The 235,012-nt window shown below is 30.7% G+C and overlaps 8 protein-coding genes and 4 long non-coding RNA genes across 26 annotated transcripts; 7 read left to right on the top strand and 5 right to left on the bottom strand.

The window, feature by feature from the left end:
• Positions 1-379: 379 nt before the first annotated feature.
• Positions 380-142,432, top strand: LOC122517033 (alkaline phosphatase-like). Of its 2 annotated transcripts, none has more exons than XM_043635328.1 (9): positions 380-2,465; positions 25,216-25,523; positions 101,504-101,678; positions 101,793-101,971; positions 103,609-103,816; positions 104,387-104,527; positions 105,295-105,489; positions 130,517-130,638; positions 138,725-142,432. In XM_043635328.1, exons 1-9 carry the CDS (start codon positions 2,372-2,374, stop codon positions 139,145-139,147), a joined length of 1,845 nt encoding a protein of 614 aa, XP_043491263.1. In that variant the 5' UTR covers positions 380-2,371; the 3' UTR covers positions 139,148-142,432. The 2 variants fall into 2 exon arrangements, with proteins under 2 accessions (XP_043491263.1, XP_043491262.1); XM_043635327.1 differs by lacking the exon at positions 138,725-142,432 and adding an exon at positions 131,151-132,867.
• LOC122517034 lies at positions 121,870-122,388 on the top strand. Its single transcript, XR_006303721.1, has 2 exons — positions 121,870-122,167; positions 122,259-122,388. It is a non-coding gene; the product is annotated as an uncharacterized LOC122517034 (long non-coding RNA).
• A 5,227-nt stretch (positions 142,433-147,659) lies between the features above and the next one.
• Positions 147,660-153,775, top strand: LOC122516539 (macoilin-like). 2 transcript variants are annotated; one of them, XM_043634420.1, is made up of 4 exons: positions 147,660-148,835; positions 148,911-149,413; positions 152,484-152,665; positions 153,145-153,775. In XM_043634420.1, exons 2-4 carry the CDS (start codon positions 149,206-149,208, stop codon positions 153,493-153,495), a joined length of 741 nt encoding a protein of 246 aa, XP_043490355.1. In that variant the 5' UTR covers positions 147,660-148,835; positions 148,911-149,205; the 3' UTR covers positions 153,496-153,775. The 2 variants fall into 2 exon arrangements, with proteins under 2 accessions (XP_043490355.1, XP_043490356.1); XM_043634421.1 differs by lacking the exons at positions 147,660-148,835; positions 148,911-149,413 and adding an exon at positions 149,553-151,614.
• A 6,089-nt stretch (positions 153,776-159,864) lies between these two features.
• Positions 159,865-192,482, bottom strand: LOC122517084 (calcium-transporting ATPase sarcoplasmic/endoplasmic reticulum type). 5 transcript variants are annotated; one of them, XR_006303731.1, is made up of 14 exons: positions 187,990-188,538; positions 187,299-187,489; positions 175,739-175,756; positions 172,704-172,786; positions 171,843-172,229; positions 171,262-171,749; positions 170,172-171,177; positions 169,869-170,089; positions 169,659-169,794; positions 169,417-169,569; positions 169,199-169,332; positions 168,829-168,946; positions 168,166-168,745; positions 159,865-160,509 (listed from the first exon to the last, which is right to left on the bottom strand). XR_006303731.1 is itself a non-coding variant. In XM_043635424.1 (14 exons), exons 2-14 carry the CDS (start codon positions 187,414-187,416, stop codon positions 160,481-160,483), a joined length of 3,009 nt encoding a protein of 1,002 aa, XP_043491359.1. In that variant the 5' UTR covers positions 187,417-187,489; positions 187,990-188,538; the 3' UTR covers positions 159,865-160,480. The 5 variants fall into 5 exon arrangements, 4 of the variants coding, with proteins under 4 accessions (XP_043491359.1, XP_043491357.1, XP_043491358.1 ...); XM_043635424.1 differs by having other exon boundaries at positions 168,628-168,745; XM_043635422.1 differs by lacking the exons at positions 159,865-160,509; positions 187,990-188,538 and adding exons at positions 166,727-167,623; positions 192,168-192,482 and having other exon boundaries at positions 168,628-168,745.
• A 69-nt stretch (positions 192,483-192,551) lies between these two features.
• LOC122517083 lies at positions 192,552-194,888 on the top strand. Of its 2 annotated transcripts, none has more exons than XR_006303729.1 (2): positions 192,552-192,605; positions 192,819-194,888. It is a non-coding gene; the product is annotated as an uncharacterized LOC122517083 (long non-coding RNA). The 2 variants fall into 2 exon arrangements; XR_006303730.1 differs by having other exon boundaries at positions 192,576-192,711.
• A 5,803-nt stretch (positions 194,889-200,691) lies between these two features.
• Positions 200,692-202,039, bottom strand: LOC122516380. Its single transcript, XR_006303557.1, has 2 exons — positions 202,000-202,039; positions 200,692-201,907 (listed from the first exon to the last, which is right to left on the bottom strand). It is a non-coding gene; the product is annotated as an uncharacterized LOC122516380 (long non-coding RNA).
• A 2,219-nt stretch (positions 202,040-204,258) lies between these two features.
• Positions 204,259-207,550, bottom strand: LOC122516387 (pre-piRNA 3'-exonuclease trimmer-like). 2 transcript variants are annotated; one of them, XM_043634147.1, is made up of 13 exons: positions 207,404-207,550; positions 206,852-207,086; positions 206,429-206,710; positions 206,143-206,347; positions 205,972-206,064; positions 205,787-205,885; positions 205,595-205,685; positions 205,425-205,521; positions 205,224-205,310; positions 205,048-205,136; positions 204,848-204,946; positions 204,714-204,782; positions 204,259-204,502 (listed from the first exon to the last, which is right to left on the bottom strand). In XM_043634147.1, exons 1-13 carry the CDS (start codon positions 207,532-207,534, stop codon positions 204,478-204,480), a joined length of 1,602 nt encoding a protein of 533 aa, XP_043490082.1. In that variant the 5' UTR covers positions 207,535-207,550; the 3' UTR covers positions 204,259-204,477. The 2 variants fall into 2 exon arrangements, with proteins under 2 accessions (XP_043490082.1, XP_043490083.1); XM_043634148.1 differs by lacking the exons at positions 204,259-204,502; positions 204,714-204,782 and having other exon boundaries at positions 204,859-204,946; positions 205,198-205,310; positions 207,404-207,534.
• A 1,559-nt stretch (positions 207,551-209,109) lies between these two features.
• Positions 209,110-212,254, bottom strand: LOC122516388 (transmembrane protein 18). 3 transcript variants are annotated; one of them, XM_043634150.1, is made up of 6 exons: positions 212,147-212,254; positions 211,687-211,919; positions 210,629-210,746; positions 210,246-210,300; positions 210,083-210,176; positions 209,110-209,948 (listed from the first exon to the last, which is right to left on the bottom strand). In XM_043634150.1, the coding sequence occupies exons 2-6, from the start codon at positions 211,741-211,743 to the stop codon at positions 209,811-209,813; spliced, it is 462 nt and encodes a 153-aa protein (XP_043490085.1). In that variant the 5' UTR covers positions 211,744-211,919; positions 212,147-212,254; the 3' UTR covers positions 209,110-209,810. The 3 variants fall into 3 exon arrangements, with proteins under 3 accessions (XP_043490085.1, XP_043490086.1, XP_043490084.1); XM_043634151.1 differs by having other exon boundaries at positions 211,687-211,945; positions 212,147-212,248; XM_043634149.1 differs by having other exon boundaries at positions 211,687-212,016; positions 212,147-212,237.
• Positions 212,255-213,760: 1,506 nt separating this feature from the next.
• LOC122516524 (retinaldehyde-binding protein 1) lies at positions 213,761-217,227 on the top strand. Its single transcript, XM_043634392.1, has 5 exons — positions 213,761-214,118; positions 215,120-215,460; positions 215,576-215,704; positions 215,830-216,064; positions 216,221-217,227. Exons 1-5 carry the CDS (start codon positions 213,995-213,997, stop codon positions 216,253-216,255), a joined length of 864 nt encoding a protein of 287 aa, XP_043490327.1. The 5' UTR covers positions 213,761-213,994; the 3' UTR covers positions 216,256-217,227.
• Positions 217,228-221,970: 4,743 nt separating this feature from the next.
• LOC122517074 lies at positions 221,971-222,734 on the top strand. The gene is made up of 2 exons (XR_006303728.1): positions 221,971-222,366; positions 222,684-222,734. It is a non-coding gene; the product is annotated as an uncharacterized LOC122517074 (long non-coding RNA).
• An 88-nt stretch (positions 222,735-222,822) lies between these two features.
• LOC122516045 (alpha-tocopherol transfer protein-like) lies at positions 222,823-225,083 on the top strand. Its single transcript, XM_043633575.1, has 6 exons — positions 222,823-222,976; positions 223,914-224,020; positions 224,117-224,362; positions 224,429-224,623; positions 224,710-224,875; positions 225,073-225,083. Exons 1-6 carry the CDS (start codon positions 222,823-222,825, stop codon positions 225,081-225,083), a joined length of 879 nt encoding a protein of 292 aa, XP_043489510.1.
• A 671-nt stretch (positions 225,084-225,754) lies between these two features.
• On the bottom strand, positions 225,755-233,642 carry LOC122517072 (alpha-tocopherol transfer protein-like). 5 transcript variants are annotated; one of them, XM_043635408.1, is made up of 5 exons: positions 233,488-233,642; positions 228,405-228,578; positions 227,772-228,325; positions 226,618-226,768; positions 225,755-225,963 (listed from the first exon to the last, which is right to left on the bottom strand). In XM_043635408.1, the coding sequence occupies exons 2-5, from the start codon at positions 228,571-228,573 to the stop codon at positions 225,935-225,937; spliced, it is 903 nt and encodes a 300-aa protein (XP_043491343.1). In that variant the 5' UTR covers positions 228,574-228,578; positions 233,488-233,642; the 3' UTR covers positions 225,755-225,934. The 5 variants fall into 5 exon arrangements, with proteins under 5 accessions (XP_043491343.1, XP_043491340.1, XP_043491339.1 ...); XM_043635405.1 differs by lacking the exon at positions 233,488-233,642 and adding an exon at positions 231,692-231,815; XM_043635404.1 differs by lacking the exon at positions 233,488-233,642 and adding an exon at positions 230,780-230,959.
• Between the last annotated feature and the right edge of the window lie 1,370 nt (positions 233,643-235,012).

Below are 235,012 nucleotides of genomic sequence, written 5' to 3'. Positions count from 1 at the left end.
TTAGTGGCAGTAGGAGTAGAGTGGCGATCGAGATGTGGTTGAAAAAGAGGAGATAAGTAGTAAACAGCAGTTTCGGTCGGACAGGAATAGCGCGACGGCGCGACGCTTCGGCGCAACTGGACGAATGAGAGATAGAAAGGGAGAGAAAGAGATAAAGAGAGAGAGAGGGAGAGAGAGAAGGAGAGAGTGTATCATGTAGGTATGTATTTGTGTGAGTAAGCGAGAAAGAAAGAGAGAGAGAGAGTGTATCATGTGGGTATGTATTTGTGTGAGTAAGCGAGAGAGAGAGAGAGAGAGAGAGAGAGTGAGAGAGGGAGTGAGAGGAGAGTAGGGCGGTGGGTTGAATCGAGGTTGGTATCGGGCAGCATAGTGAGTCGCGCGATCCGTTCATTCGGGCTCGCACGGCTCGCATCGTCACAGATCGGGTACGTGCTGCTGCTGCTGTTGTTACTGCTGCTACTGCTACATCTGCTCGTCAAAGGGCTTCTTTATCGGAGCACTTCATATCGTTCTGCTCGTCTTATTGGCTGTTACTTTTTTTTTTTTATTTTATTTTATTTCTTCTTTCCTTCCTCTCACGTGTATACTTCAGCTAACGAGATTTCTCGAAAAAGGATGTCAACAATCAGCATGCCGTTCAAATTTCTTTTCTTCTCTCACTTGGAGAAGTGTACTCAATTTAAATAAAGTGGACAGTAACGAAAGTACGATTTCATTCGATCGACTCGTCGTATATCGCTTGAATCGTTTTTCAAAAAGGTGGTATATTACACGTTTAACATTTGAAGAAGCAATTTGAAGCTTGAAAAGTGGATAACTACGTTTGATAAAATAGTATGAAAAGAGTCGATTGGTTGGTGTTTGTTTCGTGTGATACGAATGCTAAAATTGCTATGTCGATACGCATAGACGAGTGTTATCGAGCTTATTTAAGTGATTAACGATACTTTAGTTTGAATTAATTCATCTATTTTCTACTTGATTTTGATCGTAATAAGAATTATTGAGTGAGTTTCGTTCTTGGATCTATTTGAAGAGGTATAGTTAGTTTATTTTCCCGCTCAGAGACGGGATCTGTGCGTCGAAGAGGCAAACGGAGAAGCAAGAAGCAACGATATACATTTTGTGCTTTGTGTGTGTGTGCGTACACGCGCGAGTGTTTGTACATCGGTTTACTCAGTGTCTTATCAGCGTACTTCCCTCCTTTCTTTTCCTCTTTCTCTTTCTTCCATCTCACTCTCTCTTTCTCTCTCGACGATGTTGCTAACATTTTTAATAATGTAACTGCGATATTCGTAAGCCGTTTGTATTTTTTCGAACATCGTGCTATTGTGTTCTAATATTCGTGGAATGAATTATTTTGAAAAATTCGTCGCAGGGGAAACTTTTATCCGGTTTAACAAGTATATCTCCGGTTAGAGCTTTTAACGAAGTTTAAGTTTTTAGCTAAAGGATTCGTGCTAAAACGATCAGTATGCGTTGATTCTCGTTGTTGATAATAACGTTGATAACGAGTTGACAAGATCGCATGATAGCGCATCAAACTCACGGGATGATTCGCGGTTTTGTTATTATACCAAATATAGGAAATCGTTATATAATATTTATGTTAACGTCGTTCGCGGTTCTATCGGTGTATTCTGTATTTCGTGTGTGTGCGTGATCCGTGTAACGGGGACACGTGGCCAGTATGACTCTCAAAGGTCACATTATCGTTAGCGATATTTAGACCGTTGGATCTAATGGGCCGACGTTTAACAGGCTATAGTCAGCTAACGTGCGTCCATTTAATATACACACCCTGTACGTATACGTTTGTTTCACAACACGGTGTCAGATTACTACAGCGTTCATCCCTTTCGCCCTCGTCGTTGCAAAGTTCGTCGTTGATCATTCTTGCACACGGTACCACCTTCCATTCGCTGCTCATTCGTTTCTGTCTCCATCGGTCTTCCGTGGAAGTGCCGTGAAATACGAAGAAGCATGAACTCGAGCAGAATGTTCTCTCTTTTGGGGCTAACTAATTTCCATTTCACCATTGATGATTACTACGAGTTAGTGGATTTAAGGGAACGATTGCCCGGCGAATATTATGGATTCAAATTAAAGGGCTTTCTTACGGAGACAGTGTACGAATGTGTAGTGCCAGATGCTAGTTAAGTGATATTTGTGCTGAGAGATAGAGAAGAATATATATATATATATACATAATATACATAGAACAACGTGTATATTGTATCAGTGTGTCGAGAACAGTTGGATTGTTCTCGTAATTTCCGTCTCCCTGGTCAACCCTAATCTGGTTGCATCGTTATTTGCTAAAGGGGGAATGAAGGACAGTACGTAGGGACTGGTCCTTCTCGTTTTGGAGATGTGCCGATATCTACAGCACACTACCACCCTCGCCCTCCCCCTCGTACTTTTGGCGATTCATGCGATCACCGTTGTACGAGCTGGCGAACAAGGTAACCATTATTGATGTGACTGATGCGAATAAGAATAAGATCAATGTCTTCCTTTCCACTTTCTTCTTGTTCATTATAATTTTTTGGTTTCGTAAATACTTTTGTTTCTTGCCTTTATCGCAGCATTACTTGATGTTTCTTAAGACAGCTATTTTTGATCCCTTATTCTTTGATCCCTGTTTTTGATTATCTCGGGAGATTCCTATCCCTTATTTTTTTTTTTTTTAAATATAATATTCTCGCTTCCATAAGAAGCCTTTACTTATTCGACAGATTTTTTCATCATGTGTTCTTAGTAAAGAAAGTGCATTCTTTTATGTACATACATAAATATATATACATACATTAAGAATGGCTCACATAACGAATCTTCATTTGCTCGAACTCTTGGAACATGCGAGTTCACGTGAGTTAACGCGAGTAGAGAAGAACTAACAGTACTGGTGCCTTTCTCACCAATTCCCATGCATTAGCCTTTACCGTTCTTTTCGTCCAAGCTTTTACGAGTTTTCGTGAAAGCTGGCAGACTTTTCTGAAAGCCTTGCTTCTTCTTTCAATCCACGTATTTTCTTTTTTAGGTTAGGATTACTTCTGCTTCGTTCGACGTTCAACTCATAGTGAAACGTTTCGATATTGATCAGACAATTGGGAATGTTCGATATTGAATGTCATTATGAAATAACACGAAGGTATTTTATTGACAGAGAAATGTTCTAGGAATTCATATTCTCTCATGTTGCTTTCCTATTTACTGCATTATAATTGGCATGTTCATTGTCACCTGGGGATAATCGGAATTAGCGATGGTTTTATCCCTTGTGATGAAGTAATTGATTTATTTGATTTATTATTTGTTACTTGATGTATGTATAAGAGAGAGAGAGAGAGATAGAGAAAGTGGCAGAGAAAAAAAAATAAATGGCAAAATATATTACGTTTGTATATTCTTTTGAGTTCATTTTAAACATACAATACTTTATTTCATAACGTGAAATAAAAATTGTAAAGAACCATATATCTAAAAGAATAAATAAAACTTATATTTCTATGGCATTTTAATGGCATGATTTTTATGGGTTTTCTTTTATAAAAAAAGAATCATGCTCATTTTCTTATCTTTTTTATCATTCGAAGGAGGAATAAAATGAAGCTTATAGAGTGTAGATACGTTTGGTATTGGAAAATGAGATTAAAGTGAGGTAGATTGTGTTTTACGAGAAGAGAGAGAGAGAGAGAGAGAGAGAGAGATAGTAGAGTTTTGTTTATATTCGTATATTTTTACAAAAATGTTTTCTATTTTCTTTTGAATTGTGTAAAAAAGAAAAAGAAAACAATTCTTGCGAAGAAAATAAAACGAAAGATAAAAATTAATTCTCGTGAAAGAAAACTGAGTAAAACACAAAAATCTTTGATATTCTTTTTTATTCTCTACGATAAAGAACTAACGAAGGCTCATCGTGAAGTTTTAAAAAATTTATGGAATATAGCGTATTTTTTTACGGTCGAGTATTGTTAGTTTATGTAGTTTATATTATATACGATATCTTATTTTTATAATTGAGTATATTTTTATTTCTTAATATTAAAAATATAAGATAAATTTTCCTGAATGAAATAAATTTATGCCACAATACTTATGTTTCCATTATTAAATATGCCTATTCGAACATATTCTCTGTTCCTTTCTTTTTCTATAATTTTTACTATAATGTGATTTAAGTTAAGTATTCATTTTCATTTTCAAATTATCAATGATTAAATGAAAATTTTATTATAAAACTTTTCAATTTATTTATCAGATGAGAAGTAATCCTCTTACATATTATTATTCGATTATACTCGTTCAAGTAAGCTTTATATTCAAGTGTTTTCAAGTATTTTCATTAGATAAACAAGATGTTTACAGATTTTTTATTTAAAAATGAAACGAAATAATAGTAACGGTAAACAATTACTTAAGATTATTGATATGGCAGAAACAAAAATAGGTTAATGATAAGAAACAAAACAAAAAATATACGAATAAGAAGCCATTTATGTCAGGAACCAAATATAAATGAATAAAATTTTTGTTTTCATTAACTGAATGTGTTTTTAATGAGTACTTACATAGCTGTTTCAAATTTGATATACTTTTTATCGATTTTAATTAACCTTCTCATTTTTCTCATTTGTGCGTTACATAAGAAACAATAGAATTTTTTGTTCACGATCCTTCCAACAGAAGAGAGCTTTCTCCTTTTCCTTTCGTCAACATTGTCGTTTGGTTTTCTTTGAATATCATACCGCAATGTAAAGTTTGAACGAGATGTTAACTTTATCAAAAGTATTCCGACTTTAGAACACGAAAACTATACTTCTTGTATTCTCTGTTCTCCCACGAGAAAGACAGAGTAGTGAAATTTTTTTCCCCATACAGTTAAGCATTTTTAATTTTTATTATACTTTTTCTTTCTTATCTATGATTTCTCAAAGATTATTCTTGGAAGAAGTCCAAACTTCTTACATAGAAACCCGTTTTACTTAGAAAGTAGGAATATTATGAACGAGACAAATCTACTTATATTTAACATTATTTTTCTTCTTTTTATCTAATACATAGTTTCAAGGAAAGCTGGGACACGCATGTTATATTCTCAAGAGCGCGAAAGTCAGTTATTTCATTTAAAAAGGGCTCGCTAACCAGGCAGATTTTAAAAGAAGTTTTCCTCGAGAACAATAGAAATTAAAGTAACTGGGTTCTGTCGTTTTAACGTCGAGATTACAAGTTGAACTTCCTTAAACGTTTTTACGCTAATCTTGCAGATTTTAAGAATGAAGAAAAAAAAAAAGAAAAATTAGTAATTGTCCTTGTAGCAACGTAAATTTTAAACCCAAGGCCGGAGAAATGTTGTTGAGATCTACGTCGAAATTAAAAGGTTCATTTACCTAAATCTTTTTATGTTAATGATATTGCAGTGTTTCAAGATAATAAAAAAAGAAAAAGAAAATTAAAGAGGAAAGGAAAATGAGGAAGAAAATGAAAAAGAAAAAGAACAAGAAACAAAGGGAAAAGAATAATTGTTTCGGTTAACAAAAAATGTAATGAAAAATAAACGAGTAGGAAAATGTTGTCAATGAGGGATCAAAAACGATCGTTGTCTTGTTTCAACGTGGAAAAGTGGGTTCTCATGACATTGCTATCTTCCTTCGTGGCTGGTAATTGTACACAATCACGTGGAGAGCATCGTAACGTCAGATACGGGCGTGCCCGTATTAACTTCTATCTCATAAGATTCCATGGTGATTACCTCGACTATGGGCTCGTATAAAATCCGAACTGTATACTGTTTTCAGTAATCTCCTACGATCTTAAAAGCCCACTCCATAGTGCCCGCTTTATATCCGACGTGCTTTCGTGCATAGAATCTACTGACTTATCGCCTTTCTTACATGGATGTTTCGCTTGATGATTTTCCAACAAGATTTGGCTTTACGTACAATTGAGAGGACGAGCGCGATGCAAATTTTCAAATTTTAGTTTATAAAATAAGGAGGAAAACAAATATACCCCTTTTTCAAAAAGATTAAAAGTCTGCTTCAAAATTATGCAGCATGATTTCTTCTTCTATCCTTTTTTTATACTTTTACTGAAAAAAGAGTAATAATTCGTTCCTGTATAAATATGTTATAATATTATTAATTTAAACATGTAATTTAGATATGAAATAAATAAAAAATCAAATATATATTTAGAAAGACAATTAGTTAGAAATTTAATCTGTCGTTGTTCAATGATATTTGGTAAAATAAGTTACAAAATACACAATAGTACTAACTTGATTCCTTTCGAATATTATTTTAGTAACATTGTAAATATCTTTGTGTAAAATAACATTTTGAAGATTTACTTGGAATGTTATCTTGAAAATGTTTCCCAATTAAACGTGTAGCATTAAGTTTTGTTAGTCGACCTAGTTCTGTTTCACACTATATGTAGTATTTTCATAATAATTATTTATATATATTTTTTTCGTTTAATTTCGTCTCGAAATATTTCGAACTTGTTGAAATTTACGAATACATTTTAGTTTTTATTATAATTGCAGTTTAAATATCAAATCGTAATTACTTGTTTCGCATGATGAGTTTACTCGTCATAAGACAAAATGTCGCCATTTCTTCATTACGAATGTACTCATCAATTAGAACTAATTGGTTAAAAAATACATAAATAGATGTTAAGATTTTGATATTAATTATATCGTCAGTCTATACTTGTAACGAATTTATTCAGTTGATATGTTTCAAGAACATCTTACAAGAACGGTATACTTGCTGTGGCAGCTGTCTAAAACAATTGTGTTGAACTCAACGCAACAATGGTGATATTTCGGCCACTTCTCATTGGCAAAATAATTCACGTGAATAATTTGAAATGGCACACAGTCAATGGAAAATTTATATTTTATAAATACATATTTGATGCTCTTAATTAGACGAAATATTTGATGGTTGGACACATAATTACTTGACACACAAGTTGACGTATTATATTTATTATATATTATATAAAACACATGTATATTATATACGTTCTCTTAATTAAATTGTAACATCGAAAAAGAGTCATGTCCTGGTAGATGCCAAATGAAAAGGCATCGTACATTTTTCATTTTATTTCAGCACACCGTCGGTGTCGGCGTTGGTGACAGCCTGCAGCATCACTCGTTGAGAAGGATGAATTGCAATAAGCTTTGTTGTCGCTCGGATCGTTTTTCCTTAATCTCATTTCTTCTTTTTCTTTTTTTCTTTAAGATTGAATGTCGTTTGATAAGATATTTGGTCATAAGTACTAATAATAAATCGCATCTGTTTTCCATTATTCATTCTTTTTTTCCATTTTCTTTATTATTTAATAATTTTTTTATTTTTTGTATTACAAAAAAAGAAAAAAAGAAATAATAATACAATGAAGCATTTCACGTAGATTTTTGTAATTGTATTTATTCGTTGGTTTCCGGGAAATGGTAACTACGGTTGATTAAAAAATTTGCACAAGTTATTCGGAAAATTTGGTGCCTTTAAATGACATATTTATAAAAATTAATTAGATAAATAATTATGTAGTTATAAAGAAGAAAATAAAAAATAATAAATAAATAAATTAAGAACAAAAATTATAATAAATAATATTTTCGGTAGTTGTTTCTAAACAGAAGCTTAATTAAAAGCGAACCACTCAGGAAAGGTGTTTTTCTTTTAACTGTGTTAGTTTTTGATATTAAAATTTGCAATAGTGGTGGGGAAAAAAAAAGTAGTAACAACAGTAGTACGTAAAACGAACGTACCAAAAGCTATTAGTATTCACATCGTACAATAGTCGTCACGTTTTCCACGATTGCAGTGTTTTTCTTTTACGTGAGCGTCGACCGTTAAGGTTTCTTCGGAAATCACGAAGTCGTTATGCGTGCGTCGTTTTTAATTTTTTTCTGACATGTTTCTTCTTCTTTTTCATTTGTTACGAAAGCAAGAAAAAATTGAAAGGAAATGTTCTGCATATTTTTCTTTTCTCTCTTTTTTTTTTATTTATCATAAGAATACACACACACTCACACACACACATATATAAATGTTTCATTGAGATAAAAAGAACATTCAGTAAAAAAGGAGTAGAGTTTTCTGATAATACTGGTCTTTCTAATGGGGTGGCAATCAATACTGACGTCTTCGAGATAATCACGAGGGCATCAAACAATACGCGTGTATACTGGTTTCGTGCGAGGACAGCATTTCTAGGCTCAATGCTTGACAACTTAATTGACTGTACTGTTTCGAACTGAATTAACAAACAACCTGTGGACAATGGATCTTTGTATTTATCCATGGAACTGTATTTATCCATGAAGCAGTTTCGGTATATTATTAAAGAAATGAAGTTTTAGATGTTAAAGAGTGAATATAGCGAATATATTTTACATCGACAAAACTTCAATGCTTTTTATTCATTTATTCGTTCAGCCTTAATGATCGTTTCTGGTCATTTCACATGTATTTTGTAATTTATAATAAATTACATTGAAATTGATTTTGTTAAAGATTATTTTACATTAATCAATTATTCTTATAAATGAATAATATACGAGAACGTAATATTTAAATTATTTTTTTCTCTCTCTCTCTCTTTCTTTCTCTTTATTTCATTTTTATTAAAGTCATTTAAAGTCAAAAGTATATTTTTTGAAAGAAGAATTATAATTGTAGCTTGTAATTCAAACTTTTCGTTTTGATTTGTTCTCAGCAGATTTTGTATCAGCTCGGAATTTTTAAAACCACCATTTACATAAGTATTTAACTAATGAAAAAGAAACTCGAAATATATGAATCGAATTAACTTAAATAAAATCGTTAATTTCGTTAGAAGATACTACTTAATCTTGTTTGTTAAATATCAATGGAAATTGAACAACATAAAGCGATACACAATTCTAGTATCAACCAACTTCTGGTATTGAAAGCCGCATCGTTCGATACGAACGAAGGTTAGTCAAAGTTTATAAATTTTCATCGTTCCGTTCTTTTGATCATCGAGCCAATTATTTTCCTTTCCAGTTCACTCATCCACTCATCTAACACGAATATTGCAATCCTTCTTTCTGCACCCCTCGTACGACTTAATTACTTATCGTGCTAACTATTACTTCGTGAAGGTTCTTTTATAGGTATGTATAATATATATCTACATATATATACATACCAATCGGTAGAAGAAGTTCGAAGTTCTTTCCCACTAATATACAGAGAGAACAGGGTGGTCGAAATTTCGATTTAACTTCGGAACTTTATAATTTTATAATCGAGCAACATTACAAAAGACCTACTACAATGATATATATATGTTACAGGCAATGTATAAATATCGGGCATTCTATAGAATGCCCATGTAAATTGGGTTATACGTATAATAAGCAGATATTTCACAGATTACCCAGTCATTCTATAAAATTCCCCGAGGGGTTTATAATATGTGCTTCAGTGGGGTGTAATTAAAGCCATGGTAGGGGAGAGACAAAAAATTCGATTCTATTGTATGTGAAAAAAGTCATGAAAATTTAAGAATCCCCTGTACCCTTCGTGTTCTAAATACACCCAACTAATGCACATTTCCTAAATTGACCGAAATTCTCTAGACATTTTGTAAAATAACAGGAAATTTAATAGAATATCTTACTACAATTTCTGCAATAATATATTGGTCGTAACATATATATAAATATAATATAATATATACTTATATCTGTATGTATGTATGTATCGATAGCTTGATATTATTTCACGTTGTTCGAGAAGGTGGAAACCTTAAATTAGAAGCTTCACGTCTCGTATAACATTGAAAATTTCTAATATACGTGAGTGTTCGAACTTGCTTGCAGATAATAATAGATCATTATCCAAGGCATGTATAGATGGAATAGGTATATCGAAAACTCGATACTTTAAACCTTACTATATCTACTTGACATGGAATGGCTTACGGGCCACTATAATCTCGGATCAGTCAGGATCACATTGATAGATCTTTCATATGACGTCGATATAGCCAGGGATATAATGATCATCGTATAATTTTCGGAAAGGATATTCCAATGTCGAGTGATAAATATTCATATGTCATTTGATTTTATAGGTCTGTCATCATCGTTGCAATCATCATATCCATTCGTTCTATTTCCACATAAATAATTCGCACGGTGGAATAATAATGAAACATTTAATTTTTTATTAAAATTACGCAGAGCTTATTACGCGTTAGGAAGTTTGAAGAACGCGAAGAGTAGTTTTCAAACATGCGCGGGAGTAAGAGAATTCGAAACTTTTCAAAATTGTTTATACGTGGATTTTTGTTTTAAAAAACTGATAAAAGAGCTAAGCCAACGTTTCGTTTTATTCCTGTTTGAAATGGGAAGAAACTTACAAATTGGACGCACGGAAACACATTCGAACGAATTCGAGCTTGCATTTTTTAGCTGCGTAAGATTTTACAGGACAGTCGTAGGTATTACGTACGAACGATGAGATTCGATCGGTACACCGATTTATGGGCCATTTGTGTATGTCGTTCGTCATCGAGAGTCAACGTTTATCGGTCCTACCGATATTTCGACTTTTATCTTTACTTTTGAACGGAAAAATGTCAGCTTTGTGTGCGTATGCGTGTAAGAGAGAAAAAGAATGATTTGATAATGGATAAAAAGCCTATCATCTCACCTGCCAATCGATAATTTTTTTCCAACAACAGCTATCGAATATCCGTTAACGATTAGTTTTGCGATTCAATTATGAAACATCGAGGGAACCTTTGGCTTGCTTTTCTTTAAAACCGTTTATTTGTTCGATGAATTTGAGAGAAAAAGAAAAAGAAAAGAAAAAAAAGAGCAAAGAGAAAACTTGCGAATACAAGTGGAAAAGAAAAGTTCGACGAATTTTTTGTTGGAGAAGGGGTTAGAGAAAAGTGGAGAAAAAAGAAAAACAGATGAAGAAAGAAATAAGAAAGAAAAGAAAAGAGAAAGGAAAGAAAAAAAAAGAAAAAAAAAAGAAAGAAAATGTAGAGAATAAAAAAATAAAAGGAAAAGAAATACGCACTAAGTAAGCGGTTAGAAACACAGAAAATCCAGCCCCATACCGGTTATTTAAAAAGAAATACGTGCTATTTTATATAACGGCGAGTTAAATAGAGGAAAATAATTCACAATTGTAAGGTTTTTCTCTTCCACGTGTATTCAGCCAGAAAAAGTTTCTTTCATCTTTCCAAATTCGCTTCAGCATCGCAAGATGCGAACTCTTCCCAGAGAGAAAAAAACTAAATCGAGCGGGTCGCCTATTTCGTGAATGCATTTTCCATCATTTCGTGGCGTTATCGAATTTCGCGGGCTACGCTCTCTCGCACGTAGGCTTTTATTCTCGAACGTTGCGTAAATTTTTCGGTCGCGGGGAGAATATAAATCTCCCCGCATTTGATGTCGCGTGTCTTCGGAAAACTCTTTTTCCCTTTCCCTTTTTCATTCGTGAAAAATTTCGTTCAATCCTTTTCTTCTCTAACCTTTTTTTTTTCTAAAAATAAAACAGAAATCGAAGATGAAATGTGTTCTCGTATATAATATTTTGTGAAAAATATTCAAATGCATAAATATCTATTTCTACTTCCTTTTTCCTGAAAATTGTTCGTTAGTTATTTCATGTTCGATCGATCAGATACTTAATAAAGTAGCTTATAGTAATATTTCTAATATATAGTAAGTCCCAGAAGAGTAATCGTATTCCGATTGTCAATTTAAATCAATAAATATTTATTTGCAACGTGATATTTCAATATTCTTATATACAGAAACATACTGTAGAGTTATTAAACTTGTAAATTTATCGCAAAAGAACATTTTGTTATTAAAGAAGTAAAATTGTAGATAACTGATAAGATAATTGATCTCACGTGATATGGTGAATCGTTTAAAAAGTATAAGATGTTACCCTTATTTTGTAAAATCCGTTAATTCAGAAAAAAACCAGCTATTACATAAATTAACCATACCGAGACCAGGTAAGGTATAAAATGAATATGAAACAGAATTGTATACTTCCAGTAGATAATATATATACTAAGACCAATGATTTTATAGTGAGAAATCTTTACGTTTTTAAATACTTTTTCTTCGTAATACCTTCGTCTTATCGGTTATCAGGACTTGTCGTTAAATGGACTTTCATCGACCATCTCTCGTTCTCTCTCTCTTCTCTTGAGAATAATGTAGCGTAAATCGTCCTGTCTTCCGAAAGATATAAATTCTATTTATCTCAGTCGGCATTTAAGGCTTTCCTTTAGAGAAAAGCTCTCTTTACACTCCTGTTCTGTTTGTCTATCTTTCTCTCTCTCTCTCTTTCAGCATTTTGTACTATTCTAAAACTAGATCCTGAAAGGCATTGTGATTCAATGTTTGTAACGGCTTTGTAACAATCCCTGACGTATTTCTCACGCACGTTTCGCTTCTCTTGTTACACAATGTGAGTCCAGCCAGTAATGGCAACACCAACAACAATAAGGAACAACGGATTATTTCTTCGTGTTTTCTTACTCGGTCACGTTTCTAGTTTATAGACCAGCTTCCTTCTCGAACACGTCCTATTTTCTTCTATGACTTATCAAACGTTGTAAAATTCGGTTTTGTGAAAAATCGGGGAGAGGCCCGTTAGCCCTTTTCTCGTCCTTCACCAACCGTATATTTTTTTTTATCGGCACGTTGGAACGACCGTTGTCCACTTAAATCAAAAACTGTTATCGTATCTCGAGCCTTTTATTTCTCGCTCTCTTTTCGAACCGACGCTCATATCCCTTTGGGATCATAAATATCCTGGGATTTCTTATTTGACGGAATACTTCTTTTAGCTTTCATTTTCTATTTTAGGCTTTTAAACTTCTTTTTATATATTATTTAGGATTAAATTCTATTTTAATTTCGTGTTAAATAACTTGCATTCATTTTTGTCAACGCGCGATATTACACTTTTATTCATTTTAGGCACTACATAGTATGATAGCTTTTTATACAGAATTCGATTATCAAATTTCCGAAAAAAAAATTAGACATTACATTTAAAAAAAAAACCGATGACCAATGTAGTCTAACTATGCAGGAAAAATTTTGTCATACAATGTATATTTTACTAGTTATTTTGAAACGCCACGTTCCGTGACTAAACCTGTATATAAATTTAATCTGCTGTTGTTGAATGATATTGAGTAAAGCAAGGTTCAATACACAATGATACATCGAAAATCGAACACCTATATCTTCATTCTTTTCAAATATTATTTTTGTAGCATTGTAAAAATCTTTTGAAGATGTACTCGATAAATAATCTGGAAAATGTTTCCCGATTAGACGTGTAACGTTACGTTTGATTGGTCGAATTTGTTCTTATTTCGTTTAAAAATATACGTCTTGAAATTTACGAATAGATTTAAGTTTTTATTAAAATTACAATTCATATATATGTATACTCATTAATTACAGTTAACTGGTTAAAACAAAATGTCCTCGTATTGTCCGATTTGACATAAGATCTTCAAATAATATCATAATTTGTTATAAAAATCTAAGAAATATCACTTATAATTGTTTGCGAGATAATGCAAACACATCTCTATTTCCAATAATAATAAGTTGTTTAACATGATCTCGTTGAGATCAAACATTCTAATTAATCTATTATATGTTGTATAAGTTGTGGTCTTCTCTAAAGACTAATTTCCTTAAAAATGTGGATAAGCGAATTAATGGTGTTTGCTCGCTGAAGGCACACACACTTACTTTAGCAAACAAGTTTCTGTTTCCATCGTTACTTCCTACCATTTCGTCGTGTTCATTGAACCATGCAACCATAACGCAACCCAGCACGCTTAAAAGTATTCACCAGATTATCGAGTGGATGAGAAATCAGAAAAATTAATAAAATCTCATAAATTTAAACTATTTGCTTCTTTTTATCAAGCAAACTCTTCTGATTTCTTTCTCTTTCCTATTCTCTTTTCTTTGTAGCTGAGAGAATTTAAAGGGCTCGCATAAAAAATTATCGGAGTAAGAAGATATCCATTTAATAATGCATGTTTATGCCGTAAGGTAGGATTAAGTCCATATGAAGAGATTATGGAAACCATAAATTATATATTGTTACAAGCAATACGCTTTTCCAAGCAACCTTTTTCTATTTTATTTTCTTTAGAGGAAAAAAGAATAAATACAGCTTCGTTTCAACGTATGCATTTGTATATTCATGTATAAATGTATCAATGACGAATCGTCGAAGAGCATCCGTTGCAATAAATTTTCGAGGAGCGTTCGTCTTTTTCGTTTCTGCGACTATGCGCGTTTAATGTAACATAACTTCCGATTTAGCGCGGGCATAATTTCGCGGATTTATGAGGAGCGGTATGGTTCTCGTGTAATTTCTCCAAGCGATATATGGTATATATTACATTTATTCACACGTGTTCGCATTGGTATATATACGTATACGCGTGTTTTAACGAGATACAAAGGGATATCATTTTCGTGAGTTTCATTATTTTACATATCCGATCGCGATTCTTCGTAGCAAAACGAATATGAGTGACACGTTAATCCGTGCACGTTGAATTGCAATTAGAATATATCGGTTTTTCCTTTCTCTGTATAAACGAGCAAATATCAGTATCCATGTATATGCGTTCCTTAGTCTCTCTGTGTGTGTGTGTGTGTGTACGGATGCATTTATTTGCGTGTATACGTATGTTGATAACATATTTGTCGGGGAACATATTGTATATCAAAACGAAAGAATTATTTACGATTTCGAGGGATGTAACTGCTATGTGTATATACATGCATATACATAGGTACACATGTATACATACGTTTGTTAAATCCGTTTCGTGTTCGGTCGAATATTTCGAATATAAAGCGACGATATCTTGAATAGCAGTGCGAATATCGCTATCTCGCCCGGTCAGATACTACGAAGTACGCGCCTATGGACGTTCGCTTAAGTGGAAAATGGTAATCGGACGGTAAAAGAGTGCGGTTCGGGGCGTTGCCGCGTTTTAAACTCGATGAGTCGCGGTTATTTTGCATTGTAGATTCCAATTGTCCAACGGCGACCACGGGGAAACGTAAAATCTCTCGCAGTAAAGGCGGAAAGCTTTTTTCCCCTTTTCCTTTCTTTTATATCTGGGTATCGTTCTGCTCGCTACCTGAAAACTTCATTCCGAACGTGGCCAAATTTGGAAAATTAAATTTGTTGAGATTCGACGCATACGTTTACGTTTAGCTAATCATATCTCGAACGCAGAAGAATCTCTTTCGAAATGGTTAACTTTTTTTTATAAGCAGTCAAGTTAATTATACAATAGTGTCAACTATGATGAAGAATCGTTTGAATTTGTTATTTTTCTTTTTTTTTATTTGCTTTTCTTTTCGAAATCCTATATTTTTACGCGATCAACTAGATTACTTTCTTAGCTCAAAAAATGAATGATCTTCTTTTGGCGCATTGGGGAAAATGTAATGGGAGTGATTTTGTTCCGAGCGTCTGGAAAAACGACACCATGAAGTTTGTCGGTATTTACGACGCGCGGCAAAGCGATTTCAAGTATACGGCATGAAGTTGTCTTCTCTTCTTCTTCCCCCTTTTTTTCTCAAGCGGGTCACCCATCCAAATACTAATTGTACGCAGCGCTGCTTTACTTAAATGATCGAAGCGAGAACTAATGCTGTAACCGCGCCATGGCTGTTGACGCGTGAAGAAATTCCATATATCTCTCTTATATTTAGTGTGGACTGATATCTATATTTTCATATTTTCTTTTTCTTTTTTTTATTCTTTCTTATATATATATAATAATAATAATTATTTTTTTTCTTTGAAGTTTTTGTTTTGAAGTTATTTTTGAGGTTTTGAGGTTATATTCGTTTTGGTACGGCAAAGAAGTATAACTTCTTATGTGCGTACATAAGTACATACACCAGTTTTTTTATTCTTTCTTATATATATATATATACAATAATAATAATTATGTTTCTTTTTTAAATTATTTTTTTCTTTGAAGCTTTTTCTGGAAGTTATTTTTGAGGTTATTGAGGTTATATTCGTTTTGGTACGGCAAAGAAGTATAACTTCTTACGTGCGTACATAAGTACACACACCAGTTTTTTTATTCTTTCTTATATATATATATACAATAATAATAATAATTTTTCTTTTTTAAGTTATTTTTTTCTTTGAAGTTTTTTTTGAAGTTATTTTTGAGGTTATTGAGATTATGTTCGTTTTGGTACGGCAAAGAAGTATAACTTTTTACGTGCGTACATAAATACACACACCAGTTTTTTTTTCACAAGTAATATAGTTATTCATCGACAGATTGAAGTTCATCTTTTTAAACGAAATATTCTTTTCCTACGATAGGACGTACCTGCGACTTAGTCGATTCCCCTTGGGATCGCCAGAAGCAGTTTCTAGGATTTCGAAAACGCTCGGAGAATAACGGTCCAAAATTGAACACGTTCGCGAGACTTCCGTTAGCGAGATCTTAAATCGAAATCCCGAATGGATTCGTTCGAGTAGAGGTAGAAAGGTGGGTCGGTACTTCCGATAAACAAGCTTTATTTCGAAAGTGAGTAGCCTTCGTTTAACCGTACCAAATGACTCGTGAATAAAGCGGTACTTTCAATTCTGCAGGGAACAAAGACCGTATCATGTAGGAATTAAGTTCAAGCGAACTTGACACGAGTTACATATTACCATGTGGGAACCATTATGACGCTCGGCGTCGATTATGTATGAACAAGTTACATGAAAGTTGTATGAAATATTTCGAGAATCAAAATTCACCGTTTTATTCTATTTCTTACTAAATTTTCCAACTAGATACGAAGGAAGGAACGTTTTTAATAGCTCTTAAATAACTTAAATAAATTCGATTCTATTATATTGGCCGTTGTAATTGTAATATAATCCTAAAAAGTAAACTACTTGTTCCGGTGAAGCGGAAGAATAAATGCGGAGAAAAGAAAAAACGCAAGAAAGATAAATTTTGAGAAGGGAAAAGAAAAGATAAGAATAAATAAACAAAAGTGATATATAATAGAAAGAAAAATCATTTGAACGGTAGGGTGGATAAAAAGTGATAACGATATGCAGGAAAACAGGCGAGCAGCTTTTGGCCGATTAAAGGAGAGGTTGCACGTGCGGATAAACATGAGTTCTTGCATAATGTTTGCACCAACGCTTTCTTGTTTAGCATAGTATGGCTTTCATCATAAACTAACATAAGCTCACTTGTCACAAGCTGTTTTCGCCCAGTTGTAGGAACTGGTGACAAGGCGCAATAAGTCGGATCGAGCGAGTTACATCGTAGCGTCTCGGTGATCAGACGGTAAAGCGGATTCGGCCAACCTTAATCTGGCGAGCAAACGCCTCAGATGAATGTTCAACGCGAGAATATCTCGTGGGATTAAATCTTTCGAATATTTTTAAAACCTATGAATTCTTTCGATAAGATGAAACTAATGTGAGTCACGCGATAGCAGTTGAAATCCGCAGACTTAACGTTCGGATTTTACGCGATATGAACAATTTTTTTTTTTTTATCTCCGTTAAGTTCCTTTCGTATCGCGTCTTATGACAAATGACATTCTTTTTTAAATGTTACTCAAACTCGGCGCATCGTTCGTATCATCTTTGTACTAGATTCGAAATTCAAAGACCTGCCAGTAGAGATTTCTTTATTAAAATCTTTTATCTGATCTCTCGGAGAAGTTATATATTTTTCTCTTTCTTCTTTCTTTCTTCGAATAGGTAGGATAAGTATTGTACTTTCTAGAGTTATTCAAAGCTTTCCCTCGGGTGTCTTTCAACGGTTCATTCTTTTTACATCTCCTTTCATCTGAAACTGCTCTTATAAGAAATAAGCTGATTGTAAGTTATTAATATTTCACGTTCATTAACCCGGTGTATTTAACGCTATTAACCGCAAGAGAGAAAAAATTGAGCTCGACTGAGTCATTGTTCTTTCTTTGAAAAATTTCGCAAAAAAAAAGTTAATAAGATTAAATAAATAGCAAAATTGTTTGAACGTCTTTTACGGGTCTTTAACAAGCTACCATAGTTTTTATTTGGAAAAGTTCGTTAGGATCGGAGATTGGAACGATCGATGTTTGAAGTTAGTGAAGTTGTTCTAGAATAAAACCCTGTTAGTTTTTTTCTCTCCAAAAAATCGTGCTACTTTTTAAGCTTCTACCAGGAGTAGCAAGTAAACAGAAAAAGCAAAAAGAAATCGGTAGAATCGCGAATCCTCGTACGCCCTCAGAAACGAGAAAGGAGTCTAGAGGAAAGGTTTGAATTTTGCATGAATTACAATTGCGACGATGCGATTCTTGAACCGCCTCGAATCTTATTTTCCATATAGTAGCTTTAAAAAGAGATTTTATTCGTTCGATCGAGAAGAATTCTGAACCTTTATTATCGTTTCCCTAAGAATATTATTTCCGCTTTATCTCATTTAAAAATTCAGATATGGATGGTATCTTCCAATTAGTCCACTATCATTAGTGAATTCGATGAGATATGATTATTATAAAAAGCAATTATTTACTGTTATTTACTTACTGCCAGAATTATTTTGCGTCTATAAACCTGCTTTAACTGCTATATCAATAATTGTTATTAATATACGGATGAATTTTCAAATAAACGAACCTGGCGATAATTACGCGGCGCTTTTAGATTTATTCGCTGATATGATAATATTCGATTTCACTTAGCGTAAGTATACCGATATTATTGATATTTTTATTATTATTATTATTATTATTATTATTATTATTGTTTCTGTATAAATTATATTTCAAAGCTAAATGTTCTTTTCGTTTTGTTAAAAAAAAAACCGTCGAGACCATCATAGATGGATAATTCGTTATTTTTTAACATTCTTCGAGAACTAACGCAAACATGTTTGTTTTTCCTTTTTTTCTTTCTTTCTTCTCCCCGCTCTTACGCAAACGTCGAAATCTTTTTAACTTCACCAAACGTTGTTTGCTCACGATCAACCTGAAGTTCCAACTATTTGTCGTGTTTACGTGTGTCTTCTTCGTCTCCTTTTCTTTAACCGATCGAAATGTTATTTGTTATTTAAACAAAGAGTCTCCTCTTCAGGGTATTTTATTCTTTTCTTCCAATATAAAAGGTATATGATTTTATTTAAAATTTTTTACAAATTTATTATTAGAACTGCTTCATTTTCGGCTCATTTAATATTTCATTCTCGTAATATTCATTCATATCTCGTACGCAGTCAGATTAGACATTTGAGAAGAGCAGTGAAAGTCCATTTAGAATATTACGATCCTTATGATATCTATTATTACATAAATATTTAACCTTTTTTCAGAAACAAGTTTGAAATAACTATGTAAATTTAAAAAAACAGGATTAAAGTAATCAAGGTAGATTTATTTGTCCAAAAAACTTATAAGTAGTATACTTTACGTTTAGTATTATCATTTGTTTTATCGAGGAATGAGTATTTTTCTTCAAATTGCTCATTAATAAAATAAACTTACTTAAAAAAAACTTTGTACTTAAAAAGAGCATTAGCCTGTCCTAATTCCCAGAATCACTCTGTATAATCTGGAAAATGTTTTCTGATTAAACGTGTAGCGTTAAGTCTAGTTAGCCGAGTTTGTTTTACTTCGTTCCCATTAGATACGGGTATTTCTATAATAATTATTTATACTTTTCTTTTCGTTTAATTTTGTCTTTGCCTAGAAAATTTTTTAAACATCTTGAAGTTTACGAATATATTTTATTTATCACTAAAATTGTCATTTATAAATATTAGATATAGTAAATACTTTTTCCGTATGACGAGTATACTTATCAGTAGACAAAATATTGCCATATCTTCATAACGGGCATATTAACCAATCACAGCTGACTGATACAACTCTGATATAATCCTTAATCCGTAATATATAAATTTGATGTAAATAGGTGTTCCATTGTTCATGTATTTTTTGCAATAATTGAAAAATGATTTAGATAATCGATACACACATTAGACTAGCTACCGACATTAGAAATAGAATTTATTTGATAACTTAGAATCAATGGAAAGTTATAGGTAGTGTGTGGTACTTAAACTTGTCCATTAGCGGCTACTAGGGCGAGTACAGTGTACTAGGTAAAGTGTAATAGCAAGGCTTTTAACCAGTATAGTTGAGAGGAAACAGTCGTCCAGTTGTACTCTACGTGCTTCAGGCGATGCTAGAATTGAACGTTAAGCAAAATAGCCAGAGCAATCCGAATCATTTCAAATTCTCGGTTATCTTGTAAACTTCCCGAATCCGTAATATGGTGTCTAGAATTTAAAGCTTTAATAGAGACATCTTGATGTGCCTATCGATACTAACTAATCCTATAGGCCAGTCAACGCGGGCCAAACCCGGAACTTTTCTTGTTTATGCTTCAAAATTTGACCTAAGGGTAAGTTGACGACGCTGAATCGAATGGTGCTAATTATAATAAAATCAGCAACCGGCATCTTGGGGAAAAAGGGTAAAAAAGGGTAAAATATAGCCTTATCTTAGAATCTAGGCATTTAATCGAAAAAAGTTTCAAACAAAAGTTGTAGAGAATTAAAATATACATAAAAAATGTTCTATGAGTTATCTTCGTATTTTCAAAAATAAGCGAATAAAATTGGATTGAAGATGGGAACAAAATTTTAAGAGTGGGAGAAGGCAAGCTTATCCCTCCGTCGCGTTTTACACGCGAGCGAGCTAGTATGCGTGCGAGCGTCCGTGTGCACTAATACACAAACGAAGGATCTTCGGCAATCTTCGGGACTCTCGGTCTTGAATGAAAGTGCGAGTGAGAGAACAAACCAATACTTCTCTCTTTTTATTTATCATGCGATAACGAGTATTATTGTCCTTGGCCATCGATTGTTGAGCCTTCTGATATTTCTCTTTTTATATTTTTTCTTTCGGTAGCGAGAATTTTACGTCTTGGCCATCGAGCGTCGAACGTTTTGTATACGAGTGCGAGTGAGAAAGAAAACCGATATTTCTCTCTTTCTATTTTTTCTTTCGGTAGCGAGAAATTTTCGTTTTGGCCATCGTGCGTCGAGCGTTCTATATATCTATATATATCGGCATATAAGCGCGGCACTTTTAAATCGAATCTTGATGCTTATGGCACGCCGTTTCTTTATTTATTGTCAAAAATAATGAACCTTGAGTAAAAAAAAATAATTCATTTTAACAGAAACTATTATTATTTAGTTGAGAGTAAAAATAATGAATTAATTTTGTGTCTCGCCATAAAATTAATTAGAATAATTAATTGATATAAATTCTTTGCCTCACAAAAATTTATTTGTATATCAAATTGAATACGTATTCTCTTTAAGACGAAATTTAAAATTTAAATATTTTTCCTATTAAATTATGTATTTTATAAAATTTTAAATTACTGACTTTTTGTCTCGTAAAAATTTATTAGTGTATCAAATTAAATACATATTTGAAAAAGAAGAATTTTATATCCACACATAAAATTAATTCAAGATATATATGAAAGGATATTCTAAAAACGTGGAACTTATTTTTTGTCTATACATAATTTTAATTCATTTTTATTATGTTATAAGAAAACAGTAATGCATTCTGATTCATCTTCGAAGTCTGAAGAATTGTACGAAAAAAATTGAGCAATTATCAAGTGGTGCGTTAGCCTAAGTAGTAACGTCTTCGCTTCTCGCGCTGGGTATTTAACGTTCGATTCTTTGTGGGGGAATTATTTTTTTTTATAAGTTTTTCTATCCTTAACAAGGAGACGGTCAGTGAGTCTCACCTCAGATTTTTTTCAAATTTTGCACTAACGATATAAATTTTATTAGGAAATCAACATTATTACGCGAGTAATAAAATTACCAATTATAAATAAAATAATATCTAATAAATAACAAAAATTAATTTTTAACGTGCCGAAACGATACATTTTTTAGGATGATATTTACAGGATGAATTTGTAATTTAAGTAAAAAACTTCCTTTATTTGTGCAGGATGTAAAAAAATTCATTGCTTTTAATTTTTTTGTAATAATTTTAATTTTTTTTCTATATATAATTAGAAATTAGGAAATGTAAAAATAATTTATATAACCTAAGGATAGAAAAACTTATAAAAAAAAATAATTCCCCCACAAAGAATCGAACGTTAAATACCCAGCGCGAGAAGCGAAGACGTTACTACTTAGGCTAACGCACCACTTGATAATTGCTCAATTTTTTTCGTACAATTCTTCAGACTTCGAAGATGAATCAGAATGCATTACTGTTTTCTTATAACATAATAAAAATGAATTAAAATTATGTATAGACAAAAAATAAGTTCCACGTTTTTAGAATATCCTTTCATATATATCTTGAATTAATTTTATGTGTGGATATAAAATTCTTCTTTTTCAAATATGTATTTAATTTGATACACTAATAAATTTTTACGAGACAAAAAGTCAGTAATTTAAAATTTTATAAAATACATAATTTAATAGGAAAAATATTTAAATTTTAAATTTCGTCTTAAAGAGAATACGTATTCAATTTGATATACAAATAAATTTTTGTGAGGCAAAGAATTTATATCAATTAATTATTCTAATTAATTTTATGGCGAGACACAAAATTAATTCATTATTTTTACTCTCAACTAAATAATAATAGTTTCTGTTAAAATGAATTATTTTTTTTTACTCAAGGTTCATTATTTTTGACAATAAATAAAGAAACGGCGTGCCATAAGCATCAAGATTCGATTTAAAAGTGCCGCGCTTATACGCCGATATATATAGATATATAGAACGCTCGACGCACGATGGCCAAAACGAAAATTTCTCGCTACCGAAAGAAAAAATAGAAAGAGAGAAATATCGGTTTTCTTTCTCACTCGCACTCGTATACAAAACGTTCGACGCTCGATGGCCAAGACGTAAAATTCTCGCTACCGAAAGAAAAAATATAAAAAGAGAAATATCAGAAGGCTCAACAATCGATGGCCAAGGACAATAATACTCGTTATCGCATGATAAATAAAAAGAGAGAAGTATTGGTTTGTTCTCTCACTCGCACTTTCATTCAAGACCGAGAGTCCCGAAGATTGCCGAAGATCCTTCGTTTGTGTATTAGTGCACACGGACGCTCGCACGCATACTAGCTCGCTCGCGTGTAAAACGCGACGGAGGGATAAGCTTGCCTTCTCCCACTCTTAAAATTTTGTTCCCATCTTCAATCCAATTTTATGCGCTTATTTTTGAAAATACGAAGATAACTCATAGAACATTTTTTATGTATATTTTAATTCTCTACAACTTTTGTTTGAAACTTTTTTCGATTAAATGCCTAGATTCTAAGATAAGGCTATATTTTACCCTTTTTTACCCTTTTTCCCCAAGATGCCGGTTGCTGATTTTATTATAATTAGCACCATTCGATTCAGCGTCGTCAACTTACCCTTAGGTCAAATTTTGAAGCATAAACAAGAAAAGTTCCGGGTTTGGCCCGCGTTGACTGGCCTACTAATAACAGTGTCTTAATTATTTATTATTTTCACAAGAAAACAACTGTAATATATTTATTCTTATTAAGTTGATGCAAAAATATAATTGTGAAATTAATTGTAATTATATATAATTATTTATAATATATATAATTACATTATTATATATAATTACATATTTATATTATATATAATTTATATATTATTATTTATATATTTATATTATATATAATTATATATTATATTAATTGTATATTATATATACAATTTAAATGTCGAGTAATCGTTGGATCATATACATTAAGTTCTTTTTTCAACTTAAGTTACTTTCATGAGTTTTATGTAAATAATGGTATTTTAATCATTATTTTCCATAATTAAAGAATCTCCTCATCTTTAATGGCATTCATTTTCATCGCGAATATTGTTAAATTAATATTTAACTGTATGTTTGCTAGTACGTTATCTTTTAGTTAAAAGAATGCTTTATATTTCGAGAAGTTCTGCTACTTTAAACCATAATTTAAACTCATATAATAATATTGTGTAAATTTACTTCTTCCCGTGATTAATTTAATCCTTTTGTACTTTAGTTCTAAATACACAACTAACTTCAATAATCGGAGTCTACTGTCAGTCAACATGTATTTCTGCACATTACCGTAAATTGTTAGTTTTATAATCATTATTTTTATTTATTTTTAGAAATAATGTTTAATAATTATAAAAAAACAACATCAAGAAAGGTCTGAATAATTAAAAACGTAGAATTTGTTATTTATTTCTCATTACTTCTCAGAATATTCCCGCTCTGACTGTTTTAGTTTAGTAAAAAGTGAAAATCTTCAAGAGCATAATATTCCGCAGTTGGTGATAAGCGAACATTGTGGTTTCCGGAATATTCCGCAATTGTTGATCAGTAACATCATGTGCAGATTATTCTGTTTGCGAATGCAAAAGGGTTACGGACTTTAATTTGACAATATTGAAAAATAAAATTAATAATAAAAATAAAATTAATAATAAAATATTAATCTAAAAAAATAGACTGAAATTTAAAATAATTAATACATGAATAATTTGTTTATCAACTTAATAAAACAAAGCAGTCACTTTCCCAATTTTGATAACGAAATCAAAGAAATGATTAAAATGTTGAATTAATATTTATAAATATAGGTATATGTAGTTATAAAAATAATTAAAATATTCATTATCATTCCCAATTATCTATTAAACTAATTTTCGTGTCAGTTTTATTACTATACGATTAAAGTTAAAATTTCCGAAAAAACATCTTGGAAGAAAAATATTCTTATATTATTTTCCCATGAATATTCAAAGAGAAAATCTTGAAAATTGAAATGACATTGAAATATTATTCATCAAGAATTTGGAACGTTATTTTGATCTTTGATTAAACTGAAACGTTAATAACCATAATTACAATAAAGATCATTTTTATCCGATAACAAAATCCAATCGTACCCCGTTTTGATGAAAAAAGAAAAGAAAAAGTTCTAAAAATTCGAGGTAATCCATAAAGTCGATGAAGTATTTTTGCTCTAAGGGATCCAAGCGAGAAGATGGGAAAGATGAAAGGGGTTTCTGTCTGTTTCAACAGAGAGGGAAGTCTGGTATGAAGGAGCTAGGCGAGCGATCGAGGCACGAATCCGTGCGGCTACGAACTCAAACGGAGCAGGACCAGGAACAGGGGGAACAGGAGAAGCTGGAGGAGGAGCAGGAACAGGGGGAGGAGGTGGAAACACAGCACCGAGTGCCGTAGCGCGAGGGGTCGTCCTTTTTGTTGGCGACGGCATGGGCATGAGCACTCTCACGGCTGCGAGAATACTTTCGGGTCAACGTCATGGAAATACTGGGGAGGAAGCTCAGCTCGCATGGGACAGCTTCCCAGCCGTGGCCCTTTCTCGGGTAAGTTGTATGTTCCTTTAACAAAATTATATCACGTTAACTTATTTCATTTTTATTTACATATTATCTGAAATAAACCAATTTATTTATTTAATTTTTGTCAAGAAGTATCATTCGTGATAAATATTTCACCTGTTTACAATGAGTCACTGAAGTATTTGTACACCCACGGTCAATTTAAAACAAACCAATTTTTATTTGTAATACTATATTTAACAATTCTTATATTCAGAAATATATTTCAGGATTGTTAAGTTTTTAAATTGACAGATATTTTATTGTAAAAAAGTGCATTTTATTCTAAGTAAAGTATAATACAATTTTACAAATCTTGATTGAAAAAAAAAATTCATGTGAAATATGTATTATTTTTCTATCATCATTATCTCTGTAGGATTCGTGAAAAAAATTAAGCCGTTGGACTTACTGGACCCGGATTTGAACTTTCGTTTTCCGGACGACTACTCTATCCATTAAGCTGTTCTCGGTCAACCCTCACGAAAGTTCCTTCCCTTTCTTCTTCCTCCTTCAACTCCACCCCCTCCCCCTCTCCTATTATATTTGGTATGGAGGTGTTTGATTCCACATTTCATAAATAAAATTTAATATAATTATCATATCTGTGCACTTTTGTTCTGACATTATTTTAATACAATAATAGATTCAAGATAATATTAATCGGTAAATAACGAGAAAAACAAATTTCCACTTCAGTTCGCTTAGAAGCTCGTATATTCTAATCGACTTTGAAAATATTATCGACTGATCACTGAACGCGTATCAACGGATTTCCATAAAATGAAAATATAGTGAATAAAATCAACAGATATTGGTAAATATTTCAAATACAAAATAATAACCATACGGATGTACAAAAAATTGAATAAAAAAAATAACAAAAAATTCATTAAAGTTAAGGTATTATTTAAACTTATTATTTTATTTCTTTTTTCATGTGGTTTAAGGGGAATAATGTTACGACAGTAATACCGAACAACTTTAGTTGTTCTACTCCAACAATGCTAGTAATTAGAGTGAAAGGATTAATATGTTTTTATACTTCCACCAAAATTACCTTTATTTATGTTTTACTGTAATTTATAAACGAAAGGCAAGCAAATATCAGAAATTTTTATAAAAAGTACCTAAACCTATCAAGATTCTAAAGGTTTCATTAAATGAATTTAATTGCATTTCTTTATTCCCTTTTTTTGTTCTTTTTTCTTATCTCCTTTTTCCTCATCTTTCATCTCTCTCTCTCTGTCTCTCTCTCTCTTTTTATCTAGCGATAATATTTATATATAATATTCGTATTAAAACGTATCAAATTTATGAAGGTTCGATAAAAAAAAATGTTTTAAATTATATGCTGATATTATCATTTCTTGTGTGTAATTTATTAACAAAAGGCAAGCAAATATCAGAAATTTTGATAAAAAGTATTTAAACGCATCAAGAAGAGAGAGAGAGAAAGAGAGATTCTAAAGGTTTCATTAAGAGAATTTAATTGCATTTCTTTATTCCTTTTTTCTGTCCTGTTTTTTCTCACCTTCTCTCTCGCCCTTCCTCTCCACCTTTACAAGAAATAATATTTAAGTATAGTACTCGTATCAAAACGTATCAAAATTGCGGAAAGATAAATAAAATAAATTGTTTAAATTATATTCGTCAATTATAAATTGTTCTTAGACTGTTCTATCTCTCTCTTTTGTTTTTTACATTTTTATATTTTTTTTTTCAATTTCCTTCTTTCTCTCTTTCTCTCTCTTGCTCTCTCTTTTATTCTATGTTTTTCACATTTTTATACTCTTTTTTTAAATTCTTTCCCTCTCTCTTTCTTTTACTCTTTGTTTTTCACATTTTTATATTTTTTATTTTCAAATTCTTTTTCTCTCTCACAAAGAATACTATTCTCGTTTCATTCTCATCTCTCTCTCTCTCTCTCATTTCAGTTCTTTCTATGATACTCGCAAGATATTCAAAGTCGTCTCGAAAGCCTTTCGAGATCGAGTTCCTTTGAGATTTCGAAGATCGTCTCTGTGGATCTTACCTCCTTCGCTTATTATCTCCTTCCGCTTCGCCGTAAATCCTCGGCTACGATTCAACTTATGCACCGACTCGAACTTTTCAAACCTCATAGTTATTTAGCTCTCTTATACGAACATTATTATTTTCGTGTTCTTTCTTTTTTTTTTTTTCATATTATTCATAGACTCTTTTTTAACTTGAGTAATTATCGTTAAAGTTTGATACGTTTATTAAAAAACTAACCTTAAATTCATCACGCGTTTTGTTTCATTTGAAAATAATTACTTTGATTAAAAATATATATATATATATATATATAAAACTGGTGTGTGTAATTATGTACGCACGTAAAAGGTTATACTTCTTTGCAGTACCAAAACGAATATAACTTCAATAACCTCAAAAATAACTTCAAAAAAAAACTTCAAAGAAAAAAAAATAACTTAAAAAAAAAATAATTATTATTATATATATATAAATAAGAAAGAATAAAAAAAAGAAAAAGAAAATATAAAAATATAGATATCAGTCCACACTAAATATAAGAGAGATATATCGAATTACAGCATTAGTTCTCGCTTCGATCATTTAAGTAAAGCAGCGCTGAGTACGATTAGTATTTGGATGGGTGTGACCCGCTTGAGAAAAAAAGGGGAAGAAGAAGAGAAGACAACTTCATGCCGTATACTTGAAATCGCTTTGCCACGCGTCGTAAATACTGTGACAAACTTCATGGTGTTTTTCCAAACGCTCGGAACAAAATCACTCCCCATTACATTTTCCTCAACGCACCAAAAGAAGTATAACTTCAAAAAATGATAATAACGTATCGATAATAATTTAATAGTATAACGATTTTTTTTTTTCCTTTATTTTTTTTCTCCTTTTTTTTTTCATGATGCCTCAGCTGTAAGATTTTTACTCGTTCTTTTCTTATTCTTTTACTATTTCGGTCGTTTTTCTCCTGGGAATTCGTTCTCTCGGAGACTTGGGAATCGCGGACAGAAAGAGAAAGAGAAGAAGAGGAAGAAAGAGAAAGAGAGCAAATAGAACTTAGCAGTCCAACGGTATTTCCAGGAGAACGCATCACCATTCACCAGAGATCTGCTTATTATCCTGGGGATATAACTGAGTTTTCTATCTTTATCGAGAGTTATGAAGAGATCCGTTTTGTTTCTTTATTTTTTGTTCTCCTTCTCTATTCTCTTTCTATTCGACTATTACATACATCTACTGGATGAACCATTCAAGACTGAACATAAGAATACTTTTAGTTACTATAATGTAACTAGAATATTGTCTATGTTCGACCAAAAGTTACTAACGATATTTTCATCTTTTCTTTGATGAAAAAATTACTTTTTTTGAATTTATTTACTATTAATCTATAAAAAGTATCAATAGCTGTGTGTGTGTGTGTAAAAGCATACATTTTTTAAACCTGATTTTTCATATATAAAATTAGTTTGATGAGCAATAACACGCTATTCACTAGCATAAATGTTAGTGAATTTTGACTAAAAATAGACGATATGTTTGTTTCGTACTATAGAGTAGTTATATTTTTTCGAAATTTTTTGCCCAAGTCTATTGACTTTTCTTTAATGGAAACTCAGTTTTTTGTTTTTGCTTTCATAAAAGTTTTAAGGATTCAAAAATATTTGAAACATTTGGTATTTGTATTTTTGTGCTCACTGTTAACACAGTAATGTTTCCTTTTTAGATTTATAAATACGAGAGGCTTACTTATCATACTTTTCTTTATAAAAATATTTAATTTTTATTAATTTTCTATCTCACAATAACAATCCATAAATGTCAAGAGTTCATTGTGTTTGTAGTTTTCGTTAAAAGCTTACAGGAATCTAGTTATTATTCATATACACATCTCGGTATGTAAAATATAGTAAAAATAAACTCGTATCCAATTAAAATTGTAATTTGACTTTATTAGGTATATTAATACAGAACTCACGAATGATTTTCTTATGAAGTTTGATTTTAATTGATTGGCCTAGTGTCAATTATAAATTTTGCAAAGTTTTGATTCGGTAAATTGTCTTTTATAAAATATAGCTCATTTATTGAATTTTAATTTAAGAAATATGTAATATTTTATTTTAAATTACAATGTCTCGCTTTAATAAATATTAGGTTAATCACATTTGTTAATAAATCGATATTTTATGGTCGCTTGTAATTACGCGTAGCAAAGAGAGAGAAAGAATAGTTAACTAAATCCAGTCGAACACGATTCATAATAAATGGATAAAATAAGAGCAATGTTAATTAATCGATAATAATTTTATTTCTTCCGAGAGCAGTTCATTTAATTATCGCGAATTCATTTGAATTTATTTTCATTTATATATTTATTCATTTGTACAATTGTTATTGTCCAAAATGAATTATAAAAATGTATATAAATATGGAATCAAGCATTATTATGCCAAATATATAAATAGGTGGTATTCATGAAAAAACATGTCTTACTGAAAAAGTTGAATGATTCAATGTGGTTCGCGCGATGTCAAAAATATTTTTTTCTTAAATTATATTTTTCAATGATTTTAGGATGACCTTCATATTTTTAAATGGACCCACCATTTTTTTACCACCTACAATTAGAATCCCTTCCATTAGGAATTTACTAACTATAATTATTCAAGGCCATTCAAGGTCACGAATAGAGAAAACGTATAAAATTTAAATATGAAATAACTACATTTTTCACGAAATAATTAGAGGTTTTTTAAAAGGATATAATAAGAATTTTATTTTAGATTAAACTAGTTGCATTATGAAATAGAAAATTTAATACCAACTATAAACAAAATATTCTTCGATTTCTTTTCAATACTTGCCTACAGTGTATTATTATAAATACGGAAACAGAAAATATGTTTCTTTGTTTTAAGACCTTTCAAGCGAAGTTTATCTAATCTCGAGACAGAATTTCTTTATTGATTTAAAGGATCGGGTTGCATTTCCTTCGAAACATGTAAAACGAAAATGAAATAAACAGGAATTATTGTATATTCGTTCGTACCTCTTTCTATTCTTTGAAAAAAGATTTTCTGTAATCCGAGAGATCATATTACATGGACCGGAATAGATGAAAATTTGATTGTTTGACGTTCGGAGAGTAACCTGAGTGTGGTAGGGTTTCCATTATAGATTAAGAAGTGTTTTTTTAATAACAACATGCAGTCTTGCATCCTCATGGAAGATAATAGCTTCTTATCGTTTCGTTTCAACAATCAGGACGTTTTGTTGTTCAATGCATTATTCAAACGATACCAATTGTTCTTTATACTATTAAACTGTTTTCATATTAAATTCAAGAGTCTGTAATTCTTTGTCAACAATCCTCAGAAGTCCGTTCCGAACAAGATTTATCGTGGTAATTAAAATTATAACCTCTAAACTTTTTGAACCAATTTTAACATGTTCCGTTGAATACAGCATCTTCTCCATAAACTTCATAAATTATTTTTTATTTCTTAACTTCAATTTTTTCGCAAGAAAAGTTGCGAAACAAGCATTACCGAATGTTAAGTTTGTTTGAGTTCATGTTTAATTACAAACAATTTTTTTAATTAATTGCGTAATCGCGACGTGATATGAAAACTTTTTACAAGCAGTATTGTTATTTTAATTAATGGAAACAAATTAAACAATAGAATATCGCGGCTTCTGTGTATTTTATTGCTATTTTTAATTGACCACAGGGATTTATTATATTTAAACTCTTAATATATATTGTACAGTTACTTAATTGTAAAGTTTGTTCTGTTGGATAAAATGTTTCCATTTGTCTATCAACATCTTTATTATTCTCATCTTTTTCGTAGTATAAATTTATGTTCTTTTCTATTTATTTTAACCACGGAAGGGAATTACGGAAATTTATTCGGGGCGAGCTCGTCCCAAGCTTTCGAGCTTTTACCTTTGACTTTGTACTAACTGTGGCTTAGAAAGCTTCTCGTTAATGTCCCTTTCATGCAATCTTCATTTGGGAAGTCGAATTTCCTTTTTCGTGTAATTTCTTTTTACCTAGCAAGTAACGATGATCTTACGTTTTTCTTTTCTTTTAATCTATGCAATCATCAGTGGATTTTCGTTCTTTCTCTCTTTATTTTTCATCTTTCTTATTTTTTTCTTACTCAAAAAATTCTTGATTGTTATCAATGTGTATAAACAGTATAATGTCATTGTTTTTACTTATACCGTGATTTGTTCATTTGTCGAATCAATTATCTCCATAAAAAAAAAAATAGATAAAGTACATCGCTATATTATTTATTATTCAATAACCATACAAATATTGGTCATTTAATGTTACTAAGTTTACTTTTAGGAAAATTTATTTGATATCTACAAAGTTAGGTATAAATCGACTAATTGGATAAACATGTTCTAAAAGTGGAGTTAATAGTTTTATCTTTTGAACAGTCCATATCTGATCAAACCTCAATCAATAATTGGAAAATGAAATGAAGATTTGAAATTGTAATGACTAAATTTGACATCGAGTCGTACGTGCATCATAAATTAATAACAAATTCTGAAATAAAAGATAAATTTAAAAAAGAATATTTTATCGTTGTATCATTATAATAAATATTTTATGTTACTCGGTTTGCATTTTATATATTTTCCATGGAAGCTTCTAAAGATAATCAAGAATAATTCAGTTTCTTTCAGTTAACGTTAGAAAAAAATATTCTTTATCTTAATTATTATTAATTAACCTCGTTATTCAACGATCCGGCAAGATTTCGGAATGTCTGTGTGAAAATTAGTTAAGAACGAAGAAAAGCTTACGGTCTGGTTAATGAATTAAAGAAGTTTCTAATGTTTTATTTTGCTTTTATTTTCTTCCAACTTTGTCTTTATTTAAATATGAAAATATTTTATTGCTGCACGAAAAGAGGTTACTTTAGTTTAACATGTAACTCTTATAAAACGCAACAAGTCGTTAGTATGATCAAATAAATACGAATTTAGCGTGGAATGAGGAAACGTCAGACGTTCGATGTGACAATAAATAATTAAAGACAGTTTGGTATTACGTTTGTATCGATCATTTTCATATTCGTTAGTTCGCTCTGATATTTTCCTCTCTGTAACATAAATCGTTAACGGTTAAGCTGATATCACTGATATAAATCATGCAACTTATACTCATGAATGATTTATTTTACGAATTACATTGAATTATCTTCGGCAATTACTATCGGTGATTACGTAGAATGAATAACGATTATCTCATCGTAGGGGTAGTACTTGGAATTGGTTGAATCGTTATTACTCCGTGACGAACAATAAAATTTTAAGAAAATCCTAATTTTCAATGTAATTTAATTGTCGTTCACTTTTTCCTTGTCCTCTTTCTTTCTTTCTTTCTTCCTTCCTACCTTTCTTTATTTCCATACTTTTTTCTTTCTCCCATATCGAGAGTCAATTTCTATTCATATTATTTATCCGTAGTACCATCTTTAACTCGAGTTCCGTTTGGAAACGCAATAAATTGTGCTCGTTGACACATCGAGAACGGGTACGACGTGACACGCATGTCTCTCTGATTTTGTTTCGATATAAACGACGCGATGCACACCACGTATCCTGCATATTTCAAAGCCTCGAGAAGAGGGATAGAACATGGGATTTTGTACGTAGCTATTCGTATTTATACACCCTACGTACCGACCGTCTAAATTACATATGTATGCATATAAAAAAAAGAAAAAAATTTCGTAATAAACGAGTAACGTTTACAGTTGAAGACGGACTCGAAAATGTTACTCGTGATCTCGTTGAAAAAGCTGACGAAAAATGCTAAGATCAATTTAACGCTTAATTATTTTTATCGTCACTTATATACACTATATTATTTTTAGTTTATACTTTTTAACAAATTTCTGTAGACCTATAAACAATATACTGAGAATCTTAAGAAAATAACATTAAGAAAATCTGAAATTTGAATATGATTTTATGTTTAGAAAGAAAGATATTATCCCATTAAATTACAAAATACAAAATAATATGTCTTAAACAATAATGAGTAGGAAAAAATACTCTAAAGAGAAACAGAAAGGTAAGGAATAGTTCTAATGAATAAAATGCTAAAAGAAAGACAAAAAATTATAAGATGAAGAAGAAACTGTATGAGATTTGGGTTACAATCGTTAAAATTTAAAAGAAAAATTCTGTATAAGAGATAATACAAAAGAAATTAATTTATAATATAAAAGACAATTTTTAAAACTAGGCTATGTCCTCTTTTGTTTAAATAAATACGAATATGTAAACCGTTAATGAGATTAATAAAACAACAAAAGCAAAATATCGATAAATTATTTAAACAAAAAATTATTTTATCTCGTTATAAAATATAAATTCTTTTTCGCGTTTTTCTTTTATTTTTGTAATTTTAATTATAAAATTCTGCGATATTGAACATATATTTCATCTTTCATTTAAGAACGAATTTTATAAAATGATAATATATATCTGAGAGAAAATAGATAACAAGAGCCGTCATTTTATTGGCAATTTTCCGTTCCTTATTCGATTGTAGTAAAACAAATAATTCGCCCATTAATTTCCACACTTTTAATAATACCCGCCTAACAAAAGAAATTAATGGTACACGAGGAAATAAGATTCAAACGGCAACGCTTTAAAATCCAATTACGCAACGTACCAGGCAATATTCATGGGAAAATGAAAATCGTGTGACGTATTCTGTCGACTTTGCTTTTTATTTTTTCTTCTCAATTATTCATTTCCTGACATTGTTCCCTGACGCATCGTTATTGTATGATACATAAAATACAATAGTTTTTTTATTATTCTTATTATTATAGTACCAGATATATTAAAGGGAAATAGAATTTTAACAGCACTCGCGCGCAAGAAGGCCTTAGCAAGAAAGCAAATAGTGTATTATGCGGCTTCTGCTTGTAGACGGTCCTTTCATTAAGGAGGTTATGTAGTTATTGCGATCATGAACATTACTCTTCTTTATTGCACGCGTAGTCACATTACACATATATATATGTAAGTGTGAGTGTATATTAATATGTGTATATAAATAAATATATATATACATATATGTATAAAATGTATTTACACATTAGAGAGATCTTGATCTACATATACACACCTGCTTGTTATTATATCTTCTTGCATTTCGTTGTTTCTTCGTGTCCAAGAAATATTCATATCATACCGCGTACTTTGTTTCCATTTTCCATTAGCATCCATTAGTATGATCGTTACTAAATGAAAAGCTTTGTGGTGCATTGCCAAATGCCCTGGAAAAGTATGTCGTTTATTATAGATATGTATACGTATATATGTGTTTGTGTTTACTTAGAGAGCAACGTTTACCGGTAAACACATTTTCCAACTGGGTCGAAGAGAACGTTTCGACGGTTAATAATTGTCGAGAATAATTTAAAAGGTCGTTGTAGTTGCAGGTTAGGAGGGAGGCACTAGTCTTGGTGCATCGATCAAGTACCAAAAAGACCTTGTCGCTTCTTTTTTCTCTCCTTCATCTTCGTTTTACCCATCCCTTTTCTTTGCTTCGTGCTGAAGCGTAACTTGCTAATGACGCATTAGCATAGAGCTTGCTGGTAGGTACCTTTAATTAGGTATTCCTTCTTCAGAGTTACAAATTAAAATTACCTGAGAGAAAGAGAGCATAAGAGAGGGACATAGTTACTCGCGTAATTTTATTTTCGACACGTGGTGACTCTAAGCACACGAATATACATAAGCAGATACATACAACATATATGTATATATGTATATATCCAACATAAATGTATATCTACACATGTGACAATTAGAAAAAACCGGTATGAAATTATTTCTAGAAAAAATTAAAGTAATATACGAATTCATTAGCAATGACTCACACAAATATGTAATACGGTTTCATCGAATCTTATTTCTCTCATTTTCACCCCGTTTGGTCTATATGTTTTTTTTGTTTTTTTTTTTAATCAACAACGAACAATAGCAATGGCGTAGGATTTGAACAAATTCGACCCATATCAATTAATTTTGGTACTCAAATTGGTACTCAAGTGCTTTAGCTTTCTATGTTACTTTCACATTCGTAGCTATTTATAATGTAGGAGACTAGAATCTGTTCCGGGCAAGCATGACATCCGTTTGAGCAGCAAGCGCGTCGACCTAATAGTTCTGAAAAGTTTCCTACCAACGAGGAACTTGTTATCGTTGAATGCATCTGATTCCCAACGGGCGGTAATACCGCGTGGAAAACTCGTAACGGTCTGTGAGCTTTTCATAGAAAATAGAAAATTCTCTTTCTCCTTTTTTTTTTAATTTAACATTTGTTTTTTCATTTTTTTATTCGACAAAAATTATCAGCTACGTCTGAACGTGAAAACGGTTTTTTTCGATTAACTTTGAGATGATTCGAGTAATTCTTTTCTACGAGTATTTATTATTTAATAGATATTTTGTTTATTTATATATACATGCTGTATAATTTAAGAAAAATACACAACTTTCTTCTGTATTAGTGTGAGAATAATGTATATTATATCTCTTACACAATAAATACTGTGACAGAGTATGTATTATGTTTTAAGCAAAGACGGCAGTCATAAAATTGAATGGCCAAGCGCTGCTTTATATTCATGAATTCGTCACCTTCCTGATGATATCTGTCCGCCAAACTTTTCGACTCTCCAGGCGAGCATTAAACTGATAACGACCTGGATAATACGGAATCGGAAAATTTACAGTGAGTTTTCGTTTGTACTAACGAACGTCCACGACTTTAAAATGATCATCCTCATATGGTTTTTTTAGAAATTACATTAACCCGATTCTAATATCATAGAAATCCTTCCATGTTTATTATATTCGCGCGTCACGACGATGATATGCCTGTTCCCGTTGGCTCGTTAAATCTATCCAACAAATTACGTTCTACGTGTCTCCCATGTGACCTATTTTAGACAGAACCAGAGAAAATTCCTTTTGATCTCGACAATCCGATTAATTAAATGAATTTATCAGTAATTATTTATCTACATATATGTTCTATGTATTAATGCCTGGAATAATGCAATATTCTATGCTCCATTGATAATTACAATTGCTATAATAATCGATCGGTAATACATTTTTTCATCAAAGATGCGTGTGTTAAAGGGAATATTATAATTTCGAGAGCTCCAAATAGTTTCTTATTCGATAAAAGATATTACTCGAAATCAGTAATGTCGATGAAGTACGAAGCGATGCCTGTTTATGATTCAACAAACGTTCATTTTTATCGAAAATCTATGCAAATTTTTGATAATAACGAATAGTGATTCTTGCGACGCCATTAAAAGCAATCAACTCTTCATTGTATTTTCTAATCTCAATAATCCTTATTTTTACTTGTTAATATTAATATTCTGATAGATGAATTCTCTTCATTAATGAATTATGATTAATCATTATATTTTCGATGCTAATTATTAGAAGATCTAGAGAGGCCGTTATATTCACGAGGTTGTTTATGGTAATCGAAGCTTTACGAGCGTTTACAAATCTTCTTCGATAATTCTTCGGAAAAAGATATTTTCTGCTTGTTCATTCAGGATCAAGGATGTTTCGTCCTTTAATCTATTCGTTCTGATAAGCTTGATATTTGCGGTACGAACATTGCTCATTACCATATACAAACATACAGAGACATATACACTAGCCCAAATATATACACGTACGCATGTATCGGAAAATTAGGCGCAAATTAACGTTTCCACGGTTTTAAAGGTGAGCTCACAAGTGAAGCGACTATTACCGAATGAGTTTATGCACGGAAGCACGGACTAAAATCGCAACGTAGGCGACATACGTTATCAACACGCTATAAATACCGTTATCTCTTTTCGAACATAAATTCTGACTAGTCCAAAGTCCCTGAACGGGAACAAAGGCTTTCTCTATTCGGGACAATAGATTGTTCTAGGATTCCCAACGCGACCAATCATGGTTTACCGATCGAGTGCCGATGGACTATTTCGACTTCTCTTATTCTTTCTTTTTTGTATTATTTTCTTTACTTTTGTTGTCGAGTTTTCCGATCTATCGTCTAGTTCAAAAAATTGATCCATATGTGTATACATTTTTGTCATGATTCTTAATTTAATGTTTAGAATGAAAAATTAAGAAAGAAAAATTTTCGTAAACAACAAATACCAATAACATAACCTATATATAATAGTAATGATAGTAAATATTGTACATTAGTTAATAATAAAACAAATTAAAATAATAGTAAAAAGAATGTTAAATTTGTCTTTAACATTTTAAAGTTATTCTAATGAAAATGAATGTTATTTTATGTAAAAATACTGCAGTTTGCAATAATTAACTCTCTCTACTTGCCAGTAGAAGGAGAAAAGAAAGAAAAAAGGTAGGATAAAAAGCACGAGGATAACGAAACTGCCGTATCTCGATGTTACCTTGAGTCCTGGTTTCGTCGACTTAATAGTCGTATTTTATGCGAAGCACTCTTCTCGATTCAATTTGCGCTAATTTAACGATCCGATGAACTTTTTGTTATTCCATCTTTATCTCGCACTAAGGTTATGTGCCCTAAATCGCTCTTTCTCTTTCTCCCTTTTTCTTTTCTTTCCCTTTCTCTCTCTCTCTCTCTTTCCTTTTTTCTTCTCCCTTTTTATTTTTCCTTTCTCCGTTTTTTTCTCAGTAACTAAGTTTTATGCTCCCCTTCTGGCCTTACCTTATCGCTTCGTTAACCAATCATAACTAGTATATTTTTCTCAACGAATATTCTTAACTTTTTTTTCAGAAACTATGCAACTGATTACCGTAAGCTATTTCATTATAACGAGTATGCTTAACCTTTTACTATTCCATATTTTTATTTCAATCAAGCGATTTCATTTGGATCCTTTGAACGTACTATTGATTTTTTAATTATCTTATGTTAAACGTCTCAATTTTAGATATGCAAGTTTGGAAGCAAGCTTATCGCAAAATCCTTTACAATATCTTCCATCTATATAATCTAAGGAAGACGATATTTGAAATCCGCTTGTTAGTATAAACGAAGGAACTTTGCTTTGAATGTTTCTTCTTCGAACACGTATTGTCCCAATAGTATTGGATGAGTATACACTAGCATATATTCAAACTATATGCAAGTATATACAGATAACAATGCAGTATCGGTCTCAAGGATATGTATCCTTTACAAACTAAAATTAGTAGAAATGGCAAGGTATTCTTGACGAGTTCGAGAGAGAGAGAGAGAGAGAGAGAAATACTCGCAATCAGCAGTAGTTGAGTTTCCTTATTTTAGATTCGTCCTGGGAGAAACAGATAGAGAAATTGGTTTCTAACACTGTTGATTAATATTTTTAATCGCCTTTCTCCCTTTTCTTCTCACTGCTTCTTTAATTTGAACATTTAAATATATACAATTATAGAATTACAACTTAATAATAAATTATATTAATTAGGTCGAGAGTAAAAAGTTATTTCCATTAAGTGAAGCGAATGATCGAATGCTTTTTACTTTAATTTAATGATTTAAATGTAGCATTAAAATATTATTTAAAAAGATGACGATAATACCATTTCTCTAATATTTTTATAGTTATTTAATAACAGTGTATAATATATTTTTTTCATCAAGATCTATAACAACAAAATTATGCATCGAATGATGAAATAATGTTACAAATCTTATGTTGAATCTTATGTTGAATCTTTGATGAAATAATATTACAAATACTATGAAATTTTTTTATTTTATATTAAAAAATTACAAAAATATATCTTATAGCATTTAAAAAAACAAAAGACGTTAGCAGCATTGTTCATATATGTGAATAAGCATTGTTTGTCACGTAATTCCACTGTTTTTTTTTAAAAATCACACAAAATTGAGGAAAGCTTATTGATCTTTTTACTTGAACAAAATCAAGAAGAATGGATTTTATTTTGAATTACAATAAACTGTATATTTTTATAGATGATAAATAACGTTTTCTTATATTTAACTTGGTTTCAATTTTTATCATAATTTTTGATATCTAATCCAAACACGTATGCACTACATTTACAGTGTGTATTTATGTTTCGAAAATTGCAGCATCTCGATTATTTGAATCACTGGTTTCGACGTTATTTTTCCTCGATGTTTCTTAAATGTTGATAGCATGTTCCGTTACAAGAATTAAGAAATAAGCAGGAAGTAGATATACCTTTTTTTTTTATCTTTAAAAGGTGAGCTTCTACTTCTACTACTAATTTTTTATTTTAATTTTATTTTTTAAAAGCAACACAAAAAAGAAAAAATACGATTTGATTAACGATAGTATCGCTGAGAAAATTCTCGACTCTTCATTGATTAAATCGATACTATTTCCTGGATAATAAATGACAGACTGATTGGGAAATTGATGAAAACGTAGCTCGTTTTCATTAGCGGAAATCAGTTCGTTTGTTTCTTAATGAAGAAACTTCATTTTTTTGCAATAAGTGCACTCTCTTTTTCTATATGCATCTTAAGAAGGATTATAAACTCCTTGTACTCTTTCTTATTTTCATTTTTAAACTTTATTATCTTCTCGCAATATTACTAGTTCTGCATAATGGCTATACACATTTTCTAACAATTACTCGTTAATTTTTCATGAAGTTAATTCAACTGTTAATTTTCCTTTTCCAATGATAAAATATTTATAATAAAAACAAAGGGCCACTTTGAATATGGTATATCAATTAGTTTCGTTATATAAATAATATATCTTCGCGATTTAGAAAAGGTTTGTAGAGAAAATATCTATGGAGATCGATTTTGAACATTAAAAATCGATCAAAGAGCATTTAATAAAATGGTTGTCATTTTAAAAGCTTTCAGACGATCAATCTAAAATTGTAGGGAGCACTTTTCCCAGTGATAGATGAACTGTGTGTACAATTTTATCGGATTTAGTTTTGTCAATTTGTTGCTATGGTTAAAAAAAATCATTTTTGTATACAGAATTACAAATGCTTGCACACATATATATATAGTTATTCGTATAAAACTTCAATAATACATGATAAAAAATAAATATTTCTATCAAAAATTATAACAAGCTTTGAGTTTTTTTGCAATGGTGATTGCATAAGATCTTCTCTGTAGTTGAATTTAAAAAAAAGTAACACGATTTCTCGGTAGTTTCATGAAATCAAGAAAAAGCATGAATATACTGAAAGAAGAACAGCAAAAGCTCTAACATGCATACACACATAAATATATAAATATATATATATATATAGAGAGAGAGAGAAAGGTATATGTATTGTGCAATTCTCTGCTCGAAATTCCACGGGTATGTTTCCATCTGAAATGACCCGTAAGATTTCGCTGAGCTGCCAGATTCGCCGTTATGTTCTCTCTCTTTCTCTCTATTTCTCTGTTGATTTATATTCATGGCAAACTAAACAAGACAAAATAAACGATTGGACGGGTGAATAACTAGAGAGAGAGAGAAAAAAGAGAAAAATAAAGGCAAGTAAATCGTTCCAGTCACCGATATGAATATTATCTTATCTTAATCGTTTCATCTGTCACGAGACAAAAATAATAACAACATTAATAATAATAATAATAATACCCACAAAATACATTATACTCATCGGTTAATCTATACATTATTATAAATTAATTATTACATCAGAAATAAACGTAATAATATATGTAATATATAATTGACATCGTCACATCTAACACACACAACGTCAATAAATTAATTATTGAGAAGATACACAAATGCATCGAACTTGAAAGAAGAAATAGAAAGAATTTGAAAACAAGTAAAAGTAATTGTTATTCTTATAATATTATCTAACACTAAAATAATTTCGAAACATTTCCATTACAGCTTAATAATATTAAACCTCAAGGAAAATACTGATTGTAAGTATAGTAGGACCTTAACTTACTAACCTTATTGAGGGGGATAAACGACACGAATAAATCAAGTTTCAACGGATAATCGATACTAGGGTAGAATTGAATAAATATAAATAAATATAATAATAATTGAGGGGGAAAGAGAGAGAAATAGGGTGGAAATTGAAAAAACATTTCTTGTAAGTAAAATAAGATTACTTTCTGTGATTCATTTTTATAGTAACATAAATATGTATACTTATGCATATATTGTATCGAAAATTTTTTACCAAATAGTGTTTATATATGTTTTTTTTTTTATTGTTATTTGCATACATTTTTATGGATTTATTAATGTTTCACTTAAAAGTGCTTTTTTACGCAACCTTTTTATCCATACTAAATTTGTTTGAGATGAAGCTTTTTAAGCGACAGTAACGGTAGAATTTTATGAAACGTCATGAAAAGAGAGAGAGAGCATAGTGGTCAGAGAATGAGGAGAGAAAAAGTGAGATAGAACTCGCAGTCGATCGACAGTTAAACGAGATTATGAAAGGTTCTAATGTTGGAGTGTGTGTGTGTGTGTATCGATCTATCAGAATCAATTTAATATCCATTAAAGTAAGTATAATACAACACACAAAAAAGTACATTTATTTAAAAATTATATATCTATCAATATACTTCGAATATTAAACAATTTCGATCAGATATTTCATTAGATGAAAATTTTCAATATAAATTTGTACTGGTCAGAAACGTTAAAATAATCAAAAATATTATTAAATTGTATTAAAGTGTGCGATATATATGTATATATTTTAAATAATTGATAATTAATCAAACGAAATGTAAATTGTAGCACGGAATTTCAGTTCAATGTATCGTTTCTTCGAAATGTGAAAGTCAGTTAAAATTCTTCTATTGATTTTGATATTTATATGATTTTCAAAAGGCTACATATAATATATATATAAAGAAAATATTACAATTTATTGTTTTGAAAGTCATATAAACAAAAATCAATAAAAGAATTATAATAGATTTTCATTAAGGACAATGAGTCAGTTTACTGTAATATGTCAAAATCAATTACAACATTACAATTATAAATAATGTTATAATTTCAGCAACACAAAAAATGTTATCTTTGAAATCTGTCACATTGTATGTATGATTTTAAATATGTCATCTAATAAAATACTATGTGGTTAACAAATAGGCTCTTCATGTTGTTAATCAAGTAATAAATTCCCGAACCTGAGATTTAATAATAATAATAATAATCATCATCATCATCATCATTATTTTCATCATCACTACAATAATAACAATATTAATAAAAATAATAAAAAAAAAAACTGGAGTGTGTACTTATGTACGCACGTAAGAAGTTATACTTCTTTGCCGTACTAAAACGAATATAACCTCAATAACCTCAAAAATAACTTCAAAAAAAATAACTTCAAAGAAAAAAAATAATTATTATCATATATATATAAGAAAGAATAAAAAAAAGAAAAAGAAAATATCAAAATATAGATATCAGCCCACACTAAATATAAGAGAGATATATCGAATTACTTCACGCGTCAACAGCCATGGCGCGGTTACAGCATTAGTTCTCGCTTCGATCATTTAAGTAAAGCAGCGCTGTGTACGTAGCCCAGTCAACGCGGGCCCACCACGGAACTTTCTTACTAACAGCTTCAAAATTTGATCTAAGGGTAAGTTGACGACGCTGAATCGAATGGTGCTAATTATAATAAAGTCAGCAACCGTGATCTTGGGGAAAAAGGGTAAAAAAGGGTAAAATATAGCCATATCTTAGAATCTAGGCATTTAATCGAAAAAAGTTGCAAACAAAGTTGTAGAGAATTGAAAATACATAAAAAATGTTCTATGAGTTATCTTCGTATTTTCAAAAATAAGCGCATAAAATTGGATTGAAGATGGGAACAAAATTGTAAGAGTGGGAGAAAGCAAGCTTATCCCTCCGTCGCGTTTTACACGCGAGCGAGCTAGTATGCGTGCGAGCGTCCGTGTGCACTAATACACAAACGAAGGATCTTCGGCAATCTTCGGGACTCTCGGTCTTGAATGCAAGTGAGAGTGAGAGAAGAAACCGATATTTCCCTTTTCTATTTGTTTTAGGCCAGTCAACGCGGGCCAAAAACTGACCTTTTAGCTGATCGCTTCAAAATTTGACCTAAGGGTAAGTTGACGACGCTGAATCGAATGGTGCTAATTATAATAAGGTCAGCAACCGGCATCTTGGGGAAAAAGGGTAAAAAAGGGTAAAATATAGCCTTATCTTAGAATCTAGGCATTTAATCGAAAAAAGTTTCAAACAAAAGTTGTAGAGAATTGAAAAATACTAAAAAAATGTTCTATGAGTTATCTTCGTATTTTCAAAAATAAGCGCATAAAATTGGATTGAAGATGGGAAAAAAATTGTAAGAGTGGGAGAAAGCAAGCTTATCCCTCCGTCGCGTTTTACACGCGAGCGAGCTAGTGTGCGTGCGAGCGTCCGTGTGCACTAATACACAAACGAAGGATCTTCGGCAATCTTCGGGACTCTCGGTCTTGAATGAAAGTGCGAGTGAGAGAACAAACCAATACTTCTCTCTTTTTATTTATCATGCGATAACGAGTATTATTGTCCTTGGCCATCGATTGTTGAGCCTTCTGATATTTCTCTTTTTATATTTTTTCTTTCGGTAGCAAGAATTTTACGTCTTGGCCATCGAGCGTCGAGCGTTTTGTATACGAGTGCGAGTGAGAAAGAAAACCGATATTTCTCTCTTTCTATTTTTTCTTTCGGTAGCGAGAATTTTCGTTTTGGCCATCGTGCGTCGAGCGTTTATATCTATATATATCGGCGTATAAGCGCGGCACTTTTAAATCGAATCTTGATGCTTATGGCACGCCGTTTCTTTATTTATTGTCAAAAATAATGAACCTTGAGTAAAAAAAAAATAATTCATTTTAACAGAAACTATTATTATTTAGTTGAGAGTAAAAATAATGAATTAATTTTGTGTCTCGCCATAAAATTAATTAGAATAATTAATTGATATAAATTCTTTGCCTCACAAAAATTTATTTGTATATCAAATTGAATACGTATTCTCTTTAAGACGAAATTTAAAATTTAAATATTTTTCCTATTAAATTATGTATTTTATAAAATTTTAAATTACTGACTTTTTGTCTCGTAAAAATTTATTAGTGTATCAAATTAAATACATATTTGAAAAAGAAGAATTTTATATCCACACATAAAATTAATTCAAGATATATATGAAAGGATATTCTAAAAACGTGGAATTTATTTTTTGTCTATATATAATTTTAATTCATTTTTATTATGTTATAAGAAAACAGTAATGCATTCTGATTCATCTTCGAAGTCTTAAGAATTGTACGAAAAAAATTGAGCAATTATCAATTGGTGCGTTAGCGTAAGTAGTAACGTCTTCGCTTCTCGCGCTGGGTATTAACGTTCGATTCTTCGCGGGGGAATTATTTTTTTTATAAGTTTTTCTATCCTTAACAAGGAGACGATCAGTGAGTCTCACCTCAGATTTTTTTCAAATTTTGCACTAACGATATAAATTTATTAAGAAATCAACATTATTACGCGAGTAATAAATTACCAATTATAAAAAATAATATCCAATAAATAACAAAAATTAATTTTTAACGTGCCGAAACGATACATTTTTTAGGATGATATTTACAGGATGAATTTGTAATTTAAGTAATAAACTTCCTTTATTTGTGCAGGATGTAAAAAAATTTATTGCTTTAATTTTTTTGTAATAATTTTAATTTTTTTTCTATATATAATTAGAAATTAGGAAATGTAAAAATAATTTATATAACCTAAGGATAGAAAAACTTATAAAAAAAATAATTCCCCCACGAAGAATCGAACGTTAATACCCAGCGCGAGAAGCGAAGACGTTACTACTTACGCTAACGCACCATTGATAATTGCTCAATTTTTTCGTACAATTCTTAAGACTTCGAAGATGAATCAGAATGCATTACTGTTTTCTTATAACATAATAAAAATGAATTAAAATTATGTATAGACAAAAAATAAATTCCACGTTTTTAGAATATCCTTTCATATATATCTTGAATTAATTTTATGTGTGGATATAAAATTCTTCTTTTTCAAATATGTATTTAATTTGATACACTAATAAATTTTTACGAGACAAAAAGTCAGTAATTTAAAATTTTATAAAATACATAATTTAATAGGAAAAATATTTAAATTTTAAATTTCGTCTTAAAGAGAATACGTATTCAATTTGATATACAAATAAATTTTTGTGAGGCAAAGAATTTATATCAATTAATTATTCTAATTAATTTTATGGCGAGACACAAAATTAATTCATTATTTTTACTCTCAACTAAATAATAATAGTTTCTGTTAAAATGAATTATTTTTTTTTTACTCAAGGTTCATTATTTTTGACAATAAATAAAGAAACGGCGTGCCATAAGCATCAAGATTCGATTTAAAAGTGCCGCGCTTATACGCCGATATATATAGATATAGAACGCTCGACGCACGATGGCCAAAACGAAAATTCTCGCTACCGAAAGAAAAAATAGAAAGAGAGAAATATCGGTTTTCTTTCTCACTCGCACTCGTATACAAAACGCTCGACGCTCGATGGCCAAGACGTAAAATTCTTGCTACCGAAAGAAAAAATATAAAAAGAGAAATATCAGAACGCTCAACAATCGATGGCCAAGGACAATAATACTCGTTATCGCATGATAAATAAAAAGAGAATATTGGTTTGTTCTCTCACTCGCACTTTCATTCAAGACCGAGAGTCCCGAAGATTGCCGAAGATCCTTCGTTTGTGTATTAGTGCACACGGACGCTCGCACGCACACTAGCTCGCTCGCGTGTAAAACGCGACGGAGGGATAAGCTTGCTTTCTCCCACTCTTACAATTTTTTCCCATCTTCAATCCAATTTTATGCGCTTATTTTTGAAAATACGAAGATAACTCATAGAACATTTTTTAGTATTTTCAATTCTCTACAACTTTTGTTTGAAACTTTTTTCGATTAAATGCCTAGATTCTAAGATAAGGCTATATTTTACCCTTTTTTACCCTTTTTCCCCAAGATGCCGGTTGCTGACCTTATTATAATTAGCACCATTCGATTCAGCGTCGTCAACTTACCCTTAGGTCAAATTTTGAAGCGATCAGCTAAAAGGTCAGTTTTTGGCCCGCGTTGACTGGCCTAGGTAGCAAGAATTTTACGTCTTGGCCATCGAGCGTCGTGCGTTTTGTATACGAGTGCGAGTGAGAAAGAAAACCGATATTTCTCTCTTTCTATTTTTTCTTTCGGTAGCGAGAATTTTTCGTTTTGGCCATCGTGCGTCGAACGTTCTATATATCTATATATATCGGCGTATAAGCGCGGCACTTTTAAATCGAATCTTGATGCTTATGGCACGCCATTTCTTTATTTATTGTCAAAAATAATGAACCTTGAGTAAAAAAAAAATAATTCATTTTAACAGAAACTATTATTATTTAGTTGAGAGTAAAAATAATGAATTAATTTTGTGTCTCGCCATAAAATTAATTAGAATAATTAATTGATATAAATTCTTTGCCTCACAAAAATATTATTTGTATATCAAATTGAATACGTATTCTCTTTAAGACGAAATTTAAAATTTAAATATTTTTCCTATTAAATTATGTATTTTATAAAATTTTAAATTACTGACTTTTTGTCTCGTAAAAATTTATTAGTGTATCAAATTAAATACATATTTGAAAAAGAAGAATTTTATATCCACACATAAAATTAATTCAAGATATATATGAAAGGATATTCTAAAAACGTGGAATTTAATTTTTGTCTATACATAATTTTAATTCATTTTTATTATGTTATAAGAAAACAGTAATGCATTCCGATTCATCTTCGAAGTCTTAAGAATTGTACGAAATAAATTGTGATATTATCAATTGGTGCGTTAGCGTAAGTAGTAACGTCTTCGCTTTTCGCGCTGGGTATTTAACGTTCGATTCTTTGTGGGGGAATTATTTTTTTTATAAGTTTTTCTATCCTTAACAAGGAGACGGTCAGTGAGTCCAACCTCAGATTTTTTTCAAATTTTGCACTAACGATATAAAATTTATTAAGAAATCAACATTATTACGCGAGTAATAAAGTTACTAATTATAAATTAAATAATATCCAATAAATAACAAAAATTAATTTTTAACGTGCCGAAACGAGACATTTTTTAGGATGATATTTACAGGATGAATTTGTAATTTAAATAATAAATCTTCCTTTATTTGTGCAAGATGTAAAAAAATTTATTGCTTTTAATTTTTTTGTAATAATTTTAATTTTTTTCTATATATAATTAGAAATTAGGAAATGTAAAAACAATTTATATAACCTAAGGATAGAAAAACTTATAAAAAAAATTATTCCCCCACGAAGAATCGAACGTTAAATACCCAGCGCGAAAAGCGAAGACGTTACTACTTACGCTAACGCACCAATTGATAATAGCTCAATTTATTTCGTACAATTCTTAAGACTTCGAAGATGAATCAGAATGCATTACTGTTTTCTTATAACATAATAAAAATGAATTAAAATTATGTATAGACAAAAAATAAATTCCACGTTTTTAGAATATCCTTTCATATATATCTTGAATTAATTTTATGTGGTTATAAAATTCTTCTTTTTCAAATATGTATTTAATTTGATAAACTAATAAATTTTTACGAGACAAAAAGTCAGTAATTTAAAATTTTATAAAATACATAATGTAATAGGAAAAATATTTAAATTTTAAATTTCGTCTTAAAGAGAATACGTATTCAATTTGATATACAAATATATTTTTGTGAGGCAAAGAATTTATATCAATTAATTATTCTAATTAATTTTATGGCGAGACACAAAATTAATTCATTATTTTTACTCTCAACTAAATAATAATAGTTTCTGTTAAAATGAATTATTTTTTTTTTACTCAAGGTTCATTATTTTTGACAATAAATAAAGAAATGGCGTGCCATAAGCATCAAGATTCGATTTAAAAGTGCCGCGCTTATACGCCGATATATATAGATATATAGAACGCTCGACGCACGATAGCCAAAACGAAAAATTCTCGCTACCGAAAGAAAAAATAGAAAGAGAGAAATATCGGTTTTCTTTCTCACTCGCACTCGTATACAAAACGCACGACGCTCGATGGCCAAGACGTAAAATTCTTGCTACCGAAAGAAAATATATAAAAAGAGAAATATTAGAACGCTCCCAAGGACAATAATACTCGTTATCGCCTAAACAAATAGAAAAGGGAAATATCGGTTTCTTCTCTCACTCTCACTTGCATTCAAGACCGAGAGTCCCGAAGATTGCCGAAGATCCTTCGTTTGTGTATTAGTGCACACGGACGCTCGCACGCATACTAGCTCGCTCGCGTGTAAAACGCGACGGAGGGATAAGCTTGCTTTCTCCCACTCTTACAATTTTGTTCCCATCTTCAATCCAATTTTATGCGCTTATTTTTGAAAATACGAAGATAACTCATAGAACATTTTTTATGTATTTTTCAATTCTCTACAACTTTTGTTTGCAACTTTTTTCGATTAAATGCCTAGATTCTAAGATATGGCTATATTTTACCCTTTTTTACCCTTTTTCCCCAAGATCACGGTTGCTGACTTTATTATAATTAGCACCATTCGATTCAGCGTCGTCAACTTACCCTTAGATCAAATTTTGAAGCTGTTAGTAAGAAAGTTCCGTGGTGGGCCCGCGTTGACTGGGCTAGATTAGTATTTGGATGGGTGTGACCCGCTTGAGAAAAAAAGGGGAAGAAGGAAAAGAAGACAACTTCATGCCATATACTTGAAATCGCTTTGCCGCGCGTCGTAAATACTGACAAACTTCATGGTGTCGTTTTTCCAGACGCTCCGAACAAATCACTCCCATTACATTTTCCTCAACGCGCCAAAAGAAGTATAACTTCAAAAGAGAAAGAAATAATACTTTAGAAAAGTATTCTTTCGATAGAATTGTCTTTCTGGTAAGTCAAAATAACATTTATCATTATTCAGAGTTCAGTTCAACCGAGTTGAATTAATCGTCCTGGTAATTTGAGCTAACACGGAAACTCATCAAATATAAACATGTATCGTTTGCGAACATATTACGCAATAGCGTTTTCATTAGTCGTTTTATCAATAATATTATGATAATAACAAAGAACCAAAAAGATAGGAAGAAAGTGGGTGATGGGGAAGAGAGAGAGAGAGAGAGAGAAACAGGAAATAATGATTTAAAATTTATTACAAATAATAATTAGAAAGATATTTTTCTGTATAGATATTTGACGAAAGCTGAATTTTGATCTTCATTTCATGTTTTTCTCTCGGACGAGAGTTGATCATTGAAATTGTAATAACGCTTGAAACGTTGCAATGTAAATAACCGTGACAATATCCAAATCAACGGGTCCCGCGAGGAAACACGTGAGAGAAAAAGAGAGAGAGAGAGAAACAGAGAGAAACAGAGAGAGAGGCTTGGCAAAGCTCCAAAATAATGTTTGCTACAGACTCCGACGTACATCGGTTCATCATACGGATATTGTAAAATTGACAGTCGGATAAGGAATGAAACGTGACGCGAAAAAATTGAAAAATACTATTCACCTATCCTTTTCATCGTGTATATAATATATATATATATATGTACACCTGTGGACAGAAATAGAACATGGCAGGTGTTCCCTTTAAATTCTGTTAACTTTCTTTATATCATCAAACGTAAATTGAATACGATGATTTTAATTTCCAATTTTCGTGTAACCTTCTTGCATAGATTTTGTATATATGTTGTTGATTATGAAAGTGACTTAAGTGATTATAAATATCAATTTTTGTATCAATTTACATAGCGTTGACCATTCATATTACATATTAATATTTTATTATAAATAAATTTACAAAAAAATATTTAAAAATATTGAACCACAAATAACAGCTATTCTGTTTTTGTTTTCTATACTGTTCTCTCTCTCTCTCTCACTTTACTTTTATTTTTTATAATTTGAAAATATATTATTTATACCCTTTTTTATTTTAATTTACGTAACAAGAACTGTTAGATGATAAAATTAGGTAGTTTTTAAAGATTTGTATGATTTAGGATTTTTATGATTATTAGCACTTATACACACAGACACAACACACACGTAGTTACAATTTTTTTATTTTGATTATATTTGTTTGTTTAAATAAGAAATTTCTGACGATTTATAAGATCAATCGACCTATCTATCGAACGTCAGTTTTCTCCTCCATTTGAAAAAGACACCGTCGGATGTTATCATCGCCCAAAGGCAAGCTTTAAAATAACTGATCTACAGACCGTCCCTGTTAGAAGAAAAAGTATCATAAATTTATCGTAAAAACAATGACCCCATTAAACCGTAGATCATAACCAAGTTCGTCTATTACTTTAGTGTTCTGACTTTATATACGACTTTGTCGGACAGTTACTATTTCATTCTTGGCTTTTGAGATGTGAGCTATATCGATCGATTTAACATGATTAATAAATCATATTCATCGTTAGAGGATAATAAATCTGTTAAGATTAAGCAAACGCCAGTATTTTTCATGCTGCATAATAATATTGTTGTTTTTGTTCGGAAAAAGCACTTTTATTTTTTCTGAATGTAGATCAAGATTTGATTTTATATCTTGATTATATTTTATATTTGATTTTTCATTAACAATTGTAGCAACATTTCTACGATTAGTTCTGTTTGAACGATTAGTATGATATTTCTTGTACGTAAAGATTATAAATAAACTTCTATCCCTAAATTGTGTTTTTTAAATCAAAAGTATGTCTATTTTTTGTACATTTAGAAAGAATTTTATTTTTGTGTGTTTGTTGCTGCAAACCGTTTGTGTTCCATAATGCTATTCTTATTTTTAAATTTATTGTTTTATCTCTTGGCTAGGTCTGTAAACAGATTTAAGATCATGTTGTTCTGATTCGTTAATTGATGAAATAGTTTTTCAGATTGTTGAAAGAATTGATTTAGGATAGTGTTAACGTTATTATTATTTTCATTGTATTTTATTGTATCTTTTCTTGCTTGAACATGATGTACATTTTCTCTTGTAACTTGTTTTTGGATTAAATTTATTTTTCTGTCTTGCTGCTTTCTTGCCTCTTGTAAATTTTATATGTGCTACTTCCTTTGTTATTTGCTGAATGAGGTCCGTTACATAACGTTCAATTTGTTGGAATGTCTTTTATCTTATTATAGGTGTTTGTGGGGTAATTTTACACAATAAAATGTCTTTTAACATTTTCTCTTGGTATGTCCATATTTTTGACAGCGATGATACATCGAGGTATGACATTCTGTTTGCTCGTAGGTTTCACTTCTATCAATGTATCGAGCAGATATTTTACTTTTTAAATTTCTTTCTTGTCACCTGAGTTTTGATCCACAAAGAATTGGGGAAGCGATTCTTTAATTTTCCATTACGGATGTTAATGACATTTCTCATTAAAAATCTTTTCTGTTCTTATTGAGTAATCTATATCTGAATGAATATTCTTATTGGAACATCTTCGATAACTTCTATAAGAAACATCAAAAAATATTAATTTAAAAAGACTCGATAAATTAAACAGTTCTGACCGAGATACTCGGAGTAAGTAAATCTGTCATTAAAAGTAGGTTTTATTGATTAAAGGACGATTTTCAGATTCCTTCAGGAAGATATTAATTTATTGATAAAAAGAAAAATGTAAAAAGTAAAACGTACTATTCATAAATTTACCTTGATTACTCTTTTTCTTATAAATATCCTATTTCTCTGAATTTACATAGCAATTCGAAACTCTTGGCAAGGAGCTTAAGTGACCACAGTACTTTTCAGCAATAATGCATATATACTTTTAAATCGTTTTCCAATCTTATATTCATGTCTGAATTACCCACGTATTAGAAAATTTCTATCGTAATATATATACATACAAGTCACGTTAAGATCATCGTTCCAATTCATGAACTCAAGAGACTCGGATATTGCGTTTGAACGGAAATCAAGGATCGACGCGCTCAGTGATAATGTCGTGGTGCAGAAAAGAAACCGAAGTTTACTTTAGCATTAAACTTTTGCATCTAGATTCCTAGCGAAAAGTCAAGAGAACGTGCATCGATGAAAAAGAGAGGAGGGGGGGGAGAGCTTACCGAATTGAAAACAGTTCGGTACGTAGAATGAAAACTTGCTCAATCGAAAGGAACGTTTTGCTTTACTTGAAAGTACTCTCTCTACTTGTAGAATTCTCTTTACTTATCGATGATGTAACAATGAAAATATTAAGAAGAAAAATGAAACGAGAGATCAAAATTTAAGAGATAAATAACCAAAAATTATCATAAACGATATATTTTAATATTACTCTCTTATAAATATATAATATACACAAATAAAAAATTAAAAAAATCGATTTATTCAAAATTTATTAACAAAAGTATCGCTTAGAATGTTTTTTATTTTAAATTTTGTGCGGTTTAAAATCCGAACGACATTCGATACTTAAAAACGATATCCTAAATTTTGAACATGTTTTTCTCGAAACGTGGTTTTTCATAGTTTTATAGATAAGTAAAAATATCAAACAAATACACTGAAATTTGTACACGTCATTCTGTACACCATTAGCTTTCATTTATAAATTATATTTAATTTATTGTAATAATTATATAATTATACATTTTTATAAAGAGAAAAACATTGAAGAAAAGAAACACATTTCGATATAATTACCTTTAAGCGAGAACTAGTTTTCTATTTTTTGACGTATCTAATTATTTTATTTCAGTTGAAAAACTATAATGTCAATCATACAGAGGAAGAATTTATTCGAATTTTTCGCTTCATTATAAGATCAATGTAATTGGAAAAGTCATTAATGCAAATCACAGAGTTCTTTACAGGGGTTATATTGAAAACGTTCTTTTTTATTTTTGTAAATTGGTTTTATATTAATTAAAAGTTTAAAATTATGACTAGTTATATTCATTGAAAATACTTGTATTTTTGTGTTGTTTAATCGGAATGATTCTTTAATAATATAATCATTTATAATTGAAAATTTTACATTAATAATACTTCAGCAACAAGGCAGTTATATAAAAGCTATAGAAAAGAATATTGTATACCCACAGTTTCCTTTATGAAGCTATTCTCGAATTTCCCAGTATTAATTAATCATGTTAAAATTGATAATACAATACCATTCGCCCTTAATTGATTCTAATATGAATGGAAAATGATTTTCGAATGAAAAATTTGGAATAAAAATGTAACGCTTGAAATCTTCCAAAAAATCTCATAACTAATTTGTATATAAATTAATTGAATAATTAATAAAATATAATCCCGTGCGTTTACGTGAATTATTTATTTGCTATCTCATTGTATGCAGTTAAAACGTTTATTTTCTACATTAATTTTATATCGAAACGTCACTATCATTCAAAAATGACACGTTTTAAAAATTGAAAAGATAAACTTAACAGTTTTGGACTACAGTACCGATATCGATAACGAATAAAATATATTTTGTTTTCTCTGTGAAAGAATTGTTATTATTTGTTGTTTGTAAAAATATATATAAAATAAATATTTTTTTTAACTTATTGTTAGTTCATGAACAAATTGAACCGTTGGATTGATTAAACCATGATGCAAACTCGGGTCTTTCGCTTTTCGGATGACTGCTCTATCCATTTTGCTATCTGGGACCCTCAGTCAACATTTCCACAAATGTCCGATTTTATTGGTATGGAAGTACTCGATCCTACATTATTAAACTGACTTTTTTTTTCTTTTTATCTTCACAGATTTCAGATAAATTTCTTATACGTAACTTAACAGGCAGAATTGAAATAATTGAAATCACATAATGAATGATGAATAATCATCGCATTAATTTGAAGGAATTTTGAAGATTGAGAAAAAAAGGTAATAAATTATTCTAGATTGAAGAATGGCGAATGTTGCAGACGATGAAGCAATTTTAAACGTTATTAGAACGATTAATCTTAATTAATACTCTCAATAGGACTGCGAGTTTTGTTGCCAAATAGAATTCGCGTATTCTCTAATGCAACGCGTTTCTGAAACTTGTTCTCATAGTAGAAGTAACAGTAGCAATAGCTAGCTAGCAATGCAGTAACTCGCGAATGGATGGTACCATCGAGGTGAATAAGTACCTTTGGATTAACGATAATGACGAGACTCGTAATGGATTGAGCTTGAATCTACCATTGAAAATACGATCCGGTTATTGATATATCTTTCTTTAATGGTCCTCCATCGCTCCCATTAAAACCCTTCGTATCAATTACAACGAAATGCATACACGATGCGTGTGTTTAACGACCATGCTAATGCCGTCTCCGTTTATCGAATTCTCTTTTATTCAATATGTTTTTTTTAATCCCTTATAATGTCACGTAACTTTAAAATCATATATTTTTTAATGCATTTATTAATGAGACTCCAAATAAGAGTGGATTGCATCGGATAACACAAATATGTGTCATTCAGGTATGTGGTTTAATTATGAATTCGGATAACGCGAAAATTCTTTAAATTGTTATTTTTTGAACAATAATGCTTCAAAATTAGCACTCTCTAGATGAGAATATTATCTCTGTAAAGTAACTCGTTTATCTGGGAATGCAAGTATTAATCTCATGCAACAATGAACAAATATTTATCTAAAATAAAACGTATTTATAATATCTGAATGAGCTCTTACATTAGCTTTAAGCCAATTAGCTGTAATTTACAAGCATACTCGTCACGTGGAAAAAGAAGTTATCAATTGCTATTTAAATTGCTATTTTACGATTAGTGGAAACTGAGATATATTCGTAAATTTGCAAATTCTTAAAAGATTTCGAAACCAAGACGAAATAGAAAAAAAAGAAATATATAAATAATTATTATAAAAATGCTATGTATAGTGTGTGAATAAAATAGAACAAGCTCGGCCAACTATACCTAATTGTAAAGTAAGAATTTCCTTTAAGAAAATGTCCGAACAAGGAAAGAATGAATTTTTCAAGAAAATATGTGAATTTATATTTTGTTGACAACGATCGAACGTTAATTTTCAAATTCTTTCGATAAAAACTTAATTGTTATTTAATATTACAAAATTAATATTAATTAGAGATATACGTTATAACAAAGATTACGTATTATATTTTTTTGTCTTCAAAGATCGAATAAAATTTGATTACACAGCGAATTCTCACATTTTTCTTTCCCTTTTGTTTCGTCTCTCTATGTCTCTCTCTTTTACACGTTACGTCGACATATATCGTCATTGAAACAAACTCGATTTTGCAATAACGTTCGAGAGAGTTGTGGTTTTGCGTTTTTCTTTTTGTCCTCTTTCATATTTTTTTTTTTTTTATTTTTTTTTTTTACATTTTTTCATATTATCCAAGCTATCGATCGATGCAGTTGTCGCAACTCTTTTTTACGACCTTTCTATAATTTATTTTATCTGACGAAAAAAAAAAAAGAAAATAGAGAGATAGTAACTTTACTTGACACAAGAGACGTTTTTTTCGCAAGCCAGACGTTGTTCTTGTTCAACCAGAGCTTTTTCAAAAATATCAGTGCACGCAAAGCATATTAACGAACTGAATAAAGTATGTGCGCGGCAATGACGAGGAGAGATAAGCGGGGGGAAAAGGGCATTATAATTTGCAACGGTGGTTCTGATAAAACCGCAAGTGCATAAATTACGATAAGGGTACGGATTTGGGTAGAAGACGGTCAGGTGGGAGGGAAAGGGGGTACAGGCAAGTGCGCAAAGGGTTTCAGTGACTGTTCCACACACCGGCTTGTTCCACGCATCACGTTTTAATTTGACCCTGTCACGAATTAATATTTCGTCATACCGAGTAACAATATCGATTCGTTATTAATATGTATATTCAGAAAGCCGTTGTTCATAATGGCGATAACAGATGTTTAACGATTTCCCATCTCGTTTTTGTTTAACCCTCTGTTTGCCTCTCTTTTGTTATCATATATTTATTTTTGTTATTGAAACAAACATTACATCTAGAGTCTTACAAATGTCATTACTTATAAATATTAAACGTAAAATATAATATAATAATTAGGAAAGTTTAATAAAGTTTTCGTTAAGATTTTGAATAGATTAATTATTGAAAATCCTCTTTCAATATTAGTCAAATATAATGATTATCTGCGTTACATCAACTTTATAGCAATCATCTAATGACATAAACAGATCGTCATTAATGCCTTTGAGTTCCGTTCAGCTGGTATGGTATATCAAGGATACTATAGAAACGATCAAAGCGTTTGTAACATTAAAGTGTTTGTTGTTCAAATCACATAATCTTCAATGCACACAAAGATCGATCAGCCGAAATGGGAACAGAGACACAGATAGAAATAGAAGGAGAGAGAGAGAAGATCGTTTAAACTGTTTAAAATTTAAAAATCCTGCCTAGGTATACATATTTACGTATAATATATGTATAAAGAAGGTAACCATTTGGAGGAAAACGCAGAAAAATATCCGTGAAGATGGTGAGATAAGTAGGCGGAAAAGCAGAACGCTACTTTAAAGAATCCAGTGAGCGCGTAACAATAGTAAGTGCTATTGCATCGTAAATCGTCTTTCTCGTCCTCGTCCTCGTCCTCGTCCTTCGTCCTCGTCTTCGTCTTCCTCGTCAACGGCTAAAAATTGTGCTCTCGCTTTCGAGAAAATTGTCTCCTGTCTCGTACTCGTGAATCACTTTGTCCGTTATAGAAACTCGACGAACAATGCATCTGCTACCTTCCCCCACCTCGTCCCACCACCATTTTTTGATGCTAGAGGGAAGCGTGACGTTTACCGCGAATTATTTACGAAATAGGAGAAACACAATGATTCTTCTACTATCCTAATATCTTTCAATGTGTATTGTATATATCCATCGGGATAAGGGACCCCGCTCGTGAGAATTTTCTTGGATCTTTTAAAGCATCTTATTGTTAACCGGAGACATAGAAAGAGAGAGAGAGAGAAGGTGGAAGAGGGAGAATCAGAAAGAGAAATGAGAACAAATGGCGATTCTCTCCTCTTCGTGAAATCGTTCAGCTTTTGGTAGCTTCGATCAGTACTTCCACAAAACGGTCGTTTGTTTCTGTTGATTTTGATCAGAGAATGCGAATTGTTAGGAAGATATATAAATATAAAAGGACAAAGTGACGGGATTAACGAACTATTTGAAATATAATATTCTTGCTCGAAGAAACTATAGCTTAGGAAATTGATAATGATGGGAATACCTCTAATGTAACTTATTCAATGTTAAGTAGTCTGTTGATCGACTAACACTAGTATTAATGTCAGGTATTCAGTAGTTACTGGAGAATAATTATACGGCAATAGACGACAGTGTCGAAACTTCGATTAACTTCGATTAACTTCGATCTTACTTGAAAGCGTTAAATGAGCTAGCCCTGGCATCCGCTGCTTGTGGAAAGTGACGAGGGTGAAACTTCCGCTGCGGTCTACTACTCTTACCGCTCTCGGACTTTCTAATCTCTCTTTCCTAATTTAATCGACCACGAGCAACTCACTATTCCATTAAGTTACTTGAGAATATTGAATCTTGGACCCTTTATTTTCCTTCCGTTCGTCCCTTTTTCAAATTCATGACTTAACGGAAAACGTTACATATGATTGGCTCAAATATTAAATGTACAGTGTGTTAAACTACTTGTTTCTATCTTTGTTTTGCATTTAAATTGAAATGTATTTATATGTTTTTGCATGTGTATAGGTATGCGCGTGTTTGTGTTGACTTTACGTGTGAACAGTTTTATGAATGGGCTTTAAATTTATAACGAATATTAAATTATATATATAACAAAAGTCTATGAGAAATTCTGAATTTGATTCGACTTCTGGTATCGAAATTGCGAGTATTTAAACATTCAAAAATTGATTTAAAATTTCATATTTGATAAAATCGATTCAAAATGCGCATTCAATAGTGTCGAGAATTAACTTGAATTTTATTGATATTGCTCGCGAATTAAAATTTAAATTTGTATGTTTTATAAAATATTTATGCGCATATTTATGTTTCCTATCAAAATTGAATGTATCTATGTAAATTTTTTTTTGTAGAATAAAGAACCGATTCAATTTATTTTTTTTGAGAGAGAGAGAGAGAGAGAGAAATACATAAGAAAAATTTAATATTTCACGAATCTTTTAATAAATAAAATTGAAAGAGATCATAAATAGTTACTACCAATGATTTTTGATCAATAAATATCAGAATCTATCGTAAATAGAAATTGCTATTCTACATCGTAAAAAAAAGAAATTCGATAGTTTTACAGAGGAGAAAATAGACGTTCCTGTTATTTCAATGATGCATATATTTTTCATGGTAATAGCGAAGGTAAATGAGAGAAGGAAATTCAATGTCGTTTGTTCTTATGAGCTTACTCTTTTACGAATAAGCAAGAAGAGTATATATAATTTTCTCGAGAAGTTGGGCGTTTCATAAGAACGGGACTTACAACGAAAATTTGATTTACGAGGATGAGTTAGTTTGTATAAGAAACAACGGAAAATAGGATGGTATCTAAATCCTTTTGAATATGAAGTCAAACGAGGATAAAATGTCAAAAATCCAATTGTACTGTCTAACAAAATTTAAGGTGACTCGAAAAATAAATTCGTAGATTTCTTTTTTCATCGAAACATTAAGAAAATGAATTTCTGATAAAATGATAACATCCGATCACAAAAAAACGATTTATATTTTTCATTCTTTTTTTTCTTTTCTCGTTAGAAAAATTCAGATAGAACAAAGAAAATATCTGGTCTGGTAATATTGAATGTTACATGCTTTTCTTATTTCCTTTGAAATTGATTACTTCCTTCCATTCGTTGCTTGTATTTTCGAAATAGAAATAGGATGTTGAAAATACAACGGGGGTACAAGTTATATTGCAAATTGGACCTACAATTGGTAATTTGTATCAAATAGCATAGAATTTCCTATTTGCATTTCAGTCTTTGTTCGGAAACGACGAAATATGCTGCTTTGAATTTATTCGGCAAAGACTTTTAAGACTACGGTCTTAATACTTTGCCTAAATAGCATATGTCGTTATATATAATGTTTAAATATTCTATATTTTTTACTTTTCGTGATAAGTACTATAAGCCCTTGAAATATTAGATCCTTATTTTTTGATCATTCTATATATTGCCCAAGCATTCTACACAATACCTGTTTTTCATATATCAACGATAACATATACATCTATTGTATATTTAAATTTCCTGATATGTATGTATGATATGTATGCATTTCAAATATTATTTGTCAACACACCTTTAAAATTGATATTCATATCCATTAGATATTTTGAGATATTTAACTCGTGATATTTTCGTTTCCTTGCCACTACCCTCAACTTTGATTTCTTTTATTAATCAAGCCCTTTGATAATAACATTTAAAAAAAAAATACTAAAAATAAAGTTAATTGCTTTTGGCTTGCGAAAGGCTCGTAGAAAAAATAAACATCAAGTAATGTACGTCGTCGTTTATCAATTTTTTTTTTCTAATTAAATTTAAATAATTAGAAAATATTTTTCGTCTGATGAGTTTCATTAACAAACGACCATTTGCGTGCAACACGTGTACCTCTGTGTTACATTTTTCGTAATATTCCCATGGTTAGATTTTGTACGTTTCATTCTCAATTTCGTGATCATTTTGAAAAAAAATGATGTTTAATGGGTCTAAAGAAGTTTTATTTAAAATAAAGGAGAGAGATTATATTTAAATCTCGAAAGTGTATTCGTAAAATGGACAAATACGATCGGTTGCTAGAAAATATCGTATTTCGAATAACACCGCATATGTTTGACTCGTATCGAGTTCTTTTTTGTGAGGCTTCTAGCTCGACGGGAAATACTAAGAACGAATAGAAACCGAAGGAAAAGGTTAATAGATCGAAGGCAAGGACGGGACGCTTGAATTTATGGAAGCTGAGACGGCCTGGGGCATTAAGCATTTGCTCGATCCAAGAGAAACCAGTCGAAGCACCCAACTTTTTTCTTATTCCTTTTTTGAACTTCTTGCGAACTTCCGATGCACCAAGCTCAACTAAGAATATTGCTATGAGTTGAGATTAGAATTAAATGGAAAATCTTTTCATCTGCTTTTCGCTTCAATTTTGATTAATTTCAAGTCAACGGCAAAGATATGCGAAATTTATTAAATGTAAGAGTATATATATATATATATAAAATATATAAAAATATATAAAAAGTATATGTATAAAAAATTGTATTCTTGATAAAAATTATATAGTTATAAATATTTTTAATTACTTTAACAAATATACAATAATCATATACGCAAGTGAGGAATAAAAATAATTTTATTACTTCGTACAAAATAAATTTCATTTAATATTTAAATTTCAATCATCTTGTTACGTCCTGTTGCGTAATAAAAAGTGTGGTCAGTTTTTGGTCAAGCAGTTAAGCCTTTACCAGGGAATGACTTAAAAAATTGTGAATGATTTGGCGAGTGATGAGATTTGGATGTGAGAACTGGAGGGGGAAAAGGATAGTTAAATTATGAAATCTATTAGAATTCTATTACAGTGAAGATAGATAATTAAGAATTAAAATAAGATGCTTACTTTTTTCTGCTGCTAATCTTATAAAAAAAAGAATATTGTATATCTTAAACCTAATATGAAGACATGAGATGAAAATTTTGGCGGTAAAGAAAATAAATATTTCCTCGAAATGTATTTTAGTGATAAAAGTACATAGGTCGATGCAATGAGCTCGAACATATTTGGCCAAAGTAAATTAAAGCTAATGCATCAGACAGGTCGTAAGAAGCTTCTTTGCGCTGACGACTTTACGTTCGTGAGTTAAAGCGAAATGAAGCTGGCTTGTGAATCTCGTTTATGAGCATTTTCCGGTTCAGTTTTTCCAGAACTAGGATTCCCGATCACTTTGCTATCAACTTTTAACTTCGTCCACGATCAGAATGCAATAAGTTTTTTACTATGAGATCATATTCTTTTTTATTTTTTCATTTAACGTGCAATTGTTGATCGATTCATTTCTTGATCTATTTGTAAGATATTTAATTGTAATTAGGGAACTTTTCATATTAAAACTAATCTAAATTTTATACAAATAGAATTAATTCGTATAAAAAATAATAAACAATTACAATGGACATTAAAATCTTATCATTGAGTCAGAGTTTCGTATCGTATTTCCAAACAAATACTTTGCGTCTGATTATTATGCTTGCCAACGCTTCATTTTTGGAATACAATTTAGTTAGACATTTTTCAAAGAGTTCACCATAGTTAAACAATTTCTTAAATTTGACTAAAGTAAAACGCACTAAATTATCATTATTTTCTACCAGTATTTGACATTATACGATAAAATTAAATTGCTATGTTATTTCTCTGATAATGTTCGCATTCTAATTAGACAATACAGGTACAAGGTATTCGTTATTCGACTGTTTATACAGTAAGAAAAATGAAAAAACGAAAAACAAAGTCGTATCGAAAAAGTTGAATAAAAGTTAGAAAAGAATTCAAATACCAATTTTAAGATTGTGACGTTTCCCTTATTCAAACCCTTCTTCGCTCTTGAATTTAATCTCGTGGAAGATAGCGAAAGAGTTGAACACGTCTGGCTTGTTAAATGCATTGCACCCTCTCGCAACGAGGGTTTGTCTCATATTTTATCCTTCTCGTTTGCCGAACCGAACGACACGACACTTTAACATGAACCCCTGTAGCTTCCCACGGTTTTAAGACGCGTCTTCAACGTGTCGGAAATAGCAATGCCACCGACAGTTGCTTCCCCTACTTTCGGATCCTTCTCATCCCTTCATCCAACTTCACTTTCCCTTTTCTCTCTTTCTATCTCTTTGTCCCTTTCTTTCTCTACCCTTATCTCTCATTCCTTTTTCTTCTTCTTTTACTTATGTTTACGACTACTATACAGGCTGTTTGAGATTTGTTCGTACAAACGTTGTGTGTGTGTATTCTATGTTCAAAATAAGAAAAATATGTCGCATAAACGTAGGTCATTTGTTCAAAAGTTATAAGAGAAAAATTGTAAAACTATTTAAATGTGCTGTTAAAAATGTTGTCCGCTTATGCGAATACAACATCGCTGTAGTATGCTGATATAACATGGCGAGTCTCTTGTGGATTTCTATTAATTTCTACAACTGCATTCTTAATTCGTTCTACCATAATATCAAGCGTAACTATCATAGTTGCATAAACTTCTTATTTTAGTTTCCCCTAAAAATGAAAATTTAGTGAAATGAGGTTAGGTGATCCATGCGACAAAAGTATTGTTCCGCCTCGCCCAATTCACCTTTAAATTTCACTAGTCTTGCTTAATGTATTAGACAACCATCTAACTGCAACTATCTGTTTTGACGAAATACTAGTGGTACTTCTTGCAGTAATGGTTGAAAATAATGTGATAGAAATTAAAAAAAAGAATTTATATTTGTGCGATAAACTAAAAGAAAAAACTTAAACAACTGATTTGAGTTAATTACACTCGATGTTTTGGTAGAACGAGTTAGGAATGAAGTTATAAAAATTAATAGAAATCCACAAGAATTTACTATGTCATATCAGCATACTACAACGGTGTAATATTTGTATTCGCGTAGGCAGGTAATATTTTGAATCGCACATTTATATAGTTATAACTTTTGAATAAAATTTTAAATGACCTATGTTTAAATAACATTTGTATTTTTTTTATTTTTGAAAGTAGAGTACGAGATAACCTCAGACAACCTGTCTAGAATAAGACTGAGGTTTTACCTCGTTTATTATACGAGGAAAGGAAAGATTCACGGTATACGACGAAATGCGTCCACTTAATTCAGCTCTGGTAAAACGAGAGTGAACTTTTACGATCGGTGAGATAAGACATACGCGTCACGTTTCTTTCTTTCTTTCTTTCTTTTTTTTTCCTCTTTTCTTCCTAGGACATCAAAAACTTTAACTCCAGTATAAATGTAACGAAGGCGCCAAGTTTCTGAGTAAAAGTAGGAAGCGACCAAATGGAAATAATATTCTGACTGAAACGAATATCGAACTTCTCGACCCCGAAGATGGGGTACACGTTTCTGTGAAAAAAAATAAAAGAAATGAAAAAAAAAACAAAAAAGAAAAATCGTAAAAGAATTTAAAAAAAAAAAGAAACGAAATTTCGCGAATTCTCATGGAAAAACGTGAAACTTTTCTAATTATTTTCTCACGAATTAATCTCATCTAAGAAACGAGCCGTGGTGTACCTTTGAAGGTGTCATTAGCAGAATCCTTTAGATGCCTTAACGCTTTTCTTCAGCTTTTGGTTTTCGAAAAAAATGTCCTAGGCAGAGTACAAGAAGAAATGTTTTTCACTCTCTCTATCTCTCTCTCTCTATCTACCTTTCTTTTCTTTTTCTTCATTTTCTTTCTTCTCGTCAGTTTTAATTAAAAAATTCTTATCTGGTTTTGGAGGGTACATAGAACTCTTGAATGAAAAAAGCCGATAGTTTTTACACATAGATATACACAATTTCACGTTCACGCATATTCTTTGAAATTCTAACTCGTTCGAAGTACAAAGAAATTACAAACAATTTTCTAACGTAACTGGATCAAAGAGTACATTTTACCAAGGCGCGGATATCATCTTCGTCGGTCGACTGTTCTTTTATTTTTAATAAAAACACGTGTGGCTAATAAAAAACAATGAAATGAGAAAGAAAAAGAGACGGTAGAAACCCGTGATGAATCTCGGCGGATTACTCGATGTTTTATCGTTATTGAAAAACGATAACGATAACGGTTACGTGCCTTTACCGATCTCTACGAGAAATCTATAACTTCAATCGAATGTTCACAACAAAATGTAAAGGAAAGGAAGATGTTTCGAGGGATGGCCTGTATTAAAACGACACGTTTTTACGTGTTCACGCTTTAAGTAGTATGAAACTATAAGTAGTATGAAATTAAAATATTACCGACATCCAAGAGACTCATTTTTTAAGTTTCACGTTGACTCAGATTAATACACATGCTTCTATATGCAAACATAGAAGCGAGGTGAGGTAACATTAAATTTAATTTAACTTATTTATTTATTTATTTATTTATTTAATAATATTTTATTGACTCTAGAGCCTAGGCTCCCTAAAGGCCATTAATTACAGTATAGTACAATGTAATGTATAGATAAAACAAAACGGAAATTAAAATTATGTAATTATTATTAAACTTATCATTTAAAGAAAGAGTAAATATACAAAAAATATTAGAATATAAAAAGTAGGCAAAATAAGGTATTTTAAAAACTATTTAAATCTTACTAATCGTTAGAATATGTATTACGGTCAATGTATTTAACTTAAAAGTTTTATAACATGACCGGGTATTGAATGGAATATCCAATTGTTTGGCCAGTGTGTATAATGAGCAGGTATTTTACTTGTACTTTGTTTAACGTTTCTACACATTCTTCTATTCTGATAGAATAGAAAATGTCGTGTTGTATTTCATTTACAATAGTTGACATGATAGATTTTACTAAAGCCACGAGGATGGATTTTTACGATGTTATTGTTATTCACAAAATTTGAACAAATTTATTATTACTTTTTAGAATTTTTCGAAATAATGAAATAATTTATCTTAAAAAAAACAATAGTTATTCAAATATGCAAGATCCACGATGCCAATGGAGGATTAATTATGATTATAATGACTATACGTTGAATTTGAGATTTTGTTTCATTGTCAATAATAAACACGTTTTTTAAATTTCTTATCAGAGCGATTCAATACATTGATTATCACTCTCTAGGCATTCTATACAATTTTCAATCATTTTAACATATTTAAACACCCACGTTAAATACACTGACCGTAACATATGCGTTGATTCGATTTGTTACTTTTACTTTATTTTTGTTTTTAATCGAGTCTTGTCGAACGTGACAATTTGACGTGTAAAATTTTTCTAAAGAATTTCAATATGTTATATTATAATTGAAAAGTTTGTTTTGTCTTTCTTTTAAATAAAAGTGCATATCAATTTTCGGATTGATTAGATTCTTTTTGCAGATCATCGAGATACTAAAAATGTTTTTTTTATTCAATGGTTATGCATTAACGCTTCTTTTATTCTAAAGAAAATTGAATATTTTAGAATAAAACAGTTCGTAACATACTTTATTTCGTCCACCCTGTATATTCTTCGTGATTGCTTTCATTGAGTCGTTCGAACAACCGTAAACAATGACTAGGACTATAGTCGTAACATTTTCCGTACAGACTATCGGCATTTGATGATGCGTACTTCAGAACGACCTCTTTCAATTGATTGTAGAATTTCACTGAGATAAAACCATAATCCGCGATCTTGTCTCGTGATCCAGATCCACCTTGATCTGTAAAATCCATTGTTGTCGTCGTCGTCGTCGTTTCTGTCTTTTTGAAAGAACAACTTCTTTCTTCCTGTTAGAGATCCGTGAAAGTTCGCTTACTGTTTCTCATCTATGATAAAAGAGAAAGAAAAAGAAATAATAAAACGAAGAGTTGAAAACCTTCGGAACGTCACTCTGATGTCATATCTTCCGTACAAGGAAAGTGTTTGAACTCGTAAAAAGCATTTTATTTGTCTCATATTCGATTAAAGTACGTTTAAATGTTTCCCACTCGATTATTTCGAGAAATTAGTAATAACTTTATAATAATTATTTCAATTAAAAAAATATATTTCTAATTAATTATAATAACAAGATATATCTTTAATAAAATATCTCTTTTGCTTTGTTTCTACAGAGAAAAAAATCTCAATATTTCTAATTTATCCGAAACCGTTATATGTAATTTAAAATTAGTTTCAGTTATCATTGAATAGTGAAAACACATCATCTAATATAAATAATATAAAGTTATACACTTTGTATATGGAGAGAGAATTACATATATATATATAGTTTGATTATAACTATATTTTAATAATATATGATATACATATTTTAACACGAGCGTTGACTATAGTCACCCAACGTCTGACACTTGCCATGAACGGTGACTATAATCATCCGTGATGTTTCATGAACAGAGTATATTTGTAATCGTCATGTTTATCCATCGCAATTATTTTGCACTTTGTGCATACCTTTGAAACTTTTCATACGAAATTACATTATTAAAAGATATATTTTTTTCTTTTTACGGGCGATTCAATTACAAATGTTTCGTAAGTGTACACTTTCGGCTTGTTCAACAGAAGTAGAGTGCCGAAAAATTAATTCGTAACGAAAGGGTTAATAATTCAATATATATAATACAATATATATAAATAATGTCAAATAATATTGTTATGAAATTTTAATTATATTTCGAATACGAACTCATCATAACAATCCAAGATAATTGTAGAGTTGACCAGCTCGTTAACAATAATGCTATGGAATTAATTAATTGTTCATTGGTCGGAAAAACAACGTCTGAATAGTGGCATATGTATATATGCATATATATGTATATATACTTTGTACCGTCATCCTTCGTGTATACCTTGTGTTAGTAGCATTTTGCAACGTGGGTTATCGAACGGGCTCGGTTATCTCGAAAGTGCAGATACAACGTTGTCGATCGTATATTTGTAATCCTGGATAGCGGTTATATCGATACATGCTCATAGATTGTAAACACGTTAAGCAATTTGGTTTTACCTCTCTCCATCTCTTTCTCTCTCTCTCTCTTTCTGGTAAAACATTCACGCGTGCGCGCACGTAAACGCATGTAATTTCATGTCAACATTTTGCGACCGCGAGAAAATCTATTCGACCTTACTGCTTTGGAAAATACGTTAAAGTAAATACGTTTGGCCTCGTTTCACAAATCTAGTAATATTTCATTCGTTAATCATGTTATATTTTTTATTCATTATATACATACATATAAATACCTACAACAAAGAGATGTCAAAATATTTATACGTATTGCAATCTTCGTCAAACGTTCAGTCATGCATGGCATGTATACTTCACAAACACGTAGTTTAACAAATTAAAACGATCGTAAACTCTTAAAAGCTGGCCAATTCGCGGAGCTGTCTAAACTAAATTATTAAACTCAAGTTTCAAACGTTTACGAAACTGAACGAGCATTGGACTATTAACTACATAAACAGATCTCGTTTGAACTTAAAGAAAGTATTCCTCCTATCAAATTCTAACTATGATTTTTTTCTCTCGATAAAACAAGGCACGAAAAAACAAGTTGGAAAACACGTATCTAATTTGTTTCAATGATATTTGAATTTTTCGTGCCTATTAATTTCAAAATGATTTAAAAATAATTCATTTCTTTCTTGATATTTGAATTTACTTTTTTTTTTTTTCTAAATTCACTTACGGTCGATCGAAAGGCTTTATTTTTTATTTCATATTTATTATATTTTACATATACAGATACATATAGTATGCAAAATAGCCTGGTAACATTGTTTACGATATCAGCTCGATTTGCGTTCGATAGATCGATCTTATACTAACAATATTATATATTACCTATTCGCGGTACCAATAGAAATTTGCATTTAACACGATAGTAGATCTGATCGAGAGATCGACGTATTAGTTACACAACATTAAATTCTCATTGATCGCGCGTTATCGTTACGAATTTAATACGTTTTGTTTCTCTTTCTATCTTTTATTCTCTCGACGTCGACTGGCTTTCGATTGAAATATCTTCTTATTCTCGTTAGAAAAAAACTAATTGTAGCGAGAAAATCGGCGTATCTTCCTAAGATGGCATTAAAATGACGAAAATGAATTATGAACTTCCGAATGACTATTCTGACTTATTCGTCTCTCTCTCTCTCTCACTCTTTATTCAATGTTACTTTGCAAATTAAACCTTACAGGACCTTTTAATAAATACGCTTGCAAGTCACGTACTCGCTTCGGAAAAGATTTGCCTTCAAGCTCGGAATTACGAAACGTCTGGCTCGTTCACGAACATAACAACATTCAACATTTAAACCGAAGGAAAAAGAGAAACGGAGATGGAAAATTTGCTTTCGTCTTATCGTTGCTTAGAATATCATTTGTCATTACTCTCTCTCTCTCTTTCTTTCTTTTATTCTTTCTTTCAAACTTCTTCTTTATCTTTTTCCTAAGATCTGTTTTAAAGCTCTAGCGTTTACTATTTATTATTTAGATTTTCTCCTAAATAGCTGTAATCTCTGCTTCTTCCTTTTTTCTTTTCTTAGCATTTAATTCTCTCTCTCTCTCTCTTTTTATTTTTTATTTTTCTTAGAGGTCGTTTATTAAATCACAGTGACACGTATATGTCCTATGTATAGTGAATCACAGAAATATTCGTACCTTCACTGCTAATTTAAAAAAAAAATCATTTTCTTGTAATACAATTTTTGCAAATTTTTATGCACAGAAACGTATTATTTAAATTATTAATGTTTAAAAATCATATAAATTTTATTATAAAAGAAGCATTTTATTGTATCTTGTTTAGATACAAATATATAATCTTGTGAGACTAATTTTATTATCATTTATGTAAAATTAAATTACTTTAACAATAAAAAATGTTCTTTTATAATAAAATATATTATATACTAATCTGAAATTTGAATAAAATCCTAAATTAGTTTCCATGTATACGAGTTTTTAATACTTTGCATTATAAGCAAATATCAATTATTTCAAATTTACGATGAGAACGAGCACAAATATTTCTGTGACTCATTGTAAGTACTTTTACGATTAATTAATTTTGTAATATTTTATCAGTAATCTGCCTTTCTCTCTCTCTCTCTCTCTTTCTTCTTTGATCATTGTCCTCGTATAACCTTTCTTATAACACATTTTTCTTTTCTCTCTACTTTTTTCTTTTCTAATTTTCTAAGAACTAGAATTACAAGGAAGACGAAGGAGGAGATTGACATTACAGAAATGAGCTCCATACATATGTTGTAACGAGCTCATCTGGTAATTCCCGGGACATATAATAATTTAACTTTGTCCTTTTGTTAACAGGATTCATTGTGTTACACTTGTACCAACGAGAGAAAAAGAGAGATAGAAATAGAAAAAGAAAGAGAGAAAGAAAGAGAGAGAGAGAGAGATAGAAAGAAATTTTCGTGAAGACAGTTCTGGTGCAATCCTCATTTTATCTTTCCGTTTTATTTCTTTCTTTTTATCTCTCTTTATTTGAGAAAACGATACAGCTTCGAGTCAGACAACCTTTCTTCCGCTTTTTCCCCCTGTTTTCTTTCTCTGATTTACTTTTTTTTTCATTTTTGAATTCCCCATCTCGGTCACGGTTCGTTCATCCTATTCCTTTACTCCGAGTCTAGTCTTCTTCCTACGAATTTAGTAATTCGATTTAACACGACTCATTTATGTGAATTTTCCTCTCGGATCGTTTTTTCGTTTATTTCATTTAACAGTAGCGTTCGGTGACAGAAATGATTCATATTCTTCAACACATTACGTGCCAGTATTTCATAATTCTGTCCCGTTGACTAACAATAAAATAAAAATTGTTGTAACATAATTTTTCTTCATTTAATAATTAAAATGTTATATCAAATTTATCCCACAAACATATTCTTATCAGATATTTGAAAATTTTTAATGTAGTACTTATTTGATTAACATGGCCTCCTGTGTAAGAAATCGTATCTTTTTTTAACCTTTCTCCCATCACATAACTTTCTTCTAACATTTTGAAATTTACGAATATATTTGAATTGTCACTAAAATTGCAGCTTATATATATATATAAATAATAAACGGTGACTACTTTTTTCGCATGATAAAAATATTCGTCAATTACAATTAACTTTTTAAATGAGATTCTTCCTAACCTATGTTACATGGAAGTAATGAAGTATAAAATAGCAATGAAGAGTATTTATTTAGATAATAAAAAAAAAGATATATAATTAAGAAAAATGACATGAGATAAAAGTGTTAGTGCGAGGCTTTTGCTTATAAAATGTTTCATGACTGGAATTCAACAAAGGTTACTGCTGGCCAATTAGAAATTAAGTCTTGTCGGACCAGGGATTCCCAAACTTTAGTTCGCGACTCTAGCACTAGTTGGCAGAAAAAAAATGTCGGTTTTAAGAAAAAATTAAAAAAAAAACCTTGCTAATTAAATTATTATCATTATTATTATAATTATTATCATTATTACAAATTATTTAAATTTATATCAAAATGTGTAATTTATTGAATTTATTATATTTTATTTATTTATTAATTATTATTATAATTATTATCATTATTACAAATTATTTAAATTTATATCATAATGTGTAATTTATTGAATTTATTAAAATCTATTTAAAATAAATTATTTGACTTTTGGTTAGCCCATTCATGAAAAACTAAAATTTACTCTTTAAATAATATGATATATGTTTTGTTTTTATAAAAGTGGACCGTGTAAGAATCTTATGAGAAATATCGCGGTACGCGGTCGAAAAAGTTTGGGAAACGCTGTATTAAACGCTATGTCGTGACATAAGAAATGTAAGAACGATTAAGGATAAATCGACGTAGTGCTTGCCACTGCTGTTGGCATTTATGGTTTTGTACGATAAAAGAAATTGTGATGAAAAAATTATATATTAGTGGCTTTCAACTAGAACATAAAAAACTTGATTGTTTTCCTTTTTCGTAATTATAACTAACTCGGTTCTTTTAGTCATAAAGATAAAAGCTTTTAAATGTTAATTAACTATCAATGATAAGAAGTATTTTTAATATATGCTAAAATATTTGATCTTTTTTTTTTTTAATATGAAAAAAGTTACTTCTTTTAATAATATTTTGTTCCTTTTTATTATTTGCATTTATAACTGACGCAGAAGAGATTTTACTAAATCCTATCGCTTAAAAATTGTAATTTATTATACTGATCTCGTTTTTTATTAGCTCATAATATGATCTCACATAAATATTGCAATATATTTTTTATTATATTATATTTTATTAACGCGTATGTGTATTTGAACGAGAATAAGTATATGTAGAGAATATAATGTATTATACGAATTTGAATTTATCTTTATTTGATAGGAATTTATAAAAACACACAAATGTTTGCCAAAATATAGAAACTTTTGAATATTATATAGAATCAACAACGTTTCTCTTGTGGAAATTCTCATATTTTAAAGGAAATAATATTGCAACGGTGAACGATATACGCTTCAAAGAATTTACAAACTATTTGAATTTCTGATTAATTATTTCAACAAACATTGTAATTAATTTCGATTAATGTATTTTTTTGCTTTTTCTTTTGATAACATTGACGACCTGAGCTAACGCTACACTCAAGTGGTACCGTAAAATATAACACAGTTTTTATAATTATAATTCCATTTGTGCGACTTTTTAATTGTGCGAATTGTGCATTTCTGATCGTTGCTATGATAAAATCTACGTGTCGCTCGAAAATCAATATCCAGTTTCAGTCCACGATTTGAAAAAATATGCAACAACTATAACTGACTTGTATATTCTTCTAATTATTAAAATTAATTAAATTTGTCCAATTACATTTTGTTTTCTGACCTATAATGTGTTATATTTACTTTACTTCATTTTACTTTACTTTCGCGAAAAATTATTAATTATTACTTAAATTGTATTGATAATTGTATAGATAAATGCTTCCCTCGATTTAAGCAGCACGCTTTAATATACGAATTTCTTAATACGCGACAAATAATTTTGTTTATTTATTGGGATTTTTTTATATGCGATTAAAATTTATTACATAATCTCATTTTATACGATCAGAAAATTTATTGCATACATTAGTCTCACGTCGAACGTTCGAACTAATAAAAATAAAAATAAAAAAGTAATTATTTTGAATTATAAATTAACATCTGCTACGAATAAATTTTATATACGTTATTCTCGAATTTTGATTACGTTTTTTATAAAAATATATGAAATAAATATATATAGGTAACTTATATTAATCATTTGCTTTAAAAATTTGTTTGTGTAAAGACTGATGAATTTTCTCTTGCGTAAAAATATTCGCATGGAATGAAAGATACGCGTAAATTTGGAAACGTATATGCATTAATATATTCATGAAATCGAATTCTGTTACTTCGAGCAGTATTTGTCAACACGTAAAAAACAGGACTATTTGAGAGACAACAACCCTTTCTGTCATTTACTCGATAGCACTAGTTGTTTCAAGGAACAACGAACCGTACATCAACGTTTCTTTTGAGCTTTTTTCTTTCGATGAGTTCTCTCTTCCGTCTGGTTCTTCAAATCCCAGACACGACAATACATGAGGCGACTTTGGCGAAGAAAAAGAAAGAAAGAAAAAGAGTGAGAAACGAAAGGGAGGAAAGTAGGAGAAAAAGAAAAAGAGTAAGGCCAGCAACCCTAGCCTTTTCCTTAGGGCTCCTCGTCTGCAACGGAGAACTGCTGGAAAGCCACCCTCCTCACTCAGCGTGTTTGCACTCAAATTAGAATCTCGAGAGCGTTCTTCCACGCATTGTAATGTTAGGTAAACAAAGCTACTACCTCACTGGCTGGTTAGACTACAGGCTGGAAGATTCGAATAGAGAGAACAGCCGGCATCATTGTCCACGAGCGACGCATTTAGTTTTCTGCGAGCTTACGAACGCCAACGTTGCACTTAATCGTCTACCTTTGTTCAAAATATCGATGGACAATGGGATTTAGATGTTTTTAAGATTCCCTTAAATCATTTTCATTTAATTTAATTTTTTATTTATTGACATAAAAGAATATTAATTGTAGGAATGTATCGTATAGACGACTGTTTCATCTAACTGGATCGTTTAAAATACTTTTGATGTTAAGAATAAATCTTAAAAGAATATATTATTCGATATCAAACGTACATTTTAGTTTTTATCGCTTCTTCTAAATGTTATCCTTTTATTTTCTCTGCTACCTCAACGAAAATGATCTTAAAGTCAAATTTATGGTAATCAAATTATTGCCACTTTTTAATCAAATAATTTCTTTCTTATCATTAAAAGTTACGGTGATATTTTAAGTACTCAAATATATAGAGGTGATTAAGGCAAGTTCGTACGTTTTTTTGATTCTTAACTTTTTTCAATTCTATTGGAATTAATTTTGTTAATGTATACCTATGTATAATTTAACTACAGTTAAGTTCATGAGTTTAACTTGAAAGCTTTATTTATAACAAATGATTTAAACAAATACGAAAATGATGTACAGAAGACGTTCATACCTAAAAATCTTATGTGTTGGTATAACTATATAAAAACTAGGGGAATACCTGATCTTTTTCATGCCCAACAATTAATCGTCCTTTGTTTTTACTGTAATTTAAATTTTTTAATATCAGAATTAGTATATCCTATAAAGTAAAAATGATACAAAGTAGATTTGTTTAAAAATCACATATCCATTAATACATACACATACTTCGAATATTAAACAATTTAGATCTGATATTATATTACATGAAAATGTTTAACTCAAATTCATTACTAACAAGGAACGTTAAAACAAATGTATTTTAATTTAACACGTTCGCTGCGGGGCTAGAATTATTCTACCATGAATGCATCACCGATGATTCAGTTCATCGTGAACTTGTTAAACAATCCAAAATATTATTAAAATACATTTGAGTGTGCTATAAACTTTAAATGATTGTCAATTAATCGAAGAAAATGTATATTATAGCCTAAAAGCATGAAATACCACGATATTAATACATATACCATGGAAAAGCATGGTATAAATCCACCCATGAACCATTAAACTGGTTCATTGTTCTCTATAAAAGTCAGTTAAAATTCTTTTATTGATTGTTGCTTATATGACTTTCTGAATATTATTTTCGTTATATATACGTAGCCTTCAAATATAAATAAAACATTCAAGTTAAACTTATTGAATATATAGTTAAAGTATATTAATGCATTTGTTTCTAAATTTCGTTCATTTTAAACACACTATATCAATAATTTTCAATAAAAAGTCTAATAAGTGTAGCGATTTTAAGGGACACTCACTGTTGGATATAAGAAACATAATACAAATTGAGACAAACGAGAATACGTGATAAATCTAAATATAAGTATAACGCATATAACACGTAGTTTATAAGATTATTGGATAGAAAAAATGTGTAATGCATGATACTCCTAAATATGCATTAGCCTGGCGTTCTAAAGCCGCATATCCGACGCCTCTCACATTTCGCGATAAAGAGTCTGTAATAGCTGAAAACCCTCTACTTCTTTCAATATAATATATCTGTCGTTACACAATATGCGATGTACTTGATAGGAATCTATAAATTTCGGTATTAATTTCAAAGAAACACCATAAAAAAATTTTTATCACAACTTTATCAACCACTCGATATTTTTTCGGCGTTTTGTTTTTGGATTATAGTTATGTTCGTTTAGTTTTCAATTCTTTCAATTCTTTCGTCCAGTTTTTCAAGTTGCGGGAATGCTTAATTTGTGTCTATCCCTTTTTAACGCGTCTCGTATTCCATTAACGACTTCACCACGATGACGTAATCCGAACAACAGCACACTATAACACTCATTCGTAACTTTTAATACTATGTTATTACGAGCAAATTTCAGCTCATCAAGTATGTTGTATTTTTCCTCGTCAGTTAACTTTGATATTATAGGCAAAATGATTCAATTGCTCAGCCTGACCATTTGCTTCCAATAAAAAATCTTCATTAATGTCATCAACTATGATTTTGTTTTCATCAATATGTTGACAAATTAATTTTTATCAATTTTTAACGATTCTTTACGAACTCAATAAAATGACGACATGACGTTGGTTTTTCGATCTTTTAAACGAAAATATTTATTAAATTTCAAACGATAAACTATTATAAAATTATTACGCGAATTTGACGAAAATCATTCTATAATATATTTTCAGAATTGTATCGTATTTATAAAAAATATTTGATTGGATAAAAGCATCGTCAACAATTTTACGCTCGTCGAACTCGTCGAAACAATTTCGATAAATGTCGTAGAAATTCGATGATAAACTCTCCTAACGTAAGATGAAATTTCATTTTACATTTCTTTTCTCTTTAACAAGTATTCGCGATTTCTTTGATCGATAAAATATTCTAGCTCATTTTCTAGCTCATACGACTTGACTGATTAGAATCTTAATTCTCTTCGTATCCTCTTTCGAAATCGTGCACGCTCGCTTCACGGATTAGAAATGATTTATTCGAAATTGCTTTTTGCAGAAGAACAATTGCGGATGGGATGGATAGAAAAGGGGGTGTGGAGCGTGCGATGGCTTGAAGTGAATTCGACGTTTAAATATAGGACTGAACGTGACTGTGCTGAATCGATGTAAAATTGCTCTCTATCTGTCTGTCTATTCGTCTCTCTCTCTCTCACTCTCTCTCTCTTTCTTTCTTGCTTTCTCTTTCTATCTGTCTATCTTCTTCTCGTTTCTATCTTCGGCGCACAGTGCGTTCCGTCGGAAATTTGACAAAAAGATTCGCCACCCTTGTTCCCAGGAATTATTGAAATTTTCCAATCGTACCTACCTTCAACCCTTTCGACGGTCTATTTTTGTTTTCTTCTTTCATTTGATCTTTCACAGAAAATAGACCAGCGATACTCAACCTTGTTTTCTCGTGCCACATTCATTTGTTTCCTATTTCCAAATGATCTGAACCAATGTGTTACTGTCAGTTCCAAAAGTCCCCCGTAGTCAGTGTCAAGTAAAAAACAAGACCTTCTTTAATATTTAAAAAAATATAAAATAAACAAATTTTGCAACGAGATGAGACCGGTAACTATAAAAAGCTTATATAAAAATCAGAACGCACTCCATTCATATGTGTCAAAAATTATGTATTATTACTATATCAAGTTATTTACCTATACCAAGTAACCGTCAATCAATTTTTGCTACTAAAAAAAACTGGTATGTGTACTTATGTACGCACGTAAGAAGTTATACTTCTTTGCCGTACCAAAACGAACATAACCTCAATAACCTCAAAAATAACTTCAAAAAATAACTTAACAAAAAAGAAATTTATTATTATTATTATTATTATTTAAAAAAAAGGAAAGAAACATATTTTCAATCGATCGATATTAGTACTTGGATGGGTGACCCGCTTGAGAAAAAAAGGGGAAGAAGAAAAGAAGACAAACTTCATGCCGTATACTTGAAATCGCTTTGCCGCGCGTCGTAAATATTGACAAACTTCATGGTGTCGTTTTTTCAGACGCTCGGAACAAAATCACTCCCCATTACATTTTCCCCAACGCGCCAAAAAAAGTATAACTTCAAAAAAAAAGGTAAATTCATGACTTGACGTTCCTGGTCGCCATTTGAGTAGACATGACTGCGATATACCAATATTATTTATTTTCATGGAGATAAATTTAAATTGACGATTGTGAATTTGAGGTCGCACGTTACATGCTTGGCGAGCAGCAAGTTGAGTATCAGTAATATAAACAGTGTGAAGTGTCATGAAAAGAGAAGCGGAATATTCAAATACTTTCGTTTCTTCGAAGTAAATGTAACTTTTACTTGAGTCGTGACGTACTTCTCGTTCAGTATAACCAACAAGTTTGCTAATACTGAGTTCTTGCAAGAGAGACAGATGGAGAGAGAAAGAAATAGTGAGAGAACATAGAAAAGACGTAAGCGGTTGGAAGTACCTGTAAGACCGTTGACAAGAGTGTTAACTCGCTCTGTAAGCTAACAGGAAAGAGAATAGTACATTCGCGTTCTGAATACGATATAACATCCGCTTAAATGTCTAACTCATACTTTTCAAAGACGATGTTAAGTAATTGTAAGGGTAACAAAACTTCTACACTTTTATAAACTTGTTTTATACTTTAACATAATAATTTTGCTGAAACAATTTTACATAAATCGATATATTTAATACATTTTATAATTTTTTAGTAGATAAAAGATACATTTTCATACTTGTTATATTAAACTTTGCTCCTGTTACAAAATATATATTTTTAATAATAAAACGAAAGTAATTATAATACTGAACATTCCTCGATCGATTATAAATTTTGAATTATCTATAACTCTGCATTCAACTTTATCACTTTTATTTATTTAGCTTTACGACAACTATTTACAGTGATTAGAATTAGATTGAAGGCGATGAGATAACGTTTCAATATATGAAAGTTGTACAAAAGTTTGAAAACGGTCAAATTGACCGTTAATAATAGGTTCAATGTTAATAAAAAAATATATTTTCGTTTTAATATAATTATTACTTAAGAATCTGTAACACTTTTTCTTTATTTCTTTAATATCATCCATGCTAATTAAATCTTTTAACGATTTAATAACGTTACCATAGCGTCATCAGGAGGGGTTTATTTCATTGTAAATTCCTTCCAATTTATTCTTTTAATCGAGTTAAGCATTATCGATTTTCCATAGTCATCAATTTTACAGTTCGTTCATAAAACGCATGCTACTTACTTCTCGTGTATTCCACTGATAAAAAATATATACACGTTGGTATCTAATAGTTCTCTGATTACGATGTAAAAATCTGTTCAAAGATCAAGTTTAAGTTTTCTTATTCAGCTTAACGATTGAACTTGAAAAAGATGCAATCGTCTATCTACAAATTAAAAGAGAATTTTGGAAATATTCACGTTCTTACTAATTAACATTCAAGATTCCTTGTTAAACCTCGAGAAATTTAATATCGAATTCCTTCGATAGCCAATAAGCAAAAACTCTTTGACATAAAATACTGAAATTCCTTTGTTCAGTGATATTACAAGGAAGAGACAAGAGTATCGCAGTACGACCAACGTTAAATGCAGTATTAGTAGTGGTTTTCTCATCATATACATCGATCGTATACGTAGACGAGTTAATATTCATACACATAAAGCCACCTATATATTTAAATATTCGTACATTATTATTACTAAAAGTATAACTACAATGTTCATATTTCCAACGTGAACTTTTAACGTAACTCGTTATCGCGTTCTGTAATTCCGAATTGATTTCTTCTCTCTCTCTAACTCTCTCTTTCTCTCCTTCTCTCTCTTACTCTCTTTCACTATCGATCTCTGTTTCTTTCATTCCGTTCGCGTTTATTTCATTTTACATTTCATAATTTTTCGAAGCTCCCTTGCTTTGTCGTTCTGCCGCTTCTGAATATTTTGGATTTTTGAAAACCTTTTTTAATCCTTTAAATCAATAGAGGACTGAACTATCTCGAGGGTGAATAAGTCTCTTCTTGGAAGGTCATAGAACGAAGGAATGAATATTTTTTATCTCCAGGTTTTATAATAGACACAGAAGTGGATAGTATTTATAATCGCCAGAAAGAACTTTATCAAATAAGAATTAACAAAGAATATTTTCCTGATATTCGGGAGCATTTCTTAAGATAGATATGATCGACCAATGACTGCAAACGCATTTCAAGAACGTTCGAGAAAAATGCACGTATTTCGAACATCACGTATTAAGTGCTAGTCACGCCCACAACCAATAGGAAATCAGTCTTTCCCTGTCCTTATCATCCATTACAAGCAGCAGAACATCATTTCGTTAGTCAGTTACGTTTGCGAGCTCATCAAAGGCAGTCGGTTACTATCAGATTATCTTGGTTTCTATTTTAAAGTAGTAGATCGCAATGAATTCAGACGTACCATTTGATCGAAACTAGTGTACATCGCATACGCATTATTTATATCAGTGGTACTCAAAACGACGATCGCGAGAAAATATTTGTGAGTTGGTAAATTCAAAGAAATATTGTTGTCGATCAAAAATATAAGACTATTCTTCAAGGAGTATCAGGTACTAGTAAAATAATGAAATGAGATAATTTATAAAAATAAAACGTCTACTGTATATTCAGGGCTTCCGACAAAATTTTACATGAAAATTAATGGAGAGAGGGGGGGAAATAATTACGCACCACTGATTTAGATGATCACTGAAATAACTACACGATTGTTAGAGTAGTAAACCGAGTGTATGTTGCACGCATACAGATCATCGGAAGATGTAGTAAATAATTAAACCGAATATTTTTTGATAAACCCTCATTCTATTGATGTGAAACGTGTTTCAAAGAGGACAATCACATTCTTTCTCTATTTGAAATTTCTTGGTTTTCCTCACGGAAAATTAGTTTGCAAAACGTAGAAACACATCAATAAATAATGCCAACCCGTAACCGAATGGAAGGATAGCTTTCGTGGTGAGCTACGAGCGTTCCACTATTTGAGATTTATCTCTCCCGAGTGACGTTTTCGTTTTCAAAGAGTCGAGCCTTCTACCTCTCTCTCTCTCTCAGTATTCTTCGAAGTATAGTTTAAAAGGAAAAGGAAGAATAGAGAGAGAGAGAGAGAGAGAAAAAAGGAAGAACTCGTTTACGCGAACAACGGCATTCGCAAAATATCCGTCGAGCTGGAATTATGGCTCGCATAGTGGCGCGCCGCGACGACAAAAAGATCCGAACGAAATTCATCGTGAAACTGTTGTCCACCTATCTACCTCCTATTACTTTGAAAAGGAACCCCGAAACGAAGTCAAAACTTTTCGACCGATCGCGTTTAACCAATTCTGATCTCTGTGTCATCACGACGCACCGGAAGTGCACGCCAAGGGAAATGAGAACGAATTATATGCGGTAAACCAAGTGTTGTTACACCGGAGGACGTTATTCCTTCCGAATATAATTTATCGTTCACTAGATCGTATACTTAATTTCATTTTTCTTTGTTTCCTTTTTCTTCTTGATATTTTGATATTAAAAACTGCGCTATTCGATATGAATTCAAAGTGCTTTTTTGTTCTTAATTTACAATTATGAAATCAATTTAAACGGTTAGTTTTAATTGACGAATATATCTGAAACGTCTCTCATTTTTTATTAAAAATCAGTCAAACTGAAGTAATCACTTGGGCGAATTACACTGAAAGATTCCAAAGATGTCATATTGTAATCCTCTACTTTTTAAAATAATTTTTTATTCATTTTATAAATTTATTTTTTATCAGTTAAAAGTGTAATCATTAAACGGAACAATATTCCAAACGAAGATTCGATATTTTCATTAAAAAAAATTTCACGAAAATACTCTTTTTCTGTGCTGTTTGATCAGAATGACCCCTTAAACCTCGTCCATGCTAAAGCTTCGATGAGGAATTTTTTGTTGATATTTCATATATGTATTTACATTGCAGAGATCTAAAACAATGCGGGTATAATTGGCTAAAACAGCTGGCTAACATTCTAATTTTGTTTACAGTAACTTTATATCACGCACAATGTATTTTCCCTATTGACAGAAAGCAGGGGTACTCAACTCTTATCTTTCGTGAACCGCATACGTCCACTTCCTGTATCAATCGGGACGCACATTGGCGCCAATTGAAAATCAATGATAAAAAACAATAGGTGTACTTAAATATTACGTTTATAAAAGTGATTAACCTCAAGGATTGGGAATCGTGGGGTGGGGACAAGTGACCGGGAGTCAATTATGGCTATGAAAAAAACTTAGATAAATTCATGACTGGACATACCGGTCTGACAAAAAGTAGCAACTATGTAGCAAAGAAAAAGAACAGAATGTATCAAAACATATTATAATAAAGTGATAAAACATTAGCGTAAACGTCCAAGTATTTTTTTTATCCATGGTTTATCGTTCATATGAAAACGTGGAAATTATACAACTGTGTCACAAATATCTTATTCTACGGAGTTTGAGAGCGTCGAAGGTAAGGATGGATGGAACGAACAAATATACACCTGTTTTTGTCCCTGTGACGTCTCGCGACCAAATTTTTCATATTTGCATAGTAAATATATGTGAAAAAGTCGAGCCTTTTTATCAAATTTTCTCCAGGTTTCTGATACAAGCAACAAATTTTACCGTTTATTGTCCGTTCTCATTCAGAACGATAAAGATTAAAGAAAAATTAAAAACATGCAGCTGTATATGGTAACAAAAATAAACGCACTTTCAATGCGTACGCAAATGTAGTCTAGAAACCGAAACAAAAACAAAGACTATTTTGCAACATCGGACTATTCCGTTTCGATGTAGACGAAATGTTTTTATAAATTGCTGTTTGTTGAAAATGTTTTTGAATGTACAACGATAAAGGATAGCAAAATATTCCTCGTTGATTGCTTATGCGAGAAAAATGCTTTGTGATTAAAATAATTATTTTAGAAAAATATTACGTAAATATATTCTACGTCATGTAATTTTTGATAAAATTCTAACAATGTAGTAGAAATTAATTGTTTTTATGATTTTATAACAAAAAGGATGCGAATTGCTTTGAATAGAATTCAGTTTTCTACTTTGAATTTCGAAATCATTCATGACGTATCAATTTATTTAGTAATTAAAAGAAATTAAAATGAATAAATTTGATCAGAAACTGCTTTCAAAGGTTATGTATATATCTACACGTTAAATTATAAAATCAGGATTGATTGAGAATAAATTAATAAAATAATTATAATGCCACCAATAGCTATTATTGAATAATGCAGGAAAGGCAGGAAATAAAAAGTGATGTATAATCAATAAAATTAATTATTATTTAATAAATATAACAAAAATAATAAAACGGTTCAATGAATTTTCTACTTTAATGATGCGTGAAAAACGTGTTATGAAAATTGGTGTCAAAATTGGAATTATAACAAGCTTAATTTGCATTGCGTAGCAACTCAGTTTTCTATTATAAATATTTAATTTGACGTCATTATAAATGTTAAATCACATGTGTTACGGTAAAGTGTTAAATAAAGTTGTTTGCTGGAATTAAGTATAGAATTTTAATAAGAAATTTGAGAAATTATATTTCGTTTGAAATGGTTTACCGATTATATTAAAGCATCATCATATAAACATTTATATTTAACAATTTAATTATTTCAAAAGATTCTAAGGCAGCTATAAAATTATAATCGATAAAATACGTGCTTCTAAATAGCACGTTAGCGTATTGTCGATGAAAAAATATTACTTTTTTGAAGGAATATACAATACAGTCATCTATACAGTCGAAATAAAAAATAAATAACGAGATAATGGAATAACCTAAAAAAACAAGATTGATAATATTTTTCGAGTATATTTATCCAAGTTTTCATCTCGCAAAATGGTGCAAAATTTATGTATTTACATAGATAACCATAAACATACCTACATGCATACCTACGTATGTATGAAATTTTTTCAGTTTATTCGCACGAGTTTTCTACGTGAAAAAAAGTGTTTATCCATAAGATATAGCAAGGAAATGAGATTATCCTTAGAAATTTATGCGAGCTATTAGTACGATACTACGATATTACTTTCGTCTTTTTGAATTCGACAATGGTTACAAAGTAGTTCGAAATTATACTAACTAAAGCAAATTTCGGAACAAGGAAAATGAGAACGGATCGTCGTTCGATTGGTAATTAACTTTGGTGTAATCGCCATAGTTAGAAAGTTTCGAAAACCAACTGAAAAGTCTATATCGAGAGATAAAATATTTCTCTACGCGACATTAACAATATATAAGCCACGCCTATATGATCTTATAATTATTGAACTAAATTTGATAATACGTTTAAATAACAACGGTAAATAAAATTTGTTATTCGATATTCTGTTTAACACTCGAAACAATATCACCATTTAAAATTACACGCATGAAAAGTAATTTGATACGAAATGAAACTAGAAAACCGTTATTGTATCGTTACTTCCGAATAATAATTAACCTACACGCTTTAGTAAATTTACCTGTAGAATATATATATATATATATACGTGTACTTTACTTCGTTGCAACTTTTCGTTTCTTTTATAGGTCACTGATTAAAGCGTCATTAAAAGTACCTTGAAATCAGAGGCGAACAAATAACATTACTACTATTGTTCTTAATTAATTTAGAAATGTGTACAGAGTCAGTGAGCATAATCAAATACTTACTCTCATTTTCAAATTAACTCACGTTAACGGGGTAGAATAATTGTGTCCATTATAACAAAAATAACTTGTATAAAAACAAATTAAATACAAAATCTAATCTATCACTTGTACATTAAATTATCGATTTACATTGTATTAGAAACAAAATGAAAAGAAAAGAAAATACTCTGAATATGTTAAAAAACATAAATATATGACTCAAGGTCAGTTTCATATTCATACCACCTCGTGATATAATATAATCATTGATACATACTGGTAAAATACAAATAAACTTACAGATGTTATAGAAACAACGATATCTGATTCTGTTTATGTCTTCACGGATTGTATATCACTTGTAAGTAATCCCAAGAGCGTCCAGAATATCCTCGATAGGTAGACATTCAGAAGCATCGAGCAGGTATGTGCTATCTACTACAGTCTCGTAGCACGTCCATGATAGATGTAAGCTCTGAGTACTCGACTGGACGTAATAGGGTTATCGAATACCCGTTAACCGTTTCGGAGCACCGTTCGTTCATAGATCATACTAATTATTCCTTCAGGAGTAGTAATACGATACAATATTCGTTGTGTCGGTCGTGACGTGATTGATCTTATAATATCTTCAATATTTTCAGATATTTATTATTCAAATTGCATATTATCTATTTCTTCAATTTTTAATCGACATTTATTATTTATCGGCGAATATCCATTATGTAATTAGATATTAATTATTCTTCCTCGAACAAAAAAAATAAAATACGAAACACGTTAACGAACCTCATAGAAATGTATGGAAGTTAATCTAGAAATTGGTATAATAGAGAGAGAGAGAGAAACTGGGCTGGGCATACATATACCACGTATGCTCTTTGTCTCTCCAAATTAATTTTCCTCGGACAATAGAAGTTGTTGCTGACAATAAAAGAGAAAGAGAGAAATAAAGAGAATTCGGAAATGGAAAGCATATTATTGAAGATTTGCGATTAATTCGCATTTGTCGGAAAGCGTATTATTGTGCGGTAGATATGGCGATACTAATGTTCTTGAGTATGAATAGCCGTTGAATTATAAGCGTATTCCGTAATATTGCATTATTCCTTCTACAAGATAATGATTGATCTTAATATTATCGTTAATGAACGATAAACAACGCATAAATTGTTTCAAATCATAGATAATGAAAGATAACAATTTATCGAGAAATGCAACGTTAAATACAAACGATAAAAATCTTGCGTATTATTTATGAGAACAAGAGGGAAAGAGAAAAAGTAAATCTATGGTAAATATCGCGCTCTTGATATTGCGATCGATAGAGAATGCACGCGTTACGTTATGCCCGGGCACACTTATACTAATGGCGTTCGCAGAAGCATGGAACCATTTTATCAAAGCGCTCCTTTGTTAACTCCGTCGTTAGGGAAGCACAATAGTACGTGGTAGTTCGAATAACGTACAGACCAGCTTTACTTTACTTTTTCACGTGGAGAAAGTTAAACGATTTCGTGTACTAAAAGAAAACTTGACTATGTATACATAATATTTATATATATAATATATATATATATATATATATATATATACATGTTTTTACGTTGATATGCGGATTCATTTTTATCTGACCTATTAATCATGAATACATATTTACATTCGTATTGGAGTCTATATACAATTTATATGTGACGTATCAATCCCACACATTCACATTCATGGTCATATGAACATTTTCACATTCTGTCTCAGATTTATACATATTTTTATATTATTGTGACACATTAATTCTCATGTTATTTTTTGCGTTTACACATATATGGAGTATAATAATAATAATAATATTGAAATTGAATAATAATAATAATATTGAAAATAAAATTTCAAATAATTATTTGTAAAATATGTATATGTAAAGAATAAAATATGTATATTATATCAACGTGAGCTCGGAAATGTTTATTTTTTAAGATATAAAATTAACGATAAGTAAAATAATTTATTTTATAATTTAATTTGATGTTACAATTATTTATATTATTAATCAAATCACAAAAAGAATTGTTCAAATCCTGAATATTTGCAAAGTTTTTTTACTATATATATTTTATGTATTTATATCAATTTAATATACTCACCGACAATAAAATTCATATTCGTGTTCATATTCGTGTTCAAAAAAAAATACATAAAAATTTACGTTCATACACGTGGTTGCGTTCATTTTGGAATATTTTCAGGATTCGAGGTTTGATTTATGTTACCAAAGGGAAACCGTTCAAGGATTTCATACAATTCAAGAAAAAGAAATAACATCTTTTATATGCAAACTTCCTGGAGATTTGGTTCAAATATCACTTTTGTCGTATTTAAATGTCAATCTGCAGCACAATGTTGGAAAATCGTTTCTAAAAACATTTCTTAATCCGTAATAGCGCATCCTTTGGTTTGTCTATCCACTCAGATAAGTCAGATACAGAAACGAATAGAGTTCAATGAGAGAAGCAAAATAGTAACGTTAACAGTACTTGCAGACGATAAAATGGAATCGAGTTTTCGATGGGTAGTTCAATCGAAACTTAAGTCTCTCTCTCTCTCTCTTTCTTTCTCTTCTATCTTAGTCTAAAATAAACGATTTTCTTTGCTTAAAATTAGTGTATCTACAGTTACTTTGAACAATCAACGAGAATTCATTTATTTTAAACAGTCTGTCTAAAGAATTTAATGACAATCTTTTTCTTCTTCGGGTCGTCTCGGGCCAGCAGTCAATTCTGGCTACTAAAAAATAAAATAAAAAAAAAAGGTAAATTTATGACTGGATGTGCCAAACCGCAGGTTGAGTATGACTGATACAGATATTTAAATTGTCTTATTTGTATTTATTTATTCTTAAAAAACATAAATTCTAGCAGACCTAAGGTTTGGTAAACCAGGATCGGTGGTAATAGGAGGAAACATGTAACAATTTAAATATCTAAAAATATTTAATATATTTAAATAAACGAACAAAATATAATAACATTTTGATATCCCAATGTAATTTATTGTTACTGATTTAAAATTGTGCTACATATTAGATGTAGCAATTAATTCGGTGCTTTGATATTAAATTCATTGCATCAAAATTGTAACACTTATATGTGTATGTGTGTTCCGCTACTTTTTTATTATGAAGATATATTACATAATATTTTTATTTATAATATTAATATATATTATAATATAACCTGAATTTTACTTAACATACAGCAAAACTGTTATAACTTAATAATAAGTCAAGGATAAGTAAACAACATTTTCGCATACTAATTATTTTGCTAAACTTAATAGTTTAGTATTGTATTTGGTAATCGTATTCTAAAAACGTAAAACTAAAACTAAGAACGACAAAAATAGTTGACAAAAAGAGAAAGAAAATAAAAGACGATGTCATCTGTACAAAAGTTCAGAGATTGTAATCTCGAGGATGTCAGCATGCCATAGTCTCACAATCCTTGTTCTTCATATAGGATGTTTCGTTTTCTTCGGGAGCCGGTTGTATCGCTGGTGTCGATCGTAAAATACTCTTTTTAGGAAAATATACCAACCGAGTCAACATACTGACTATACTCGGTATTTGTTTCTTCGCATGGAAATTCTTTAGATGGGGTACGAAGGATTGATAGTTAATGGCAACTCGTCGATTGACGAAAGTCATCAGAGTGAGTAGATCACGAGTTCGGCCATGGATATTGAATTCCTCGCAAATGGCTTGTATGAACCAGGAGCCGTCATCTGGATTGCGCCACGAATAGAAACCTGAAAGTCAGTTGAAAGGGGTTTTCAGGTCAGTACACATTAAACGTTCTGTAGAGACAATGAAGTAGGTAGATGTATCGAAATACGGTTTGTTTGTCCTAACGCTATGGCGCGCCATCGACTCGGAACGTGCCGTTTTACGAATTCTGGAATGAGACGGAAAAGAAAGGGAGAAAGAGAGAGAGAACTCCTAAATAACTACTGTTTTTTTATTGGACTTAAACGTTTTTGTTTCATTAAGCATATTATATATGTATGTATATATATAATATCAAATATTTATATAATTACCATATAATTATCAAATAAATAATCATATATTGGTCATTATGACAGTGTAATAAGTTGAAAAATTAAAAAATTTAATTTTAGGATCTATTCGATATTACAATTATGTATTTATATTATTATCGACACATATATATGTATGCGGAAGCAAGAATCTCCATTCCAAATAAATTGGCATTCGTGGAGAGATTGATCGAAGGATGCTTCTAACCCTCAATGGTTAGAAAAGTCGCACGGAAAGAGGGAGACCCGGATTCGGGTTTTCAATCTAGTCAATCCCCCAATTTTTTCAAAAATCCTACATATGTGTGGTGTGTGAACGGGACGAGTGAGATAAACTTTGAGTAATAGAAGCAATAATCCCTAATCTCGAAAAAAACAAGATTTATATGAAGAAGCAGTTTAATTTTTTTGAAAATTAATATTTGACACGTTCACGCCAGCGTGCATCACCGGTGGGTCACACTCGATTGCCCCATCGGGTGGCGTGCATCACCGGTGGGCCACACACGACTGTCCCAAGCGTAATATGAATTCGAGCTCCGCCTCGCAGCGAAAAATATCAAAATCGGCCTCAGTGTGAACGTGTTAAGGGTCTCTGGGGCTATATATATGGACTGGAGAAAAGGAATCCCACATATATGATATTTTTTTTTCTTTTTTTTTTTTGACTAAGCTTTAAACATAATAATAGTAAATTACAAAATGTAAATATATGCATCACAATTGTTTTCTTAAAGACGAATACAATATACTTATTTTCTTGTATTATATCTAAAATCTAGTGTAACATTGTATAATCTATTAAATTTTAATTTTCTCACTTTCTCTCTTTTCCGACAAAATCGAGAGTAATTGTTAAACTAAAAAAAAACAGTAAAAAGAAATTGAAACATTCGTATCAAGCGAATTCGATCTCCCTTATTGTTAGAAGAGAATGTTGGATAATGACTCTCAATTTAGTTCGATTTCGTCATTATTTAGATTATGTGTTTTGTTCAGTTAGATTACTGAATATCTTTAGGGATATTTTAAGCTTATAAACGTTAAGCATTTCACCTACTCACTTACTCTCTCTTAAAGCAAAGCGTTAAACGCAATGCTACATATGTATATACTAACCAAGCAAGCTACTATGCACGTATTCGCACCTTGATACGTTAACTACGTTAACTATCCTCTTTATCCCTTCTCTAACACATTAATGATACCTTTAGCTCGACACATGTTACTATCCATGATTTATGCACCAGCTGTGCATTCATATCGCACTTAGTAACACAGTTATGCTCATGCGACTAAACGTATTTCTTGCTATAGTTTATTATAGAAGTCATGCGCAATACTTCGTGGTAACCATAACCTAAAAAATATGTCATTTGAATCGAAAGACATACAAATTTGTAAAACTCGTATAATTGATTTCAGTTCCAACGTAATTACTTTCATTATATATTTTTCGAATGTATTTTGTTTTCTACGTTTTACTTATTAAGATAAAATTATTTTATAATAAGCATAAATAGCTAATCAAAACTGGATAATAGTTTAATTGATTGTATTTTAATTATTTAAAGACAATTAATTAATACACATGTATAACTGTATAATTATTTATATATATAATAATATAAATTATTAACATAATTATAATTAATATAATTATTTTATTATATAAATAATTATAATTATATTTATTATATAAATTATTATATTTTTTACTGATAACAAAAATATCAGTCAGTGTGTTGTAAGAATACACGTTATAGGAATTCGTTTTATACGAGAATTTACTCTATATTTCTTTGAGTTATTAAATTATTTATTTTAATTATTAAACCAAAAAAAAACCCTTCCAACATCGATTAAAAGGCAATACGGCAGATCCCCGTATAACGCGATATTGTAAATACATTTTTCGTATAACGTGATTCCTGTTTTAACGCGTTATGCAATAAAATGTTGGAATTTCCCGTATTTAAAAATCAAATTTGCTTTAATTGAGCATTACTTTATATCATTTTTAGCGATTTTTTACTGTCTCGTAATTGTTTCTATTTTTATATTTTTATTTTTGAACATTACGTTCTCAAAAATTGTTTGCCAAAAAAAGAAGAATTTTGTCATCATTCATATTTAATACATATGTTCTTATGAAATTATTGTAAATTATCTCGAGAAAAATGAAAAAATTAACATAATTGTGTTATACGAGAAAAATGTTCATAAAACGTGATTTCCTGTAACGCGAAGTCGTACAACGTAACGTAACATATTAACCGCGTTATATGGGAATCTAATGAATATAAATTCAGCGTAATATATTTATAAGCACGAATTCCAACTGGATACCCTATATATAAAGCGATCTTTATTGTATCGTCCAATTTCTTCGAGCTATTTCTTTTAGTTTTATTTTATTTTTTTTTTTGCCTCATAAAAAAGCCCTACGTAAAGAAAACGATTCTTTTCCTCTCTTTCTGTTTGGTTTTTTTCTTTTTGTGTTTTTTTTTTCATTTCTTTCTTATCTTTCTTTCTCTATTTGTTTCTTCTTTTTATTATAACGTTATCCCCTTGATTATTCTCAAAGACAATGAACTTGGTAGGCACCCTTATCGCAGTTCCGTATCACCTTCATTGTTTTGCTTATCGTTTGTTTCAAAGCAAGCGACTTTTTTCAAGTATTTTTCATTAATCCAGATTTTTTCTCTTCCAGCCGTTCGATTTTCCGTTCGTTTGCAATCCATTGTCCAGGAGAGAACTGTCATACTACACGATAATTTGCCGATTGCTAAACTCGAAATGAAATACTTTCGTTTTGGTTCGGCTGGTCAAACGTGCTGACGTTCAACCTGTGTACGATAAATCGTGAAAAATGTCGACAAGGTGAACACTCGTTCATTCGAACATGTTTATTTCGTGGAATTTTCATTCTCTCTTCCTCCCTTCCTCCATTCTTTTTTCCTCTATTTTTTTTTTCTCTACAAAAACGGAAAATGTTATTTGTAAAAAAATAGATTTGTAAATAATACGAAAAGAAGGAAGAAAACGGAGAATCAAAGAGAAAAAGGGAAAGATAAAGAAAGAAAGATAGCGAATATTTGCATTGAAAATAAGCTCTGAACGAGGTCATTAGTTCTACGATTCTACGTAACGATCTAAATTTATAGCAAAAAGAAGAAATTCTTTAGAACGTTATGAAAAGTCTTTCGGGATTATGGTTGGGCCGATTAATATCTATTGTATATCGATGTTTCCGAGTAGATTGAAAGTTCGTAATGGGTCAAGTAGAAAGCTTCCTTTCAATTTTTCACCATCTACTCGGAACTTTTTGTCTCGTACAAGAAGCTTGTCTCGCGAAAACACGTTTTTTTTTTCGAAGCAGTTTGCGTTTATTTCTATTTTCTTTCTTCCTTGATTGTTGGTTATTTGATGAAAAGCAATTTAAACAAAAATGCATATTTTTATTTCGCGTAATAGTTTTAACGAGATTGCACGAATTGTCAAGGCCGGAAATAGCATTTAGACGAAAAAAAAAAGATATTCTATATAATAATTGTAATGAATTAACTAACGAATATAATTATGTATATATGTGTATATTTAATGAGATAGTAATTATAAAAGTCATAGTTACTATCATATACATATCAGTTTTTTTTTTTTAATGTACGTAACGCAAAATAATTAATAAATAAAATGTATTTCAGATTTTCTACTTTTGGCCTACTTTTCGTAATAACTGACACAAATCTGCGAACTCCATTTAAAAAAAGTAAATTATTATACGTGAAACGATATATAATATTTATAAATTACTTCTATTATTTAATTTTCATTTTGTTTCAAATTTAATAGAAGACAATGGTTGGAAAAAAAAAAAAAACAATAATAAGAAAAAAAAATAAGAATAAGCGTAGATATATTTGTGTCAAGCAAATGAATGTCTTTCCGCGTGTATAACGATGCCTATTGTGAGAAAGGGGGTAACGGGGGTGGGATGCTATTCGATGAGTCGTTCGAATCGAGCTTTTAAAGCATGAAGCTTTCGAGCAGTTTTTTCCTAGCCCGATTCTCACATTCACGGCACTTCGCGTTCAGTCTTCCTGCCACACCGAGAGGCACTTTGTTCCTCGTTATCGATCATATAACGCGCGGTCGAAAGCCGCGTACATCTACGAACGCAGCTGCGAGAGATATATAAGCGTCAGACGCTTAAAGTGCTCAGAGAAAGAGAGAAAGAAAAGAGAGAAAAGTGTACAGCAGCGCGCGAGATGATGACGATCGAGTGAAACGTTTTAGAAACAAGGAACAAAAAAAAAAAGAAATGGAAGAAAAAAGAAAAGAACTCGACGACGACGGTCGTCTGCGAGTCGTCGCTCGTTATTCGTTGCTGGCGTTAACGTTTGAAAAAAGAAAATAAAAAAAAAATATATATATATATAGAGAGAGAGAGAGAGAAAGAATAGAAAAAATGAAGAAAAGCGAAAAATATCTCTCCCGTTAGACATTTATTTTTTATATATGATTTTAAAAATTCGAACTCGAATAAGAAAAATGATTTGACGTCGTTCTATTTGAAAATAAAAATGTCACATATATACGTATGAATGTATATATGTATTAATGTATATATTTCGAATGTTTTCAAGTAGAGAGTATATATTATAACGAATACAAATCTTTTAAATTTGTAATTTGAAATTTTTTCAACGTAACATGGATATACGTTATTTTAATTATCGTGAAGATTTTCTTGATACCATAGGATGGATATCTGCGTGTATATATTCTATTCAATTGAGGAAATAATAAATTCGAGACGGTTTCTCTTTCTGATTAAACACTTAGAATGTCCTTCGTCAGGGGAATACGGAAATATTGCTACTCGAAATCAGTCGCGTTTGTGGGATAATAGGATTAACAATTTGGCTGGTCTGTCTGATTGATTCTCCCGTTGTTACCAATTGCATTCGCGAGCGCATTCCCTCTCTCTCTCTCTTATTCTCTAATTATTCTTCCCTCTATCTTTCTCTCTCTTTCTCTAACTCATCCCCCCTAATCTTTCTCTCTCACTCTAATTCATCCTCTTCTATTTTACTCTTAAGTTCATCCTTCTTTACCTCTCTCTTTCTCTTTTAAGATCACCCTTTTTCTAACTCGCAACCTTCAAGCTCTCTTTTTCATTAGGTAGCAAGTACGTCAGACCGAAGTAAAATTCTTATGGACCATTACCAACGGCAGGGTAAATATTTGCTCTGAGCTACGGATTTCGCACCCTCGTCTCCCTGACATTTTGCCATCGTGTACCAAAGACAAAGATAAATGTTTCGAGCATGTACTCGATAGAACTTCGGGAAAATAATGTCACAGTGATTTCCGGTACGGTGCTACGCATGAAAAATATGCCCCCGCTACTGTCGGGAAAACAGATATTATACCCTTGACACACTTGTACGTTTCGTGTCTCGAGTGCACTTACGAATAACTCTTTGAGCAGTTGCTCTTTCTCTCTCTCTCTCTCTACTCAACTTCGTCGTCGTCATAGTGGTTCCCGTTGGAGATACGACTCTTCTCTTCTTTTACGAGTTTCTATGGAGACGGAATATTTCATTGCTTTTGAGATATGCAGCATGTATATATATATATATATATACGTGAAAAGTTACCTGTCATAAAGCTGAGCACCTGAAATATTGTTCTTTTTTTCCTCCTCTTTGCACGTTATTTTTGTTTAAAATGATATTATTTTATTAATGATCCAAATTTCGGGTTATATATAAAACAACGCAAGCTCGACGTTTATAATAGAAAATCCTTCATGGTTACATCAATGAAATTATTCAACGCAATATTATCGAATTAGCAGATAATTCAATAACGTCATGGTGATTCGATTCGGCTCGTATCCGAGGATACGCACATATATTATCGTGTCACTTGCTCGCGAGACAAACGTCCCAATCGAGGGAGCCAATTTCTCGCGAACGTACACGTACTTCCGTGGGAAACTGAATAATTCAGAGCGTTATAGTGCTGATAACGGAAAATAAACATTGATACATATATACTTTGAAATCTCGCGAGCTTGCTTCGTCTCCCACTTTATCTACCTATTTTCATCTCTTTTTTATTACGTTCTATCTCTGCACGCTAAACTGTTATCTATTTTGTCTATTCTGTTAGTCTGATCACATCCGAACACCACTTTATAAAATGGTCTCGCTAATTACAAAAAATATATTCATCCGTTCTCTTGATGTAAAAGAAAAAGATAAAACTAGGAAAAATTGAGAAAAAAAAATGTTTGCCTTTCGTGTTTCTCGTAATCGATTAAGTAAATCGTTAAATCGATATTTTTGTTTGTTTTCTTGATAAAAGAACGAACGAACCGTTCGTTACCGTTCGTTAGTTTTATCTCATTGAAAATAAAATATTGCTTTCTGTTGAAAATAATATAACGCGCATTCTAATAATTCCATGAATATAACATCGTTAACATTTTTAACATTTATTTACCTACCAGGCGATCCATTTAGTAATTAATTTGTGATACCAATTACAGAAAATAATTATTTCAAATGTTTTTAACCAGTGATACGAAACTCCTCATATTTTAATCGAAGGTATAAAATATTCAATATTTTCGGTTCATGGTATCATTGTTTAATAATAAATTATAATAGTTTTTCTGTTTACTGAGATAATAGAACACAATGAGACGTACACAATAGCTTCTAATATAAAATAATATCAATTTATTTATATTTGAATAAATAATTTTTTAATTTAATATAATATTGTTTACCAGTAAATAATATTAATAAGAAATGAATGACTTAATTATTATATTTCTATGAAAACCATTCGAGAGAAAGAGAAAGAAAGAAAGAAAGAGAGAGAGAGAGAGAGTGGGGGGAAGGGGGATACTTCGTTCGTTAAAAGCCCTTTTCTGTTCTCAAGAAGATTTAGGTCACCGAAAGATGATTATATTTTACAACGAGATTCCCTCATCTTCCGAGGCACGTATCCAAGGATTTTTACGCGGTTTCTCCTTGTCTCGTTTTAGAAGGTAGCATCGAAAATAAGCAGCTTACCCCTACGAGAGAAATATTTCTCGTACGTAAATGTTCGTTAAGAAATACATACCGTCCTGAGTCGAATAGGCTACCATGATATCAGAAAACGTAGGGATGGTGTAAGAATCTGTTCTACTATCCGTTACGTCTACGGTTTGATATGTTCCTATTTGAGGTTCTCCTACAGCTGTAACTCCATCGTCAAATTGATTACCCCGGCAAGCCTGAGGTAAACAGAATAAAAAGTATAAATGAAGGAGGGTAACTTTAACTCGACAGCTCTTCTACGATTCCGTTTATTAATTTGATCGTTTTATAACGTATAATGGGAAGAACTTGGAAAAAAGGAAAAGAAAAGGAAATAATAAAAAAATCAGAAAAAACGGAACGTTCGGAGATATCAGTTGAGAAGAAATTCAGGTCGGTTCGTGCTCGTTATTAAATATTCCGTTTCGGTTTTTATTCTCGAATAATCAAAATTACTAGGACGATCTCTGACAAGTAAAATACGAGGAAGCATACCGCACGACTCGACAAATAAACCGTACGATGTACATGTGTTTTACGAGCGACCTTTCCAAGATACGAGACCGTAAACGGTCCAGCACGATCAGCATCCATAAGCTGACGATTCAAGCGGTTTTACTAGCTTTTATAATGATCCAAGATACTTTACGAGCATGATATATCAGTATCTTTAAAAAAGAATATGATTTTAGAAAAAGGAAGAAAATAAAACATTTTTCTTACCAAATATATCTATTATAAATCATATAATCGAGTGTAAATCTATCATCTGAACATATACTCGAATAGAATCATGACCAAATAATCATCTAATCTCTCTAATGACGAGTTAAATCAATCGTCTCATCGCTTTCAATTCCGAATCACGATCTAATTGTAATGCGAACTTAATTATGATTAAATGAATTTGTTTACAGTACATATTCGAATAGATTCGCAATCGAACGATCGTATAATCTCAATAATGATCGAGAATAAATGATTACTTCGACGGACTTGAGCCTGAATCGTGATTTAATAGCAACGCGAATCCGATCATTATTTGACAGATTTAACAACAGGTATAACGAATGGGAATAGATACGTACCTGGATGAAGAATAACTTTGGTTTCCCGGCAAGAGTGACACATTGATCGGCAGTGAAGTTTGTCCAGAGCATATCGACGGGATAAAGACTGTCTGCCGAATATAATAAAGTAGATTCCCCATGCGACATGACTACTACGATCAGGCAATCGGCATCCGTGTGGTCTTCTGCAGCGGCTTTAATGAAAGGATTAATTAATTCAACATAGTCTACGTGGTAATGGTCGGGAGAACTGTTTATCGTAACATGCAGCTCGTACGAACGAGCAATCTGGAATGTGGCGCAAAGGGTTTATAGTGGGTTTCCGTATCCGGGCTTGCGTTAGGATTGCGTTCAAATTGCGTTCGGATCACTCCTCGGTTACCACGCTGAATTACGCTTTCTCTTAACGTCTTAAACTATATCTATCATTAATATACGTAAGTACATATATTTAACGAGAATCTCTCTTGTTTTGTAACTTTGAATAATTTCAATAATTATTATTCCTTTAGACTGCTTCTTAATTATATTAATTAAATTTATGTTTAATACATGTTAGTGTAACTATTGTACATGTATTTAACGAGAATTACTCTAGTATTGTAATATTACATTATTCGGATAATTATTTCTTTCGAATATTTCTTCATTAGGTGAGTCTGTTCCGTTGTTTTGTTATCTATTTTAATTACAGCGTTTCTCTAATGAATGCGTATTAAATAATATATCGGATAAACGATACGAGATATAATCTTATTAATTTCAATCGAAAAAAAAAGGAATACTTTTAAATGAAATGAAATGTAAAATTTATGATAAATTTAACACGTTGATTATCATTGTGAATACTTCGTTATCGGATTTGCCAAACTTTGTTTAAAACATTTCATATATTTTCACTCGTTATAATACAAAACTTTAATCGTGAATCATCATAAGACGCACAACCCTGACACGAAAAATACTACAGTGTGACATAATCCCATGAAACTCAACGCATTAACAATTTATAAAGAAATGAGTCAAGATTATAAAAAGTATATTCTAGAGAATAATATAAAAGATAAAAATGTGTACCTGGAATTTCATCATTTAAACATATCGTAATTTACACTTGTCAGAAATGTTTTCATTTCAGACAACTACAACTATTTAGGATAGAAAAACTTCAAACAAACGAGTACGTAAGATCTTTCTTTTATACTTTTTTTCTATCTTCGAGAATGGGAACACTGATTATCCGTGAAAGAAAGGACAGATATTATGGCGTTAGCGTAATTGCTTCTGTCTAATCGTGGCTATCCACCCAACACCACCCATTTTCCACGAGCATCGTCATTTTAAGGCACGTCTTTGCTAATAACATCCGCTTGCAACATTTTCTCTTTCCTTTCAAAGAAGGCTAAACCTCGCTCGGTCTCGATCGATAGCGAGGATGCGCTATAAATTTCGAAGTTTATTACCAACCAACCCTCCACTCTCTCTCTCCCCCCCACCTTTTCTCCTCTGCTCCTACTTTTACCCTACTACCGCCACTAACACCATCACTGAGACCAACAGCACCTGATAGTTCTGCAACGCGAATGTAAATTCAGTCTGGTGGCGAATGTGGCGAGTATATATTTCAGGTTGAAAGCTTCCGTAAAATATAGGCTCGCTTATAAATAATCAACGCGTATTAAACCGCGAAGGATTCCTATACGAAATATGTATCGAATGAACCATATAATATAATCTGATCGCCTATTTGCTTTTATTAAATTAAAATAAATAAAGAAACGAAGAATGTGTGTGTGAATATACGAAATTAAAGATGGGATTTATAAATATTTATCAAAAGATAATACATTTTAACGTAATGGTAAACGTTCGACGTTAATTATCACAACGTTTAATATTTCTTGCAAGTATATATAATAAATGTAGTCAAAGTAATATTAGAACACTGTTTGTTGAATAAAATATCTTTTTTCGGTCAATATTTAGAAAATTGTTAATAGACGTATTTAAATAATCATGTATATATATATACATGAAATATGTTAAAAATGTTATTAAAAATTTTTGTTTCTCATATAACAGCAATAAGAAATACATCGATTTGAAATGTACGTAAAGAAATATTCAATATTATATATAGTTAAAATATTATAATAATATTAATAATTATAATCGTTCTTTTTAATAAGAGTTCAAATTTTACGAAAGTAATGAAATTTTATTGCGAATAAAATTTAACAACACACATTTCGTTACCCATCTTCATTTTTCTGTCTATATTACAATTCACCACGGATGTTCAACTTTTAATTGGCACTTTAACGAACCTCGACGACATTTAATAATAAATTTTTATTTACGAGTAGCGTCTTGAAAATAATTATTCAATATGATCCATCGAAAGTTTATAGATTTTTAATTGTTCTTCTCTCTCTCTCACTCTCTCTCTCTTAATACTTCTTCGACTGTACATGAGTAGTTATTAAACGCGAGTTGGCCCGAGGCTCAAACTAAGTTCACCTACATATTATACATATACGTATACGTTCGTATAAATGCAAACATACAATACACATATACGTACATAGGAAAATTGGTTAAATGATGGGTCTGGATTTCCACGTGGAGGCTTGCAATTATTAACAGCTGGTCGCAGTAAACGTGTATTCCACTTAACGTCCTGGAATATTCATGCCACGAAGTACAAATAAACTGTTATATAGCAACAAGGGCCTACGGCGAGGAAGAAATTATCCGTTCTTTTGCTTGGTTGCTCCTAACTAACTAAGGAAGTAAAAGAGAAAGGAAAGGCCGATGATTTCAAAGGATTCATTCGTACGCTCGGACAATTTCGAACTGACTGAGACCCTTGGATCATTATACTTTCGTACTTCTACACTCTAATAATTCGGATAACGAGCCAGCTCCAAATCGTTATTCGACTACGTTCAAATAAATAATCATACAAATAATAATGATAATAATAATAATAATAAAAGGTATAAATTCAAGACGACTTTCATAAACTATACTTACTCTCTCGTAAAATATTAGAAATCGTTTGGAGACTTGGATCTTTATGTGTTCGGACCTCGAAATCCAGATTTCCCAAAACCCGAGTTAAATCGTCGCAGTCTTTATCGGAACCTTTTCTGATTGCCATCTTGTTGAAGTATACGTTGTTGAAGATCAAAGCAACGCCTCTTCTTTTGTGATGCATATTGTAATTTTCTGCATCAGGTAGGACGTCAATGTTGACAGTTTTTTTTGACATTGACCCATCGCTCGTGTCTCTGTAAAGAATGACGCGGTTGTAAGGTTTTTTTATAAAGTCGGTTATTTTTAAGGTTAAACACAAGTGAAAGCAACCTAAGTGCAATAATCTTTAAACTTCATGCTACGGACAATACGTTTTCGCGAACTTGCAAAGTGTAATCTCGGTTGGGGGAGAGTAAGACGTGGATGTAGTAAGTAGCAGAGTATCATCCGGTTAGCAATTTAATTTTAACTTGGATCTAAATCTCCGAATGGATCAGTAAGAGAACTTTTGAAATCGATTTCAAACATTTATCACAGAAGTTCGCGGTTCAAGCGTACGTGAGATCCTAGAACTTTATCTCCTTGTCGAAAACGATACCGCGTCTTTCTCTCGGCGATTAGAACGATCGATGAATCGAACGCGGTTGAGCAATCGATCGTAAGTACTATATCTGTGTATCTAAAAGTATATATAATACCAACGTAGAACCGAGCGAAGTACAGGGAAGTTTTTCACCAATCGTTTTTTATCTATCTTTTTAAGTCGAGTAATAGTAAGAGAAACTCGAGCTTGTCCAAGCGAGATTCTTTATATCGAAACGAGTATAGGGCAATCGAGCAACTCGAGTAATACTTCCGGTAACTAATTCTTGTACATTTTAGAATGAAGCATTTTAGGTGAATTAGAAAGACTACACGATTAATAATGCGCGTCGTTTTGGCCCGTAAAGGCAAATTGTTTCAACGATAAGTTCCAACTATTTATTCTATTTGATAAATCCCATTGTAATCGATCTTGATCGATCGAAATTGCCATAAAATAAAATAAACTTGCTTAAATGTTTGAGCAATGATAATAAATGATTCAATTAATTCGTCATAGTGTAACAAAGCTAGACTCATTTCATTTACGAATAATCGAGAAGCATTAAAAAAAATCTCGATTCTTATTATATTGCGATTATATTAGACGGATCGTTTGAGCCAGGGTAGTTACTCACTTTACTTTCCGAAACGGCCATCCATCCACGTCGCTCCGCTCGGTTTCTCTCGACGAAGGGATACATTGTGCTACGGAAACGCCCCCCTCTTCCGTTCCATCTAGCTCCCTCGTTTCTGGACAACGCCCGGAATTTCGATCTTTATTCTCTTCTCCCTTTTCGTTTTTCGACATACTCGCGTACCCGTCCATCGTTCGGCAGCGTGCACACAGCTACCAATAAAGCGTAACAACACCTTGACGTGAGCTACGTTCACGATCGATTATCTTATCGATATTTCCGTCTCGGATAGATAGCGAGATATTCGTGCCGTGAATAAACGGCTATGACGCATCATATGTTCTCGGTGGACCGGACAAGTGTGGTCTGTGGTCTACTTTTCCATCCGTCTCATCTATAGTTTTCTTTTTCTTTCTTTCGTCCTTCCTTCTTTCTATTTTCTTTTTTCTTTTTTTTTCTTTTTTTTCTTTTCTTTTTGTTTTTTTGTTTTTCCTTTTTTTCTCTTTTCGCGTTCAATTTTTCTAAAGCCACTTTTTTTTCTTGACCAACAAACGAGCACAACAACGTCATCGATGTCGTTCTTCTCGTATAGTCCCCGACGATATTCAAATCGATCGATATTTCCTATGATAATGAGGCGTGTCTTTTATAGGACTATATTTCTGCTTTTTTGTTTTGTTTCTATGTTCTTAGATAATACTTTGTTTGTCTCGTAATTTTAAATCCATCAAGGAAAAAAAGAATCAATATCTGTACACAATGCCTGAAAGAATTACGTTAACCGTTTCGCTTTTTCATCTTTTTTTTGAATTATCTCTCAATTTTTCTTCTCGTTGACGTAATAATCGTAGAATCATTTTCTATTGTATTGTTGAAGTTATATGAAAATTTAGATAATTAAATTCAAACAGATTTATTATAATAGGACATATAAAATTTTACACACCCGTTATTTGCGTGATAATTGAAAGAAAGAATATAATGAAAACAAAAATAACTGATTATGCTGATAAAGGTAAAGAATAATAATATTTGTAATAAATTAAAAATAAATCTGACAATAAATCATACACGCACACATATATAGCATCGCTAAGTTCTTCCGATATTATAATTTTACTAATAAATCGAAATAATAAACCGATTTCGCAAAATCTTTCGAACAATCTAATCTCTCTCTTTCTTTATCTTTTTTTTTCTTCAGACATACAACATGGATGCGCAAGTCGGCGAGTCATCGGCGTGTGCGACAGCTTTGCTTTGTGGCGTTAAAGCGAATTACGAAACAGTCGGTTTGGATTCTTCGGCTCGGTTCGAAAATTGTTACTCGAGCTTCGACGCGCACGTGCCATCGCTCATAAATTGGGCACAGGGCCAAGGCAAGTATACGCTTTGTCTATGACTATCTTTGCCGAAAAAAATGCGGCTACTACGTGATCGACATTTTTTTGCGGTCCTTTCATTTTCCTTATTTTTTATTATTTTTTTTGTAGGTAAATCTACGGGATTGGTTACGACCACAAGAGTCACGCACGCAACACCAGCGGCCCTTTACGCTCATGCGGCAAGCCGTTATTGGGAAGACGATGGCAAAGTTCCATCTGCTTCTCGTCCTTCCTGCAAGGATATCGCAAGGCAACTTCTCGAAGACGAGCCTGGTCGTAATATCAACGTAAGGGACACTCATATTTTTTAACTTATTTCAATATTTTCAAATAATTATTTATTTGGTACCTTTTTTTTTTACGTTATTTAGAATTGTATGAACATGTTTTTTAAACGTACAATGTTTAGTTGTTACTCATAATTATTTATTGTTACAAGTTAGGATGATAATAACAATATAATTATTCTCAATAGAATGATTCGAACACTCTCGTTTCTAATAAATACTCATTTGTAGTAATGTTGGTTTAAAGGGCTCGAATAGCTTACAATTGTGATCAAAAGCAGTTGCGCGGAAGATAAAAGACGACCCTGCTTTTGATCATGGTCTAAAACACCCTAGGGCTTAACTTTTTCCGCAAATTCTATATAAATAAGGAGTTTATAATAATATCAATTATGAACTTTTTACTTATAATTATATTATAATAAATTTCATTGTTCTTATGACAATATATATTTTTTAATTGAACCAATAAATATGATATTTTATAATAAACATTCTTAACTTTGTAATTTTGCATAATTATTGGCTTGAATTATAAATAAGTGCCGTTGTATAGTCAAAAATTTTTTGAAAGAGTCTCTAATAATAATAATATTAATAAAAAGACCATTTATTTTTAATTTCGTTTATATTAAACTTATTTTTTTGCTCGATACTGAAAATGAATTTCATCTTTTAATACAGTTTTTGTACTCCAAATTAACCTTTTTTGTAAATTATATTAACACTTTTGCAAATTAAATTCACTGTATTGCAAATAAAACTATTCTACAAATTTATATTTTTCGGAGCTATTATAATAATAAAAATAATAATAATTATAACAATTTATATAAGAGTGTTAATTGCAACATAATAAGTAATAACATCCATTAAATATTTATGGTATAAAAATTAGTGAAAATATTTTTCGCAAAAAAATTGTATTCTTGACAAATTTTTTCTCAATAAAAGTTCGTCATTGGTAAGTATGATAATAAAATCAATAAAGTTTATCAATTATATATCCTTGAAATAATTTATATTCAACTTTTACAATAGTCTCCGAAGAAAAATTTGCATTAAATATTTATAATAATTAAACATATATAATTCATTCATACGATCAATATTCCATAAATATTGATTACTGCAATTAGGGAAACATTTCCTAATTATTGGCACGATTAATTTGATTTGGGAAAAAAAAAAATCACTATAATTTACATAAATATTAATTTGGATAAATAGTTTTTATTTAAAAATATTTGTTTATTACTTTTTATTGTTGTTATTGTAAATTTATATCCATTGTATCGTTCAAAGATATTAATCATTTTCAAACGTATAACGCAAGAGAAGATTTGTTCGTTCATATCCAACAAGCGAATTCATCGAACCAACAATAATTCATCGTATTTTGGTACGCAATAGTACATAGCGATAGTGAGTTAAATCGGTACGCATTGGTGCTTTTGCACGGGCACACTAGTTAGTTTCAGTACTCTTCCAGATATAAAACAAAAGCTCGTTAATGAATACGTAAACTTTTTTAACTCTATTTACTAGGATTGATATTATAAATTAGACTATTTTTATTGTTCAATAACGAATATATCGAATTCTATATTCGTTAAGAATGATTTATTAAATTTTAGGTTATTCTTGGCGGTGGAAGGCGCCATTTTGTTCCCAAAGTGACATTGGATCCAGAAGAACCGGACAAAGAAGGCAGAAGATTAGACGGAAGAAATCTAATCGAGGAATGGTCTCGGAACAATCGCATACGAAAAGTTTCCTCAAGATACGTTTCCAATAAGGAACAGTTCGACAGTGTTGATCCTCGACAAGTTAATTACTTGTTAGGTTAGCTCAAATACGAATTTCTATACATTTAACTAAAAACAACTCGTTTTTCGCGTCTACTCTCGATAAAAAATACGCAAATGGCGATAAAATAAAATGGAAGAAAAAGAAAGAAGAAAAAAAAAAAAAAAACAAAGAAAAACAAACGCGATGGTTTATAAATATAAAAAGTCGAAACTTGCGTGTCGCTGATTTAATTTACTTCTTTTTTTATTTCCTTTTCCATTTTTTTTCTGTTATTTTTCTTTAAACATTGCATCCATACTTTTAGATTAATAACGAAGCAATTTATTTGTACGGTTAAGCTAGTAGTACTGTTCGTTTTATACTGTTGATTCTTTTCTTTTGTAGCAATCCTTCCGTTCCATACACACGCGTACTGTGTGCGTGTTATTTGTCAGTGTGTAAAAAACACTATATTCATTCGGGCATGAAAAGTCGCGTTTGGAAATAACAAACACGAACATATACATATATATAAGCACATGTATAGAAATTGTGTATAAAAAAAGAGAGAAAGAGAGAGAGAGAGAATGAACATTTAAATAAATAGCTATACTTATTTTAAAGGACTATTCGCTTATTCTCACATGGATTTTGATGTGGATCGCAACACGAACGGTACTGGGGATCCTTCTCTGACAGAGATGACCTTGAAGGCATTGCATATTCTCGCGAAGAATCCGGAAGGATACTTTCTCTTTGTGGAGGGTAAGAAAACTTATAAATATTTTTTTATCTTTTTTATGCGTAGACTTATAAAAAAAAAAAGACATATAATATATATTTCGATGAATATCACAAAAATATGAGCGATTCTTTGGACGATTACGTGAAAAGTATATTCCAAAATAAATAGACGTTGGAAATATTATATTTTTATTTACTAGTATAGACGTCGAAAATATGTAATAAATTTCATGGGAACATTTCTAAAAATAATATTGTTTCGTCGGGTCGCCCAGTTCGATTTTATTTTTATTTGAAAATTTACTTTTTCCCGATGTTCGATCTATCGAAAATATAGTTGAAAATGATATGAGGAGAAAATATTATATTGTTTTACCTACCAACTGATTTTTACAATTTCGGAACGAAAAATTGACAAAAATAAAATATTTTGTATGACACGAATGAATTTTTTCACGTTGGAATCACATGACTCGAATTCAATGATTTTTCTGTTCGTGCTTGAAATTGTAAGAAAAATATTTCTATTATTCTCTTATCTCAAAACACCGCCATCCTGTACGCATCAATCTCAAGAGCCGAGAGTCTCTCAAATTTTCATTCAATTTACGCGTCCCATAAATTTCGACGCGTTGCTAGAAACGAGATATTTTTTTCTCAACGTACAATAAAAAAAAAGAAATTCGGATAGAAACAAAAATTGATTTAAATATAAATATAGAAATAGAAGGAGAGAGAGAGAGAAAAAAAAAGATACCGAAAGAAAAAATTGACGATTTATGTTTCAGGTGGTAGAATAGACCATGCCCATCATTACAATAACGCTTATCGCGCCCTAGACGAAACCTTAGCGTTGGAAAAAGCAGTTCGAGCGGTCATGAAGGAAGTTGACCTTACGGAAACTCTGATCGTCGTGACAGCCGATCATTCTCACGTCTTAACTCTTGGTGGCTTGGCAACGCATCGTGGCAATCCTATACTGGGTAAGTTATGTTTCTTTTTATATATATATATATATATATATTTTTTTTTTCTCATTTCCTAAGAATAATAAAAAGTTTAGTTTACGTCAATAAGGGTAGTGAAAAGATGGAATGATTGAAACGTTCCTTTCCAGAAGATAGCTAAATAAAGAATAATAAAAACAAAAATGAAAGGAAAAGAAATGAAAGTAAAGAACCGGGATAAAAAGTATTTGGGACAGAGTTAGAGTTTCCCCCCTTTTTTTTTTCTTCTTCCTTTTTTTCTTTTATCCTCTTCTTTTTCCTTAGCTTTTTCTTCTTCTTCTTTTTCTTCTTCTTCCTTCTCAGGAACACAACGTCAATTTATTATATAACTCTCATTTTGTTCGGCGGGAATAAGAGCCGTGAACGACCACCAGCCTTACTTTTTTCTTCAACGTGAAGTTTTCTTTTCGTTGTAACCTACTATTACTACTACTACTATCTACTTACTCTGAGAAAAGTTTGAAAGGCGGTGTCCTTGATGCAATACGGTCCGATCTCTACTAGTAGGTATACATTTCTTTTTTCATCGTGATACTCCCCGTTCATCCAAGGACTACAAACTCTTCCGTATGCAATTAAATTTCCGAGAAATATTCATGGTGGTGAAAGCGAGAACATAAAAAGTATGATACTCGAAGTTCTCAATTTTCTTCTCTGAGATCCCTTCGACCTCATTTCTTTTCCTTTGCCACTAAAATACCACAAAGTTGGGCGATAGAGAGAAGAGTACTTGATCAGAATTAAGCTCTGTTGCTAACGCAGATAAAATCCAGAGGCTGTTGTTATTCTCTCCCACTCTCTCTCTCTCTCTCTCTTTCTCTTTCTTTTTCTCTCTCTCTCAATTCTACGCGTAACATAACATTCTTCAATTTATTTTTCTACCCCCCTGATAAAACATACGTACATACCCACGTTACTTATACGTCCTACTATTCTAGAGAAACATACTTTCTCCCTCGTATTTATCTATGAAAGGAAAACGAACTTTACCGTATACTATGTTATCCGTATCTGTGCGAATACTAACAATAGTAATCGCTTTGTAGTCGGAACTCAAACGATTGGATTATACATACATCTTGATGGACTTCTAGATTATTTCGTATACGGTAAAGTTGATTTATTAACTATTTTAAGCTCTTACTTTAGAGAACTCCACTTTTGCTGCCAACTCGAAGCTTTTGAAATAAACCGAGCTTAATAATGAGAATGGGCATTTTATCTTTCTGTCGAGCATTAAACTGTATTAGATAGGAGTAGTAAAGAAGTACTAGAAGCCGACTATATGCTATACGCATATAAGACTAATGCGAAAGCTTAGATTAGTGATGAACGTGTATAATACTTTCGGTTTTCCTAAAGCTAAGCTTTACTAAAAGCTCCGCTTTCTGACATTTTCACTATATCTTTTTATCTTCTCCGAGGAATAACGTTCTTTTTACACTTGTCACTGAATATCCACGAAATATTCTTTAACTTTAATCTTACATCTTTAATATACAATTGTGTCACTGTTAGAATCTCAGTTAAGATTTTAATCACTTCTTCAACAAACTTAAATATATAATACTTCATTTATTTCTTTTAAATCGTTTTATTTATCGTTAGAATCACATAATCGCGACTGATCTCGCGTTTAAAATTTTTTTTCTTTATTTATAATATCATTTTTCGTATAGCCAAATAATAATAATTATCGTAATAATAAAAAATACTATGAAATAAAATTTAACTACAAATTCATCTTCTTATTTATTATCGACATTATAAAGGAACATTTTTTTAAATGAAAATTACGAGAATGATAATAATCAACGAATAATCAAAATCAACGGGAAGAAAACTAAGAAGAAAGAAAATATTTGTAATATTTTTCTTTAAAATTCGATAAAGTGACAGAGAAATAAGCGGGGAAAATCATCGATGAATGCGTCAGAACGCTTTTTTCTCTTTATCCGAGAGAAATACTTCGTCACGAGGGACTTAAGCAAGACCCAACGAAAGTTTAGTCCTCGATACAATAAAATCCAATCTCCGTCAACAATTGCGAAAGCTTGAACTGCTCACTCCCTGTCTATCTACCTTTAAATTGAATTTTCAATAGCAAAATGTAGAAGACTGTATTTCAGTGACATTTCTCTTCGAGGATGCTCTCGCATCTTTATTCAGAAGATTTTCAGAAATTGTTATTATTCAAGGAAAAGCTTCGAATAAAAAGAAAAGAAAAAAAAAACAAAACAAAAAAAAGAAAGGAAAAAAAAATCAAAAAGAGCAAGGACAGAACCACACTTATCTTTTCGTTACGTTTCTCCTTTCGTAGCAATTTTCCGCCATACGCGTCCGACTCGCTGTGCTTTCATTATCGCTCTCTTCTATTCGTACAAAACAAAAAGAAAAGAGAAAAAAAAGAAAGAAAGAGAAAGTACCATCCACCCTGAAAAAAAAAAGAAGAAACGCGTAGTGAAACTCAATTTTCTGCTCTTTAAAGTTTTCCGCGAGAAATTACGTAACTGATAGATGTTCATTGTTTTGCACGCGTTTATACAGGCTGTATATGCGATACAAAATTTATTCACACCAAAAGAGTCTGTACACGGGAGTACACGAATTTATTATATTTATATATTTTAGTAAAAATATTGGAATGTTAATTAAAATTAAATTAAATTTTCGACAACGATTATATGCAAATAATATACCACACATATGCACATATATATACAGTGAATCACGAGAGTATTCGTATATCCCCACTGTCAATTTCAGACAATCAATATTTTCTTATAATACAATTCAATACAATGCCATGAACGGGAAAATGTTGATTTAAAAACTGCTGTATTGGAATGGCATAGAATGTAGAAGTCCCATCTTATTGAACAAACACATTTTCCGGTATATTCTCGCCATTTTCAATGATTTATACGGTTTCTACGGTTCAATAACTCCACTGCATTGAATATTATACTTAAAACTCTGATAAACTAAAACAAAAATGCATCCTTATAGCTAGAATTAAAAGATCTTTTAAATGTCGTGCCACTTAACTTCTATTGCTATTTTAAGTTTTTGAGAGGGTTAACATACTTCTTAAAAAACCAGTCCAAAATAAATGAATTTGTAATACACACCTTGACCACGTGAAAAAATTGTTCTGTCTCAATGTTTTTTGAAAAAATGACTAAATTTTATAGTAATCTTTGTAGACACTTGTCGTTGTATTATTACACCCACCCAAATAATTAGTATTCTGATTTAAGCAAAACGAAATATTAGTTGAAACATTTACGATAAATAAAATAATTTTTCTTCTTTTTTTATGTTCATAACTTCAAATCCCAGATGACCGTAAAAATCGTCTTAAAAAGAGCTACAATTTTAGGTATTCAAAAATGCATGATAACATGAAATATAACAATGATCTTTATATCTCTTACGTAACTTCGCTTGGGAAAAAAATCTTCCCTATAACTTGACGTCTCCTTCGATAACAAAAAACTCTTACTTTAAATAATTTTACATATCACTAAAATTGTAGAAGCTTTTTTGGTCGTCGATCTTAAGTGACTCATCCAGAATACTATGAATGCATAGATAGACATAAAATAGCTTTCTGTGATGCAATTAGTATTATTTACCTGATTATTGAATGATATTTGTATTAATAAAGATTACGTATAAGCTTGCGATCAAAATAAAACTATTAGTAAACGCGTACCTGTAAACGAACGATACGAAATCTGTATAATAATCGTCGTGCAATTTCGAAACGATCAAATCTACCGTAGATGTTATTATACGGTTTATACGTTACATGTATGTGTTAAGCTTATTGGAAAATCATCATAGAATAATCCCCTTCAGAAAAATTCTGTTTTTTTCTTTTCTGCGTTAGACATCATTAAAAAATTGCTAATAAAATCAATGGCGAAGTGTCATCAAGAGGAACAAAGTGTTACTCGTTGCATCTGTTTTTTCAGCATTTACATTCATATACATATGTATTATGTGCTCAAGCCTCTTCTTTATTAAGCACGATCGTTGAGAGTGCCTCATTCGATATTTTGGTTATATTACACTGATGGTTCTTACATATTACTATTCTGTATAATAATTGCACTTGTTTTGCTTGGTGTAACAAAGTTTTGCTTGTTTTCGTTTGAGTGTAAACACATGTGGTATAAAAGTTCTTCGTAAATAAGAAATCTACCAATCACTCTCTCTCAACAAATACTATATAGCAGAGTGGTTCCCAAACTTTTTCGATTTTCGCCGTTCCTGCTGGATCCAAATTTTCCTAAGGCACCCAATATGAAATTCTAACAAGTATACTTTGCGAAATGGCTAATCATTTTTTACAAAGGTTAGATAAAAAGAAAGAAAACACATTTTAGATCACAAAATAATGTAATTAATAATTATATTAAATAACAGAGGATGGATTAGCTTGTTGATCGGCGCAAATTTTTGTTTAAACGTAAAATTAAATTAGCCGCAACCACCTCCATTTTCTTCTTAACATTGATTTTCGTACGATACTTATTGTAAGATCTTATCACAGAAACTACCGTAAATTTAACTCTCCACAAATAAGAAGCCGTAAATAAAAATAATATTATGAAAATTGTATATTTCTTTTGCGAAGAAGTTAGGGTGTCGCAGTGCACACTTGGGAATCATTGGTATAGTATGTTAACATACCTTTTTTCCCGAATTTTATTTGAAATCATTCGTGTCAGTTTTATTGTATATTTAAAATATGTTTTAGTATTTTACATACTTAACCCGATTTTACGTAATATTTTTCATTATAGTTTAATATATTACAAAATTTGTGATTACATATTGTAATTGAGTTAATTTGTTTCGCATTATATTTAAAAAAAAAAAAGAAAAAGGTAATTATTCGCAGAGAAATTAATTTCTACGAAATTTTATAACGAAAGAGATCTAATATTTTATACGCTATAATAATTACGTGACACTCGTTGCAGTTGTCCTTAAAATATTGCAAACAAATATATTATGCATACATATTTATTTGTGGAAGAGTGTAAATGTTTTGTTCGGTGAAACGAAAGAGACACGAGAAGAGTTGGGGGATGTGAAAGAGGATAATGGAGGGATTTCGAAACAAGACCGAGCCAAGTTTCATTCCTAATGATAACGGATACAAGTGGCAAGCGTTAAATCATATCGTTCGGAGTGAGTTTTGCAGTGAAATACGACCCGCGAAAGAGATCTGATAAATTTCTAGCAACTGTGTGCATGTGTATGTGAACGCTGGGGTAGAGAGTATGGGTGTGATTTTTTATTATTCCCCTCGATTCTTGTTTGTACTATTTTTTTCTCCTCTTTCGTCATTCCTTCTCTCTCTCTCTTTTCTTTGCGTGAAAACGGGTTATGAATATTCAAGAATTTTACTATTCGCACTGTCCTCGTAACGATCACGGACGGCGCTAAAAGAGCTATCGTCGTTGTTGACGTTTGATATCATGTAGTAAAAAAAAAAGTAAGAGAGGAAATGGGGGGGAGAGATAGAAAGAAAGAAGGAAAGAGAAAATGAGAAATTGTTACGGGAATACGTTTTTCTCTTTCCACGTTATTCCAGTGCACATAATCAAATGACTTCATGATCAAAAATATGAAAAAGTATCTCGTTCCGCACGAGACATGACTTTTGTAATATTTGCGACTACTGTGTACAATATTCGATAGAAAACGATGTGGGCAAATTTCCCGAGAATTTGCTGACAAAGATGAACTATTATTCACTACCTTTCTCTATCTCTCTTGAACTGTTATTTTTCATCTTCCTTCTATTTTTGTTCTTCTCAAACACTCTTTTTCTCTCTCTCTCTCTCTCTCTCTTTTTTTTTTATTTTTTCTTTTTTCTCGTAACGAAATAACAAGGATGGAGTATGTATATTATCTATTTTTCGAGTTCCATGAGAAAATTTTCTACTATTCTAATGAAATATTATGTATTACATTAAATTAAATAAATTTTTCCTCTAATATGAAACATCTGATTTTAAAAACTTGCCTTACACGAAGATACGTCTTTTCTTTTTCCAATAAAACTAACCTAAAAATACGATCAAATGACAAATTATAAGTCTAGAAAATAATCAATAATTATAACAATTATTTATTACAATTTGCTACTTTATAATAATAAGAATTTACTATATACAGAAATTAACATGTTTTTATATTATGATAACAAATGTAAAAGAGGTCAAATATTGCAAATGGAAAATATAATAATTAATATGAAAACCTAGGAAAACTTTATAGAAAAAACTTAAAAGACTTTATAATTACTTCATTAAAAATGAATATTAAAATGAAATAATAAACGTTATTTAAACAAACATTTTTAGATTTTTTACATTTATTTTATATTATATAATTTTGTCAGTTTTTTACTCGTTGATAACACGAACAACGCACCTGACGCATCACATTTTTCGCAAATTCAATAAAAGCAGCTCATATAGTGCATACATTTGTTTCTATTACTGTCATTTTTTTATAATTGTCACAAGAAAATAAACATCAGACATCATCATCGTTACCTGGATTTTGTTGTTTAATGATTTTTCATATATTATCTCTTATTAAGCTTTCCCTTTTTCTTTTTTCTTTTCAGTTTACTTTTCTAAAGCAATTTATTTTTTCTTTTTATATAGTTATCTTGATATACAATAGTTCATTATCGTTAAAATTTCTTTTTAACTTTATTTAAACTCGTTATTATAGACTATTATCGGCTCGATAAATTCCTGAATATTCTCGCAGGATTGTAAACCCTAAAATCACGTTTCCGAGATAGAGTATTTACAGCTTAAGACTCGGGTGATCCTTTTATTGCTCGAATTTGGATACAGCATACGAAATACAAACTTACTAACTAGTACAGGAGTCAACAGAAAAAGTATCTCTGTCTGGTTTGGTTTCCAAATCATTCCTTCTAATTTATTCCTAACCACAACTTTCTAGTACATTTACTACTTTACATAACAAATCATTTCTCAGAAGACACAGAACTGGTTTCTTATTGGATGAGAACAGTAACGCTTACAAGGTTAATTAATTATAGGATTGTACAGAAAACCGATTATATAATAAATAAAATAAATTAAATAATAAATTAAAACTAATTTAAACTAGCTTTGTTTTTTTTAAATTGTACTCATACCACTTTCAAAAGAAACGGCTCGAATAATATGAAAGAAGAAAGAAAAAGCATATAAAAAGTAAGAGTATAATAAATACATAGATTCATTTCAATGTTATTGTTTCCTTTGTTTTTTTACTTAAGTAAATATGTATACAGATACATTATATTTGTCCCATATATCTTGACAAATCGCGTTGCGGTTAGCCAGAAACGGCGAGATAAGAAATTTTACATCCGTCGCAGTGCGTCGCAGTGAACGTTCTTCTTCACCTACATGCAACACTAATTCTTTTCTAATTGTAATAGCCGTCCGCATGATATTCGATCTTTCTTAAGAATCGTTTTTTTTTCTTTTTGAGGAAGAAGAAGAAGACGGAGGTAAAAGATATCGATTTAATTTCAAGCTAGTCACTCGGTACCTTTCCGATAGAATAAGGACACCTTTAAATCTTCTCTAAAGGTAATTACGAATTTATAGTACTCGCTATCGAGACACGTTTATCGTTGTATATTTTCTTTTTAGTCGCTCTCATTTTGTTTATTTTTTAATCAACGTGTGTAGTTACAAAACCGTCTCCCGCCATACTATAATCCAAATTTTATTGCAATAGGAACGTCTCATTATATTTTGAACATATCATTCACGAGTAATGTAACATCTTATTTACAATCGTTTACAGTCGAATCGATTAAGAGATTTCAACGATTTGTTGCTTCTTTCTTTCTTTATTTATCTTTTTTCTTCTTGATGAGTTCGCGAACGATTTAGAATCAATCCCGAAGAGAGAATCACTTGCAACATGTTCGCTCGAGTGCAATGACCTGTCTTCGTGGATCTCATTCAATGGACAAATTTTGTTTAAAGAAATTGCATAAAAATAGAAAAAATACAAACTAAGAGATACAGTATCAGAAATAAATCGATGAAGATAAAATCTGCGATCGTTGAGTTTCGATTGTTAAGAATTCGAGGTGTCGAGTCGTCACTTCAAAAAAAATAAAACCAACATTGAGGAAAAGAAAAAGGAGAGAAATGAAAATACTACATTTATCGGCAAATGGGAGGAGCTCGTATTTTCCAAGCGTTTAATAAAGTCGAATTATTTTTCCCCGTGTTCCTCCTTTTCTTCCTGATTCTCCTTCTCTTACTTTTCCTCATCCTTCTGCTACTTCTCGAACAATAGTAATGGCAACCCTTCCTAGGTGTCGAATGACGCAATTAAATCCGCTACGGGTCTCATAATTTATTTGCCCCGAATTTCATAAAATTTTACGAGCATCGTGTGTGTATAGGTTGGTAGGCTCGTTGGGGGTAGGGGTGGGGGGTTGGTTTTATTGCGCGAGTCCGAACCATATTCGTTAAGGAATTAATTGCATTTACAGAACATCGATTTAATTCGGTAGATACACATACATAGATATCGATAGAATGAACAAGCCGGCACGTAAATTAAATATTTTTAATTGACGATTGAACGTACACGCTCCACTTCCTTCGTGTTGGATACGTTTCGGTCGAGCACGAATCATATTTTGAATATCTTTGCGAAGGCAAGAATACTGATATCTAACTAAAAGTTACTTAAGTTAGATCACGCTATTATATTTGTGCGATAAGTTTGACGAATAACGTTAACGTTAATCTAATAGTTTTCTAATTTATTCACATTTATTTATAGATACGCCACGAATATCTTTTTAATAATACTTTTTAATATTTAATCATGATTTAATATATTATGATAATTATACTTGGAACTACTCCATTCTGCACTTGATTTGTTCTTTTTATTTTTACTTTTTGCTTTCTTTTTTTTTTTATTACTACCTAGCAATTTTTTTACCTCCTTTCCGTGCTGTGGCCTCGAGCCCTTGGGATAAAAATTATGCTTCTCTCTTTCTCTCTCTCTCTTTTTATGTCCATCTCTTTCTAATCAAAAGAATCACGTATTACCCGAGCCGGCTTTCAGCGAACGCGTTCTCACATAATCGTGTTCAGAGCGTGACCTATCCAACACATCTTATATTTTTACGATTATTTTTCATTCGGAGCTTCTTCTTGGCAAACGTAGATACCATTTGGAAATAGTATCGATATGTCATGGGTCATTTCGTTCAAGCATTTACATAATGATGTTAAGCTCAAGAAAAATATGAGTTTCTCCCAGTATGATTATCGACTATTAGTATTCTACGCGGATACGCTGTTACAACGTCGGAGACAATTTTCATCCAATACTTCCGTAATAATCTGTAAAATTAATTTTGAGATCGTGAAATCTTGAAATATATCTATGTATTATAATAACTCTGTAAATATGTATTTACAGAGTTAGGTAACTTTTTGAGCCTACTTATTTCCTCCTCTTTCTCTCCCATCGTCTCAAACACGAAAATGATCTATTCCTAAAGTCTTAACTTTAATATTTTCCATGATGATTAAGCGAACTCGAAAACCATTTCGATTTCGACCAATCGGCCGAGGGAAATCCAGTCCTCTTCGTATTTCCGAGGATTGAAATTTCGTCGAATATTTTCCATTCGAAGAGGTCATTCCACTCGACTCCTCTATACTGTGATCTATCTGGAACAATGGCGGATGAGGTGAATTAGCAAGATCGATTGGTTGCCGGTGTAATATATAAAGCAACGCGTTTGATGTAAGGTATACGCATACGAAACTATTAAACGTGTACATGTATGCATGTATGTGTATATATATATATGCATTATATCTATATATGTAATTCGTGTAATCATAGTACGAATTGGAAGGGCCTTCGTAATTGGTGCCATGAGAATGACTTGAAATGTATTGGGTTTGATTAGAAACGTCTTTGACGTATGAAACGTTAGAAATTAGCCCTTTGAACAATACCAATGTATATTTCGTCATATGTTACTTAGTTGGTCCGTTATAATACAAATATACATATATATATTTATTAAAGTTTTGAATTTTGTAGCAAAATAATATTGCCATTTGTTTACCGTCTGGCTTTTGTATTTTATTATATAATATGTTTATTATAAAATGGAAAGAAAAGTATTTGCATAAAGTGTATTTAAAATGGAGATAGAAAAATGTTAAACAATTCATTCCAGATGATTATTTAGTATTAGGAAAAGTCATCGGTGAAAAAATTAAAAATTGGAAGATCGAAGCAGAATATTTTTTCCGATTTTTAATCAAGAAATGGTGATAACGAAGAAAGAACGCATTTAATTGCAGGGAAGCAGAAAAAAGAATAGAAGTATCCTTGAAAAGCGATCGATTTTTCGACTATATTTTTCCGCTCGACCTCCTTTGATGTTTATACATACAAATGTGCCTGCAGCTACACGCACACACACACACACACGTGCAACTCTCTCGTTCTTTTTTACTCCAACGCATTTTCCACGTTATAACCATTTACAGATTAAAGTGGGTCACTCTTCGGTGGTTTCCACAGTCTCAAGAGTAAATTTTCCTTTAAAGAGTTACTCCGTTCGATGAGACATCTCGTTCGGTAAGAAATTTTCATATTTTCTACGCTTTTGTCTCGGATAAAGAGGAAAAACGATGTATTTAGGTTAACTTAACCGAGCAAGATCGAAGAGAATATAATTCTTTTTTTTTATGTCAAATATATATGTATATGTAATGGTTAATGTGGAAATAACTGAGATTCTATAGAATTTTCTCGTAAAAATCTGTAAAACAAGTGCAATTCATACACATTGCCCCTGTTCATTCTATGCATTGCTCAGAGAGTTTCAGTCAATCTATAAAATATATCTTCATTTAGCTGTATTTTGAGTATGAGGGAGTATCTTCCATATTAATCGTAACATATACATAAAAAATTTACGGAGAATCACAGAAATATTCGTATTCCTATTGTCAATTTAAAACAATATATATTTTAGGATTAATAAATTTTGAAATTGATAGAAATTATATTACAAAAGAGCATTTTATTATAAGAAAAGTAAGATGTTATATAACTGATAAGAAAATTTATCTCACATGATATGCCTAATCGTTTGAAAAGTATTATAAGATGCAAAGAAGGACAAACGAATTACTATTTACAAAAATAATAATAGTATTTTTGTATTATATCTTACAATGAGTAAGATATTATTACAGTAATAAAATGTTTTTCTGAAATAAAATTTATATCTATTTAAAAGTTTAATAATCCTAAAATAAGTTTCTATGTATAAGAATTTTGAAGCATTGCATTAGAAACAAATATCAATTATTTAAAATTTACAGTGAAAGTAAAATTTACAGTCTCTATGTTTATAATTTATACTAATAAATATTGTATTTATTTCGTACATCATAACACGGTGCTTCTTTCACTATTTCACAGACTTGTAGAAATGATAGGAGAGATCATTATAAATAATTTCCATGGAAGAACCAATGTCTGAAAAGTTCCTTATTCTACAATGTTACTTACAATTAGAATAGGTCACACACATATCACGTTCTGTTATTATCAAACGAAACGTTTTCAGAAACGAGCTTCCATTCGAAAGTCTTTCATAATGATTTCCTTTGTGTTTGTATTCTAAATGTTTGTAACAAAGTTATAAAATGATCCTGTATAAACTTTGATGTATATGTCATAGTTGATGTATATATTTCGAGCATTGTATACAGCACAGGAAGCAGAGAGAAGTGTTTTTAAGCTCGTTTAAATGAAATAAACCATAGAAATTTAAAGCTATGTACAGATCGTCATTTATAAATTTCGATTAATTTACAAAATACAGTACCCGTAACATATATACGTATTTTTTAGTACCAGTAGAAAATATTTGTAAAACTTACTTTTTATTTTGTTTAGCATATCTTATTATTATTGCTCTACAATAATTATACTATTATAATAGTATTGAGATGATCAAAAAGTTCTTACTAAATTATGAATATATACTCGATATATATATGTGCAGTAATAATAGTGTAATATATAAATACTGAAATGTTAAAGTGATATTACATTTTCCGTATATATTAGCATTAACTTTCTAGACAATCATATATAAGTAGTTTTTATTTTTTCTATTGTATTTAAAATTTGTATTATACTTTTTACAATTTCGTAATTTTTTTAAATATCTCTATCTTTTATTGAAACTGTATAAAAACCGTAAAAGTAAATGACGTTTCTCTGTTCCTTTTTCTTTCGCTATCAACCTATCAGGGAATAGATAGAAAATTTAGTATTACTTTTTTTTAACTCATGTTCTATTACCACTGTGCTATGGGGTAATAGCAGTACTATTTTCCTTGCTACCATTACGTAATTTTGTTATTTTTATTTCTTTCTCTTTCTATCGAAACTATGTAAAAACCATAGAAATAAATTATGTTTATCTTTTCCGTTTTCCTTACTGTTATCTCTTTATATATCATATCTATTTTTCTTAGCGTCGATCGAACAAATGATAAAGAAAAATAACGCGTTTCTAGTTCAAACACATAATATATACCTTTAAATGTTCTCTATCGGTGAATTTATAGCTAGGTTTATATGCTCTTCTTAACCCTGTCTCCGAACTAAGCTACGCTGGCGTTCAGCTTAAGCTTAAGCTTGAAACTTAAGCTTTCAACCTGAGTTAATACTTCCATCGGACGCCTTCTTCTTTTCTCACAAAAGTAGGGGTCCGTTTCCAAAGAAACTTAATGGAAATCTAAGATATGCTTTTTCTTATATTTCCTTACATTCGGTAGGAACAAACAAATCGTTACTATTTTTTTTTCTCTCCTTGCTTTCCTTTTCTTTTATCGAAAGATGAAAATACGATCACAAAATACGATCACCTTTTCAGCAGTTTTGTAAATTCGAAGAAAATATCGTCCCTATGGTGAATTTGTAGGCGACGAAAAGTCTCGTAGAAGCTTCCTTTTTCTAACATTCTTTCATACGTATAAACATATACTTATATATACTTGTTTCCTTCGAGTAGTAACTCATCATTCGAATGACTTACCAAATAGGGAACTTACTGAAACTTTGGAAAAGTTTCTGAATTATACGAAACGTAAAAACAACGCAGAAAATACTCACACAGACACATAAATATATATGCACTGCTACACGTTTTATATCTATGAGATACGTGTAAAAATAACAAAGATTTTTCTTTGTAGTTAATTTGTTACCTTTTTCAATATATATACACAGTAGATATTTACACAGTGATCAAATAAAATTCAAATATTGTTGTATTTTTTTTCTCTCTCTCTCTTCATTTTTCCTGTTATTTCCAGGATCTCGTAAAACAATACAGTAATAAATTAGTAAATGTTTATTTATGGTTATTCCATGGCTATTTACCAATACGATTGCTTAATTCGTATTTATTTAAATTTGTTTAATAAATTCATCATTAATAATAGTTGCTGATTTTATAAGCTTTGTCTCTGAAGCATTTATAATATTTATTAAAACCTGCACATAAAATAGCGGTTTCAAAAATGTTTTAAATCATAAATTATTTCATTTGAAATATTATATTTTTATTTTATTATTTAATTGTGAATGCAATATCAAAAGCCAAAGATAAGCTTCGTATGTTAAGATTCGTTAATTCGAGCCAATTTAAATGAATTTTATTCATCTAGTACAATTTAATGTTTAAATATAAATAATTATTATGAAAATATATATATAATAATGTTACAAAAATAATATTCGGAAATAATAGAGATATTGATGTTTAATTATTATCATTTAACAACAACAGATTAAATTTCTAACTAATTACTTACAATTAGAAAAATAATTGAATTTTTATTTCTTTCATTCATATATAAACTATATTTTTAAATTAGGAAAGTTAATGATAAAATTATTAATTTTAGAAAAAAATCAAATAATCATCAAACATCACAGACGCAATTTATGTGTACGCACTTTTCAAAAAGTTTGCCATAATTAACTGGTTAATATGTAAACATGTGAAATATTCTTTTACGATAAAAGTTAATAAGACCGTTAAAGAAATAAAAAAAAGTTTTTCAACTGGAAATGAACTTAAAAAACTAATGCATCAGCATTTTATAGCAAAACTTTTATTGATAAATTCATAAAGATATTATACTGTTATTATGTTGTACTATGTTATTAACAATGGGGAAAAAAAGTATTCCATGCATGATTAAAACTAGTCTTAACTAATTGTCAGTTTTTTTTTTAAATTGAGCTTGTACCAATTTCAACAAAAAAAAAAGTAATGCACACGCATTATTATTGCTGGCCATCACTCTTATTTCGATAAACAAATATATTTGGAAAAAAATGTTATCATTATTAATACATGCAAGAGAATAGCAATAATAATATCTATTTGAAATTTGACCAGGTAAATGTAGTCATTCGTGGAAAATTCGCTTCACTGATCAACACGCTAATCGATCGTAAAAATACAAATTTGAATTGTAGATTCGAAAGAACGATATCATCCGTTCCATTCATTAGCAGATAATAATGGCTCAACGAATCGATCATGGTGTCTAATAAAGAGGAATAGCAAATCGAAGAGATGAAGAGAACTAGCCACTCGGCAAATTGCGGTGACTATTTCCTTTTTTGAGGTTATGTCGAATAAGTTTTGACCAAAATGAACCTTCGTTAGTTAAGAGGGTCGTTCCCCGATTCTCCAAACGAATAATCTAATACGAGGAAGTTCGAAACAGGAAGCCATTGTCGAAATTACATATCCTTTTATTTAGGAACACGTAGGGTGTTCCTAAAGGTTCAGCAATCTATGATGAGAGTTTTACTTGTCACGTGAATCATATATATATATATATATATATTTTTTTTTTCGTTATATTATTTAAAATAATAAAACAAAAAATTATTTAAAATAAAAATTATTTAATTTAAAATAAAAAAACAATTTATCATAAAAATGATATAAAAGAGAAAGGAATAAAAGTTCATATTTTAAATAACAAGACTTTGTCATTTCTTCATTATAACAATTTGTAGGATACTCTTATAGTATATCCTACGGCTCCCATGATATTAAATATTTGAAAATTTCACAATTTTTTAATAAAGAGAATTTTTTACCTGCCGACATATTTGTGAATAATTATACGAGAAACGAAAAATAAAACTTACTAGCCGTTATAAATTTTATAAAATATAAAATATATTATAGAACATTTTTCCTTTTTAAATTAACTCTTCAAATTGATCGAATTAAAATGTTCACCCATGTTAAATAAAATAGAAAGAAAAAAGAAAGAGATAGGAAAGGATTCGAATCGTAACGCGAAATGCAATGATGCGTAGCAATGAGTCGAAGCACCTTTTTGGAGAATTGGAACCATGAAGTAGCATTAGAGTCAAATGTAGAAATAAAAGGAAGGGAAAAAGGAAAGATTAGTGGAATGGGACTGGTTGAGTTGGGGTGTTATGGAGAAGACGCAAAAAGAGGTTGGACGAGATAAAGTATGACACAGGCCACGATCGAAAGTGCAGAAGTAGCCGATGTAATTCGAAGCGAGAAATAAACGTGAGTTCTTTCGGACTTTGAAAGTTTTCGGGACGCAGCCGCCACGCTTAGAATTTCCTCGGAGGCTCTATCTTTCTCTCTCTCTCGCTCTCCTTTGAAAAAGCAGTTCATAGCGTTTATACTTACAGTCCGAATTGAGAAAAAAAGAGTAAAGGAAGGAAGGAAGGAAGGAAGTATGGATGGATGGATAGGACCAACCCTCGTCAGACTGAACCATCTCGGCTTTAAACTTCTCCTATCTTCTTTTGAAAACATTTTCTTCGATTTAAAAAGCTTGAATACGATCAGAATAAAATCACAAGAACAGTCTGCGAATTATATTCTCCGATTGTGAGAAATATTTTAAGGATTTTTTTTTTTTTTTCATTTTATTTCGTTCAAAAATCGAAATATTTTACACAAATATTTCACTTTTGGTAATAATATTTTGAGTATATCGGATAAAAAGATTTTAAAGGATATAAGAATAATGCAATAAGTGTCGAGAACAACCGACGTTCTTCTTTTTAGAAATTGTTTATCGAATAAATTTGTTTATTTTTTTCTTCCTATATTATCGTTTCGATATTTAAAAAAAATAAACGATAAAATTTATTTCTCTGCAATAATATTTTTCGTTGAATAAATTCTGATATATGTGTTGGGAATGAAAAAATAAACGAATTTTGTGAAACTAGAACGTGATGAAACGTTGAGATCGTCATTTTCAAGAGTCCTCGTTAGGTACACAAACTCCGAGAGTTCGTCCTCTGAACCTTATAATGTTTATGTTACTCAAGCGAGAATTCCCGTAAGATCCAATCTCTTCTCATGGGGCAGTTCAGAAGATACGAGCAATCTCCTCGATCTTAGACACCACACGGAAAGAAAAAGAAAAAGAGAACAGATTGCCAAATCTTTAATCGTTCCTTCTGTAATTCGTTGATAGTAGAGGGGGTAAGGATAACAGAATTGTTGAAGTTGGTTAACTAATTAATTTTGTTTTCTTGCAAAGTATCGAAAAGCAATTAATTATTTTATCTTTAAGGATAAATTTCCGAAGTTTGTTCTCTGCGACGTGACTCGGCTGTTTTTGTGAACTTTAAATCATGACATGCTCATCTATATTTTCGTGACGAGAATGTCGCGAGACGAGGTAAAATACATACAGAGAGAAAGAGAGAGAAAGAGAGAGAGAGAGAGAGACTTCTAGCGTCATAAACATGCCGAGGCATGCTGGCATGTTTATTACCAAGGCGAATGTCGGCAAAGTGCCGGCGTATTCGCGAACTTTCCGAATTGATGGAACCCAGGATAAACGCTTTCACTCAGGCTCTGTTCGGTGCTAAAACTCGCGTTTGCCAAAAATTCAAATGCGAAGATGAGTCGAGGGCTATAATGTGTTTTCAAATTATTGTTAACGTTAAGGCACAAGAAAAAATAGCATAGAATGTGTATTTTTTTCAAACATTTTTATTAAGGAGTAACACCTATGTAAATTGCTGAAAAAGAAAACAACATTTGGGATTTTCTTTTTCTTTTTACTAAATCGTGTCATTGTTAAATGGTTAAAATTGTTAAAAAATACAAAATAAAATTTTGTTATAAAAAGAATCTTAAAAAAGGGCCTAAAAAATACGATAAGGTAGTCTGCGGCAAGCAGCATTGAGCTTTTAATTTATTTTATTGAAACAAAGCACAAATTTTGTCATTTTTCTAACATCATTATCTAAAGAAATACGTAGCCGTTTTCAAAAATATTTATTTGCTACTAAATACGAATAAAGTTAATTGTAACTAATAAGAACTTTAACTTATATAAAAAAGATCTTATGTATTTCTTTTAAAAATTTAGTTTTCAAAATACTATTTAAATTTGAGATAAATTCATGAAAAATTATTTTAATTATACTGCTTGCCTATATATATATTTGAAAAATATAGTTTGTGATTTGAAGTTACAACTAAATATATGTATGTTGAAAGAAAAACAAAATCGATTTTTTGAAAAATTTACATAGGAGTTACTTTTTAAGGATACAAATATTAGATTAGCCTGTTTATCGTCGTCTGACATCTTGTTTTCTTTCTGTTTTCTTTCTATTAAAATTAGATTCTTTTTATGTAATAGAAGAAAATTTTAAATTTACAGTATCTACAAAGCCATGTATATAGAAATTTTGTTAACATTGAATTAGCGAGAAACGAGATACATATATATATTTTTTATTTTATTTATAAAATTGATTTTGGATAAAACATGAACGATATCGAATTGCATATTGTAGAAAAAAAAAAGAAAAACAATATTTATCGTACATTTGTCTAAAAATGTGTTCGTGGTAAATCAAATGTTAAAATAATTATACTTGCAGTAAATATACTAACTTGCGACAAACGTAATTGAATTGTATATATAATTATTTGTAAAATTATTATTATTGAATAATTATTGTTAATATAATTAATTTTTAATTTTCGTTAACTGAAATAGGAACATATTAAAAATTAATCTTAAGGACAATGGTGGATTCAGATCTTCGTCAAACTATTAGGGAATTATCACTAAAAATCGGCTGTCTACGGTCTACAGTTCAGAATCCTCTTCATCGCATAGGAAAAGTGTATAGGCAAGAAATTTGGGTTCTTCGTGAATTGACAGAGACAGCACTCGATCAACAGAGTACAATCTGCGCGTCTCTTTTGTCTCGGTATGAAACTGATCCGTTTTTGCGACGAATCGTGACTGGAGATGAGAAGTGGGTGCTATACAATAATCCTGTACGAAAAAAACAATGGCTTTCTCCCAGAGAAGCACGTATTCCGACACCTATAAACCATCACTGACAATAAAGAAGGTCTTTGTTTGTGTGTGATGGGATTTTTCAGGAATCATACACTATGAATTGCTTGAACCTGGTCAGACCGTTACAGTGACCGTATATTGTGAACAACTCGAGCGAATAAAGTAAGAGCTCTTAAAAAAAAAAGATTTGTTTTTTGTGAATTACAAAAAAAGAATCTTTCAACACGATAATATGAGGCCTTACGCTGTAAAAATAACACAGGAAAAAATTAGGGAGCTGGGATTGGAACTTCTACATCCTCCATCTTATTTGCCAGATCTCGCGACATCGGATTACCACATTTTCGGATCTTTAAAGCATATGTTAAAAGATAAAAACTTTAACAATGTTGAAGAAATGAAAATACACTTGGAAAAATTTTTCAATGCAAAATCGAAAGACTATTTTAAAAAAGGAATCGAACAACTGCCTATACGCTGACAAAAGGTGTTAAGAAATGATGGAAATTATTTTATGTATATAATAATGTTTTTTGATAATACGTTAAAATAAAGAGAGGAATTTGGAAAATAATATCAATATCGTCGTTTCACATTTGAATCTTAAATTCCAGACAGCAATATTTACTGTAACTTTAGTCAATAACTAATGAAAAATAATTTCACGACAAAGAAGAATCAAAAAAAAATCACAGAACGCGTAGATTCCAATGGATTTTAAGCGTGTAAGGGTTGGGTAGATGAATCGAATAAAAATATGACAAGAATCTCAGAGACAAAATTTATCGAACCAATTCTCTAACTTATAGACATGCTTTCGACTCGCTAATGCTCTCAAACAACGCACGCCGATTATCAGTGATTTTATCTCACTTTGATTCTAAGAGGAGCAAAAGAGAAGTGAAAGATAGGGTTAGAAAGAGGAGAAGCGGGGATAGATGAAAGACATTCTTCGAATGCCACGAAACTTCTTGGAATACCGCGAGTTGCCTTGTGCAAGGTGTTAGGAAGCCAATGGCAAAGTTTGAACTCATTTATAAATCACCCATGGGCTATGGGAGTCACGACGCATCCCTTAACACATCACAAAAAGCTTCTTTTCTCTTCTTTTCCTTTGTTCTTCCTTATTTTATCGTGCCAGCAGCTGATTCATGAAAAATTTCAAACCGATCTCTCTTCAGATCAAGCTTGCATGCTTGAACTAAAGCCATTAACCTAAATGCGTTGAATATAAGATCACGAAAGCACATCATGGAGAAAGTCACACGACTGGTACCGAATCACGAAAGCACTTTTTAATGTATATATGTATAAAGGGAATTACAACAAATATTCAAATACTTTCCAAAATTGAATAACATTTTTTTTCTACACCGTATAAAGGACTACGAATTTTTCGGAAGGCATAAATAAATAAGTCCGTTTTATAAAATATATTAAATAATTTGAAAACAATCTTTCTTACGTTTGATTACTGTTGTGTCGAGAATTAGGAAAGAAAATAAATTGTGAGATATTTCAAAGAATTCATAGCTTTCGCTAACGTATCAGATTATTTATTTATTTTGAAATAGATTCAGAATGAATCTGAAACAACAGATCCCATCTATGTAACCAAATGCGCACAAGGGCATCCAAAGTCAGTATCAAATATCAATAACCTGAGTATTGAAAACCTTCGTTTTGTTTAATCTGGGACTGTTGGTCCTATATCTCAAGTGCATGAGAAATATCGTGCAGCGAAATATATATATATATTTATTTTTTAGAACTTTCGGTTTTATCTGTATTCCGTAAATATTAGTCAATTCAACTAATTCTACCAAAAGTAGAATTTCCCTTTATTTGAAAATCTTTTAAATATCGATTTTGACGATGCAACGGTGATTTAAAATACAAATTTTTTATATATCTTACCAACAAAGTTTGAAATCCGGCATTCTATATAATTCCCGGCGTTTTTAGGCAATGTATGAAATATGAGAATTATCGGTATTGTATAGAATGCCGGCTTTTAATACATTGACGGTAATATAAAGATAAACAAATAATTCGTTCGAGAATTTGCTGATAGGATCAAGAAAATAAACGGATCCATAAAATGTATACATATTTATTTATCTCTAAAAATTTGTTGATAAAATTTCGAAGAAATATTTATTCCGTATTACTGCATTGCTACTGTATAATAAAAAATATTTCTCTTAAAATATTTTGTTCAAATACCTGATAGAAAACTCGCGAATGTTTTATATTTACTACAGAAAAAATAAAGAGAAGTTTGTTAATCGTCAAATAAAATATTCGACAAAAATAAAAGTACTATTCAATTTAAATAGGTGTTCGAATATTTTCGTAATCCACTGTTTATCCTCGTCGAATACGAATAACGTTGGATTTATTTACGTTTCGACGAGAAATTAAACCTCGTAGGGAAGAAATGTCGGAACGTGACTCGAGCTATTAACCCCTAAAAGTAGACGACGAAAAATAAAAATAAAAAAAAAAAATAAAGTAGAAAGAAAAAAAAAAGAAAAAATAAGAAAAATGGAGGCATAAGGGGAAATAGTTCGTTATCCTGTCGAGTGGCCCAATTAATCGTCAGGGTCGAAAAGAGAGCTAGCCAAAACGAAGCGAGAAGAGTAAAGAATGTTTCTCGAGTACTAGCGTTTAGAGCATACCTCTACACATTTATTTATATATATATATCGTGTCCACCAGTTTGAAGAAGAATCTTTAGCATTCGGTGAAAGATTCTTGTCAAATAAAAGACTTTTTAAAGAGGACAACTAGTCCGGAAATCTCATTCAATGAGACAAGATTTCAAAATTGTACGGTCATCTTTCTAAAGCTTCATAGAATTCATTTCGACGAATGTTACTTCAGGAACTTCATTCCTCCTACCATCCTTTATTTCTTTCTTCTTTTATTTATTTCGTTATAGTTATTCTTCAAAGTAAGTATAATCATGCGCGCAATGCACTTTAATTTATCTCCTTATTTCTGCCTTTATTTTCTGTATAACTTAGTAAGCTTATAAATCATCGATGGCTTCGTATTTATATATTTTTTGTATTTAATCTTTTATTTAATGAAATCATTTAAATTTATATTTAATAATTATTGCTATATTTATTATAAAATTATTATATAAAAAGTATGGAATGCAATTTAAGTTATTTCTTTATTTTCATAATCGCTTAATAAGCTTATAATTCATCGGTGGCTTTGTACTCATATATTTTGTATTTAAATTTTTATTTGATGAAATAATTTAAATTTAACATAAATAATTATATGTATATTTATATATAGTAACATTTTTATATAAAAAATAATTAACGAAGATAAATCATAAATTAAAAATATGTGTTAAACATAACAAATCCAGTAATATGTGCTCGATCCTTAATTGTATATTTTTTGAAGCTTTATACTATTATTTAACGTGAATACAGTAGTCCCTTAATAATATTTATTCACTTAAGCTTAACCAAGTTGAAAGCGTACTTCCTTAACGTCTTTACACTCGCTCGTCGGAACGTGCTACTTCTTACAGTGCTATTTTAATATTTCTCTATCTTCCACGTAACTGAAAATACAAAAGCACCGGAATTAAATTGCAACCAACTTGAAATATTTTACGCTGCAACCTATTTAACAATGTCTTTCAAATATTATTCGTTTTTATTTCAATTTTCAAAAATATGATTACAGTAGACACCTTTGTAACGCGATTAATATGTTGCGCATTGTTTGAATCAACTTTTTACACAAAATTGCGTTGCATGCAAATTTTCCTCATATAACATAATTTTGTTCGTTTTACTTTTTTCTAAAGAAACTTTAAAATTACTTCACGAGAAAATGTATATGTTATAGAATGAAATATTGATATGTTATTGAATGAGAATTACTCGGTTTTTATTATTTTAGTTGATTTAATTAATGGATAAATTTATTTTCCATAACAAAAAAAAATCGTTATATTTTTATCTCAAAGCAGTCTTCCATTACGGAAAACTAATTTTATATAAAAACACGAATATTCCTCTCTCTCATCTCACAGCATTGTTTCGAACTTTTTACCGGTTTTCAGTTAACCAAAATTAATAAAACATTCGTTCATCTTTTTTTCTTTTCTCTATTTCAATATTTTCAAAAGAATAATTTATCCAACTAGGAATAATTTTCAATCGCTCAAACGACAGATCCACTGCACCTACCAATCTACAAGGCGTCTGCATTACGAAAAATGAACGTAATACATCGCGAGACGTGCTCGTGAACGTCCATTCCCGTGAGAAGATTGCATTACGAGGAACAAGGGAGAAGGGATGAAAAGGGATGGATAGAAGGAAAAGGGGTACGGAGAAAAGAGAGAAGTGCAAAAGGGCAAGAGAATAGCATGCACACCGGCGGTTAACTTAAAAAGTCCATGATGTATGATAGCTCATAGCGATATCATAAACAAAACGGCTCGGCTAGATAGCGTTGCTTTATTTTGTTTGTTTTTTTTTTTTGTACTTCTATAATATTCCATTCTCTTATTAGTTAATATTCATTATTCCGTGTCGGATCGATTTGTCATTCTCTCCTATTTCTCTCGCAGTGAAATTTATCAAAAAAGTATACATATATGTCGTTGTAGAAAACTTGTAAATTGGAGAGAGGAATATCATTTTTCATCAAAGAAAAAGAGAAAATAGAAAAATGTTTAATCGCAAACAACAATTTTTTTTCTCCCTACGGGGAAAAACGATTTGGAAAGGAAAAGTTGGCATGGAGAAAATCAAATGTCACGAAATACTTGAAAAACGTCTGACGTATTTGCACGGCCAATAAACGGCTAAATTATACATTGTTAAACGTTGGACGGCTAGAGACAGGTGGTGGTCTATTTTTGAAGGTGCTTCCTTTCGTACGAAGAAAGCTTTTGAATAAAACATGCGCACCGACAGGCATGTCCTTGAAGTATACCCCTTTCCTTCCATCTTTCTTTATTTTTCTCTGTCCTTCTTTCGTAGTATTTTCAACGCCTTTTCCTTTCTCGCGTACCCTGACTTACTTTTTACTCTTTACGTCTCTTCTATCTTTTCTCCTGTCCAACCATCCGTATTCTTTCTACTTTATTTCTTCATTGTTTTCCGAGATGTAAGAGGAAATTTAGAAAATTATTTTGTAATTGATTTGACGGAAACGTCAATATCGATACGCTAGATTAATCCCGGTAATATTGATAGTAAGAAGCATTTACAGATTATTGATCGATTAATAAGCAAGAAATTTATTAATTTTGAAGTTTATCTTCGAAGGAACTTTCTTACTTCCTGTATTAATGTTATTAAATAAGTTTACGTAGTGCATGTATAACAGTAATACCTATCATTTGAGATCTACAAAGTTTTCTCATCAATAAATAATATCTATTAGTAATATAAAAGTTACAACATGTTACTTATATTCAGATGTTATTTTCAAAATTAATAATCCTTTATCTTCATGCGCCAATTTTAATCGAGAAATAATCATCCGTTATAATTAAATAGTCGAAAAAATTTTCACCGATTTTTATAGTAAACAAAAAAAAATTCAAATATATTTTTATATTATTTCTAATAAACTTTATTGAATCAAATATGTGTATACCGTTTTGTCGTGGATAACTTTTTGCCATTTTTCTGATAAAATCTCTATTGTCCTAATATTTTTAACCACCTACGTTTTGTTCATTCCTTTACTGAAGTAAAATTTTAAAGTATATCAAATGTCTTCCTTATTTTAAAGATACATTAACTTTTAACTGAAATAATAAATAAAAAAAAATAAAAAGAAACACTACTTTTGTTTTTTAAATTAATCTATAAAATGACACGCGCGAGTATGACACGATTTAATATAATATCATCAAAATTATATAACTTTAAAGCCATCATAGTGAAAAAATCGGCAGAAATCTTTTCTACCATCTAATATATTCTTATTTCTCATGATAATATGCAAACCCGTGGTTCGACGCAACGTAAAAAAATTTTTTTTGGCTTTCTTCACTAATGTTTTTTTTCAGGATACCTATCTATTTTTTTTCTCTCTTTTCGGGCCGCAGACTCTCTTAAATTAAATTTGGTGACCCGTGTTCAAATACGAATTCGACACCACTGACGTAGAAAATATATCGATCTCGGTTCTAATATAAAACAGTGGTATTGTGGGAAGAGGAAAAACAATATCGAACACTCGAAAAGAACGATTTTAGGATAAACGTGCTTAACGTGTCGATCGAATTTAATTAATATTTGTGTAATATATTTAAAAGCAAAGTTATCCAACGCTTAGCAAGCTCCTTCCTATGTAGGATATCCGACTTTGGAAAAAAACTTTCTTTTTAATAGTCGACAACGCGACTACGACAACGACAACGACGACGTTTTGCTTTTATTTATGAGATTCCTATCGATCTAATCCCGTTGATAGATGGCACCATCGTTTTTTTCCTTCAGGTTCTGACAGCAAGGTGTCGGATGTTGATGGACAACCCTACACGACGCTGCTTTACAGCAATGGTCCCGGATACACGCAACCACGAAATATTCTACGTGATGCCGGCAAGGATTCCATACAGGTAAAAAATTATCCGAATCTATATAGTTTATTATAATTCTATTGTAAATTCATAACGGATAATTGAATAACTAAAAAGACGAAAAAACAAAACAAAACAAAAAATGCTAAAAGGTCGAAAGAAAAAAAAAGAAGAAGGTCAATTAAAAAATATTCGATAGAATTTTGTTCGTAAAACCGACAATACGATAAAATGATATACAATATTGAAAGAACCAACGAGCAATTAAAACAAAGTGAATGGGGGAGATTGGTTAAACTTTTTTCCCCAACTTTTTTTGTCGCCGCATTTTCGAACATACGTTTTTAAAATTATAACTCAAGGATAATAATATTTAATCAAAGAGGGAGATAAATATACGCGTAACATCGTCCCATTATTTTACATTTCATTGAGAATTATTGAGCTTGATAATTAGTCGACAGTTTTTCGATTCACTTCTTTTTCTGTCATTTTTTTCCCCGTCTTTCGTTCTTTTCTTACTCCATTGGTTCCCTTGCCGGCGCCGACAGGCTGTATGCACTTACTTTCAAAGGACTACGACGACGACGACGAGGGAAGAAAAAGAAGAGAAAACAAACAAAAAAAAAGAACAAAAAATAGAAAAAGGTAAAAAGAGCCCAGTCACGACATACGCCAAAAGCGCATTCTCAATGCCGGTACCCATTGTCACCAACGGCCCGTTTTCTCTTGCTTTTTTGTTTTTTTTTGCTCTTTTTTTTTCTACCTCCACGTTACCACGCTCGGATCCTGAAAACGTGAAAATCGAATCACAAAGCGTGATTTCGAATCGACCGGGGAAAATCGTCTCGTTTGTTTCCGAAAGTATAAGAGAGAAAGAAGAGAGGAAAATAAAGAAAAAGAGTAAGAAAGACAAAAATTGTAATAACACGACGGAGAGTATCAAGTATATTTTACGTGTTTCTCGTACGTGCGAAATAAAAATCCTCCGTCGAGGTGCTGCACATGCAAGTTTTCTTTTCCGCGAAAGGTTTTTTGTTTTTTGCTTTGTTTCGCTTATCCTCGTAAAAATAGTCTCATTAATTTTTTTTTTCTTCTTCTTCACATATTTTACGTAACGTTAAATACAAGTAATTATTTACATTTTTTTATTAACAATGGGTAAATTTTGAATAATCGCGAAAATGATAAAAACCAACGAGCGAGAATGTTTAATGTGAAAATGATCAAATAATACGAATTATGCATATGACATCGTAATTTTATAGTTACGTATATAAAGAAAAAACGAAATGAAAGATAGAGAAAAAGAGAGAACGAATTGTGTTTGGCCGTTTGAATCGGAAATCCTACAAAAATAAACTTTTCATTCGGTTTATCTCATCGGACGAGTCATAAAGTGATCGCGAGTAAACGTATCGTACGATCGTAAGCAAAAAATACGAGAAGGTCGATGAAATTCATAACGAATTCGAAAGAAAAAAAAAAATAACATAAAAAAAGAAAACATGATCTATGATTTCATTCACTTTTTATCAGTTACGTTGTGTGCTTATATACATACATGTATATAAAGTGACGACTCTTCGCTTTAAAATTGTGAAGGTGCTGCAAATTTCGAGATAAAGCGTATACTTGTTTGGATAAAATATCAAAATTATGATAAAATTTTTAAAAATATACATGTAAATAATAATGGAACTGCGCGACGGACAATGCCGCATTATGTTAATAACTTGCATGTGACTATGATCTGCATATACATACTTGCTCGAATAATAATACAACGGTATGGAAAACACGTTGTATTATTAAGTTTTACAAGATGAATTTTTATGTTTTTTTTATATACGAAATATAGGAATTATATAGAATTGTTGATGTTAAAAATATAAAAATTTACAGCAAATTTGAAAAAATTGATAAATATATTTATAATATACAGAAAAAAATTTGTTTCTGTATATTACTTTACTTACTGGCTTTTCATTCTTTACTCTGATTCTTCATTCTTACTCTCACTTTAACCGTTTATCGTTGATTATAACAGTTGCAGATTGCTATATAAATATATACTTGTTAAGAAATCATTATAAAAAAAGAAAGAAACATTTATACATATCATCGATTTCTACATTGATATCTTGATTTCCAAAAATATGTAATTTTATTTATTCCAAATTTCTAACTTAAGAAGTCATTTAAAAAGTCGTATTGTGGTACGTTGTTGAACTCGTCTAAATTTCAAATACAATGATGCATGAAAAAGAAAAAAATACAATTTCGTTTAAAAAAATGTTGGTGATTTCGAAAACACTGGAAAAAAAAAATGATATTATAATGGCCATGTGAGTTTTTAGAATTCATTCTAATTCTGCTGCAGACCTACTTCGTATCTTTAAATTCAACAGGAATATTCAGATGTCTGGTTAATTGTGACTCACTCTGCATATGAATTTCTCTCCCTTTTTCTCTTATATATATATATCCACCTCTTTTATTTTGTTCGCAATACAATAAATAACGGTCAGTAGTAAAAAATTAAAATTCGAAAAGGGAAAGTTACAAGGATATAAAATATTAAAATCCAGAGGAGGACCATTAAAGGTATATACATAGCATCGATCTGTCTTCAAGTCGGCATTCAGCCAACCAAGCGCCAGCAAGCCAACCAGTCGGCTATCGAATCGACCAACTAACAAGCCAGCTTGCCAACCAAATGGCATTCTTTAATATTTAGACTCGACTGAGTTCCTTCTTCAAATGGCAAATTTATATCCATGACTGTGGTAGTAGCTGATTAGAGTAAAATACATTTTAAAGATGCTAATTGATGAATAATATTGTCTGTTGCAAAATAAGATTATTATCTTTTACTCTTTTTAATCACGTTAATCACAGTTTAAGTCATTTATTTGAAACGTATTAGTGCTAGTGACTAATATTTTATTGATAATAATAATAATTAATCATTAGATACATTTTTTTAAACTTATGCAACCTGTGCAAAAGTTTGAAATATCGGAAAATATATCCCTTTAGCAGATTGATAATAATTTATGCGAAAATTGAAATTTCGCAAGTTAGACGACACTTCAACTTCATTGATAATTGTGGTTTCCAGCGTCACTTATTACTACGAAACTGTATTAAATTTCTATATTTATATTACTTCTTATTATAAGTTTGTTTAGATTTTTTATCATCTATAAGTAGCTTAGAAAGTTTGTCACTTATAAATAACGCTTCCAACCGAAATTATGTAACGAAGTATGAAGTAATATCTATTGTCAAGTGATGCAATATAATAAAGGTTTAAAGTGTTTTCTTTGAAAGTTTACACCTGCTGTATAAGTCTAGAAAAATATAATAATGATTTTGAATATTATCAAGAAAATATTAACTAGTAAGCTGTGATTGACGAGTATTAATCATGGAAAAATGGGAATTTTTTATGTTATTAAATACTTATTTATATTGCAATTTCAACGTAAATTAAAAGAAATTCGGAACTAGAGTTGAAAAAGGTTTATGAAAGATAGAAAAGCATTAAATGAAAGAGCAAACGCATAGGTTGGTGTATTAATCAACGCAATATAATTTATACAAGTATATACGTCGTATATATTTGATTATAAGTAATATAAAATACATTTTATCGTTCAATGCAGCCATTGTCTCCCTACTTTTTTACATTTCTCCCTACTTTAGCTTTAGCTTTTCATTATGAAAAAATTGCACAGCCGTTATAATATACAAACAAATTTAGTATCTCGTATATATTTTGCTGAGAAGTTGATTATTAAATCGATCTAATCAATTTTGAACATATACATATTTTCTGCTTTAGTCTTTTCAAAATTATCGACTCGATTAATAATAAATGCCTATTGTTCAACATCATTATCTTTGATTTATTAAATGAACGTGACCAAAAGGGAGATAAAATTATTTTAATCGGTAACGGCTTGTAGCTTAATATTATGGGGATACTGCGAACGTATTTTGATAAAATATTAAAATTATAATAAAAATAAACCAAAAATTAAACATAAGAACATATTATCCATTATCGATAAAATCGTACAATTTATTGTTAGTACATTTCAAAATTACTTATAAATAAAATTTTTATTTTGTTTTTAAAGAAAGGATCAATAATTTTTTTCTTGATGTTTGTGTAATTGTTGAAGAAATAATAACACTGCATGACGGACAGTCCCACATTAAGTTAATGGCTCGCATTTCACTACGATATGCATACAGTGTTTCTTCTCGAGAAAATTTTGAATAAAGCCAAATATTTAAATTTTGCACTTCTCGAGAAATCATTGTTATTTCTCGAGTGACTGACTATAATAAATAAGTATTTGCGTCGAATAATGAAACTTTCAAGATTTTTATTTTGGCTAATAATTTTTTCAAGGCTACTGAAATCAAACGATATTCTTTTTATTACGTAATAGATACGAGAGTCGACACAATTTTCAAGAATATTTTATAAAATTTATATAACTTAAATTTCAAATAATTTTAAATAACTTAACAATAGCTTAACTAGTTAGCTAGAATTTTTTCTCTACTTATTACTTAATACAATGCGTAATATAACGTTCCATTTCTAAAAGCGTGTAAAACGAGAATAATATTTTCACGTTAAATGCATTGAATTCAAATACGAAGTCCTTTAACAATTCGTCAATGAAAATTTAATTGAACTATATTGGCTTACATCGTTTATCACATTTTGACAGTAGAGTCTAGTTGAATTATTCTAATTAGCTCTTTGTATAACTTCGACACAAATTTTCATCTTTATCAAATTATTTTGTTAAGAATTTATAAGAACTACACGCGTATTATAAACGATTACGCTGAATAATACTAATGAAATATTAATAATAAAATAATACAATAATGTTATATACATGGTATTGCATAATACAACGCTCGCTATTTGGATTTGTAGGTTAGGAATCTATTAAAGCATATAATTATGTTTGTACTGAGAAAATCGAGCATTGCACGGTAAAGAGGGGCTGAAAGCATTAAAAAATTTTATTTTACAATTACTTATATTTCGGTTTTTCGTAGAACGTCTAAAATAATTTCTTTTATAATTAAATAAGTTTTTATTTCTTGTAATAGAATTATCTACCGCTAGACTTCTATATGAAATATGAAATTCAAGTTATTACAATATTTAATATTAAAATCATTTATTTTTACCTTTTACATTAATAACTTCAACACTAAGAAAATAATATAAAATTCGACGAATATTATCTCGCACATTACGAAGTTCGCTACGCTACTCTCTAATTACAATGTCTAAAATTAAAAAATTATTTAAATTTTATCTCATTATTTTTTTAACCTCTTTATGTTTCTCAAAGTCGAGACTGCATAGCTGTATCGCTTTCTCGCACTTCAAAACGGTATATTCACCACACAAATATTTATTTAAGAAATATGTATTTAACCCCCTTAGACATGAGTATTAAAGTCTTCAGGAATCTACGTGTGAGTGATAGTGAGAGTATAACCAATCAAATTGAAGTTCGTTACTGATTAGTTAGTGTTAGTTTGTCCGTGTGTTTTCTTCTCTATCACTTATATCAAAAACCAATGCCGTATATGAAGACCGACTATGCGAGAATTTAAGTATTATTAATATTTTTGGTTATAAAAAATAACTTTATAAACATTAATAGGTAAAAAGATAAATTAGGAATTATTTGAAACAAAAGGAAGAAAAAGAAAGAGAAGAGAATAAAATATTTGCTTTACTTTTCTTGTTATCCTATTTTTAGTACGCTCACGCGTAAGCACGCCCATATTTGATTATGAGCGGAGTGAGAAATTTCTTTGATACTCACATTAGAGGGTCAATAATATAGACCAGTGGTGCCCAAAGTATCTCCGAAAAGCTCTCACAGGAATGCCACGAAATATTATACATTTTTCATCATTTTCATTCCATTTGGGATTTCTCATTTGTGCGAAGCTGAATTTATAGTAATTGCTGTGATAAAATTTAACAATAAGTATAACACAAAGATCAATGTAGTGAATAAAATAAAGCTGTGGCCAGCTCAATTCCACGATTTGAGAAAATAAGTGACGACCACAAGGCTTATCCATCCTACTAATTATTACAATTATTTAATAAAATAAAATTAATTTAAATTTAATAAATTTAAATAAAATTTAAATAAAAAATTATGAATTAGATTCGCGAATGTTTCTTGAAACTACATTTTAGCTAGAACCACTATTGATACGTGTATACCTATCACTTTTATTTTATTCCCTTTTTTTTTTGTATTTATATTATTTAATATCGCGATCCCAACTCGCAACCGAGCTCAACGCGCTACGGAGATTAAAATTAAAATCATAGATTTTTGATTGTCTATTGTAAAAAATAATAAAATAATAAAAATCCTCCATTTGCAATAAATAATCGAAAGGCAAGAGCAATAAATGTTTACTGTTATTTTTCAGCACAATACTATTATTATTTATATATATATACAGACACTTTATTTTTTATTTAATATTATTAAATTTTATTTAATATATTTAGATTTAAATCAAAGATCATAACTTGCAAACAAAATTATTGTCATCATAAAGTTAACAAATTATTAGCCATTCCTATTCATACCTCTAATACTTTGAATTCGATGAAAAATTTATACACACGTCCGAGATTTAAGTTCTATAAAAATGGCTACCTTGGTGCGTTAAGATTATGATCTACCATTTCCTTCAGGCAGAGAAGCTTTGCTTGAAATACAGCCACATTCATTTTTCCTTTTTCTTTGTCTCTGAGAACGCAACGTTGAGAAATAACAACCGAAGATAAAATGAAAGAGAGAGAGAGAGAGGGAGAGAGATCGTAGCAATGGTTTACCTATTCGATTTCTTGGCACAGAAAAGATATTCCGAGCGTTTTATCCAATTTCACTGAATTATAATGGTGGCAACTTGACGATTGGTGGTATATGTTAATTGATTGCTTGCATTTGAATTCTGGGCTAACTACTTTACTTGAACGGTTGTAATTTTACAACTGAAACAAATCAGTTGGTGGATTAATAGTAACGATCTGCCACTTTTCAAGATAAAGATTTTATCTTGCTATTTGTCAAGATAATTGTAGATGATAATAAACTAACAAAAACATGTTAAATGTAAGTAGTTAATCTATTGGGTATAAAACGTACGTCGTCATAATAGCTAAAACCATTATGATATTCAATACGATACGCTTCATTAACCTGATGATTAAATTTAATTGAATAAACTTGATGAAATTTTGAAATTAATTACTATTATATTTATTTATCGAAATAAAATTGATATTAAATAGGGTTTTCTTTTGGTTTTGTAAATTCATTACCAAATTGATAAAAATGAAATAATTTCTATCATCGTTATTATCATCATCATATATTATTATTCTTATTAAATTATTATTATTGATCGTTATTACTTATTGTTTCCAATATACTCAACAATGGATATACGTAAGTATCACTGGAAAAAATAATCAAAAGCAAAGATATGAAAAAACGTATTATCAATATTAACCATTTGCGCTCGAGCGGCGCCGATACGGCGCCCGGCTGATTTCAATTGTGAATTCGAGCAGCGCTGCTGCAGCGCCCGAGTTATTTGAAATCTTAAATTAAGGGACTTAGCAAAACGACAAAAAAGGGACTGCAAGGTTTGCTCTGACCGTAACACGGCTTGAGGTAAACGGAAAATTTCGTATTACTGTGATACCTGATACCTGTGCCCTGATAAACCAAGAATGCATCTTGGCTATTGTTTCATTAAATATTACACCAAAACTAATTACAGAGTGTAGTATTTATCAAAAATTGTATTATTTCTATACGCTTGTTTGTTTATAAATGTTTTTAAAGTACCCGTAAAATGTCTACTTAATTTGGCCGAAATCGTCACGAGTTGCTGGTTCGCGCAAGCGAAAAAAGGCCTCTCGAGTGCAAAGGGTTAATATCGAATATTTTCGTATAAATTTTCTAAAAATTGAAGAACGTTGAATTATTTTCAATGTTACTTTAAGAGAGAAATTTGTGTGTTTTCTTTTTAGACAGCAGGCGTTCCACGTGCTTGGGCGACACATGGAGGCGAAGACGTGCCAGTGTTTGCGATTGGTCCACTTGCGAGCATCCTCTTCTCAGGCAGCATTGACCAAAGCTACATACCACACGCGATCTCGTACGCTGCCTGCTTAGCCCATCAGGCAAGTCGTTGCTCTCGAGACGATAGTAGCATCGGTAGCAACGACACGATGAACGCACCGATAAGCTGTCCTTCGGCGGAACCGAACAGTGCAGCGATATCGAGCGACGTGATGAACGATCAGGCACGAAATCCTAGCACGAAATCCGTCGCTTCCCGACCACCTAGCAAACCCCGACAACCCCTCGACGATCTTCTCTTTGCTCTCCTCTTACCCTGCCTCGTTGTGAACCTCCAACGAGTTTTCCACCTACCCCTTTCTATCGACTAACCTGCTTGCTACTGGTATTCGCTTTACTCACCCTTCTATCACCACCACCATCGCCACTACCACCACCACCACTACCACCACCAACACCACCACCATCACTCTATCATCCTACTCGCCTGCCTGCCTGCCTGCCTACTTGCCTGTTGGCTCTCTTTCAACCCTAACAGGCTTTCATGTCCCATCGGACGAACAAGAGCAGCCTCGATCTAGTCTGCGTATAATCTCCTTTGATCGTGCCCATTCCAAGAGACACTACCTACTGACCACGAGAGCGTGACTCTTCAAGGGGTGAAAGCCTGATAGAAGGGAGAAAACTTGATAAATAACGAATCGAGTTCGTCGAACCTAATCTCCGCTTCTTTCTTACATTACGATATTCATTTTCTTCGGCTGGAAATATGGCTCGATCATGGGGAAAACGATGACGCTGATGTATTATACATTTCAAGGTTTCGTTAGGGAAATTCTATTTAATAGAGTTAATTCTCTCATCGTGTCGAGATGAGATAATGTTGTGTATAATAATATTAATAATAGGAAGATATAAGGACATGAGTTGGACTTGTTGCGAATGTTTAATCGTTATTAAAAAGGAATGTAATTGAGAGTAATTTGTGTATCGTGTGCGTTCAGCTCTGGATAGAATTTCATAGATCGAGCTTTCATCTGCAAAATATTATTAACCCTTAAATACATGTGGTAGCAAAGAGAATTATCATATATTAATATTTAATATAACTTAACGCGCAATTTAACATATCTATATACGTAAAACAATTTAATTTTCTCGTTAAATTTGGTAAAAATAAACGATGAGATAATAAAATATCTCCATTATTTTCATTTTCATAATTGTTTAAGAGCTCGAATGATAATATTACGTTCATTTAAAATTTCAGCATAACTGAGTAATGCATTAAAGGGTTAAACAAAAATTTTATCGACTCGTAGTCTTCGCTTATATGACGTGAAAAAAGAAATACGTAAAAAGAAATGAAAAAAAAGTAAATGATCTCGAGAGATCTGTCCAGAGTTATAATACAATAAAAGTACAGGTAATAATCACGATCAATAATCTTCGTGATTAGACGTATCTTTTAACTTTGAAGGACAACGACAACCTACGAAGAGTAACTGTGTAAAGGTTAAGTTGTACTCGATATATAAATTGAAAAAAATTAAAGAAATATAAAACAGGGTCGAGTGAAAAAGAGAAGAAGAAGAAGAAGATTGGTACGAAATGAAACTGGTAAAAATAATGAAAACAAGTCTATTGAATTATTGACGTTCCGTTAAAAGCCTCTTCACCGAACACTCAAATTTAAATTTATGAGCATCCAGTTTCGACAGAAGCATTAAATGAGTGATCATTAACGTTCACCGAGTTTTTCTACTTGTTTCTTTTCAATATTTATTGATATTATGATACGATCGAGTTATCTCATTAACATGAACTTTCAAATTTCGATACAAATTTTACTAAATTTACTCATTTTTAATAAATATATTATATATTATATATATTCTCTACGTGTAATCTTTCCTTTTTGACTTCGTTAACTACCATGCTTTTACTTTGGCAAGCCTATAGCAAAGAATTCTTTTGCTTTTACTTCTTTTCCTTTTTTAAGAGGTGCTCTGATCACAAGTGCTCAAAAAGAGAATATTTTTGGAATATTTTTTTTCGATGAGTTATAATTTAGAATTTTTATGTTCTTTGTTATTACACTTTTATTTAATAGAAACTAATTTAAAAAAAAAAGGACAAAATTGTTTAAAACGAAAATAGTTACCTTCAATGTGATGCCTTTTGGAAAACTCCATACTTCTCGTGTAAATGATTTCTGTAATATTACATGTTTCAAAGGAAAAATACGATTACATTCTTACTATGTATGATTAACGCTATGGTTTTAATTTGAATAAAAACTATTACGTCAACAATTAAAAATATAGTTCATTTTCGAAGTTAAACTATCGTAATTTGTTACTTCATTTAAATGTTTGATATTTTTTTTAGTATTACTTATCATGTACCTATTACTATCATTTCTGTCTAATACAAATTTACATTACATTTACATTATATTCTTTTAAAGTAGGTACAATCAATATATGCAAAAACAAAGTATCGATTTTTTCAAAATTAAAAAGGAATGTATGAAATGACGTAACTCGAACGTTTGTTTACTTTAATAGCAACGAGACTACTCGTCACGAATTAAAAAAGTAAATGAAAAAGAAGTCGGAGAAAGATCAAAATGAAGAAACCCGATCTCGGGGAATAAAAATCGAAGCTTTATCTCTCATACGAGATTCGATTATGTAGAAACGATATTCGTAATCCCAATGGGCAATGTTTATGCTTAAAAATTCAAAATGCATTAGATGTGAGATACGAAAAGCCGATAATGCGCAGAATCTGCCACCATGCTGCTGTCTTATCTTATCCCTGGAAACTGAAATTCCGAGGCACGAATCCAACAGAAGTATGAGTGAGGGAAAAGGAATGAACGAGAGAGTTGGGGTTTCTTTGATCGAACGTTAGATTCCGTGCGATATCATTGCCGAATAATTTATAGAAAAGGGCAGGAAACGGAGCACGGGAAATTGCAAGAAAGTAAAAATAAAATATTTTTTCTTGGCCTAGTAGAAGAAATAAGTGGACAAAATTTCTCACCAATTTTTTACTCGCGATTTCCTCTTCTTCTTCTATTTTTCTTTTGCTTTTTTTTATTTTCTTTCTCTTTTTATTTCTTCTCATCGAAAGGAATTAAAACATTCATCATAAACGTTAAATGTACGCGGTTATTTGCATGAAAACTGTATAAAAATTGTCGACCAACGTTAAACGAGTTTTAAATGATTCATCTTTTTATCCGAAATTAATTATAAATAACGAGTTAAGTGTACAATAATTAGAAAGAAAGAGTAAGAAGCATTCGATGATCTGTTCGTCAAGCTGTCAGAGTCGAAAATTTAAAAAAAAGTCTACTTTTATTTGTCACCGCGAATATTTCGATTATTATCTAACGTAAAAAAAGGGAAAAGAAATAAAGTAAAAATAAATTATAACGTTCAAATTTGAGACGCGAGTACAGGAGAACAGGTCAAGTCTAGTCCGAAGTCAAAAAATCCTTGTTATTTCTCGTAGCGAAGCGAAATTATTCAGACATGTTAGCTGAAAAAGAATCCTGAAAAAGTTAACCCTTTGTCGCGGTTCTCGCGATTGTTACGTTGGGAATGAAAGTTCGCGTACGTTAGAACAATGAAAAAACAACACAAGAAAGAAAATACTTGACTACTTTGACAAAAGTTCGTTAACACGTTGTTTGTTTCGATGTGTCTCATACCACTCGACGTAGTCATTTACCAATAAGCCTCGTACTTAACTTTTCTTTTTTTTCGGTCTCATAACCTCAATTATTTTACCGTTCCATTTTGGAACGGATTATTTGAAAAAAGAAAAAAGATTACTCTCATTGTACTTCGTTCGGGGAATTAGACTCATTCAGAAACTTTGCGAGTCGTAATCGTATCATGAGAACGAAGATCATTATCTCGTTGTTTATACGGTGCTCATTTGCAAACGAGTTTTTCGTTCTTTCGAGGATTCTAAACAAAAAATTCAGAATATCATGAAATATAACAAATACGCGTTTCATGGCAGAAAATATTTTGTAAACTATTTAATGTCGCTGTATACAATTTACCGAAGGTAAAAAGCGGAATATAGAATATTTATTCGACGTGTACACCTGTCAAGAGATTTTTAAAAACACATGCGTTCGGTTTTTTTTAATCATTTCTCTCTCTCTCTCTCTCTCTCTCTTTGATTCACTTTATTTATTTTTCACAGAACCACACTGTCGGAGGGAGACCACCTCTGATTTTTGCTATCACTAATTTTATTTTTTTTTTCCTGACGGAATATATTATTTTACACCGACACAACATTGCGTGGAATATTACACATGCTATGTTCAAAATTATCTTAATGGCCATTTTTATGAATATATGTAAATTGTTTTTAAGCGTGAAATATCATCGCTCATCTTGCGTCTACATGAACGTATTTACGTACGTTTTTACGTGTATATATGTATGTACGAGTTATGAAATTACTGGCTAACAATTAAACAATGTGACATTACCAATGATATTTCCACTATTCAAATTGCGCAGTCATTTTTATGTCCTTTTAAAAAATTTGTTATTCATTCTATTTTACGTATATTAAAATATACATATATATATATACTGTATATATGTACTGTATATATGGCATAGAATATACGTATATACATACGTACTTACATTACTCTCGAATGCTTCTCAGTTACGACGAAAGTTTGCACGCTTATCGGTAGCGTGTGCTCCATCAATGAGACTCGATTAACATTAAAGCGAACGATTTTACGAGTGAAGTGAAATACGTTTACCCAAAACTTTCTTAAAATTCATTTAATTTACCGTCAAGAGTCCAAATGTTCTACGTACTATAATACACATACGTACTTACACATACGTACGTAAATACGTTCTATGAAAGTTTACAGAACGATCAGAAAGCGCATTTGAACATAATGTATTTTACATACTTTATACTAAACGATACGAATAGTGGCCTAGGGTAACGTTACTCTTTTGATGGATGTGTAATTGTGAAACCGATATCAAATTGCGGTTCATTTTCACAGTTATTACTCGTTATTGTAAGCTTTACTCGTCCCTAATCAAAGACGATAAAGTTGCGAGACCAAAAATTTACGAAACGGGAATTACGAACTCCGCCGATTCTATACATATATATAATATAATATATTTCTGTAAATAAATAAAGTAAAAATAAGAATTATATAAGAATGCAATCCACCGATAGACATCGTCTGTAAGCTATTGTTTCGTAACAAAAGAAAATGATGACAAAAATTTCTATTAATTTTTTTCCTCGTGTCCTCTTCAAAAACAGATCACACTTGATACGTTTAAAACGGAACAAAATATAATTGTGACAGTTTCAATAAATTGACATAATATTTCGTTTTTACATTATTTCAATGTAAAATAATATATTTCGAAAATATGTTCCTTAATTATTATATCGAAACTCAAACTATTCATGAACTTTTAAAAGCTGTTATCGAATTATCTACGGTCGCTTGCAAATGACTGTAAAACTTTAAACGCATTTTTCCCCGAAACATTTTTCCAACTGGTCAGACATATATTAATAAATTCGTTTCATTTATAAAATGTTTTAAACAATTAACAATTTTCTCTTTTAAGTTTTCGCAATATTATTTTCGAACGTTACACAGTTGCGTTTGAAAAAAATACGAACGAACCTTTTTTCGAGAAACCTTTTATGGAAATAAAATTTCCCGTTAATATAGTTTAAATTGATGACATAAAAATTCTCGTTCGATTTAAAACCATTATTAATTTGTAGTATCGCAGAAAACCTATATATATATATATATATTTATTTGTTGGCTTCGTCAGAAAATAATTTTGTATCATTTAAAAGAATTCCTTCGTAAAATATATATATATATATATATATATTAGTAAATGTTAAAATAAAATTTGTGCTCAAATGTGTACAAACAAAGTGTATCAAACTTGTATAATTTAAACTATTTCGTAAAGAAAACGATACGAAAACTACCTACATGAATATGTACATAAATAGATTTCATGGAATAAGATAGAAACACTCTTCACATAGTTCGTTCTCAAGTTTTAGTTGAAGATGGCTTTTCTACTCGACAAGGAGACTTGCTTCTTCCGGTACAAAGTTATATTCCAGAAGCAGCAAGTAATTTGGGTTATCGCACAGTCGATAAACGATGAGGACAGTCTCGAAAGTTGGCGTAGCTGCTTAGCACTATTACGAACTGTCGTACCCCCTTGAAAGGCAGCAGTTGAAGATGAAACGATTTAAGGCTCGTCCGAAATCCAAGCTTTGAATTTCAAGATTTTCTGCTTATAACAGGAACTGACCGTCTAGGATATAAATTTCAATGATTTCTAGCTTTATACACCTTTCTCATATGCAACTTGATTCCTCTTACCCCGACTAACCTTTTACATAATACAGTATGGTAGAGGTAAGAGATTAATACAAAATTTATGACAAACAATTATAATTACAGCGAATATGAGTGGTGTTATTTAATGAATTCTAATTTATACAGATTTTTAAAAGAAACTGCTAATCGATGATAAATTTCGAAAATTTAATCATTTACAGTTTGATAATAAGATATGTTCGTTGTGTCTATTAATTTGTAACTTTGTAATTAGAACAAGGGTGGTCAAATTGCTGCTTACAAAACTATTTTGCTTGACTGTATACACATTATTAGGTCTTATTGTCATTTTTTCAAGATTTTTGTATTAATAGTCCAATAGATACCAATATTAGAAAGTTTTATTATTCACGTTATATCTTCAAGCATCCATATACAGTATACATCCAAACTTTTGTTTAAGGAAACTCTATTTTTACATCTACTCGTTACGTACCTTTACTTTACTCTTTTTATCTAAACTTTTATTTTAATAATCTATAATAATGCACAATGTATACTAACATTACAATATTTTGATAATCATATTATATTTCCCAAGCACTATATACGTGTCATAAATAGTTATGAAATTTCTTATCTCAACTATATACATCATTAACGTACTTAATACCAAAACTATTTAAACTATTCAAACTAGTTCTCTCGTAATTAGAAGCAATAGAATCTCCCAACAGAGAAACACGTTCATGTGAATACCATAAGCAATTACACGATATAATCAAATGAAAACATCAATTAGAAACTAAACATCAATCACGACACTTGTAGTAGATATTCGAAATTGAATCTCCCTAGAGTCGATTAAACGTTCCCATAGTTTTCGTAGAATTCGGAAACGATATTCCCTGATACGTATTGCTGGACAATTCGCATTATGCAAATCGTGTAACGATCGGCAGTTGGCACGACGCTTTGTCTGAAAATCGCTGATTTTCGTCGGATCGATCGAAAGAACAACATGGAGGAGGAAGAAAAGGATGATGAGGAGAGGAAGGGGTGAAGGAAGGGGAAGAAATAGAAGAAGAAGGAAGAAAACAAAATGAAGAAAAATATATATATAGTTTGAAGTAAGTTACGCTATGAATATTCTCGATTTTCTCGAAACTGATAGGAGTTTGACAGTTAGGAAACACAGTTGCTAATCGCAATGCCAAAGTTAAATAGGTCGCTAGTGATGTCGATTATCGGTGACGTTAGAGAGGTAAACCGCGTCACTGAGGAGATACGTTCGAGTTGTCTAACAGATTCCATCGAACATCCTTCATGGAAATTTCCAACGAAACTCGCAAAAAATGTACATCTTATGGAAATTTTAGAAAAACACGATGGCACCGCTAGGGAATTGTACATTCTTCTCTTGGAACTGGCTTACGACAGGTCGCTTGTATTTTTTGACTTTCACAAATTCTATCGCCCTTCTTCGGCTATCATCATCTGACGCTTCCATTTTCACGAGTTTATGTCAAAAACAGATACGCTTCGACCGCCGTTAAGATCGTTTCTTTGGCACTTTTACGACGCCTGTATTATGCACGTATGAACGCATATATCTATACAATATTTATACATATATATACAAACTAACGCTCAAAAGTATTTAACCATCATGGAAAAAAGTAATATTTCAAGACTTCGAATGAATAAAATTATTTCTTATGAAAGAAAAATCATTGATTTACTTTAATTAACGGAATTTTAATATTAATCTGTATGATGGTTTGAAATTTTCTTTTTATGTCTATATGTATGTTCATATTTATTATTTAAAACAAATTTATAAGGTTTTCAAATGTTTTGTAACCAGTTAATTGTTCCGATCTTTATTAAGTGTTTTCCTAAAATGAAACGATGATGAATATAATCATCAAATATAAAACAGGTTTAAGCTGTTATAAGAATAACTGTTTTATTTTGTTATACAATTAATAACTTTATTATCAATATTAATTTATTTATTTTATTTAAACATATACTTTGCGCGTGAATGAACAACAATTTTTAATCAATTACTTCCAAATAATTGATCAATTAGAAATTTAATCTGATGTTGTTGAATGATATTGAGTAAAGTAAGGAACAATACATATTAATCTGGAAAATGTGTGGCGTTAAGTTTAGTTTATCGAATTTGTTTTACTTTGCTCACACTATATACAGTATTTTCATAATAATTGTTTCTATTTTTCTTTCATTTTATTTCCCCTTGATCTCGAAATCCTTTAAACATCTTGAAATTTACGAATATATTTTAATTTGACTAAAATTGCAATTTATACAAATAGAAAATGGTAACTACTTTGATTAATAATTTTTCCAAGGTTACAATTTGTTTCTAAATTATCATTATAAATACGGGTAGCCAAATACTTTTGAACGGTAGTTTATATAGGATGTTCCAAAAATACAAGAACGATAAAATATCTCAAAAACAAAACATTTTTCAACAAAAGGTTTCAGACAAAAGTAATACTATCTTTAAAGATCTGTAAAATGAATATACATATATAATCTTGGTTGAGAAATCAAAGTCATGTCTCACTCAGCATAATTTTCTTAAACAAAATACCATTTGTTTTACTACGTAATCTTAGAGTTAACCTCGAAGCATTTCCAAAGAACTGATCGACGACGACATTTCATTTATCGAACGTCCATCATGTACACATATGCACAAACAAACAGTTTAAATCCGATTATACAACATTCACGAAGATAAACATTTTGAAAATATTCCAAATTATACAACACGCTTTAATTAAATTGTAATTTTAATTCAATAATACGAGTAAAAGATTTGAATCCAAAAATCAAGAAATTTCGTTATAAAATAGCACGCGTGTTTCTTCAAATTTGAAATTGATTATTTTTCGAACGATAAATTCCAATCCTTCATTTCATTATCCAGATAATTATTTGTAAATAATTACGGAAAAACGTGCTTGCAATATTTTATTATAAAAGCTTTCTTCCTTGCTCGCTAACTGCAACGGAATAAAACGCTTGCCGATATTCGAAAACCGATACTCGATATATATTCTGTGATATGTTTATGTGTGTGTGTGTATACACACGCGTATACATATGTGTGACCTAAATCGTACTACTTTACTCTACTTATCGTATACTAGACTATACCGAAGCGTATATATTAAAAAGTTGGGGTCCAAACAGTTTGTTATTGGCGGAACAACTTTACCAAGACCAAACGGTCGAACGATATTAAATTGTAGTATTAAAATAAAAAGTATTTTTTTTCTTTCAATATATTGATTCAGGAAAATGTTGTCATGCGTAAAATAAAAACTACAAAAATATCTTATTTTTTAGAGTTCCACAAAATCGATATAGAAAATATACACGTTCGATGTTTTCTATTATTTCACAACAGGATCCACTTCGTTCTACGTCTTATCTTGGATTTCATAGACGAGTATCCTCTCATAGAAGAAGAAGAAGAAAAAGAAGAAGAAAAGATCTCGAAAGAATCGACGAACGTGAAAAGACCGAATTACGTGTCACTGGCACACATCGTGCATCTTCTATGGAATCGTTTGAAGATCATACCGGAATATCTTTCAAAAAGAGACTCGGTAAAAACCGGACCTTATTTGATCCATTCTAAGACTAAACTACGCCTAGATATTATTCGATAGAAATGATTGTAGGATAGAAAAAATAGGACAGAGGTCGAGGGTTGGCACGAAAAGGATTTCGTTTCGAAAGGGGTTCAAGCCAGTTGCGAGCTTAACCATTGCGAAAGTTGTAGTATTGCGAGTGAGACTATTTTACGAGTGATAAATGCGATCAAGGGAGCCTTCCATGAGAATAAATTAATTTCTGCCGTGGCTAAAGAAAGGTATTACTTCCGGCAAGTAGTTCGAACGGATGCGTCGTTGACGATCCTTTTCACACAGAGACCTCTTAAAAGGAGATATTTACGAGAAGACTCAATGGGCCGTGATGAGGAAACTCGCGGCAGCCATTGAGATGGACATTAAGACGACTTTCGAGATGATGCAGGAGAATGATATGAAAGGGGAGACGATAAAGAGGAATTACGAGGAGAAGAAGAAGCTGAACTCGCTCGAAGCCGAATTGTCGCGTAAAGGAACAGACTTGGATCTTTTGCGAGCTGAACATTTTCAACTCGAAGGGAGGATCCAAAATAGTACGATTCTCTTCTATTTACCTAGTTACTTACTTCGTTTCTTCCTTCTCTTCATTCTTCTTCTTCTTCTTCTTCTACTTCTTCTTCTTCTTCTTCTACTTCTTCTTCTTCTTCTTCTTCTTCTTCTTTCGAAGTAGTCAGGTTATTCATTCTCTAAAAACTTTTTCCCTGGATAATATATATATAAATAGCCTGGGAGAAAGTAGGAAGAGCAGAACTGGGGAACAGAGTTATCGAATTATTGAGTAGTCGAGCTACTCGATCGATCGATCATCGTCGAACAAGCGAGTGACCGTGATCGTTGATCGCCTTCAGTCTCAACAGACCTTATTTTTTGGAAACTTGTCGAAGTAGAAGAAAAAGAAGAAGAAAAATACAAGGACGAAGTAAAAGTAGCGAAGGGAAACAAGAAAATTTTATTACTTGCTACGCGTCTGCCCGGGGTCTTGTAAGCGAAAAGAAAACTCGTTCCCTCGCGATGAATAAAACATTCTTGCTACTTATATTTCGTCTTCGCACGTGCACCACTCGTCCTAAGAAAAATAATTTAACTGAACTTTAACGGAACTTCTGCTATCGGTATAGATATTTACCGATATTTTTAAATACGTTATTAAGATTATCAAATTATTGATATCATTTTCTATACGTTGTTACGCAGAACTTAGATCTGTTGAAAGAAAAGAATTGTGTCAAACAATCGGTAGAAATAAACAGGGTGTCTGAGAATTTTTCAGAACTGAACTTTAACGGAACTTGTGCTATCGGTATAGATATTTACCGATATTTTTAAATACGTTATTAAGATTATCAAATTATTGATATCATTTTCTATACGTTGTTACGAGGAACTTAGATCTGTTGAAAGAAAAGAATTGTCAAACAATCGGTAGAAATAAACAGGGTGTCTGAGAATTTTTCAGAACTGAACTTTAACGGAACTTGTGCTTTCGGTATAGATATTTACCGATATTTTTAAATACATTATTAAGATTATCAAATTATTTCTATCATTTTCTATACGTTGTTACGAGAAACTTAGATCTGTTGAAAGAAAAGAATTGTGTGTCAAACAATCGGTAGAAATAAACAGGGTGTCTGAGAATTTTTCGTACAAATGTTGTTGAGCTTATTTTACGCTCGAAAATACAAAAATTATGTTATATAAAAAGCTTTATTCAAATGTTATACCAAAAATTGTAAAACTATCTTAATGTAGGGTTCAAAACGTAACCCGCTTACGCGACTATAAGTATGATACCGCTGTAGTATGTTGTTTATCAAATGGCGAATCTAATATCGATTTCTATTAATTCCTGCAACTACATTCCTAATTTGTTCTACCCATAACATCAAGTGTAACTATCTTAGTCGTATAAACTTCTTGTTTTAATTTCCTGTACTAATAAAAATCATTTTTAATATTTCTATCGCATAATTTTCAACCATTACAACAAAAAGTACCACTAGTATTTCGTCAAAACAGATAATTGCAGTTAGATGGTAGTCCAACATACGCAAAAATAGTGAAAAATTTGTTAAGTGAACACTACTCTCAAAGAAGGATTGAACAAAACGAAACAGTAGCTCGACCACCTAGATCATCTTTTTCATCATGCAGTTGGAAAAATTAATTGAAATCGACATGAAATTCGTCATGTCAGAAACAGCATACTACAGTGGTGTCAAACTTGTATTCGCTTAGGTAGCCAACATTTTGAACAAAGTTTGAATAAGGTTTTAAATGACCTATGTTTATATAACATTTTTTGTTTATTTTTGAACGTAAAATACACTAGCAACGTTTGTACGAAAAACCTACAGACAACCTATATAATTTTTATCGATATATATATTGTGAGATCGAGTACTTGTATGTTAAATAAAATATACATTCGTGTGAAATTTGATCGAATGGCCCTGGGTAGCTCAATGGTTAGAGCAGTCGGTCAGAAAGCGGAAAATCTGGGTTCGAGTTTCTGGTAGGGTCAGCCCAACGGTCAAATTTTGTCACAAATACAACAATACTTGCAACATACAAACAATTATCAAATGATTTGATTATATCATTCTTTATACGTTGTGTTACATAGTTACACGAGATTTCGATCTGTTGAAAGAAAAGAATATTCAAACGGAAGAGACGAAAAAAAGACTAATCCTCGAATTGGAAAATACTCGCATGAAAATGGAACGTACAGGTAATCAAATAAACTCTGTCTCAATTATTATAATATTATCATAAACTTTTTTGATCTATTCGCGTTCAATTGAGAACAATTTTATCACGAGCACGGCTAAACATTCGAGAATAGGAACCACTCAAAATATTCAAATACTCGAGAGCAGCTCGAGTAGTCCAAAAGTGGTTTGTCGTTTTCAGGCCTGACTCGAAATAATTCGAGTTCCTCAATTTCGCTGAAAGCTTAAACCAACGTTTACGAATCATTGCGATAGTGACGTGTTGACACTGTTTCTATCGAAAGTGTATCAAAAGATATATCATTTGAAATTTTCAGTTAAAAAATGATTATCATTAATTTAATCGTTTTTCATTAATAAATTGTTGACTATTCCTATAATGGTGTTAGCTTTTAACAATTATTCTCAAAATATGTCCGTTCAAACGCAAAGGTGTCAAGAGTTACCTTTTGATTGAAATACTGTAATATTGTTAATAACGTGAAGCATCGAAAGAGCAAAATTGAATCAATTCGACGGGTCGGTAATATCGACGTAATTACTGAAAATTTGATCGTTGACGTGTTTCACTTTCTTGATGAAAAAGGCAATACGGTTGATTGTAAGAGCGAACGTTTCTGAAGATAAATTGAAATCTTACGAATGAGGAGTGAGACAAGCAAGACAAGGAAGAAAAATCGATAAAGAGAGAAAAGAAAAAAAAAGGAAAAATAGAGAAAAGTGAAAAAGTGAAAAGGAGGGAAGCTGTTCGATGAAATTTTCTCTTCTCGAATACGACGATCGCTCCCTTCAATAAGCAAATTCTCTTATTTTTCTTTTTTTTTCCTTACATCTATATCTCATCACTCGGGGGTTTTTCTTATCGCAGCGGAGTCATGGGACATTTTGCAAAGTCAGGCCGTGAGCCTGGCTGAGAATAAATTGGAACTGGAAAACAGCGTGAGAAGACTAGTCGAAGAGAAGAAGATGGTCGGTAATCGCGATGCGTGTCTCGAGACAGAAAGAGCTCTTCGGATCTTGCTGACCGAATTGGAGAGAGAAAATGATTCGGTAAGTCAATTGTATGGCATGGTAGAAAGAGAAGAGGGTTGAAGGGGGGAAGAGGAAAAGGGTTGAACAAGGTTCCTGTGAGAACAGTGTTCCCTGACGGGAGATCATCTCTATTGCTCGTGACATTTTGACACGAGAACGTGGTCGAAATTCGTAATATCGATTGAACGTGTATATATATTATATGTGTGTGTGTGTGTGTGTGTGTTACGTATACTTATATATGTATATAACAAGTACTGCACATAGAAATGTATAAAGAGAAATATATTACATATACGTTTTCTGTAAAAATAAAATGTAATATACATGTGTATATATATATGTATATAACAAGTACTACACATAGAAATATATAAAGAGAGATATATATTATATATACACGTTCTCCATAAAATAAAGTAAAAGAATTTTTCAAGTCGAAAATATACCATTGAAATTTCCTAAATACGTTTACCGACGAACCTTCTTCTTTTTAGATAAAAATGGAGTACAATGTTAAAGTAAAAGAATTGGAAAGAAAGTTGGAAGAAATGAAAAATCGTGAAGAAAACGTAAAGGAGTACGATACGGAGAGAAATGAAGTAGGATTATACGAGGAAACGATATTAATGCCAGGAGATGATCCTGAATTAGATATGACGCGACAATTTATCTCGAATCGTCAAAAAATCGAACTTCTTCAACGACAAAACGAGCGCCTGTCGAAAACGTTGAATCGTTTGAGAGAGTATCGTTTAACGACAATAACGACCACCACAACTACGATGACGATGACGACGACGACGATGAAAATGAAGACAACCAACACGAAAAGTCTTCTCAAATGATCTCCTAGATCTCTTTTTAGGCGTTCACGGATTTGCATGTTCTTTGTAAAAGATCCTGATAAATCGTTCGAGATATCAAAGGCACGCGATAATGTAGCAATGAGGCGCAAGTAATTCGTTCCAAAAGCTTTCTTCGATAACTATCTTCGCTATTCTAGTTCAATTCTTTCTTTTTTTTTTTTTTCCTTATTTTCATCCCCATACTTTCAAACGGCACTCGGTGACAATAATTCTTCCTCAAAAATGCGAGATGAAAAAAAGAAAAAAGAACATTGTCAAAGGACTGAAAAAAGAGAGTAAAACTAGTAGACCAAGCGAATCTCGATGTATCAAAAAGTTTTAATCATCTTGGGTAATTACGAACTATCAAGGTAGTCCTAACTTTTATGCTTGTTCCTCTCTCCCTCTCTTTCTTTCTCTCCCTCCCTTTCTGTTTCTCGATGATGGTACTAATAAATTATACCGTCAGACTTTGCTCGTATCCAAAGTTCTTCGAAGCACGTTCGACTTCCGGCATCTGGCTCGTCCCTTAGTTGCCATAGTCCGATCGAGATCAAACTGGAACATTGATTTCACGGCTCGAGAATACTCCAAGAAACTTCGTTTCTCTCGAGTTTAGATTTCAACGCTTTTCTCGCATCTTTTCATATACGTATATACTTACTTACCTATATATATATATATATATATGTGTGTGTGCATGTGTGTGTGTGTGTGTGTATGTACCTACTCGTTTCGATTGAGTTCGAGAAATTCGGCTAAATAAACCTCATCCAAGCTCTGATAGTATAAAACAACTTGTTGATTTGGCACCGTTCATAAGTTTCCCTTGAATAGCTATGTATGTATGTATGTATGTACGTAAGTACTCAATCTTTTCTACAAATGTATACCAACAAAATTTCCTCGAAGTGTGGGTAAAGGGAAAAAGGAAAATTGACTTTTACGGAAAGGAAAATAAGAGAACGTTTGTTCCTAAACCTTTTTATTATTCGTACGTGGCTCTCACTCGTACATAATAAATAAAAGGAAGGTTTCTCGGTGTTTTAGAAGAAAATAATTAAATTCGTTCTTAACAATATGTATGTATGTATGTACGTATGTATGTATGTATGTATGTTGTATGTATGTATGTATGTATGTATATACTCCAACGTAAACGTAAATTCTTGAACGTGCGAGCGTGCCTATATACATGTTATAATATTAATAATAAATATAATTAAATACATATCTTTATCTTTTTATTATTCTTTCTTTCTTCTTTTTATTTATTTTTTTTTTCTTTCTATTATATATATATATATATATTATAAATGTATACGCACACACGCGCACACGTAATATGTAACTTCATTGAAATATATTAATTTAAGTACGAATAATTACACTCCACGACATAACAATATTGTATATAATACAAATGTGAGCTTTTTTTTCTGTTTTTTTTTATAATCTTTTTTTTTTGTTTGCGTTCTTTTTTCTTTTCATTTTTTATAATTACAATAACTATGGAGAGCGACGGACCCCATCGTGATCTCTCGAACCAGAATGAACAGGTGAAAAAAAGGGGAAACGATCGAACGCGAAATTGATATACAATATAATTAGAATAAACGCGAGAATCTGCGATAATAGGACGAAGGAGCCTAGAGTCCGGCTCTTCCCTTTCGTCCTTAAATTGTCCCTTTCTCTCTCTCTCTCTCTTTCCCTCTCTCTCTCTCTCTCTCTTCCTCACTTTTTATTTCTGCACTTTTTTCCTCTCTTATCGAATCTTAACTTTTTCATTTTTGCAATAAAGTTTTATATTAAAAGAGAGAAAGAAAAAGATAAAGAAAGAGAAAGAGAGAGAGAAAGAGAGAGAAGGAAAGAGAAACCTCGCGCGTGACCAACCCATGACTCAACTAACACAAGATATCTTCTTTTCTACGCCGACATTAATTTCATAAATTCTACGTTATCGCCGAACTCTAATCAATTAATTAAATGAAAGAGATAAAAAAAAAGGTGATATAAACGACCGTGAGGAGATTGTCGAGCCTTCTAAGAAAATACTGACAAACAAATACATAGAGAGATATAGAAATATAATGAGAGATAAATAAAGAAAAAAAGGAGAGAGTATCAAATATTGTGTTTAAACATTCTTCTTCTTCTTCTTCTTCTTCTTCTTTATTATTTTCTTTTCCTTTTCACTCACTCTCTCTCTCTCTCTCTTTCGGATGAAAAAATAAACGTCAAAGACTCGAAAAGAAAAATTTGTTTTATCGTTCACATACTACCCGCAGCACCGATTTCTCTCGTTCCATTTTCTATTGCAATAAGACGAAACGAAATGAAGAAATAAAAAGGAGAAAAAAAAGAAAATAAAAACTCTCGTGGTATAAATTTACGAAAAAATCTTCATATTTTGTAAAACGCAAGACCCAAGACCGCATTGATTGATCGATAGGATTTAGTAGAACGTGAAAAAAAAGAGAGAATATATATAACTATATGTGTGTGTGTATATATACATATAGAATAGAAATAAATTATATCGTGATAACAAATTGAATGAAAAACGTGTCTCTCGGCGATTCGAATCCTTCTCGTTGGAGAACATTTCTTTTTATATTTTTTTTTTTCCAATTACCCATCGAAAACCTTATCATTGTAATTAACATTATTATCATTAATTTACATTATCAATATATATAATAATAATAATAATAATAATAATAATAATAATATAAACTACGATCACCGGGATATGTTGCATCGACCAAGGTGCATTTCGAGTGACCAAAAATAAACCCTCATTTTTTTATACTCGTCAGCCTCCTTTCTTTCGCAATATATAATAATAATAATAATAATATATAATATAATATAATAATAATAATTATTATTATTATTATATATTATAATCATAATAACAATAATAGTATTAATTATCATAATAATAATAATTAGCTTCGTTTAATTCCCGACTGGGTATACGAAACACGCACCATGTATTTACATCGATTTTCTATCGAGTTTAGCCGACGGAATTTCTTCCCTATGGAATAGTTTCTACGTAACATTCCACGTTATTGTTAACGAAGAGGAAGAAATATAGAAGGAGACAGAAATAAACGAAAAAAAGAAAAAGAAATAAAATAAAAAAGGAAAGTGAAAAGTAATTAATTAACGGAAGAACGCACTTTCTCCCGATTAAAATAAAAATTTGAAAAAAAAGATATATATATATATATATATATAATTAATACGTATTTATATAATAATTATATTAAACAAAAAGAGAAGAGTAGTAATCGTACAATAAACTCTCACTCTCTCACTCTCTCTCTCTCTTTCTCTCTTTTTCTTTTTTTCTTTCTCTATTTATTTATCTTTCATCGAAAATCAAAAAGACGTAAAAGTTCTGTCATTTTCTTTTTTGCTCGGAAAATAAAAGAGATAGTAGAAAAAAAAAGATAAAGGGAGGACAGAATGAGTAATAAAAAAAAAAAGAAGAAAATAATAAAAACAAAGTTGAATTACTGTTTTTTTTTTAAGGAGATTCTTTCAAGAACCACAACCTCGGCAAAGTATTCGAATACGATTGGTAACGGCAAAGGACGTCTTCATCTTCATCTTCATCTTCATCTTCATCTTCATCTTCATCTTCATTTTCATCTTCATCTCCGTTTTCGTGTTCGTCCTCGTATTTCTTCAACGTCATCATCGTCTTTCCTTTCAAAGCTTTATTTCTCGTTTCGTTTCCTCCGAAGAACCGGAAGCAACTATCACGTGGATACTAACATAAGTTATAAATTGTAGCTCGAAGGATTTAGAATGCAGGAAAATGAGGAAAAGATGTTGACAAAGACCGGCTTCGTTAACGATGCTGCCAGGACGACCGAGAGAGAGAGAGAGAGAGAGCTTTGTATACAAAAGAAAATAAAGAGAAAGCTAGAGAAAAAGAGAGGACGAAAAAAGAAAGAGAAAAATAGATTGTGTAAAGGGTGTAAAGAGAGCGAACAAACGAGTGTAAACGAAGTACCTTAGACTACGAAGAAAAAAAGTAATAGAATCGATATTATCGACTCGGAAGTGGAGATACTCTATCTATCTCACTCACACTCGTCGTATTCTCGAAAAAACATGCTCTCTTTCTCCCTCACCCTCTCTCTTTCTCCCTTTCTATCTCTACATCTATCTTTCTTTTATTCCCTTACTTTTACGGAACATCAACCGGAGATTCTCTCTACCGAAGGATGAAAAATCCTTTGGGGTGAATGTCGATTATGCGACAACGTCCTTGGTGAATCGATTTTAAGGGGAGTCGAAGAACTAGGGGCGGTGGTGAGTTTTTCTCCGAACAAACCAGAAAGGGTTGTAAAATGAAGAATTGAGGTATAGGGTGGTAGAAGGACTAAACGAGTAGCATGATCACCGCGTTCTGACTCCGAAAGGAGGGAGAGAGATTTCAAGATCGAAGAACGTGCATTTTACTTTTATCTTTAGAATTCTTTCCTTTCTTTTTTTTTATTTTTCTCTTCTCGTTCGATTAAGGACAGACGTAATATTTTCTTTACGTCGTTTTCGTTGGAAATTAAGATTGAAGAAATAGGATCGAACAATTTTTTAGATTCCTTTCTTTCTTTTGTTTCTTTTTTGTTTTTTATCGCAATCTTGATGAAACAAAAGCAAAAATGATCGATTGTCGCGTCGCGTCTTTGCGTAATTCATCTGTCGCGTGGAAATTTGCTAATCGGACACGTTAATTGGCTACCGTAACGCCGTGCTGTGCTTTAATCGCAAAATATTGGTTTTAAAAGTGCATTCATTTTCAGCCTTTCGAAAAAAAGAGAAACAAACAAACAAACAAAACGACATCTCAACGTATTCTTTTTCATATCTTCTTTTTTCTTTTTCTCCTCTCTTTTACATTGCTCTCTCTCTCTCTCTTTCTCTTTTTTTAACTTCCATTTATTCTTTTTCTAAACTTCTCTTCTTGTTCCCACCGTCGCCACCCTCTAATATTTTCTTTACTTTGTTCCCTCCCCCTCCCACCGATATCTTATCTTTGTTTTTTCTACCTTTTTTACTTTTCTTTTTTTTTTTTTTACTACAAAGTGCAACGAACAAAAGGTGTGTGTCTTCGGAAACGACTTGCAAAATTTGAAAGAAAAAAAAACTTAGGAACTCTCTTTTTCTTTTCCTCTCTTTCTTTCATTATTAATCTTCTTTCTTCTATTCATTTACTTTTTCTTACATTCGTTTTAATTGTCGACCCGAAAATGAGTTTCACCTAATTTCCTTCAGGAATAAGCTCGACCTACGCGCTAAACGCGTATTATAAAGTTTTTATGCTTTCACTATTATTATTATCATCATCATCATTATAATTATAATTATAGTTAATATTATTATTATTATTATTATTATTGCTACTATTTATTATTATTATATATTGTTATTATTATTATTATTAATTTTATATATATATATATATATATATATATATATATATATATATCACTATTTTATTAGGAGCACCGTGTTCTCTTGTTAGAAGCGCGACTACTCTGCAAGCTCAAAAGCTCTGCCTTTTAAGAAGCCCCGGGCTGCGGTTGTCTTTTATGTTTTCTTTCGGCTTTAGCGCGAAGGCGGAAGTTCGTGTCGCTTGTTGGCTCTTTTTTATTTTTTGTCAGTTACTTTCTTTCTTCCTTTGTTTCTCCACTACAAGTATTTTTATTTCTTTATTTTTATATATATATATATATTGTTCGTTCTCCGTTCGTTTGTTCGTCGTTCTGTATATCTCTGTTTCTCTGTAGGACACTTTTTAACTATTTCCGCAATGTTACTTTTAATTATTTATCTAATTCGATTAGAATGTTCGCGGCAGAAGATCAATCGTCGGCAGGACAGAGACTAGGATTGGAGCCTTAGGCCCACTTATTGACGACCACTTCACACCTACTGTAACATAATATAGATAGAGGTTCGTTATTAGAGTGACGAAAAAGCCAACAAAATATCCCGAACTTCGATGATGATTACGAAAAAGAGAGATGGAAAGCGTCAACAATGTGTCGCGTAGATGTGCGGGAACAAATGCGTCAATGCATTCATTTATATATATATATGTATATATACATATATATACGTACGCGATCAATATGTGTATGTGTGTGTGTGTGTGTGTGTGTGTGTGTGAGATTCCAAGGTAAAGGATCCGATCATAAAAAGAGACACGTGTCTTCCTTTCATCGTACAATCTAACTCACACACACACACACACACACGCACACACATACACATACACTGCAGATGTTCTTGGCTCCTTCGGATCAACGAACAGAATATAGAGGATACTGAAGAAAAGACAATTTCTTTTTGTTCGGTTCTATATAACGAAGAGATCTCGTATGTACGTTAATAACGTACACACACACACACACACACACACACACACATACGTTCGATGTCCTTGGCTGCTTTCTGATGATCATAACTTTGACGGTATACTCATCATTGCCTGTTTATACGTGACTGTCTCTCTGCTGCGTGTAATACACACAATCATCCTTATGTTTCTTCTTTCTAGTATCTCTCTCCGAGATGTTGACGGACATATGTTCTCTTTTTAGTGTATATGTATGGATGTACAATGGTATATGCGTATCTTCTTATATGTTCCTTTCATTTTCGGATTTTCTCATCATTTTCGAACGGCTTACCTCGTTTTTCTCGACTATATTCCTTATCTTCATATATATAATATATATATGTGTGTGTGTGTGTGTGAGTGTGGGTGGGTGTATATATATATTTTTTTTTGTATAGATGAACGTATGTATATGTGTGTTGTAGATGTGTGTTTGAATTGCCGTCTTTCGAAGATTTCTCGCGTCCGCTATTCGAGGATGCCGCTCGCCGTATCTTTTTTAATATTTTTCTTTTTTATGATTGTTCTTTACTCGTTCGTACCTCCGACGCATCTCGAGCTTTATTTCCGCACCGTCACTGTTGGTGCCACTGCAAACATACGACGAATAAAAGAATTATTATTAACGAGGAAACAAACTCGTACCCATCCTGATTAGTTTTGTTTTGCTTTGTTTTGCTTTGCTTTGCTTTAGTTTATATTATTTGTCGGCCAGCGTGCAAGATATCGAGCAAAAATTAGATCTGTGTGTATGTGCGTGTGTGTGTGTGTATCTATATATGTATATATGTAATTAAGAAATAGAGAAATAAAGAGAGAGGGAGAGAGAAAAAGAGATAAAAAAGTAAGCTTGGACCGAAGGTTGTTACTGGTGGTGTTGGCGGTTTAAAGTTGCCGATATTAGAGCCAGAAAAGCGTGTTAGAGAAAATTTCTTTGAAGAGAGAGAGTGATAGAGAGAGAGAGAGAGAGAGAGAGGACGAGCCTTGATTAAAACTCCTGCTGGTTACTCTTGCAACGCGATGCGAAAGCATGCCGACGTTGCTTAACGTGAAAAATATTGGCACTCGCGTTAGTCGAGAAAGCCTCTTGAAAACGAATGAAAAAGAAGAAAAATAGAGAAAAAAAACAAACACGAGGAAAAGCTCTGCTGGTTAAGGATATGAGCTTTTTCCCGAAGAAAAAGTAAAGCTTTTTGACAAACCATCGGTACCACCTCCCTTTTCCTCTCTCACATTCTCTTTTTCTCTTTCGAATCGTCTAATTGAAAGAGAGAAAGAGATTCAGTGAGTGAGATAAAAAGAGAGAGAGAGAGAGAGAGAGAGAGGTGCAGAATAAGTAGGAATGTTTGCTTAGAAGCAGTAGTGCAATTTGATGAATGAAATGAATCTTTTTGCTTTTTTTTTTTTATCTCCATTTCCCCATTTTCCTTCTCTTTATGCATTAATGGACCTACGCAAATTCGCGTATTAGCGTGCACACGCACTCAGCTAGCAAGCCAGCTGTCTATTGCGTGTAAATATGTACATATGTGTGTGCAAAAGATATTTGAAGAGATAAATTGAAGAATTAAAATCATATATATATATATACGTAAACATATAATAAATGTAAATATTAAAATTCGCTTACCTTAGATAATGTCACTGATAAATCCTCATACTCTGATTGGATTCGCTAGGCAAACCAAGTCCAAGAAGACCTAGCGGTTTGATCTTTTCACACACCAGCAGGCAGGGATTAGCAAAAAGGTGTCGGTGGTCGTGGTGGATTATTTTGCTCGTCGAGGGAATAAATTTCCTTGGTTAGAACATTCCAGGTTGACAAGACCGATACGGTAATTACCTATGCACTGGGATTACCGTATCGACTTTCCAAGAGAAGTCATGCACAAAAAATCAAACAACAAATCCGGAGGAACCAGGGTGTTAACAGGCAGCATGTATCATAATCCATGGAATATCGTGGATATTGTTACACATCAATGAACAACGATGATGACAACGACGACAACGACGACGACGACGATGATGACGACGATGACGACGACGACGACGACGAAAACGACGACGTTGATGATGTTAACGATGAAAATAATGATGACAATGACGATAATGATACTTATCCATCGTTGATATTCCCGAACTCCAGCTGGAATCTTTATCTTGATTCATGATCTTGCGGTATATTTATGAAAATAGGATAAAAATGATAGAAATGAGAAGGAGGATCCAGCGAGAATAGCCAGGCTACTCTGAAACTGAACTATGTTAACGAAAAAAACGGGAAGTAAGCCAGCTAGCGATAAGTGATTATTTCAAGTTCTCTCTTTGTTTTATTAGTAGGCCGATCATTGACTTGGAACACACGCATCATTAGTAACACATGACGTTTATTATAACAAGCAAGATTATTCTCGATCAATCATGATACTTGGTCATGTTTACTTGTTATAATATCTTCATCACACATCTTCATTTTCAAACTTAATACTTAACCAACCGCACGCGCTACAGTCAATTATTGTACGCTGTACACCGCGTGTTTTTTTCCACATTACGCGGACTAGTATTCATTACTTTAAAGACAAACGATATTTATTAATTATTTGAATGTACAGATTTATAACAAAGCAGAAAAGAGTATTCGATAAATTCAGAGAAAATCAAAGCTCGAGACTAATCGAAAACAACGACAGAAATGAAAACTGAATGCAAGTCACGCGTTGCTAAGGTCAAAGTGGAAGATCTTCCCGACCAGTCATCAAACGACTTATTTTAAAAACGGGAAGATCTACCTATCCGATTGGCTAAGTATTAATTACAGATTGTTCACGCATTTAGGTTTTTTAACCATATCAATCATTTTTCCGAATCAGCCTCAACCGTTTGTATGTATTGTACGTATTTATTATATTGTATATGTATATGCAGAGTGTTTCAACTAAATCAGATTACCTAAATATCATATTAATCATTTTTACGATGATATTAAAAAACTTCAAAAGAAAATGTTGCACTATTGCAGGAAATAAATTTAATGATTGAAAGAATTTTTTCTCAAGGACAAAAATTTCAAAAACAATAGAGTGACAACGGTTGTGAACAATCACAATGTATAAAGAGTTACTGTATTAGCTGCAATTGGTCACAATTTTTACACGAGTTACCGGCAAGTAAAATGAACTTTTATCAAATATTCTGTTAAACATTAAACAATGTATGCGGTAGCAACGTGATTGTTGTTTCATACATTATTCAAAATATGCAAAATAAATATTATATAAAGATTAAAAGATTTCAAAATTAAAAGCCGTTGGATCGAACGACGGGGTACTGTGGAGTAGCAATCTTGTTCCCCTGATATCACCCCATTAGATTTTTATTCGTGGAAAATTAAAAAATATTGTTTATCAGAAAAAGTCAACCACACCTGAGAATATGAAACAATGAATTCTAACCTAAATATCAATCGATAGTATCAAGAGAAATAGAAAATGTTAAAAGACTCCGATTATATATTGAAGCAACTGGTAATCATTTTAAGCACCTGTAGCCTAACTAATTAATCAAGATTTCCTAAAGACAATAACGTTTACATTGGAATACGAGCGTATGACTTAATACGTTTTAATTATATTTAGATATAAATATTTACAGAATAAATGATCAAAATATGATCACGCATACCACTTTTATTCTTTTTTTCGTGCTCTATTAGAATATCTCAAAAAATATATATACATATAGTTCCATTTAAAAAGAAAACAAAGTTGATCTTCGAATCTCGTAAAAAAATAAGCTTAAGAAAATATTCTTTCAACCATTAAATTCCCCCCCCCCTCCTTTTTCCCGGCAATAGTATCACGTTTCCCTTTGACGTTTTTTAATACGATTGTAAACAAAGAAGATATTCAAATGTTTTCTTTATCGTAAATCACCCTGTATATATATACATAATTAATCTTTGATAATAATGTTTACACGGTTCGGTTTAATACGGTTGAAAGCAGTACCGGGTGTACGCGTGCACATAAAATACTTGTGTCACTGTAAAAGACGGTAAATTAACCGATTTGGAAAAAAGACCAATTCGATACCTTGTGAACAAGCTCCTACTGTTTTGTTTAATCATTTTTTTCCTTTTAATATTAATCTTTTTATTATTATTATTATTATTATTATTATTATTATTATTATTATTATTATTATTAATATTAAATTATTATTCTTTTTAAATATCATTATTATTATTATTATTATTATTAATATTAATATTATTATTGTTGTTGTTGTTATTGTTGTTGTTGTTGTCATCGATGCACGATATAGATAAATAATATGATAAATAAACAATATTTACTAGACAAGACTCGCGCCATATATATATGTGTGTATATATATTACGCTGATTTTATTTATTTTTATTCTTTCATTAATAATCGGGCGCGAAACTCTCTTTTGGAAAAGAGAGGGAGAAAAGTGTGATTACAATTTGTTGTATACGTTTTTTTGTATTACCGCCATTGAACAACGCGATTTCCTATAATCGGTTCATTCGAAATCTTATGTCGCATGAACGATCGTTACGTTATCTTTTCCTTTCTTTTAAATCTTTTTATTTATTATTATTATTATTATTATTGTTAAAAATAGCTACCTCCTGTCTCTCGTATCAGGGAAGAAAGCAATCGTCGAATCGGAGGATCTTTGTCATTCGATTCACATCGGTCGTTCAAATTTGCATGGCATTAAACAAAATCGATGAATAAAAAACGAGATCTTTCTTTGTAGAACTTTGTTTTACTTGCTTAATACTAATGCTGCAGCTCTGCTGTTCTTCCCTCATCGATGGCACTCTTCTATACTTCATTAACTTAACTCATCTTTTCATTTTAAAGCACGACCGCAAAGAGTTCCTTATGCTTTTCGATATATCAAAAGAAAAAATAATAAAACAGAAACGATTATCTTGGAAATTATTTAAAGACATTTAAACATTCTTTGGGAGCTTTACATTTTGTATCAAAATCTAACGATAAATGTATATATTATTTGTGTGTCTGTGTGTGTGTGTGTATAGATATCTACTTTACCGTTTATAAGACTGAATGATACTTGAAATCTATATAAAACATGATATTAATTACTCGTAACTACTAAGTTCTACAATCAATTCGTTATAACATCTGATTATAATAAAATAACGGAAAGAAGAAAAATTTGTTTAAATAGTTAAAAATCGCGCAGGCAATATAATGAAATAAAAATAAGAATAAAAAACAACAAAGGAATGTTTAAAATAATAATAATATTAGCCGATTAATGGAGGAAACTTCATTGGTCGTTAATTATTTTATATTGTTTAAACGCAAAAATGGGTTATTTCTCATTTTCTTCTTCTACTTTTAACTTTTAATTAATCGAAACGAGAACACAAATAATATTATATTTGAAAAAAAAAAAAACAAACAAAAGAAAATATCTAGAATCGACAAAAATGCGAATAGTAATCCTAATTGTTTTTATACGAATTAAATTAGACGATTTATCAGTAGCACGATTTTTGATTGGCTATAGAAAAATTGAGCCTACGCATACCAAGAGAAAAGGGAGAAAGAAAGAAAGAAAGAAAAACAAAAATCAATACACAAAATCGCGTAACACAAAACGAAACGAAACGTAACGGAACTAGACGAAAAAATGATCGTGGCAGTTTAAAAAGATCTTAAAAAGATATCCGATGTTCGTTTGAATAAGCGACACCGTTGTGATTTATCGGTCGTGCTAATTAACTTGGCTGTTCGATCGCATTTCCGTAATTACATAATTATCCTACGTGTACGTGTAAATGTGGATGGGTAGAGTGGTTTTATTTTTTTTGTTCTCTTCGTCTTTCATTATCTTTTCCGTCCTCGTGTGCGTAAGCTCGCATTTTAAACTCGCGCCTCTCTCTCTCTCTCCACACCCTCATCTAATTAAGTTAAATTATGCCCATACCAAAGTATTACGCCTTTACCATTAACATAATTAATATATATTACACTATATAAGTTGTCCACCGCGATTGATGACGGGCTTAAATTGATTAAAAACCGGGAACATATCTAACGCAATTTTTTTTTCATATTTTTATATACTTTACGTTATAATATTATTATCGCGTTGAACGATTTAACTCCGCGTATTTTTTTTTGTTGTTGTCTATTTCTTTTCATTTAATTATCTATTTTCTTTATATTTTTTTATTATTTGTACGACCGCCAAACGAACCACTTTTCTCATGAACCACATCGTCAGTCTTGTTGCGTTTGCAAATGTATGTATGGAAAAGTGGATTCGCAGCCGTTATTCGTGTACTTTTTAACAGCTTCTCTTACCTCTACTAAACAGCTGTGTGTGATGTATTTATTTATATATATAAAAACCCGGGATTGAAAGGACTAAAGAATAGTCAGAGGCGCATTGAAAGCCCACACAAATTAGAAAACAGTATCAATAATCGTTCTCAATTAATCGCGCATTTATATCTGTATGGACGCGTATATATGTGTGTATATGTTGTGTGAGTTACCGTGTGTGATGCATGTAAAATCTGGACCGGAGAGCTTTAACTCCCTTAAACGACTCCATCGATTTAAATGTTTCTAATCGAATACTCTAATTTTCTTGTTTGTACATAGTAAACGTTATTATTAGGAACGATTCAAGTTAACGATCGAGTCACTTTGAATTCAGCTAACCGGTCCGGATTCAAAAACGGTGATGAGACATGGACCACTCAAGCTGACCTCGAACAAATTAACAATGTTTATTTTATCGCTAATTTATTATGTATACACAGAGAGACATACGCACGTACGATGACGACGACGACGACGACGATATAACGACACAACTTGACGGTCCACATCGCACACATAGATGATATACACAGTTACTGCGTAACGTGTTTACTTTTTTTATTTTTCTTTTTTTCTGTTGTATTTAAGGATTATATAGAAATAATGCACATAAAAGTACGTACACGTTCGTAGAGAACCGAGTTATTAAAATTAATAATTAAGTGCAAGGTGTTACGACTTTGTCCTGCTGTGCCTGTCGCATCTTTTTTTCTTTTTTCTTTTTCCTTTTATTTTTTCGCTTTTTTTCTTTTTTTTATAAAAGGAATGTTGTACCGTACTACAAACATTTACTTCGTATACTCGAAAAGGTATCTACGTATATACGTATAAATTACTATAAGGGATGGGTCGATACAAACTAATATATTTATATATCTCCATTTTTGACGATCTCTTAAATCTACAGATCTATTCGAATTGGCAAGGGAATAAATTTATAAAAACGCGATGTATAGAAATAAACTAACAACGAATGCTATATTATATCTTTACATTATTACTTTGCAAATCTTGCGACATGGTTGCAAAAGATCAGGTTTGATTTTATTCTAAAACTGATAGACACAGCAGGATTATTAAAATCGTTATCTTTGATTATCAGGAATTTGAGATACTATAGGATATGCTCTGTAGGACTGCATGCACTATCCCAATAAGAAGGAAGACACGTGGCAATGTACGAGGGATATTAATAAAGGTTTCCATTAATCCAAACTCCATGCAAAGTTACTCTCTTGACATTTCAGCAATTTATCAGACAGCTCCCGTTTCGACCTCTTCACCGAAGCGGATACTCTTGATGCTAAAGAATTCATTAACATAGAATTTTATAATAAGCAGACAATCAAAAAAGAAAGCAGAGAATAATAATAAAGAATTAGCGTGCTCGTTTAAAGTTAACCAAAAAAACGTGTGTGTGCAGAAATTTATATGTGCGTGCAAGTAAGGTTAACAACTTGCTGAAATTACTATTTCGCTTAATAAACTTTTTTTTCTATGAATTTTATAGTTCCATTGATGTTCTTTAATTTGTTAGATTTAATACGATATATTACTTTATTGAAAAGTTCATTGATAAATGAACATCGATGGAATTTATTAGAGTAAATCAGTACAAGTGCAATTAATAATGTGCCACGAATTTGGAAAGTTGAGTTACCGGACGAAAATGATACTGGAATGTGTACATCTCACCATTAAAATGCATGCGTGCAAAAACAATGGGAAGGTTTCGGCTACACCTGATAAGAAAGAACACCTACGTGTATTTTCTCTCGGACAAACAAGTTAACATTTAAAGGCACTCGTAAAAAATAATTTAATAATAATTAATTCTTTGATTACGGCAAAGATGTGAGTCTCTTAATCACTCGAGCTGCCACTCAAGCCCACGTGATCATGGGACATATTTAAAGGTACGGTCTGTGTATGTGTATATATGTAATGCGGACTGGTGAGCCTTGGCGACGTATCTTTTTCTGTTTTTTTTTTCTTTTTTTTTTTCTTTTTTTTTTTTGTTTAATGGTTGTACTAACACCATGCACAACAGTCAAACTCGTTAAAATCTCACTTAAACGCACTTTGTTAATAACTTATCTTGACCTTCCCGCACCTTGGAGGGAAGAACTTTAGTTAAATGCATTTGCAAGTCCAAGAACTTAGTTATAAATGCTTTCCATAGGAAAAACATTGTTCGCTACACTAATCTTTGTTCACGGATGTTCTATATGGGACAAATATGCAATAGTCCAAAGAACACAGCCCACATTAGAACGATCCAATGCACGGTGTAAATTGGATTCTCACCATCTGTGATCTTTCTGGCAACAAACTTCAGGGTTTCGTCTAGAAGTACCACTGGAATGGAAAACTTCATAACGGTAACCCATTCTTCACCCGTTAAGGGAGTCACTTGGAATACAGACTGAAATAAGCGCAACACGTAATTAGTACGATAGGTAAGTGATCGATAAATCGTTAATTATTTATATCATAAATTATTATTACCGAAAGGACGTCGACGTAAAGAATGACAAAGTGGAGTGTGAAGGAAAGAGCCATGGAGGCGATGAGCCACATGTTGGACCAAGGCGGCATCGAGATGAGTGATTGATTCTCCGATAAACTAAGAAATTATCAACAAATTCGTATATCACGTAATTAATTGGAATTGATTAACACGTTAAGCGCCATGTCAATCATCGGTAACTAGCAGTATACTTTCGATTCGGACTGATTCAATTACTAGTAACTGACATCCTTGCATATTTCTCGTATCGACGGTTTACAGTGACGTGAATGAAATGTTAAACAAAATAGGCTCGGCGCTTAAAGTGTTAAAAAAAAAAATATTTTTCAAATAGAATCACAAATTTACCTATTCATAGCGTTCAACATTTCAATGGTTACAAGTACAGAAAGAGCCATGGTCATTGGATGAGGATCAGCAAAGATTTTGCAATTAACGCCTTTGAACTCGTCTCCACCACCGATACAAGCCAAGTGATGAGTCTAAATTTGATTAAAATGATTTTTTATCAAATAACACCGATCAGAAATATTTCCATTATTTAACTTATTGGTAGTTATATTTACCAATTGATAATAATTCATTTGTGGTCCATTCGGACTATACAAGAACCACCACGCAGCTGATCCTACAGTAGCAGCACCTACATATCCACCAATAGCCAAGTATCGGAAGAATAGCCAACCAGAAATAAGAGATTCATCGGCTTTGCGAGGAGGCTATATGTACACAAAATGATAATTAATCAAATGTACTACAGTTGTTAATATTTATGCAACTATGTTTCTTTCATCGTTTCTATTTTTACCTTGTCCATGATATCCAAGTCAGGTGGATTAAAACCAAGGGCAGTGGCTGGAAGACCGTCAGTGACCAAGTTAACCCAGAGAAGCTGAACTGGAATTAAAGCTTCGGGAAGACCAAGAGCGGCCGTCAAGAATATACTAGAAAGTAAATATTTTCATGTTTAGAAAAATAATATTTTACTTTCAAGATAGTTCTTTTTCAATAAATTTACCTTACGACTTCACCAATATTAGAAGAGATAAGATAACGAATGAATTGTTTCATGTTATTATAAATAGCACGACCTTCTTCAACGGCAGCAACAATAGAAGAGAAATTATCATCTGCCAATACCATCTCTGAGGCCGATTTTGCTACAGCCGTTCCAGAACCCATAGCGATACCAATTTCAGCCTTCTTTAAAGCAGGGGCATCATTCACACCATCACCAGTCTAGAAACGAGAATACAGAATACGATTAAAATACTTATTATTATTTAAAAGACGGTTTATATAAATCTAAACTTGTTATTACCATAGCCGAGATCTCGTTCATACTTTGTAAGTACTCAACGATTTTCGATTTATGAGCTGGTTCTACGCGAGAAAACAGCCTAGCTCTCGCACAAGCTGATTTCTGTTCGGCTGGTGAGAGATCATCGAATTCACGTCCAGAGTAAGATTTTCCAGTCGTATCCTCATCTTCAGAGAAAACACCAATTCGTCGGCAAATAGCTTCAGCGGTGGCTTTGTTATCACCAGTAATAACAATAACACGAATACCAGCAGCACGACACCTGACAATAGAATCGAAGACTTCTTTTCGAGGTGGATCCAACATACCAACGACACCAACGAACGTGAGATCTTTTTCGTAAGTATAGAACTTAGTGGAGTCACCCAGATCCATGTCATCGGGTTTCATCGGATGATCAGCGGTTGCCAAAGCAAGACAACGCAAAGTGTCTCGTCCGGTTCCGTATTGCCTCGTCAAATCCAAAATACGATTTTTCAAAGTCGATGTAAGAGGAACCTTCTGGCTACCAACACGCGCATGCGTGCACCTATCCAATACGCCTTCGGGTGCACCCTTAACAAAAAGTTTCGGTCCAGTTCCAAGCTTGCTAGGTTTCAGAGGTACGCAATACGAGGACATGGATTTACGATCTCGAGAGAACTCCAATGTGAATTCCTTCTTCCATTTCGTTTCAATATCTTGCCTGACAACGATAGCTGAATTACGACGATCGAGTCCACTCTTCGACACACCATAAGGATTCACCTTTTCAGCCAACACGATTAGAGCCGTTTCCGTGGCTTCGCCAACTTTTTCGAAAGCTTGTTTGAACTCGTTAAAGTCAATAGCCGAATCGTTACACATGATACAGATCGTACCAATCTCGTGAAGCGTCTCGAAATCCTGTCCTTTGATCTTTTGTCCTCTCAAGAAGATCTCACCGATCGGTTCGTAAGTCGATCCAGTAATCTCAAACTCATGGAATGAGCTATCGTTGCCCTCAATTTTATCAAAAATAAACATTCTGAAAAAATATTATGTCCATTATTAATTAACCCCACCTAAATACGCTGAATTATTTAAAAACTTGATGAAAAGCATATTATACCGGCTAACGGACATCTGATTCGTAGTCAACGTTCCAGTCTTGTCAGAGCAAATAACAGAAGTACAACCAAGAGTTTCGACAGAAGGCAAGGATCGTACAATAGCATTCTTCTTAGCCATACGCCTAGTACCCAAAGCTAAACAAGTCGTGATAACAGCTGGTAAACCTTCAGGAATGGCAGCGACGGCAAGAGCGACAGCGATCTTGAAGTAGTAAATAGCACCCTTGATCCAGGATCCACCGTGAGCAGGATCATTGAAGTGACCGATGTTGATAGCCCATACAGCAACACAGATGACGGAAATAACCTTGGATAATTGTTCACCAAATTCGTCGAGCTTTTGTTGGAGGGGTGTCTTGATCTCCTCGGTCTCGGACATTTCGGTACGGATTTTACCAATCGCGGTATTTAAACCAGTTCCAATAACAACGCCACGTGCCTTACCAGCTGCTACATTGGTACCAGAGAACAAAATGTTTTTCTTATCCTATAAAAAGAGAAAGAATGAAAAAATACGTGAAAAATTGTTAATCCTTTTAATCCTATATAATAAACTACATTTAAATTTAATTGAACGAACCTGATTGACGGCACGTGGATCGGGAACAGGATCCGTATGTTTAATAACCGAAACAGATTCACCGGTCAGGATAGATTGATCGATCCTGAGAGTGGTCGAGAAGATTTTACTAAGACGAATATCGGCTGGGATCTTATCACCGACAGACACCTCCACAATATCTCCGGGAACGATCTCTTTCGCTCGAATCCTTTGTACACCAGCCTTATCACCTCGAACAACTTTACCCATTTCGGGTTCGTACTCTTTCAACGCTTCGATCGCCGATTCGGCGTTACGTTCTTGCCAGACACCGACCACGGCATTGGCGATAAGGATGAGCAAAATGACGAAAGGTTCGACGAAGGCCGTGAACGCATCCTCGTGCTCCTCAAATAAAGCTAATACCTGATTAAAAGATAACGATTAATATCTATATACAATATACAGCTCCATGCTCTCGCATGAAAATAACAAAGTTTCATGGCTACGTAAAATCGATGATGTATATTTTTAAAATCACCGATACTAGATATATTTATAGCAATCTAGACTCCAGAGTTACCATAGAGGTGGTATATACTAAACGATACTTGGCTGCTACGTACATACATACGATCATCCTAACGTATGATTAAAATTCTATATATCTTTTTCTTTCGATTTCATATATACTTTAACGCGTTATCGAAGCATGCGTATAAAAGATTAATAAATATTATATAACATTAATCGTGTAAGAAACGTTTACACCGATAATAAACTACGTCGGCGGTTCGTTGTCATTTTCCTAATCAAAAAGTAACTCTCAAATTATTACTTCTTCTAAATAATCAACTATTGACTATTTCAAAATATATTATTACTTTATCGTATACGTACAAAAGAGATAATAGCGGCTAATAATAGAATCTTAACTAGGAGGTCGTCGAATTGTTCCAATACAAGTTGCCAGATGGATTTACCTGAAAAAAAATTTCAAGAAAATAATACAAAATTATAATCAATAATCAATTAAAATTATCAAATGAAGAAAGGAAAAAAAACGATAGATTCGGCATCGAAAATTAACAAATTAACAAATTAAGTAGTTATTAGACTTGAATCAAGTAACGGTGGTTGGCTTGTTTCTGCATTGTGCGTAATGTCAATGTAATTATATGTACAGGCTCGAGTGAAATATGCCGCGTGCACTCGCATAATGTTAAACAGAGGACCTGTGCATGACGATGATATATATACATCGCATATATCTGCAGCACATGCATGCTTGCAATATGTGTGACTGTATATACATCTTCGCATGTAACAGAGAGACAAACAAACAGACCGAGAGAGAGTGAGAGAGAAAGAGAAAACACATATGGATGAACACATTCATTAGGTCGAGCATACGCATACGTCGTCACAGCTCGTAATGCATTCGAAGCTTATGAACGTGGAGGAGGAGAACCGTATACGGTTAAAAGCTGTTCCAGTTCGATAACGACGCGCTCCATCACTCACATGTTTCTCCAAATATACCCCCCGCCCCCCCCCAACAACCCCTCTGACACAAACGTTTCAACCACGTGCTGCAACTCGAGCGGAAAATTAACGCGACGCACCAATGCCGTAAAGAAAAAAAAAACTCCTTGATCTTTGCCAATTCATTGACCTTGACATTTCAACAATCCTTGTTTCCCATATCAGGATAATTAAACTCAATGGTTTCATTATAATTTTCTTATTCGCGACGATAATTATAATAGTGGTTTAATTGTAAGTCAAAAAAATTGACAACATTCATTTGGTGACTTATTTTATGATAAATTGTAATATCAATTTTTGTCAATGTTTTTATTTAGCTCACTGTCATAGTTACCGACATATTTATCAATACGATATACTACAATGGTATCACGATTATGATTATCTTTACTTTTTTTTTTAAACTAAAATTGAGATCTTATGACATACATAGAAAAAAGTCACGATGATGTCACAAACAAGTCGCAATTGACTTCTGTGTTTTTATTTTCGCTCGTATTATCGATCTATAATACATAAATACATATCTAGCGTTACTTTGTACAATCCGTCAATTCGCGAAATGATAAGTTAAATCCTGAAATATAACTATACTGATTTGCTTAAAGATGAAAGAAAGCAGAATTGCATACTTTACTAAGTAATATACGAATTTACAAGAAATGAGTAGTTTAGGTGCGAAAATTGTATCCGTAAATTAGATCCGATAAAACAGCACAACTAACAAAACATTGTTTTTCAAAGCATAAGAAGAGATAAGAACGGATAACTACGAGCATTACTGTAGAAAGAAAAGCAGAATTTAAAAACGGATTCAATTGCAATCTCATACTTTAATTACTCACCTTTCCTAAATTTATATATTACTTCATTATTTCTTAAAACTACTACTTTTAGTGTTTAATAAAATTCTTTTTATATACTTTCCCAAAAACGTCGAGTTATTTCGAGTAAAAACTAGGGTTTCTACGATTTAACTGAATTATACAATTAAACGCTGACACGTAAATACCTATACAAATCTTTTCGTCATAATACACAAACTACTGATATCTCGATATACACATTAGAATTGAAATCAATGTAAAATATGTAATTTTCCTGTTCGAGATGTGTATGACGAGTATACTCGTCATGTAAAACTACTATATTTGATGCTATTCAATTACTTTTTATATTTAAATTATACATCAAAGTGAATAAATATGGTAATAAATTTCTAATCATATTTTTGAAATTTGAATGAACTAATATTAATATATTAAAAATATATTTATCGTATAATCCTAATAATATATATTTAATTATATTAATATAAAATATTTAAATAACACAAACGGAAACTATTTTTTTGCAGTATATTCATAGCAGTAACAAGAAAAATATTGCTATTCCTTCGTAACAAATATATTCCTTATGCACAGCTCTAACGGATCAATAAATAACATTAGAACAAAGTTACTAATAAGTTTCATGACGTTTTCTTACTTTATTTCCAGATGTTTAGAAAAAATCGGAAATACGTGCGGAATCGGGAAGCCTCAACAATTTCGCGCATACCGTAATCTTTAAGAGAACCTACGACTGCCCGGATCCGGCATTACGAGTTTCCTCTTCGTGTATACTACGTGCGTCATAATTGGCAACAGCAAAATAGGAACTTCGACGACGTCAGTAAATTGCGTCAACGAAAAGGATCGACGGAGTTTCTTTTTTTCTTTTATTCTTTTCTCTCTACTCGTGCGAAGTATACGATCGAAGATATATATCTTCCTTCTTTATTTTTTAAAAAGAGAAACACAATCGTTCGGATCAGTTTCATAGCTTTAACTAGCGCGTGTCATGAATTTAACACTTTTACGTTTTCTCGTTTGATTTTCCAACCGTGGTAACTATTATCTTATTGGAAAAATTATAAATCGTTTATAATTATTATTAATATTAATAATATTATTAATTTAATATTATAAAATTAAAATAATAATATTATTTTAATTAATAATAAATTAAAAGTAATATTATTAAAAATATTATTATTATTAATATTATTATTATTATTATTATATTATTATAATTATTATATTATAAAATAATATATATGTACTTATAAACTTAAAGAGGATGAAAAAAATCTAATCGCATTCCACGAGTTTCTTAATTCGTTCATTTGATTAATTCCTAAGGAAAAATATATTCCTTTGATATAACAAATGTATTAATTAAATAAACAAACGTATTCATTTCTGATGAATTTTGTTTCCATTAATATTTGATTAAACCGAAATAAATATCTGAATTCTCAAGATGCCGATTCGATATCGTTTAATCTTACTACCTTCCACGAATATTTTCATTATAATAAATAATATTTTATTGATGTGACTTACCCTCCTCGGCTGGCAATTCTGAAACAGAAATAAAATATTTTCTTAATAATCGTTTTAAAAATGTAAGAAGATTCGAGTTAATTCACCGAGTAACGTCAGTTTCTATTTATGCAATCACAAACCACTATACCGCCCCATCAACTACCGGCAAACCAGCAACCGGAGAAAATCTAAAACTTCCCCTTTAAGATGGCCCACTTGCCGCGGGAGATTGCCCGGGAGCCCAAAGCAAGAATTCCGAATGGTGTAATCCCTGCAGCAGCACGGAAATATACGAAGAAAAGGATTGAAAAACGTTTCGCGTATTCAACGCCGTCGAGAATTCGCGAAACGAACAAGGAAGAAAAAAAAACAAAAGGAAGAAAAAGAAAACAAAAAGAAAAATTACTCGATGGTTTTTTTTTTTACAGTCAACCATCTTTTTTTACAGTTCTAATGCCAACCATCCCATGAATTAGGGACGAGTGTTTTTCTTCGCAATGTTGCCTAAATGTTTTGTTTTCCTTTCCAAATTTTTTTCACTCGAGAATTTAAGAAGCAAAAAAACAATGTGTTTATTCGCCAATAACGAAAGAATTAATTTAATGAATCCTATTAAAAAATTTTCTATGTTCAAACATTTCAAGGACAAATCGCTTACGTTACACATATCTCGCAAAATGATTTATTATTTTTTCAAGAATATTCAAGTTTTTTCGCGAGATCAATTCTGTAAGAAATATTTTTTTTTATCATACATTATATTGCGCCGGCTTGTGATCAAACGTTAGAATATTTAAAATAAATTCTACGTACGTATGTAGGTGTATATACATGAATATCTTCGAAGAGATAAAAAAAAAAATATAGAAAATTTCAAATTCAACTCGAGACTAAAATACGCTAAAAATACACTGATATTAAAAAAATTCAATAACAATGTTGTTTGCTTAACCTAAGAGAAATAATATTTAATTATAGAATGAGAAAAAAGAGCGAAATCATGAAAATGAGAGAGAGAGAGAGAAAAAGAAAAGGAAACATAATACATAAATTCAATATACGTAAACACATTTCATGAAATGCAATAATCATCCATACGTAAGTAAAATATATGTCTAATAATGTAATAGCGTGTGGGAGTAATTAGAATTTTTTATAATACACACTCATATACAGAGGCACACATATACACAAAGAAAAATAAAAACGTGTAGAAAGGACATAGGTTTTCCTTGAATGGTTGAAGACTGACGTGCACGATAAGTATGTGTTTATAACGCTTATTGTTACTTTAGAAAGCTTCTACCTTAAAGGAAAATATGTTGCACGCTTTTCCTTCAGCTTATTAAGCTCGAAGGATAACGAGATTATTGGAACGCGTCGGAAAAGGAAGAAGAGAATCGTTTTATCGATATTTCTTTTATACGTATATATATATATATATACATAAGAAAATTATAAACGTTACTAATATATTAAGTTAACCTAAAAACAAATATTTCTAACAATAAGAATAATTCAAGTTCGTTCGTTCGGGGACGATCAAATAAAATACTCACACGTAAAACGGGCAGAGCGATCATCCAAAGAGATACGAAGGTAATAACGACAATATTAACCGTAGATATTTTTATCGGCTACCCTACCTACCTACCAACGAACAGTTTCTTTACTTCTATAACGCTTCTACTACGTGGGCAGATTATAAAAACTTCATAGCCAGCGTATATACACAAACTCGCGTATGTACACACATATTAAGTATACTATGTAAGTGTGTGTATATATACGTCCTTGTACGTTTTAGTTACGAGAAATACTTATCATTTTTAAAATGAAATTTTAGTTACACGATATGTCGAGTACTCACACACTAACTTATGAGATATAACTTAACTATAGCATATAGAAAATATTTTGTTGAAAGGAATGAATAAAGGAAGAGAAATAGAATACACGATTGTAGCTTCGATTGGTTCGAAATTTGCGTCAATAAACTATATCCGATATCCACGGAGAACAAACGATATTTAGTCATGGATAGACACGGTAGTTATTAGATTAATCGAATCCGACAAATCCTGAGAATTCTATCGAGTGTCCTATAGAAATATTCATATACATCTATTCCCTGATTTACGCGGTTTTCAAAATAATTTTGCAAAACTATACAGCTAATTTTTAATTCCATTCGATTCAAAACTAGCATTAAATTTAAACAAACAAAAATTTTCCCCTTTTTGTATGCACGCGTAAACCATTTTTATGTGAATTAACGTAATAATTCTCAGTAATTGTTTAAAAGTAGAAAGGTGTGTATCGTTGTGCTTTCTCTAATCGAAATTTTGTGTATAACTTTATATTTACTTATTAGTGATACAAAATTATAGTTTCTGTAATATTTTGATAATTGACATTTTATAAACTTTATCATGCTGGAAAAAATGAAAAAAAAGTTTTGCATTTAGAAACTGAAATTAACATTTTAAATCGTCTATGTAGCGAAGTAAAAGTAACAAAGGTTGTTAAATTATATTTCACGAGTTAAACCGTATTAAAAATTATAAGTAATAATAAAAACTTCATTAGAAAAAGTATAGTAATTGAAACTTGTAAGAGTAAACTTATAATTAAATTTAATTAAATATGTAACTAAATTATATACATTTTGATTTGTTTTCAATTTAAACGATATTCTAAGAAACTGATCTAATGTGTAAATAGAGAGATAGGTATAGATGCATATGTGAATAAGTAAAAGAACAAGAGTTAACCAGGACTGTGGACTGATTCGTTATGGAAAAGATCGATCGGTAGTCTCTCATACAATATGACGATACACAAAACGTTATGCTATACGAGAACAATAAATGTGTATGTGTATGTGTATTGCGTAGGTAAAAAAAATGCGAGCTTTGTCGCGAAGAAAATTCATGCAAGAATTCTCGTGATTTTCTATACATCAGTCATCGTATGATACGATCGGTGAAAAGTTTGTTCGTGTGTTATTTTAACAACCTTCGAAGACTCTTCTACCCTACTTCCTTTTCCATTTACATTTTACAAGAAACTTATGATGACAACTTTCCACACACACACACTCGATAGTACGCATCTTCTCGGTAGGTATAACTTACGTACTTTCCTTTTTCTTTTCTATACACATATGGAATTCTTTCAACAATTTCCGCGTTAACTCAACCAACACCGAAGCTCTTCTTAGTACTATTCTTTTAAAGTATTAAAAAGCTTGATATTCGATCGTATTGCGTTTGTAAGTCCGACGACGTGGAGAACATTGACTTTTCTTTTTCTTTTTTTTCTAATTTTATTTTTCAAAAACGTTTAATTATAATGAAGAATTATTATTTTTCGATTTAAATCGAATATCGAGGAAATTTCGGCAATGATGTAATATTAAAAATGGCAACAACAAAAATGAAATACTACGAGATTAGATTTCATAAATTCGACTAAAAAATTTAAAAAAAAAAATTATTAAACAAACAGCGTTGCACCTTGCAATCTTAAAGAGTGACCTTAAATCGAGTTAACCTCGTTCAGCGCGTTAACTCTTAACGCAATTCCAGCATCAACGCGTTGCTAAGATTGATTAGTACGTAAATACATACGTACGTATATATATATACGTACTTTTGTCATCTGCTTTTATATTACATTAGTATGTAACACGAATGTGAATTAATATAACGGGACGTATACGACTATGTATTAAAAAGTGGCTCATTTCCAATAACCGTTACGTTCGCAAAAATTCAAATTCAGATATTTGTGCAATATATTTGACGAGACGAATCTAATCCAGAATGTGAAAAAAGTAAAACAAGTTATTTATCATAGATCATAAAAAAAAAAAACAACTGAAAACTGTCAATCAAATATCTCAACGAGGAATGAGAAATGACAATTCCATTTCAATTCCTGAAAAATAAAATCTTGATGGATTATAGAAACAGATGTCATATATGGCCGGTAAATAAAACTGAATCTAACACAACGGTCAAATTGGACTAATTTGTATACCATTTTTTACATGCACTTTTATCACATAGCTTTTAAAATTAAATGTCATAGAAAATTAGAAAATTAGTGGTATTTTTTTTAAATTATTACAATCGATTCAAGAAAAAAATTATCTGAATGTGGTATGACCAATTAAAAGTGGAATGAGCAATTTTATTACACTGTTTGAAGGATACGTTATCTTTCATTGCAAAAGTGTAAGCAAACCGTACAATTTTTTGTCGCACAGTATAATTTGTTAACTATAGAAGAAAGGATTACAGAATAAAAATTCTTCTAAAATGTTTTCTTTGTACTTCGAGTTACTGTAGTGTTAATTTTGAAGAAACAAATAAACCAGTAATACTTGGACTTATATTTTCTGCTTCGTATTAAACGTATTATTTTGTAACGAATATTTAACCATAAAAATATGAAGGAATTCATAACATATGACGTTAGCAGAAAAAATAAAAAACATATATTGAAAACATCATTTCAATGAGCAGAAACTTTTTCAAATTGAAGATAACGTAGAAAAAAATGATAACCTATTTGACACAATCGATGTGTTAAGAGTTTTCCGACAAGGATAAAGAGGAAATTATTTTGATTAAAATAAAAGAAAAAAAAATTTTGTGTCATCAATTTGTTAAGGTTCTTTCAACTGTAAATTAACAATAAGTCGAAGAATTGAAAAAATTGCCTTATGATTAATTTTATATTACAATTATTTACATTACAAAATAAATTTTAAAATCAACTAATATCTGATAAGTTAATTGACTCGGACTCATATATAAATTCTTCAACAGAAGTAACTTGTATTATTCAAAAAGTCGTCGGGTAAGCATTTCTTCGAAGTTCGGAAGTTTAAGAAATTGACCTACATTTTAAATATTTTTTTATTTCTAACTTATTAAATTGCAAATAATCCAATTATAATATAATTTTTGCGTTAATTTTTTTAATTAAATATGATCAAAATCGATTATATTTTGATAACTTTATTTTTTTGTTTCTTTAAGTACTGAAAATACTTCTTTTTGTAAAAAAAATAAAAAGAAACGTTAAGTTAAATATTTCTACCAAGTAGAAATTTTTCAAACAAAGTTAAAATAATGTTAATAATTTTAAAAATTGTGTATTATTTAAAAATACCGCCATTTAAAAATCGAAAGTTGTATTGAATTGAAATTATTTGTAAAATTTTATTAACAATTAATTTAATATTGGTGTAAGTTTCTAATCAATCTTATCTATTTATTTTAATGATAAAGTGATTATTAGATACCTGAATTAATGTTACGAATAATTATCTATTACATTTTTGGATATATTGAAAGTTAAAGGAACTTCCAACGGAAGAGAACAATAGACTTTAATCGTCGGAATAGAAAATGATCGAAACAAATATCCATTAGTCAGTTTACCATAGCAAAGATCGCATGCACGTCTTCTTCCTACAGAACATTTACTTTTTCTCTTTTTGTCTTTATTTTTGTGTCTCATGCACAACATTCTAATTATAAGAGCAATAAACTCGTGAATGAAAATAAACAAAATGTAATTGAGTAAATGTAATTAGTCAGTGTAAAGACACGTCAAATTAACCAGTGCAAAGGTAAAAAATGAATTTTAACAGATTAGTGATACAAATCACTAAAAAGAAAAGAAGCAAAAAAATTAAAATATGCATACATTATTATCTTTCAATTAAAATTCATCATTTTCTTTGCAAATAGAATTTATTCAAAATATTTTTAATATTTAATTTGTTCAGTTCTTGTTGGTCAGTTCATAAATATTTTTAATATTTAATTTGGTCAGTTCTTATTAAATAATTCACAAAAATTAAATGTTAACTCGCTTTCGACATATCACATTTACGAATTATAGTAATTTTCTCTATCGCAAACTTGAACAATATAAAAGACATAAACCACGTCAAAGTCTATTTCTACTTGAGTTCTTATCGATACTTATCGAGGGACGATTTTCAAATAAGAATCTCGAATAAATTCTCAAGAGTTTTCTCAAAGAAATATCAAAGGTAAAGAGTTACTTAATTAACTTTCTCGTTTCGTTCAACTAACTCAGAGTTCGATCGATATATCACAAATTTAGATATTACATTGAAACGTTCAATTTCTTTGGAAAAATACTTGCTTCCTGAACAGAAAAAGAAAAAAGAAAAAAAAAAAGTTAAGTGGCGTATAACGGAAAATTGAAAGTACAGTTCATTGGAAAATAAACGAAGTAAAATATCTTGTAAATTGTTTTTTTTTTCTTGCTTTCTCTTTTTGAATTTATAAGAAGAAAAGGCGCGAAAGCTTCTTATTTTTTTTTTCTTGGCAATTATTTAAAAGTGTCCTTTGATAAATGAAATTAACTACGAAAATAAAAAGATCGTGCATTAGCGGCACACGCTTACGTACTTAACATCGAAAGGTGTTCTAACGTTTCAGGGTCACATTTCTACATCGTTAGATCTATCGAACGTAAATAGAACTAGTAATCGCTAAACTCTGCTCGGGTCCTAGAAAACAGTTTCGATAAGAAACGATCTGAGCTTTTAAAACGAACGAACAACGAACTTTTTTCTCATTCGAAAAAGAATATTCCATTCGTAATAATAAATCATCGTGGCTAATCTTAGACGCGTGATTGAAAACGTCGAATCTTTTTATTCTTCTTCATCTTTCTTTTTCTTTTTATATTTTCTTTTCGTTTAAACAATAGATTCAGAGCTTCTCGACATTCATTCTCGAATAATTGTAAACTTGGCACTGTTTCAATCGAATAGCACAGATCTCTAACGATTGAAGATGAATAAACTTTCTCTGTATTTAGATATTATTTGGAAAATATATTTCTGGTAGAGAATAATTCAAATAATTCAAATCGGTATAAGTTGATAAATTTTTAAATTGATATCAACAAAAAGTACGATACTTTTCCTATATTTTCGTTTCACGGAAAATCGAGTTTCATCTGATACACTAAATTATTATTTATTATACATTATACTATACCATGATAATAAATATACATAAATATTAGTATTATTAATAATACATATATAGAGAGAGCTGTTGTTATATGTGTAATTATTATTTCATAATTACACTATATTATATTATATTATTATATATATAATAATATATAATAATAAACTATATTAAATAATAAACTATAATATAGTTTATATATTATTATAATATATTATATATATATATATTATTAAATCATAATTATTAAAAAAAAAGTGTATCGATTGATATTTAATATTTATTTCATTAATAAAAAATGACCCAAATAAAAAATAATAATGACAAATAAACTTTTATTTTACATTAAATGTCAAATTGATGCTTGCGGTAAAATTAGATGTATCATCGTAGTACTTCAAAAGAAAACTATTAACATTTTGTTATTCTTCTAGCGAAAAACACGAAGCATGAAAATTCAATCATCTCGTCACCTTCGATCATGATCACGATCATCCATCATCAACATTACTATCGTGAAGATCTAATGTGACCAGACTATTCTGAATGCGTCAATCATCGACCACCGTTAATTACGTTCCTAACCGCGACCGCAATCATGCGGACCATCTATATTTACCTTTTCGCGAACGGATTTCATCTCACCAAGTGCCGAACATTCGTATACCCTTCCTATACATTTGATAATCAACAACAATTAATGATAATCGACCCAATATTGTGTCATTAACGATTGCGACGATTGAGAAAAAGGAAAATGAAAAATAAATGGAGAAAAAAAAAATATAAATTTATTCTAATTGAACGAAACCATAAATTGTACATCAGATATGATACTAGAGAACCTTTATTAAAACGAGCGAACAAAACGGAAGGTATAAATAATCAAGATTATTCGTTTTGGAATGAACATATATATACACACTCGAAAGAAAGAACAAATAAATAGAAAACAGTAGGAAGAATTTCGTCAACTTTTTGATAAATTAGTTAATTAAATTGCTACACGATATACGAATACGAAGTATAGATTAATCAAGTATATGATTATCGCGACTGATTGAATGATAAATAATGAATATGTTTTGATAATAAAAAAAAATAAAAAAATAAAAAGTAGAGGAAAAAAAATTACAAAAATTAGTCGTAAATATATATTTATGCCTCTTTCGTAAGTTATACCGCAAATTAAAATTGCAAATTAACCGCGAATAATCTATGCAAATTATAGTCAAGAATTGAAATATTATGTACAAATTGGAAATTTATTTTTTGTGTTGTTCAAAAAAAAATTGTTTTCAAATTATAAAAGAATAAAATATTATAAATGTTTCTTTTTTTTTTGGAAAAATAATTCCTTCTATTTCTACTTCATTTTTTTTATGTGCCAATTATAGTCAAGAATTGAAATATTATGTACAAATTGGAAATCTATTTTTTGTGTTGTTCAAAAAAAAATATTTTGTTTAAATTATAAAAGAATAAAATATTATAAATGTTTCTTTTTTATTTTTTGAAAAATAATTCCTTCTATTTCTACTTCATTTTTTTATGTGCCAATTATAGTCAAGAATTGAAATATTATGTACAAATTGGAAATCTATTTTTTGTGTTGTTCAAAAAAAAATATTTTGTTTAAATTATAAAAGAATAAAATATTATAAATGTTTCTTTTTTTTTTTTTGAAAAATAATTCCTTCTATTTCTACTTCATTTTTTTATGTGCCAATTATAGTCAAGAATTGAAATATTATGTACAAATTGGAAATCTATTTTTTGTGTTGTTCAAAAAAAAATTTTTTTTAAATTATAAAAGAATAAAATATTATAAATGTTTCTTTTTTTTTTTTTTGAAAAATAATTCCTTCCATTTCTACTTCATTTTTTATTCAAATAAGATACATATCTATCTTACTTAAAATTGAAATATATCGTCGAAATATATACGATATATTATGTCCTGAATTACATGCATAGAATTTAATATGATTCGATCAAATACTCATGCATGAAAATAAGAAGTTTTCGAAATTTACGAGTGGAAGCTTACCCCACCGCACAGATTACGCCACTACAAATTTCAACGTATATATATATATATTCTTTTCATATCGAAGATAAAAAATCCTCGATCTCGAGAAAAACCATTTTTTAGATATTTTTATAAACATCCGTTAAGAAAAAGAAAAGAACTGTACGTACGTCTTTTTTTTTTTTAACAAACGATCGATTCATCAGAGAGTATCTTTCATCGTGCGATTTAAATCTCAAATACGAGATGGGAAAGAGAAAGGGGGGGGAAGAAGAAGAAGACGAGGAGATAGAAATAGAGATAAAGATAAAAAGCAAAAAAAAACAAGAATGTTCGAATTCGTATTTTCTTTTAAACCACTGTATTTTTCTTTTTTAAATACCAAAGTCAAAATCGTCTATTCGAAGACAGTGAAGAATATCACTCGTTAAAACAAAACAAAACAAAAAAAAACAGAGAGAAAGACAGATGTAGAAAGAGAGAGAGAGAGAGAGAGAGAGGGAAAAAAAGAGAGAGAAAAAAAAAAAGATTTTCTCCACTCATCGAGACGATTTTAAAATCGGAGTAGTCCGTGCTTCCACGCGTCGCGACCATAAATTCTACTGATTATTTATCATAGCTTCCTGAAGTAAGATCGAGAAGAACGTGCGATATTTGAAGTTGACTAAGCAGCGGTTAGATGGTATTATGCAAAAATAAACCGTATGGAGAGCCACGTGCGGAGGTAGAACCATCCTGAATGAATTTTGTTCCAAGTTGCGAATCTTCTGAGAACTATGTTTAAAAAAAAAAATATATATATATATATATATATATACAAGAAAAATATATTGACACAGAATAGATTTTGTTTGTAACATCCTTTGTAAATCTATAAAAAAAGTACGAGTCTTCGTTCAATTTTTTTTTTTGTAAAGTATTCCACTGAAGTTTAAAATTTATATATATTTTAAACCATAGAGATTAAAAATGCAAAAAAGCTTAGAATAAAAAAAAAATAAAATAAAAGTCCGTTGCACTGAAAACTATATTTATTCTCCATGGATTGCAGAATATATTTTGATATTTTTAAAACACATCGAAAAATATATAAATTCCTCAAAAATTAAATTTAAAATAAAATAGTCATAACTTGTAGATATTCACAGAAGATACGTATGTAAGCATACATAAGACTTTCATCATATTTCTAGATATAACAATACTTTTGAAAATATCGTTATCAACAATCACGCTGGGCTCATTTTGGTCGAAGAATTTTTCTCCCCTAACAATTTCACCCCTCTCTCTATTTCTATTTCTATATCTCTGTCTCTCTCTGTCATATAAACCTTCGAAGAGGAACTTTATACGCCACGTCACTATAGACATTTTCAACAGACGTCTGCGAAAGCTCAGTGACATCACAAAGAAGTAAATAGTAGGGATAAACGTAAGTGCGTGGCGTAAATGCTGACGTTATTTCATCGTCACATTAGTGTTTCGATAAAATAACATTTTGCCGCGCTCTTCGACTCGTTCGATCAAATAGATTCGCGATATTTGATTGAGTCATCGAATTATTGCATACGAAGAGAAAAGAGAAGTGAAAGAACGAGAGAGGAAGGAGTGGGTGGAGAGGGTGGACAAAATGACGCGGCATCCGATTGAAAATTTATAAGCGTATACTATCATATGAAAACATTACGGCTGTAAGATGTTTTTTGGCACCTTTTCTTTTAAATTCAAAATTCGAATTTATCTCCTTGGTAATTTATGCAGAATCTTGAAAATATTTTAAAAAGCTAATAAAATAAAATTTATTGAAATTCGTTTAATTCATTGATGTCAATAAATAAAAGTTAAAATTTAGATAACAAATTTTATTTGTAAAAAAAATAAATTTTTGCTAATTTAATTCCTTTTATTTCTAAGAAAAAAATAAAAATAAGGATAATTTTCTTTTTTCTTGTTTTTTAACAAAATGTTGATAATAAATAAAAATCTTGTCTAAAATTGTAAAAACTTTCGTTTAAATATTCGCATCGCATTTTAATGTCCACGAAACTACTGGATTTGACAAATTTTTAAAATTAAAACGCTACGCGCCTGATTTAACCAGTCAATCATTTAGAGAAAAGAAAAATCAATTTTATTGCTTGGACTATTTTCCTGTGAAATATATTGCGCGCCATTCGAGATTTATATTAATGTTTGACGCTTAAATAATCCGTATTTCAAAAGAAAATATAATTTAGTTTAGGAAATAGCCGTACTAATGGATAGGAAAGCAGATTTTACATTAAATGTAAATATAGAGAAAAATAATCTAATTAATTGAATATAAGATAATTATTTCTGGTTTTAATATGTTTCAATTTAAATGAACTATATTTTCAAAACACTAGGGTTATTTATTTGCTTAAATAAACTGCCGGTAAGTAATTTTGATTTTAAATTGCACATAGAAACTAGTGTTACTAGCATACATTTCATGTAACGGTATAATTTAATCTAAATTAAAATAACTTACCGTTGAGACCATACTTCTCCTGATTCCTCTTTACTTGGTCTAGAGACAATCCTTTCTCTCCGTCCACATTGAAATAATTTAATACCTCCTCAACGGTCTTCGCATGGCCGTCCTCCATGATTGCGTCTTTATTTCAACACTGCTTATTGTATCCTCACAATGTTTATACCGTTCATTCACGCAAACAAATTCTGAAATTGACAAAAAACAAAATATATTTAACATTAAGCGCTTAATCGCTTAAATCTCACTCAAATATGTTTTAACTTTGCTGTGCGGAATAAACTCATTATTATTATTAAAGCAATAATAGTAAAAACAATAATACATTCAGCAGTTATTTACAGAAAGCGAGTAAAGGAAAAAGTAATTATCGATGACAAGATAATGTTAGAAGTTTAATACAATTAAACAAAAATATGTATTTAATTTTATAAGAATAAAAAATAAAACAAACGATAATTCAAATGTAATACAATATATTGTATATTGCTATTAAATAAGTAAGGACCTTGTAATTAATTTACATATTGCTATGTCTTTAAAATGAAATAAATAACTCAGTAAAAAAAAGATAAAAAGAGGAACAAGCAAAGAAAGGTAAAACTTACCGAACCATAATATATAGTAATAGTAGAAAATGAGAAAAAAAATAAAGAAAATAATAAGGAGTATAAACGCGTGCACACACCTCACAACGGTGCCTAGACGCCTTCAGTCCAGGTTAGAAAGACCTCGGGAGAAGGAAGTCTTCGATTACGAAGCAGTTTAAATGGCTTAATTTGCTCTTTAATTTTCTTCCCCGTTTCGAGTGGATTTTTGGATATGAAGAAAAAAAACTGATAACCATAAACTAGTTCAGGTATTCGTTGACGACGTGTCACGACAAAATCACGTTACGGTTTTACGAGTATTTAGGTTAGCAAGGAACAGGAGGAAAAAAGACAGAACTTGATTACGAGAAGAAAGAAAGAGAAGGAAAGGGACAGAAAGAGAGAGAGAAAGAGGAAAAGAGGGAGCGACACAAACGATTCACAGTTCACTCGAAGGCACGAGAGAAAAAGATAAAGAATATATTTGTCTTCTTCAAAATCAAATAATATCACGAATTAGGAAACTTAGTTCTCTGATTAACCAGTCTCGTATCACGAGGCACAGCCACTAAAATCCGAAGTGCACGTCATTTTCTTCTTGACAAGTACGGACCCGAATTGCTAACCAAACCTCCGCTTCCGTCTAACTAAAAGTGACGAGAACGGCGAATCATCGCGCGTGCTAATAGCGCCATCTGGCGGAATGCGTCGATTATAAATCGACACGCACATCTAATGTACGGCGGATTTTACGGATGAGAGTTCCTTTTTGCGGTTAAATATTATCGTTGGTATATTAAAATTCGTCGAAATTCATTAAATGAAGATACAAATAGTTTATTAAGACTTTTGGAATGCGAATTTTTCGTGAATAAAATTAATAGGTATTGGGATCGTAATATCACGACGCAGGAAAACAGATACGAAACGAAAAGTAAAGAGCATGTGGAGCAACGCCATTGGCTAAAACGGCGTGATGGAGTATGACGCATTCGGCTATTTTCAGGCTTCTGCTAGGCTATTTCCTTGGCGCGTATTTTAAGACGTTCACAGGACATTGCTGTATTGTAGTTATGTAATCATTATACAGCGAGGGCTTCAAATTTCTCTTTTCTTTATCAGACTCTCGTAAGCATAAATTAATATAGGATATTACAAATATTTTTTCATATTTTGGATTAATATTTATTACTCATTAAAGACAAGAAAGGAACGCATATGGTTAGTTACGATATGTAAAATAGCAAAGCATAAATATGACGCCTGCCTATTATGTAACATATGATCGAGTTAAATCGGTTTGGCGTTTAACCTACATCTTTAAATTATCATTCTTGATAATTTTTTTGCTCACGTGAATTCAAATAATAGCTAAAGTAATTAAGAATAGTTATTAATTTTATCTTTTCTTAAGTCATATGTATATACATATATCAGAACTGATAAGATTTATCGAAATAGAAGAGAAATCTAAATCTCATAATCAGTGATCACAAGAAGTAATATATTTAGTTGAAAATAATAATTTGTAATTTATTGAGAGAGAGAGAGAGAGAGAGAGAAAGAGAATCGATTATTAAACAGAGGCCATCCGCAATTTTATTTCTTTTCCTGAAGAATCTTATTGTAGAAAAAACATCGAGTTCTTTTATCGATGTTAACGAAGATCCTAGTGTCATTAAATCGTTGCAAGTTCAAGGACGATACAGATCGAATTTAAAATTCGAATCAAGTTCAAAGGTCTCGTCTAGCGAGCCAAGGTTAGCTCTAAACTTAAGCATCAATAGGAAAGCAATGCAATGAGGTTAATCGGGGTTACGGTCATTGAATCAGTGACACAAAACTATCCGCCGCATATCTAAGCACTGCCTAATCAATCTGGAATCTCTCATTTCTCAGTTGATATTCAACATATCGAAAGTTTTTTAAACTTTTCTTTACCTTAAATTCCCGACTCTTATCAACCCGATGGTTTCTTAATAATAAAAAAATTGATACGAGATTGATTCGATGTGCTTATAACAGATTCAAACTACAATAATTGCAAATTAATGTCAAGAGAGAAAATCCAAAATATAATTCGACAGTTCCTCGAGAAAAAAAAAAACAAATTAGAAAAACAGTGAGACGAAAGAAAAAAATAAGTTCCGTGGACTGACCCTTGCAACACTATTGTTCTGGGCTATCCTGTTTAACGAGAAAAATGACGCGCAGTAGTACATATCAGGATATAAACCGGCCCAATGAACTTGCCTTCCGGAGAACTCGTACGGAAAATGCACGCTAAGGATGATCGTGAAGAGACCGTTTGCGCGAAACTGGGAGATACTTTGGAAACAGTCTGAAAAGGACCGTTCAGACAAGTGGCTCTCCCTCGTACGCCCGGGAAGCGACTAGTCGGCCAAATCGCGCGTGCCCGAGCGAACGCTTTTAGCACTCGTCTCCGACGACTTCCTAATTATTTTGGCAGAGATGCTTGTCAGCTTCTCTCTCTTACTCTTCGATACATACGCACGCACGCACACGCACGCACACGCACATACACGCATATTTATGGTCTCTCTTCCTTTTCCTCGCACACGTACACCTACATTCTCTCTCTTTCTCTCTCTCTCTCCCTCGTGAACTCATCCTCTCTTTGTTCTATCTTACAGCTGTTCAGTGATTATTAAACGCATCACAATTTCAAGATTTCTCGTCTTTGTTTTACAGGTCCCAGTCTTCTTTGTGTATATATGTCTATCTTTCTCTTTCTAAGCTTATATCATACCTCGTGATAGAATGATAGAATTAACCTAGATTAATATTAGCTTATTTTCAAAGTTCGTAGAAAATTTTACTAAACGCATAACAGATGTGATATAATTTTTTTTAATATATAGTTATTAATAATGTAAAATTATAATCTATTTATATATATACATACGCGTGTATATATATATGTATATACATATATTTATAAAATTATGTAGAAATATCGTTTCGATCTTTTCGAACAACCCAATAGTAATGGTTCTATTTGAAGACGAGATGCAACATGGTCGACGAGCTATAAAGATAGGAAGAACGGCGGTGTTTGTTGGCAAACAAGCAGAGGTCGTGTTTATATGTAACATGCACATAACACGCAGACGCTTCTAATGAGGTAATTCAAAGTGATCAAATCACTGATATATCGTATGGATTCTCGGAGAGAGGAAAATCTTTCGTTTGAAGAAACAGCTATAATAATAAGAAAGGAAAAGAAAGAAAGAAAGAAAGTAAAAGACGAGTAAGAAACAAAATAGAAAGACGAATAAGCAAAATCTTTCAATCTCTTAGCCCCGATTCAAGTCCCAACTATATTTAGAACTCACACATTATATATAAAGTCCAGGTTCGAAAACTTCTAACTTAATGATGCGTGTCCGATATTTTCACTTTTCTTAATCCCGCGAATGTCCTGATAAATTTGTCTGAATTCTTGGCTCCCGTACGCTTTACCACAGGTTATTCAACGACTCTTTCGAAAATCACTCGAATGCATTCGACCACGCAACAGGACAGGATATATCAATCATTTTTCATTATCTCCAAATAAATGTCTTTTACCTAGCAAGTAAATATTATTAAATTTCGTATTCTCTTAGAATTATTATTCGAGATGATTTCCACTAAAGCGACTAATGTCTCTCATATTTTTTTCATAGTCTTGTTAAGGGAGAAACTGTTACATAATTAACGCTGAGATAAAAAGATTAGTTGAAATTTAGACACGTGCGCTTGATTCACGAGTTATTCGGCATGTGTTAACGAAAGATCGAATTCACTCAACTTTTCCTAAATGTTGATCTGTTTCGAAAGGATCGATTTTGTAATCACATCACTGTTAATCTTTCCTTAGATGGTAAAATCGAAAGAGAATATGAAAGAAGCAAAGTAACATAGCTTATGAGAAAATTAATTGGCGAAAATCATTGACGATGGTTTATCGTTTGTGTTGGGTTTGTTGTTAATTGACATTTTAGGATTCTCACGCTCTTATTTTGTAAATCCACAAAAAACACGATCCACGCTGAGGCCAGTCCTGGTTTAGCTTTGTCTCTTTCATCGTCACAGCACTACTTTTCATCGATATCTTCCGACTTTTTGTGTTAAATCTTTCCTTTCATATATCTCATTCTCTCTCTCTCTCTCTCTCTCTCTTTCTCTCTCTCTCTTTCTATCTCTCTTTTGTCACTTCGCGAGTATCACAAAAGCACTGTTATATATATGTCGTGTCACCAAATTGACTTACCAATGTCTTCTCTTCCGATCGGTCCGTTATCTTTACGACTTAATCACCAGCACAGCAGACTCTAGTTAATTACACACTTGTGCCCAACACCGATAATAATCTTCTTGATATTCTTCCTCCTTCGTAATTTTCCAAATAGAATACGATGAGAATGAAATAACGTTTCACGATAATCGCAAAAATTTCAGGTACAACGAAATGGCGGGAATTACTCCTCCCTATGCATGGTTGTTTACGCGCGTTTCACTCGAAATTCTTACATTTAAGGACAACGAAGAAACATTCAAAAGGCTACGCCTGCGCTGCTAAACGAAACGAAGCGCCGAGAGTCTCCGAAAATCGTTTAAATAGTCCATCAACGTCGCTACCTGGCGGCCAGACGTGGAACAAGGAAAAGTCTGGCCGGAAGCCAGTGGTCCCGGATGTCGCAAAAGGGAGGTAGGTTCTTTGCTTCTCTCTCCCTCTCTCTCTTTCTCTCTTTCTTTCTACCTCTACTTCGCACTTTTTCTATCCAACTTTGCAACTCGCCAAACCACCAAACTAAGTAAACATTCTTTTTCAAGACTTTTCTTTATACTTTTAAGTTTGGTTAATCTGAACAAACAATAAAGAAAAGTCATTTTCGTCGCCATTTTTGTTCCTTGATTTCAGGTACCGGAAGTATTTCACTAGCAAAGCTCTCATATGAAATTTATAAAGTCTATCATTAAAAAAAGGCCAGTGATAAGACATCGTAATTTTGATAATTGCAATATAAAAATTATACTTTTTTATTGGAAAAAGTTTAATACAATAACAAGGATGGGAACAAATGAAGATTTGTATGATCTACTTTACAATAATACGCTTTTCTTGTTCTAATAACAAGATAGCAAACAATGCAAAATATCATTAAAAATGTATTTTATTATAAATATTATATATCCCTTTTTTTTGTTGGTCGTATACTTCTATCGATAAAGTACTCAAATGAATGTTTACAATGTGACAGGTATCTATACATTTAACCTAGTCACGATGTATACGATTTAAGCTGACACGCGCACATGCGAGTAAGCAAAAAGTTACGCTCGCCTACGCTCGAGGCGCCTGCTGTTCCAAGTATAAGCGTGGCAAGGTAGAGCAAATGAAGAGACGGGAAGAGACGGGAAGAGAAGAGAAGACGTAAAACGCACGGTCAACGGCCTGTTCTTTGCGGGAATTCTAAATACATTTAACGTACAAGCCAATGCGTTACCGTTACGGTTGCACTGTTACTAGAAAAGTTCACTGGTCCTTTTCTCTGGTTATCTTTGATAAAGTTAAATGTGCTCGACCGAATTTATCTTCTCAATTTTCGTATGTATAATACATGTGTAAGTTTGTTTTAAACTGTGAAATTTCGATTTTCTTCATAATCAAATACGTTAATTGAACGTTACAATATATACCTTATAACATTTGAATGATTATTCAAATGTTTTCATAACGTCACGTGTTAATTAAACTTTTGACGCTTTTATTTTGTAGAGAGTTTGTTAAAATAGTTTTTATACATTTTATTTTAGAGAAATCTATTATACATATTATATCTTATCTATTATATATATATTATAGATACGTTAAAAAACTGACAGCAAGGTAGTCACTATATATCTTAAAGAAAAATCCTTCATGATTGTTATAATGGTTAATGAATAACTCTTTTCATGGTAATTTATCAAACACAACACGCGTTTAAAAACTTCAAACTCTTTGCAAACGTGAACTTCAGGAGAAGGGAGTTAAAAATAAAATTAGAAGCATTATAGCTTTGCCGTGTGCTGGTGTTGGCGGAAGAATATCCCTTGTATTTATGGACGTTTTATATTTTTATAAATGAACTGCTAAACAGCTTTGATGAGACTGACTGTCAAGCAGATTATCTTCGCCATCTTTTTCTAATAGATTTCTAATTCATCAAACTCATCGTCAAAATAAAGAATATAAAATAGAAAAATGCAAACGGAAAAAGTATGACATAACTATTAAATCAATAATACAATTTAACTAATATTTGATACTTAAAATAACAATTATTGTATTTGAAAATAATAGAAATGTTTAATTTCATATTCTCTTTCTTAAAAATATGTAGAAGCTTCTTGTCAGTGTTGATGGACATATGACATCAATGGTGTCACGAGTGTGGTTCGACCCAGCCAACCCTCGAACTCACCACAGTCGAGAACATAAAATCGGCTGTGGAAAATCGTTCGGATAGATATATATTTTCTCCGTATATTGCACATATTTTTAGATAAGCAGCGAAATAATACGAAATTAGAACGCTCGCGGCCTTTGTACGAGCCGACGTCGTCATTAGTCGTTTGAAGGCTCACGATGTACGTTACGTTACGTATGTTCCAATCTACCATCGTTCTATCCCTGGGAGGCATTATAATCGCCAGTATCCAGAATAGTAATTTAAGCGTGTGTGGCCTCTCCGACTAATCTCAGCTCGCTTTCATCGGTTATTAAAATTCGTATATCTAATGGTAACCAAATGTATTTACTAATTAATCTAACCGATATTCGTAACGCAATTTACTTTACCTCTTATTCTTATTTCATGCTTAATATAAATATATATGTATACGCGTAAGTAAATGCGTACAAAGGATGTTTGAAAATTGTGACAAATAAATTAGTTTTAAGACATGTACTATTCGTAAAAGCAAATAGAAAATATTACGAATCTAAGAAAGTTGACTTTTTTTTTTCCCTCTCGAAAATCCTTGGAAAGTCCTCTAAATTATTAATCAACGAAGAGAACGTGCCGAAATATGTATCTCTTTCTCTCTATTCATAATATATTTTATACATTTCGAAGCTGAAGGGAAAGCCGAAAGGTATTTATATTCTTCTTGAGACTTTGAACCGAGCGCGAAACGGGAGGAACGAAAAAATCAGGCAACGTCATAGTCGTGAATAAGTGACTGTTGTGACAGAACGGAATAGGAACTTGAAATCGTCGTTCAGAGTCTTATGTTAGCTAACAAGAGATAGAGTGCACAAGTCTTGTCCTAAGCGCGTACAATCTCTTGAAGGAGTCGAATACGTATGACAGCGAGTTTAGTCGTACGTTGACAGCTGTTGTATGTGCTCTTTGTGCCATCGCCAGCCGGTTGATCTCAAACGGTTGCTGTCTCGAGAGAAGGATAATATTAGATATGCGGCATGTAATTCATGTTATTCGTGTTTGAGATTTGAATTTACGATTACGATTTTTCTTCCCATCAATATTTTGTCGTTCATCGATTATCACTCGATGAACCATACAATCTACAAAGAGTCTAGTAAATCCATTCTGGCATATTCTTCCAACGATAAACAAGTTATTCGTACCACGAGACTTAGGTCTTTGCATTACGGTTTCTGCCATGGCATATCGTCATTGAACAGGAAGCCCACCGACGCACCTGACGAATTTAAAGATCGAAATTGATTGCAAAGTGTTCTGATTCTGAATGCTTCAAAGCCCCCTACTACCTTACTCCTATTTTTCTTCAAAGTTAATACAAATCGGTATCTATTACTTATGTAAACTATGTATCTTACGTAGAGGAATAACACACACACACACACAAACACATATAAACATCGAGCTAATTATAAATCCAGCGAGTGAGTTCGTACGTAGATACGTACGTTCATTACCTACGCATAAGCAGTCAAGTAATTTGCGATGCAGTTGGTCTTAGAAGACCTATGCTACGACGACCTACCTAAAAATATACTTAGGGGGTCCGATCAACGGCCAACTGGGCCAGTGAAGTAATCTTAGCTCAACGTCCCAAATATAGTCCGACATCTCTACATAGCGACTACCGATAGTTGGCATCACGCGTTTATATCCCGATCTGCAGATGTAACAAGGAGTATAATAACATCTGTCAGCACAATTATCTAATGATATGCCTGTCTCACGGTGATTTGTTCAGGCATGCTCGATACCTGCTATTATCCTATATTCGATAGGATATAGCTACCATTTGAATAATCTATTTGAAAATTTATTAGCATCATTCAAATAAGCAATTTTATCGAATCTTTTAACATTGCATATTTGCTATCAAATTTTGAACAAATGTTCATTCAAATTTAGAGCTTCGGTGAATACTTTTATTGTATTTCAAAAACTTTCCGTACCTATAATTCTCTAACTCGAGTATAGTTCTCGTAGAATGAAAAGATTTTTTCTTGAAAAATACAAAAAAGAATGATAGAAGCTTGGTACAAATTTCCTTGGCAAAGTTTAGCAAACCACAATCCGGATAAGCTAAAGCTTGCCATCAGTTCCCACTTGGGATGATGTTCTTCGGCAAGAGAACGGCACACGACAGGTATTGTCCGCGGTCTTAAATTATTCAACGTTCTCTAACACTGGCGAGAATCTTTGGCAGGTTTCGAGCGAGTGCGACGTCGAGGAAACGCAGAAAACTCTCATCTATCATGTCGAAACGCGTTATGCGAAAATAGTCGCAAGGATATCGCGAGGTCGGGCTTGGTTTTGGCTCTCTGTGGAAGAGTAGAGAGAGAAAGAGAGACAGAGAGAGAGAGAGAGCAGACTTTAAATTTCTGTACGAGAGAATCTTACGTACTATTCCTCGCAACTTTCCTATCATTTCACGTCATCGAATCTTGCAACGTTACGGAAGATGACAAACTCGAATTTTATCGATGTTTATCTACGTAGAAGAAAAAAACTTAAATTCATTAACAAATTCTTTATTTTTTACCCCTTTTTTCTTTTTCCATTGTAAACATTCGATTATTTACGCTTTTCTTTTGTCAGTTATTCTTAAAAGAAACATATAAAAAGTATGACTGAGTCAGTTATAATCAAACTCTCCAGAATTCGAAATAACCAAGTTCATCGAGACGCGTTCTGTTTCCATTAGACTATAATTCACCGTGTCACACGTGTTAAAGCACGTGAGTTATGACGTAATGGCACAATGACGCGGTCATCGTAAATTCACTCGCCGAACACTCGCACTCTGTACTTTATTGCTCTTGCTCTTTATAACACACTTTTTCGTTGAAATGTTCTCGTTCAAAGTGTAAAAAAAAAAAAAAAAAAGAAAAGGAAGGAAGGAAGAAAGAAAATAAAAGAAAAAAGAATTTAAGTAGTCGTGTTACTGGTTGAATTAAAAATATGATAATAAATTTGTGTTATATTATTATAAATAATGTTTCTAAATAATTATCGTGAATTATTATTTCCATATCGCTTTATTATCATTATTATTTTATATAATATTTAACGATACGTGTGATCTAAGCAATGCCATTAGTTTCTCTTCAGCTTGGAAAAGGGTGTCTATGGTATGAGAGACTTACAAAGCGACTCTCACGAGTAATCTAACGGCTACCTAACGAGATAATTTGATATTACTCGATGCTCTAGCGAATATACGAGCTGAGTGATGAATTTCAAGATGAAGGACCGTAACTCTTCTATAGGTTACTGATACTTTAAAAAGGTACGTAATGGTTTAAAGGCAAAATGATATCGAAGAAAATCAGTGGGTCAACGGAACGTTTCTAGGGATGATTATAATTGAATAATTGAACTGTAAAGAATGATGATATAACTGACCGTCTCTCCCTCTTTATTTTCGGACTCAATTAGAAACCAGTATTTCCTTTCTTCTGGCTTAACAGATCACCGATGTCACGAGGGATCCTTGAAACAGGAGCTATTATGGCCGGTCAAGCCTACGCTCTAGGCCAGGGACTAGGCTAGGCTATTTCCGCTGTTTAGCTTATGGACAAAAATAGTTGTTGAGAAGCGAGTAAATTCTAAGACAAATTTACTGGGACTTTTAAGTAAGATGACTACTTTCTCATTGATTTCCATCGTATTGAATAACAGTATTACTGTATATGTATGTTTAAAGATAATGTTGGGTCGATAGGAATATCCTTCGAACGGAATGAATTCAAGGAAACTATTTAAATACCTAGATACCATGTTTTTATTAAAAATACTCTCAAGAGACCAACGAGAAAGTTTTTTTTTAACTATTCCGTTTATTTGACTAGCAGTGCCTTGACCAGTCTTCGCACATCTTATATATACGTCTATATGAACGTGACTGTAAGCAATAAGTAAGTTTGTTTGTATTTGTTACTGGAGCAACACAGGGAGAGTATTTTTTTGGCCAATGAATCGCGGAAGTGGGCTCACTCGATAATTTATTTGTTCGCTTCTCCATGTGGGATCGTTGTACGTGCTTGTAAATAACGTCGAGTGATATTCTCTTTTTCTCTATTTTTCTTCTCGTTTATCGAGAAACTACGAAGTCACAAATTCTTAATAAAAAGTCAAAAATAATCTCTTTTACAAAGTATACAGTTTAAAGTAAAATATTTGTTTTTCAGTTTGACGGAAGAAGAACCTCTGGATCTTAAGTCAAAATCTGGGACATTATCATGTCATGACCTGAGATTGCCATTATTTCAATAATTGGCGCAAACAATTAATCTATTTTCACCCACGCATTCACGTTATTCTCTGTCAACCGACTTGGTTGCAATGTATACTTACACGATAGTTGGTAGATTTCGTCTCACGAAACGCAGTTATTTCCACTGTCGCCAACATGCGACAGGTGCTCTACTGGCTTTACTACTGACTTCCCGCCAGAATCAGTTTTCGTACTCTTTTATCCGTTTAAGTTTTTTACAATATTTTTTTTTTATTTTTAATATTCATTAATCCAATATCTAACACGTCACATTATAATCTTTTACTGCTACAGCATACTTATATTTTAATCATTGTAGGATTCGTGAAAAAAATGGAGCTGTTGGAACTGACTGGACCGGGACTCGAACCCGGATTTTCCGCTTTCCGGACGACTGCTCTTTAACCATTGAGCTATCCATGGCCCACCGTCCAGTTTCCTCACGAACGCCTATTTAAGTCCTATTTGAGTCCTATAAGACTCAAACGGTTAATTAATTATGTAATAGTTGTATTTAATTCAAATTATTATCTTTCATGTACGTACTAAAAATGAAGAAAAAATAAAGACAATGGTAGAAAAGCATAAAATTTGGCAAGACATCGTTAACGAAAATTTTGCAAAGAGAATTTCGAAACAATCCGAAGCCCGAGATATTTTGAATCGTCCACTTGTTGGCAATAGTTATGTTGCCACATTGAAACCGTTCGTCTTGAGCTATCCGATGGATAGATAGATTTGCGGTATAATTTTGGCAAGCTCGTAACGGCACTTATAGCTGATTGTCCACTCAAGTGACGAGTTTTTGCAATGCTAAAACGGAAAAAGAAAGAAAAGAAAAACAAATAAATTAAAAATAAAAATAATTAAACACAAATTTAATTATATATTATTGATTTTATATATCATTTTAAACGATCTTTCGACTATTAACATTGTTCAATCATTTATTAAATACAAAAAATAATATATAATATGAATTTTAATAAAAGGAAAAAAACAAAACAAGATTTAAATACGTTTATTCGATCTTACGAATCTACGGCTTACAGAAAAACATACTCTTGACGTTGTGGAAAAGTGAAAAAAAAAATGAAAAAGAAGAAGAAACAAGGAGGAGATACACCTCGAAAGCTGCTCTACCTGCCATCGGACACTAGTGTGACCAGGCTGACCGTCCGTCAAGACGCCCACACAAATTGCTCTACCGCGTTATTTCGAGTGCTTTGGCCTTGGGTGGCGGCCAGAGAAAACTTTTGAAATATCAGGGAACGCGCTGAGGTTCTTTCTCAGCTATCGGGATTACTAGGTATCTATCGAAAGAACTCGTTACAGCAATGCAACAACTAGTAGATACTATCTAACAATAAAAGTTTAGATTAACGTTAATTCTATTGTCTTTGCTTAAAGAAAACTTTTTCCAAATCAATTCAGATTCTCGTGAATAACGATAATGATATATCGATATATACAAAATGTATGTATATATATGTATATGTATATGTATATATGCTTCAACACATTTGACCCACATTTTTGCAGACCAATAATAGTAAATTATGCGAATAATTTATAGGTCGAATAAACTCACTGAACGTTCTTATATTAAAAGACGTTTATTACTTTGCACTTTTGGCATTAATCTGCTTGTTCCTAGTCGTCTATAAGTAAACTAGCAATAAGTAGACTTTGGCTTTCTATTTAGTGTTTAAAAACGACGTTAATAAAATATCATCAGTTCGATGATTAACAATTTCGTATATGTTTTTGTATTTTATTTTATTTTTATTTAACGAAAAGGTACTTGTGCAATATTAAAATATAATAAGAAAATACGTAGTATCGATCTATCTCGTATCCATACTATCGAATAATAAAAGCATTCTTTTTAACGTGCCAAAACACTGAACACAGTTATGATATATATCGTTACTTGTTGACTAGCTCGTGAGAATCAACAATGTAGGGAAATACATTCGGAAGTATGCGCAACAGGAGGAACAGTTTAAGATATATCATCAATTTTACTAAAATCAAATAATTTTTATTTTCTGTTCTATAATATAAGATCACGAATAGAGATGTAAAACGATAAATGGATTAATTAAAATAAAGAAAAAGGAAATTTTCATTCCCAATGTTATTATTTGATAGTTGTTAATAGTTTTAAAAATCTTGAGGAAAATTTCCAAAGGAATTTTCGTCTTGGCCGTGACGTCACGAACGTATTATTATTTGGCACGGTTAAAACGTGACGTCGCAGTTTGACGAAAGGCCGAATGTCGGGGAAAAAGAAAAAAAAAGAAAGATAGAAAAAGAAAAAGTATGATAGATGGACGTGCGTGGCGATCGACGTGTCAGAGTAGAAGGGATAATTGGATTTTTCAAAAGAACGTCTCCTTGGCAAGCCGAGAGCACTTCCTCGGCTCGGGACGAGCTTTGGCCGAGTTTGAGGAGCGTCGAGCTCGAGAACGAGTCATAATAATAACGTCTCATGCAAGGATTCCGCTGCTCGTGATCTCTATCTTAAACTTAAATAGAATAGTGCGAATATTGGAGGTAGTTCTGCTGCTGGTAGTGTGTTGGTGGTAGCAGTGGTAGTAGTAGTGGTATTGGTGGTCGTAGTAGTCGTAATAATTGATTAGTAAAACTCGTAGTAGATTACTGGTAATAGTATTAGTCAAAATTGCAATAGACTATTGGTAGTAGTACTAGTAGAAGTAATAGTTGTTGTAGTAGGACAACTAGTAATAGTAATATTTGTAATTGTACTACCAGTAACAGTAGTAGTTTTAATAGTATTACTAGTAGCAGTAGTTGTTGTAGCAATAGAAATAATAGTAGTTGTAACAGTACTAATAGTAGTAATGGTAGTGGTGAGTCATCGTGCGAAAGGTTAATCGCAAAATAAGATTACGAACTTGCGACTGGAGTTGAGCCGAGCATAGATACCAACATAAGTGCTCGATATCTAATTCATTTTTCTTCTTTTTTTTATCTTCTTTTATTACTTCAGCGAAATCCTATCCTGTTCTTTAAATTGTTTACAGAATTCAAATATTACTGGACCGAATTTGTACTTTGTGAAATGATAATCTTCGATAATATTACTTCGTAACAATTGGCAAGCTAACCGACACACACTTTTAGACCACCAACTAAGGAATCATTAATTTATTTGATGTTAGAGGAATAGTTTATGCGATACGATCCAACCGACCACGATTCGAATTAGATTTGCTGCATCTACGGATAATTTTAAGAATTATTGTATTCAAATTATATTGTATAATAAATAATTATAATTATATATAGAACTCGATATATTCTTGTCTTACCTGTTAAAATTGAGTTTCTTTCTTCTCTTTTCCTTTTTTTTTCTTTAATATTTTTTTAATTATAAATTCAAACAACGTGTATTTTAAAATAAACATCGAACAAATTTTCTTTCGGTTTGCTTGATTATACCCATATCTATGTACTATTCTCTATATACTTTCATTTATATCCAATTCAACATACTCCGTTTTTTCGATAATTCGAGATGACTTTGCAAAAGCTACAGAGATGGGAACGATACAGTGGTTGGAATATTGCCAATAACAACGAAAATCTGACGCTTCTAACGTACGATTTTTTGTTACGCTCGTGGCGAATGCTCGAGCAATGTATAATGCTGAAATATATAAGAAAGAATGCATTATACTCCTAAAAATAGATTAATTTTGTACAAAAAGATAAATTATGCTTGAATAATTTTGAATCTGTTATATAATGCTCTTCAACTCATTTTCGAACTTTTTCATAATAAGAATTTCTCTTTCTCTCTTTTTATTTCTTGTTTTTTCCTCCGGTTAGTACAAGATACGAAATTAATATGCAATTAAACGGAAATTATACCAGGCAATTCCTTATTTTAACGGATTCACCGAATTAACAAAAATAGAATATCAATATTAATCGTTGAACGTGCTGATTGAAGTAGTAAACTCTGATTTAAAGATGTTGCAATTAGGTACATATCCAATTTGGAGCTGTAACGATGTTCCGGCACTGTTTTTATGGTATTTTTAAAAAATATTTAAGAAAAAATAAAAATAAAAAACAAAGAAAAATAAGAAAAAAAAAACAGAAATGAGATGATATGGTATTTAAATTTGATCATGTCTAAAATAAAAAAAAAATTAAGACAAATTTCATTTAAATGGTATTTGAATATAATTTTGTTTAATAAAAAGCTTATCAAGAAGTGAATTCTGGCACCTTCCTTTTTACAGAACAAGCACTGGGTACATCCAATAATTATAACAATTGAATGTGCAGATAAGACTGATTTACTTACAATTATTAATAGAAGCATCTCCATTTAAAAGGACAGTATTCGATCAAATATGCTAAAAAATATCGAGGAATGATATGAACTTTGTTTTTCGATAGGCCCATTATTTGTATCGATGGTATGTCGTTCACCTCTGTTAAAGATATTTATAAAGACAAATTTACGGTGTTTCAGCGATAAGAAATATAAGCGTCTTCTTTCATTCTGATAATATTAAAAAAGTGAATATTGAAAGAATTTTTAAATATGTGTATGCGCATGCGAGCGAGCACGCAAATGTGTGACTAACATTACTATTCTATCTTTCGCTGATGCCACTTTACAGCTGTTTCTTTTAACTTTCTTTTATATTTATTAGCGATTAAACGATAATCGTTTCCTCGTAAACGAGCTTGGAGAATCATAAGTTTCTTTAAATTCCAGGTCACTGTAGTTAAAACGTACGAAGAAGAAATCACATGCTACAAAGTAACAATTCGTAAATGCAACGACGAGTAGACATGACTGCCCTTGGAGAGAACCCAAAATACGTCTGCCACCTTGCTTCGGAACAGTTTCATACTAAAATATCAATTGCGTATTTAATATCTAATTATGTTTCTCTTCGATGTATAGGACAGGATAAAATTCATTCGCACGTAATACGTCGTACGTAAGCAAGCAAAAACGTTTTTATGTATTGATAAAAAAAATTAAATTATTAAACACATTTATGAATTTTCTTACCACTTAATCCATCGACGATGTAAATCTAATTCTTTTCGAAATATATGAACCAAAATTTAAATATCTACCGAATCAATTACAAAAATTCGTATTTAAAATTTGAAGGATATGATAAAACAAAATATTCTATTAAAATTTTGTAGATCAAAATAAAATTTACTCTAAGCATTTGTCAAAATAATTATAATTTCAATTTTTAAGTGTTGGAAATAAGTTCTCATTTTGTTTTTATACCGCGAAATTTGTTATTGGATACGTCGCCATCTAGCGGTTTAGTTTCAACACTAACTTTTTTTAGAATTCTTATTGATGCATGATACAAAGAAATATGAAAATGAGCATAAACTTCTATTACCGTTTATGGATAAATTTATTATAGAAAATACTAGCACGTGGAACGTTACGTTAATTTTACATGATTTGCCTGTGGCGCTAATATGAATTAATATGCCTAATTTATTATATTAATAAACTGTATAATTTTATCTCAATAATAAACGATATTTTTCACGTTTAATATTCTTTTTAATTGTTACTATAATTTTAATAATTTTTTTTACACATATATATACTATATTTATAGCGTGTATGTCCATTTCAAAAACTGCAGCATCCCTGCAATTTCATGCCATAAACAGCCAATGCTGAATTGATAGAAAAATTGTCCTGGGAGATGTGGATCTAATTAACTGGAACGGTCAACTGCTAATTCATTCTTGTTTAATGTAACTTTATATCACATATATTTTCATTATTGGCAGGAAAGATCACGATCACTAAAAAAACAAAGAAAGACAACGTAACGAATCAAACTAAAGTAGGGTAAAATAATAAAACATTGGCATAACCGTTCCAATATTTTCTGAAATTATGGTTGACCGCAAAATATGTATCCATCATAAACTTAAAAATCATACGTTTATGTCAGATTCATATTACATATTAAATAATGAAAATAGTTTTGTATAAAATAGAGGTTTATATTACGAAAGTTTTGGGGATACAGAACGATGATATATCCAAGCTAACATTCCACTCGATACGAGCACGCTACCTCTGTAACAAATATTATAAAATTAAATATTTCTCTTTATAACTAACGGCTGATATGAAATACTTACAAAAGAAGATACTTCATAGATGGAGCATGTTTTATTGGATTGTAACGAACGATACTTAATTCTTTGTTGTTATGAAAATGTTTTAAAATGTCATACGCACTGTAAAAAGAATTTTGAAAAGAGAATAATAAATTATTATAAAAGACGGGATTTATTTCATTTGACATAATAAAACTTTCATTAAGTTTAGTTCTACCAACCTCGTATGATTCGCAACAGCTATCAAAGCACGTCCACGATTGTAAGGTTTTATATCAAAAATTCCAAACTGCGATAATTCTTTCGAAATCTAAATGTTCATATTAAAAATATTTTGAAAGATTATCTTATGGCAATATATCGTAGATTACCTCATTGTCAAAAGAACTTGATGTACCTCATTTATATCTAAATGGGTTGATTCTCGTGTTTTTAAAAACAGCCACGGTGGTCTTCCCCATTTTGGATCTTTACCATCAAGTTTCTATAAAATTCATAATATTCGTTTTTTCACAAAATAAATAATAATATTATTAAATATAATTTAAAGAAATGAATATAATATTTTTCATTTTCAGTTCAGAAAATATGTTATTACCAAATAAAGTGCATTAGCATTTGATAAGTTTATACAATTTGCATACTCTTGTATTAAACTCATTAATTCTTCATGGGTTATGACGTAATTGAATGACCTAAGAATTGTAACAAAAAAGTTATTAATTAAAAATCACAAATACATAAAAATCACTAATATAAAACACTTACAATGGATATTTATCATTAGCAAACATATATGCCATTTTTAAAAATATGTATCCAGTACAATACGAATCCCATCCTGCATTATGAAAATTCTCTGTATGTGAAATAAATAATTAAAATGAAAAATAATACATTGTTAAATAAATGAAATAGATAAAATATTGATTGAAACAATTTTATAACTTTATTAATTACTTGATGTATTATTTGTATAATCGGCTATATGTGGAAACGTTTTTGCCAAGTTACTAAAATGACAATAAAGAGAACCAAGTGAATTTAAAACCTGTATTTCTGAAAAATAATAATCATTATTAAAGCTAAAATAAATAAATTAAAGAAAAGAAAATAATTCGGTAATACAAATTTAAAATTATTACCGTATTTTTCTTTTACTTGGTTACTTATATATTTAGTATCGTAAATTATAGGAAATAAATTATTTATTTCAGTCTTGAAGTCACAATATCTTCCTAGCATAAAATATTAAAGTACTATTATTTTATAGAATATAAATTTGAAGTTCTTCAAATAAAAATAAATTGATTTACTTGGTAAAGGTTTGTAAAATAATTTGTGCATGAACATCAAATCGAGTAAGATATTATGTCCAATAATAGGTTTCTTTAATTCTACCAAGAGCTTAAATACGTTTGAAAATCCTATATATGAATTCAACAAAATATGTTCTAAGCTTTGTTCTTTTTCGTTTTCTAACATTTCCCGTACATCTGATGATATTTTAAATACTTGTACCTACAATGAAAATAAATCAAAAAACATTAATAAATACATGCATGTTTATATAGACTAATAAATTAAAATTGTTAAATATACCGTTTGCTTATTACATATGGTCCAAATATTTCGAAAACGTTCTCTTAAAGTTTTCTGTAAAAAATACTGAAATTTATCAGTAAATGCGGGAATAGTGTAAATTTCTTTGTTATTCAAATTTTTTAACCATTCAGCTATCATAGAACTGAAATGATTAACATCATCTTTTTCTTTATATGACATACTTTCTTCAACATTTTTGTACAATGTATTATTTTTCCACTGTTCATTTAGTATAGCTTCTTCAATTTGATTAACGTATGAGATACCATGATTAATTACCTATACAAAAGAAAATTTATATTACTCATCGTTTTATACATATCAGAGAGAGTATAATATATATTTATATAAGACATTTATATAATTAATAAATAAAATATTATATGTGAGATAAAAAACTTAAATTACAAAGTAACATACTTTATTAAAATTAAAGGAGTAGTAAGATAAGAACTCTATTACTGAAATTTGCCATGAGATTATTTTATTCTTCGTAAAAACAGATTTAGGTAGTAGATAAAATTCGTAAGATTTTGGAATAAATTCATTTTTATCATGAATTTTTTTTAACGTAGTAATACCAAATTGAATAATTATAAATGGTTCAAGTGTATTTCGTAAATTTTCGTATCGTTCTTCAATAGTATCAAACAAGCTGTAACAGGTAATAACAATGATATCATGTAAAATGATTTTATCGATAACTGTTAATTTAAATAGATATTCATAAAAAATAAAATAATGACAATTATTAACAATACAATATTTAATAATACTACATAATAAATAAATGTAATAAACAACGATATGATGTAAAATGACTTTAATGATAACCATTGACTTACAATTAATTAGGAACTCATAAAAAATGCAACAATAACAGTAGTTATTAATTTAATATATAATTAATAAATGCCCATTATTTGATAATCTTTTATAGAATTAAATAGTTTCATATGCCTGATGGCTAACCTTATTTTAGAAATTTCATCACATTCCAAGCCAGTAAATTCTGTATCAATAGCAATTACATCTGCATTTTCTAAATCATTTTTTAATTGCGGATATATTTCTGTAAAATTTTCTTTTGTGACTTCGATCATAATAATGATTTATTACTAATAATTATATAATCATTATATATTAAAATTAACACACTTTAAAAAACTAGAGTTTTGAAAAATGTTTTCTTTTAACACTTTGACTACGAAAGGCGTCCGTAGACGCCCTCTGCACTTTTCTTTCTGTAATATCTTTATTGTTTCACCAATTGATTCAATCAAAACTTATCGTTTCATGTAACATAGCAATCGAATATCGACATTGTTTCAATGTTTATTGTTATTTTTTTTTCATTTATAAGAATGGTATCAAATCTGCAGGCACTGTTTTTGTCACTTGTCAGTGGCCGACTAGTCGCAACCACGGATAAGTGAATAACGCGCATATATAATATATGACATTTATTTCAATAAGAAAATATTTAAAATCAATCAAATAATGTAAAATATTATCATATACATACATATATACAAAAACATTTCATGCGAATAGCTAAAAAGTATAACATTAGTAAATTAATAATATAAGTTAACCAGATAGTAATAACAAATAATACAGAAGTACATAGAAGCTCGCAAGTCCACTTTTCGCGTAATCACATTCATTTTAGTTGGTACCCTGACCACCAGTGGGCGAGAGTAGGTACTTAAAGCGATAACGGTACAATCATACTATCAAAGAATATATCATATTCTATCATATATTACCAAAGAATATTGCATTCCTGGATAGTATTGTTGTAACCTTATAATCTATTATTACCATTCGAGTAATAAAAGATTGTCATCTAATTATACCAATTATATGTAAATAAAAAATACTAGGCGAGTGTCTGCCATTTATCGCGGAAATTTTAAAATGAAAGTTTATATTTTGCTGGGGTGATGTACTTTTGTTTAATATTAGTATTATATCAATTATTTAGGAAACGGGGAAAAAAGAAATAGAGAAAGAGAGACTCTTATAATCATTTCAGTATATTTTGCATTAATATTATGATGAAGAAAGTTCTATCGATTATGAGAAATCTTAAAAATGCCACAACCTTGCTTACAAGATACATATAAGATGAATCAAAAGAAACCAGACACCTAATCTTTGTTGGATTTAAAGATTCAGAATACTGCAGAATTAGAATGGCTTCAAATTACCTACATGATGATTATAATATCCTATTTTTTTTGTGTTTTCAAGGTCACAAATGTCTTTTTAAATGGAATTGCATATTTCTTTTCTATACATAATTGTAGCCAACATCCAACGAGTTCAACAGTATAACAAGACGACTTTCAAATAACGCTCAACTTAAAAATTGAAAAAAATAAAATTCAACATGTAAGAATTATTTGCTTTATTTGTGTTACGCTAAATGTTCAAAATGATTCTCGTTTGACTCACCCTTATATATACTTATATTAACAAGATTTCTTTTTATTGATTGAGGGATAACACAATATGAAAAAATCATGCAGACTAAAATTCTACGAACAACCATTTTACTACCACGCTAAAATTAATATAGTTTGTTAAATAAAAAAAGTCATAATTTCATGCAATGATCATTAGATTTTCATTTACCATTTTATGATTTATATCTAAATAAATGTTTAGACCTCTTGATTTAAGAAGCATTTATTCACGCATTCATAGAACATACATACATTTTAACATGACTTCTCACACGTTGATATACATAACGCACACATGCTTGGTTACATGATTTATATTCATCTAATTATGCCTTTACTTCTAGACCATAGTCTTGCATTAAAAGCGATATCTATTGCAATAGTAAGTACATGATTTTGCATTAAGAACACTTTGTCTTATTATCATTATTTTACAACAAATTAATTAGTAAGAAAAAGGAAAAAGCTGTAGGAATGTATTTTAATATAAAATAACGTCATTATTTTGGGCCAATCTATAAACACATACTTTAAACATTATCTAAGTTTGATCAAGATCTTCAATTTCGTTTTAAATACTTGATTTAGCTTACTTTTTATCTTTACAGTATGTTTCTTCTTAATGCAATCGAATTACATTTATACAATACTGAAAGTTTGAAAATACAAGTCATCATTATATTGACTAGGCAGTATCAATATAAGTTACAGTCCCAATTAATTGGTAATAGCTAAAAAAGAATGATATTTTCGGGACACTTTTTTCACATTCAAGGGATTACATGGCAATGCAGACTTCCGCCTATTGTTAAAACTATCACTTATTTCTATTATTTTGTCTTATAATAATGCTTAATGCGTATCCTTAAATTCATTCCTCATCGTCTGACTAGACTTTACTAATTTTTTCATTCTTGTTTCTGTCGATTTGTATTACCATTTATATTTGACAAGTCACCATTCGATTGACGATTTTTTGCCTGCTGTCTCAATTGTGCTCTTTTCAGATTTGTCATCAATTGACTGGACTGATATAGCCAACTGGCCTACAACATCATAACAATTTATAAGAATAAACAAAGCTGGTTATTTGACATTAATACAAACATCTTGTACTTCAAGATGATAAAAGAAATTAAGATTATACGATACAAATTTAAACAAAATTTGTTGCGCTTACCACCATAATCATGCAATTCATCAAGATAGGTGCAGAAAAAACTATCGATATAAATAATCCTTGAGAATCAAAGTACTGTTGCCTTGAGAAAACCCTATAAGAACAAATAGCAAAAAAAACAAATAATGAAACACCTTATCGTAGTTATCGATTCAATGCTTACATCCAATTTGTTGCAGCGACTTCATTGATAGTTTCCGTGAAGTAAACAAGAAGTACTGAAAATGCAACCGATAGTATTAACATTGAAACAGATATACAAACCACTCATTTGCCAAATCAATTAACTCCATAAATTAAAAAGAAGAGAAAACTGATAAAGTAATATACCTTGCTGTAAACAATTTATTATTGTACGATTATAAAAACCGTTAATCATTAAAGCCTAATTATATATATTAAGATAATTTATTTTAAATATAAAAAATCAAGCATTGATTAAGCACTGTGATAATAAAATTTTGTCAAATTTTGAAAGGAGTTAATCGTTCTGTCCATTTAACTACTATTATATATATTTATACAAAGATTTTACTATTTACTCACGAAGTACAAGGAATAAAATTATTTGAAAATTAGCATGATTTCGTGTCATTAGTGCTGTCATTGTAACAGCAACATGAAAAGTTAATAATAAAGCTAGCCATGGATCTCTCCAATCAATCTGTAAAAAGGAAAATTATCCATAAAAACAAATTTATAGGATTACAAAGTATAATTATTATATATTATTTACTTATATATTTATTTATTTAATTATTATATATTATTAATATATTATTTACAAAGTATATTTTATTTTATTTGATAGATTTAACATTATTAGATGAACCAAAAAAAAAAAAAAGAAATAGAATAAAAATAAAGTTGGAGAGATAATTATTACAAAAACAACAATGAAAATATTATAATCTAATATTATAATATAAAAATATTATAAATAAATATAATATATCAAAATATTATAAGATCATTGTCATATAATTGGATCATCGCATTTTAACATCATATTTTAAATGATAATTTCAATCTGTAATAGTACCTACAAGTAAGAAAGGAAATAAGTGAAAGGAAACTTGTAAAAGAGAAGTATATACTCCAAATGAAAAAATCTGAAATATCAGAGCCGATTTTTTGTACTGAATCGAGGTCTTATCGTCGAGACAGTGTGATGACAGTGGCACGATAATAAATCACGATGACGAGCGAACTACGACGTATTAATAATAATCAATGCATGTGCATAATGAAATGATCATAAAGTATTATACAATAATTGAAGAACTACTCATGAGATAGTACAAAAACAATTAGAAAAAAAAATGTAATAACGAAGAAAAATAGTAACGATAATGACTAAATAAAAATCATAATGACAAGGACGATGATGATGGAAATAATTAAATGTAGTTTAAAAGATGAAAGAGCAATAAAAAAATAGTTGAGTAACTTTTTAGTGCTATCGCCTTTCGCTTTCAAGAATTACAAACGAGATAAAGAGAGAGAAAGAGAGATAGAGAGAGGTAGAGAGAGAGAGAGAGAGAGAGAAAGAAAGAGAGGGAGAGAGAGAAATAACGAGTGAAAGTGGATAGAAATAAACTTACGCTCTTTAAAAATGGCCAGATGCCGTCGATCATGTCCGTGGCTATGGGATCCGACATCGTTTTTCACGAATTATTTGGACCGCGAAGAAGAGAAAGGCGCACATTCGCAAAATTACACGTTTATCCTCTACCTCCTTCTCCTTCGCCACTACCACCCCCTCCTCTTCCTCTTCTACTGCTTCTTATACTCCTACTTCTTTCTCTTTTTACTTCTTAGCTTCTAAACGAATACGCTACGCACGGAAAATATAGCAAATATCTGTATATATAAAAAACGAATGTACTAACTTTAAACAAATCACAGAGATGCAGCAGATAAGCACGAATGATCTGAGGAAAGTAAATAATGCATAGGTAAGTTTTTATGAACGGAGGGAGTAAAAATGTTTATTTCTTTTACATATATAGGTATAACCGGTATGGATTGCAAAGAATGAGGATAAAATGACGTTTATATTACCGACGTTGCCTATATTGGCACCAGTCTATGTCGATGTCACACGATGAAAGGATTCACCTCTTTCAGCTAATATGTCGGAGCACTTCGGTAATCTTCGAGAAATTTCGTTGATCTTTAATGATATTCATTGAATCTCGCGCCACGACTCCAGTGCTCTCTTTTGGTTATTACGCGAACTTAATTGCTCATTTGTCGGTATTACAGTCACCGTTGTTATCAACTGCGATGCGTTACCATCATGTTGATGAACAAACATGTTGACGAACAAACATCAGTTCACGCGTATCTCATTTTTCAGTGTGAAAAGAATTAAGGAATTATAGATTTGATTAGATATGATTTATTATAATCTCCACAATATATAAAAGTGCTTCCTGTTAAAAATATTTGCTATAAAATAAATGCAATATGAACATTGTATATCATTGTAAATTTAAATGAAAGCGACTTATCATAGTACCCATTCGAATATATTTTAAAAAATCGTGTTTCAATAATTTTTTTAGTTACTCGAATATGATATTTTTATTCGTATTAATATATTCCTTTCTATTATTCGTAAACGAAACAACTAACTACTAATTAGTTTCTTTAAATACAACAAATAAAAGTATTATTTTTATACGAAACTAATATTAAAATGTAATTAAAATTAAAATTGATATTAAAATTATATTTGAACATTGAAACTTGACTTTAACCTTTATACGATTATCTATCATCATAAAATGATAAGCATAGCATTTATTATTACAATTTCATGTACTTTGTATTCATTGCTCTATTGTTTTGCTTATCCTATTACTCATTCACATTCGTATTTTATGAAACATCAATTATAGATGATATGAAACATCAAACTTAAAAAAGAAATGCAAAGAGATTTATTATTAAACAATGTATTTAATTACTTACGTTATTGAAATTAGATAAAGAAAAGTTTATCTAACAAGTTCACGGCCATATTTCAAATATGCTATTGTCTAGCCAATGCGTCTGAGTTGTTTCAATTAGTTGTTTTATTAGTTAATTTCATGGACTAACATATCTATTCATATTTAAAAATAAATTCAACGATAGCTAAATAAACATCTCTTAAGAGTCGATCCATTATGCAGTCTTTTTCAAACATTATTTTCTTTTATTTGATTACTGTATAAGTTAAAATGAAATATCGGCTGTTCTTTCATTGAAAAACTATTTATGTAAAAAGAAAGTGAATTTAGTTGAATTAGTTAATGAAAGCGTTTGATTATTCTTTTCACCACAAAGAATATCGACAGTTCTTATTTTTTTTACATCGTATCTTCAATGTCCTTACAAGAAGAAGACTGATCAAAGAAACAAAGAAGTGATAAAGAGAAGAGAATGAGACTTAGAAAGAAACATGTCTCCTAAGAAGAAAATAAAGTTCAATCGAGAATAAGTATTAAATACCTGCTTATCAAAAGAGTAAGTACAAAGATGACAATAATAATAATACTTAAATTATCATTATTTACAAGTGTGAGAAATAGAAAGAAAAATCATCATTACTTGCTTGTTACACAAAAGATATTTACTATAATCGCTAGTAGCGATGTTGTCGTATCGAAATGTAACTTCGTCGTTTGGACTTTGAGCGGTCAAAGATTATATTATGATGGCGGAAACAAGAAGACGCTTCCTCGGCCTCATAGGACGATTTATCAAGTCAGATATATTTCGATCATTCTTGTGCGAGGTGTGCTCTTCTTGCTTATTCAAGTTGCTTTTAAGATATCAACAATAATGAATTTTTTGGCTTGAGAGAAGAAATATAATTTTAACTGTTGATTGTTATATCTCAGAAAGTTATTATTTTGAAGAATGTCTTTTGAATTGGAAGAAACCCCCCTCGATGAGGAGACTAAGGCTATTGCTGTAAAAGAACTCAGGGAGACCGAGGAAAATGTAAAAAAGGGTATTGAGACACTGAGAAAGTATATCGAAGGTGTGTGTGAACAAAATATTTATTTTATTAATGATTTAAAGTATTAATAGTTGAGAATAAATGATTAAAACGTAAGATATTTTGATTGCAAAAAAACTGTATTAAACTAAAAATTGTTGTATTAAATTAAAAATTTATTGAGATAGATAAAAATGTTCACTTGATCTATTATTTTAGTAAATGTCATTTTTTACACGGTTTATATCTCACATCAGAGATTAACATGGTAACACTCAATATCTTCGGAATTCAGGGGTCACGAATGTCCCCTAAAAGATAAGAACATTATCATAGAAGTTTCATCTTCTTTCTAAATAACACTTGTACTTGTAACATTTTGTATTCATAATAAGAAATCATTCGATTTTTTCAGAAAATAAAAATAATTTAGTTATTTATCACAAAATGCATAATATAAGGATAATTGTATGCCTCTAAAAAACATGTTCTAACAACTAATACTTCATAGCATCGAAAAGGCATCAATGTATTATCTTGCATCATGAAAAAATACAATTAATCTGTAATTGAAGATCATGATTTGAAAAACTGATGAAGGCTAATCGATTTTTATATATTAACTTTGTATCAATAAACAATATGAAAAAATACTTACAATTAATCTGTAATTGAAGATCATGATTTGAAAAACTGATGAAGGTTAATCGATTTTTATATATTAACTTTGTATCAATAAACAATATAAGAGTGTGTACCGTATATTCGATACTTAAGAGATAAAATTATTATCAGATAATTAAATGTAATTTATTTATTTAATAGAACTTCATTTTTCTCTCTTAGACTTTTTTTTGTATTCGTATTGTATCGAACAAACGTATACGTATTTCTTTTTTTTCAATTTCCCCGTCATTTAATTAATTAAGGTAATTTTCGAAGATTCCAGGGAACATTTTCAAACACGCAATGTTTTTTCACATCCGCTCAAGTCGAATAGTTGTTTACTTCGATTATTTCAATATTTCTATTTTTATTTTCAGAAGATAAAAGGTTATACTTCAAAACGGACGATGAATTCCTTATGATCTTTCTTCGAGTATGCAAATATTATCCAGAAAGTGCTTACGAATTGTTGAAAAGAATCGCTGATTTTAAAGTGAAAAATGCTTCTCTTATAAGCAATTTAATGCCAGCCGATGAAAAGGTAGCTATTCTCGAGCACAATCTCGTAAACGTGCTTAAAGGTAGAGATGATAAAAGACGAAGAGTGCTAATAGTCAATGTTGGAAAATCTTGGGATCCATCGAAAGTCAGTGCCGATCAATTATTTCGAGTACTTTATCTCATTCATATAGCAGCTCTATACGAACCTGAGACTCAAGTATGATTATGATCATTTATATTCTTTTTTGCTATCTTTTTTTCTCGTTGTTTTTCTTTTTATTTTCTTTTTTCCTTAATGAATTTGAACTATAAACTTTGTATTTTGTCTTTAGGTACGCGGTTCCGTCGTATTAATGGATTTTGATGGTCTCTCGATGAAGCAAGTGATGGGCTTGTCACCGTCATTTAGCATGAGACTTTTAAATTTTATTCAAGATGCTTTAGCATTGCGATTAAAAGAGGTTAGATGCATATTCATTTCTATAAATGCATAATTCAATGACAGATATAATGATTTAACGATATTATTTAATAACTGTAAATTATAAGAAAATTAAAGAATAATGATATATTATTAATGTCTTAGGTTCATATCGTAAAACAACCATTTCTCTTCAAAATGGTCTGGCAAATGTTTAAACCTTTCGTTCGTGAAAAGCTGAAGAAGCGTATGTTTTTCCACGGCACGAAAATGTCTTCATTGCATACTTACATAAGCCCTAGTCATCTACCAAAAAATTATGGCGGCGAACTACCAGAAATCGATTACGGCAGCGCTGATTGGTATCCAACGATTCTTAAGTCCGAGGATAGAATAAAAGGTAATAGTTTTATTAAATATCGTTGAAACGTACATATTTTTATTTATTTACGTATATACGTTATGACGTTCATGAATACTTACATCTATAAGCTAATTCTATCATCTCTTGAATTTTGTATTTTCTTAATATTATATTTTGTTTTTTATTTTTTAGAATGGAATTCGTATGGATATCGCAAGAATGAGTAATTTCAGTCTCCTATAGTATATTCTTTTCTTTTTTTCTCGAACAAATTCAAGACTGGAATGTTTTTCTTTAACAATAGTTATTGTAATTAGAAAGTAAACGATTAAGATTATAGATCTTGCTCAGAGTTTTACTCGAATTTTATATTCTATGTAATTCATGGCATACAATTTTTTTAATAGAATTATTCTGTCATGAAGACACACTTTTGTCGAATGTCATTCATTCGCAAATACAAATCTAACTATTGTATAAATACTTGTGTATATAAATAAGCATAGAATTGTGAAGAATGAAACATAGTTCCTAATTGTAGGAAATTTATACTGAATTACATATAATGTATAATACATTTTTATCAACGTAAATACGTGTCTCGTTTTTTTAGACAATTTACAATTTTATTATGACTAGACTGCGGATATTTATGCATGATGAAATTGCAAAGAACATATGATATTTGTACACAAAAAATAAGCAAAAATGTATCATAAATATACACGTATGAGCGTATGTAATATTAAGTATCAACAAATGATTTATAATTATTCTGTTGTATTGTGTTTAGAATTACACCAAATTACAATTATTTTTTTGAAATTAGATGGCGTTAGTTGTTGACGTTTATTAGTAAAAATTCATTTATACGCCGAAAATGACTGCTCCACATCACGTGATGTTATCGGTGCATATCTGAATTTTTACTTAAGCTATGTTTTTAAAAATGAAAAAATATGAGGAATATATTTATATCAAATTTATATTATTCAATAACATTTAAATACTAAAATTATTAAATATCGTTCCAGAGAACTCCTCACTTATATTGACTATGTTTTTCAAAATTTTATGTGATAATATTAATTCTTTGCACTCCGATAATAACCTATAACTTCATTATCACAGCTGCGGCGAAATCTAAAAGCAACTTTGTATTTTTATACGTTTAAACATTAAAATATTCTTCATTTTTCCATGGTGTTTCAACTATTACATTACACGTATAATTGCGTCCAAAAATTATTATAATATTTTGTATTTAAAATTGAATTATCGGAAAGTGAAGATGAACTAAAATTTACGTTATACAGCGATAAGTTGGCTGAAATTAATATAAATGAAAATGGATATAGTAATACCGAGACTGATAGTGACAATAGATAATAAAACTCTTCTACGAAGAAAGATGATTGAATCATGGAAAACTTCATGAAATGCGCAAAAGTAAAAAAGAGGTAGTGTTGTTTACTCCAACAGACAGAAGAAAGATAAAAGACATTAAACTGAATACTGCGATACTTGTCTTGATAAGCCAAGAATGCACCTTAGAAATTGTTTCGCAAGACCCCATAAAATGAAAAAATTCAAAAAGAAACTTTTAGTTTTTGTAATGTTACATTTTTTTATTGCATTAATATAACAAAATTTTAGAAAGTATACGCATATTTTTAATAATTTTCAATCTTCCATAGAGGTACGAGCACCAATTTAAAATAATTGCTAGTAGGTCATATTAAAAATTGCTCGTAGTGCAAAGAGTTAATAATTATTAAAATAAATTAATATTTTTTTTTTTTTTAATGTACAAATTAATAGCAAGTGAAACTTCAAAAATATCTTCATATTATGATTACAATTCACATTCTACGTTCTTTTCTTTCTTTTGATGCTTATTTTTTGTTTATATCAATATTTTCAAATTTGGATACATATGGCAAAACCGATGACGCATATCGGGCTTATCAATGCTTATTTGAGATTGTCGGACCGAGGTATCGTTGCAGTATAGTATATGTTTACGATTGACATTTAAATTCTTAACAAATTTAGGGTATGTATTAAGTAATTACGAAATAAATTAATTAAAATATGTCTTTTATCACATTCATATTTATTATGGACGTAATGTTTGCATGGGTCAGATCAATTTATTAATATTTATGTTATTGTATTATAATATTATGTTTTATTATAATAAAACTTAATATTACTTAAAACTTATTTATTCACTTGTATACATTTTATTCACTGGATCTTTCGCTAACTAATTTTCATTTTTGTAAACATTTAGAACAGTTTTTACGGACTAAACAGTCTAAAAATGAAGATAATCTGAAAAAGTGCATATCAAAGTTTATTGATACTAAAGATCAAAACTTCTTTAAGACAATCATCCGTTGAAAAAAGTGTATTGAAGCAAGTAGAGCATATTTTGATTAAATAAACAGAATTTAAGAAGATATGAAGTTTTATATATTTATTTTAAAATCCGACATTGCATATGCATCAACCTAATATATGTAATCTTCCTTTATCGTTCGAACGTTTTGAAAACATGGTCTATTGTAGTGTATTTTTAGCATTATAATGACATAACGGCTATCAAAACTATTCGATTATGATAAAAATGCTGACTAATAGACTAGATAAACACTTCGACGTCTGGGCGTTTCAAAACAATTTCTTTTCATGGCACCGGCAGCGCTACTTCGGATTACTTCGCTCACGTCGGCCGTTCTTGGATGTTCGGGTTGGCAACTAAGTGATTGTGGATTTTGACGATAGATGGTTTTTGTACTTTTTGTTGCATTAACGTGTTCGAAGTCCCTAACCTATATTTTTTTCTTATTGTTTAGACTTCTATCTTTAATTTAGTAAAAAAGAAGTATAACTTCAAAAAACTTATATCAATTAATTCTATTGTTTTGTGTGTTTATCTCAATTTAAAAATGGAAAAACAAGACGCGCACAAGAACGCATCGCAAGCACAAAAGAAGTTATGTGCCGTATATGGGAATATTCTGATACTAAAATTAAATTTTACCGATAATATAATAAAATAATAAAAATATTATAATTATATACGCTTATATTATTCAGTGCCTGGCGAGACGTTCGTACACTCGTGTAATAAGTGACAATCGACTAATAATCGAAGCTTTTAGAAGAAATTACCGAGCGCCACATGCTAATGATACATTCAATACATTTTTACGAAGTTTATGAACGTTCATTATTATCTATGATTGCTCTGTTTGTAAAACATACAGATTCTTGTTGTCAGAGGCGTGAAAAAAGGAGAATTTTGAATAATTTTTTTGTATAATAATTAAGTTTGTTTTATAAAACTAATTACACAGAGTTTTTATATTATGTTTTACCTTGACTTCTGCAAAATTTCAAAAACAAATATTAATTATTTATAAAAATATCGCCATCTTTTTGAGACCCCTTTTCGCAAGTAGTGTTTTGCGGTGACCAACAGAATATCTTACTGGATCATCACAAAAAAAAGCAAAAAAAATATAAATATTTAGTTTAATAATAAATCTTGTCCTTCATCGAAGCTTTTTTATTGTTTTTTAAATTGACAAAATAGCGCCTTTTGGCATTTTTTCGATTTTCGACAAAAAATCATGAGTTTCTTGTTAAGAAAAATTGTTATAAAATGGAAATTTTCCACATAAACGAAAATCCTACGATGAAGGACGAGTTTTTAGTGCTATTAATTTAGTTTATTAGTCAGCACTTTTATCATAATCGGTGTTGTTAGCCGTTATTTGTCATTATAATGCTAAAAACATACTACAACAGATTATGTTTTCCAAACATTCGAACGATAAAGGAAGATTACATATATTAGTTTGATGAATATGCAATGTCGGATTTTAAAGTTAACATTATGCTGTCTGGTTACTCCACAGTGGTATCACACGCGAAGTATTGCTCAACAGTCGGTTACGTAACATTGGTGTCACGCAAAAAGCGTAGCTCTACGCCCGGCGACATATTCCAAGATGCAGTAAGAGCAGCTGCTCTGCGGATGGATGTAACTCAAAAACTATGAGAGCTTTAGCAAGATTTTGTAAAGAATACTTTCGTTTTGAAATTGCCCAAAATATACTAAAAAATTAATTCATCCCGAAAAACTAAAATTTGTTGAAAAATTGTTCAAACAATTGGCTATAAAAAATTGAATGTTCGACTTTTCGGCAAAAAATTGTGATATTCGGATACAGCGAATCAAAATACATAATAAAAGTTTAGCTTCATCCATCGAGCTCAAAATTTTACGAAAATATAATACCGTATCCAAATAAAAAGAACTTTAAATGCGTTTTTCTCGAAATTATATTAGTCAAGTCAGTGACCACTATAATTCAATAACCACTCGATGGAATTTGATAAAATTTCTACTATTTATTAATTAAAGAGATAGATTATTCAAGAGGGCATAATATTTGCATATGCACGATAAAAAACATATGTAATAATATAATATATTGCATATATAATAATATATTATTGTATATATTATAAACATAAATATGCAAAATATATGCATTATTTGAAATAAAAAATATATTTTTAAAATCTCCTAATCGCAATATCAATTTCTATTAAGTTTCCATAAGTTTAATTATTTCTTATAAGAATTTGCATTTGCATAAAAGTCCGCAGATTATTATAACGAATTTAATGCTCTATATCTTTAATTTATATCTAGTATCTTTCTTACAATTCATAATTAATTGCCTATTACTTATACTGGAAAATGAGTGAAAATCATTAATGAAGCTTGTTTAATTTCTAACGTAACGAATTATGAACAGAAAAAAACTGTTTATTAAGAAATAAGTATATTACGTATGCAGGTATTATATAAAAATAAATTGTAATGATTTTTTTGTTTTGTTTTTTAATGTTTAAGTGTATTAATGATTTACATAAACACAAAATATGTAATTGCCAGTTTATCAATTACTGAATAATTGCATTTAAATTGATTTCTCTTTAAATTGATTTAAAGTTATTTCTCTAACAAAAGTAAATATTTCTATTATCAGTTCTTCACACGTGGCGAATATTTTAAAGTGTCTTTTATACAATGACTTAACAATAATGACTCAAAAGTGATTTATGTTTCCGTATGTGTTGTTTGAAAATAATTCAAAAAGTAATTTAATTTTAAATATTCATGTCCAGCTGAAAATAGTTTAGAAATTATAATAATTTATAAATTTAATAATTTATCAAATTGAATTAAAGTACTTTGATATACAAATATCAATATTTATACAAAGTGATAAAAAAGAAGATTTGTATTTTACAGGGTTTATATAGTATCCAATGTAAGGATTTAAAATATCTTATCAAAATAAATCTTATAACTGATCCATTCTCATTGAAATGAATTTTGAATATTTAGAAATGTTTCAACTGATACACTTAAAAATATCCTAGTACTCTTATCCAATCATCTAATTTATGTACACATATACATATATATTAAATAAAACCATACGATTATGAATTGAAAAATGACTAAATACTAAATACCGAATACTAAAAATTGAATTAACGAAGAAAGGGTTAATTTTAAGGTTTATGTTAATAAGATACTTTTTACTCCTCTCAGTGAGTACTACATAACACTTTAATTTATATTTTTTTGTATACTCTATATATAAGATTTGACTAACATTAGATAATATCTCTTATTGACTTATCTTACATGTATTTGTTATCAGTAGTACTATTGTTTTATATATATGATTTTTTCTGTTGATTAGCAAAGAACGTTATCTAAATAATATATTCAGAGCGTGTAAAATATGTATTCTTTGCGTGTATTTTTTTCTGATTGGTAAATTAATGAATTAATTAACATATAGTTAAATCATAATATATAATTTTTAACTAAACTTGACATTTTGACCACGATTTAAATAAAATTGTTTTACATATCATAGAATAGAAGATGACATTACACTTTTCACATGGAAACTTTTTGAAAAGAAGAAGGTGGGGAATTTGCCACATTAAATACACTACGTTATTCGATATTACTCTTATTCGACGATTTACTGAGCGGAGTTTTATTTCTTTGTTGAACTCAAATGTATCTAGTGTCATATTTTCCAGTTTCTTATTCCTACTCAAAGAAGAGAGTGGTTAGAAAGTCTCTGAGATACATGCTCAAAAGGAACACACTCGGTCATCTGATTTCTCTCTTGTGTTGTTGATAAGTGCACAAGAAAACTCAATTGATCTAATTATAACAATTTCTCGGTTAGTTTACAGATTCGTCTACAGATTACAAAAATCCTCTCGTAAGTAGATATATTGAATTGTAGTGAACGATAAATAAATTAATAGTTAATCTAATTATTTTAATTCTTTAACTTGTTGCATGAAAATAAAACACTAAATCGAATGAAAGATTGATTATATAACTTTCATTTAAAATTAATAATAGAAGCACGCGAAATTCAATTAAAAAAGATTCAATTTTCGCGAGTATGTTCATTTTTATACACATTAGATATAAATATGAAACATTAAGATATAGAATATTTAATAATACATCTATAAATGTGTAACAAATGTCAAATAAATGTATAAATATGTGTTTATATTGCATCGTTAGGAAATTCGTATACAAAACAATAATAGAAGTATCGATGTCGTGTTCAATGGAGAAAAAAAATGAACAAAGTAAAGAACTTCGTGATGAAGATCTATCAAATAGAACTACAAAGTTAGATTATAAATCAATAGAAAAGAAAATGCAAAATGCGCCAAAGTTAATAGTCTATGGGAAAGAACTAAAGTTGATGTTCGGTTACGACGACGAATTTAAAAAAAAAGCCGAAAATGAACTCCGCGAGACACCGGAAGTAATGGCTGAAAGTTTGAAAACTATCCGAGAAATGGTAAAAGGTAATGTAATTTTTTGTAATACAATTTTTACATAAAATATTTAAATAAATGTTCAACAAAATGTATTTTAATATTGTAACGAGTTTCACACACACATACACACACGCGCGCGCACGCACACACATTTACGAATTTAATGAAATTATACAGATTTTAAATATTTTATTCTTTGATTATAAACACTCCATTTAGGATGTATTAACTTTTAATCGGGAAATGCTTTTATGGTAGTAAATATATTTTTTGATTCTTATTTATGTGACGCAAAATTTAACAAGTTTGAGAATCCCTGATCTATACAGTAATGAAAATTATTAGAAATACTTTACAGATAGTTAATGCGCTACAATGCATGTTTATTGTTTCCTTTAAAAATATATATGTGCTGATAATTATGATAGAAAGAATAACAATAAATCGAAAAATTGAACAAATTTATTTTATGAATTATCGTAGCAGAGTAATTAGATTAATTATCGTTGCGTATGAGAGTGAAAAATGAGCGATATTTGAACATAAAGATTATCTCGATTAATCGAAGATAACGCACGCAGTAAACAATTTAATGTAAAATAAAAAGATAAAAAAATTACGAAGAAAACGGATAGATGATTGATAAATTTTTTGTATGAGTGTAAAAGTACTTTTATAAATTCTTTTATATTTGATTAATTCATATAATTTAGATTATACCATCTACTTATCATGAGCTATTTTCTGTCTCTCTTTATTCTCTTTGTTTTACCTAAATGAAGTGCTCAAAATGGTATAATGGATTTTTATATTCGTAAAGGTCTTATTTTGTCGTAATACAACAAATAGAAAAAGTTTTCGTATATAATATTAAATTTTTATCAACAATAGTCATAGAAAATAATGAATAGTTTTATTACAAATAGTTTTATGGAAATATTTCTAAGAAATTTTATTTATTTAGGTGATAAAGATTTGTTTGTACCAGATTTAGATGAATTTTTCATCAAATTTTTACGACCATGCAAATGGTATCCGAATAGTGCGTTTGCTTTGGTAAGTTTTTTCCTTTATTTCTAATATATTAACCACTTATACCAGAAATTTAAATTCATAGATTTTCATTCCTTATTCATTTTATTTTCCTCTTTTTATCTTTCAATATAGATTCAAAGACATTATAAGTTTTTCATAAATTACCCATACATGAAGGAAAATTTTACGCTAATGGATTTAAAGAATACTTTTTTCTCGGACTTAATTGTACCTATTCCGGTACGTTGCCAAGACGGTAGCAGACTTATAATTATACACGGTGGATCAAAATGGAAACCAAGAGAATACTATATCTACGATATGTTTAAAAGTTTAATTTTCATTTTCGAACAACTTATTATAGAACCTGCAACGCAGGTAAATGGCAAATTTCCTGTTTTATGCATCTATCTATCTATAGTTTTTTAATTGTTTATTCTATAGATTGCTGGAATACAAGTAATACTTGACATGAATGGTTTACCATTCAGTCATGTGACTCATATAACACCAAAACTTGCTACTACAGTTGCGGACTGGATTCAAAGATACGTCCCTTATCGTCTGAAGAACATTCATGTTATCAATCAGTCTTACATATTCAATATGATTTATGCTATTTTTAAACCATTCCTTTCGGTAATAAAACAAAAATAAGACCTATTCATAGAAATGAAAATATTTTCTTCAATTTGACTCTGACGTTTGATATTTTTTCTATTTAGGAGAAATTACGTAACAGGATTCACTTTCACGGGACGAATAGAGAAAAGTTAATAAATATGGTAGGTGAGAAAGCGTTACCTAAAGAATATGGTGGTTCAGATCTATTTATTAGTCCTATAGAGGCTTTCTGGCAGTACATCTATTATTGGAGTGAAGAATTTGAAGGTAATTCATTTGTTTTTATTGCTTTATATAAATGAAAGCGATTAAAAATGTCATTTTCTTTTAAGTCGTTTCAGTTATATCATACGGAAATATTCCATATTTCACGTATTTTCGATTACATTTAAAAATAATTATGCAACTAAACAATGTATATCTTCATTCGCAATTAAACGCAATTGATATATCTAATTTTTAAGTTAGACGTTAAATACTAAGAAAGATAATCACTCTTTTCATAATAACGACTTTATTTTTACTGTAAGAAATTAAATGATGTTACTCTAACCTTTTTTTTTTTTTTTAGAAATATTTAATTACGGATATAATAAAAAGAAATAAGAAGCAATACAAATTAATGCAAACTTGCAAAGGTATCGTTCGGATTAATAATCATTCCGATTATTTTATTATCATTATTACATAACTTAAACAATTTTTGATTGTTAACATTGATAAACATTATTTTACACATGTAATTTATAAGATTTATTGGATTCAAAATAATAAAAAATTACGTTCATTGTTAAACAAGTTTCAAATTGTTTAGGGTAACGAATTTGTCAATTAAAGAGAAGTTCATTTGTTATTTAATCCTAGTTTGTGTATTCAAAGTCTTTTTATTTACAATTCACCTGGACAATACACAACGACGCTTTACATGCAAAAAATGGGTACTCATTTTGAAGATGTGCGATAAACGAGTTTACCGATTTCTCGCTTTATCGAAAACTCCCTGTAATTGCGACTACTATGGTGTACGTGAGATAAGTATTGAGAGAGAGAGAGAGAGAGACAAGTATTAAAACAATATACGAAACAAAATATTCCTATAAATAAAAATTATTCTAGTGAGTGGTCTAATAAAAAAGAAGGCTAATAGAGAGAATAAAAAATAATTAAAATTACAAATAATACACATATTACTTTTTTTTTCACGGAAATAGGCTCTGGCGAAAATCATGATACTTCCTCTTTTACAATTACCATTGTTAGTGGCAAGGTATCTCTAACAATGATCTTAAGTTCAATACATTCTTTTTATGAAATTTATGAATCGTGCTACTTCTTATATCCATATGAATTTATAGCTGCAAACAAAAATATAGAAATATTGACTAAACACATAATTAATTTAAGTGGTATCATTTTGTAGAAATAAACATGCAATGAAAATAATTTTATCTGATTGTGAGAGATAATGAAAAAGAAAAAAGACAAGAGAAACAAACTTAAATTAGGTTTACATAAGAAAATAGAAAGGTAGAATCATATTAGATTGAAATTATATTAGTATTGTATAATCTTGATTTTTGTTAAAGTACGTCACTCATGTAATGTCTTTTGCATGTTCTTTTTTTTTTAACGAATAAAATAACGTCACGTTAGTTTGAACATTATTTTTCTATTTATAAACTCATCTTGTAATAACGTAAAGTAAGTATTAGGTTGTCAAGCATGAAATTTGTAGTGAGTCATATTGTCAACTTTGTTTTTTTACAAATTTTATGCTTAATAACGTAATATATTCATGATTACCGGTTTCATGCGAGACCTTTTACAAATATATCATTCATATGAAGTAAAAGTAACAAAAATCAACTAATTATCTTTATTATTGAATTATTTCGTCATATCTATTGCAGATAAATTTAGAAATTTGACTCTCTTGTTATTTTACGAAAAAGGATAACTATAAAAATTTGTAATTTTAAAATTGTTTATACTAATTTAATTCTACTCACCTTCGAATTCTTTGTCACACATCATTAAGAGTTCTAACCATTGGTTTCCATTTACTAAAGGAATTTGTAGAGTGCCACCATAACACTCGGGCAAACATGATGGTGCTATATATTGATGCAGAGATTTACGATCAGTACCATGAAAGATTATCTAAAATACAAATAAAAATTTTATTAACAATAAAATTCTTTTGAATAAATTAAAAAAATTTAATTTTTTGACCATTGGCAAATAAATAATTAAAGTAATAGTCAAAATCAATTAGTAAACATTTTAAAAAAGTAAGTAAGTATTGTAAAATAATCGTTAGGCTATTAACACGATCAAGAAGTTAAATATTGCGAGTTAATATATTTCGTTTCGTAACAATATACGATAGAGTTAAGTAAATATAAAATGAGTTTGCATGAATTCTTATAACTCGCTAGAAATTTCACAATTATTTTTTTCATGTAACGCGATTCCTCGTATAAAACGTGTTAAATAATAAAATGCAAGAATTTAGGAATTAAATTTCCTTTAATGGCTCATTAAATTGTTGTATTAATTGCTATCGATTCTTCCTCTTGCATTATGAGCTATTTATTTGTAAATTATTGAGCGGAAATTAGAAAGAAAAAAAAAATGAAGAAATATCATACGAGAAAAATGTTTGTACAACGCAATTTCTTTTCAAATGAATTCATATAATGGTTAAAATATTAACTGCGTTATATGAAAATCTACTGTTTTATAACATAATTATTAATTAACACGATAAAGAAGTTGACTATTAAAAGTTATCATGTTGACTGTCAAGCCATATTTGCATGATGACCTAAGGGGGTCACAAAAGAAGAATATAATACACCCTATTTAATATTTACAATACAATGTATAACATTTTAATTAAAATGTTTAATTGTTGAATAATGCAGTTATTAGTTAATAATATTCTCTAATTAGTTGATATTCATTTTAATTTATTTTTTAAACATCCAAGGTTTTCCGGTCACGAATGACCACCGTGACGAACCATTAAAGAAAAACAATACAAACTCGAGTCACAATGTGACAGTGACAATCAACACATTAATACACTCCATTTTGTAACAATTAATATGTTATTATCAATTAAAAAAAAAAACAAAGGAAAAATAAATATATTACTCACTCTGCTTTTTAATTTTTCCCTGAGGAAAGGTTTGAAGAGAGCAAACACCATATTGAAGATATACGGTTGATTAATAATGTGCAAATTTTTGACTCTCAATGGCATAGCGTCTTGAAGCAATTCGACTAATCTTTTCGCAAACGGTGGAGTAAATTGCCACGTCTGTGGAAGAGAAAGACCATCCATATCGAAAATAACAATTGCACCGGCAACTTGTGTGGCTGGTTCTAACATAGCTGCTTCCAGATAAAGTACACAACCCTTATAGATCTCGTCGAGACTGCATTGGTTGTGTTTCCATTTCTTTCCAAGTTGGATGATTAACACTCGTCTGCCGTGCTGATCTCTGGTCGGTAAAACAGTCAAAATGTTCTGTTGGAAAATATTCGTTTCTTTGCTGGGTTTCAAGTCATTGTATATAAAACTATGTTTTATTTTAAATTTGTAATAATTCTTCACTAATTCAGCAGCAGATTCAGGATAATATTTACAAGGCCTGAGGAATCTAATCAACCAGGCGTCGTTATCCAAAGGACACTTTAAATCAGTTTCAGCTAAAAAGAAAAAAGAATAAAATCAAATTTAATTTTGTCGAATGTTAATAGGTCGGATGATTTATCAAATTTATAATACCTTTCAATAATTCTTTCAATCTTTCCATGGATTCCTTCTGAAGTTCCGGTGTTTCCCTAAGTTCTTTTCTAGCGACTTCTTGCAATTCGGGGCTCAGTGGTCCTAATTCGAATTGTAAAGTAAAATCGCCCAGTTTAAGGAACGGGAGTTCCTTCACAACCGTAAGCATCACGTCTAAAAAATATAATTCGAGATCTTAGAGAAATTTTATTCAACAATTATTATACTTAAGATAAGAGTATATATATATTTTTGTTCTAGTCAGATAAGGTTACTATCGTAACTAACCGTATTGGTGATGCAAGAATTACAATATGAACAAATTTAATTATATTATTAGAAAATTTTCCTTTGATTCATGCGCTCGAGGCAATAAAATAGCGGGGATAAAGAGGATACTCAGCTAATGCAAATCATCTTTGATTACTATATATTTATATTCTGAATATAAATACCACTACATGTTATGTTAAATGTCGTTTCATTACGATGAATAATAAATAAGGAAAATGGAAAATTTCTTTCGATAACGCGCATGTAAATTGAATAAGGTCGTTGATTAATATAAACTCTTAAGACAATCAAATGAAAAATATAATCGAAGTTGAAGTGAAGAAAAACAAACTTATATGAGATTAACATGAGAACAAAAGAAATATATGTGTTATTGAAGAATCAAGGCTGCTGACTTAATACGACTAATAATTACAGTAATCAAACTTTACTATCTTCGTCGTTGTTATTTGAGAAAAAAACTGGCTATATAAGAAAAGCTAATAATCATTTTTATTTATATTGTACAAAGAAATACAATGTCAAAGGGTAACTACATTTTAGTATTTGCATATTCGAAAGTTCTTATATAATTAGAGGCCAATGAAAAATATGAAAAAGTAAAGAAACAAAAAAAAGACAAAGTGTAGGTTTAAAAGTGGAAAAAAAAATACATATACCGTTATAAATAAATATTTAATGAATTTAATTATAGTTCCTCTTCCATGTAACATATATATATATATATGTTAGAAAGTTTGCTAATTAAAGGTGGGCCTGAACTTTTTATTTGCTTTTAACTTAAAAGTAAGAAAGTGATTACGACATCAGTCATGAAAATACTACGAATTTTCATTCGAATGATCTTATATAATTTTATAAAAAGATACCGAAAGCATTCGAATAAACCAGATCTTTTCTTCACTGAATTCGAGGTGAATCTCTTCCTTGCACATTTTTTGGCGAGTCTTTGCTTTCTAAAGTAATACCAAGCAAGGTTTATGAAAGTAAGCGAGACTCTACGTGAATTGCATGAAAATATACACTTAAGTGGTGAAAGGAATGTCGGTCAGGAGGACATTATCGTCGTGTTCCTCTGTTAACGGATATGAACATATATCTGCTTACAAATATATCTTTTAAACAATCGTCGATTTGAAAATAGTTTCTTAAAATAGCGATTTTTTCCACGTTTCTTAATGATTTCATGTGGTGATACAACAATATTGAAATAATGAACAAATATTACATTTTCTTTCACTTTTTAATCACTTGAAATTTATTCACTTTGAACAATATTCTATCGTCATTGATCAATCGATTTTATAATAATAATTTAAAGAATGTGTCAACCTATTGAAAAATAATACGTTCAAATTGAAATATAGAAATAAAAGGATGAACGAGTTTTAATTTTGCTTAAGCGAATAGTTTACACTCTGATAGTAGAGAGGTCGAGAGGAAACTGATGAATATCGTCCTAGCACAATCCTCACGTGGCATATAACGGATATCGTGTATATCGGTGTACACAAACATTGACAAAGAAAGGAAGAAGAGGAGGAGTCACGATAATAATACTACAAAATGCGTGTTATAACCAGTTTATGTCTCTGACACTTGATTATTAAACTTTTACTATACTTAATAATTCTATTAAATTTATTCTATATATATATATAAAAGCTAAGACTTATGTTAATGTTGTTACATTAACAAAAATTACTTTTTATTTATTTTTCTTAACTTTTTTTCTTAAACTTTCTTTTTATTTTTTTTTTTTATTTATTTATTCTATATATATAAAAGCTAAGACTTATGTTAATGTTGTTACGTTAACAAAAATTACTTTAAATAACGACATTATTTCAGAACAAAGAAAATATTAAACTGAAAATCTAATGAAATGTCAAAATAGATTGAGATATTCTAACGTATTTGTGTTGTTTCTATGACCGATTAAATGCTATAAATAATAAAAGTAAACCAAATTTACGAAAAATGATGACTTGTAATACTTTGATATCATGATAATAAAATTGATATAATATAATTGAATTGTTAGTTGTGTTTATTTGACAAAATATTATATATTTACTTACTTCCTTCTACTACAGCCATATTGTTAGATAAAACACTTGAATAGGTTATAATATGAAATTTTGTTTTCTATATAAATTGAATAGCAAAAATAACGAAACACTTAATGCTACTATACCGAAGAACGGTTGTTGGTAGAACAACCTTGTTCTACCAAAACTTAACGAAAATGAAGAGGATACTGGTTAGCAGTCCCACTCTTATATGCACGAAGGTTGCCGAACATATCCGATTATTTTCCGACCGAACCTGTATAATCGGACATTCAACGAAAGTTTTATTTAATCATAATGGTGTTGCCTACAACCAATATGTGTGTATGTATGTGTAGTAATTAAATAAAACAAAATATCTTGATTTTTTATACAACCTTTTTGACATTCGTAATTCCTTTCACGAACTAATCAACCGTGAATAAAAAATACATAAAAGTAGATAAGAAAAAAAGAAAGAAAAAGACAGAGTAGATCAAATTAAAAGAATATATCGTAAATTAATAGTTTTTTTATTGTAAATTATTTTATAATTTGTTAATGCTTTTATAATGTATTAATGTTGTAAGAGCATCTTGCATTTATATCGTAAGAATTTGATTTCAATTATAACAATATAACAATAAAATAGTAAATTAAAAACACATGGATATGCCTAATCGATGAAACAAAATGTTTTGATCGATCGAACGATTGTTGAAAGTTGAACGTAACAGAATTACGTAATTATTTAAAAATATATTCCTCCTCCTCCTAAAAGTAAGCACAATAGTACGTATACATTGTTTAAACGATTGGCAAGTATAATCACCTTAATTATCCCAATTTTCTCGAAATATCAAAACACACGATAAACGTTAAATTAAGATGACTTCATTTTGTTTTATAATATAATTTTTCAAATAATAATTTCACACTCACCGGTTGCTTAATCTTATTTTATTTATATGCTGAATCAACTAAATGTTATTTTGATGATAAAGTAATTATAAAATAAAATCAACAATATGTACAATATTAAATATCACGTACTTATAAATGATGAAGAAACATTTCCATCGGTTCTTTTATATAAGCTGAGATCAGTCATCGTTTGATATTTGAACTCTGAGTTCCCCACTCTTTCGTTCGATACTCGAACAATAAAAAGTTTTTCAAGCTTTCTACCTCTATATGTAAATAAGTAAATAATGCTAGGTGCATTAATATTGACATATTTTTATTAAAAATAAGCCAATACATACTAATTGTTAATAGAAAATTTTTTATTCTTAATTCAAATTTATTTTATAAACAATTAACATAAAAAAAAGATCTTTTTCTTTAATTTCATTCTTTTTTTTTGTATGTATTTAGTTATGCAATCAAAAATATAAAGACCAAGGTTATTTCAACAGATAACAAGAATTCATTTTAATATACTAGTTGACATTCTTCGAATGAATTCATTTGCTTCGAACAATCTGATGTATCATAATAAGTTTTCAGGAAAAACCGCTCGGTTGTTACGATCGTACAAGTAAAAATAAAAAATTAAAAGTGCTGAAAAACGCGACGAAGGTAACAATCATAGCGCTGACAAAACAATGAAATCCATTTGTGTGTTTTGTAAGCAGCATTTAAATTAGGTACTTTAACTTCTTACTAGTTTGGCAAACGATATTGTATGAACGTGCGTCTATTTTTGATGTATCCCCAACATCAAAATTTCGTATTATTTGTACAACAATATTTTTAAACGAAAGAAAGAGTCTATGAATGAAATAATTAACATATATAAATATGTATATAAAGATTAATATAATTTCATTTTATATATTCGACTTTAGAATTTATTTTCTGTTTTTGAGAATTGCTTTCTTTTTTGCAAAACGAATAAAATGTATTCATAAGGATATACAATGTAATATATATATATAAAAAAAAAAAATAAGTAGTGTTGAATGAAGATTATGATCAAAAGATTTTTTCTTTAAATTATGTAATAATAATAATAATAATTTACATCTAACGTTTATAGAATTTATTCACGTTGGTTGATATGCTTGAATATCGAATAAAAATGATTGAAAAGAAGTCATAATAAGAAAAATAAGAACGATGCAAGACTGTTTAACATTCGCAGTCAATGTTAAACTTTTTGTTGACTAGAATACATAATTATCGGATAGATTATATTCTTCAATTGAAGTTCTTGAGTTATATCATTTTTATTTGATAACACATACTTACGTATACTTACATATTTCAAGTAAGATTTATTATTAGTTAGAAAAAAAAACACTCCCAAAAAGTAAAAAATTATCATACGTAAATGTATGTACATTCTATTATACATTGACTCTCCATTAACATAAAATGGGAAGGACTAGTGACGTAAACTCTTTTACGGAAATATTTTTTTATGTAAATAAAAAACCTGCTATAAAGAATGAAGATGTTTTATCTGACATAATTAGTTCTAATGACAACATGGAAATGAAAAGTATCTGTTATTAAATTGTCTCTGAAAGTTTATTACTTCATTTTCAATAAGTTTTACGTGTAAAAACAATTTTTTATTTTATATTATTTTACTGAATAATATATATGATCCATTCTAAAAAATTATAGAATATATAAAATGTATGGGTATATATAATACAGCAAAATAACATTAAATAAAAAATATGAATATATAAAATTTACTAAGAAACTTTAGAGATGACCTAATATACCTCAACTTTAATAGAACACATGGTTGGAATAAACACAGCCTTTTTGAAACAAACGATGATGCAAGACTGGACAATTCCATCAACGATTTTCTTTGGCAAGAAAGTAAAAGTTGTTTTTCGTGTATTGCACTTTGAATTTGTCGTTCGTACTTTAGTGATATATACAAACACGATCTCACTTATTCTTTCTCTCTTCCTCTAACACATTCACTTACTTACTCATTCACTTATGTATATGCATAGTCTTTATATACGGTAATAGTGTCGTGTTTATTTAAAGACCAGTCATACTTCCGAGTTTAGATAAATCGGGGGAGGGGTGGGGGGGAACTCCAATATCGAACAATATTGATGTTTGAAAATTTCTCTTCCTATAATTTAATGATTTGTAATTTTGTTGTTCATGGAACATTAGCGAGATTTCACTTGAAAATGTAACAACATTTTTTACGAAATTTTCGATTCCCTTGAACTATTTATGTTTTTTCTTAAAAAAAAAAATATCTTATTTATCAGTTGGAGTCAGCTATGAACAAACAGGGACAGAAATCTTCATATTAAACGAGATAAACGTGATCACCTTGAACTCATCGTTTTTGCTATATCCTCTTGAAGAATTTTTTATTTCGTATAATCGTAAAATAAAAAAACACGTCAACTGAAAGGCTTGATTTTAATTACCGTAAAATGATATTTGTTTCAGCTGTTTTTAATCTGTCAACTTTTTTTTATTTTTTAGCGACAAAAAAGCGTCTCTTTTTAACATACGTATAATGCAATTAAAAAATTTGGTCGAATGAATTACACCATCGAATGTATTAGATCAGGATCGATCAGGCTTTCTAATTTCTCAGCGTATTTGAAATTTTATGAGAGGGCAGGAGCAATCATAGCACATAATATAATATAAATATATATATATACATGCGACGTGTTTAGAAAGTAATCTACTCGAAGAGGAAAGCTCACATGTTATTGGCAACATAGCAACACCGTAAACTCACAATCAGTGATAACGAGTGAAGACTTACTCGTAGGTGTCTGGTTAACCGGTATTTATCTTTCCTCTTTTTTTCTTTTTTCCCCCCTTTTTAATGAATTTTTCTGTTTCGCTTTCTTGATGATGTAGAAAGCAAATATGAGACTTTTGATGCTTCTAATTCTTAAAAAGAACAAAAAATTGTCGAGTTTCCTATTTATGTTAGTGAACTCTCGAACTGTGTTGGGTGAAGCAATTGTTCTAGACACCGCATGCGGTCTTACAGCTTTCTCGCGTGCGGAATTGCAAACGCGGAAGAAGGTTGAAAGTGCTGTTTGCTTCGGGTACAGTGATATCAGGGATTTATCGGCAGTACTTCCAAGATCGTTGCCTCGCGAGGTTCCAATTTTGTTTTCATCCCGAAAATATTTCTTGCGACACTTTAACGGTGAGTTCGTTGAATTCGATTTTATTATTAAACCGAAAAGTATAATAAAATCAAGATCAAAAAACAAAAACATTTCGACAAAAGTAAACACGAGAAAT

Source organism: Polistes fuscatus, unplaced genomic scaffold, assembly GCF_010416935.1.
Source record: "Polistes fuscatus isolate 324 unplaced genomic scaffold, CU_Pfus_HIC Scaffold2, whole genome shotgun sequence".
In the NCBI taxonomy this organism is placed as follows: domain Eukaryota; kingdom Metazoa; phylum Arthropoda; class Insecta; order Hymenoptera; family Vespidae; genus Polistes; species Polistes fuscatus.
The sequence above is the reverse complement of the archived record's forward strand: the minus strand, read 5'-3'. Positions and strand labels throughout refer to the sequence as shown.

Excerpts from the sequence above, each read along its gene's own strand:
- LOC122516045 (XM_043633575.1), top strand. The coding sequence starts at position 222,823 with ATGCAAAATGCGCCAAAGTTAATAGTCTATGGGAAAGAACTAAAGTTG. Across the intron at positions 222,977-223,913 it reads TATCCGAGAAATGGTAAAAG|GTGATAAAGATTTGTTTGTA; the intron begins GTAATGTAATTT and ends TTATTTATTTAG. Across the intron at positions 224,021-224,116 it reads CTTTGGTAAGTTTTTTCCTT|ATTCAAAGACATTATAAGTT; the intron begins TATTTCTAATAT and ends CTTTCAATATAG.
- LOC122517072 (XM_043635404.1), bottom strand. Across the intron at positions 226,769-227,771 it reads GGGAAAAATTAAAAAGCAGA|ATAATCTTTCATGGTACTGA; the intron begins GTGAGTAATATA and ends TTTGTATTTTAG. Across the intron at positions 225,964-226,617 it reads GTGTGACAAAGAATTCGAAG|CTATAAATTCATATGGATAT; the intron begins GTGAGTAGAATT and ends TTTTGTTTGCAG.
- LOC122517084 (XM_043635422.1), bottom strand. The coding sequence starts at position 187,416 with ATGGAGGACGGCCATGCGAAGACCGTTGAGGAGGTATTAAATTATTTC. Across the intron at positions 171,750-171,842 it reads ATCCACGTGCCGTCAATCAG|GATAAGAAAAACATTTTGTT; the intron begins GTTCGTTCAATT and ends CTCTTTTTATAG. Across the intron at positions 169,333-169,416 it reads AAATGAATTATTATCAATTG|ACTCATCACTTGGCTTGTAT; the intron begins GTAAATATAACT and ends AATCAAATTTAG.
- LOC122516524 (XM_043634392.1), top strand. The coding sequence starts at position 213,995 with ATGTCTTTTGAATTGGAAGAAACCCCCCTCGATGAGGAGACTAAGGCT. Across the intron at positions 215,705-215,829 it reads TAGCATTGCGATTAAAAGAG|GTTCATATCGTAAAACAACC; the intron begins GTTAGATGCATA and ends TTAATGTCTTAG. Across the intron at positions 216,065-216,220 it reads GTCCGAGGATAGAATAAAAG|AATGGAATTCGTATGGATAT; the intron begins GTAATAGTTTTA and ends TTTATTTTTTAG.
- LOC122516388 (XM_043634150.1), bottom strand. The coding sequence starts at position 211,743 with ATGTCGGATCCCATAGCCACGGACATGATCGACGGCATCTGGCCATTT. Across the intron at positions 210,747-211,686 it reads TCTGGCCATTTTTAAAGAGC|ATTGATTGGAGAGATCCATG; the intron begins GTAAGTTTATTT and ends TCCTTTTTACAG. Across the intron at positions 210,301-210,628 it reads AATTTTATTCCTTGTACTTC|TACTTCTTGTTTACTTCACG; the intron begins GTGAGTAAATAG and ends TTGCATTTTCAG.
- LOC122516387 (XM_043634147.1), bottom strand. The coding sequence starts at position 207,534 with ATGATCGAAGTCACAAAAGAAAATTTTACAGAAATATATCCGCAATTA. Across the intron at positions 205,686-205,786 it reads TTATACAAATAATACATCAA|AGAATTTTCATAATGCAGGA; the intron begins GTAATTAATAAA and ends TTTCACATACAG. Across the intron at positions 204,947-205,047 it reads GCTGTTGCGAATCATACGAG|TGCGTATGACATTTTAAAAC; the intron begins GTTGGTAGAACT and ends TTCTTTTTACAG.
- LOC122516539 (XM_043634420.1), top strand. The coding sequence starts at position 149,206 with ATGAGGAAACTCGCGGCAGCCATTGAGATGGACATTAAGACGACTTTC. Across the intron at positions 149,414-152,483 it reads CGAAGGGAGGATCCAAAATA|CGGAGTCATGGGACATTTTG; the intron begins GTACGATTCTCT and ends TTCTTATCGCAG. Across the intron at positions 152,666-153,144 it reads TGGAGAGAGAAAATGATTCG|ATAAAAATGGAGTACAATGT; the intron begins GTAAGTCAATTG and ends TCTTCTTTTTAG.
- LOC122517033 (XM_043635327.1), top strand. The coding sequence starts at position 2,372 with ATGTGCCGATATCTACAGCACACTACCACCCTCGCCCTCCCCCTCGTA. Across the intron at positions 101,972-103,608 it reads AGCCTGGTCGTAATATCAAC|GTTATTCTTGGCGGTGGAAG; the intron begins GTAAGGGACACT and ends ATTAAATTTTAG. Across the intron at positions 130,639-131,150 it reads CCGGCAAGGATTCCATACAG|GCTGTATGCACTTACTTTCA; the intron begins GTAAAAAATTAT and ends CGGCGCCGACAG.